This window comes from Mobula birostris, chromosome 2, assembly GCF_030028105.1.
Source record: "Mobula birostris isolate sMobBir1 chromosome 2, sMobBir1.hap1, whole genome shotgun sequence".
NCBI lineage: Eukaryota > Metazoa > Chordata > Chondrichthyes > Myliobatiformes > Myliobatidae > Mobula > Mobula birostris.
Window position 1 is genome coordinate 83770066 of NC_092371.1, and position 279581 is coordinate 84049646.

Sequence of the window (279581 nt, forward strand, 5' to 3'; positions counted from 1 at the left end):
TCATTTTGAATATGGTGCAGGCAAAGGGGAAATGCATTATTACTCTTGACTTTTTTTTTATGAAGATAATAACAAACTATTTTCTGGCGTCCTTTCATATTATTTTGTAATTAAAGCCAAATTATCAATCAATTAATGCATCTTTGTCTGCTAGTAGTTCAGCAAATGTAATATCATTGTTTCCAAAGGGCATAGAACATCGAACAATACAACACAGGAACAGTCCCTTCAGCCCCAATGAAATTAGTAATCAAATGGCTAACTGAGCTAATTCTTTCTACCTACACAATGTTTTGATATCCCTCCATTTTGCTCACATTCAAGTGCCTATCTAAACGACTCTTAAAAGTCCCGAATGTACCTGCCTCTATCATCACCCCCAACAGCATATTCCCCCTCTCAACTTAAATGTATGCCCTCTGCATCATTGATCACATCTACATGGAGTGTTGTCACAAGAAAGCAGCATCCATCATCAAGAAACCCCCATCACCTAGCTCCCTTCTCGCTGCTGGCATCAGGAAGAACATATAGGAGCTTCAGGATTTACACCACCAGGTTCAGGAACAGTTATTATCCTTCAACCATCAGGCTCTTGGCCAGAGGGGATAACCTCACTCAACTTTACTTGCCCCATCACTGAACTGTCCCCTCAATCTTGGACTTACTTTCAAGGACGTTTCATCTGATGTTCTAAATATTTATTGCTTATTTATTTGTTATTATTATTTCTATTTTTTTCTATTATATTTGTACAGTTTCTTGCCTTTTACATACTGATTGTCTGCCCAGTTGGTGCAGTCTTTCATTGATTCAATTATGCTCATCGAATTTATTGCTTATGCCCACAACAAAATGAATCTTAATGTTCTATATGGTGACATATATGTACTGTACTTTGATAATAAATTTACTCTGGGCTTTGACCTTCCATGTTTTTCTTTTGTAGTTGCACAGTTTGTTGTCTTTTGCACATGGGTTCTTCGTCCACCCTGTAGGGCGGGGTCTTTCATTGATTCTATTATGGTTATTGGATTTATTAAGTGTGCCGACAACAAAATGAATCTTAATTTTCTATATGGTGACATATATGTACTTTGATAATGAATTTCTTAATGGCATCTCTTTTATTTTCATCTTCAGAAACGGCTTTATTTCTATCTTTAATATCTCTTTTTTTCCCTTTCAAGGTTGTTTGGAAGACCCTGACCTGGAGTTATACACTGACACTGGTTCTTTGCGGAAATGGGACCCGCTTTTGGGGCCTCACAACTGGTCACTTTTCGATATGCCAAGGATGCGGCTTGGAAGACTAACACACCTTCAGGGTGCTGTATTTTCATTGCTCTGGAGGCAGGCAGATTCAAGGCCAGTGCTGCCGTCTGATGTGTCGTGGGAGATGGAAGACCATAAGCAGCAAGCTGGCTGCTGGCTGTGTGCCCAGAGACCCAAGTTCTTTGGGCACAGAGCTCAGAAAAAGCGATGCAACAGACTTTTAACACCATAAATCAGGGAGTTGCTTTGTTATGTCTCCCCTCTCGATGTGAAAAGGGGACATCTCTTTTTCTCTTATTAGGGAGAGAGAGAGAGAGCCTGTGGTTTGTCGAATTACTGGGTGAACGAGTAGTCTTTGGGGTACTGCAAGTCTGTCTTTATTGATGCTTTGCTGCATGTTTGAGTGCTCGGTTGGGGGTGCCGATGCTTTTTTGCTGGTGGGGGAGGGGAGGGTCATTGCCTTGCTGTTGCTTATGCATTGGGGGGGAGTGTGGGGGCTTTGGGGTTCTAACATTGAGCTGTCATTCATCCTTTGAGGCACTCCTTTTTCGTGGATGCAAAGAAAAAGAATTTCAAGATGTATATTGTATATACTTATCTGACATTAAATGTACCTATTGAACTTCAAACTTAAACCTCTATCAGATCTCCCCTCAGCCTCCGCCACTCCAGAGAAAACAACACAAGTTTGGACATCATAACAGAAAAAATAGTCATGTCCCAAAATATATTTGTAAGCTGGTGTATTGACGATCATACTATAGGGTGGGTTGTATTTACTTAATTTCACAGTTACTGCTATCAGAACCACTGGAAATATGTGTGGTCTGGAAGGATGCTGAATGGAGACGGAGTTCAAGGGATGTGAACACAAGGATTAGTATTTGGAATTTGAGATGCTAGGAATCTGGAACCAGTTTAGGTCAATAAACACAGGAATAACCGGTAAGTTGAATGTGGTAGAGAATTAAATTTTGAATGAGTTTAATTTTTTTTGGAGCACTGAGGAAACTTGGAGATTCTAATAAGTGACTACAAGGCACAATGCCTCATGGGCAATACTACATATGTAAAACAGCAAATGCCTGCTTTGGACATAATCTTTTTCAGTATAATCGATAACACATTTCCAATTGGAAGCACTTTCAGGACCCTTTGTGTCATTCTGGTGCTTAGGGTGTCTATTTGCACCAGAAAAATGGTGCAGATGGGCTTAAGTTACAGACCAATAGAATCTGAGATGAGTTATTCATTAATAACTTTTCAGACAGAATTTTTGAAAATTTTTTAATATTTGGGAATTTTCTTTATTTAAGAACAACTAGTAGCATGGATCCTGGATCTGGTTAAGCACACTGATGTTGATTTTTGTTTACTAGAAGATTACTGTGTCGCCACAGTGCCTTTCAATATGTTCTGAATACAAATGTGTCACAAAGTCATGCAGTGATTTGGCATAGTGTTACCCTAAACAGTGCAGGCTTAATAAAAGCTGTGATAAATGACAGCAAATAAGAGATTCTTCACATGCTGGAAATCCAGAGCAAGACACACTAAATACTGAAGGAACTCAGCAGGTCAGGCAGCAGCGATAGTGAGGAATAAACAGTCAACATTTTGGACCCTTCTCATCCTGAAATGTGGACCGTTTATTTCTTTCCATGGATAAATGACAGAAATGTATGAATAGTAAGTAAGTAATCAAAGGAAGGATGGGGCTAATTAGGGAGCAAAAAGGTTTTTTTTTATGGAGGCTGAGGTACCAAATGAATACTGTGTGTTGGACTTTACCAGAGAAGGCAATCCTATGCATTCACAGAGATAGTATGGGTTAAATATGAAAACAATACACTTAATGCAGTCAGTTCTCCAGCTTTGGATAACTTGTTATTTCTGTTTTTTTTTAAACTTGCTTTTGCTCTCTTCCTTTTTTTTCTTTTATTTGTTTATCCTGACTTGCTAAGCATGTCACAGTAGGCCAGATCACACAACATCAGCTAGATTTCTCAACGTTATTAAAATATTGCACAGACAAAGAAATTTACCCACCCATTTAATTGCTACATTATCTCACCCTACAGCAGGTATTCTTTTGTTCCATCCAATGCCAATCGCCATCTCCTCTGCTAGCTAAAATAATTTCTCTCTTCTTCAGTTCCAATGAAAAATTAACTCTTTCTCCTTCCACAGATATTTCCTGATCTGCTGAGGTTTCCCAACATTTTCTCTTTTTATTTCAGATTTCTAGCATTTGCAGGTTCATTTTAAGTGCTAGTGAAGGATCTGGGCCCGAAATGTTGACTGTTTACTCTCTTCCATAGACGCTGCCTGACCTACTGAGTTCCTCCAGCATTTTGTGTGTGTTGCTTTGGATTTCTAGCATCTGCAGATTTTGTGATGTTTGAGTTTATTTTTATTTTCATTTACTTAAAACAGCTGACAGTCCTCAAAGTAAAGTCACTTGGTCCTAATGAGGTTCCTGAGAGGACAGAAATTGTGGAGGCTCCAGTCACATTTTCAATTCTCTAAAGAATGTAGATGATTGCAAATATCACTTTTCTTGTTTTTATTTTAAAGAGAAGATTATGTCCAAAATCATCAACTAATCAGGACACCTTCAATGCGGGGAATTTTTGGGGAGAAAAGTCAGACTAAAGAAAGGGATAAATTTGTTTAATAACATGTCTGATTAACTTTTTTCTTGACAACATAGGCGGAGGGGTTGCTGGTACAGGATCTTACAATAGTAAATAGTAATTAAAATAAAAAGGGTTGCAGGGCCTTCAACCTAAAACATTAAATTTGTCACTTATTTGGATGTGTGAATGTTTTGTGTTTGTTTGGAATGTTATAAAATTCTGGTAGTTTCCAAATCCGTACTTGTAACTGCATTATTTTTGATTCCAGAGAACATAGTCAGTGAAACTTGAATTCTCCGTTTGTTGAATGTCTAGACCTGCAGCAGGCCTTTGGATTATGAATCTAGTAACTTATCTACTTTCTACATTAAGATGCCATTTTATAGTGATTGGCGTTGTGTTTGTGGGTTTACAAGCTGCATGAGGCAAAGTGTTATGAGAGGGCTGATTAGAAAAAATAAAGCCCAGAGATTTAAAAGCACAATGGCAGCATGGCTACAGAAATGTATAAGGGATGGAAAGCATAGTGTTGAATGGCTAATTTTTAGGTCAAAATACAGTGATCTCCTGTAGGAATCAGTACAAGGAAAACAGCTCTTCCTCGCATATTAATGTCCTAGCAGAGACGAAGTTCAAAGTAAATTTTATTATCAAAGTACATATTTGCCACCATATACAACCCTGAGATTCATTTTCTTGTGGGCATACTCAGCAAATCTATAGAATAGTAACTATAACAGGCTCAGTGAAATGTCGACCAGAGTGCAGAAGGCAACAAACTATGCAAATGCAAATATAAATAAATAGTAATAAATAACGACAGTGTGAGATAATGAGATAAAGAGCCCTTAAAGCGAGATATCAATGATGGGACAAGTAAGTGTAGTTATTCCCTTTTTATACCCTGATGGTTGAAGGTATTAACTGTCCTTGAAACTGGTGGTATGAGTCCTGAGGGTTTTGTACATTCTTCCTGATGGCAGCAGTAAGAAGAGAGCATGGCCTGGGTGGTGGGGATCTCTGATGAAGGATGCATCTTTCCTATGATAGAGAGTGACAGAGAAACTCGTGCCTCTAAGGAAGAAGGTTACAAGTTCAATCCCCACTTGAAAGGTGATCACAAACCCCAGACAGTTGCTCCAGTCTGGAGATGTCTTCTTTTGGTATTGGTTTATTACTGTCACATGTGAAAAGCCTTTGTGTGCCATCAGGTAGATTGTGCCATACTAAGTGCATTAGAATGATAAAAAGAAAAGGTAATATAAAATATAGTGTTGCAACTACAGAGAAAGCCCTGTAAAGGTAAACAAATAAGGTCAATGGCTACCTTGAGGTACATTAGGAGATCAAGAATTCACCTTTAGCATATGAGAAGTCCTTTCAGGATTCTGACAACATGATAAAGATGAACTCCTGATCTCTTAGGACAACGTTAGAACATCTCTCAAGAGGCTGAACTCTCACAAGGTGTCAGGCTCTGATGGTGTAGCTGGTAGGGCTCTGAAAACCTGTGCTAACCAACTGACAGGAGTATTGAAGGACATCTTCAATCTCTCATTGCTGCAGTCTGAGGATCCCACCTGCTTCAAAAGGGCGGCAATCAGACCAGTGCCTAAGAAGAGCAGGGTGAGCTGCCTTAGGAACCATCACTCAGTGGCACTCTTGCCTACTGTGATGAAGTGCTTTGAGAGGTTCGGTCATGGGCAGAATCAACTCCTGCCTACGCCCCTTTTTGCCTAACCCCACAATAGGTCTACAGTGGATGCAATCTCACTGATTCTCCACTTGGCCTTGGATCAGCTGGACAATAGTAATACTTACATATGTCAGGCTGCTGATTTTTTTTTATCTACAGCTCAGCGTTCAACACAATCATACCCCCAGCTCTAATCAACAAGCTCCAAAACCTGAACTTCTAAACCTCCTTCTGTAACTGGATCCTGGACTTCCACACTGGTAGACTACAGTCTGTGTGGATTAGAATTAACAGCTTCTTACCAACATCAAAACTGGCGCACCTCAAGGATGTGTACTTAGTCCACTGCTCTACACTCTCTAGACACATGATTGTGTGGCTAGATACAGCTCAAATGCCATCTATAAAGTTGTTGGCGACACAACTATTGTTGGCAGAATTTCAGACGGCGACGAGGAGGTAAACAGAAGTGAGATAGATATGGTTGAGTGGTGTCGCAACAACAATATTGCACTCAATGTCCGTAAAACCAAGGAATTTAGTGTGGACTTCAGGAAGGGGAAGTCAAGGGGACACACACCAGTTCTCACCACAGTATCAAAAGTGGAAAGGGTGAGCAGTTTCAAGTTCCTGGGTGTCACCATCTCTGAGGATCTATTCTGGGCCCAACATACTGATGCAATTACCAAGAAGGCATGATAGTGGTTATATTTCATAAGGAATTTGAGGAGAATTGGTATGTCACCAAAGACATTCACAAACTTCTACAGCTGTACTGAGGAGAGTATTCTAACTGGATCAATCACCATCTGGTATGGAGGGGCCACTGCACAGATCAAAATAAGCTGCATATTGGGCACTAACCTCCCCAGCACTGAGGACACTTTCAAAAGGTGATCCCTCAAAAAGATGGCATCCATTAGTAAGAACTCCCATAATACAGCACTTTCCCTCTTCTCATTGCTACTATCAAGGAGTTGTTCCAGGAGCCTGAAGACACAAACTCAATGTTTCAGGAACAGCTTTTTCCCCTCCACTATCAGATTTCTTAATGGACAATGAACCCATGAACGCTACCTCATTTTCCCCCTCTCTTTTTGTACTATTTGTTTAATTTTGTATATACAAATATATAGTACAGTGCAAAAGTCTTGGGCACATATATATAGCTAGGATGCCTAAGACTTTTGTACAGTACTGTATTTGTCAATGTGGAGTGGAGAGTGAATTTGTAAATCTGGAGGGAGCAAAGGATGTTGGGAAGATGAGGGTGGAGCGCCGCGGAAGGGTTGTGGGACAGGTGGCAGAGGAGTGCCAGGGATTGGGAGGGAGTGACGCAGATGCAGACACACCCAGCCCTGAGACACCAGGCAAAGTAATTTAATTTCAAATAATTTGTTTCATTAATCATTACAGAATGTCTCTCTGGTGTTTCCTGCTCCCTCCCCTCTCCTGCCCCCTTCCCACTCTCAGTTCACAATAGAGACCCATATCAGAATCAGGTTTATCATCACTCATACTGTATGACATGAAATCTGTTTTTTTGTGGCAACAGTACAGTGCAATACATAAAGTTGCTACGTACTGTGCAAAAGTCTTAGGTACCCTAGCTATATACATGTGCCTAAGACATTTGCACAGGACTGTATGTATACACTTCTTATTGTAATTCATTGTTTTTATTATTATGTATTGCAATGTACTGCTACATTGTTTTGTTTTGTTTTCATAGAAACAAAGGAACATAGAAACCTACAGCACAATACAGGCCCTTTGGCCCATAAAGCTGTGCCGAACATGTCCCTACCTTAGAACTACCTAGGCTTTACCCATAGCCCTCTATTTTTCTAAGCTCCATGTACCTGTCCAGGAGTCTCTTAAAAGACCCTTTTGTTTCCGCCTCCACCACTGCCGCCGGCAGCCCATTCCACGCACTCACCACTCTCTACGTAAAAAACTTACCCCTGACATCTCCTTTTGTGTTACCTCAGTGTAATTTATGGAACGATCTGTCTGGATGGTATACAATTTTTTTCACTGTAGCTTGGTACATATGACGATGATACGCTACTTACCAATTACCAACAGTGGAATATAAGCTGTCTTTGAGCCTGCTGATACACGCGTTCAGGGGTGGAGAAGAGAGAATGTCCGTGGTGGATGGGGTCTTTGATTATTTTGGCTGCTTTCCCAGGCAGCAAGAAGTGTTGACTGAGACAGTGGAGGGTAGGCTGGTTTCCATGCAGGAGTGAGCTGTGTCCATATCTCTCTGTGGCTTTTTGTGGTCTTGGGCAGGGCAGTTGCTGTACCAAGCTGTGATGTATCTTGTTAGGATATTTTCTATGGTGCACCAATTTTTAAAAAATGGTGATGGTCATCAGGGATATTTCAAATTTCCTTAGCCTTCTGAGGAGGTAGAGGTGCTATTACGCCTGCTTATAATAACTGTATTTTTTTTACAAAGTCCTGAGTGCTCACAACTTTATGCGGAAGTTGTCATACCAAGTTGTTATTAAAGATATCAAAATTGAAATCAAAAATCACAGGATAAGATGTTAATATCCCTCGTGCCAATGGGTCACGAGCACTTGCTTGATACTGTTCTGATTTTGGGAGTGGCATAGGGCTGACACGCAGGGGTTTTCAAATTGGCACCCTCCTTCCTCGATTAGCCCACTACATCTCCGGAGGGCTTGACGATGATTTCTGATATCCCAGGGTCACACCCCCCCCCACCCCATTGTGTCCTCCCACTCTTTTGATGATACCTTGGAGCCCAGGAGAAGTCTTTCTGCTTGATCCAAAGCTATTGACTGCTTACTTCCGCTGCCTGTGATGTGGTTCTGATGGTTTGCTGTAGAGTCTGACCATGAATCCCTAGCTCCTTCAGTAACTTGATGGTGGATGTGGCTATAAATACCCTACAACAGGTCAAACATTGGTTTTCCAGCCCCGTCGCTGAGCTTCAGCTGTTAGATCTGCATAGTGTAACCTCTTGCGCTCATATGCTTCAGCCACTGAATCCTCCCACCAGACTGTGAGTTCCACAATGTAGATGATCTGTAATGAATTGGACCAGAGAACCAAGACTGGCCTAGGGTTGGTGGTAGCAATGTCCGGTGGAAAGGTGAGTTGTTTATTGACATCCACCAGCATTTTCCAATCACGGGCCATGTTCATCTGTCCTGTTTCTTCTTAGGAGGGAGATTAGTTGGTCTTTTCCCTCCCTCCCAGACAAATGCTGGTAGCATTAGAGTGTTAGTCGCTGTGGGGGTGAAGGGGGGAGGAGTTGGTTGCTATCCTCTTGATTTTGATTGCTGCTGCCAGACTCTTCAGGACCTGGTTAGGGCACCACATGCACCTGCCTTGTATGAGGCTGGTTTTGCAGCTTGCCAGGATATGCTTGAGGGTTGCCAGAATTGGGAATCGGGCACAGGGCACAAGTTGGGTTCTGGTGGAGGTTTTTTGTGAGGGAAGCACATAATATGTAGTTTTGATGAGAAAGCTTAATCTGTTTGCTTTCATCACCCATATGTCCTTCCAGCTGATTTTCCTCCTCGTAGTGCTTTCTCACCACATCCATTGCCCCTGCTTAGCCAGGGAGATACTTCTGTCTGACTCTTTGTGTCACTGTACTTCCTCAACAACCATCTTCCTTCGCTCTGGAATTGTGGCCTTGTACCAGACCAAAGCCACCTCTGCCCTGTTAGATTTGTCCCACAATGTCTCTAAGCCTAAGGGCTGCTGTCGCTTGCTGCATTAGCGGGGTTCCATTTCCACCCAGTTGATAAGCGTTATTGATGGTCTTGTCACAAGAGTCTTTGAGTGTCATCTGTAGATGCACCTTAGAAGACTTGAATTCCTCTGAAAGGCCAAGGATTCCTTTACCATACAGACTGATGTTACTGATAAACCTTAGGACCCCAAGCTACTTCTTTACAAACGACATGATGGTTCACTTGAGCTTCTTCATGGTTGTTAGTGGGAGCTCATAGATAGTGAGTGGCTGCATCACCCAGTGTAGGAGTCCAAACTGTAAGCACCAGAACTTCAGTTTTCCAGGCAGCATGGTCTTGTCAATGAAATCCAGGCCATTGGCGATGTGTTGCTTTAGTTGCTACACCTGCTCTTTGTCCGTGAAGCTGACATTGTACCATCTACCCAGGCTTTTGACAGGCTGTTCAAACTCTGTTGGAATTGGGTCATCACCGATGAAGAACATCCTCTTTCAGCATTCCCTTGACTATGGAGATGCTTTGTGACTTGCTGGGTCTGATTTTCATTCTGGCCCACTTGATGTTTTCCTGCAGCTTTCCAAGTAGCCGCTTGGTGCATGCTACAGTAGTGGTCAGTGTTGTTATATCATCCATGTACAGCCTAATAGGGAGAAGAAGTCCAGCACTTGTCCTTTCACCGCTACCACCCATCTTGAAGCCCTGATAATGACCTCCATGGCCATTGTGAAGGCTAGGGGTGATATAGTGCAACCTGCCATAATGCCTCCTTCTAGTCTCTGCCATGTTGTGGGAAAATCTGCTGTTGTGAAGCACAGCTGCAGGTCTTGAAAGTACAACTTCACCAGTGTTGTGATGGGCTCTGGTATCTGGAAGAGGTCAAGTGCTTCCCAGAGGAGTGCACGGGGAATTGAGCTGAATGCATTGGTGAGGTGCAGGAAGCTCACATAAAAATTTCTGTTGTCCTTCCGAGCTGCTTGGATCTAGGGCCATATCATGCTTGTATGTTCCAAACACCCGGGGAGTCCTGGAATTTCTGCTTTCTGTACAGATGTATCAATGTACTTACTTTTTTTACAAGTAGCTGGCCAGCCTCTGTGCTATTACAGTGAAGAAAAATTTCCCCTTGATGTTCAAAAGGCAGATTGGTCGAAACTGACTGACGTTTTCTACATCCTTTTCTTTTGGAATCGGGACACTGACAGCCCTTCACCACGTTTTGGATATTATTTGCCTCTGCCACACTACCCTCATGAGCCTCCAGAAAAACCGCAAGACGTTTGGTGCGTTCTTATAAAGCCTATATGGTGCCTCATTAGGCCTGGGAGCAGATGCCGCCCCTGCCCGTTTGACTGCCTTCTCTATTTCTCTCCATTTTGGAGAAATTGAAAATCAAAGTCTAGAATTCAAGGCTTGATAGCCAAAGGCCTGGGTCTGTAAATTCACTGGGGGAGTTGGAGGCTGAGCTCCATGAATCCAATGGAGGAAGCCTAGTTTGTTCTGGGGTTGGAAGAGTGTGTGTGTGTGTGTGTGTGTGTGTATACACGCGTGCATGGGTGGACGAAAAGGGGCTTGTTTTATTGCTGAGCATTGTAGGCATGTTATGTTAATAGAAGAATGTGTGGCAACACTTGCGGGCTGTCCCCAGCACATCCTTAGATTGAGTTGCTTGTTAACCCAAATGACATATTTCACTGTATGTTTCCAAGTGCACATGACAGATAAATGAATCTGTATCTATAGTGCATCTGTAAAAATGGTGAGGGTCTTTTGGACAGTGAGCTCCTTGTTTCTCCACTGGATGGACAACCAAGAGACAGACAGACAGACACACACACACACACACACACACACACACACACACACACACACACAGCAGGCCAGGCAGCATCTAGGAAAAGAGTACAGTCAACATTTCGGGCCAAGACCCTTCAGCAGGAATAGCATCGACTATTTTCTTTCCAGGTTAAAAAAAACGTTTTTTCTCCAGTCCTGTCAAAGGGGTTCAGCCCAAAACATCAACTGTTTACTCGTTTCCTAGATGCTGCCTGGCCTGTTGAGTTCCTTCAGCATTTTGTGTGTGTTGCTCCGATTTCCAGCATCTGCAGATTTTCCCGTTTGTGATTGGACAACCAAAAGTTCTTGAAACTACAGGTTAAGACAGTTTCCTCAAAAATAGAAAGCCACCCAACATCAGTGAAACTGTTGATGGGAAATGCCTGCAAGAAAATAAACCTCAGGGCGGTAATGTATATGGCGACATAAATATACTTTAATAGTACATTTACTTCGACTTTGATGAGGTCAATATTAGATGGCCGTTTCTGACAGCTAGTTAGTTTCTGCACTGCACGGAAGCAAAGTGATTTTAACAACAACAGAACCGCTCAGAAATGTCCCTTTTTAAAGTTTGTAAAATATAATAAATACCGGATTACTGGTGGTCGAGTTACCGGTGAGACGGTCCACCTGGGTCCCGCCGATGAGGATGGGGAATATAGAGTGAGGGGGGCGCGCGGGCGGCGGGACGGTCACTCGCGAGGAGCGGGCGCGCGCTCCCTCCGTCGGAGATGGGGATCTATGGAGGGCGCGCGGGTGGTGGGACAGTCGGTGAGTCGCGAGGAGCGAGGCGCGCGGGTGGTGGGACGGCCTGTTAGTCACGAGGAGCGAGGCGCACGGGCGGCGAGACGGTCTGTCCGTCGCCAGGAGCGCATTCCCGCCGTCGGGATAGCGATTATGGGGAGGGCGCGCGGGCGGCGGGACGCTCGGTCGCGAGGAGCGCGCTCCTGCCAGTATTTCCTTCCCTGTTGTCGGACCGCGCGCCCGCGTGTGAGGACGGCAGTCTGCCAGTGCTCCTGCCTCGGGGAGGCTCCCTCTCTCTCCTCTTCTTCACGTTGTTACTATTATTTTAAAGTCAGCATCGTCCTATTGCAAAGGGGATATTTGATCCGGAAAGGGGGAAATAATAAAAATAGGAAGACATGCCGGAGGTCATCACGGTGCAGGAATTTATCAGCGAGACCTTGGAGGACCACAGCTCGCCGACGACCTCCTCGTTTACCACCAAAATGGGGAACTGCAGGAACGCGGTGACTGCCTTGGAGGAGGTAAAAGCCCGGGACACCCCGCTCTGCCCGTCAGCCGCCTTCTGTCCCTCCCTGGTATCTCGCCTCTCCTCGTCACCTCGTCCATCTCCCCTCCCCAGGGTTCAGGAAGCACCAACTCCCCCTTTCTGCCTTCGTGGAGCTCAGCTACGACCCCAGAGACGGGATGGGGGGTCGGGAGTGAGGTGTCGTCTGTCAGGGGCAGAGGACGCGGCTGCCCCTCGGTTGTACTTCAGAGGTGCAAAGCGCTCTCCAGAAACCCGATCTGTTGCTTTAAAAGTACAAATGCAGAAGTCCTGAAGATGGATTTTCTCCCGTTATACATGCCGACCAAACATGACTAATATCTTCTAAAATCCCAACTATACCGTGAACCTGTCAAAATGTCTTAAATGTCCTAACTGTGCCTGACCCTACCACTTCCTCTGGTAGTTAGTTCCATAAATCTACTATCCCCGTTGTGAAAATGTGGCCCGACAGGGCTCCAATCTCAGTTTAAATCTATGCACTTTAGTTCCATATCTCCTCCTCCTCCTCCCCCCCCCCCACCTACGCTGGGGAAAAGAAAGTGGCTATTCACCTTATCTTTGCCCCTCATGGTTTAACATACCTCTTACAAGGTCATCCCTTCAGCCTCATCTGCGCCAGGGAAAACAGCCTCTCCTATTAACTCAAGCTACCCAGTCCTGTTAATGGTCTTGACAATCTTTCTGAAACCTTTCCAGTTTAATGACATCCTTCCTCTCGCCGGGTGACCAGGTCAGGACACAATACTCTGACTAGCTACTTGTACAGTTGCAACATGATGTCATAACTTGTGTACTCAATGCCCTAACCAATGAAAGCAAGGGTCATTGTTGTCACCACTTTCAGGAAACTATGTACCTGAAAATGGCCACTTTGGTAAAACAGTGGAACCCAATTCAACTTGTTGTGCATTCAGAATCGGGTTTATTATCATCACTAGCACGTGACGTGAAATTTATTAACTTAGCAGCAGCAGTTCAATGCAGTACGTAATCTAGCAGAGAGGGAAAAAAAATAATAAATAAAATAATAATAAACAAGTAAATCAATTACATATATTGGACAGATTTAAAAACATGCAAAAACAGAAAGACTGTATATTTTTTAAAAAGTGAGGTAGTGTCCAAAGATTCAATGTCCATTTAGGAATTGGATGGCAGAGTGGAAGAAACTGTTCCTGAATTGCTGAGTGTGTGCCTTCAGGCTTCTGTACCTCCTACCTGATGGTAGCAGTGAGAAAAGGACATGCCCTGGATACTGGAGGTTCTTAATAATGGATGCTGTCTTTCTGAGACACCACTTCCTAAAGATGTCCTGGGTACTTTGTAGACTAGTGCCCAGGATGGAGTTGACTAGATTTACAAACTTCTGCAGCTTCTTTTGGTCCTGTGCAGTAGCCCCTCCATACCAGACAGTGATGCAGCCTGTCAGAATGCTCTCCACGGTACAACAAAAGAAGTTTTTGAGTGTATTTGTTGACATGCCAAATCTCTTCAAACTCCTAATGAAGTATAGTCACTGTCTTGCCTTCTTTATAACATCATTGATATGATGGGACCAGGTTAGATCCTCAGAGGTCTTGACACCCAGGAACTTGAAGCTGCTCACTCTCTCCACTTCTGATCCCACTATGAGGATTGGTATGCATTCCTTCATCTTACCCTTCCTGAAGTCCACAATCAGCTCTTTTGTCTTACTGATGTTGAGTGCCAGGTTGTCAGGTTGTTGCTGTGGTACCACTCCACTAGTTGGCATATCTCACTCCTGCATGCCCTCTTGTCATCACCTGAGATTCTGCCAACAATGGTTGTATCAGCAGCAAATTTATAGATGGCATGTGAGCTATGCCTAGCCACACAGTCAGGTGTATATAGAGAGTAGAGCAGTGGGCTAAGCACACACCCCTGAGGTGCGCCAGTGTTGATCATCAGCGAGGAGGATATGTTATCACTAATCCGCACAGACTGTGGTCTTCAGGTTAGGAGGTCAAGGATCCACTTGCAGAGGGAGGTACAGAGGCCCAGGTTCTGCAACTTCTCAATCAGGTGAGAATGATCGTATTAAGTGCTAAGCTATAGTCAATGAACAGCATCTTGACATAGGTGTTTGTGTTGTCCAGGTGGTCTAAAGTTGTGTGGAGAGCCATTGAGATTTCATCTGCTGTTGACCTATTGTGGCGATAGGCAAATTGCAATAGGTCCAGGTTCCTTGTTGAGGCAGGAGTTCAGTCTGGTCATGACCAACCTCTCAAAGCATTTCATTGTCGATGTGAGTACTACCGGCTGATGGGTCATTAAGGCAGCCCACATTATTCTTCTTAGGCACTGGTATAATTGTTGCCTTTTTGAAGCAAGTCGGAACTTCTGCCCATAGCAGTGAGAGGTTGAAAATGTCCTTGAATACTCCCGCCAGTTGGCTGGCACAGGTTTTCAGAGCCTTACCAGTTACTCCATCAGGACCTTCTGCCTTGTGAGGGTTCATTCTCTTTAAAGACAGCCTAATATCGGCCTCTGAGATGGAGACCACAGGGTCATCAGGTGCAGCAGGGATCTTCACAGCTGTAGTTGTGTTCTCCCTTTCAAAGCGGGCACAGAAGGCGTTGAGTTCATCTGGTAGTGAAGCATTGCTGTCAATTGTGCTATTGGGTTTCGCTTTGTAGGAAGTAATGTCTTGCAGATCCTGCCAGAGTTGCCATACATCCGATGTCGCCTCCAACCTCATTCGAAATTGTCTCTTCACCCTTGAAATAGCCTCCTGCAAATCATACCTGATTTTCTGGTACAGTCCTAGGTCGCCAAACTTGAATGCCACAGATCTAGCCTTCAGCAGATGACATCCTCCTGGTTCATTCTCAGCTTTTGGTTTGGCAATGTACAGTAAGTATTTGTGGGCACACATTCATCTACACAGGTTTAAATAAAATGGGTAACAACTGCAGCATACTCATTCAAGTTCGAAGATGAACCCCTGAATACAGTCCAGTCCACCGATTCAAAGCAGTCCTGCAGGTGCGCCTCTGCTTCCCTTGTCCGTACCTTCTTGGTCCTCACCGCTGGTGCTGCAGTCTTCAGTCTCTGCCTATACTCAGGGAGTAGAAGTACAGCTAGGTGATCAGACTTCCTGAAGTGAGGGCGTGGAATAGCACGGTAGGCATTCTTGATGGTGGTGTAGCAATGGTCCAGTGTGTTGTTTCCTCTGGTATTGCAAGTGATCTGTTGATGGTAGTTGCTTCGTGATTTTTTCCAGACATGCTCTTCTGCACATCACTGTTATAATGTGTGGTTATTTGAATTACTGTTGCCTTCCTGTGCGCTTGAACCAACTTGGCCTTTCTCCTCTGATCTCTCATTAACCAGGCAATTTTGCCCACGGAACTGCTACATACTGAACATGTATTTTAGCAGTTTCTGAGGTGTTCAAACATCTTCTCTGGCACTAACAATCATTCCAAGGTCAAAATCACTTTGATAACATTTCTTCCTCATTCAGATGTTTGGTCTGAACAACAAATGAACTTCTTGACCATGTCTCGCATGCTTTTATGGATTGAATTGATGCCACATTGATTGGCTGACTAGATATTTGCATTAACGAGCAGATGTACAGTTGTACCTAATAAAGTGGCCACTGAACCAACTCTCCTGGACCCTACCATTTACCATGCAAGTCCTACCCTGGTTTAGCTGGTCAAAATGCACCACCTCACACTTTTCCAAGTTAAATTCCACGTGCCATTCCATTGTTCACTTCCCCAGTTGATCATGATGCTGTTCTGATGTTAGATAGCCTTCTTCGCTGTCCTGTGGGACATTACCCTTTGCAGCGTTTGCCATTACTAACAGGGTGAATTTTTGAACACCTGTGGCATTTTAATTGAGAAGAGCATGGGTTTTGTTATATACTGCATATAGTAGCCATTATGTTTAACTTATAATCCAGAAGCTTGTACAATTCATCTGGAAATGAAGTCTTACCACACTGGCTGGAGAATTAAAATACTGTAAATTTTAGCCAAATAGATGAAACCTATTATTGGTAGTCGTGAAATCGCTTGGTTGTAAAACCCCATCTGGTTCACTGATTAGCTTGAAAGCAAACATGTATCTCTCGCCCAGTCTGGTAGATTTGTAACTCCAGATGTACTGATATGATTGGCTCTGTAATGGGCCAGCTTAGGAGCAATTAGGTTTGGACAACAAATGCCAACCTTGCCATTAAAGTCAAGGTCTCGGATTTATGACATTTCATGTTAATGACCTGTGATCACAGCTGTTTTACTTCATATTTCCAGCATCTGCTGTATTTTGCTTTTTAGACACCAAAGGTGTCAAAAAAAATATGGGGATTGTGAGGAGATTGGAATTGGGTTTCCTAAGGTACAGAAGCAGGTGGGGGCTGTTAAGCTGTTTCTTGCTTGCAGTCACTTTCCTGCACTTTCCCCATATCCAAAGGCTTTTTAAGGCACTAGTTAGACTGTACGGAGTACTGTGAGCCGTTTTGGGCCCCTTATCTAAGAAATGATGTGCTGGCATTGGGGATGCATAGAGACTTTGGAGTTGTTGTGCTGGATTCCCTAAAGTTTAACTTGTAAATGGAGTTATTGGTGAGGCCCCTTGTCTCAGAAAGAATGTGCTGACACTAGAGAGGATTCAGAGGAGGTTCACAAGAATGATTCTAGGAATGAAAGGGTTAGCGTATGAAGTGTATTTGATGGCTCTGGGCCTGTACTTGCTGGATTTTAGAAGAATGAAGGGGGAAAGATCTCATTGAAACCTATTGAATGCTGAAAGGGGCCTAGATGGAGTGGACGTGAATAGGATGTTTTCTATAATGGGGGGGGGGGTTCTAGGACCAAAGAATTGAGCACAACCTCAGAATTGAGGGGTGACCCTTTAGAACAATGATGAAAATGATTTTTTTTTTTAGCCAGAGGGTGGTGAATCTGTGGAATTCATTGCCGCAGGTATCTGGGGAGGCCAAGTCATTGGGTATTTTTAAAGCAGAGGTTGATAAGTTCTTGGTTAGTAATGATGTCAAAGATTACAGGAAGAAGGCAGGAGAATGGGGTTGAGAAGGATAATAAATCAGCCATGATGGAATGGCAGAGCAAACTCAGTGGGCCAAATGGCCTAATTCTCATTTGTCTTATGGTCTGATATCCCTCAGTGCCCGTAATCAAAATAATACAAAACAGAAATAGGTCCTTTAGCACACTGAGTCTGCACTGATCATTGAACACACATTTATATCCATTTCCCCAGACACTACCACTCATCTATGCTCCAGAGCAGGGGTTCCCAACCTGGTGTACACAGACCCCTTAGTTAACGGTAAGGCTACATGGCATAAAAAAGGCTGGGAATCCCTTCTCTAGAGGTAGTTTACAGTGGTCAATTAACTTGCTAACCTGAATATCTTTGGGATACAGGAGGAAGTCACAAGTCAATTGTGCAAGCTTCATGCAGACACTCTGGAATTCAGGATTGAACCCAGAGCATTAGAGCATAGAGGCAGCAGCTCCACAAACTAATTAATAATTAATGGCTTCATCTGTCTAAGTACACAATGGATGCTCCCGCTTGGGGCGCAGACCTGGGCGATGAATATGGAGATCCTGGGCTGCCCAGACATCAAGATCCGCCCTCGGCCTCGCGGGTGTGGTCCAAAGGAATACGAAGTAGTACATTTGGCATCAGCTTGGCTGCAGGAGCTGCCGGGAGGTGACGTGATACGTCATCCAACCGCCTTTTAGGGGCTCCGCTCCGGATTTGTGTAGGGTTTACTCCTTAGCTTTCTCTTCTCCCGAAGATACCCGCAAGGCAGTGGGATCCGTAACCCTGGGTAGGAGCCCATACTGGGTGCTGTCAGCTGGAGCCAGCTGAGCCTGGGACTCTGTAAGGCAGAGTCGTCACGCCCTGTAGTAGTGACATATGGAGCCACTACCCACCACCCAAACTGTAGCACCCTTATAATATCTACAAATCTTTGCCTGGATATATTCAGTTCCTGAGCCTTGTTGCATAGAGAAGACACAGTTCGGTCTTCAACACCATACTTTCCAACAAGTTAACCATTAAACTACACAATCCGGAACTCAATACATCAATCTGCAACTGGATTCTGGGCTTTCGTACCAATCGCGCCCAGACAGTTATACTAGTCAAGTACATAACAACCTCTCAGACCCTGAACACCAGTTCACCCATGAGTATGCCCCTGCCAGTGCCACCAACTCCATCATCGAATTTGCAGGTGACATCACAGTATTTGGATTAATCACAAATAACAACAAAATAGAGAGCAGGTGCAGAAACTGAATAGTGCAATAATCGTAACCTTTCACTCAACATCAAAAATACAAAGAAATGATTATCAATTTCAGGGAATCAAGAAGGTATGGACAAGCTTCACTACTTATAAACAGTGAAACAATGGAAAGGGTTTCCAGCTCTAAGTTCTTTGGAGTGAACATCGCAGAGGAGCTTTCTTGGACCACCATCACCTCTTTGATACCCCTGGGAAGGCTCGGCAGCGCCTATACAATCTTAAGAGTTTATAAAGAGAAAATCTGCCCCAAAATCTGCTGGTAAACTTTTACTAATGTGGAATTGAGAGCATATTAACCTATTGCATCATAGTATTGTATATTAGCTGCAACAACATCGACCAGAAAGCACTTCAATGAATGATCAGGACTGCACAGAACAACATTATTGGGACGCAACTACCTGATATGGAAACTATCAACAATTCACGCTGCCTACGATGGGCTCGCAGCAACATGATGGACTCACCTCACCCCAGTAGTCACCTGTTCAGCCTTCTACCATCTGGCAGGAGATACAGAAACATCTCTGCACAGACCCATAGTCCATAGGTAATACATAGACGTGCAATATTTGGGTTTAAATAGGGCAGCTACCTTCCTTTGATTTCAGAGCTTTTTTAAAAATCTCAGTTTTAATTCTTGAAGCTATTTTATATTTACCCATTGTAGTTTATAACTTGGGCATATGCAATACTTGAATGGGGCAGCCACTGTTCCTTTTAATTTAAGAGTTGTTTGTTTTTAATTCAGTTGTAGCTGAGCTGCCATTCTAAATAACTCAGACATTATTTTAAACTTAGTCACTGTGTTTTTAGTAATTGAATTGTTAGAATGCTGTTTTGCACTAAATGGGGTAGCACTGCAATCTCATTTTCCTCACCAATGGTAATAAAGATCAAATAACTAAGTAAAGGTCAAAAATAAAAGTAAAAACTAAAATGTAAGTTGATCTTTGCTTTTTTAAATTTTTTTACTTTAACAAATTTAACATCACATACCAGTGATAATAAACCTGATTCTGATTCTTTTGTCTTTGCTCTTTGACTCTCATAAACCTGTTGCATAGAGAATTCCAATGTCTTACTCCTAATTCCATCTTCTAAGTGAAGAACTTTACTGTCACCAGTCCTGAATGCTTGACCCTTATTTTGTGTCTGTTGCTATAAGAATTTTCTATCAGAATTAGAATCAGGTTTAATAGCACTAGCATACAGAATGTCATGAAATCTGTTGTTTTGCGACAGCTATGCAATGGAATGCATAATAAAAACTATAAATTACAATAAGAAATATAGATAAAAAATAAATAAGTAATACAAAAAGAGATAAAAATATATAGTGGGGTAGTGTTCATGGGTAAATTATCCATTCAGAAATCTGATGGTGGAGGGGAAGAGGCTGTTCCTAAAATGTCAGTGTGTATCTTCAGGCTTCTGTACTTCCTCCTTGATGGGAGCAATGAGAAGAGGCTATGTCCTGTGTGATGGGGGTCATTAGTGATGGATGTTGCCCTTTTGAAGATGTCCTTGAGGGTGGGGAGGTTATTGTCCATGGTGGAGCTGGCTGAGTTTGCAATGTTCTGCAGCTTTTTCCCAGTCCTGTGCAGTAGCTCCTGCATACCAGACAATGATGCAACCAGTTAGAAAGCTCTCCATGGTTCCGTGGAAAATTGCTAGAGTCTTTGGTGACATATCAAATCTCCTCAAACTGCTCATGAAATTTATTTCCATGAGGTTATAGGTCCAGTCTGCTTACTCTGTCCCCATAGGGCAACTCTAGCTCCTGCCCGTCCCACCATCTCAGGCATCTGATCTTTTGTTACTTTTCTACCTTATACATTATTCCAGGTGTGGTCCGAACAGAATTCAATTTAGTTGCATTGAGAAGTCTTTGCTCTTGAACACAAATCCTTTTGCTTTAAAGGCAAACATATTTGATGCTTAAGCCTGTCATCTCTATTGGAGCATTGGCTGCTGACAGCAGCTCGTCAGAATCCTCTATTCTGGGCCAGTCTTTCAAGTTGTCCCATGGTGTAGCCTATCTTCAAAGACCATTCCTCACCCAGGGATGAGGCCTTTGGAGATTCTGTTGACATCTTTGTAGCTCTGGGTTTTTATGGGGTGTGGTTGCGAGCACCATGCCCAAATCCTTCCTTTCACGGCTGGGCTTGGGACCATCCATGGCAGAGTTATATTTTATGTATCTGCACATTAGCTTTCATTAATCTATGTATAAGACCATCTAGGTCCCTCTGAATGGCAATGCATTTCAATCCCTTACCATTTATATACTGTGTGTGTGTGTGTGTGTGTATATATATATATATATATATATATACCGCCTTTCTATTTTTCTACTGATGGATAACATCTGCTATGTCCTTTTTATTCATTTGACTTATTTATACCCCCTTTGCATCTTCATAGCTAAGACTACTACTTAGGTTTGTATTGTATTAGGTTTGTAAACTGGATGTGTCACACTGATCAGATTATGAACAGCTGGGGCTTCAGCACCAGTTCCTGTGGCACCCATAAATCATGGCCTCTGAAAACCAACAGTGACCTACTTCTTCCTGCTCTCTGTTTTCACTTCATTGCTCAACCCCTGCCCATCCATACCAGTTTGTTGTTCTCGGTTTCAGCACCTGTACTTCCTTCTTGATGATAGCAATGAGAAGAGGCCATGTCCTGGGTGATGGGTCGTCAGTGATAGATGCCACTCTTTTGAAGCACTGCCTTTTGAAATTGTCCTCAATGGTGGAGAAGTACAGATCACCTCTAATGCTCTTCCACTTGGCAGTGGAAGCCAAGTCCGTAGGTATGTTTAAAGTGGAAGTTGATAGTTTCCTTGATTGGTCAGGGCATCAAAAAACATGGCGAGAAGGGAGATGTATGGGTTGAAGTGGGATCCGGGATCAGCCATGATGGAATAGTGTAGCAGACTCGATGGGCTGAATGACCTAATTCTTCTTCTATGTCTAATAGATTTAATGTATCTTAATGTCACTTATTGAAAACACAAATGCACAATATCTATTGGTTTCTCCTTATTTATTTTGTTAGAAATAAAAAAATATGAAATTTGTGAATCACCATTTTCCCTTTCATGGTCAATGTTGGCTCTGACCAATCCTATTATTTTCTTTAAGTGGCCTTCTACCATTTCCTTAGTAATAAATTTTTAGTATTTTCCTTGCTATTGATCTCAAGCTAACTAATCTGTAGTTTCCTATATTTTATTTCTTAGTTAGCGTGATTATATTTGCTTCCTTTCAATTTGTGGAAGTTATTTTAGAATCTGGAATATAGCAGCCAGTGCCATTATCTTCCTCTTCATTGTTCAAATCCTTAGGAAGTCATCAGGTCCTGGAAGTTTATCTGCTTTTGATTGTGTTAATATCTCTATTATTTTTTCACTACTGCTGGTTTCTTTCCACTCCTCATTCAGTCTTGATCTGTTGCTCTCTGCCATATCCAGGAGTTTTACTTTGTTCTCTCCACGAATACAGTTGCTAGTTATTTGTTCTAATTCAAAGTACAAAGTAAATTTATTATCAAACTACAAATATGTCACTATGTACGGCCCTGAGATTCATTTTCTGGGGTAATTTTCTGCCACTTCCTTATTCCCCAAAGTAGTTTCTTGTCACTGTAAGGAACGCGCATTAAGTTTTACTAACATTTTCTGTATCTATAGAAACTTTTGCAGTCTGTTGTTTCTCACTGGAGCACCTGTCTTCTGCTTCACTAGTCTTTATCAAATTCTTGGTTCTTTTGTTCAATTTTGAAAATTTTCAAATTCTTATACTTAGGCTCTGTTTGGCAATATTGTTTAAACTTTTCCTTTGATCTATTACTATCTTTCAATTCTCTAGTTAAGCCATAACTATACCACTATTCCTGCTGGATATTTGAGTCTTAAAGGGATATATTTTCTTTAAGCTATGAATTATACTCAGTGGCCATGTTATTAGGTACACCTTTCCCACCCACCTGGCTTCAACTATCACATTCTAGCTTGTTCTTCTTCCCCTCCCCCACCTTCCTCCTTTTTCCTCCTCCTTTCTAGTCCTGATGGAGCATTTGGCCTGAAACGTCGACTGTTTATTCATTTTCATAGATGCTGCTTGAGTTCCTCCAGCATATTGTGTATGTTCACCTGTACATCTATTTATTAATGCAAATATCTAATCAACCAGTCATGTGGCCACAGCTCAATGCATCAAAGCATGCAGGCATGGTCAAGAGGTTCAGTTGTTGATCAGCTCAAACATCAGAATGGGAAAGAAATATGATCTAAGTAACTTGACCTTGGAATGATTGTTGGTGCCAGATGGGCGGGTATCTCAGAAACTGCTGATCTGGGATTTTCATGCACAACAGTCTCTAGAATTTATAGAGAATGGTGCTAAAAACAAAAAACATCCAGTGAGCGGCAGTTCTGTGGGTGAAAATGACATCAGAGGGGAATGGCCAGACTGGTTCAAGCTGATAGAGAGGCCACAGCAACTCAAATAACCACGTGTTACAACAATGGTGGGCAAAAGAGCATCTCTGAATGCAGAACTCTCCGAACCTTAAAGTGCATCAGCTATAATAGCAGTAGACCACAAACATGCACTCAGTGGCACTTTATTAAGTACTTATTGCCTGTTATGCTGCTGGCATTTAGGGCAATAATGAAGGTCTTCCATCTCTGGCTATACCATCACACACAGATTTAGACGGATTCTTCATTGCTGTTTCCATAACACTTGTTAGGTCTAGGAAATGCCTAATGAAGTGGCCACTGAGTGTATGTTGCCACAGTCTTTACAGTAATAGATAAATCTCATTAATACCAAATACTGCTGGAGGAGAACCAAATCGATCATGAGAAAATCACTATTGGGTAAAGTAATAGGACTAAAGGCTGATAAGTATCCTGTACTGGATGGCTTGTGTCCTAGGTTTCTAGAAAAAAATGACTACAGAGGGAGTGGCTGCATTGGTTATAATCTTTGAAAGATCTTTAACTTCTAGAGTGGAACGTGACATACATTTTCAAAAAAGGGTGGAGGCAACAAGCAAGCAAGTATGGGCTGATTAGCCTGACATCCATTGTCAGAAATACTGCATGTGAGAATCAATTATTAAGGAAGTAACAGCAGTACATTTGGAAAATCCTAATCTAATCAGAGTCACAAGGCTTCATGAAGGGACAAATCATGTCGGACAAATTTATGACAATCTCGACATTGTAGATAATAGATGTATTATATTCAGAAGGCATTTGAAAAGATGCTTCACCAAAGGCATTGTGTCAAAGTTAATATCTAATATAATATTAGCTGCGGCATGGCAGCATAGTGGTTAGCGTAATGCTATTACAACACCACGGTTGAATTCCTCTCTGTAAGGAGTGTCTGCGTTCTCCCTGCGAAAATGTGTTTTCTCTGGGTGCTCCACTTTCCTCCCACGTTCCAAAGATGTGGGTTAGGTTAGGAGGTTAATTGGTCACATGGATGTAGTTGAGTGGCATTGGGTTTGAAGGGCCTGTTACTGTGTTGTAACTCTAAATACAATAAATAAATAAATAAATAAATAAATAAATAAATAAGATGTGGAGAGTAGGCATAAGGAGACAGTTTCAGCGTGGGAAATTGTCTAGTGAGATATCATAGTGATCAATGCATAGACCCTAAGTGTTCCTGACATGTGTTAATGACTCAGAAGAAGAAAGCAAATGTGCAATAGCCAAATTTTCAAATGGTACAAAAATAATTTGGGAGACAAGTTGCAAGGAGTTAACAAACAGCTTACAGAGGGATATTGGTAGATGAGTGAGTGGCCATAAATTTGGCAAACAGAGTATAAAGTGAGAGGTTGTGCTGTTCATTTTGGAAAAGCACTATTTAAGTAGAGAGAATGTGCAGAAAGGAATTAGGGGTCTTTTATGTATGAAGACTTACGTAAATGCAGCATTAAATAGGAAAGACTCAATGCTGGGCCTTTTTTAAAGTGGCTAGAATGTAAATGCAGGAAGGTTTTACTTCAATTAAAAATACACCAGTTCAAAATAAATTTATTTTCAAAGTACATTTATGGCACCATATACAACCTGTTTCTTGTGGGCATGCTCAATAAATCCATTATAGAATAATAACCATAAGAGAATTGATGAAAGACCACACCAACTGGGCATTCAACCAGTGTGCAAAAGAAAAACTGTGCAAATACAAAAAGAAAGAATGGATAACGACAGGTAAATAAGAAATAAATATTGAGAACATGTGATGCAGAGTTCTTGAAAGTGAGTCCATAGGTGGTAGGGACATTACAATGATGGAGCAAGTGGAGTTGAGTGAAGTTATCCCCTTTGATTCAAAAGCCTGATTGTTGAGGGGTAATAACTGTTCCTGAACTTGCTGGTGTGAGTCCTGAGGCTCCTGTACCACCTTCTTGATGGCAGCAGTGAGAAGAGAGCATGATCTGCGTGATGGGGGTCACTGATGATGGATGCTGCTTTCTTGTGACACACTTCACATAGATGTGCTCAATGGTGAGAAGGGCCTTACCTGTGATGGACTGGGCTGTATCCACTACGTTTTGTTGGATTTTCCATTCAAGCGCATGGGTGTTTCTGTAGTAGGCTGTGATGCAGCCTGTCAATATACTTTCCTTTATATATCTATAGAAGTTTGTCAAATTTTTAGATATCCTTTGCAAACCACGTTTAGAGCACTATGAACAATTTTGTTCCTCTTATTTAGGGAATATTTTATTCCATTAGAGGTGATTCAGAGAAAGTTCTTTAGGATGATCAGTGCCATAGAAGGGTTGTCCGATTAGGAAAGCTTACAGAAGTTGGGACTCTACTCATTGGCGTTTAAAAGATTAATAGGTGATCTTATTGAAATATAAGATTCTTAAGGGTCTTGACAGGGTAAATGCTGGTGTAGATGTTTCTTCTCATAGAAGAGTCCAGAACTAGAATCATGGTCTCACAATAAGGGGCCACTCACTCGGTACTGAGATGGCAAAGAATTTCTCTCGGGTGGTTAAGAATCTTTGGAACTCCTTGCCATACAGAGCTGAGGGCAGAGTCCTTGAGTGCCTATCTTTAAGGCTAAGATAGGTAGATTTCTAATCAGTAAGAGGTTCAGCGGGAAGAGCACATGAGTTAACTTGGGGAATGACAGGTCACCCATGACTTATTGAATGATAGAGTGGCCACAGGAATCGGAATGACTTATACTTATTGCTACTTATGGCATTAATTCTTTAAAAGTTAGCCATTGCTTTATTTAACATCAAAACTTTTTAACATATCTCAATGTACTATAGCCAATTCATGTATGAATTGTAGTTTCTTTCAGTTTCAACTATATTATCAAGTTGCTTAATCCCCATAACTACCAGGTTGTGAATTAATCTTTTCTATTTTTTTAGCAATACTAAATCTATAATGACATGCTGATTGGACAGTCATTTATTTTGCACTCCATTAGATTTTTCTCAAGACTATTACAATTCATATGATTGGTCAGTCAGAGTCAGAGTCTAACAGCACAGAAACAGAAACAGACCCTCCGGCACAACTGGCCTATGGTTTCCTTCTGCCTCTCCTTTCTTGGAGTGACATTTGCAATTTTTCAGTCTTCCAGAACCATTCCAGAATTTTGTGATTCTTGAAAGATCATTACTAATGCCACCACAATCTCCTCAGTCACCTCTTTCAGAAGACACCATCTGGTCCAGGTCACTTACCTTTCAGTTTCTCAAGGATCTTCTTTCTAGTAGTGGACACTTCACACACTTCATGACTCCTGACACCTGGAACTTCCACCATACTGCTGGTGTCTTGTACAGTGAAAACTGGTGCAAAATACTTATTCAGTTTGTCCCTCATTACAACCTCTCCAGCATCTTTTTCTAGTGGTCCGATAGCCACTCTTGCTTCTCTTTTACACTTTATGTATTTGAAGAACTTTCTGGTATTCTCATTATTGGCTGGCTTACATTCGTATTCCATCTTTACCTTCTTAATGACTTTTTAAGTTGCCTTCTGTTGATATTTAAAAGCTTCCATTCCTCTAACTTCCTGCTAATTTCTGCTCCATTATATGACCTCTCTTTGACTTTTATGTTGGCTTTGACTTCCCTTGTTAGCCATGGTTGTGTCATCTTGCCTTAAGAATACTTCTTACTCTTTGGGATGTACATATCCTGTGCCTTCCGAATTGCTTCCAGAAATTCCACCTATTACTGCTCTGCCGTCATCCCTGCCAGTGTTCTTTTCCAATCAATTCTGGCCAGCTCCCTCTCATGACTCTGTAATTCCCTTCATTCCACTGTAATACTGATACATCTGACTTTAGCTTCTCCTTCTCAATTTTCAGGGTGAATTTGATCATATTGTGATCACTTTCCTCTAAGGGTTCCATTACCTTAAGGTCTCTAATCAATTCCGGTTCATTGCACGACACACAATCCAGAATTGTTTATCCCCTAGTGGGGTGAACCAGGAGCTGCTCTAAAAAGTCATCATCTAGGCATTCTAGAAACTTGCCCTCTTCAAATCCCACACCATTCTGATATTCCTAATGTACCTGCATATTGAAATCCCTATGACTATTGTAACATTGCTTTTTTGGCTTGCATTTGCTGTCTCCTATTGTATCTTGTAGACCAGTGGCCCCCGACCTCCGGAATGCACCCAGCACATCTTTAAGAAAAAAGTCGAAATAAACCACCTAATTAATTGTAAATGTCGGCCCAGATCAGAGGCGACACAATCCCTAATATTGATTGGTACTTGATTAGTTCCAATGGTTTAGACGGGGCAGAGCTTCTTAAGTGTGTCCAGGACGGATTCCTGTCACAGTATGTAGACAGGCCGACCAGGCGGAATGCCATACTAGATCTAGTATTAGGTAACGAACCAGGTCAGGTCACAGATCTCTCTGGCATGGGATCCAGGGAAGTTTGGCCAGGTGGATTCAGAATTGTCTTGCCTGCAGAAAGCAGAGTGTCGTGGTGGAGGGAATACATTCGGATTGGTGGGTTGTGACTAGTGTTGTCCCACAAGGATCTGTTCTGGGACCTCTAGTTTTCGTGATTTTTATTAATGACCTGGATGTGGGGGTAGAAGGGTGGGATAGCAAGTTTGCAGATGACACAAAGGTTGGTGGTGTTGTAGATAGTGTAGAGGATTGTTGAAGATTGCAGAGACATTGATAAGATGCAGAAGTGGGCTGAGAAGTGGCAGGTGGAGTTCAACCCGGAGAAGTGTGAGGTGGTACACTTTGGAAAGACAAACTCCAAGGCAGAGTACAAAGTAAATGGCAGGATACTTGGAAGTGTGGAGGAGCCGAGGGCTCTGGGGGTACATGTCCACAGATCCCTGAAAGCTGCCTCACAGGTAGATAGGGAAGTTAAGAAAGCTTATGGAGTGTTAGCTTTCATAATAGAGTTTAGGAGTCGCAGGGTAATGATGCAGCTCTATAAAACTCTGGTTAGGCCACACTTGGAGTACTGTGTCCAGTTCTGGTCGCCTCACTATAGGAAGGATGTGGAAGCATTGGCAAGGGTACGGAGAAGGTTTACCAGAATGCTGCCTGGTTTAGAGAGTATGGATTATGATCAGAGATTAAGGGAGCTAGGGTTTTACTCTTTGGAGAGAAGGAGGATGAGAGGAGACATGATAGAGGTGTACAAGATATTAAGAGGAATAGATAGAGTGGATAACCAGCGCCTCTTCCCCAGGGCACCACTGCTCAATACAAGAGGACGTGGCTTTAAGATAAGGGATGGGAAATTCAAGGGGGATATTAGAGGAAGGTTTTTTTACTCAGAGAGTGGTTGGTGCCTGGAATGCACTGCCTGAGTCAGTGGTGGAGGCAGATACACTAGTGAAATTTAAGAGACTACTGGACAGGTATATGGAGGAATTTAAGGTGGGGGGTTATATGGGAGGCAGGGTTTAAAGGTCATCACAACATTGTGGGCGGAAGGGCCTGTACTGTGCTGTACTGTTCTATGTTTATTTCAGTTTTTTTCTCAAAGATGTGCTGGGTGCGTTCCGGCTACTGCTGCACCGCTGCATGCTTCGCGGCAATGTATCGGTCCGTGGCCCAGAGGTTGGGGACCACTGTTGTAGACCACATCATTACTACTACTTGGGAGTGTAAGTCACATCACGGTCTTTTTACCCTTGCAGTTCCTTAAGCTCTATCCACAACAATTCAACACCTTCTGACCTATTTCACCTTTATCTAATAATTTCATTTCATTTTTTACCAGCTGAGGCATGCCACCCCCTCTGCCTTCCTACCTATCCTTTTGATACAATGTGTATCCTTGGACATTAAGCTCCCAGCTATAATCTTTCAGCCATGATTCAGCAACATCCTTACCCCACTAAGGAGCACCAGGCCATTGTCTCCCACACCATCACCGACTTTATCCGCTCAGGGGCTCTCCCATCCACTGCTACCAACCTTATAGTTCCCACACCTCGCACTTCCCGTTTCTACCTCCTACTCAAGATCCACAAACCTGCCTGTCCTGGCAGACCTATTGTTTCAGCTTGCTCCTGCCCCACCAAACTCGTTTCTGCATACCTCGACACGGTTTTATCCCCCCTTGTTCAATCCCTTCCTACCTATGTTCAGGACACTTCTCACGCTCTTAAACTTTTCGATGATTTTAAGTTCCCTGGCCCCCACCGCTTTATTTTCACCATGGATGTCCAGTCCCTATATACTTCCATCCCCCATCAGGAAGGCCTCAAAGCTCTCCGCTTCTTTTTGGATTCCAGACCTAATCAGTTCTCCTCTACCACCACTCCGCTCCGTCTAGCGGAATTAGTCCTTACTCTTAATAATTTCTCCTTTGGCTCCTCCCACTTCCTCCAAACTAAAGGTGTAGCTATGGGCACCCGCATGGGTCCGAGCTATGCCTGCCTTTTTGTTGGCTTTGTGGAACAATCTATGTTCCGTACCTATTCTGGTATCTGTCCCCCACTTTTCCTTCGCTACATCGACGACTGCATTGGCGCTGCTTCCTGCTCGCATGCTGAGCTCGTTGGCTTTGTTAACTTTGCCTCCAACTTTCACCCTGCCCTCAAGTTTACCTGGTCCATTTCCGACACCTCCCTCCCCTTTCTAGATCTTTCTGTCTCTGTCTCTGGAGACAGCTTATCCACTGATATCTACTATAAGCCTACTGACTCTCACAGCTATCTGGACTATTCCTCTTCTCACCCTGTCTCTTGCAAAAATGCCATCCCCTTCTCGCAATTCCTCCTTCTCCACCGCATCTGCTCTCAGGATGAGGCTTTTCATTGCAGGACGAGGGAGGTGTCCTCCTTTTTTAAAGAAAGGGGCTTCCCTTCCTCCACCATCAACTCTGCTCTCAAACGCATCTCCCCTATTTCACGTACATCTGCTCTCACTCCATCCTCCTGCCGCCCCACTAGGAATAGGGTTCCCCTGGTCCTCGCCTACCACCCCACCAGCCTCCGGGTCCAACATATTATTCTCCGTAACTTCCGCCACCTCCAACGGGATCCCATCACTAAGCACACCTTTCCCTCCCCCCCCCCCCCGGCTTTCCGCAGGGATCACTCCCTACGCGACACCCTTGTCCATTTGTCCCCCCCCATCCCTCCCCACTGATCTCCTTCCTGGCACTTATCCTTGTAAGTGGAACAAGTGCTATACATGCCCTTACACTTCCTCCCTTACCACCATTCAGGGCCCCAAACTGTCCTTCCAGGTGAGACGACACTTCACCTGCGAGTCGGCTGGGGTGATATACTGCGTCGGGTGCTCCCGATGTGGCCTTTTATATATTGGCAAGACCCGACGCAGACTGAGAGACCGCTTTGCTGAACACCTACACTCTGTCCGCCAGAAAAAGTAGGATCTCCCAGTGGCCACACATTTTAATTCCACATCCCATTCCCATTCTGACATGTCTATCCACGGCCTCCTCTACTGTAAAGATGAAGCCACACTCAGGTTGGAGGAACAACACCTTATATTCCGTCTGGGTAGCCTCCAACCTGATGGCATGAACATCGACTTCTCTAACTTCCGCTAATGCCCCACCTCCCCCTCGTACCCCATCTGTTATTTATTTTTATACACACATTCTTTCTCTCACTCTCCTTTTTCTCCCTCTGTCCCTCTGAATATACCCCTTGCCCATCCTCTGGGTTCCCCCCCGCCCTGTCTTTCTCCCCGGACCTCCTGTCCCATGATCCTCTCGTATCCCCTTTTGCCAATCACCTGTCCAGCTCTTGGCTCCATCCCTCCCCCTCCTGTCTTCTCCTATCATTTTGGATCTCCCCCTCCCCCTCCCACTTTCAAATCTCTTACTAACTCTTCCTTCAGTTAGTCCTGACGAAGGGTCTCGGCCTGAAACGTCGACTGTACCTCTTCCTAGAGATGCTGCCTGGCCTGCTGCGTTCACCAGCAACTTTGATGTGTGTTGTCAGCAACATCACACTTGCCAGTCTGTAACTGTGTTACAAGTTCATCGACCTTATTCTGTGTACTATGCGCTTTCAAATAAAAAACCGTCAGTCCTGTATTCACTCTTTTTAATTTTGATTGTATTAATCCTATGCCAATTGGCATATGCCTTGGGTTATAATCCAGAGTATATAAATATTTTAAAATTCAAAACTAAAACTGTAAATCTGAAATAAAAACAGAAATGCCAAGAAAGTCACAGGTACAGTGGACTCCCTGGAAAGATCAATATTTCACATATGGGGACCTTTGGCAAACAGTATGGAAAGGGAAACTGTTAAATTTTCAGGTCTGGGACCCTTCATCAGAACTGAGTGGAAAGAGAAACAGTTGCCATTTCAAACTAGTTAACATTTTCCCAGTTCTGATGAAGAGTCCCAGTAGTTTTGAATATGTTCAGCATATCGACAGCAAACAAGTAGAATTGGGGCTGTGTGAGAAGGGAGGCTGTTCAGCCATTACAATTATTGTCTTCTCAGCACACTTAAGTTTGAAAGCTGAAATGTCAGCAGGATAGTAAGTAAAGTTTTTGTTGTGGTGCAGCTAAGATGGAAATGATGGATGTCCTTTAAAATTATAAGCTGTTGAATCCTTCTGAAGCTTCCTGAAGGAATAATGTGTTCTTTTTTTATTTAGGGATACAACACAGTTACAGGGCCTTCTGGCCCAACAGTTTCTGTGCTGCCCAATTACATCCATGTGCACAATTAACTTACCAACACTTCTATTTTTGGATCATGGGAGGAAACCGGAGCACTCAGAGGAAACCCACGTAGTCATGCAAAGATTGTACAAGCTCTGTACAGGCAGTGGCAGGTATTGAACCCAGACTGCTAGCTCTGTAAAGCAATGTGCTAACCACTATGCTACTGTACCGCTTCCTAGGTAGGGTAGAAATGTAGGGTAGCACACACAAAATGCTGGAGGAACTCAGTAGGTCATGCAGCATCTGTGGAAGGGAGTAAAGAGTTGACATTTCAGGCTGAGTCCCTTCATCAGTACTCAATGGACCCAGAATCTCAGCCCAGAATGTCAACTCTTTATTTCTGTCAATAGGAGAGCTTACGAAAGGTTCAAAAAATGAGGTAATGATAGAGATCTCGACGATGATAAGGCTAGCAGGAAGGAGCTTAAGAATGAAATTAGGAGAGCCAGAAGGGGCCATGAGAGGGCCTTGGCGGACAGGATTAAGGAAGACCCCAAGGCATTTTACAAATATGTGAAGAGCAAGAGGATAAGATGCAAGAGAATAGGACCAATCAAGTGTGACAGTGGAAAAGTGTGTATGGATCCGGAGGAGATACCAGAGGTACTTAATGAATACTTTGCTTCAGTATTCACTACGGAAAAGGATCTTGGTGATTATAGGGATGACTTGCAGCAGACTGAAATGCTTGAGCATGTGATATTAAGGAAGAGGATATGCTGGAGCTTTTGGAAAGCATCAAGTTGGATAAGTCACCGGGACTAGATGAGATGTACCCCAGGCTACTATGGGAGGTAAGGGAGGAGATTGCTGAGCCTCTGGTGATGATCTTTGCATCATCAATGAGGATGGGAGAGGTTCCAGAGGATTGGAGGATTGCGGATGTTGTTCCCTTATTCAAGAAGGGAAGTAGAGATAGCCTAGGAAATTATAGGCCAGTGAGTCTTACTTCAGTGGTTGGTAAGTTGATGGAGAAGATCCTGAGAGGCAAGATTTATGAATATTTGGAGAGGCATAATATGATCAGGAATAGTCAGCATGGCTTTGTCAAAGGCAGGTCGTGCCTTATGAGCCTGACTGAATTTTTTGAGGATGTGACTAAACACATTGATGAAGGTAGAGCCATAGATGTAGGGTTTATGGATTTCAGCAAGGCATTTGATAAGATACCCCGTGCAAGGCTTATTGAGAAAGTAAGGAGGCATGGGATACAAGGGGACATCACTTTATGGATCCAGAACTGGCTTGCCCACGGAAGACAAAGAGTGGTTATAGATGGGTCATATCCTGCATGGAGGTCAGTGACCAGTGGTGTGCCTCAGGGATCTGTTCTGGGATCCCTACTCTTTGTGATTTTTATAAATGACCTTGATGAGGAAGTGGAGGGATGGGTTAATAAATTTGTGATGACACAAAGTTTGGGGGTGTTGTTGAGAGTGTGGAGGGCTGTCAGAGGTTACAGCGGGACATTAATAGGATGCAAAACTGGGCTGAGAAGTAGCAGATGGAGTTCAACCCAGATGTGAGGTGGTTCATTTTGGTAGGTAAAATATGATGGCAAAATATAGCATTAATGGTAAGACTCTTGGCAGTGTGAAGGATCAGAGGGATCGTGGGGTCTGGGTCCATAGGACACTCAAAGCTGCTATGCAAGTTGACTCTGTGGTTAAGAAGGCATATGGTGCATGGCCTTCGTCAATTGTGGGATTGAGTTTAAGAGCCGAGAGGTAATGTTGCAGCTATAAAGGACCTTGGTCAGACCCCACTTGAAGTACTGAGCTCAATTCTGGTCACATTATAGGAAGGACGTGGAAACCATAGAAAGGGTGCAGAGATTTACAAGGATGTTGCCCAGATTGGGGAGCATGCCTTATGAGAATAGATTGGGTGAACTTGGCCTTTTCTCCTTTGAGCGATGGAGGATGAGAGGTGACCTGATAGAGGTGTACAAGATAATGAGAGGCATTGGTTGTGTGGATACTCAGAGGCTTTTTTCCAGGGCTGAAATAGCTAGCATGAGAGAGCATCGTTTTAAGGTGCTTGGAAGTAGGTACAGAGGAGATGGCAGGGGTGAGTTTTTTATGCAGAGAGTGGTGAGTGCATGGAATGAGCTGCGGGAGGCAGAAACGATAGGGTCTTTTACGAGGATCCTGGATAGGTACGTGGAGCTTAGAAAAATAGAGGGCTATGGGTAAGCCTAGGTAGTTCTAGGGTAAGGGCATATTTAGCATAGCTTTGTGGGCCAAAGGGCCTGTATTGTGCTGTAGGTTTTTTATGTTTCTATACTGTCTGACCTGCTGAGTTCCTCCAGTGTTTTGTATCTGTGTTTCTCAGCATTTCCAGTATCTGCAGAATCTTTTGTGTTCTAAAATGTAGGGTTGCTTTGCCCAATGGTATATGGTGGTAAGCAAGATAACTGTGTCAAGAACTATAGATATTTTGTTATAAATGATGCCACTTTTTCCTATTTTCTGAGTATAACTTTGAAGAACTCTTTCTCTAAGACATTGCAGCTAAGTTCAATTTTGTGGCTTTTGAATTTCTCAGATGGCTGTGTTGGATATAATACTTGATGGGAACATCAGTGAGAACATCCTCTCATTATCTTCCTACAACCTCTCTCACTGTCCCCTTATTTTCGGAGTGGTTATATGACTACTATCATTGTATATCCGTAGCAGCTCTGGTGAGAATTTAGATTTGACGTTACTGTATATGACTGGTGATATCAGAAACATAAAAATAGTTTAAAATTTGGATCAGAATCTGTATTATATAGTTATTATTGGTATGTAAATAACTTATTTTGTTAAAAAGTGCTTTCTTAATTACAATATTCCTGAAATATCACTATTTATTGCTGAATTATCTTAATTACTGAGGTGAAAGGATGGACATAACGTCTCTACCAAAGAAAGTGTAAGATTCTGCTTCTCTCTGCTAGCCTGCAGGTCACCCTTGGGCAAGGTGTAGCACCTGCTTAGCCGTCCCCCCGTCAATCAGGGCCACGTGAAGCCATGGGAGCAGGTGGTAGATGGTCGGTTGGGCAGCTAGTGCAATTCACAAGTTCTGGATATGCGACCACTGACATCAGGCAGACGATCTCTGAAGAGTACTGACAATGGCTGGGGTCACCTGCTTTGTAAAGACACTGCCCAGAAGTAGGCAAAGGCAAACCATTTCCATAAAAACAAAATTGCCAAGAACAGTCATGGTCATGGAAAGACTATGATCACCTATGTCATATGACGTGGCACATAATGATGAAAAGGATAAATGGGAACAGTTAATGTCATGGAGAGATATAGCAGAGAAAAAAACCTGGTGTCCACCATGTATCACACATAAAAGTTGCTGGTGAACGCAGCAGGCCAGGCAGCACCTCTTCCTAGAGATGCTGCCTGGCCTGCTGCATTCACCAGCGACTTTTATGTGTGTTGCTTGAATTTCCAGCATCTGCAGAATTCCTGTTGTCCACCATGTATGTTGGCCATCAAACTCCCACTTACATGAATCCTATTCATGTTCCACTCCATTCTCCCATTCATCGCCTCAAATCTCCTCATATTGTTTCTTACCTCCACACGAGAAGCAATTTGCAGCAACCAATTGATCGATCATACCATGCATATTTGGAATGCCATTTGAAACAGGAGAACTCGCGGAAACTCATCCTGTCACAGGGCAAAAGTGCAAATTGCATAGAAATAGCAGGATTGAACCTATGAGCTGTGCTACTCTGCTGAAAGTTTAAAATTAAACACAAAATTCTGAAATTTTGGCTTAGCGAAATTTTGGACCCTTTGGGCTCAGTGGCTTGTTTCTATATTGTATGACTATGAGTCACACAATGAACTCATCAGAACTAGAAAATCTAAAGATTGCATAGAAATTTCATTGATTCTATTATGGTTTTTACTTATTATAGATTTATTGAGTGTACTCACAAGGATAGGGTTGTATCTGGTGATATGTATGTACTTTGATAACAAGTTCATTTTGAACTTTGAAATGGAACGTAATATTAATAAAAATTGTGAAGTGTGTAGCTCTAGCATAGGTATTAAATCTGGAAGCACTTTTAATGTCATGTGATCTGCAGCTCCCAAAGTTTCTTTGTGTTGACCAGAGTGCTCTAGGCTGTTTCTCAGTTCCTCCTGGTGGCAATGCCCCTTTGATGTCTTCCTACCTTGCACAAAGTCCAGGTAGAAAGATTTCAAATCATTGAACTAAATACTATAATTACATAACAGTCCTATTTTGTTGTCATTGTTTGGTTTGTAATGTGAGCATCAATGCACGTACTAGTCCATTAGCCAGAAGGTGGTGAATCTGGAATTCATTGCCACAGGTAGCTGTGGAAACCAAGTCATTGGGTATGTTTAAATCTGAGGTTGGTAGGCTCTTGATTAGTAACAGTGATGAAGGTTATGGGGAGAAGGCAGGAGAATGGTGTTGAAGGGCATAATAAATCAAGTCATGATGGCCCAACAGAGTAGATTCAATGGGCTGAATACCCTAATTCTGCTCTTACATCTTAATAGTCATATTGACATTGATAGCATAGTTCAATAGTTTTCCCCTCAATGATCAGATACTTCCTATCTTCTCATTCCCTCTTCTTTTGAAATATCTTGCATACTTGGAGAGTGGATTGTGGTAGAGAGGAAGGTTTAGCAAGTAAAGCCCTCCCCACCATTGAGCACATCGACATGAAATGCTGAAATAGGAAAGCAGCATCCATCATCAGGGAGCCACACCACTCAGGACAAGCTCTCTTCTCGCTGCTGCCATCTGGAAGAAGGTACAGGAGCCTCAGGACTCATACCACCAGGTTCAGAAACAGTTATTACCCCTCAACCATCAGGCTCCTGAAGCAATGGGGATAACTTCACACCGTCACTGAACTGTTCCCACAATTTATGCTCTCACCTTCAAGGATTCTTCATCTTATGTTCTTGATATTTATTGCTTATTTATTATTATTATTATTTCTTTTTTCTTTTGTCTTTGCAGTTTGCTGTCTTGTTCACATTAATTGCTTGTCTGTCCTGTTGAGTGTGTTCTTTCATTGATTCTATTGTGGTTCTTGGATTTACTGAATATGCCCACAAGAAAATGAATCTCAGGGTTGTATACAGTGACATATATGTACTTTGTTATTATATTTACTTTGCACTTTGTTCAGAAATATCTTTTCCCCATACTGACTCTGCTCTTTTACTAAGGAATGCCATATAAGCAGTAAGTACAAGTACTGTTTACATATCCTATCTTCTATGTGTGCTGTTAAGATGTAATTCAATGCAGTAGAATGAACGTTTGCTTCAGTTGTGATTGCAGGTTGCTGTACCCTTTTAGCTACTTTTTCTTTTGTAATTAAATGTTATTGCGGCAGCCAAAACACAGTATTATCAGATCAGATATCTCAGTTTGGGCAGATTTGAATACTCTCTGCTTCCAGCAACTCCACAGGGAGTCTACTCCATTGATTCATCAATTCCTGGTAAAATTGTGTCCCCAATGACACACAATGAGGGCAAGGGTAAGTATGGATGTGTGGAAAATCCTCAGACTGTGGTACTCCTGTTGAATTTAGCATCAGGACTTCATCAAATACTGTATGTTGTGTTATTTCCTTCCCCCTCAATGATCAGATGGGCAGGCAGCCAGGAGGTAAAAACAGTGGTTAAAGATCATAAATGTAGGCAACTGGGGATGCTTCTCTGCAGATAAAAAATATAGCAGCTCTGTGTGTGTGTGTGTGTGTGTGTGTGTGTGTGTGTGTGTGTGTGTGTTGGGGGGGTGGTGGGTGGTGGAGTTTGCTTGTCACATGGAATTCAAGTAGGTTATGAAGCACAGAAGTAGTTTTGAAAACAGCACAGAGATCTGGATGTCAAACGTTACTGGAAAATTTGTGGCCAGCATCTTTATTACAATGTGTTACGATCACATATTGCATATTTTAATATTCTGTTGACTTTTTAATATGCAGGTTGAAATCCAATGGTTTATTTTTATTTCAAGATGTAGTTAAGACCATAACACATAGGAGCAGAATTAGGCCATTTGGCCCATAGAGTCTGCTCTGCCATTCAGTCTTAGCTGATCCTTTTTTCTCTTCTCAGCCCCACTCTCCCACTTTTTCCCCTTGACCTTTGATGTCATGTCCTATAAAGCTCTGCCTTAAATACACCCAATATCTTGGCCTTCACAGCTGCCTGTAGTAATAAATTTCAGAAATTCACTACCCTCTGGCTAAAGAAATTTTTCCACATTTCTGTTTTAAATGGACACCTCTCTACCCTGAAGCTGTGCCTTCTTGTCCTTGACTCCCCCACCATGGGAAACGTCCTTCCATATCCACTCTATCCAGGCGTTCCAACATTCGAAAGGTTTCAATGAGATTCCCCCCCATCCTTCTAAATTCCAGCGAGTACAGACTCAGAGCTATCAAACATTCCTTGTATGATAACCTTTTCATTCCCAGAATCATCCTTGTGAACCTCCTCTAAACCTTCTCTAATGCCAGCACATCTTTTCTTAAATGAGGAGCCCAAAACCGTTCGCAGTACTCAAGGTGAGGCCTCACCAGTGCCTTTTAAAATCTCAGCATCACATCCCTGCTTTTGTATTCTAGACCTCTTGAAACGAATGCTAACATTGCATTTGCCTTCCTCACCACTGGTTCTACCTGCAAGTTAACCTTTAGGGTGTTCTGCACAAGGACTCCCAAGTCCCTTTGCATTTCAGATTTTTGGATTTTCTCTCCATTCAGAAAATAGTCTGCATGCACATTTATTTCTATTTCCAAAGTGCACGACCATGCATTTTCCAACATTATATTTCATTTGCCACTTTCTTGCCCATTCTCCCAATCTGTCGAAATCCTTCCGCATCCTACCTGTTTCCTCAACACTACCTGCCCCTCCACCAATCTTCATATTGGCTGATGTTGCTCAGGCTGATGTATCCTCAGCTGGGTGAATGGCTGAAAATCACAGTTTACACCAATAATGCAAACTCTTTTACACACTACTTGCCTTTTGCATGCCTATATTTATTGTAGTCCGTAAATTCTGCACTTTAAATAGCCTGTTCTTTATTCATCCAATAAGCAGTGCTTTTAAAAATATTGTAGGTACTGAAATATGTAACCAATAACTGCCCTGAAAGCAAGTTGGGGATTGCAAAATATGTTAAATTTTTTAAAAAGCATTTCATTTTAAATGATTATCATTAGCATGTGGGAGGCTGGTCAAGTGAACAGGTAAAGTTGCCTTTTGGGACCAGGTGTTTGATTCCACAAGGCAAATAGCAACTAGAAGAATGTCAGCATTACTCTAATAGTGGCAAAAGTGGAAAACAGTAACATTTTCCATTTCATCACTGAAAAGCTGAAACATTAGGAGAAAGAAAACTTGTATTTATGTCAGAATCAGGTTTAATATCACCAGCATATGTTATGAAGTTTGTTAACTTAGCGGCAGTAGTACAATGCAATTCATGATAATATAAGAAAACATAAATAAGTAAATCAATTGAGTATATATGTATATTAAATAGTTAAATTTAAAATAGTCCAAAAACAAAAATTAAAAAGTGAGATAGTGTTCATGGATTCAATGTCCATTTAGGAATCGGATGGCAGAGGGGAAGAAACTGTTCCTGAATCACATGTTCGTATATATGTTGAAATTTTTTAAAAGGAATTTTACTACACAAATATAGTCTCTTTTAACACCTTTCAAAAGCAATTTGTTATTTTTGATTAATTCTGATATTTTTTCTGATGGTGATTCTGCAAAACAATAGTTTCTCCTTGTAGGTGCTTCAAAATATCACAAAGCCATTCAGTACTTGTTCAAAGTCTATTCTGGCAGAGTCCATGTCTCTTTCTGTGTTGCATCAATGAGCACAATGACATTGCCTCCACAGCATGCATTTCCTTCATTTCTGGCAGATATGATCTGACTCCCGTACTGTTCTGTACCCAGCCAGAACAACAATAGAGTTTCCTTGGTCCTCGTCTTTCAGCCACCATCCATCACAACCTTGCCATTACTATCAACTCCAATATGATCCCACTATCTGTTACATCTTCCCTTCCTACTCTTCCTATTCCCCACTTGCTCACCTCAATCTTTTGGCTTTCCATTCTCTTTGGGACTTCTTGGTCAGATTATCTTTTCACCAACAGTTTTACCTGAAACCAAAGGACATGTTCTTTCATCGCCGCCATCACCATTCAGGTGAAGCAGAAGTCCACCTGCAACTCTTCCAAACTGTTCTATTGCTCAGTGCTCATAATGTCGCCTCCTGTATATTGGTGAAATGAAGCGTAGACTAAGCAGTGTTTTTTAAGAGGACCTTGAGCTTCCATTCATATATCACCTTTAACTCTCCTTCCCACTCCCATGTTGATCTGACTGTCTTTATCTTTCTCCATTGTTATGGAGAAGCCAAACACAAAATCTCATATACTGCTTGGATAGCGTGTATGAAGCCTAAACTTTCAAATTTCAGGTAACCCACACCCTCAGTACCCTTGTGCCATAAACACTCATCTATTTATCTACATTTCTTCTCCTTTGATTACCTTTCCTGTCCCCTGCCTCCACCCGGTTCCGTCTGCCCATTATCCCCTCCTTTTCTCGTTCCACTTACCATCTACCACTCTCTCTCCCAAACCCCTGTGTACTGCTGTAAACTGACAGTTTCCTGTTTCTTCTCAGCTCTGAAGCAAGGTCTCAACTGAAACATCATCTTACACCTTTTACTCCACAGATACTGCCCGACCCACTGAGTTCTTCCAATATCTTATTTATTGTTCCATAAAATATACAGACTGGATTTTTGAAGTGTGTGCTTTGTTGATTTTAATAGTGTTTTGGTGACAATATCCAAAGTCTGCAAAGGTCAGTCTTTCATTCCTAAGTGAAAATATTGAGGCCCTCCGTTGGTCTGGGTCAACCATAGATGTTGCATCCCAGCTGTCTACATGATGCACAAGCCAGGGCAGTATGATATAAAGAGCAAGCTGTTGCCCATGGCTGGCAATTATCTCCAAAGTAGGAAAAAATGCAGTTGATTATTATTTCTGTTTTTGCATTTGCTGATGTTTAAAAAGGAAATTAAAAATAGTTTCTCCAGCTTCTCAATGACATATTTAAAACAAAAAGGAGAAGTACTTTCTGCTTTTGGTATATTTGCACCTCGCCCTTTGTACAATATTATTTTGTTTCTAGTAATATATGTTGCATGATATCACTGTATTTGGTTATCAGAAATCAATATGAAATTTATATTTAAAATTGATGTAACATCATGCTTGTGTGCAGTTTTGGGCTTCTTATTTTAGAAAGGATATACTGACATTGGAGAGGATTCAGAGAAGATTCACGAGAATGAATACAGGCATGAAAAGGTTACTGTATGAGGAATGTCTGGCAGCTCTTGGGCTGTATTCCCTGGAGTTCAGGAGAATGAGCGGGGATCTTATAGAAACATTCAGAATGTTAAAAGGCCTGAACAGATTAGATATGGCAAAGTTATTTCCCATGGTAGGGGATTCTAGGACAAGAGGGCATGAAGGATGTCCTCTTAGAACTGAGATGCGAAGAAATTATTTTAGTCAGAGGGTGTTAAATCTGTGGAATTTGTTGCTGTTAGCGGCTGTGGAGGCCAAGGCCTTGAGCGCATTTAAGGCAGAGATAGATATGTTCTTGATTAGCCAGGGCATCAGAGGGTATGGGGTGAAAGCAGGGGAGTGAGGATGACTGGATGAATTGGATCAGCCCATGATTGAATGGCCTACTTCTGTTCCTATATCTTATGGTCTAATGGTCTTGTGATCATTTGCTAAATTGGAATTTAGTTTAATGTATTTTTCTGTCCATTCTCTGAAGAAATGTTTGCTAATTCCACTCCAAAAAAGAAGGGAATTTTGTTTTTAGTTGGTGTAAAGTTTAGATATGTATATTAAATAGTTAAATTAAAAATAGTGCAAAACAGGTAGGTTTGCTAGAGAGGCTCCAGTGGATTTAAACTAGATACAAGGGGGGGAGGGAAACCAGAGTGTAGAAACAGATGTAGGGGAGAAGGAAGAAAATGAAAATAGTAAAGTTTGCACCGTTAAGGATAAACAGAGAGTAAGAGGTGGAAAATTTCTTAAATGCATTTATTTTAACGCTAGGAGCATTATAAGGAAGGTGGATGAGCTTAAAGCATGGATTGATACCTGGAAGTATGATGTGGTAGCTGTTAGTGAAACATCGTTGCAGGAGGGGTGTGATTGGCAACTAAATAGTCCTGGATTTCGTTGCTTCAGGTGTGATAGAATCGGAGGGACAAGAGGTGGAGGTGTTGCATTGCTTGTTAGAGAAAATATTACAGCAGTGCTCTGGCAGGATAGATTAAGAGGGCTCATCTAGGGAGGCTATTTGGGTGGAATTGAGGAATGGGAAAGGTGTAGTAACACTTATAGGGGTGTATTATAGACCATCTAATGGGGAGCGAGAATTGGAGGAGCAAATTTGTATGGAGATAGCAGATATTTGTAGTAAGCACAAGGTTGTCATTGTGGAAGATTTTAATTTTCCACACATAGACTGGGAAGCCCATACTGTAAAAGGGCTGGATGGTTTGGAGTTTGTTAAATGAGTGCAGGATAGTCTTTTGCAGCAATACATAGAGGTACCAACTAGAGAAGGGGCAGTGTTGGATCTCCTGTTAGGGAATGAGATAGGGCAGGTGACGGAGGTATGTGTTGGGGAGCACTTCAGGTCCAGTGATCACAATGCTATTAGTTTACAATATAATTATGGAGAAGGATAGGTCTGGACCCAGGGTTGAAATTTTTGATTGGAGAAAGGCTAATTTTGAGGAGATGCAAAAGGATTTAGAAGGAGTGGATTAGGACAATTTGTTTTATGGGAAGGATGTAATAGAGAAATGGAGGTCATTTAAAGGTGAAATTTTGAGGGTACAGAATCTTTATGTTCCTGTTAGGTTGAAAGGAAAGGTTAAAAGTTTGAGAGAGCCATGGTTTTCAAGGGATATTGGAAACTTGGTTTGGAAAAAGAGAGATATCTACAATAAATATAGGCAGTATGGAGTAAATGAGGTGCTCGAGGAATATAAAGAATGTAAAAAGAATCTTAAGAAAGAAATTAGAAAAGCTAAAAGAAGATATGAGGTTGCTTTTGCAAGTAAGGTGAAAATAAATCCAAAGGGTTTCTACAGTTATATTAATAGCAAAAGGATAGTGAGGGATAAAATTGGTCCCTTAGAGGGTCAGAGTGGACAGCTATGTGTGGAACCAAAGGAGATGGGGGAGATTTTGAACGATTTCGTTTCTTCAGTATTCACTAAGGAGAAGGATATTGAATTGTGTAAGGTAAGGGAAACAGGTAGGGAATTTATGGAAACTATGATGATTAAAGAAGAGGAAGTACTGGCACTTTTATGGAATATAAAAGTGGATAAGTCTCCGGGTCCTGACAGGATATTCCCTAGGACCTTGAGGGAAGTTAGTGTGGAAATAGCAGGGGCTCTGAGAGAAATATTTCAAATGTCATTAGAAACGGGGATGGTGCCAGAGGATTGGCGTATAGCTCATGTTGTTCCATTGTTTAAAGAGGGTTCTAAGAGTAAACCTAGCAATTATCAGCCTGTGAATTTGACGTCAGTGGTGGGGAATTTGATGGAAAGTATTCTTAGAGATGGTATATATAATTATCTGGATAGACAGGGTCTGATTAGGAACAGTTAACATGGACTTGTGCATGGAAGGTCATGTTTGACAAATCTTATTGAATTTTTTGAAGAGGTTACTGAGAAAGTTGATGAGGGTAAAGCGGTGGATGTTGTCTATGTGGACTTCAGTAAGGCCTTTGACAAGGTTCCACACGGATGGTTGGTTAGGAAGGTTCAGTCGTTAGGTATTAATATTGAAGTAGTAAAATGGATTCAGCAGTGGCTGGATGGGAGATGCCAGAGAGTGGTGGTGGACAACTGTTTGTCAGATTGGAGGCTGGTGACTAGTGGTGTGCCTCAGGGATCTGTACTGGGTCCAATGCTGTTTGTCATATACATTAATGATCTGGATGATGGGGTGGTAAATTGGATTAGTAAGTATGCAGATGATACTAAGATAGGTGGCGGTGTGGATAATGAAGTAGGTTTTCAAAGGTTGCAGAGAAATTTAGGCCAGTTAGAATAGTGAGCTGAAAGATGGCAGATGGAGTTTAACGCTGATAAATGTGAGGTGCTACATTTTGATAGGACTAATCAAAATAGGACATACATGGTAAATGGTAGGGCATTGAAGAATGCAGTAGAACAGAGGGATCTAGGAATAATGGTGCATAGTTCCCTGAAGGTGGAATCTCATGTGGATTGGGTGGTGAAGAAAGCTTTTGGTGTTCTGGCCTTTATAAATCAGAGCATTGAGTATAGGACTTGGGATGTATATGTTAAAATTGTACAAGACATTTGTCAGCCCAAATTTGGAGTGTTGTATCCAGTTCTGGTCTCTGAATTATAGGAAAGATGTCAACAAAATAGAGAGAGTACAGAGAAGTTGTACTAGGATGTTACCTGGGTTTCATCACCTAAGTTACAGAGAGAGGTTGAACAAGTTGGGTCTTTATTCTTTGGAGCGTAGAAGGTTGAGGGGGGACTTGATAATTGTATTTAAAATTATGAGGGGGATAGATAGAGTTGACATGGATAGGCTTTTTCCACTGAGAGTAGGGGAGATTCAAACAAGAGGACATGAGTTGAGAGTTAGGGGGAAAAAGTTTCGGGGTAACATGAGGGGGAACATCTTTACTCAGAGAGTGGTAGCTGTGTGGAACGAGTTTCCAGCAGAAGTGGTTGAGGCAGGTTTGATATTGTCATTTAAAGTAAAATTGGATAGCTATATGGACAGGAAGGGAATGGACGGTTATGGGCTGAGTGCAGGTCGGTGGGACTAGGTGAGAGTAAGCGTTTGGTATGGACTAGAAGGGCCAAGATGGCCTGTTTCCGTGCTGTAATTGTTATGTGGTTATATAATAAAACTAAGGTAGTGTTCATGGGTTCAATGTCTATTTAGGATTTGGATGGCAGAGGGAAAGAAACTCTGCAAGGATGACTTGCAGCGGACTGAAAAGCTTCAGCATGTAGATATTATAGAAGAGGATGTACAAGATGCTTTTGGAAAGCATCAAGTTGGATAAGTCACCAGGACCACATGGGATGTACCCCAGGCTACTCTTGGAAGTGAGGGAGGAGATTGCTGAGCCTCTGGCGATGATCTTTGCATCATCAATGAGGATGGGAGAGGTTCTGGAGGATTGGAGGGTTGTGAATGTTGCTCCCATATTCAAGAAAGGGAATAGAAATAGCCCAGGAAATTATAGACCAGTGAGTCTTACTTCGGTGGTTGGTATGTTGATGGAGAAGATCCTGAGAAGCAAGATTTATGAACATTTGGAGAGGCATAATATGATCAGGAATAGTCAGCATGGCTTTGTCAAAGGCAGGTCCTGCCTTACAAGCCTGATTGAAGTTTTTGAGGATGTGAATAAATGCATTGATGAAAGTAGAGCCATAGATGGATTCCAGCAAGGCATTTGATAAGGTACCCCATGCAAGGCTTATTGAGAAAATAGGAAGGCATGGGAATCAAGGGGAAATTGCTTTGTGGATCCAGAACTGGCTTGCCCACAGAAGGCAAAGAGCAGTTGTAGACAGGTCTTATTCTGCATGGAGGTCGGTGACCAGTGGAGTGTCTCAGGGATCTGTTCTGGGAGCCTTACTCTTCATGATTTTTATAAATGACCTTGATGAGGAAGTGGAGGGATGCGTTAGTAAATTTGCTGATGACACAAATGTTGGAGGTGTTGTGGATAGTGTGGAGGGCTGTCAGAGGTTACAGCGGGATATTGATAGGATGCAAAACTGGACTGAGAAGTGGCAGATGGAATTCAACCCAGATAAGTGTGAGGTGGTTTATTTTGGTCGGTCAAATATGATGGCAGAATATAGTATTAATGGTAAGACTCTTGGCAGTGTGGAGGATCAGAGGGATCTTAGGGTCCGAGTCCATAGGACACTCAAAGCTGCTGTGCAGGTTGACTCTGTGGTTAGGAAGGCATACGGTGCATTGGCCTTCATCAATTGTGGGATTGAGCTTAAGAGCCGAGGGGTAATGTTGCAGCTATACAGGACCCTGGTCAGACCCCACTTGGAGTACTGTGCTCAGTTCTGGTCATCTCATTACAGGAAAGACGTGGAAATCATAGAAAGGGTACAGAGGAAATTTAAAAGGATGTTGCCTGGATTGCGGAGCATGCCTTTTGAGAATAGGTTGTGAGAACTCGGCCTTTTCTCCTTGGAGCGACGGGGGATGAGACGTGCCCTGATAGAGGTGTATAAAATGATGAGCAGCACTGATCGTGTGGATAGTCAGAGGCTTTTCCCCAGGGCTGTAATGGCTAGCATGAGAGGGCATAGTTTTAAGGTGCTGGGGAGTAGATATAGAGGAGATGTCATGGGTAAGTTTTTTTACACAGAGTGGTGAGTGTGTGGAATGGGGCGGCGGAGGCGGAAACAATAGGGTCTTTTAAGAGATTCCTGGATAGGTACATGGAGCTTAGAAAAATAGAGGGTTGTGGGTAAGCCTAGGTAATTTCTAAAGTCAGGACATGTTCTGCACAGCTTTGTGGGCCGAAAGGCCTGTATTGTGCTGTAGGTTTTCTATGTTTCTGTGTTTCTAAACTGTTCCTGAATCACATGTTCATATATATGTGGCATATTTCATAATCATAGTATATTTAGATATACTTTACAGCCCCTGAGACTGTTTGGAAATATAGCAAATAAAACGGGGCCTTACCTTGCAGTTGAAGTTTTGAAATGGAATTTTTACTGCACAAATACAATCTCTTTTAGCACCTTCCATCCTTTGCACAAATGTAACAAGGAAGAAGCAGAGTTTAATTAATGATAAAGATGACAGTGTTAACTGAGTAGGTTGTTTTATAGGACCTGCCGTCATTATGCAATGAGGTCAAGTCCTTCTAAAGTGTTTCCCCTCAGGTTAAAGTTCATTAGCACATTGGAGGAATGCTGTATATCACATCTTAATTTACAAACCATTAATCGTAAGAGTTTTATTCTAAAAGAGTTTGCTAGTGCAAGTGGTGCATGTGATTTTGATTTCAATGTTTAAGAGAAGGTTGGATAAGTACATGGATGGTAGGGATATGGAGGGCTTTGGCCCGGGTGCAGGTCGATGGGACTAGGCAGTTTGGAATGGACTAGACGGGTCAAAGGGCTTGTTTCTGTGCTGTAGTTTTCTATGACTGTAAATGTTTGGCCATTCATTTCTAATTTGCAAGATCCTTATCATTTTTTTCCCAATTTTAAGATGGCTGTCCTGCCTTCTGTTTGTTTTGTCGTCACTGTCACCTCTGCTCATCAATATTTCTCCATTATTTACTGTTCTTCCTCATTATAGTGTTACTGATTGCACAACCAATGATTTCATATTTCTTTAGCCCTAACTGCTTGCTTAAACAGCACGAGGAAATCTGCAGATGCTGGAATTTCAAGCAACACACATAAAAGTTGTTGGTGAACACAGCAGGCTAGGCAGCATCTCTAGGAAGAGGTACCGTCGACGTTTCGGTCCTGACGAAGGGTCTCGGTCCGAAACGTCGACTGTACCCCTTCCTAGCGATGCTGCCTGGCCTGCTGCGTTCACCAGCAACTTTTATGTGTGCTGCTTAAACAGCACCATCAATTTCCCCAGTCATGTGACCTGTTGAAGTAAGGGTTTATTGAAATTTACTCAGATCTGTTTGGTGTAATCATACCCATTGAATAGAAGTGAGATGCGACACGTGGGGCTTAAAGTGTAGTCCTGATGTTAATGAAGTTGGTAACTAAAATTAGGAGAAGATTGTCTGCTCATTTACATTTACAGTGCAAGGTAGTGCTTTGTAATCCTGATTATAAAGTAATCTGCCACAAATGGTCTTGCTTTTTAAGAGAATACAGTACTATGAAAAGCAGAGACAAAACAGTGTAACACACACAATATGTTGGAGGACCTCAGCAGGTCAGGCAACATCTATAGAAAGGAATAAAAAGTTGATGTTCTGGGCCAAGACCCTTCATTAATACTTAATCTTGACCCGAAATAGCAACTTTTTATTCCTTTCCATAGATGCTGCCTGACCTGCTGAGTTCCTCCAGTATTTTGTATGTGTTACTCTGGATTTTATTTAGTTATTGAGATACAATGTGAAATAGGCCCTTCTGGCTGAACAAGCCACACTGCCCAGCAACCCCAGTTTAACCCTAGTTTAATCACAGGGCAAATTACAATGACCAATTAACCTACTAACTAGTACATCTTTGGAAGCAGGAGGACTCTGAGGAAACCCATGCAGTCACTGGGAGAATGTACAAACATCTTATAGGCAGCGGCAAGAATTGAACCCATGTCCCTGGTACTGTAAAGCATTGTGCTAATCACTGCACAATCATGCTGCCCTGCATTTCTAGCATCTGCAGAATCTCTTGTGTTTAAGAGAATAAGCAATCCCAGGGATGGGCAGAGGGTTTTGCACACAGTTTTAAGGTTGTAATTTAGGCTGAACTGAAGTCAGCGTCAGAGTTAAGAAATCTAATTTTGCTGAAGAATGGAGATCAGGAGAGAGAGGACAATGGATAACCAAACCTCATCCCTGAAGGGAGCTTGTTTTTCTTATTAGATACTTGATGCCAGAAAATTGCTGTGGACAATATTTGCTCGCTTTCAAAATTCTGTGTTGCATTTTATAAGAAAGATATATTTAAAAGGTGCTCTACTATTCCATGAGGGAATAAAGGTAAATGCCCAGATTGAGAATGAAACACCATCTAAGACCAGAGGTTCCCAACCTGGGGTCCACTGATCCCTTGGTTAATGGTATTGGTCCTTGGCATAAAAAAGGTTGGAAACCCCTGAACTAAGATCAATATCAGTACCTTATATAAAGATAGTCTGCTGTTTTGTGTCAACTGTTTTTGGAATTTTCTCTATTATCTCGTGTTTGTTTTTAACAACAATAAATCTGCATACGGTAGAATTGAAGATGGACAACTTGTTCAAAATTATAACATTACGGAACAACAAAAGAGGCATCATCTTTGTGCGCTCTAATCTTTATGGATGATGCTACATTCATAGTTAACACACTTGATTAACTGCAGTGTATGATGGACAGATTCTCCTATCCATAGGTAATACTAGGATTGGCAATCAGTATAAGAAAAAATAATTGTCATTGTTAGATAGCATCATATCACATAAAATTTGTGTTGATAACAAAGTGGTCTACAAGATGACTTCTAATATCTCAGCTCATTTCTTATCTGGTCTCTTAGCCTGAATAACCATGTCGATGAGAAAGCCAGTGAAATCTTTAACACGATTACAGTATGCATACAAGCAAGGTTTAGTAAGTTGTGAGCATGCTATATTGGTACTGGAAGCATGGCAGCACTTGCAGGTTACTCCTAACACATCCCCAAAATGTGACAAATAAAGCTCATGTTTTTAAAGTCTTTTTTTAAAAAGATTTGTGGTAAACTTGTCCTGCGCGTCTGGAAGAACACTCAGTTGACTTCAATACAGTATGGTCTATCTATCAGGTTTATGTCCTCAATAATCTACTACATGAGTGTGTATTCTCAAACATTAGAGGAGAGAGTTGTATGTAGTCAATGCAGGCCATGGTAGATTTTCTCAGGCTCAATATGTGAAGTTATTATGCAGTTTTAGTTCATTTCTAGGTTGGAATTCTGGAATCTGAATATGAGTCTGAGGCAGCATTTTCTGCATTCGGAGATTCGAGTATTCTTACATATGCTATTAAATGTTTTGAAGGACTTGAAGTAAAATTTTATTTGATTAATAAACCTATTTGGTTAAGTTTTTAACTCTTCTATCCTTAAGGCATTAATTTAATGCTCTGATTCCACAGGGCATTTATTGCAGATGGATTGTGAACTAAGTTTCTTTGTTGGATGAAGAAATGGGAATGCTCCTTTCATATTTACATAGAAGTCTTTGGCTTGGCTTTAGGTGCACACCTAATCCACACCTAACCTAACCTAGATTGTGCGCTGATCCTAACTTGGCCCTAGATTCCTTACTGAGTGCTTATCATTGAATTTCAATTCCCAGTTACTGAGTGTTTTTAATAAAAAATGTACGCTAAGGAAATATGGGATGGAGATTGGGTGGATTTCATATCCAAGCGTTTGTTGCCAATTTTGAGATTCATACAGACCTTCAAGATTATGTCTCTCCTCTAATATCAGAACCATTGTATTTTTAATATAAAAGAAAGAGGGAATGAAAATGCAGAGGTCATTAGTTCCCCATGAAGAATATTCTACATTTAAGTTTCAATACTAGAACTTGTAACCAGCTTGTAAGCTAGCACTTAATTGTAGTTAGGAATACTGAAATTAATTTCCTTTCATTGTTATTGTGACTATTTAGAAAATTGTAGATCTGCAAGGGAAGTATTTTATTTCACTTTTATTATTTCCCTTAATATATCTTTGCACTTTCACCAGTTATTGCAGCTCAAGTGCGTAAATGCTGTTTATTACTGAATAATTTTTACCTGGCAGTAAATAGAAATCTACACATCATGTGTTGAATTACAGACTCCCCCCCCCCCCCACCTGTCCCACTTTACTTATCACACGTACATCAAAACGTAGAGTGAAATGTGTCATTTGCATCAGATCAAATCGTGAGGTTTGTACTGATCAGCCTGCAAGTATCATCATGCTTCTGAGACCAACGTAGCATGCTCACAACTTAAAGATTCAAGATTCAAAAAACTTTATTGTCATTCTAACCATACATCAGCTCTGCAGGGTAGAATGAGACAGCGTTTCTCAGGGACAGTGCAATCATAACATAACAAACGCAACACTAAATAATAAACATAACAATAAATAGTAAAACACAACAGCCACATGTCAGTTAAAATCAGTTATAAGTGTCCAGTACAAGTTAAAAGTGTCCAAGCAGAGTCAGGTGGAGCAGCTATTTAGCAGTCTGACTGCCTGTGGGAGGAAGCTGTTTAGTAGCCTTGTGGTTTTAGTCTTGATGCTCCTGTAACGTTTGCCTGATGGCAGAAGAACAAACAGTTCATGGAGAGGGTGTGAGGGGTCTTTAATGATGTACCGTGTCTTCTGGAGGCATCGACTCTGAAAGAGGTCTTGGACAGAAAGTAGGGAGACCCCAATAACCTTCTCTGCTCTCCTAACCACCCTCTGCAAGGCTTTTTTGTTGACAGCACTGCAGCTGGAGTACCAGGTTGTGATGCAAAAGGTCAGCACACTCTTAACCACGCCTCTGTAGAATGTAGTTAAGATGTTAGTGGGGAGTGATGCTTGTTTAAGCTTCCTCAGAAAGTGCAATCTCTGCTGGGCCCATTTCACAATCCCAGTGGTGTTCCTGGACCAGGTGAGATTATCCGAGATCTGCACCCCGAGGAAATTGATGTTTTCCACTCTCTCCACTTACTAACTCTAACTGTATGTCTTTAGAATGCGGAGGAAACTGGAGCTCCCGGGAAAAACTCATGCAGTCATGGGGAGAACATACAAACTTCTTACAGGCAGAAGCAGGATTTGAACCCTGATTGGTGAATTGCTAGTGCTGTAAAGTGTTATGCTAAGCCCTATGCTACTGTGCTGATTCAACACACCTCATTAAACCTAACAAATAGAAGCTGGGATGAGTTAATATGCAATCCTTCAGTAATGTTTAACTCTTCTAACATTTAGTGTCAACTGCTCTACCTCCTGACCTTTGATCCCTTTACAGTCCAATATTCTATCCATTTGCTTCTTCAATATATCTACTTATCAGTATCCACGCCTGTCTGTTGTAGCAAATTCCAAAGATTTACAAACTTCCAAGAAGAAATTTCTCCTTTAATTTTAGAATCCCTCAATTCCCACCAGACGAAACATTCATCTTGCCAAGCCCCCTGAGCATTGTGTATGTTTCAATAAGATAAATTTTCATTTTTCTAAACTCAAGTGCCCATGATGGAGCTGGCTGAGTTTGCAACTTTCTGCAGCTTTTTGCAATCTTGTGCAGTGGCCCCTTTGTACCACACAGTGATGCAACCAGTTAGAATGCTCTGCACGATACATCAGTAGAAATTTGCGAGTGTCTTTGGTGATATACCGAGTCTCCTTAAGCATCTAATGAAATATAGCCATTGTCGTACTTCTTTGTAAATGCATCAGTATGCTAGGCCTGGGGAAGGTTTTTGAAGATATTGCCAGCCAGGAACTTGAAATTGCTCACCCTTCCCACTGCTGATCCCTTAATGAGGATTGATGTGTGTTCTCTTGACTTCCCCTTCCTGAAGTTCACAGTCAGTTCCTTGGTCTTACTGAGGTTGAATGCAAGGTTGTTGTTGCAACACCACTCAACCAGCTGATCTGTCTTGCTCCTGTATGCCTCCTTGTCACCATCTGAAATTCGTCTGCAAATTTACAGATGGCGTTTGAACTATGCGTAGTCACACAGTTATGGGTGTAGAGAGAGAAGAGCAGTGGGCTAAGCACACATCCTTGAGAGGTGCCAGTGTTGATTGTCAATGAGGAGGAGATGTTATTTCCAATCCACATGGACTATGGTCTCCTGGTGAGGAAGTCAAGGATCTAGTTACAGATGGATGTACAGAAGCCCAGGTTTTGGAGCTTTTTTTTAGTATTAAGGGTGTGAAGGTGTTGAATGTTGAGCTGTCATCAATGAACAGTAGCCTAACCAGGCATGACATGTTTTGAATCCACCTTGTCAGTTAACCATTGTTCTTTATTAACTTCAATAAATTGAAACATTTATTTCCTCTATTATGTGGAATTAATAAATAATAATAATTCTAATAATTACTCCATTGATCCCAAGTGGGAAATTCTTTCGTTAAACAGCAAGATTTAAAAACACACTTAGTGTGCAGACTTAACTCATAATACAGAATGGTAATATACACAATAATATATTTACCAATGTACAAATAATGTGCAATAATAATGTATGAAATAATACTTGTTAAACAGAAACTATTGTGTTATGATGTGTGTTCTCCTGTCGCACAGAGATGAACTATTAGAACATAGACATAGAATATAGAAATCTACAACACATTACAGGCCCTTGGGCCCACAATGTTATGCCGACTATGTAACCTACTCTAGAAACTGCCTAGAATTTCCCTAGTGCATAGCACTCCATTTTCCTAAACTCCATGTACCTACCTAAGAGGGTCTTAAAAGACACTATTGTATCAGCTTCCACCACCATTGCTGGCCGTGCATTCCACACACCCACCATTCTCTGTGTGAAAAACTTACCCCTGATATCCCCTCGGTACCTATTTCCAAGCACTTTAAAACTATGCCCCCATGTGATAGCCATTTCAGCCCTGGGAAAAAGCCGCTGGCTATCCACACAATCAATGCCTCCCATCATCTTATACACTTCTATCAGGTCACCTCTCATCCTTTGTCGCTCCAAAGAGAGAAGGCCAAGTACATTCACCTATTCTCATAAGGTACGCCCTCCAATTCAGGCAACATCCTTGTAAATGTCCTCTGCACTCTCTTTATAGTATCCATATCCTTCTTGTAGTGAGGTGACCAGAACTGAACACAGTACTCCAAGTGGGGGTCTGACCAAGGGCTTATATAGCTGTAAGATTACCACACGGCTCTTGAACTCAATCCCATGGTTGATGAATGCCAATATACAATGTGCCTTCTTAACAACACTGTCAACCTGCGCAGCAACTTTGAGTTTCCTATCGACATAGACCCCAAGATCGCTCAGATCCTCCACATTGCCAAGAGTCTTACCATTAATATTATATTCTGTCTTCAAATTTGACCTACCAAAATGAACCACCACACTCATCTGGGTTGAAGTCTATCTGCCAGTTCTCAGCCCAGTTCTGCATTTTATCAATGTTTCGCTGTAACCTCTGACAACCCTCCAGACTATTCACAACACTCCCAACCTTTGTGTCATCAGCAAACTTACTAACCCATCATTCTACTTCTTCATCCAGGTCATTTATAAAAATCACTAAAAGGAGGGGTCCCTGAAGAGATCTCTGTGGCCACCACTGGTCACTGACCTCCATGCAGAATGCGAACCATCTACAACCACCCTTTACCTTCTGTGGACAAGCCAATTCTGGATCCACAAAGCAAGGTCTCCTTGAATCCCATGCCTCCTTACTTTCTGAATGAGTGTTGCATGGGGAACCTTATCAAATGCCTTACTAAAATCCATATACACTTCATCCGCTGTTCTACCTTCTACAATTTGTTTGTTACATCCTCAAAGAATTCAGTCAGGCTCATAAAGCATGATCTGCCCTTGACAAAGCCATGCTGACTATCCCTAATCAGACTGTATCTCTCCAAATGTTCATAAATCCTCCCTCTCAGGATCTTCTCCAACAACTTGCCCACCATTGAAGTCAGACTCACTAGTCTATAATTTCCTGGGTTATCTCTATTCCCTTTCTTGAAAAGTGAACAACATTTGCAACCCTCCAATCCTCCAGTACTTCTTCCATCCCTATTGATGATGCAAAGATCATCACAAGAGGCTCAGCAATCTCCTCCCTCACTTCCCACAGTAGCCTGAGGTATATCTTGTCCGGTCTCGGTGACTTATCTAACTTAATGCTTTTCAAAAGCTCCAGCACATCCTCTTTCTTAATGTCTATATGTTGAAGCATTTCAGTCCACTGTAAGTCATCCCCACAAATGTCAAGGTCTTTTTCCCTGGTGAATACTGAAGCAAAGTATTCATTAAGTACTTCCGCTACCATCTCCAACTCCATGCATATGTTTCCACTATCACACCTGATCGGTCCTATTCTCACACGGCTTATCCTCTTGCTCTTCACATACTTGTAGAATGCCTTAGGGGTTTTCCTTAATCCTGCTCACCAAGCCTTATGGCCCCTTTTGGCTCTCCTAATTCCATTCTTAAGCTCCTTCCTAGCAACCTTGTAATTTTCTCGAGCTCTGGCAGTACCTAGTTTCTTGAACCTTTCGTAAGCTTTTCTTTTCTTCTTTACTAGATTTTCTACATCCTTTGTACACCATAGTTCTTTTACCTTACCACCGTTTCCCTGCCTCAATGGAACATACCTATGCAGAATTCCATGCAAATGTTCCCTGAATACTTGCCACATTTCTGACGTGCATTTCTCTGAGAGGATCTGCTCTCAATTTATGTTGCCAAGTTCCTGCCTAATAGCATAACATTTCCTTCTGCCCCAATTAAATGTTTTCCTAAATTGTCTGCTCCTATCCCTCTCCAGCGCTATGGTGAAGGAGATAGTTGTGATCATTACCTCCAAAATGCTCTCTTGGTGAGAGATCTGACACCTGACCAGGTTCATTTCCCAATACCAGATCAAGTACAGCCTCTTCTGTAGTTGGCTTATCTACATATTGTGTTTGGAAGCCTTCCTGAACACGCCTAACAAACTCCACCCCATCTAAACCCCTTGCACTAAGGAGATGCCAATCAACATTAGGAAAGTTAAAATCTCCCGTATTGCATATGCTTATTGCATTTGATAGAAAAGATTTTTTGTAATGATCCTTGTGACAGCAGAGCTGAATGAGTCTGTCTGAAAGAGTGCTTTACTGCTTATTCAGTAGGTCATGGAGAGGATGTTCCAGATTGTCCATAATGGATAACAGAATTATGTGATTTCTTTTATGTGTAATTTATCTGAATGCATTTTGCAAATGCATATATATTCCATCCCCATTGTCTCATCATTTGTCCTGCTAGTTACATTCTCAAAGAGCCTCAAGTAAGTAAATCGAACACTATTGCCTTTGCATTAAGCCATGTGGACTCTGCCTAATCATACTATGATTTTCTCAGTTCCTAGTGTGTCTTCTGCAATAATGGATTCTATTATTTTCCTGTGACTGATGTCCTGTTAGGCTAACTTATTCTTAGGATAAATTTTTATAAAGAAGTTATGCATTTCAAATGAAGGAACTATGAATAATTTCTTCATCCATGAATAATAGTGTTGACTGTTTTCCATTCAACCGCTGTTTTTCCAAAAGGTAGGGAGTTTTGACAGTGATGTATCTGTTATTTCCACTGTCACTGCCTCAGATCCTTGCATAAAGGCCATTAGGTCTAGGAGACCATCCTTTACCTTGTAATGATGTTGATTATTTTAGGTTCCTTCCTCTAATTTGTTCTCTGTGCTTGTAGAATCTTCTGCTGTGAACACAGGAAGTATAAGATTAATAAAAGTGATATATCTTTATTTCCCATTATTAATGCACTTGTCTCAACTTCTAAGAGATCAGCATCTGTTCTGGTATTCTTCTTACATACTTAAGGAAGCTCCTTCAATCCCATTTTAATCCTTGAAAGTTAATGTTCATTATTTTTTTCTCCTGTTTTTCAATTATTTAGTCAGAACTAAATTCTAAAATTTTCCCTATCCTGAGCCTACTCTTATTATTTGAAATGTTATAGGCCTTCTCTTTTGATTTAATGTCACCTCAATTTTTTTAGCTCGCCACAGATGGGTACTTTTCTTTATTTCTGAATAAATTCTTTGCTGATAATTATTTCTTTCTTTCATTGATTGTTTATTGTTATACCCGTTAATTCAGATTTCAAATGTATTTAGTGTACTTTCCCTCATATTTGTAAGATATTTAAATTTAAGTCTCTAGGTTTGTTCTGAAATTTGTCACTTGAATTGAATATGTAAAATTAAAATATTGTAATCCCTTTTCTCCAGGTGATTTTTTGTATGAGATTAGATATAATCCGATCTAAATTGCAACAGGAAATTATCTTAAATGTATTTCACTAATTGGCCCTTAAAACTACCTTCACAAATGTGCTCAGTCTCTGTGAAGATGAAAGATGCCCAGAATCGTTCCAATCTCTTTCTTGATTAGTTGATGCTTTCGTGGGTGGTCAGAAGTCTGTCTCACATTTCTATGTAGTCTCTTGACACAATATTTTACTTTCTATTATTTCTTGAAATACATGGCTTTATTTCCAATTTATAAGAGTTCCCTACGTTCATTAATAATTATTCTGGTCACATGTACAGTGAAAAACTTACCTTTCATATTGTCCGTACAGATCTATTTAATACTACAGTGCAATCAAGTAGTACAAGGGAAATTAATAACAGAGTGCAGAATAAAGTGTACAGTTAGAGAGAAAGTGCAGTACAGGCAGAAAATAAGGCACAAGGTCACATGAGGTAAATTTCATTGCATACGTCAGTAATAATAGGCCTGATTCTGATCCCGAGATTGTGAGGCGATATTATCATGCTAGGGAATCATTCAGTAGTCTTTTAATAGTGGGATTGAAGTTTTCCCTGAACCTTTCAGGCTTTCAGGCTTTTATGTCTTCTGCCCAATGGGAGTGTGAAGAAAAGGGAATGTGAGACATAGAAGAGATCTTTGATTATGATGGCCACTTTACTGAGCCAACAAGAAGGTTTGGGAGACACCATGAGGGAGGTTAACAGATTTTCATGATGGACTGCCCTATGTCCACTATTCTCTGATTACCTGAGGTCATGGGCTGAGCAGATCAGTTGTCATACAAGTCTTGATGATATCTGGATAGGATGCTTTCTATGAAACATCAATCAAAATTGGTAAGAGTCAAAGAGGACATGCCAAATTTCTTTAGCCTGTTGAGGAAAAAGAGGCAGTGATGAGCTTTCTTGGCTGTGCTGTCAACGTCGTCAGACCAGTTCAGACGATTGGTAATGTTCACTTCTAGGAACTTATACCCTTTTGATGTCAGCACTGTTCATGTGAACAGGAATATGTGCACCACACCCCCCACTCCTCCTTCCTGTACTCTGACTCATCACTACTTGAGACATGGCCTATGACAATGGTATCATCTTCAGACATATAGATGGAGTTACAGCACAGTGGCCACGTGGTCTGAGTGCATAGGGAGTAGAGTAGGACAGAGCTTTGTGGAGCACCAGTGTTGAGAATAATTTTGGCAGAAATGTTGCTGCCTATCCCTACTGATTGTGGTCTGTTGGTCAGGAGGTCAAGGATCCAGTTGCAAAGGGAGGTTTGAGTCCTGGATTTAGGAGTTTGGAGATGACTTTGCTCAGAATTATAGTTTTGAATGTGGAGTCATTGTCCTTACTCCAGATGCACTAGAGATGAATATAGGGCTAGGGAGATGACATCTGCTATAGACCTGTTTCAGTGGTAGCCAAATTGCAGTGGGTCAAATTGTCTTGGAAGCTGAAGTCAGTGCAGGCCATGACCAGCTTCTCAAAGCACTTCATAATAGTGGATGTCAGAGCTACCAGGCAGTAGTCATTAAGGCACATTAAAAATCAGTGAATGGTATAGAATAGTCTTGTTCATAGTGGGAACTATGTCAAACATTACACTTCAGGATAGCATGTCCCAGATTTGGTTTTGAATAATGAGCATACAATGCCTGCACAAAAACTGTATGAAGTAGTGTACAGTTGCAATTCTTGGTCTTATGGGATTTCTAAACCTATTTCAACAGCAGAGGGATATGGCTGTATCCTTCCATATTTGGTGATAAAGACCATTTGGCAAAGAGCCAGCCACATCATTGAAGTTCCTGACTGAGAAACTGAGAGTTCAAAATTAAGACCATCTTTATTCCTTGTTGAGTGTGCTCTAATAACTGTTTAGTGTTTCCGTGTATGCCATTTAACTTTAAATGGAACTAACTAATTTCCACAATTCATTTTCTCCAAGTGTCATGTGTGCCCGCCCTTTGAATTTTGATATAGACAGTCTAGATTCTTAAAAACATCTCACCCTAAAGTACCTGTGTTCATCTTATTGTTATCATTAACAGTGTTAATTTAGTTTGTCACAAAACTTGACTGGTGTGTAGAATGAACTCCTCATTTTTTTTTCTAATTTTTCACTTCAGGTTATTACAATATTGTATTGATTGCTGATATGATAGATAACATTATCATGTGTAGTTTATAGTGTTAAGTAAACACCCACTTCTTTTAAACTCTGCCCTATCAATTCTAAGAAATTTATTGTTTCTTAAATTTTATTTTGGTTATTTTTGACACTCAAAAAGGTTAAGCAATATCATCAATAAGTGCCTTTTCATACTCAGGTTAATTTTGGTCTGTATTCTTTAGTAGGCATGGTCTTTTCAATGAATATTGATTAGTATACATGTGCCGCTTACAACCTAATGTTGCATTTCATTTCAAAAGTTTGATGAAATGATCGTTTTTGGAACTATCGGACTAGGTTAATGGACTCAAAAAGGTGAAGTCACAGATGAAGGGAATTTCTTACCCTAGTGATTGGTGAATTATTGGAATTCCATTTGGGGACTGTTTTCCCTGGATAAAAGAAGTCTGAGCAGTTCTATACATTCATTAACAGGAAAGTAAGCAAGGAGAGTTTGGATCACTCAAAAACAAAGGAGAGAATTTATGCCTGAGTCAAAGGAAGTGAGCGAGATACTAAATGAGTACTTCAGATTTGTAGGGCACAGGTGCCCTACAGGGCTGTGTACTCAGCCCCCTGCTGTACTCACTGTACACCCATGATTGTGTAGCCAAGTTTCCATCGAACTCAATATGTAAGTTTGCTGATGACACAACAATTTAGGCCGTACCTCGGGTAATGATGGGTTTGAGTACAGAGAGAAAATTAAGAACCTGGTGGCATGGTGCAAAGACAATAACCTATCCCTCAACGTCAGCAAGATGAAGGAATTGGTTGTTGACTTCAGAAGGAGTAGCGGACCGCACGACCCCATTTATATCGGTGGTGCGCAAGTGGAACAGGTCAAAAGCTTTAAGTTCCTCGGGGTCAATGTCACAAATGACCTGTCTTGGTCCAACCAAGCAGAGTCCACTGCCAAGAAGGCCCACCAGCGCCATTACTTCCTGAGAAAACGGAAGAAATTTGGCCTGTCCCCTACCCTCACTAATTTTTAGAGATGCACCGTAGAAAGCATTCTTCTAGGGTGCATCACAACCTGGTATGGAAGTTGTCCTATTCAAGACCAAAAGAAGCTGCAGAAGATCGTGAACATGGCGCAGCACATCACACAAACCAATCTTCCGTCGTTGGACTCACTTTACACGGCACGCTGTCAGAGCAGTGCTGCCAGGATAATCAAGGACACAACCCACCCAGCCAACACACTTTTTTGTCCCTCTTCCCTCTGGGAGAAGAGTCAGGAGCTTGAAGACTCATATGGCCAGATCTGGGAACAGCTTCTTTCCAACTGTGATAAGACTGCTGAACGGATCCTGACCCGGATCTGGGCCGTACCCTCCAAATATCCGGACCTGCCTCTCGGTTTTTTTTTTTTTTGCACTACCTTACTTTCCATTTTTCTATTTTCTATTTATGATTTATAATTTAAATTTTTGATGTTTACTATCGATTTGTAATCCAGGGAGTGGGAAGCGCAGAATCAAATATCACTGTGATGATTGTATGTTCTAGTATCAATTGTTTGGCGACAATAAAGTATAAAGTATTCACCATAGAGAGAGCGATGCTTTTGTTCTAGGATATATTAATATCAAGAAGGAAGAGATGTTGGTGCTCTTGAAAATATATTAAGGTGAATTGAATTGACTTTATCACTTGCATCCTTCAAATACATGAGGAGTAAAAATCCTGATGTTACATCTCTGTCTAAATAGGCAATGTGCAATTTATAGTCATTTATAATAAATAGTATGTATAGCAGGACAGTCAATATAATGGAGAAATACAATTGTATCAGCATGAATTAATTGAGTTCTTAGGATTTGGGGGTTCGTACCAAACTTCTTCAACCGTCTGAGGTGAAAGAGGCACTGTTGTGCCTATTTCACCAAACAGCAGGTATGTACAGACCATGTGAGATCTTCGGTGATGTGTATGCCGAGGAACTTAAAGCTGTTCACCCACTCAACCCCGGATCCATTGATGTCAATAGGGGTGAGCCTGTCTCCATTCCTCCTGTAGTCCACAAACAGCTCCTTTGTTTTTGAGACATTGAGGGAGAGGTTGTTTTCTTGCCACCACTGTGTCAGGGTGATGACTTCTTCTCTGTAGGCTGCCTTGTTATTATTTGAGATTAGGCCAATCAATGTAGTATTGTCAGCAAATTTAATTAGCAGATTGGAGCTGTAGGTTGTGACACAGTCATTGGTATACAGCGAGTAAAGGAGGGGGCTTAGTACACAGCCCTGAGGGGCACCTGTGTTGAGAGTCAGAGGGTCAGAGGTGAGGGAGCCCACTCTTACCACCTGTCGGCGATCTGACCGGAAGTCCAGGAGCCAGCTACATAATGCAGGATGAAGGCCGAGGTCTTTGAGCTTCTTGTCGAGTCTGGAGGGAGTTATGGTGTTGAATGCAGGACTGTAGTCCAAGAGCGGCATTCTCACATAAGCATCCTTCTTCTCCAGATGTGTAAGGATGGTGTGTAGATCTGTGGCTATTGCATCATCTGACAATCGGTTGTGTCGGTAGGCAAATTGTAGGGGGTCCAGTGTGGGACTTCACAGAAATATTTGTCACAAACAAGAGAAAATCTGCAGATGTGGAAATCCGAGCAACACACACAAAATGCTGGCGGATCTCAGCAAGCCTGAAACGTTGGCCGTACTCTTTTCCTAGATGCTGCCTGGTCTGCTGAGTTCCGCCAGCATTTTGTGTGTGTTGCACAGAAATCCTTGTATTTTGGGAGGTCAAGTGTAATAGAAAAGTAGACAGAAAATTGAAAAGCTTTGAGGGGTGTAGACGTACAGAGGGTTCTTGGGTTGGAATCAGTATTTGCTCAGGAAGCTGGCATAGTGTATATGGAAGGAAGAGAAACAAGCAGCAGTGTCATGGAACACATAGAGATTAAAGAGGAGGAGGTGCTTGCTGCCATACAGAGAATAAAAGTAGATAAATCTCCCGGGCCTGACAGGATATTTCCACGGACCTTTAGAGAGCCTAGTGTAGAAATTGCAGAGGCCCTGGCAGAAATATTTAAAATGTCCTTAGCCACGGGTGCAGTGCCGGAGGATTGGAGAGTAGCTCATGTTGTTCCGTTGTTTAAAAAAGGCTCCAATAGTAAACCAGGTAATTACAGGCCGGTGAGCCTGACATCAGTAGTAGGTAAATTATTGGAAGGTGTTCTGAGAGATCGGATATACAAGTATTTGGACGGCCAAGGGCTGATTAAGGATAGTCAGTATGGCTTTGTGCGTGGTAGATCGTGTAGAGTTTTTCGAGGAGGTTACCAAGAAAGTAGATGAAGGAAAAGCTGTGGATGTTGTCTACATAGACTTTAATAAGGCCTTTGACAAGGTCCCACATGGGAGGTTAGTTCAGAAGGTTCATACACTAGGTAGCCATGGAGAGGTTGTAAACTGGATTCGAAACTGGCTGTGTGGTAGTGGATGATTGCTTATCAGACTGGAGGCCTGTGACTAGTGGTGTGCCCCAAGGATCTGTGCTGGGACTATTGTTGTTTGTTGTCTATATCAATGATCTGGATGATAATGTGGTAAATTGGATCAGCAAGTTTGCTGATGACACTAAGGTTGGAGGCGTTGTGGACAGCGAGGAAGGCTTTCAAAGCTTGCAGAGGGATCTGGACCAACTGGAAAAATGGGCCAGAAAATGGCAGATGGAAATTAATGCAGACAAGTGTGAGGTGTTGCATTTTGGAAAGACAAATCAAGGTAGAACATACACAGTAAATGGTAGGGCACAGAGGAGTGCAGAGGAACAAAGGGATCTGGGAGTTCAGATACATAATTCCCAGAAAGTGGCGTCACAGGTAGACAGGATTGTAAAGAAGGCTTTTGGCTTCCTGGGATTTATAAATCTAAGTATTGCATGTCGGAGTTGGGATGTTATGGTGAGGTTGTATAAAACATTGGCGAGGTCAAATTTAGAGTATTGTGTGCAGTTCTGGTCACCTAACTATAGGAAGGATATCAGTAAGATTGAAGGAGTGCAGAGAAGATTTACTCGGATGTTGCTGGGTCTTCAGGAGTTGAGTTACAGGGAAAGATTGAACAGGTTAGGACTTCATTCCTTGGAGCGTAGAAGAATGAGGGGAGATTTGATAGAGGTTTACAAAATTGTGTGGGGTATAGACAGAGTAAATGTGAGCAGGCTCTTTCCACTTAGATTAGGAGAGATAAATATGAGAGGACATGGCTTTGAGGTGAAAGGGGAAAGGTTTAGGGGGAACATTAGGGGGAATTTCTTTCCTCAGAGAGTGGTGGGAGTGTGGAACGAGCTGCCATCTGACATGGTAAATGCTCAGTCTTAAGATTTAAGAATAAGTTGGATAGATACATGGATGGGAGAGGTCTGGAGGGTTATGGACTGGGCACAGGACAATGGGACTAGTGGAATAAAGTTTTGACACAGACTAGAAGGGCCGAATGGCCTGTTTTCTGTGCTGTAGTGTTCTATGGAATCCATAGCTTCCTAGGAATGGAAACACGAGTAGATAGGGTGGTGAAGAATGCATGTGACAGACTTGCCTTCATCAATCAGGGTGTTGAGTATAAAAATTAAGAAGTCTGTTGTGGTCCTGGCTGTATTAAACTTTGTTTCAGCTTAATTTGGAGTATGGTACATAGTTCTTGTTGACACAATACAAAAAGGATGTGAAGACTTTTGAGAGGATGCAGAAGTTGTTCACCTAGATGTAACCTAGATTAGAGAATATTAGAAATAATGAGAGGTTGGACAAACTTGGATTGTTTTCTCTAGAATGTTGGATGCTCAGGGGCAACTTGATAGAAGTATATAAAATTATAAGAGGCATAGATAGGGTGGATAAAGTTTTTTTTTCCTAGGGTAGCTTTAAGGTGAGAGGAGAAAAGTTAAATAGGGATTTGTGAGGCAAGTTTTTAATTTAATTTAGAGATATAGCACGATAACAGGCCTTTCCATCCCAACGAGCCTATGCCACCCGGTTGCACCCATGTGACCAGTTAAAACCTAGTAACTTGTATGTGGGAGGAAACTGGAGCACCCAGAGGAAATCAACACTGTCACAGCAAGAACTTACCGGCTCCTTACAAACAGTGATGGGAATTGAACGCAGATCGCTGGCGATGTACTACCACCATTACACAGAAAGTGGTAGGTTCCTGGAATGCACTGCAGGGAAATTGTTTGAAGGAGATGTAAGAGCAATATTTGGGAGGTACTTAGACTAGCACATCAATAGCCAGGAAGTGAATAGATTTAGACTATGGATATATGCTGGAAAATGGGATTATCTAGATTGTACATTCTGGTTAGAAAACATGCTCACAATCATTGAATTTTTGGGTTTACATTTTATGGCTGGAGTTATGGAAAACTATAATCAAGAGGTATACAAAATTATGCGGTTAAAGATGAAAGGCAAATATTGAAGGGGAACAGGAGGAGAAACTTTTTCACTCAGAGAGTGGTGAGAGTGGGGAAGCTGCCAGAGGAAGTGGTGGAAGTGGGTTTGATTGCAACATTTAAGAAAAGTTTGGATAAGTACATGGATAGGAGGGGTATTGAGGGCTATGGGCCATGTGTGGGTCAGTGGGACCAGGCAGAATAATAGTTTGGCGTGGGCTGGCTGGTGTCGTGGCATCGGTTCTGGACTTCAAAGCAGGTGGTCCTGAGTTGAAACCCAGCCGGGTCCCAACCTGGGCAGCAGCAATATCTGTGTGTAAGAAAGGCCTGGCTATCTATTTCCGTAACTTTGCCATGAAAATGTGGACCGAAGGATCTTTTTCTCTCCTCTAGTCCTCTATGGCTCTATGAATTGTAAATCCACATAAAGGTTCAGTCAGACCATACTTACAGTAATGTATTCTGATTTAGTCTGTAGTAAACAAGAATGATATTGAGGCACCTGCACCTGTTGGCACAGGCCAGATTTGCAAGTGAATACCACATGCCCAATAAAACCTACATTCAAAGGGAGCTTTGGAAATATGGAATAGATATTTATTTGATACAAATTATAGCATGTCTTCAAGTGATTGCAAATTCTCAAGAGTTTTGGTCACTTTCATTCACTAAATGTACTTTAAAGGGCATCTGATGTGTCAACAGACTGATGTTTTATTTTCTTTCTTTAGACTTTAGACAAGGACAGGTCTGTACTCCAGAAAATGAAGAAGGCAGTCAAAATGAGATATACCTCAGGTCAAGGTAAAGAGCAAAGCACATCTTTAAATATGATGACATATAAAAATGCATTCAAGGATTGTTATTTTGTTATACAGTGAATATGGATATTTGGATCTAATGGTTTTGCTTCAGTTAGAGAGCTTACCTTCAATTGAATTCAAAATTAAATTACTGACTTGTGTCTTTGCATTAAGACATGTAACAGAGTTTTTGTGGAGTTCATATCCTCAATTTTTTCCTGTTTTTCCTGATTTTCTATTATTTTTAAATTTTATTTAGCGATTCAGGACAGTCACAGGCTATTTTGGCCCAGTAAGCTGGCACCACCCAACTACATGCATGTGACCAATTAACCTATTAATCTGTATGTTTTTGGAATGTGGGAGGAAACCCACATGGTCATGGGAAGATCGTACAAACTCCTTAAATACAGTGGCAAGATTTTAACTCGGTTTGCTGGCGCTGTAATATAATTGCACTAACATCTTAGACATCTCTAGACTCAATTATTTCACGGTGTTCTGGGATGTCCTTTCATCTTGTGTCCTCCATAAACTTTAAGTTACATATAACTCTGCTACTTCTTTTCTGACATACCAAATCCTGCTTGCCCATCACTCCTGTGCTTCTGAGCTACAGTGCTTCTTGGTTAGTACCTGAATTTAAAAAAAAAATCTTACTCTTTTCTTCAAACCACTCCATGTTCTCAGTCTTCAGTAGTTCTGTGATCTCCTCCTGTCATGAAACTTCCAAGATAAAGTAAGTTCTGGGAACACTAAGCTGCAACAGTGGGTGAGAAACAGTCTGCAAAAGGGTACTTAGGTGATGAGACATTCCACTCTAGTGCTCTTAAGATGTCTTTTTCTTGCGACTCCCCCTCCACCATCATTGATATGGTACTCAGCATATTTCCGCAAATCCCTGTACTGTACTTCTGTTCTCATTCCATCTCCTCCCAGGCAGAACAAGAATATACTTCTATTGCAGCACCAGCCTCACTAGCCTACACATTCAATGGATTAACATCTGTAACTTCTAACACCTGCAACAGGATTTCACAACCAGACTCTTTACCTTTCCTAGCATTCTGAAGGGACTGTTTCCTTCATTATTTCCTGGTCCACTCCTCCACCTTCACCATCTGCTCCAGTTCTTATGGCACTTTTCCATACAACTATTGGAGATCTATCACATGACTTCGCTAAACACAGGTATCAGCTTTGCACTTTGTCAACCTATCAATCTTTAGACCATACCACCCAGGGACTTCTGCTAATATTATTTTGTGACTGTTTGTACTGGATCATAATCATATGCGCTATGTGCAACTATTTGGCCCCAGAGAAATAATGTTTTGTTTAGCTGCATACAATACATGTGGTTGGTTGAATGACAATAAACTTGAACTAGAACCACTAAGTCAGTCCAATTGAAATAAGAATTCACTTGCACTCCTGCTTACCTAATGCATTGCATTTTGTGCTCACAATGTAATCACCTCCATGTGGAAGGGAACAAATTCTGATCGGGTAATTGCTTTGCAGTACACCTCAATTCGGTCTGCAAGAGCATCCCTGAGCATCCACTCACCTGTCACTTTCACTGTCCATCTGGCCTCCACTCTAGCTTTTATGTCCTTTGCTTCCTACGTTGCTCCAATATACACTCAGTGGCCACTTTATTATGTATCTCCGATACCTAGTAAAGCGGCCATTGAGTAAACATTCATGGTCTTCTGCTGCTGTAGACCATCCACTTCAATTGTTGCCAGTTCAGAGATGCTTTTCTGCACATCATTGTTGTAACATATAGTTATTTGAGTTACTATTGTCTTCCTGTCAGCTTGAACCAGTCTGGCCGCTCTCGTCTGACCTCTCTCTTTAACAAGATACTTGCATTAACGGGCAGGTGTACAGGTGTACCTAGTAAAGTGGCCACTGGGTGTATATGTTCGGCGATTGGCACCTCATCCTCTATCTAGGTACAGTAACACTTAATACTGAATTTCACAATTTCTGGTAACTATTCTTTTTATTGTCCCTGCAGTATGCATGTATCTCTATGCTTTGATTCTTTTTCTTTACTGTCACAGATGTTCCCTCTGCTTTCTGCTGTTTAAAGCATGGTTGTTTTCTCACTTTCCCGGTTCTGATGAAATGGCCCAAAATATCTACTCTATTTTTGATGAATGTTTTCTGCATTTCTGTTTTTTGTTTTGCATTTTCAACATCTGCAGTTTTTTCTCTCGAATTTTGGCTTCCTGAACAGTCCTATTTTAAAACACTCTACCATTCAGAATCAGGTCTATTTTTAAAAATAATTTTATTGAGATACATCACAGAGAAGGCCCTTTTGTAACTTTAAGCCACGCCACTCAGCAACCCCCGACTTAGCCCCAGCCTAATCACGGGACAATCTACAATGACTAATTAACCTACTAACCGTTTCGCCTTTGGACTGTGGGAAGAAACCAGAGCACCCAGAGGAAACCCACACATGTATGATCTCCTTACAGGCAGCAACAGGAAATGAACCTGGTTCACTGGTACTACAAAGCATTGTGCTAACCATTACGTTACTGTGGTGCCCTCACTGACTTATGTCATGAAATAGGTTGTTTTGCAGCAGTAGTACAGAGCAATACATTTTTTAAAGAACTATATGATACAATAATAAATGTGTAGTTCAAAAAGTGAGCAAACTGGTAGAATCTGACACCATTGACACTTCTACATTTCAGCTATCAAGACCCTTAAGGTGACACTCTTGTGAAGCCCCTTGTTAAATTTGTTGCACAAATACAGAATGTTGGTGTTGATTCATTTATTTTTATGGAGCTTGGTATACAAGGCACCACTCTGTGTTTGCTGTGTGACTCTTCTAAATATTAGGTGTATGATAATTATAGTAGACCACAATTTGTTATTTGGAATTTATGCTGTAGGATTCAGTTACATATTTGCATAACAATCTGAATTACCAGATCAGAATCTGAATTAGTTACTGCAATTAAAATGAATACTGCCATCAAGTTTGTGTCAAAAATAAAGCTACAATGAACATATGCTGCTAGATTTAAAATGATATATGTGTAAAAGTAATTGAGGATTTTTGTGACTTGTCCTGAATTTTTGAAGCCATCTCAAATGCCGCAGTAAATTTGATATTGCTGATTCATCACCGGATTTTCTTACTCAATTATGAAGGCATGCTTCCTTTAATTGCCTGCAGCCATTAAAGCAATTTTAGAACTTCAGAGTTCAATTATAGAGGAATGCACTTTTAAGTCTCTCTGTTTATTTTACAAATCTTTCCACATTCCATTTCACAAGAGTTACTGAAAATGACACATATTCAAAGCATCTGTATCATTAGGAATTAATTAATTGATCTTGTAATGATGCATGGGGCTCAATAGTACTTGAAGTATAAGAGTGCTGCTTTACTGATATGTGATTCTTCAAGAATGCAACTGAATTGAATTTCAATTTTTCTATAAATTACAGGAAGTTTACACCACATTAAATCTCTGCTATGATGACTTGCATTATAATAGCACCCAACATCTGTTGAAAACACAAAGTAATGTATCACCACAGAAGTCACTGTGTTTTGTAGATTCTATTAACAAATACAAAGTGCTGTTTAAATGTTTCAAAAATTCTGATCTTGTGTCTGAGTTCCAAAATAAAAGCTTCAATTTATCCATTATTGTTGTTTAGAGATATAAAACACTACCACACAGAAATTGACCCTTTGGTCCATCTAGTCTGTGCAAAAATATTATTATGCCTAGTCCCATTGACCTGCACCCAGACCGTAGTCCTCTATTCCCCTCCCATCTACATTTCTCTTAAATGCTAAAGTCAAATCTGCATCCACCACTTGTGTTGACAGCTTTTTCCTCACACTTGCCACCCTCTGAGTTTAGTTTAATATATTCTTGTATTTCTCCCTTACTTCATTCTAGAGCAGGGGTTCCCAACTTGGAGTCCACGTACCCCTCGGCTAATGGTAGGGGTCCGTGGCATTAAAAAGGTTGGGAACCTGGTTGTAGAGGAAGGAATATTGTTCTATGTCTTGCAGAAATGATAGATGATCCTTGTGAATGATCAGTTCCGGTAACTAGAGCTCGTCTTTTTATCTTTGTAGGTTGATTACCAGAGAATAAAAGCTTTGAAATGTTAAAAGATAAACCAATTTGTTTTACATCAATGGAAATCAATGCAGAATCATCAATGAAATTTGCCAACATTGGACTAGCAATAAACAACATGTGTATGTACATTTTTTTCTGGAAACTAACTGCTAGACTTTTTACATTTACAGAAGGCCTTTCCTTTCAAGAAACATTTGTTAATGAGCTGGACAAACTTGTAGCTAATTTCCAAAGTAATGAGGAGTTGGTCCTGGCTGAAGCTTTCAGTAAATTTGCAGAGTACTCTCGAGAGCTGCTGACACCGATGAGGAACCTGGTAAGGCCAGTGGTGAATGTGAAAAATTGAACTCTGAAGAAGTCATCAAGGCATGGTTAAACAAATGCGATTCATCTCAGAGCAGGGGTTCCCAACTTGAGGTCCACAGACCTCTCAGTAAATTGTAGGGGTCATGCTATAAAAAAGGTTGGGAACCCCTGTTTCAGAGAATTTGTTTTTGTGCTGCATTTCTTGAATAAGTTTGTTTCAAAAGCTTATTTATATACTTCTGTTTCCTTGGAATGTACAAAACACAAATGTCAGATTTATTATACATGAGATGGACAGAAATAGAGTTGTCACAGAGCCCTCTAACTATTTTTTATACATACACAAAATGTCGGAAAAACTCAGCACATCAGGCAGCATCTATGGAAAATAGTAAACAGTTGACATTGCGGGCTGAGACACAGAAGGAAGGAGAAAGATGCCAGAATAAAAAGGCAGGGTGAAGGGCAAGAGGCTAGCTGGAAAATGATAGATGAAGCCAGGTGGGTGGGAAAGGTCAAGCGCTGAAGAAGAAAGAATCTGATAGGAGAAGAGAGTAGACAATAAGGGAAGGAAGGGGGACCCAGGGGGGAATAATAGGCAGGTGAGAAGAAGTGCAAGGTCAGAGTGGGGAAAAGGAGTGGGGGGGGGGGGAGGAACTTGTTCACCTGAAAGAGAAACTGATATTCATGCCATTTGCTTGGAGGCTACCCAGATGGAATATAAGTTGTTGCTCCTCCACCCTAAGGGAGGCCTCATCTTGGCACAAGAGGAGGCCATGGATCGAAATGTCGGAATGGGAATCGAATTAAAGTGTTTGGCCACTGGGAAATCCCACTTGTGGCGGATGGTGCGATGGTGCTTGACAAAGCAGTCCCATAATTTACGATGGGTCTCTCCAACGTAGAGTAGACTGCATCGGGAGCACTGGACACAATAGACAACGCCACCTGATTTGCAGATGAGGTGTTGCCTCACCTGGAAGAACTGTTTGCAACCCTGAACAGAGGTGAGGGAGGAGATGCATGGGTAGGTGTAGGACTTGGGCAGTTTTTAATATATATATTAGGCGCTTTTTAATATATGTGGATATAATTTTCAATTTAGTGCATAATTTTGTAATATTTTGCAAAAAACTGGTATTAATGTTTTAAAATAGTATTGATTAATTAGTTGTAGTTGTATCAATGGAAAATGATAATAAAATGCAGCATTTAACAAAATGCATAGGATAGATTTGGAGGGATATGGGACAAATGTGAGTAAATGCGTCTAATATTAGTTATGTCCAGTATTGACCTGTGGACACAAGCCGGGGCCGACAACCCTGGCTGGGTCGCCTGAGCAAGGGTGTCTGACATTGAAAACTTGAAATACTCGATGATCCCAAGTTACATCACTGATGATGTGTCACAGTGCATCCTCGAGTGTACCTCAGCATCATGTCCAGTATTGGTTAATTAGCTTTAATTGTGTAAATTTAAAATTATTATAAAATGAAACTTTTTAACAAACTGTTTTAGATAGGAAAAATTTGGAGGGATATGGGCTAAATGTGGGCAAATAGGTTTAGCTCAGCTGGGGGTTTTGGTCGATATGAATAAGCTAGGTCACAGTGCGTGTTTCTGTGCTGTAGATTCTATGACTATAGAAACTGAATAGAGTGCAAACATTTAAGAGAAAACTAAAATGAAATAAAACCTAAGTGTTTATATGAAAGAGTTCTAAAGACATCAATATATTCAAATCTAATAGGAAAAGATGTTGATAAGCACGAGTAATGTGGCACCAACCTTGAGAACTTGACTGTGGTGTGGAATAGTCAGAGAGAGCCGTGACTGGTGTTTTGGCTGATATACTATACAAGCTCAATATCAGAATCAGGTTTAATATCATTGGCATATGTTGTGAAATTTGTTGTTGTGTGGCAGCAGTACATTGGAATACATAATAAAAACTGGAAATTACCATAAGAAGTATGTGGTAAATTAAATAATTAGTGCAAAAAAGTAGTGAGGTAGTGTTCATGTGTTCAATGTCCATACAGAAATCTGATGGCAGAGGGGAAGAAGCTGTTACTGAGTCATTGAGTGTATACCTTCAGACTTCTGTACCTCCTTCCTGATGGTAGCAATGAGAAGAGGTCATGTGCTGAGTGATGGGGGTCCTTAATTTTTGAGGCATCAATCCTTAGAGATGTACTAGATACTGAGGAGGCTAATGCCCATGATGGCGCTGAATTTACAACTTTCTGCAGTTTATTTTAATCCTGTGCCATGGCCCCCACCTCCCCACCCCATACCAGACAGTGATGCAGCCAGTTAGAATGCTGTCCATGGTACGTCGGTACATCTGTAGACATTTGCAAGTGCATTTAATAACATACCAAATCTCCTCAAACTCCAAATAAAATACAGCTGCTTGTAATTCTGTAGTTCAAACAGTGTAATGACTCTAAATTACCTACTCCTATTTGAATTTATTGTTGATAGGAACTAAAATTGAGTACTCAGCAGTTTAGGTAAATCTGATCAATAAAGCTAAGGTTAAAACTGGAAGTTAAGTAGTACTGATTCAGACTTAAGATCAATCATACTCAGTATGAGCCAATATGAACAACCTGCTGCTGTCATCTGAAATAGCCTATTAATCAGTTTTTGTAGCATGACAGCTCCAGACGAGGTATCATAACCCAAATATAAAACTTAGTTCACTTTTAGTTAGTAGCTGTTTTTGGAGAATATTTTAAAACATTAGTCCAGATTATATAATGTTAGAAAACCTACTCGTTGTTCTGTATATTTAGTCAGCTTCAGCTCATTATTTTTATATAAAAATAAATTTGTACAATGGAGACTTTGATATTATGGTTCTAACTTAGAATTTTGTTGCTTGTGAGCCATTTTGAATTAATAATTTTGCAAGTACTAAATCATTTTTTAAAGATTTCCAGTATTTGGAAAATTATTAATTCAAAGCAGCTTATAAGTATCAAAATTATAAGTTAGAACCACAATAAAATCAAAATCTTGTAGCGGTGTGCTACACGCAGCGCTAGAATAACCACACGGAGTCAGTGAGTTGGAGTTGCAATGAAAGCGATTTATTCAAACTTCGCGGCCTGCTTTAAAGCCTTCCCGTTCCCGCCCTCCCTGGGCGGGACTGCTGTGGGGAATGCATATTCCCAGACCCCTTCCGCGTGCAGGATTTTCACCCTGCTGGTGAAGATGGCCTGGCGCCCTTTTTGGGGCCGGCCCTCTGCCTGCGCGCGCTGTTGTGAGCCGGTTCGTGTGTGCTAGAAAGTGGGTCGCCACAATCTCCTCTTTACATATTTATGATATACAAAGCATCACATGCTGGAGGATGGAGGAACTCAGCGGGTCAGGCAGCATGTCTGGAAAAAAATAAACAGTCGATGTTTTGGGCCAAGACACATCCTCAGGACTGAAGGGGGAAGGTGCCAGAATAAAAAGGTGGGTGGAGGGGAAAGAGGCTAGCTGGAAGGTGATAGGTGAAGCCTGGTATGTGGAAAAGGTCAAGGGCAAGATGTACAATGTTGTAAAATGTTTTCCATTACTTCAACAAATCATTACAAGTATGATTCCTCAAGGCTTGATCCACAAACATCATATACAGTATCACAAAGTTGCTGGTCCTTTGCGGTTGGTCCTTTTCAATGGTCCAGTGCTATTTTAAATCAGAGATTATCTAAGTATCAAATTACCACTTCACTAAGGGAGAACAGTGCACAGAGCACAATTGAATTGAATTGAAATATCAGATTACCACTCCACTGTGGGAGAACAGTCACAATTGAATTGAAATATCAGATTACCACTCCACTGTAGGAGAACAGTCACAATTGAATTGAAATATCAGATTACCACTCCAGTGAGGGAGAACAGTGCACAGTGCACAATTGAATTGAAATATCAGATTACAACTCCACTGTGGGAGAACAGTGCACGATGCCAGTTGGAAAAACATGGATGTTTATGGTATGGAAAGCATAAGAGTCAGCTTCAGTGCAGGTCTAAACCTACAATTGAACTCTAAGCAGGTAGCTTTATGTGATCACTGTCTGCTTTTTTTTTGTTTTGGAGACCTAATTGGACTACCTTATTATTCTCTGTTCTTCATTGTACTTATTAGAAAATAAGTAATTTATAAAGCAGTTGGGCTTTAGAGCATATTTCTAGATTGTATTTATTAATTTTGTGGTTTATGAGGTTGTATACATTTTAATACTATTAAAAACTAATGTTTTATACTGATAGCAGGATTTCAGATCCAATTTTTGGTATGTCTGTGCTTTCACTCTCAGAATTATGGGGGTGGCCACAGCAAAAAATCTACCAGAATACAGTGTAGCCGTGGGAACTTCATATCAGAAAACAGGAAATCTACCATATCAGCAGTGCTTTGAAATGTAAAAGTCAAATCATTTACAGAAATGAGCATTCATTTTATTTACTGATAGCGTCAGAACAGGGAGTGAATGCCATTTAGTAATAAAAATTGGTTTGAGTAATATATTTAAAAGGACATCATTTCTTTCAGAACTGTTACAGTAGAAGATGGTCTTTATAGCCATTTGAAAGGTAAGAGGTTAGAGGAGGAACCTTGGTCCTTGGCAAAAGCCAACAGATTCCCCTTCAAAAGCGAGAAAGCAGGTTTCATAAGATTTGGAAAATCCTGCTTTTGAATAAATGATCCACACTATCCAGAGACTACACGAGCATAGCCCAAAATCATGATAATTATGACACATTTCTGGGCAGTTCCATGCATAAATGAGACCCAGAATTGTCACGATCTTTGTAAATAAATAAATATTTCCCTGATTTTTATTCATGGTCGCCTTTTATTTTAAGTATATAGAGTAGCATACATAAATATTGCATTATCAATATAATAAAGTTTTCTTGAATTCTCTTGTCCTTCATCATGAGCCTAGAATTCCATAGGAAAAGGAAAGTGTATTTAATGTAGTTGAATTAAAAAGTTCCAATTTATTTAAACCAGCCCCTAACATGAGGGATTTAATAAAAAGCTAATACAATATACAAAACTGCTCAGTTGAAGAAACAAAATGTTAATGGTAATTAATCTATCAGTTTTTGAGGGCAGGCGAATATAATTAAAGTGAGAATACACAGCTGGTGGACAAATTGGGATGTGGGAGGAATGGAGATGAAAGTTATGTTTCTGGCTTCATACTTTTGCGGTGGAGGTTGAAAACTGTGATTCCAGCTTTTCCATTGTAAGGAGGTGTCACATTTTAAATTTGTCTGTTGCTTTTGGTCTGCAAAAGGGTTTAAAATTGTATGCCCCAAAACACATGAACAATGTTTGCACCATTCTTCATCAAATTAAAATATTTCTGATTCTCAATCTAGATAGGATCGGTAACTATCTGTGCATAATATTATGATATCACAGTGATTAACTGAATGGTGATACAAGTTTAAATAGGTGCTTGCGAGTTTTAATTTAAGTAATGAAATAGATCTGGAATTTTAAAAAAATGTTCTGAGTAAAAATCTCATTTAAAACTGTCTGGTTCTCTCTGATGCCCAAAAGGGTAGTAAATGTAGAGCAACACACAATCTGCTGGAGGAATCCTGTGGGTCGAGCAACATCTGTGAGAGAAAGGAATTGTCGATGTTTCAGGGCAAAAACCTACATCATGACTGATGGCCAGGTTGGACCCAAAACATTGGCAATTCCTTCCCCTATTAGATACTGCTCAATCCACTGAGTTCAATCAGTATTCCTCTACATTCCAATATCTGCAATCTCGTGTGTCTCCAGGGAAGGAACTGTACTGTTTTTGATCAATGTGACCTTGTGATTCCATGCAACTAATGATAAATAACTCCTCCTTTCGAGGGTGATTAAGGATGGACAGTAAATGACAGCATTTCCTGTGTCATCGATATCACATGAATGAAAATTTATTATCTATCTTACACATTCATTAATATTAATCAGTTAATTTTCACATTTCTGGCTTTGGTGAAAGATCTTAAATCTGATTCTGTTCTCAAGTGTGATTCTGTTCATATTAATTTTTACAGCTGTTAATATGTCCCTGATCTAAATATGTAGGTAGTTTGAAAGGACAAGAAATAAAAGCAAGGCTGTAATGCTGAGGCTTTATAAGGCATTGACCACAACACATTATGTTGAGAAATTTTGGGCTCCTGATGTACTAGCATTGAAGAGAGTCCAAAGGAGGTGCACGGGAGTCATCCTGGAAATGAAGGGGTTAACATACGAGGAGCATTTGAAGCCTCTGGGCCTGTACTCGGTGGAATTTAGAAGAATGTTGGGGGGAAAATCTCATTGAAACCAGTCAGACATAGAAAAGCCTAGACAAAGTGGACAGGGAGAGAATGTTTCTTATGATGGAGTCTAGGTCCAGAGGACTTAGCCCCAGAATACAAGGTCACTCCAATAGAACAGAGATGAGGAGGAACTTCTTTAGACAGAGAGTAGTAAATCTGTGGAATTCATTGCCACAGATAGCTGTGAAAGCCAAGTCATTGGGTATATTTAAAATGGAGGTTGATAGGTTCTTGATTCATAAGGGTGTCAGAGGCAGGAGAGGGATAATAAATGGAATGGTGGAGCAGACCCAATGGGCTGAATGGCCTAATTCTGCTCTGTCTTATGGTCTTATGTAACAGGGTTATTTTATAAGTATTATTTAAAATGAAATTGCTGCTTGAAAGTGTCAGTATATTGCATGATGTGTCTATTTAGTTGATCAACAGGATTTCACAGCTCTACTGGTTATTCTGATTGTAACTCTTAATTGATTTCTAAATTGATTAGTTTTTTAAAAAAAATTACTTATTCAAAAAATTGACAAGACCTGCTTTTAATTTGAATTTCTTAGAGACTAGCCAGAAACAATACGAAGAAAATAATTAATTTTTAACTAACTCTGCCACAAAGTCATTTGCAATGTTTGACTTTGATCAATTTATCTTCAGTCACATTTGTACCATAACTTATTTAAGAAGTGTATGGGTCAAAAGTAGAAACTTAAGAACAGGATTTGGTATTCCCTCTTTGTTTTGACATTCAATTACAACATGACTAATCTGGATCATTATTACATGACGATGCTCCATATCCTTTGGTAACTTTACCCAACAAAAATCTAGCGTTTTCATTGAATTAAATAGAACACAGATTTTATTTCAAACAACATAACGTAGATCAATCTCCATGATTAATCTTTTCTGAAACAAAACAAAACACAGTAAATCTTTGTAAGGTTTAGCAATGAGGGCTGGCAGATAATTTGATTGTAAAAGGTATTATCATGCCCAGTCTTGTTCTAACCTGACATCCAAATAAACACACCTGCAGACTTGGCGGCAGAGGTGCAGCTTTCCTTGCTGATTCTCCCATTCAGGTGACACATGCTACTCAGATTATTCAAAACTGAAGATTAAAGCTGGATCCATCTATTTGTTCGCCTGCTTGCTAAGCTCGCTGGCCCTTTAAACAAGAAAATTATTTATCATTAAGCTCATATTACTTAGTTTTACACTTATTGTCTACTGTATGGTTTCCCTTTCACACACATTCTCATTCAGTTCTTTCATAATCCTGACTGTATGTTTTCTGCTTCAGTTGCAGAGTGCGAATCATATTGTATTTTTCCTGAACTCTCTACTGAGAGGAGAACTGAAAGGAGTCAAAGGGGTAAGGAAGTATTGACTATGATTTTACAAAAATCCTTTGGCAATATAGAACAATTAATGATGAATAAATCCTCTGATTTTTATGCTTCTTTGGAGTATCAGATGCAGCTTGTTACTAACATAAATACAACTACTTTTTTAAAAAAAAGCAATTGCAGAACTCAGGACAAATTAACTACTATGTGCTGAGTTTAATTCCCAGCTTCCTCTTAGGTAACTAAACTGAGTGAAGTACTCCCGAAAAGTGTTCATTAACACTCTCCTATCCCAATCCATCGACCACAGTCAGCAGTTGAAAATAAAATTGGATTTGAATCAATTTGTTATCAGTATGCATCTTGACTGACTGTGTCACCGCCTGGTACAGGAACTGTACTACCCTCAATTGCAGGGCACTGCAGAGAGTGGTGCAGACACCCAGCGCATCTGTGAATGTGAACTTTCCTCTATTCAGGACATATACAGCAGCAGGTGCATAAAACGGGCCCAGAAGATCATCAGGGACTCCAGCCACCCCAACAACAAACTGTTTCAGCTGCTACTGTCTGGCAAAAGGCATCAAGGCCAGGAATAACAGGCTATCAGATTTATCAATAGACATTGATCTCACTGTACATAGTATCTGACTGTACATACATGTATTCAAAACAAATATGTATACAATCTTATCACAAACAAGAGAAAATCTGCAGATGCTGGAAATCCAAGCAACGCACACAAAATGCTGGAGGAACTTAGCAGGCCAGGCAGCATCTATGGAAAGGAGTACAGCTGACGTTTCAGGCCTAGACCCTTCAATTGTACTCTTTTCCATACATGCTACCTGGCTGCTAAGTTCCTCCAGCATTTTGTGTGTGTTGCATGTATACAATCTTAGTGTTTGGGTAATATCTTCCCTCATTTCTCCTCTTAGTTGCTTGTATATTGCAACGGAGACGCAACATAAAGATTTTTACTCCTTAGATGTAAGAAATTAATAAATGATCAATTATCAATTTGAATTGACTAAAGCCAACACATTACCTCAGCTTTTACCAAGAATGCAAGCATGGACATGAGGTTGTTGGAGGATTCTCTGATGTTATGACTGAAAGAAGGAAGTATACAGAATGAGAATCAGGTTTATTATCACCGGCATGTGTCGGGAAATTTGTTACCTTAACAGCAGCAGTTTAATGCAATACGTAATATAGAAGAAGAGAAATAAATAAGTAAATACTATAGGAAGGATGTGGAAGCATTGGAAAGAGTACAGAGGAGATTTACCAGGATGCTGCCTCGTTTAGAGAGTATGCATTATGATCAGAGGTTAAGGGAACTAGGGCTTTACTCTTTGGAGAGGAGGATGAGAGGAGACATGATAGAGGTGTACAAGATAATAAGAGGAATAAATAGAGTGGATAGCCAGTGCCTCTTCCCCAGGGCACCACTGCTCAATACAAGAGGACATGGCTTTAAGGTGAGGGGTGGGAAGTTCAAGGGGGATATTAGAGGAAGGTTTTTTACTCAGAGAGTGGTTGGTGCATGGAATGCATTGCCTGAGTCAGTGGTGGAGGCAGATACACTCGTGAAGTTTAAGAGACTACTAGACAGGTATATGGAGGAATTTAAGGTGGGGGCTTATATGGGAGGCAGGGTTTGAGGGTCGGCACAATATTGTGGGCTGAAGGGCCTGTACTGTGCTGTACTGTTCTATGTTCTATGTAAATCAATTACAGTATGCATATATTGAAGATTAAAAATCGTGCAAAAAGCAGAAATAATAACCATATAACCATATAACAATTATAGCACAGAAATAGGCCATCTCGGCCCTTCTAGTCCGTGCCGAACTCTTACTCTCACCTAATCCCACCGACCTGCACTCAGCCCATAACCCTCCATTCTTTTCCTGTTTCCAATTTAACTTTAAACAACATCGACCCCGCCTCAACCACTTCTGCTGAAAGCTCGTTCCACACAGCTACCACTCTCTGGGTAAAGAAGTTCCCCCTCATGTTACCCCTAAACTTTTGCCCTTTAACTCTCAACTCATGTCCTCTTGTTTGAATCTCCCCCACTCTCAATGGAAAAAGCCTGTACACATCAACTCTATCTATCCCCCTCATAATTTTAAATACCTCTATCAAATCCCCCCTCAACCTTCTATGTTCCAAAGAATAAATCCCAACTTTTCAACCTTTCTCTGTAACTTAGGTGATGAAACCCAGGTAACATTCTGTAAATCTTCTCTGTACTCTCTCTATTTTGTTGGCATCTTTCCTATAATTCGGTGACCAAAACTGTACACAATACTCCAAATTTGGCCTCACCAATGCCATGTACAAATTCAACATTACATCCCAACTCCTATACTCAATGCTCTGATTTATAAAGGTCAGCATACCAAAAGCTTTCTTCACCATCCTATCCACATGAGATTCCACCTTCAGGGAACTATGCACCATTATTCCTAGATCCCTCTGTTCTACTGCATTCTTCAATGCCCTACCATTTACCATGTATGTTCTGTTTTGATTAGTCCTACCAAAATGTAGCACCTCACATTTATCAGCATTAAATTCCATCTGCCATCTTTCAGCCCACTCTTCTAACTGGCCTAAATCTCTCTGCAACCTTTGAAAACCTACTTCATTATCCACAACTCCACCTATCTTAGTATCATCTGCATACTTACTAATCCAATTTACCACCCTATCATCCGGATCATTAATGTATATGACAAACAACATTGGACCCAGTACAGATCCCTGAGACACACCACTAGTCACCGGCCTCCAATCTGACAAACAGTTATCCACCACCACTCTCTGGCGTCTCCCCTCCAGCCACTGCTGAATCTATTTTACTACTTCAATATTAATACCTGATGATTGAACCTTCCTAACCAACCTTCCGTGTGGAACCTTGTCAAAGGCCTAACTGAAGTCCATATAGAAAGCATCCACCGCCTTATCCTCGTCAACTTTCCTAGTAACCTCTTCAAAAAATTCAATAAGATTTGCCGAACATGACCTTCCACGCCAAATCCATGTTGACTGTTCCTAATCAGACCCTGTCTATCCAGATAATTATATATACCATCTCTAAGAATACTTTCCATCAATTTACCCACCACTGACGTCAAACTCACAGGCCGATAATTGCTAGGTTTACTCTTAAAACCCTTTTTAAACAATGGAACAACATGAGCAATACGCCAGTCCTCTGGCACCATCCCTGTTTCTAATGACATTTGAAATATTTCTGTCAGAGCTCCTGCTATTTCCACACTAACTTTCTTCAAGGACCTAGGGAATATCCTGTCAGGACCCGGAGACTTATCCACTCTTATATTCCTTCAAGGCTCTAGTACTTCCTCTTCTTTAATCATCATAGTTTTGATAACTTCCCTATCTGTTTCCCTTATCTTACACACTTCAATATCCTTCTGTCTACTCCCCTTCCCTCTCCTGACATTCACCCAGCTACCTGTCTCCTGACTCTTAGGGGTGACTATCTCCCTGTAACTCCTCTCTATTTCTGTCTCTGCCTCCCGAATGATCCGAAGTTCATCCAGCTCCAGCTCCAGTTCCCTAACTTGGTTTGTCAGGAGCTGCAGCTAGATGCACCTTTCGCAGGTGTAGTTATCAGGGACGATTGTGCTCGCCCTGACTTTCCACATCCTGCAAACGGAGCACTCAACTGCCCTAACTGCTGCCTCCATTACCTACTGTTAAGGTAATTAGATTTATTAAAGGAACTGACCCAACCTTACCTCACTTGGAGTGAAGCTCTTCCTCAGCCTCTGCTCGCCGAAGCCTCAGGAGCCAAAGCCTTCCTACTCTGTCTCCCTCTACTCCGTCGCCCGCTACAACTAATATAATATATTAAAATATATATTTTTAATATATATTAAAAAACTGAGGTAGTGTTCACGGGTTCAATGTCCATTTAGGAATCTGATGGCAGAGGAGAAGAAGATGTTCCTGAATCGCTGAGTGTGTGCCTTCAGGCTTCTGTACCTCCTACTTGATTGTAACAGTGAGAAAAGGGCATGCCCTTGGTGCTGGAGATCCTTAGTAATGGATGCTGTCTTTCTGAGACACCGTTCCTTGAACATGTCCTAGGTACTTTGTAGGCTAGTACTCAAGATGGAGCCGACTAAATTTACAACCCTCTGCAGCTTCTTTCGGTCCTGTGCAGTAGCCCCCCCCTCCTCCCCAATACGAGACAGTGATGGAGCCTGTCAGAATGCACTCCTCGGTACAGCTATAGAAGTTTTTGAGTGTATTTGTTGACACATCAAATCTCTTCAAACTCATAATTCAGTATAGTTGCTGTCTTGCCTTCTTTATAGCTGCATCGATATGTTGGGACCAGGTTAGGTCCTCAGAGAACTTGACACCTAGAACCTTGAAACAGCTCACTCTATCCAATTCTGATCCCACTAAAGATTGGTATGTGTTCCTTCATCTTACCCTTCCTGAAGTCCACAATAGTTTTTCCATCTTACTGATGTTGGGTGCAAGGTTGTTGATGCAACACCACTCCACTAGTTGCTGAGTCTAATTTGGTTTGGGAACCAATCTTTTATTGAGCCTAATTTATTCACAGATTTTGAAATGCATGAAAAATTCGTATTTCACCCCAGAGATAGTGGAATATGCAGCTACAGTAAGAAAAGCTGCAAATATAAATATAAAATAGGAAGCATAACCACAAGAGATTTTCTAGATGCTGGAGATCCTGCATGACACACATGCAATGCAGGAACCATTTAGCAGATCAGGTGGCATCAAGAGCACTGACATGTCTTCAATCTGAAACATGAATTCTGTTTCTCTTTCCACAGACTGCCTGACCTATTGAATGTTTATGGTTGTTTCTGTTTTTATTTCAGATATCCATCATATGTAGTTTTATTTTTATATGCATTTGCAGGTGTGATTGGGTCACAGAAATGTGTTGACTGAAAAGCAGTATGCAATATTCATAACTCATTGTAATGTGGCTTCTAATCAGCTGAATTTGAAACATGAAATGTACTAACACAAGGAATTAAGCGAATAGAATTACATTTATACTATTGATCTGTCCACCACCCAAGCCATGATGTCTTCTCACTGTTGCCATCAGGAAGAAGGTACAGGAGCCTCTGGAACCACCAGGTTCATGAACAGTTATTACCTCTCAACCATTAAGCTCTTGAACCAATGGGGATAATCATCATTGAAATGTTCCCAAAACCTTCGGACTTTGTTTAGTACCAGTCCTGGTTACTGATTCTTTTTACTTTTTATATTTTGTTGCAGGATATAAAGAAACCCTTTGACAAAGCTTGGAAAGATTATGAAGGCAAATTGTGAGTTAAAATATATGTCTTTTGATGCACCGTGAGTCCAGTAATATATATATATTTTGCTTTGTGATATCTATTATCAAAAGGTCACAGAATTTCACACGACAAAAGAAATCTTCATACTCTGCCTAGAGATGCCGATTCAAAGAGCTATACTAGTCTCACTCACCTTATTCTTTCATATAGCTGCATAAAATTTTGCTTTTCCAATTAATTATCCAGTTACCAAATTTGAGGCAGTATATTGGAAATCACGTTTTTGAAAGAAAACCATTAATTAACTAAACAATAATAACATTTAAATAAACATTCACAAAATGCTGGAGGAACTCAGCAGGCCAGGCAGCATTTAAAGAGAACAGTTGATGTTTTGGGCTGAGACCCTTCATCAGGACTGGAGAAAAAAGAAAGATTTAGATAAACTTTGCCTTGAATTCAGTTTTGAAGAAACTGCTACTCATACACTGGACTTGCCTGATTTCCAACCTACTCCCACCCATTCCATCTGCTGTCCCCTACCTGACGCCCTCCTCCCCTACAGAAACCAGTGAGCAAAGCATATTAACTAAAGATTTTTAAGCAAGTATTTCCGCTTATGATGACTGAAAAAGATGGGCTTATGTTTATGTCTAGACTTTCTGATATGAAAAAGTAATTAATCCTTTGCATCAATCCGCCCAGTTGTGTTATTACCAAAATGTCTATATAATGTTGTTGGTAATGCATTTTAAATAGTATCATATTGAGGGATTATGAATCAGAAATATGACTCAAAATTGTAAGGTACTTGTTTGGATTGGGTGGCGGAGTGGAGATACAGTATGTCTCTAACAAAGGAGGTGTAATGCACAAACAAGAGAAAATCTGCAGATGCTGGAAATCCGAGCAACACACACAAAATGCTGGAGGAATTCAGCGGGTCAGGCAGCATCTATGGGAGAAAAATACAGTTGATGTTTCGGACCGAAACCCTTCAGCAGGACTGGAGAAAAAATGCTGAGGATTAGGTTTAAAAGGTGGGGAGAGTGGGGAGAGAACCACAAGATGATAACTGAAACCTAGCGGGGGAGGGATGAAGGAAAGAGCTGGGAAGTTGATTGGTGAAAGAGACAGAAGGCCATGGAAGAAAGAAAAAGGGGTAAGAAGCACCAGAGGGAGGTGATGGGTGGGCAAGGAGATGAGAGAGGGAAAAGGGGATGTGAAATGGAGAGTAGGGGTGGTTGGAGGGTATTACCAGAAGTTTGAGAAATCGATGTTCATGCCATCAGTTTGGAGGCTTCCCAAACAGAATATAAGGTGCTGTTCCTCCAACCTAAGTGTGGTCTCATCAGGACAGTGATGGACGTATTGGAATACGAATGGGGAAGTGGAATTAAAATGGGTAGCCATTGGGAAATTCAACTTGTTCTGGCAGGTGGAGTGTAGATGCTCGTTGAAGCGGTCTCTCAATCTATATCGGGCTTACCGATGTACAGGAGGCCAACTCGGGAGAACTGAACACAGTACATGACCCTAACAGATTCACAGGTGAAGTATCGCGTCACCTGGAAGGACTGTTCAGGCTCTGGATGAAAGTGAGGGAAGAGGTGTAGGGGTAGGCATAACACTTGTTCAGCTTGCAAGGATAAGTGCCAGGAAGGAGGTCAGTGGGTAGAGATGAGTGGACAGGGGAGTCATGTCGAGAGTGATCCCTGTGGAAAGCAGAAAGTTGGCGGGGGGGTGGAGTGAAAGATGCGTTTGGTGGTAGGATCCTGTTGGAAGTGGCGGAAGTTTCGTAGAATTATGAGCTGGATGCAGAGGCTGATGGGGTGGTAGGTGAAGACAGGAGAAACCCTATCCCTGGTAGAGTGATGGGAGGATGGGGTAAGAGAAGACGTGCATGAAATGGAAGAGACGCGGTTGAGGGCAACATTGATGGTGGAGGAAGGGAAGCCCCTTTCTTTGAAAAAGGACATCTCCTTCATCCTAGATGGCATTTTTACAAGAAGTAGGCTGGGACAAGTCACAGTCTAGGTGGCTGTGAGAGTCCGTGGGTTTGTAGTAGATTTTGGTGGATACGCTGTCTCCAGAGATAGAGACAGTGAGATCGAGAAAGGGATGAGAGGTGTCAGAAATGGACCAGGTGAATTTAAGTGGGGTGGAAGTTGATGAAGTCAACAAGTTCAGCATGAGTGCAGGAAGCAGCACCAATGTAACGTAGGAAAAGTGGGGGTTCCAGTGTAGCCTTGGAACATAAACTGTTCCACGTAGCCGACTAACAGGCAGGAATAGCTGGGACCTGTGCAAGTGCACGTGGCTACCCCTTTTGTTTGAAGGAAGTGGGGGGAGCCAAAGGAAACATTATCGAGAGTGAGGACAAGTTCCGCTAGGCAGAAGACAGTGGTGGAGGGGAACGGGTTAGGTGTAATGCACTCTTCCCTCCGCTAGCCTGCAAGTCACTCTTGGGCAAGGTGTAGCACCTGCTTAGCCCTCCGATCAGGGTCACGTGAAGCCATGGGAGCAGGTGGTGGATGGTTGTACGAGCAGCTGTTGTATATCACAAGTCCTGGTTATGTGACCACTGATGCCAGCCAGACAATCTCTGAAGGGTACTGATAAAGGTTGGGGTCACCTGTCTTATAAAGACACCAACCAGAAGAAAGCAATAGCAAACCACTTCTGTAGAAAAATTTGCCAATAATCATGGAAAGACCATGCCATCCATGTCATTCATTTCATTATTGAGGTAGTACAAGGGTCAAGCAATAACATAATGTGTTTTAGTTACAGAGGGAATGCAGCTGAGGCAGAGAATAAAGTATAAGACATGGCAAGGAAGATTGTGAGCCACCACTGAGTTCCTTCAGCAGTTCGTTTTTTGCTGCAGATTCAAGCATCTGCAGTCTTCGCTGTTGGTTTGTCAGATCTGAGCTTCTCAGCTCTGTCTATGATGACCCCATCTAAATCACACAGCTGCAGAGCAGGCAGTAGTATGAAAACCTGTTTCAATGTTGAGTGCCTAGCAACCAACAACTTACATCAACTTGACCTAATTTCACAACGTAACATCATTTCATTATTATGTCTCCATCCCACGCATAAAATTGCTCATCTGACTAAGTTTGATTCATGACGCAAAGTGCCAGTTTAGATTTCTATAGATGCTACCTGGAAAATAATATAATCATATTGTACTTAATAGACATCCATTTTCATACTTATGGTGCTGCAGAAATGGAATTTTGGAATTTCGAGACACAAAACTGAATGCTGTACTCCAGGAGCATTTTATTTTATAAAACCCTGCAATTATTTGACACTGGCTAATTACATCTCATCAGTCTACCCAAGATAATCAGTAAAATCGTGGAAGATTTAAACATTAGCTTTATTTTTCACACGTACATCAAAATATAAAGTAAAATGCGTAATTTTGCATCAAATCAAATTAGCGAGGATTGTGTTTGGCCATGTTTCCCGTGCCAATATAGCATGCACACAACTCACTAACCTGACCTTGTGTCTGGAACTTGGGAGGAAACAGGAACCTGGAGAAAACATACAACACCTTGTAGACAGAGGTGGGAATCGAATCCCGATCTTACAGCTGGCGCTGTAAAGGATTGTGCTAATTGCCATGCCATCCTTTTAAGTGATTAATGATTTTTAATGTTAATTCGCCCTTGAAGATTATGGAATTGAAAAACTTACTGATTTAATCAATGACATTTATGAGACTGGAATAATACCAGAAGAGATGAAGAAATCAGTATTTATCACTCTTCCTAAGAAACACAGAGCAAGAGAATGTGAATTACATAGGACCATAAATTTAATGAGTCATATCACCAGGATATTTCTAAGAATTTTGATGATCAGCTACAAGCTGAAATAGATAAAGGACAATGTGGTTTTGTGAAAGACAAAGGTACAAGAAACGCAATACAGGTGTCCCCCGCTTTTCGAACGTTCGCTTTACGAAACCTCACTGTTAGGAAAGACCTATATTAGTTACCTGTTTTCGCTAACAGAAGGTGTTTTCACTGTTACGAAAAAAGGCAGCGTGCGCCCTGAGCAGGCGCTCCTCCCCCGGATTCAGAACGGCATTCTAGCCGGCATTGCTTAAACATGTGCCTGTGAGCAGCCATTTGCAAGATGAGTTCTAAGGTATTGGAAAAGCCTAAAAGAGCTTGTAAGGGTGTTACACTTAGCGTAAAACTAGACATAATTAAGCGTTTTGATTGTGGTGAACGAAGTGAGGACGAAGCGAGTTTGGCTTGTGGAAGTTGAAGAGGTTTTGGCATCCCATCACCAAGAACTGATAGATGAAGAGCTGATGCAATTGGAAGAGGAAAGGATAACGATCGAAACTGCATGCAGTAGCGAATGGACTGAAAGTGAAGTTGTCCAGGAACTGAACCTGAAGCAACTGCGTGAGATTTTCGCTGCAATTATTGCAGAAAAGTACGACTTTAATTTTGAAAGGGTACGTCGGTTTAGGACATATTTGTAAGATGGTTTGAGTGCTTACAGAGAACTGTATGATAGAAAAATGCGCGAGGCTAGCAGTCAAGCTTACTGTCGTTAATCAAGCCTTCCACATCAGCCACAGCAGACGACGACCTCAACCTTCGACATCGAGGCAGGCAGACATAGAAGAAGATGACCTGCCTGCTCTGATGGAAACAGACAACACCTCAGTGTCCCACCACCCCAACCCCCGGGCCGCGGACTGATACCGATTCGCAGAGAATGCAGTGGTAGCCAGGACGCACTCAGCACATCTTTAAGAAAAAAGCCGAAATAAACAAGCTAATTAATTAGGTGCCGCCTAGCACATAATTGTCGGCCCAGATCAGAGGTGACGCAATCAGCAATCGCCTCTGATGTGGGCCGACATTTATGTGCCGGGCGGCACCTAATTAATTAGCTTGTTTATTTCGGCTTTTTTCTTAAAAATGTGCTGGGTGTGTCCTGGCCACTGCTGTACCCCTGCGTGCTTCGCAGATCGGTATTGGTTCGTTGCCCGGAGGTTGGGACCACTGCACCACCCCACCCTCCAACGACTCAGCCTAAGACACCACCATCAGTGTGCTCGGCGCTGTCTTCCCAATTCCAGTAAGTGATACTATGCTGTACATACATTATTTCTACATTATATAAGCTGTATATTTTTATGCGTTATTTGGTATGATTTGGCAGCTTCATAGCTTGAAGGTTACTGGAGAGAGTGTTTCTGCCGAGAGCGCTTGCGTAAGATTTTCGCGACGGAGAACAGTGCAGCAATGATTATAGAGAAATATTTCTACTTTATATAGACTGTGTATTTATCATATCATTCCTGCTTTTACTATATGTTACTGTTATTTTAGTTTTTATGTGTTATTTGGCATGATTCGGTAGGTTATTTTTGGGTCTGCGAACGCTCACAAATTTTCCCCATATAAATAAATGGTAATTGCTTCTTCGCTTTACAACATTCTGGCTTACGAACCATTTCATAGGAACGCTCTACCTTCGGATGGTGGGGGAAACCTGTATTTTTCCAGCATCTGCAGAATTCCTGTTGTTGATGTTAAGGGTACTATCAGAACGAGCTATTCAAGTGCAAAAAGATTTGTTGGTTTGTTTTATCGACTACACAAGAGCATTTGATAAAGTGAAGCACAATAAGTTATTTGAAATATTACAGGAAACTCTAGATCTAGATTCAAAAGACCTCCACCTAATCAGAAATCTGTACTGGGAACATACTGTCGCTGTAAGAATAGATGGAGAAGTGAGTCAGTTTACGAAAATCAAGAGAGGCGTTAGACAAGGGTGTGTTTTCTCCCCGATTTATTTAATGTGTACAGTGAAACAATATTACAAAAAAAAAAGACATCTTGAGAATCAAAGTTGGCTGTGAAAACATCAATAATTTCAGATATGTGGTTGACACTGTATTAGTTGCAAGTACGGAGGAAGAACTACAAAACTTAATTGATATAGTTGTTGAAGAAAGCGCAAAAATGCATCTATCTATCAATTGCAAAAAGACAATGTATGGTGATACCCAGAAAGAAGGAGAATCCTATATGCAGGCTGAGAATAAACAGGGAAGACATAAAACAAGTACAGAACTTTTGCTACTTAGGAAGCTGGGTGACATCAGCTGGCAGGTGCGACATGGATATCAAAAGAAGAATAGGGATGGCAAAAGACACCTTTACAAGAATGAAGAGTATGCTGACCAATACTGAACTCGGCATGACAACCGGCCTCAGAGTACTGAAATGTTACGTTTATCCAGTTATGTTATATGGCTCAGAATGTTGGACAATATCTAGTAACATGAGGAAACAAATTGAAGCAGCAGAGATGTGGTTTTTGAGGAGGATGCAAAGAATATCACAAACGAAATGAATATCTAATGATGTCATGAACAGAGCAAACACAAAAAGAGAAATAATGTATGAGATCATGAAAAGGCAACGTAACTTCATTGGACATGTGATTAGGAAAGAGGAGTTAGAATGCACGGAAATTATGAGAAAGATTGAAGGGAAGAAAGCAAGAGGAAGATAAAGACAAATGATGATGGAGACAGCAGCCAGAGAACTGGAAATGAATACCAATGGATTGATCCACTTGACCGGAAACAGGAGTGTGTGGGCCATGGCAGTCAAAGCTCAAACTGGACATGGCACCTGATAGAACCATAGAACATTACAGTACAGAAACAGGCCTTTTGGCCCTTCTTGGCCATGCCGAACCATTCTTCTGCCTAGTCCCACTGACCTGCACCTGGACCATATCCCTCCATACACCTCTCATCCATGTACCTGTCCAAGTTTTTCTTAAGTGTTAAAAGTAAGCCCGTATTTACCACTTCATCTGGCAGCTCATTCCACACTCCCACCACTCTCTGTGTGAAGAAGCCCCCCCCCCATGTTCACTTTAAACTTTTCCCCCTTCACCCTTAACCCATGTTTTTTCATTTTTTTCTCCCCTAGCCTCAGTGGAAAAAGCCTGCTTGCATTCGCTCTATACCCATCATAATTTTATATACCTCTATCAAATCTCCCGTCATTCTTCTACGCTCCAGGGAATAAAGTCCTAACCTATTCAACCTTCCTCTGTAACTCAGTTTCTCAAGTCCCGGCAATATCCTTGTAAACCTTCTCTTCACTCTTTCAACCTTATTAATATCTTTCCTGTAATTTGGTGACCAAAACTGCACACAATACTCCAAATTCAGTCTCACCAATGCCTTATACAACCTCACCATAACATTCCAACTCTTATACTCGATAATGATGATGAATGTTAATTATTTCAATGACAGAACTAGCAAGAGACACCTTCTTTTCAAAAAACTTCCTACCTATTTTCATTTTGGATCTCAATAGGACCATTCAGATTCCTCATTGCAGCCTTTATCCAAATGTACACAAAGGAACTGAAATCCAGAAATGTGAGAGCATCTACTCCCGATGTCAAGGCAGGGTATGATGGGAATCCATAGAAAATCATAGCTTGCATAAATAGTTGTCATACAGCAAATGCAGTAATGCAGTGTGTGCTGTCTCCAAAATGGGGCAGCACAATAGTGTAGTTGTTATCATAATGATATTATACTGCCACCAACTCGGTTTCAAAAGCTTGTAGGGTCTCACTATGGCTATGTGGTTTTGCTCCATGTGCTCTGGTTTCCTCACACTTTCTAAAGATATACAGGTTAAAAGGTTAATTGGTCACACTGACATAATTGTATGGCATGGGCTCATTGGCAGGCTGTAACCGTGCTGTATCTCTAAATAAATAAAAGTACACTGAAGTTATTCACCAATACTACTCTGCCAGCACTTTTTCAACTCTTGACCTTCACCAGTAAAATGACCAAGAACTAATGTCATTTGGGAGTGAACTTTTAAAAAGATAAGCTTGGTATGTGAATGCATTTCTCTTTTTTTGACAGTACTAAAATTGAAAAAGAGAAGAGAGAACTTGCAAAGCAGTATGGAATGGTACGAGTTGAAGTAACTGGAGGTGAAATAGCAGAGGAAATGGAAAAAGAGCGGAGGATGTTTCAGCTACAGATGTGTGAGGTTAGTTAGAATTTCTGATGCGGCTGCTTTTCATAGTCTTTAAGTACTTTGCTCATTAGTTTTAGAAAAAAGTATTTAATTTATCATTTGTAATCACCAATGTAAAGGACTCAAGTTCTGGGAATTTGAACACTCCAGTTTTTCCCACTAGTGTTCATTAAGCATTCTTGGCTCTGCCATACCAATGGGCAAGCAAAATGCTTTCACACCTGTCTGATATAACAGCTGTCAATGTGAGTTTCCTCTGCACCAATGTTACCATTCTCTGGTTATAGTTATGGTATGGTTATCAGCTGGGATTTCACTCAACAACTACACATACATTGTCTCCAAAAGTAGTGACGTTTGATAACAGAAGAAGAAGCAAAGGAGTGATGAGAAATCATAATGAACTGGTGTCACTTGGTACAAAATTGCAAAATGATAACTCTGAAATTGGCAATGTGCTTTTGGTAATTTCACACTTGAGCATTGGCTTAATCTAAACAGCAGGTAGGTTTTTATTAGGTACGTTGGTTGTGTCCAAAGGAAAAAAGTGCTTGGAATCACTTAGCACTTTAGTTCAAGGGTCTTTGTTAGGTATGTCAAAAATCAAATTTACAAAAATTTGCAAAAATACTGAAAAGATAACTGCCAATATCTATTAAAAAAATTATCTACCAGAAAACACAATAATAGCTCCATGCTATTCTTTCAGCGAGAGTTCCTGGCAGCCCTGATCTCTCTCCCACTAGGAGCAAAGAGTCCCATTTATTAGCCACTAGGACATACCATCTTTAATTACTCACAAAGTTAACTTAAGAATTAGAATATGATACACCCTGCGATTTAGTTACAATTACATTACAAAATAAACAGAAGTATCTACCTGAAAATAGGTATGTATACAACATATACACATTTACACATCCCCATTACTAAAGAAATGGAATATTGCACTGTACGTGGTGGGAAAGGTACTATAAAGCCCACCCAAGTGCATCAGTTTGGTTTAGGACTCGTTTTGGGAATATACTAGGGAAGACATTAAAGTGTGCGTACACTCAGTGCAATAATAGCAGAATGACAAGGCAATGCTTGTATGTGTGATATGTGTATAAATGTGTTTGTGGAAGGAGTGCATTTATCAAGTGCTGTCCACCACAGTTTTCCATTTCAATGTCATTTTCTCTGAACTGTAGGCAGCAACTAAAGATATCTCAGTTATTCACATTCCCCAATTTAGTGTCCTCTTATTTATTCTAATTCTTCTTATCAAATACTAAAATTGTGGGCTTCATCTCCCTGCTAAGTTAAATTAGGTCACTAAGTGTTTTGGGATCACATCATGAAAACCACTATTGGACAAAATTCTACTCTTACTAAATATTTTTTCCCATTTTGGACATGCTTATGCAACAGAGAACTGTAATCCAGCTCAACAGGTACGTGGTGCAATCTCCCATTCCAGAAAACTTTCAGATATTGTGTTGATACAATATCACCTTGTCTTTGAAGCTTGATACTAGCATCCACATCAATATTTTCTTGTTTATATATTCTGCTCCTTGCATTACCTGTGATTTACAATTTGCCTTGCTCAGCCTGTATTACTAATCCCTCCATGCCACTAACAAGCTTATGTGCAAGAAATCTAATTATTTTTAGTGATGGTGAACAATAGCTGTTTTAATGAGTGCAGTTTTACCACGACTGGTGCAGGTGTTTTTGGAACCAGTTAAATGTTCTGCCTTGTGTCCAGTAGGACCACATGTATCTGTAGACAAGGGAAATTAGTTGAGGATTAAATTGCACCTTTTTGAATCTTCATGTAATAATAAACATTTTGCATAATCATGTCAGATACTGTACTTACTATTCTTCACAGATTCTTGGAAGATCATTTCTGTTTCCAGATGTTTTGTATAGGCAGATGTTGGATTTTTCTTCCTTGGATAATTTTTTTTACAAGTTCAATTGTCTTCTGATAACAAATTTTCCTGTACAATTTCATTGTAATTTAAGATTTTCCAGACATCTTAGTGTGACAAATATAACTTTTCAGTGCCACATTTACTTTCCTGCCTGAAGATTTAATGTTTCAGTGATTTGACCACTTTTTCCTGTCAACACAAGTCATTTCCATCTACATGCATAACTCTAATCAAATTGTTTATGATTTGTGTTGTATTTTCTAACCACACTGCTGCAAAGGATACCTGGTATTTTTGTTGACAATCAAATTTTCTGGTCTTTTATAATGTACAAATGTGATGTAGATGTGCTGCATTGTAATTTGGACTTCTTAGTTATGGTAATAGAGTGAGACACGGTTCCTAAAAATCAAAATTTTGCTACTTGATCTGCCTCATCAATTGAATTTAGTGAAAGAATGCTACAGATTTTGTTGAGTTCCTTAGATATATCCAGCTTGTAAGAACTGCAAAACAGCCATCAAACACATCATTAATTTATTGACAAGAGAAAATCTGCAGATGCTGGAAATCCAGACAGCACACATAAAATGCTGGAGGAACTCAGCAGGCCAGGCAGCATCTATGGAAAAAGTACAGTTGACGTTTAGGGCCAAGACCCTTCAGCAGGACTGGAGAAAGAAAGATGAGGGGTCAGAGTTAGAAGGGAGGGAGGAAGAAACACAAGGTAGGTGAAATCCGGAGAGGGAGGAATGAAGTAAAGGATTAGTGAGAGAGATACAAGGCTGCGGAAGGGGAAATCTAATAGGATAGAAGGCCATGGAAGAAAGAAAAAGGAGGAGGAGCACCAGAGGGAGGCAATGGGCAGGCAAGGAAGTAAGGTGAAAGAGGGAAAAGGGGATGGAGAATGGTGAAGGGCGGGGGTAATTACTGAAAGGTCGAGAAATCAATGTTCATGCTATCAGCTCGGAGGATATCCAGACAGAATATAAGATGTTACTCCTCTAGCCTGAGTGTGGCCTCATCGCGACAGTAGAGGAGGCTAAGAATGGACATGTTGGAATGGGAATGGGAAGTGGAATTAAAATGGGTGGCCACTGGGAGATCCCAATTCTTCCGGCAGACAGAGTGTAGTTCCTCAGTAAGTCTCATCGATATACAAGAGGCCATACCGGGAGCATCAGATACAATAGATGACCCCAACAGACTCACAGGTGAAGTGTTGCCTCACCTAGAATGACTGTTTGGGGCACACCAGGAGCACCAGATACAATAGATAACCCCAATAGATTCTGATGGGAGTGAAGGACATATAATTGATGAATTGTTTTTGTTTTTGGTTTATCTTTAGTATCTAATAAAAGTGAATGAGATAAAGACGAAGAAAGGAGTGGACTTACTGCAGAACTTCACCAACTATTGCCATGCACAGTTCATGTAAGATTCATCTGTTTTTATTTTCATGAATTTATACTTTTCATTGGTGCATTTTAATTGCAAATTTAGGCTACTGCTGCAATTGTATTGTCTAGAGAGATAGAGACATGTGCGGGTCAGAAATGAGACAAATCTGAGTTTCTAATGGGTATTAACTAGCGTATTTCTATTATAGTTATTCTTGTTATCAAGGTAGGCCCAAGGATGGTTAGTTCAGAAAAAGAGAATTTGAGGCGGCAGGTAGCAATGAACATAACGCTGTTAGTGTCAGCGACCCGAGTTCAATTCCCACCGCTGTCTGTAAGGAACTTTTACATTGTATCCATGACCGTGTGGGTTTCCTCCCACAGTCCAAAGACATGCAGGTTAGTAGGTTAATTGGTCACATGGGTGTAATTGGCCAATGCAGACTCTTTGGGCCAGGAGAGCCTGTCACCATGCTGTATCTCTAAATAAAATAAATAAAATTATTGAACAGCATTTTGTAGGTTTGATAGAGTTCACGGCTGCTTCTTCGGGGCTGAGAATTGAGGCACAATGCGGCAAACCTTGCAATAGGAAAATTCATGCTGACATAATATCCTACCTCCCTGTCAGACCCCCTGGACAATACAAAAGCCAATGTCAGGATGCTGTTCATTGACTATGGCTCTGCGTTTAATGCCATCATTCCTGCAATCCTGATCGATAAGTTACAGAGCCTGGGCCTCTGTAGCTCCCTTGGCAATTGGATCCACGACTTCCTAACTGGAAGACCATAATCTAATATGTAAATTGTGTATAAGATGATGAGAAGCATTGATCATGTGGATAGCCAGAGGCTTTTTCCCAGTGCTGAAATGGCTAACACGAGGGGGCATAATTTTTAGGTGCTTGGAAGTAGGTACAAGGGGAAGGTCAGAGGTAAGCTTTTTCACAGAGAGTGGTGGGTGTGTGGAATGTGCTGCCAGTGACAGAAGTAGAGGCGGATACAATAGGGTCTTTTAAGAGACTCTTAGATAGGTACATGGAACTTAAAAAAACATAGAGGGCTATGTGGTAGGGTAATTCTAGACAGTTTCTAGAGCAGGTTACATGGTTGGCACAACATTGTGGGATGAAGGGCCTGTAATGTGCTGTAGATTTCTATGATTCTATGAATCTGCAGATTGATAATAATATCTCCTCCTCACTGATGATCAACACTGTCGTTGCTCGGGTGTGTGCGTAGCCCACTGCTCTACTCTCTCTATACCCATCATTGTGGGCATAGCTCGAATATCATCTATAAATTTGTTGATGATACAACCATTGATAGTAGAATCTCAGATGGAGATGAGAGGGTATACAAGAGTGAGACATGCCAGCTAGTTGAGTGGTGTCACAGCAACAACCTTGCACTCAATGTCTTCATTGAGGGATCAGAACTGAAGAGGGTGAGCAATTTCAAGTTTCGGGGTGTCAACCTGGTCCCAACATGTCGATGCAGCTATAAAGAAGGCAAGACGACGGCTATAGTTCATTAGGAGTTGGAAGAGATTTTTCAACTAAAACACTTGAAAACCTGTAGATGTACTGTGGAGAGCATTCTGACAGAGTGCATCACTGTCTGGTATTTGGGGTGGGGAGGGATGCTACTGCACAGGACCAAAACAAGCTGCAGAAAGTTGTAAAATTAGTCAGCTCCATCTTGGGTACTAGCCTCTGTAGTACCCAAGACATTTTCAAGGAGTGGTACCTCAGAAAGGCGACATCCATTATGAAAGACCCCCATCACCCAGGGCATGCCTTCTTCTCATTGTTACCCTCAGGAAGGAGGTACAGAACAGGAGGAACACCTTCTTCCCCTCTGCCAAACGATTCCTAAATGGACATTGAACTCATGAACACTACCCACCTTTTTAAATATATTTTACTGTTTTTGCACTATTTTTTCTATTTAAGGTACATGTATATGTAAGACTCGCTTTGCCTAGTGGCATGATCTCTGACCAAACTTTAGCACTCTTGCTTGGGTGGATGCTGCGTGTTGTGTCCCCTGTGTAACACCAGTACCCTGAAATAACGTTCAGTCCACAATGTGCGGTTAAACGATTAAGATTTTATATTTAAGTATGGAGTTAGTAGAGAAACAAAAGAAAAGGAAAACAAATAAAAGGCGCCAATAATCTCATCAACATGTCCAGTGCACAAACGTTGGAGCTCACAGATTCCCTTTCGCTGATCCTCCTCCGCTCGTTGTCGACCCCTGGGTTCCCATTCCGAGCCCAGGCCCAGTGGGTCCGGCAACCATCTCCTCAAGCTACGTCTTCTCTCTTCATCCTCTTCGCGCCTTCTCCCCCAAGCCTGCGCAAACTAACAGCTTTCACACAGAGAGAAAGAATAATATCTATCCCAATTGGTTAGCAAATGAATACAAGTCCCGTTATCACTAATTATAACCCAAACATGCTACTACAGAGAACATTACCTCATCAGTTAACATTACAGAGAAGCCATTTCATTACTAGCCTTAGCAAATAACATGAAAGAAGAAACCCTTACACTATCCCCACCAAATTTAGTCATGTCCTCATGACTTCTACATAACTGGCCAACCTTTCCTGCAGACACAAAAACCCAATCCAGGTACAAACAGTGACATTGCTGCCCAAATAGTAGACCTTATGCCCTGTTCCCCAGGCGCTACATAGTCCAACCTATCTGGGAGTTTCCTAATCCTCCGAGACCTCCGTACCCCCTCACCTAAGCCCTTCAGGCTCAGACACTACTGAGGATACCTCGGGTCTGCTTGCCAAATCCTCTCTTAATCTCCCACTCATGTGCCCACTGCAACTCAGAGCCTCCTGTCCTGTGTGCAGGCACCCCTGTCTCTACTTCAGGGTCCTGCAGTAACCCAGGCTGCCTACAGCTAGCCGCTCCCCCTCACCTGACTTAGTGGGAGGAGGGCCATGAGTCTCTTCATCCAACAAGGGGAAGTTAGTGAAAGGCAGCATGTACCACACCTCCATCTCATCATCCGTCAAATCCGTATTCTTCCCCTTTTCCTCGATTTGTAGCTGCTGGTTGGTTCTCTCCACACTGGAGCACTTGGCATGGACTGCTTCTGCAGCCTCTTCAGCCTCCAGTAATCGAGACGACGGCTTCTTCTTGGAGTCCTCCAACTCTTGCCACAGTCTCAGCAGTTCTGACTCGCGCCTCTTGGCCATCTCAATCGGGGACGCAGTTACTCCACCAGCTTCTTCCACCCCAACCTGAAAAGCAGCAGTTAAAGATTGTTCGGCCTCCAGTTTAGTGGTCACTGAACTTATCTCCAGCTTTTTCTGCCTAATGACTTCTTCCAGGTTTTTCTACTTCATCTAAACTGTCGATGGTCATCTTCAGGTTCCCTTCAAGCTTCCGCTTCCCTCTTCCAAGATCTGTCCGCAATTGCTTCACCTCCTCGGAAGTATAGTTAAACCCCCCTCTCTGGGCTTTCGGTTTTCTGTTGACCTTAGTCAGACAGCTGTCTTTGTCTTCCCCAACTTGCAAGTCTTCCAACTGGTTCTGGATCACTTTCGCCATTCTCTGCTGGGAATTCTGTCTTTCTGTCTCCACTTCAAACTTGATCCCGTAGAGACAGTCACTCATGAGCTGCAACCTTCGCCAGACCTGGCACGTGTCCAGAGAAAGCTTTAACTCTTTAGTTCTCAGCCGCTCCTGCAACAGCCTAGCTTCGTGTTCTTCTGAGGCAGATCCAAATACTAGGAGATCATCCAAATACACCAAAACTCTAAACAATTCCACATCCCCCACCGTCTTCCTCATGCCCCGCTGGAAAGTTGCAAGGGCTCCAGATATGCCCTGGGGCATCTTTTCAGACTGGAAGACTCCCAGGGTACTTATAACGGCCGTCTTCTCCTTGTCAGCCTCATTCATCGGGATCTGGCAACATCCACTCCTCAGATCCCACACATTAAACCACTTTGCACCACTCAGACAGACCAATGCGATTTCAACCCTCGGGACTGCATGCTAGTCAGGGACTGTGTGTCTGTTCAGGGTCCTATAACCCACACACACGCTGCCTGCGTCCTTCATGTCTACAGGGCCAGTCGCCGCAACCTCTCTCTCACCGAGGTGTCTTCAGCGGTCAACTCCCCCGCCCCCCGTGTTTCGTCGGAGCATTCACTAAGAGGGTCTCACCCTGGGCCGAACCACCATCGGCTCTTGTTTAAATCTGGTACCGACCCAAAGCTGCTACATACGTCCTCACAAGCGGCTCGAAACACTGGGTGCACAGACAATGGCCCCAGACAGCTCTCACCCGCCTCCTCTTGGCAGGCCCCCATGCACCTCCTCACCAGCGGGGTGCTGGTCCCCTCCAGAATCGAAACGCTGCCCATCTTAACATTGTCTGGACACATCAGCACTAATGATTCACGAACCTCAGACACCCCCACCTTAGCCTCCGAGAACTCCAGTTTCACTGACCAATAATCATCCTCTGGATAATTCCCAGCACTGATATTCTGAATTTCCAGTGCCCAGGGTGGTTTCAAGAGTAAATGCTTCAAATACCGGTTGTAAAACGAACTGTACAACAACTTGACCTGCGCCCCGGTGTCGAGGATAGCCTTAGCATAGCTTCCCTCCATCCGTAATGACACACTGAAGCATGGTCCCACTAAGCCCTCAGAAATAGGGTCTTTTCCTCCCTGGAGTTCCTTGGTACATTGCTGGGAATGTGTTCCCCCAGAGACCCCAAGCCGTTCCCCCATTGGGCTTCCATTAAGTTTCCCGACACCTCTCTGATCAGCTGAACAACTGAGGGAGGGGCTGATCCCCTTAAATGATCCCCCTGGCACTGCAAGCAATTTAGCTGCACCCCCCCCCAGCCAGAGAAGATACACTGAAAGCTTTCCCCCAATCTCCTGACACAAGTATGGAAAGCCCCCCAGGTGCTGTATGTTACTTCCAGTCGAATCAAATGCATTTTCCCACACTTTCAGATAACTGGCAGCTGTCACTACGGGGTAATTGAACCTTACAGTTCTAACACCATCAGCAGCCCACCTACTCAAACTTACAACCAATCCCTGTTGCTTTCCCTCAACCTAGCACTGCCATTCATCTAACAAATGAGGGATCTGTTCCGCCCACGCCTCGTATGCCTCCACCCCTTCAGGGGTGGGCATTATTCCAAAGGAAAAGCCGAGTCGGCCATAATGAGAACATCTATTCACCAGAGAAACACTACCCCAGAATTCTCACCCTCCACTGGGGGATGAGGGCTGATTAAACATTCCAACTCCACACACTCTTCTTCCTCCCTCCTGACAGTATGGACAGCCCCTGGCCCCGCCTCGCCTGGGGCACCAGTAGACACTGGCAATCCCACCTGCGTGCTGTCAGCGCTAGCCCATGCTAAAGCAAGGTCTGAGCCCCCCATTTTATCAACTATTTGTGCTACGATCTCAAACTCGCCATCAGCTTTAACCATACTCAAAAATGGAATTAACAATTCATCCCTGGTACGAATATCCACTCCACTCAGCCTGTTACTAACCCCAATCCCACAGAGGCACACATGTCTAACTGCAGTCCCACAGAGGCACACCAGCACTGATTTAAACAGGGTAAACACACAGCACCCTATGAAAATCCATATCCCGGATGAGCCCCCACATTGTAAGACTCGCTTTGCCCAGTGGCATGATTTCGGGGGTGGCACTTCCTCCCCGACCAAACTTTAGCACTCTCATTTGGGTGGATGCAACGGGTTGTGTCCCCTGTGTAACATCAGTACCTCAAAATAACACTCAGTCCACAATGTGCGATTAAACGATTAAGATTTTATATTTAAGTATGGGGTTAGTAGAGAAACAAAAGAAAAGAAAAACAAATGAAAGGTGCCAATAATCTCATCGACATGTCCAGTGCACGACGTTGGAGCTCATGGATTTCCTTTCGCTGATCCTCCTTCGCTTGTCGTCAACCCCTGGGCTCCCGCCCCAAGCCCAGGCCCAGCGGGTCCGGCACTCGTCTCCTCAAGCCATGTCTCTTCTCTTCATCCTCTTCATGCCTTCTCCCTCAAGCCCATGCAAACCAACAGCTTTCACACAGACAGAAAGAATAATGTCTATCCCAATTGGTTAGCAAATGAATACAAGTCCCGTTATCACTAATTATAACCCAAACATGCTGCTACAGAGAACATTACCTCATCAGTTAACATTACAGAGAAGCCATTTCATTATTAGCCTTAGCAAGTAATATGAAAGAAGAAACCCTTTTATATATATATAAATTAAATATACTTACTCTAATTGATTTCCTTTTTTTTTGTCTTTCTATATTACCATGTGTTGCATTGAACTGCTGCTGCTAAGTTAACAAATTTCAGGATACATGTTGGTGATAATAAACCTGTTTCTGATTCTGTCTAATTTGGTGGAGTTAAATAAATGTCACTGCCAACAAAGCAAATGATTCAAAATTGTTCGATAAGAAATAAGTGAGGTAACTTAGGAGATGCGAAATGATTTAAATTATTCAAATAAGGCTGATAACGTTCATTGATGTGAAAGTTTACATACAAGTTGAATGTCGCATTTTCTCTTCCCATTTAAAGTAAATGGTATACTACTACACAAGCAGACCTATAATCATTTCAGAGAGTAATCAGATAACTCTTGTGTCAGCTGTAGTGCTTCTGGTAAAGCTATATGACATTGCAAAGTTATCTCTTGGTCAAAGACTTGGATAAGAGCTAGAAGGGGTTATTTATTGCTTTATTTATTTATTTATTGACATAGAGTGCAGAAAAGGTCTTCTGGACCTTCGAGCCACGCCACCCAGCTACCCTTCAAGTTAATCCTAGCCTAATCACAGGACAATTTATAATGAGCGACTAACTCACCAACCAGTACGTCCTTGGACTGTGGGAGGAAACCAGAGCACCTTGAGGAAGCCCACGCGGTCATGGAGAGAATGTACAAACTTCTTACAGACAGCAATGGGAATTGAACCTGGGTCGCCTGTACTTGATTTCATTAGCTGAAGTAGTTCAGCACAGTATCGTGCACTATAGGCCTTAAGCTCACGAGGTGTTCTTTTACACTTAGGACGTAGAACAGCACAGCACAGCTCACAACAGTCCTGTGTTTTACTGTTCTGTGTTCTTCATGCTGGAGGCAACATTGATCTACCATTAACAGTGTAATATGAGATCATTTAGGTTTGCCAGCCCAGCCAAGAGTGCTGACCCTAATCAAATGGAATAATAGACCATTTTTGTATCATCTGAAAGCTAGAAATACCTGTTGGTACTCTCAGAAATTTTAATTAAATGTTTTATAGTTAAATGATTTCAACAGGTTAAAATACAATATTGATTAGTCTGTGACTTGCCTGGTTAACACTTCACCTTACTCTCCCAAGTAATGTCTGCGAGGCAGAATGCTCAAAGGCCTGCTGCCAAAGCGGAATCTCATTAGATATGAGTGATTGAGAGCTGGGTCTATAATATTGTCAACCTGAATCTGTGCCAGAGTATTATACATACTAATCTGCAGCTGGAGGCTGCTGAAAGGCATGTAAGACGGAGAAATCTATGTTTCATTGTCTATTCCATTGACACTTTCTTGCTACTATGAATGCTGCTGATATTAGAGTATCCATTAAATTTTACTGTTGAAAGCAAGCAGACTGTCGCATTAATACTGGGGTTGGGATTGTTCAGCTCCATCAATATTCCTCGAAACCAAATTTCAACATTTTTCTTGTGCTATGTAAGCAGTGTACTTAGTCCCATTGCCATTTTTTAAAATTTAGAGATGCAGTGTACTAACAAGCCCTTCCGGCCCAATGACCCTATGTCAGCCAATTATATCTATGTAACCATTTAATCTACTAAACCTGTAAGCCTTTGTAACGTGATAGGAAACTGAGGCGCCCAGAGAAAACCCACATGATTGGGGGAGGATATGCAAACTCCATAAAGGAGAGCAGCAGAAATTGAACCTGGGTTGCTGGCACTATAATGACATTACATTACACTACCATGCCACCCCAAAATCATAGGTCACTAAAAATTACATTTCTTTCAGAAATTGTTATTGAGGTTTCCTCCCTTTAATTGTTAAAGTGAAAGCCGACACAATTATGCAGGCATTTGTATCTCATCTTCAGCCAGATGGGGCTCGTCAGCTGTGGTTGGCAGCTCATCTAGGAGAAGGAAAGCTCTGATCTCAAACCTCCTCTGCCCTGCGGGTTATACTCATTCATGGGGAAGGCTTTGGGATTAAGCTCCAAGGAAAAATCTGGAGATGGAGTTCCTAAGGCAGTCCTATGTAGAATTCAACACTGACTGACAATTCCTGCAATGCCACTGGTGCCAAACTGTATTGATCTCTGCCGTTCCTTTGGATTATCAACTGCATGGAGAGGAGAATCCTGCTGTATAAACAGCACCTTGCTCTCCATATCGTACTACACTGGCTTGTGTATCATATATTCAGTTAGAACACAACATCCATAGTCGACCACGACCAACGGAGGGTTTCAAAATGTACCTCATCTCTGTGTGGACTGAGAAATTGAATAATGCTATTTAGTTACTCTGTCCAGAGCAACCTCTGGTTGAAGTAAAGTAGTGGAATTGGGGTACGGGGGGTGGTGGGGTTGTAATTTGCAGAGAGCACTAACAGCAATAGACAGTGATGGTTAAAGCCTGATTTATACTTCTGCGTCAACTCGACGCCGTAACCTAAGCAAGTGACCGATGAGCGTTGTGAGCATTTATGCTTGTGTGTTGGTGTGTCTGTGTTGCTCTGCAATTCAGGCACGTCGCGCATGCACACACACCTGCCCGCGCAAGGCTTCATGGTCAAGGTAGTCTTTCTTGGGGTAAACAAGTTTAAAGCGAGCATCTTTTTTCATAAAAGCGAAATGTGTCCTCCATAATTTTGGAGGTCTGTAAAGCTTTATGGAAAGCATTGCAGCCAGAGTTCCTTCCCTGCCCTTCAGTCGGCCAGTGGGAAGCTATTGCAGTGTAAGAGGAAATGCAATGCTACCAAGCGGACCAATCAGAGTCGTTGCGGTCTGCATTGCTGCGACATGCAGTTACATTTTGGGAGAGGTGCGTGTCAGGCTCTGGCGTAGGGATCCGCTTCGGCTCTGTGTAGGGTTTGCGGTGACGCAGTACTTATGGCGACGCAGTACTTACGGCGACGCAGTACTTACGGCGTCGAGTTGACACAGAAGTATAAATCAGGCTTTAATCCCTCCTCAAGTTAATCTGCATTACAGATAACACAACCACTGTCATGGTAGCATAAAAGCCTCAGATTAAGGCATAGTACAGATGGTTTGAACTGTTCTCAGAGCTATTGGTGTTAAACATTTTTATACATTAAAATGACTGGTCAGGATTTAGAAAACATAAAACTATGTTCCAGTGACACACTTTAGATCATTCATGATTTAGTATGAGATGTTCCTTGGTTTAGTATAAAATATAAATGTATAGTTATTAATTATGGGACTGTGTTCCAATTATTATTGTTAGGTAATTGACTAGTGTTATGTACATTGATGATATTATTATGTCTACATTATCTAGTAAATATGCTGAAACATACCGGGTAAGTTTAAAATAGGCATATGGACATAATGAAGCTAATTGATAAAATATAAACTATTAACTATAAACATAATAAAGTAGTAACATGTCCCCAGTCAAGTGTGCTAAACGTGTTCAGTGGTCTGTTCATATTGAACACACTTTGAAAATTTAGTTTTATTGACTCCCTGTGTAGTTGTAATCATATCAGCGCACACAAAATGCTGGAGGACCGTGATCCCTGTTGCTGACCTCAACGGCTCTAACAATCCAGAAGAGACAGAGTTCCTCCAACATTTTGTATGTGTTGTTTGGATTTCCAGCATCTGCAGATTTTCGCCTGGTTGTAGTCATATGTTCAGCACGTGCATCTGAAGACAGAATTCTACCCTGGAAGTCTGCTGCTGTTGGAAATTGAACAGATGTATGTAATATAGGAAAGCTTAATGAGCTGGGTCTAAACTGCAAAAATAATGATGGAATTTTACTATAATTCATTGCAGTTTCTTTCAAGAAGGCTTGAAAACAGCTGAAAAGATCAGGCATTACATTGAATTGATTGCCGCAGATTTACAGAATGTAAGTACAACACAAATTTTTCTGATTCACCTGAGCCCTTATAATGTGGTCAGCCAGCTTTTATTTTTTGCAAGATATTCTACCTTTGAATTGATCCTGTATAAGTAAAGATGTTATTTTTGGCTTCCATGGAATGGACAGAACAGTATGCTAAGCGAAATCAGGAAAAATACAACCATCTTTTATGAAGTTTTATGAACCCCCCCACCCCCTTGGAAGTTTACATTCTTTATTGTTTTACAGCATTGAATTGCAATGGATTTAATTTGGATTTTTTGACACTGATCAACAGAAAAAGACTCTTATTGTGTCAAAGTGAAAACTGATCTCTACCAAGTAATCTAAATAAATTACAGATATAAAAAACAAAATAATTGATTGCATAAGTATTCACCTCCTTTAATATGACACAGCAAATCATCACCAGTACAGCCAATTGGTTTTAGAGGTCAGCCAATTAGTTAAATAAGGATCTGTTTTTGGAGACCTGGGTGCAGTCAAGGTGTTTGAATTGATTGTAGTAAAAATACACCTGTATCTGGAAGGTCCAACTGGCTGGTAAGTCAGTACTCTGTCAAAAACTAAACAAAGCATCTCTGCAAAATAGTTATGGAAAAGCACAAGTCAAGAGATGGATACAAGAAAATTTCCAGTCGCCGAATATCCCTTGGACTACAGAAATGGAAAGAATATGGTACAGCTGTAAATCTGCCTAGACCAGGCCGTCCTCAAAAACTAAGTGACCGTGCAAGAGGAGACTAGTGATGGGAGGCCACCAAAAGACCTATGACAAATCTGGAGGAGCTAGAAGCTTCAGTGGCTGAGATGAGAGAGACTGCATATACAACAACTGTCCCCCGAGTGCTTCACCAGTCACAGTCTTATGGAAGAGTGGCAAAGAGAAAGCCACTTTTGTAAAACCTCATATGAAATCTCAGCTAGAGTTTTCCAGAAGGCACATGGGAGACTCTGAAGTCAGCTGGAAGAAGTTTCGCTGGTCTGATGAAACCAAAATTGAGCTTTTTGGTCATCAGACTAAGTGCTATGTTTGGTGTACGCCAGACACTACACATAATCAAAAACACACCGTCCCTACTGTGAAGCATGGTGTTGGCTGTGGCTGTATCATGCTGTGGGGATGCAGTGGAAGGCTTGTTAAGGTGGAGGGTAAAACGAATGGAGCAAAATACAGGGAAATCCTGAAGGAAACTGATGCGGTCTGCAAGAGAACTGTGACTTGGGAGAAGATTTGTTTTCCAGCAAGACAATGACTCCAAGCATAAAGCCAAAGCTACCCTGGAATGGCTTAAAACAACAAAGTTAATGTCCTGGAGTGGCCAAGTCAGAGTCTAAACCTCAATCCAATTGAGTATTTGTAGCTGGATTTGAACAGGGTTGTTCACTCAAAATCCCCATGCAATCTGAGCAGTTTCCTAAACAAAAATGAGGAAAGATTGCAGTGTCCAAATGTGCAAAGCTGATAGAGACCTATTCACACAGACTCATGGCTGTAATTGCTGCCAGAAGTGCATCTACTAAATACTGACTTGAAGGGGATGAATACTTATACAATCAATTATTTTGTGTTTTATATTTGTAATTAATTTAGATCACTTTGCAGAAATCTGTTTTTACTTTGACATGAAAGAGTCTTTTCCTGTTGATCAGTGTCAAAATAACCAAATTAAGTCTACTGTGTTTCAGTTTTGTAAAACAATAAAATGTGAAAACTTCCGGGGGGGGGGTTGAATACTTTTTATAGGCACTGTATATAGGCTAAACACTTTAATTTCGCTTCCCATTCCAATGTGTCCATCCATGGCCTTCTCTGCCAAGATGCAGCCATCCTCAGGGTGGAGGAGCAATACCTTGTATCCCATCTGGGTACCCTCCAACCTGATGGCATGAATATCGATTTCTCCTTCCGATAAACAAGTCCCCTCCCACCACCCCTTCCCCCATTCCCCATTCATCTTTTACTTTTCTCGCCTGCCAATTACTTTCCCCTGGGTCTCATCCTTCTTCTCTTTCTCCAATGGTCTACTCTCCTCTCCTATCAGATTCTATCTTCTCCAGCTCCTGAACTATTTCACCCACCTGGCTTCATCCATCACCTTCTAGCTATCTTCCTTGCCCTCCCCTCACCTTTTTATTCTGCCATCTTCCTCCTTCCATTTCAGTTCTGAAGAAAGGGCTTGGGCCGTAATGTCAATTGTTTATTCCTTTCTGTAGGTGTTATCTGACCTGCTACGTTTTTCCAGTATTTTGTGTATGTTGCTTTGATATATAGCACAGGTTCTTGTGAAGGGGGTTAGAATAAACACTTTGGTTTGAAGTTCCCAAATCATATAACTGTTGTTGTAAATAGAACTTACCATCAGGATCTATGTTGAAAAAGCTGACAAAATCAGCGTTCTATCTTTAAGAGCTGTATTCTTACCTTGTGCACATGGCAAGCACTACAAAAATAGCCAAAATGGTCCCAGAATGTTCACTCTCCAGACGGTGGAGTCAATCTGTGGATACAGGCTGTGAACTCATTTTTCATGGGTCCCATGGGCCACATTAAGGGCAGACACAGAGAACAACAGGCAGCAGTGTTTCCTTGTTAGATATTATCTCATTCATCTGTCCTCTTCTTCCGCTCCAAGGAAAGGAAAACTTATCTCTCAAGTTTTTCCTCATAACTGAAATGCTCCATCCCAAGCAACATCCTGGTAAATCTCCTTCCAACCTCTCCAGCATGATCATTTCTTTCCTATAGTATGGGGATAGAGACTGCATGCAGTCTCCAGTTGAGGTCTAGCCAATGATCTATCAAGTTGGAGCATCATCTCCCTGGTAATGAAGGCCAGTTTCCCATATGCCTTCTTAACCATGTTATCAGCCTACACTGTCATCTTCAAGGATCTCGGACTTGTGCACCAAGGTTTCTCTGGACCCTACCATTAGTAGTGTATGTCCTAGCCTTAACAGTACTCCCATCATCTCTCCTTTATCTGGCACTCGGATAGGTACTTCAATTAGAGTGCAATAGAGGAATATAGGCATCATGAGGGCACATAGGATTAAGAGATTTAGGCACCATGTTTGGATGGGCCAGAAGACGCTGTACATTTCTGTGATTCTGTGACAAATTCCATCTGCCATTTCTTAGCCCATTCCACCGGCAGATTGATACCACTTTGTAGGCAGAGGGATTTAGGAGTCCTCGAGCAAGACTCCCAGAAGGTTAATTTACAGGTTGAATCTGTGGTAAAGAAAGCAAATTCTATGTGGACATTTATTTCAAGGGGAATAGAATATAAAAGCAATGAGGTAATGCTGAGGATTTATAAGACACTGGTCAGGCCACACTTGGAGTATTGTCAACAGTTTTGGGCCCCATATCTCATTGGAGAGAGTCCAGAGGAGGTTCACAGCGATGATCTGGGAATGAAGGGGTTAACATTTGAGAAACGTTTGGCAGCTTTGAGCCCGTACTCACTGGAATTTAGAAGAATGTGGGGGTATCTCATTGAAACCTACTGAATGTTGAAAGGACTAGATAGGGTCGAAGTTTCCTATGGTGGGGGTATCAAGAACTAGAGGGTACAACCTCAGGGTGATCTTTTAGAACAGAGGTAAAGAGGATTTTTTTTTTAGTCAGAGAGTAGTGAACCTATGGAATGCTCTGCCACAGACTACGGTGGAGGCCAAGTCTGTTGGTATATTTAAGGCAGAAGTTGATAGTTTTTTGATCGGTCAGGGCATCAAAGGATATTGTGAGAAAGCAAGTGTATGGGGTTGAATAGGATCTGGGATCAGTGATAATGGAATGGCGGAGCAGACTCGATGGTCTAAATGGCCTAATTCTGATCCTATGTTTTAAGGTCTTAAAGACTACCCTCCACGCTACAAACAAGTTGACTGATCGTTGTGCCATCTGCATTATGCACACATTGCCACTCTTGTGCTCTATTCTCTGTTTTTTCTGTTTTCTTTTTCCTTTACCACTTACCTGAATCCTGTCCATCAGAGATATTTTGTAATCCCACTTGTTCTTACTAATTTCCTTTTTAAGCACCTCTCTACACCTTCCAGTTCTCTCGACCTCTTTACATATTCCTGGATGCCGCTGGACATTCTGAGTTCCCGGTGCTTGTTATCCCTGGCCTTTACCTTGATGGGAACATGTTGGCCCTGAATTCTTGGTATTACATCTTTGCATGTTTCCCATTGTGCTAACGTAGACTTGCCTTCAGATAGGTGTTCTAGTTTTACCTTTTGCTAAGTCCTGTCTTATTTTAATGACTTCCCCCATTGTTTTTCCAAACAACTTTGAAATATAAAGAATTAGAAACGTAGAAAATATAGAAAACCTACAGCACAATAAAGGCCCTTTGGCCCACAAAGCTGTGCCGAACATGTCCTGACCTTAGAAATTACCTAGGGTTACCCATAGCCCTCTATTTTTTTAAGCTCCATATACCTATCCAGGAGTCTCTTAAAAGACCCTATCGTATTCGCCTCCACCACGGTCGCCTGTAGCCCATTCTGCACCCTCACCACTCTCGGCGTAAAAATACTTACCCCTGACGTCTCCTCTATACCTACTTCCAAACACCTTAAAACTGTGTCCTCTCGTGCAAGCAATTTCAGCCCTGGGGAAAAGCCTCTGACTATCCACATGATCAATGCCTCTCATCATCTTATACACCACTATCAGGTCACCTTTCATCCTCTGTCGCTCGAAGGAGAAAAGGCCAAGTTCTCTCAACCTATTCTCATAAGGCATGCTCCCCAATCCAGGCAACATCCCTGTAAATCTCCTCTGTGCCCTTTCTATGGTTTCCACATCCTTCCTTCTGGTGAGGCAACCAGAACTAAGCACAGTACTCTAAGTGGTTGCTGACCAGGGTCCTATATAACTGCAACATTACTTCTCGACTCTTAAACTCAATCCCACGATTGATGAAGGTCAATGCACCATATGCCTTCTTAACCACAGAGTCAACCTGTGAAGCAGCTTTGAGTGTCGTATGGACTCAGACCCCAAGATCCCTCTGATCCTCCACACTGCCAAGTCTTACCATTAATACTATATTCTGCCATCATATTTGACCTACTAAAATGAACCGCCTCATATTTTTCTGGGTTGAACTCCATCTGCCACTTCTCAGCCCAGTTTTACATCCTATCAGTGTCCCGCTGTAACCTCTGACAGCCCTCCACACTATCCACAACACCCCCAACCTTTGTGTCATCAGCAAATTTACTAACCCATTCCTCCACTTCTTCATCCAGGTCATTTATAAAAATCACAAAGAATAGGGGTCCCGGAACAGATCCCTGAGGCACACCACTAGTCAGCGACCTCCATGCAGAATATGACCCGTCTACAACCACTCTTTGCCTTCTGTGGGCAAGCCAGTTCTGGATCCACAAAGTAATGTCTCCTTGCATCCCATGCCTCCTTACATCTACTGCTCGACCTTCATCAATCTGTTTAGTCACATCCTCAAATAATTCAATCAGGCTCGTAAGGCACAACCTGCCTTTGACAAAGCCATGCTGACTATTCCGAATCATATTATGCCTCTCCAAATGTTCATAAATCCTGCCTCTCAGGATCTTCTCCATCAACTTACCAACCACTGATGTAAGACTCACTGGTCTATAATTTCCCGGGCTATCTCTACTCCCTTTCTTGAATAAGGGAACAACATCCGCAGCCCTCCAATCCTCCGGAACCTCTCCCGTCCCCATTGATGATGCAAAGATCATCGCCAGAGGCTCGGCAATCTCTTCCCTCGCCTCCCACAGTAGCCTGAGGTACATCTCGTCTGGTCCTGGTGACTTATCCAAATTGAAGCTTTCGAAAAGCTCCAGCACATCCTCTTCCTTAACGTCTATATGCTCAAGCTTTTCATTTTGCTGTAAGTCATTCATACAGTTGCCAAGATCATTTTCCACAGTGAATACTAAAGCGAAGTATTTATTAAATACCTCATTAATTCATTCATTAGGGTCACAATCTCCAAAATGCTCTCCCACTGACACACTGTCACTTGACTGGCTACATTCCTCAAGGTAAAGTCAGGTGCTGCTCCTTCCCTTCTTGGCCGGTCTCAAAAATTCTGCCACTGATGAGCTATTTACACTAAGGCACCCTCAGTAGTGTTTGGGAAAATGAAATCCTCTAGTACTGCAACCCTGTTTTTATTTTATCTTTCTTCTATTTGCTGTCATACCTGTCCCTTCAATGAATATTTGATATGCCTTAATGTACAATAACTTGGCCCAAGATTTGGAAAATTGAGTTTATCCAAAATAGTTTTTTTTTGAATGGCATGAATATGATGGACTGAATACCTTCTGTGCCATATATTTCTATGGTTATTGTAATATTGGGTGGCAGGTGACGTCTCCACCAAAGGAGGTGTAAAGCGCTCCTTCCCTCCACTAGCCTGCAGATCACTCTTGGGCAAGGTGTAGCACCTGCTTCGCCCCCTGATCCCGGGTCACATGAAGCCATGGGAGTAAATAGTGGATGGTCTTTGGAGAAGCTGATGCATATCACAAGCCCTGGTTATGCAACCATTGACGCCAGGCAGGCAATCTCTGAAGTGTATTGATAATGGCTAGGGTGACCCGTCTTGTAAAGACACTGCCCAGAAGTCAATGGCAAACCACTTCTGTAGAAAAACTTGGCAAGGACTATCATGGTCATGGATAAGACAGCATCACCCATGTCATATGACACTACGCATAATGTTAGTGAATGTAATATATCCTTAAGAACTATACATAACTTACAAATTGCCCTCTTGAGATGAAAAATTTTGATAGCCAGAATCATTAACTTGGTTAGTCCCAAGCATGTGCTCAATGTTTGGTATACCCACATCTATCTTTTTACAGCTTTATTTGTAATAGTTGATGCAACTGTGCTTTCAGTTTAAGTAGGGCAAAATGTATAAGCATATCTTGAGCACATAATCCAATCTGATACTTGTCAGCACAATGCTAAGGAATTTTCAAATTGTCAGAATTGTCATTTATCAGAAAAGTCATTTAACTGAGGCCCCACTTGTTCAGATGAGTCTAAAAGAAGAGCTCTCCCTCAATTAATATTAACAAAATAATATTGTATGGTTATTCATGTAATTATTCTTAATGGCATCTTGCTTTGCCCTAATTACATTCCTAGCAGTGAACCTATTGTTTCCATAATTAAGAAGAATGTGAAGACTTGGAAAAAGGGTGCATAAGAGAGTTACTAAAATATTACTGGAATGACTAACTTCAATGAGACTGGAGTTATTGCCCCTTGAGTGTGAGAGAGTAAGAGGAAACTCCACGGAGATGTTTAAAATCATCCATAACTTTGACAGAGGAAGGAAGTAAAATTCTAGCAAAACTGAGCTTGGTAAACAGATGATGCAGTTTTCTGATGATTGAAATGATTATGATTATAAGGACATGCAGTCCCCTTTTATTGTCATTTAGAAATGCATGCATTAAGAAATGATAAAAATGTTTTTCCAGAATGATATCACGAAAACACATGACAAATCGGCTTAAGAACTAACAAAAACCACATAATTATAACATATAGTTACAAAGTGCAAAGCAATACCATAATTTGATAAGAACAGACCATGGCACAATAAAAGTCTCAGAGTCACTTGAAAGTCCCATCTCACGCAGACGGTAAACCTCCAGCGCCGCCAACTTGCCGATGCAGCATCCCGGAAGCATCCGACCACAGTCCGACTCCGAGTCCGTCCGAAAACTCCGAGCCTCCGACCAGCTCTCCGACACCATTGCACCAAGCACCATCTCTGCCGAGCGTTTTGACCCCAGCCCCGGCAAAAGGCGATACGCAAAGCCGAGGATTTGGGGCCTTCGTCTCCGGAGACTCTCGATCACACAGTAGCAGCGGCAGCGAAGCAGGCATTTCAGAAGATTCACCAGATGTTCCTCTGCACTTTCTCACGGCTGTCCCCATCAAATCCGGATTGATGCACGCCCCCCAGTTATATATATCGATATTCATTTGGAATGGCCGCACGGGCTGCGTCGCGTTGCCATCTTCTCCTCCCTCCTTCAGGTAGTGCATTCCAAATGTACACAACATTTGGAATGCACTACCTGAAAAGATGGAGAAATTGCTTAAGGGATCTGAGATCAGTATTTGCAGTTTCTAGCAAGCTAGGAACTGAAACAATGATTAGGCGTAAAGCACAACAAACACAAGGAAGCCCTGGTTTTATTAAGCTATCTTATCTTAGTCTAAGCCATTTAGTGTTGCCAAAGGATAAGCTTTGTTCATGGAGGAGGTGCATGGAATTATTTATAAAGAGTGTGGGATGAGAAGAGCAATTTGCTGATATGCAGTTTCAGTTAAAATATCTGCCTGTCGTGCCTGTCGTTGAACCAGATTAAACAGAACCAGGAAGAGGAAAAGAAGCAGCTGTGTAGTCTTCGAGATCAGCTCAAGCCGTCTCTGCAGTTAGACCAGAAGGAGGTGAGTCAAATTTGTTCTGGGTATTAAATTGTCATGATAATGATTCATTCAGATGTAGTGTACTTGCGTCTACTTTCTAAATTAAATATAAAGCTTATAAGACATTGAAATGTGCTGTTCACCATAGAAACATAGAAAACCTACAGCACAATACAGGCCCTTCAGCCCACAAAGTTGTGCTGAACATGTCCCTACCAGAAATTACTAGGCTTACCCATAGCCCTCTATTTTCCTAAGCTCCATGTACCTATCCAAAAGTCTCTTAAAAGACCCTATTGTATCCACTTCCACCACCGTTGCCGGTAGCCCATTCCACGCACGCACCACTCTGCGTAAAAAAACTTACTGCTGGCATCTCCTCTATACCTACTCCCCAGCACCTTAAACCTGTGTCCTCTTGTGGCAACCATTTCAGCCCTGGGAAAAAACCTCTGACTATGCACACGATCAAAGGCTCTCATATCTTCTACACCTCTATCAGGTCACCTCTCATCCTCCGTCGCTCCAAGGAAAAAAAGCCAAGTTCATTCAACCTGTTTTCATAAGGCATGCTCCCCAATCCAGGCAACATCCTTGTAAATCTCCTCTGCACCCTTTTGATGGCTTCCACATCCTTCCTGTAGTGAGGCAACCAGAACTCAGCACAGTATCCCAAGTGAGGTCTGACCAGTGTCCTATATAGCTGCAACATTACCTCTCGGCTCCTAAATTCAATTCCACGATTAATGAAGGCCAATACACCGTATGCCTTCTTAACCACAGAGTCAACCTGCGTAGCTGCTTTGAGCATCCTGTGGACTCGGATCCAAGATCCCTCTGATCGTCCACACTGCCAGGAGTCTTACCATTAATACTATATTCTTCCATCATATTTGACCTACCAAAATGAACCACCTCACACTTATCTGGGTTGAACTCCATCTGCCACTTCTCAGCCCAGTTTTGCATCCTATCAATGTCCCACTGTAACCTCTGACAGCCCTCCACACTATCTGCAACACCTCCAACCTTTGTGTCATCATCAAACTTACTAACCCATCCCTTCACTTCCTCATCCAGGTCATTTACAAAAATCACAAAGAGTAAGGGTCCCAGAACAGATCACTGAGGCACACCACTGGTCACCGACTTCCATGCAGAATATGACCTGTCTACAACCACTCTTTGCCTTCTGTGGGCAAGCGAGTTCTGGATCCACAAAGCAATGTCCCCTTGGATCCCATGCCTCCTTACTTTCTCAATAAGCCTTGCATGAGGTACCTTATCAAATGCTTTGCTGAAATCCATATACACTAAGTCTACTGCTCTTCCTTCATCAATGTGTTTAGTCACATCCTCAAAAAATTAAATCAGTCTCATAAGGCACAACCTGCCCTTGACAAAGCCATGCTGACTATTCCTAATCATATTATACCTCTCCAAATGTTCATAAATCGTGCCTCTCAAGATCTTCTCCATCAACTTACCAACCACTGAGCTAAAACTCACTGGTCTATAATTTCCTGGGCTACCTCTACTCCCTTTCATGAATAAAGGAACAACATCTGCAACCCTCCAATCCTCCGGAACCTCTCCTGTCCCCATTGATGATTCAAAGATCATCGCCAGGGGCTCAGCTATCTCCTCCCTTGCCTCCCACAGTAGCCTGAGGTACATCTCATCCGGTCCTGGCGACTTATCCAGCTTGATGCTTTCCAAAAGCTCCAGCACATCCTCTTTCTTATTATCTACATGTTGAAGCTTTTCAGTCTGCTGCAAGTCAGCACTACAGTTACCAAGATCCTTTTCCATAGTGAATACTGAAGTAAAGTATTCATTAAGGTCCTCTGCTATTTCCTCTGGTTCCATACACACTTTCCCACTGTCACACTTGATAGGTCCTATTCTTTCACGTCTTATCTTCTTGCTCTTCACATACAGGTGTCCCCCGCTTTTCGAACGTTCGCTTTACGAAACCTCACTGTTATGAAAGACCTACATTAGTACCCTGTTTTCGCTTTCAGAAGGTGTTTTCACTGTTACAAAAAAAAATTCTGCGGGCGAAAAAATCAGCGTGCGATAAAAGGCAGCGCGCCCCGAGCAGCCGCTCTCCCCCGGATTCGGAACTGCTCTGCTTTAACACGTGTCTGTGAGCAGCCGTTTGCAAGATGAGTTCTATGGTATCGGAAAAGCCTGAAAGAGCTCATAAGGGTGTTCACTTACGGTAAAACTAGACATAATTAAGCGTTTTGATCGTGGTGAACGAAGTAAGGACAACGTGAGTTTGGCTTGTGGAAGCTGACGAACATGATGTTGAGGAGGTTTTGGCATCCCATCACCAAGAACTGACAGATGAAGAGCTGATGCAATTGGAAGAAAAAAGGTTAACAATCGAAACCGAATGAGTAATGATAAAGTACGACTTTAATTTTGAAAGGGTTCGTTGGTTTAGGGAATATTTGCAGGATGATTTGAGTCCTTATTAAAGAACTGTGTGGTAGAAAAATGTGCGAGGCTCAGCAGTCAAGCGAGCCTTCTACATCAGCCACAGCAGATGACAAACCTCGACCTTCGACATCGAGGCGGGCAGAGATAGAAGAAGATGAGCTGCCTGCTGTAATGGAAACAGGCGATGAGATGACACCGCAGTGTCCCACCACCCCAACCCCCAGGCCACGGACAGATACTGATTCGCGGAGAATACAAAGCTAGCCGGGAGGCACACAGCGCATCTTTAAGGAAAAATGCTAATTAATTAGGTGCCACCGACACATAATTGTCGGCCCAGATCAGAGACGATGCAATCGGAAATCGGCACTAATCTGGGCCGACAATTACGGGTGGCACCTGATTAATTAGCATGTTTGTTTCGCTTTTTTCTTAAAGATGTGCTGTGTACCTCCCGGCTACCGCTGGACCCCTGCGTTCTTCGCGGCAATATATCGCTTAGCGGCCCGAAGGGTAAGGGCCACTGCACCACCCAAACTCTGACAAGTCTAACACACCATCGTGTGCTCGGCGCTGTCTTCCCGATTCCCGTAAGTGATACTACACTGTACATACATTATTTCTACTTTATAGGCTGTGTATTTTTACATGTTATTAGGTATGATTTGGCAGCTTCATAGCTTAAAGATTACTGGAGAGCACTTGCGCGTGTTTCTGCCGAGAGCGCTTGCGTGAGATTTTCTGCTGATGGCGCTTGCTGCGATTTTCGCTACGGAGAGCAGTGCAGTAATGATTGTAGAAAAGTATTTCTAGTTTACATAGGCTGTGTATTTATCATATCATTTCTGCTTTTACTATGTGTTACTGTTATTTTAGGTTTTATGTGTTGTTTGGCATGATTTGGTAGGTTATTTTTGGGTCTGCGAACGCTCACAAAATTTTCCCATATAAATAAATGGTAACTGCGTCTTCGCTTTACGACATTTCGGCTTACGAACTGTTTCATAGGAACGCTGTACCTTCAGATGGCGGGGGAAACCTGTACTTGTAGAATGCCTTGGGGTTTTACTTAAACTTGCCTGCCAAGGCCTTCTCATGGCCCCTTCTGGCTCTCCTAATTTCCTTTTTAAGCTTCTTCCTGGTAGCCTTATAATCTTCTACATCAGCGGTCCCCAACCACTGGGCCACGGACCGGTACCGGGCCGCAAAGCGTGTGCTACCGGGCTGCAAGGAAATAATATGTGTCAGCTGCGCCTTTCCTCATTCCCTGTCACGCACTGTTGAACTTGAACATAGGGTTGCCAACTGTCCTGTATTTGCTGGGACATCCTGTATATTGGGCTAAGTTGGTTTCTCCCATACGGGACTGCCCTTGTCCCATATTTCCCCTGCTAAAGTAGAGCATTCCTATGAAACCTTTCGTGCCAAAATGGCATAAAGCAAAGAAGCAATTACCATTAATTTATATGGGAAAAATTTTTGAGTGTTCCCAGACCCAAAAAATAACCTACCAAATCATACCAAATAACACATAAAACCTAAAATAACACTAATGTATAGTAAAAGCAGGAATGATATGATAAGTACAAAGCCTATATAAAGTAGAAATAATCTATGTACAGTATAGTCGGGAAGATTAAGCCAAAGCTGATTTGTGGGGGAAAAAATCGGCATGTATGCACATGCGCACAGAGGTGCCCGCACAAGGCATCATGGTCATGGTAGCCTTTCTTGGGGTAAACCCAAGTGTCCCGTATTTGACTGGTACTTTTGTTCCTTATTTGGGAGTGAGAAAGTTGGCAACCCTAACTGTAAAAGACATGTTGAGGTGAGTTTAACCCAACTTGAACACCTCCCCAACCCCCGGTCGGCCAGTCCACAAGAATATTGTCAATATTAAACCGGTCCGCTGTGCAAAAAAGGTTGGGGACCCCTGTTCTAGATCTCTAACATTACCTAGCTCTCTGAACCTTTTGTAAGCTTTTTTTTCTTGACCAGATTTATTACAGCCTTTGTATACCACGGTTCCTGTACCCTACCATAACTTCCCTGTCTCACTGGAATGTACCTATGCAGAACTCCACACAAATATCCCCTGAACCTTTGCATCATTTCTTCCGTACTTTTCCCTGAGAACATCTGTTCCCAATTTAAGCTTCCAATTTCCTGCTTGATAGCCTCATAGTTCCCCTCACTCCAATTAAACGCTTTTCTAACTTGTCAGTTCCTATCTCTCTCCAGTGCTATTGTAAAGGAGATACCGATCTAATATGGGGAAAAATAATAGATTTCCACTAGCCATGCTAGTGTACAAGTGCTCTTTATGTCAGAATATGTTAAGCCCATCATCCCTACTGGGGCCTGTGCCACCAACAGCAACTGACCAGAGACCTCTGTCCTGGACCAGTCTTTCATCTGGATGATAGAAGGTTGATCGGCCCTGTGGCATCTGCAGACTTGCAGCTTTCACCAAATGACTTAATACGTCATTTAGGCGAAGATTCCTCCTCTCCTAGGGATGAGGTCTTTGAAGTTTCTGTTGGCATTTCTGTAGCTCTGGACTTTTACAGAATGGGGTTGCTAGTCCCATGCTCAACCCTCCTCCTTTCACAGTCGGTCTTGGGACTGTCCATGGTGAAGTTTATGTCAGAATATCCTGTAGACTTACAACATCTGTGTTATGTGCAATGCTTCTTATCTGCAATTATGTTACTTAAAATATGAATATTAATATAAAAATTCCAGAGATCCTGCTGCTCAGATCAGGAACCCCTGAAGCAGCTACGTTCCTAACAAAACAGATGAATAGTTTAAATGAGAATTTACTCTCAACGTCATGAAGTATATCATGTAGATGTGTGACGATGGGCTGAATTAATTAATTTTGGATTGAAAGCTAAAATGACAGAGGCATAACTTGCCCCATCGATCAAAAGTAAAGTACCTTCCACTTTGGCAGTACATTGATTTCAGAAATATCTGTCTAGTTCTCAGCTGTCTAGTTAAGGAAAGGACACTAATGAGTACTTTAGACTGCATCTCTCTTACCTGGAAATGACAGACATAGAAACATAGAAAACCTACAGCACAATGCAGGCCCTTCGGCCCACAGTGCTGTGTTGAACATGTACTTACTTTAGAAATTACCTTGGGTTACCCATAGCTCTCTATTTTTCTGAGCTCCATGTACCTATCCTGGAGCCTCTTAAAAGACCCTGTTGTATCTGCCTCCACCACCATCACCGGCAGCCCATTCCACACAGTCACCACTCTCCTTGTAAAAAAAAACTTGCCTCTGACATCTCCTCTCTACCTACTTCCAAGCACCTTAAAACTGTGCTCTCTCGTGTTAGCCATGATGCTACACACGTATGTATGTGATTCTCTGACTGAGTTAGTGTATGGAAAAACTTGAAGATTCACCCACGGGAGGGAATAGTTTGTAGCTTTTGGAAAATAAATTGAAAGAATTCTATCTTTATTTTCAGAGTCATCAGCAGTAAACGGATCTCAAATTGCTTTTCATGGCATCCTTTCCTGGTGGTTCACTTCTCTCAGACAGATGTATTTTTTTTAAAGTCAGAAAAGTACAACACAGAAACAGGCTCTACAGCTACAGCTAGGCTGTACTGAACCAAATAAACTGCCTATTGTTTTCATTCTAAGAATGAATACAATATCAAAGATTAGTATCTCTGGTTTGAACGGCCTTTTTATTTAATTGCCCATGTGATGTGGACATTGCCAGCAACAGCCACATTCATTGTTCATAAACTCAAGAGATTCCACAGATGCTAGAAATCCAGAGTAACACACACAAAATGTTGGAGGAACTCAGTAGATCAGGCAGCATCTATGGAGAGGAATAAACAGTTGGTGTTTCCGGCCAGTACTTTCATCAGTACTGGAAAGGAAGATGGAAGAAGCCAGAATAAGAAACCTCACCTAATTTCACCTAACACCTGCCAGCTTGTAGCCTTTCTCCTCCCCCCGGCTTCTTATTCTGGCTTCTTTCCTTTACCTTTCCTGTTCTTCCCAGCAATTTGCATCTGTAGTACATCCCTTTTTGGAACTGGGGATGCAGCTGAATGTCAAGTACATTGGTTATCTGGCATCACTAGATAAGTACAGCAGATACTTGCCTGAAGGATGTATTGTGAGCCAGCTGAGTTTTTATAGAAATTCAGTAGTTTTGTGCTTACTATTACTAGGGATAGCTTTTTCCTTTACTTCCTGTAGGTGAGTAGTACACTGTGGGGCAAATTGCATTTACCTGCTGCTGCTCCCTAGCAATACTTATGACTTGAGTGAATTTCCTCAACCTAACTACTTTCCTTCTCTTTATCTTCCTGCCCATTTTGGCTACTGCACTGCTCTCTATTTCCCTCATTTTTCCATTATTTCTTTCTTCTGCCTCTTTTCCCAATTTTCCCTGCATTGGCACTGCTTCCTGCATGCATGCTGAGCTCGTTGACTTCATTAACTTTGCCTCCAACTTTCACCCTGCCCTCAAGTTTACCTGGTCCATTTCCGACACCTCCCTCCCCTTTCTAGATCTTTCTGTTTCTGTCTCTGGAGACAGCTTATCTACTGATGTCTATTATAAGCCTACTGACCCTCACAGCTATCTGGACTATTCCTCTTCTCACCCTGCCTCTTGCAAAAATGCCATCCCCTTCTCGCAATTCCTCCGTCTCCGCCACATCTGCTCTCAGGATGAGGCTTTTCATTGCAGGACGAGGGAGATGTCCTCCTTTTTTAAAGAAAGGGGCTTCCCTTCCTCCACCATCAACTCTGCTCTCAAACGCATCTCTTCCATTTCACGCACATCTGCTCTCACTCCATCCTCCCGTCACCCCACGAGGAATAGGGTTCCTCTGCTCCTCACCTACCACCCCACCAGCCTCCGGGTCCAACATATTCTCCGTAACTTCCGCCACCTCCAACGGGATCCCACCACTAAGCACATCTTTCCCTCCCCCCCCCTTCTGCTTTCCGCAGGGATCGCTCCCTATGCGACTCCCTTGTCCATTCGTCCTCCCTCATCCCTCCCCACCGATCTCCCTCCTGGCACTTATCCTTGTAAGCAGAACAAGTGCTACACATGCCCTTACACTTCGTCCCTTACCACCATTCAGGGCCCCAGACAGTCCTTCCAGGTGAGGCGACACTTCACCTGTGAGTCGGCTGGGGTGATATACTGCGTCCGGTGCTCCCGATGTGGCCTTCTATATATTGGCGAGACCCAACGTAGACTGGGAGATCGTTTTGCTGAACACCTATGCTCTGTTCGCCAGAGAAAGCAGGATCTCCCAGTGGCCACACATTTTAATTCCACATCCCATTCCCATTCTGATATGTCTATCCACGGCCTCCTCTACTGTAAAGATGAAGCCACACTCAGGTTGGAGGAACAACACCTTATATTCCATCTGGGTAGCCTCCAACCTGATGGCATGGACATTCACTTCTCTAACTTCGGCTAATGCCACACCTCCCCCTCGTACCCCATCCGTTATTTATTTATATACACATATTCTTTCTCTTTCTCTCTCTCTCTCTCTCTCCCTCTCTCTCCCTCTCTCTTCCTCTCTCTCCCTCTCTCTCCCTCTCTCTCCCTCTCTCTCCCTCTCTCTCCCTCTCTCTCCCTCTCTCTCCCTCTCTCTCCCTCTCTCTCCCTCTCTCTCCCTCTCTCTCCCTCTCTCTCCCTCTCTCTCCCTCTCTCTCCCTCTCTCTCCCTCTCTCTCCCTCTCTCTCCCTCTCTCTCCCTCTCTCTCTCTCTCTCTCCCTCCCTCTCTCCCTCTCTCCCTCTGACTATACCCCTTGCCCTGGGCCTCCTGTCCCATGATCCTCTCATATCCCTTTTGCCAATCACCTGTCCAGCTCTTGGCTCCATCCCTCCCCCTCCTGTCTTCTCCTATCATTTTGGATCTCCCCCTCCCCCTCCCACTTTCAAATCTCTTACTAGCTCTTCTTTCAGTTAGTCCTGACGAAGGGTCTCGGCCTGAAACGTCGACTGTACCTCTTCCTAGAGATGCTGCCTGGCCTGCTGCATTCACCAGCAACTTCGATGTGTGTTGCTTGAGGTTCCAGCATCTGCAGAATTCCTCGTGTTTACGTTCCCTCTAACTTCGTTGTTTCCTCTACGTTTTCCCTCCAACTTTTCCTGTCTATCTTCTCTATTGCCTTTTTAAATTCCCACACCACCAGATTCAGGAACAGTTATTACCCTACAACCATCAGGTTTCCGAACTGGCACGGATAACTTTACCCCCTCTACTCTGAACCGATTCCACCACCTACAGACTCACTTTCAAAGATTCTACAACTCAGTATGATTTATTTATGTTTTTATTCTTGCACAACGTATCTTCTTTGCACATTGGTGGTTTGTCAGTCTTTGTTTATGTATAGTTTTTCATAAATTCTCTTGTATGTCTTTATTTTCCTTTAAAGACCTGCAAGGCAATGAATCTCAAGGTGGTATATGGCAACATATACGTACTTTGACGTACTTTATTTAGACTTTGAGTTTGACTTTGTCTTTGAAAACTTTGAGTTAAAATAGTATTCTGGCAGTCGGCTTCTTGTCACTATGGACAAATTTTCATACATAAACATTCCAAGAACAATTTTACGGTTCTTCAGTATATTTCTGCAAACTGTGCATTTACTGGAATTAAATTTTGAATTGCTTAAAGGGTCAGTCATCCGTTCTGCAAGAGGGCTGAGTAGCCATTCGCATCATTCTCATACCACTGTACCACAGGAACATTTTCAACAATAATGATACTCCATTTACTTATCAAGTTCTCGAAGTTTTGAACTCTATGGCCAAGGGAATTTCACTGATGTTATTGTTTCTTTATATTTTCTTTTCCTGCAGGATTCTGTGAACCGCCAGTCTGTCTATAGTATGCACCAACTTCAGGGCAATAAGCAATTCGGTACCGAAAAAGTAGGAATCCTGTACAAGAAAAGTGATGGGTTAGTATGATTGTAAACTCATTGCCCTGGAAATTATTGGTCTTCAGAGTATTTGATTCCAGTCAGATAAGCCTTCATTATAGCTCTATTTCTTTTGTGGCTTACTTTCTTTTTTGCAAAATAGAAATGAAGATATCAAATTGCTCAATTATAACTGTGAGGAGAACTCACTTTCTTTACTGCACTAATCAAGCTGCCTGAGGACATTGACTAAATTGCAAAGATCCAGACAAGTTGACCTCGTTCACTTTATAGTCTTTTATGTCTATTGTTGTGATATTAATATTCTTGAAAAAATATTGACTTTGTTGAAATAAAGTGAATGCTTTAATTGATATGAACACTTCATAAAACTCAAACTCTGAAAAAGGTTTGTTCAGAATGATCCAAGAAACACCAAGTATAATGCTTAAATTTTCTCTCTCGCCTCCCTCTCCTAAAAAGCAATTCATATGCTGATGAGTATTTTGCAGCAAGTAATCCTCCTAAAGCCACGTAAAAGCATGTCTCTCTTCTCCATTCTCAACGATATTTAGAAATAAGCATGAAACTCTAGCTTTACTGGTAATGCCTACATCCCATAAACTGATAATAAATGTAAAAACAATCCCCATTCCACCATATTTTCATCTTCCCTCCACTCTATTGCTGATCACCTTAATAACTGCTTGACCAAACCTGATAGGCATGATTAAATCACATTTATGCATCTAAACACGATGAAAATGCAGAGAAATAGCGTCACCACCCATATTCTTAATGCTTGCCTTCTGCATGCCTTTGCCTGACCCTTCACTGTGCCTCTCCAGTGATTGTAAAAGGCTACTGAATTATTGCCACAGATGGATTTAGAGAAGAAACAATTATGGACCAGTTCTGATCTCACTGAGGGAGACAGTCTAGACTGGTTGGGGAACAAGCAACAGGAAGGATACTGGTCACGTATCAGGAGATTGGAAATTATGAACACTATCGTTCAGAGAGAGGGCACTCACTTGTCTGTCATAGAACCACTGCCTCTTGCCAAAGCTGCATCAGAGTAATCCTAGCCATCTGTTGGAAGACACTCTGCAAGTGGAATAGTCTGAGCTCTCAGATCATATATCTGCAATTCCACCTCAGCACACACATATCCAATGGACTATGCTTATGCTGAAGGAGGAGCGGAAATATTGGCAGTGAGTTTTGGGTCTATAAGTTGAGGTGGATCAGGAAGTTGAGATAGACACTACCTATGCTCAGAAAAAATTTGGCTTCATGCTCCAAACAAAGACATAGAAACATAGAAAACCTACAGCACAATACAGGCTCTTCGGCCCACAATGCTGGCCGAACATGTACGTACTTAGAAATTATCTAGGGTTACCCATAGCCATCCATTTTTCTAAGCTCCCTGTACCTATCCAGGAGACTCTGAAAATGCATTTTGGAGATAGTGATCACAACTCTATTTCTTTTACCATAGCATTGGATAGGAATAGGAACAGACAAGCTAGGAAAGTGTTTAATTGGAGTAAGGGGAAACATGAGGCCTTCAGGCAGGAGCTTGGAAGCATAAATTGGGAACAGATGTTCTCAGGGAAATGTACGGAATAAATGTGGCAAATGTTCAGGGGATATTTGCGTGGGGTTCTGCATAGGTACGTTCCAATGAGACAAGGAAAGGATGGTAGGGTACATGAACCGTGGTGTACAAAGGCTGTTGTAAATCTAGTCAAGAAAAAAGAATAGCTTACGAAAGGTTCAAAAAGCTAGGTAATGATAGAGATCTCAAAGATTATAAGGCTAGCAGAAAGGAGCTTAAGAAAGAAATTAGGAGAGCCAGAAAGGGCCATGAGAAGGCCTTGGCGGACAGGATTAAGAAAAACCCCAAGGCATTCTACAAGTATGTGAAGTGCAAGAGGAAAAGACGTGAGAGAATAGGACCAATCAAGTGTGACAGTGGAAAAGTGTGTATGGAACTGGAGGAGATAGCAGAGATACTTAATGAGTACTTTGCTTCAGTATTCACTACGGAAAAAGATCTTGGCAATTATAGGAAAGACTTACAGTGGACTGAAAAGCTTGAGCATGCAGATATTAAGAAAGACGATGTGCTGGAGCTTTTGGAAAGCATCAAATTGGATAAGTCACCAGGACCAGCCGAGATAGAAACATAGAAAACCTACAGCACAATACAGGCCCTTCAGCCCACAAAGTTGGGCCGAACATGTCCCTACCTTAGAAATTACTAGGCTTACCCATAGCCCTCTATTTTTCGAAGCTCCATGTGCCTATCCAAAAGTCTCTTAAAAGACCCTATCGTATCCACCTCCACCACAATTGCCAGCAGACCATTCCACGCACTCACACTCTCTGCGTTTAAAAAAAACTTACCCCTGACATCTCCTCTGTACCTACTCCTCAGCACCTTAAACCTGTGTCCTCTTGTGGCAACCATTTCAGCCCTGGGAAAAAGCCTCTGACTATCCCACGATCAATGCTTCGCATCTTCTTCTACACCTCTATCAGGTCACCTCTCATCCTCCATCGCTCCAAGGAGAAAAGGCCGAGTTCACTCAACCTGGTTTCATAAGGCATGCTCCCCAATCCAGGCAACATCCTTGTAAATCTCCTCTGCACCCTTTCTATGGTTTCCACATCCTTCCTGTAGTGAGGCAACCAGAATTGAGCACAGTACTCCAAGTGAGGTCTGACCAGGGTCCTATATAGCTGCAACATTACCTCTTGTCTCCTAAACTCAATTCCACCATTGATGAAGGCCAATACACCGTATGCCTTCTTAACCACAGAGTCAACCTGCGCAGCTGCTTTGAGCATCCTATTGACTCGGACCCCAAGATCCCTCTGATCCTCCACACTGCCAAGATATGTACCCAGGCTACTGTGGGAGGCGAGGGATTTCTGAGCCTCTGGCGATGATCTTTGCATCATCAATGGGGACGGGAGAGCTTCTATAGGATTGGAGGGTTGCGGATGCTGTTCCATTATTCAAGAGAGGAAGTAGAGATAGCCCAAGAAATTATAGACCAGTGAGTCTTACTTCAGTCGTTGGTAAGTTGATGGAGAATATCCTGAGAGACAGGATTTATATGAACATTTGGAGAGGCATCATATGATTAGGAATAGTCAGCATGGCTTTGTCAAAGGCAGGTTGTGCCTTACGAGCCTGATTGAATTTTTTGAGGATGTGACTAAACATGTTGATGAAGGTAGAGCAGTAGATGTAGTGTATATGGATTTCAGCAAGGCATTTGACAAGGTACCCCATGCAGGGCTTATTGAGAAAGTAAGGAGGCATGGGATCCAAGGGGACATTGCTTTGTGGATCCAGAACTGGCTTGCCCACAGAAGGCAAAGAGTGGTTGTAGACGGGTCATATTCTGCTTGGAGGTCAGTCACCAGTGGTGTGCCTCAGGGATCTGTTCTGGGACCCCTACTCTTTATGATTTATATAAATGAAGCAAGGAGCAGTTGAAGATGTCAGCAAACACTCCAGCTAGCTCGCTTGCACACGCCCTGAGAACCCGTCCTGGGGCGCCATCTGGGCCCATCGCCTTCCTTGGATTTATCTTCAGGAAAGCCCTTCTAACATCCTCCTCGGTGACAATGAATCTCGATGCCAGCAGGTCCGGTTCATCCAGAGGGAGCGGGATGCTCCTCTTCTGTTCGAATCTTGCATAGAATACGTTAAGTTCATCAGGAAGAGAAACGCCACAGTTATTGATATTCCCAGCCTTTTCTTTGCGCCCAGTGATCTCATTTAGACCCTGCCATAGTCTATTGGCATCCCTTTGGTTAGCCTGGCTTCCAACTTGGCTCGATATTGTCTCTTGGCGCCCTTAATGGCTTTCCAGAGCTCACGCCTGGATTCCGTGTAGCAAGTGGTATCCCCGGACCTAAAAGCCGCAACCCTAGCCGTTAAAAGGGACTTGACCTCATAATTCATCCAAGGTTTCTGGTTAGGGAATACCCGGATCGTCTTGCGACACACAGTCCTCCGTGCATTTCCAAGTAAAGTCTGTGACAGTTGAGGCATACTCATCGAGGTTAGCTGCCGAGTCCTTGAATACTAACCAGTCCACCCATTCAAAGCCGTCACGGAGGACCTCATACGTTTCCTCCGTCCAACACGACACTACTTTTGAAACCGTGATCTCCCGCTTCAGTTTCTGTTTGTAAGCCGGGAGGAGGAATGCAGCGTGATGGTCTGATTTTCCGAAGTGAGGTCGTGGGATGGAACGGTAGGCATCCTTGACTGCTGTGTAGCAGTGGTCAAGTATATTCAGACCTCTAGTGGGGCAGGAGACATGCTGGTATAACTTTGGCAGCACCTTTCCGAGGTTGGCCTGGTTAAAGTCCCCGGCTGTAATGAGCAAAGCCTCCGGATACCTGGTCTCAAGTTCACTGATGTTGGCATACAGTATGTTCAGAGCACACTCCACGTCCGCCTGGGGGGGAATGTAGACCGCTGTCAGTATGACCGAGGTGAATTCCCATGGCAGATAGTAGGGATGACACTTCACCGACAGGTGTTCCAGGTCCGGGCTGCAGGAGCTTGTCAGCGCCACTGTGTCCGAGCACCACGCAGTGTTGATCAGTAGGCAGACACCACCTCCCCTCGTCTTGCCGGAAGATGCCGTGCGGTCCAACCGATGGATTGAAAATCCTTCCGGTCGGATGGCACAGTCAGGGGTGGCAGGGGAGAGCCAGGTTTCATTGAAACAGAATACACAACAGTTCTGCATCTTCCTGCAGTAGGTGAGTCTCCCTTTAAGATCATCCACCTTGTTCTCTACGGCTTGCACATTAGCTAGTAGCATGGTGGGCATAGGGACCCTGAAGCCCCTCAGCTTCAATCTGACCAGCAGCCCAGCTCTTTTCCCACGCTTCTTCGGTAAGTAGTGCATCTTTCCAGGTTTCCATCGATGCAGTGTGTTGTTGTCAGCTTTTTGAGGTAGGTGGACGTGTCCCGCGGGAATCGATCGGCGGGTCGCGTTGTCGTGCGCTCCGGGTCGGGCCGAGTAACGGGGGAGGCTCCACTGCCACTTCCAGCTGCTGGGGGCCCGGGCTGTCGATTGGGTCGGGCCCCGAAGCCAACACTTAATCCCAGATGGCCGAGCTCCTGGCTGAAACAAGTCCTTAAGCCGAGTCACGGTTGCGGAAGCCTCCGCTCCAGCCGAGCCTTGGGCTCAATTTCCAAGGTTGGTGGCGGAGGCCTCACTTCCGGCAGCTGTGGATTGCCACCAATGGGGCTTTACGGTGGTCGCTTCGGGGAAGCGCCTGGGGCACCTTGAGGTCTCTAACGTCACTTCTGTGTGGTCGTCTGCTCTGGATAGGTGCTGGTCAGAATGGGCCGTGTCTCCAAGCGCTCCGGCACAGTAGCAGGCCACAGGTCTCTGGGAACGTGGTGGGCCTCGCTGGTCGGGTCTAGGTGCGGTCCGGAGTTTAAGAAGCAGTTCTGGCGCGGTGGTCTCCAGCTGGGTCAGTAGCTTCGCCAGGGTGTTGTTGATCTTGATCTTGCTAAATTGGAAGTTTAGAAGGGTTAAGAAAACATACGGTGCATTGGCCTTCGTCAATCGTGGGACAGAGTTTTGGAGCCGAGAGGTAATGTTGCAGCTATATAGGACCCTGGTCAGACCCCACTTGGAGTACAGTATTCAGTTCTGGTTGCCTCACTACAGGAAGGATGTGGAAGCCATAGAAAGGGTGCAGAGGAGATTTACAAGGATGTTGCCTGGATTGGGGAGCATGCCTTATGAAAACAGGTTGAGTGAACTCGGCCTTTTCTCCTAGGAGCAACGGAGGATGAGTGGTGACCTGATAGAGGTGTAGGAGATGGTGAGAGGCATTGATTGTGTGGATAGTCAGAGGCTTTTTCCCAGGGCTGAAATGGCTAGCACGAGAGGGCATAGTTTTAAGGTGCTTGGAAGTAGGTACAGAGGAGATGTCAGGGGTAAGTTTTTTACGCAGAGAGTGGTGAGTGCGTGGAATGGGCTGCCGGCGATGGTGGTGGAGGTGGATATGATGGGTTTTTTAAGAGACTCCTGGACAGATATATGGAGCTCAGAAAAATAGAGGGCTGTCGGTAGCCCTAGGTAATTTCTCAGGTAAGGACATGTTCGGCACAACTTTGTGAGCTGAAGGGCCTGTATTGTTCTGTAGGGTTTCTATGTTTCCAGCTAACTCCCATCAACAAGTTCAGGCACAAAACACCACTCTTCAAGAGTTGCATTGCAGAAATGCAATTTTAATCCTGGTTTTTGGCACCTAGATAGTACCTCATCTGAATATTCCAGTAGATTCTGTTTTAAATTCAGATTTCTAATTTGATGTATTTTCCGCAGTTCTGGTCACCTACCTGTAGGAAAGATATCAGTAAGGTTGAAAGAGTGCAAAGAAAATTTACTGGGATGTTACTGGGACTTCACCTTAGTTATAGGGAAAGTTTGAATAGGTTAGAACCTTATTCCCTTTTTCTAAGAAGAAAGAGGGGAGATTTGATAGAGGTATACAAAATTATGAAGGGTATAGATAGGATAAATGCAAGCAGCCTTTTCCACTGAGGTTGGACGGGACCACAACTAGTAAGAGTGAAAGGTGAAATATTTAAGGGGCACCTGATGAAGACCTTCTTCACTCAGAGGGTGGCTCAGAGGGTGCAGAATGTGCTGCCAATGCAAGTGCTGGTTGCAACATCAATTGCAACATTTAAATTTGGATAAGTACATGGTTGAGAGGGTATGGAGTGCTATGGTAAAGGTCAATGGGATGAGGCAGAGTAATAGTTTGGCAAGGATAAGATATGCTGAAGCACCTGTTTCTGTCCTGTGGTACTCTATGACCATTTTCAGTGTCTGCCATTGCAGTTTACTTTCCCCTTTAAGACATCCAGGCATAGTTTAAATTGGCATTGGCTAACAGAATCTGGTTATGGCCACTCACTAAATTGGCATTGTTTTGTCCTCTCCCAAGATAGTAAATAGCAGTGTTAGTTTGGAATTGGTAGCGTTATGTAATGAAGTCCCAGCATGAATGTTTTGTGTGTGCTACCCTTACCAAAGGCGCATGGGTTAATTGCACATCACAATCACAGCACTCATTTTCAGTGTGTATTTTTGACCCCATTATTACATATATGTATATATATATTAAATGTATTTATAGATTAAAATATATTTGAAATGCAGCAATATTATTAATAAAAATGTTTTCTCTTTCAGGCTAAGAAAAGTTTGGCAGAAGAGGAAATGCATCATCAAGAACTGTTACCTCACCATATCGCATGGAACAGTGAGTGTCGTGTGGGAAAGAGACTGACACATCTGGTGTTGATTTTAGCTGGCAGCAAATACCCTGCAGTTTATAATCACCTGGTGACTGAATAACTCTCCTTTGTCTTTCATACAGCCTTATCTTTCACACTAAATAATTTCCCAAGAGCATGAAAACCATAATTAGGGTCATGTATGGAAAGTAGTAAGGAATTTTGAGAGGAATCGCCATAATGATAAAGGATACAACACACCTGAATACACTAGTGCAGATGTTAGTTTGGAGCGGATTAATTTCTAATGTGGCAGACCCAGCAGCAGGCCACGGCGACTCTGACAAGAATCATTTGAAATGTTCATTCACCACTGGCAACAAATGTGAAGGTGGTGCAGAGTGGCTGCTTGGCTATGCATTAGCTTCAGACTGAGATGGCTGCGATAGGATATGGTCAGGGGAAGAATCAAAGAATTAAAGGAGTGGAGTTTAGGACAGAGTGGCACCCAAGTTTCTTTTGAGACTCACTTCATCTCTTCTTTTCCCCATATTGTCAAGTTTATACCCAACTGAAGGATGCTTTCTGTATTTCCATACAGCTGCTCTTTTTTTAAACCAAATAGGAAAGCTGGGGTGGCTAAATACTTGGGCCACAGTAATGTATATAGTGTTCTATTAGCAAAATCGGGTTGTAATTTTCACCAGTTTTCAAGGTTGCTGTTTACCCCAGGGAAATGCTTCTGTTATCTGCTAAATTCTGCCTCTTCATATTCAGATTATCCAATAAATGACTTGGTAAATTTAATTAGAAACATAGAAAACCTACAGCACAATACAGGCCCTTCGGCCCACAATGCTGTGCTGAACATGCACTTACTTTAGAAATTAGCTAGGGTTACACATAGTCCTCTATTTTTCTAAGCTCCACGTATCTATCCAGGAACCTCTTAAAAGGCCCTATTGTATCTGCCGCCACCACAGTCGCTGGAAGCCCTCACCACTCTCTGCGTAAAAAGCTTACCCCTGACATCCCCTCTGTACCTACTTCGAAACACCTTAAAATTGTGTCCTCTCGTTTCAGCCATTTAAGGCTGAGATAAGGGGAAGGTCGACTCAGAACATGAGAGGCCTGCGTCGGGCGTTTTCATGCCTTACAAGGTGCAGTTTGGAAGTCTGTGTGGGGCACCACTCCTCGCACAGGATAAAGCCTCTGACTATCCACACGATCAATGCCTCTCATTGTCTTATATACCTCTGTCAGGTCACTTCTCATCCTCAGTTGCTCCAAGGAGATAAGCCCAAGTTCACTCAACCTATTCTCATAAGGCATGCTCTCCAATCCAGGCAACATCCTTGTAAGTCTCCTCTGCACCCTTTCTATAGCTTCCACATCCTTCCTGTGGTGAGGTGACCAGAACTGAGCACAGTACCCCAAGCGTGGTCTGACCAGGGTCCTATATAGCTGCAACATTACCTCTCGGCTCCTAAACTCAATCCCACGATTGATGAAGGCCAATGTACTGTATGCTTTTTTTAACCACAAAGTCAACCTGCGCAGTAGCTTTGAGTGTCCAATGGACTCAGACCCCAAGATCCCTCTGATTCTCTGCACTGCCAAGAGTCTTACCATTAATACTATATTTTGCCATCATATTTGACCTATCAAAATGAACCACCTCACACTTATCTGGGTTGAACTCCATCTGCCACTTCTCAGCCCAATTTTACATCCTATCAATATCCCGCTGTAACCTCTGACAGCCCTCCACACTATGCACAACACCCCCAACCTTTATGTCATTAGCAAAGATACTAACTCATCCCTCAACTTCCTCATCCAGATCATTTATAAAAATCACGAAGAGAAAGTGTCCCAGAACAGATCCCTGAAGCACGCTACTGGTCACCAACCTCCATGCAGAATATGACCCATCTACAAACACTCTTTGCCTTCTGTGGGCAAGCCAATTCTGGATCCACAAAACAAGGTTCCCTTGGATCCCATGCCTCCTTGCTTTCTCAATAACCCTTGCATGGCATACCTTATCAAGTGGGTAGGCATACCTCAAAGAGACCTCGCAGCAGAGTAGCGAATCGTAAACACAAAATAATCTGCAGATGCTGGGATCAAAGCAACACTCACAACACGCTGGAGGAACTCAGCAGGTCGAGCAGCACCCGTGGAAACAATGAGTTGACGTTTCGGGCCAGAACCCTTCGTTAGAACTGAAAAGGGAAGGAGCAGAGGCCCTATAAAGAAGGTGGGGGAGGGTTGGAAGGAGAAGGCTGGTAGGTTCAGTTGAAAAGCCAGTAATTTGAAAGACAAAGGGGTGGGGGAGGGGAAGCAGGGAGGTGATAGGCAGGAAACAGAAGGAGGCGGAACCATGAGGGAGGTGATAGGCAGCTGGGGGAGGGGCAGAGTGAAATAGGGATAGAGGAAGGGAGGGGGAGGGAATTACTGGAAGTTGGAGAATTCTGTGTTCATACCAAGGGGCTGGAGACTACCTAGACGGTATATGAGGTGTTGCTCCTCCAACCTGAGTTTAGCCTCATCATGACAGTAGAGAAGGCCATGTATGGACATAACTGAATGGGAATGGGAAGCAGAGTTTAAGTGGGTGGCTACCGGGAGATCCTGTCTGTTGTGGTGAGTGGAGGTGCTCGACGAAGCGGTCCCCCAATCTGCGTCGGGTGTCACCGATGTAGAGGAGGCCACACCTGGAGCACCGGATGCAATAGATGACCCCAACAGACGCACAAGGGAAGTGTTGCCTCACCTGGAAGAACTGTTTGGGGCCCTGAATGGTGGCAAGAGAGGAGGTGTAGGGACAGGTGTAGCGCTTACGCTTACAGGGATAAGTGCCGGGTGGGAAATCCGTGGGGAGGGACGTGTGGATAAGGGAGTCACAGAGGGACCGATCCCTACGGAAAGCGGAGAGGGGTGGAGAGGGAAAGATGTGCTTAATAGTGGGGTCCTGTTGAAGGTGGCGGAAGTTGAGGAGGATAATGTGCTGGATCCGGAGGCTGGTGGGGTGGTAGGTGAGGACAAAAGGAACTGTGTCCCTGTTGTGGTGGCGGGAGGACGGGGCGAGGGCCAAAGTGCGGGAAATGGAGGAGATGCGGGTGAGCGCATCATTGATGACGGTAGAAAGGAAACCATGATCCTTAAGGAAAGAGGAGATTTGAGATGTCCTGGAATGGAAAGCCTCATCCTGGGAGCAGATGCGGCAGAGACGGAGGAACTGGGAATAGGGAATGACATTTTTGAATGTGGTGGGGTGGGAAGAGGTATAGTCGAAGTAGTTATGAGAGTCAATAGGCTTAGAGAAGATGTCAGTGGACAGTCTGTCTCCAGAGATGGAGACCGAGACATCGAGAAAGGGGAGAGAAGTGTCCGAGATAGACCAAGTGAATTTGAGGGCTGGGTGGAAGTTTGAATTAAAGTCGATGAAATTGATGAGCTCAGCATGGGTGTAGGAAGCAGCACCAATGTAGTCGTCAATGTACCGAAGGAAAAGTTGGGGAGCAGTACCAGAATAGGTTTGGAGCACAGACTGTTCCACATAACCAACGAAGAGGCAGGCATAGCTGGGGCCCATGCAAGGTCTTATAGCTACACCCTTTGTCTGAAGATAGTGGGAAGAGCCAAAAGAGAAGTTATTGTGAGAACCAGTTCTGCCAACCGGAGTAAGGTAGTGGTGGTGGGGAACTGGTGAGGTCTATTATCCAGGAAGTAGCGGAGGGCTTTGAGGCCTTCTTGATGGGGAATGGAGGTGTATAAGGATTGGACATCCACAGTAAAAATGAAGAGGTTGGGACCGGGGAACTGTAAGTTATTGAAGAGGTGGAGGGTATGGGATGTATCCCAGATGTAAGTGGGGAGGGATTGAACTATGGGTGACAAAATGGAGTCCAGGTAGGCAGATACAAGTAGAGTGGGACAGGAGCAGGCAGAAACTATGGGTCTACCGGGACAGTCAGGCTTGTGTATCTTAGGAAGGAGGTAAAACCGAGCGGTACGGGGTGTGGGAATAATGAGTTTAGTGGCTGAGGATGGAAGGTCTCCGGAGTTGATAAGGGCGGTGATGGTGCGGGAGACAATGGTTTGATGTTTTTTGGTGGGGTCCTGTTCCAGGGGTAAGTAAGAGGAGGTGTCAGAGAGCTGCCGTTTGGCCTCAGTGAGGTAGAGGTCCGTCCAGCAGACTACTACGGCACCACCTTTGTCAGCAGGTTTGATGGTGAGGTTGGGATTAGCGCGGAGAGAGTGGAGGGCAGTGCGTTCAGAGGGAGTGAGGTTGGAACAGGAGAGAGGTGTGGTGAAGTTGAGACGGTTGATGTCTCGGCGACAGTTGGAGATGAAGAGATCGAGTGCAGGTAGAAGGCCCAGGTGTACCTTATCAAATGCCTTGTTGAAATCCATATACACTACATCTACTGCTCTACTTTCATCAATGTGTTTAGTCACATCCTCAAAAAATTCAATCAGGCTCATGAGGCACGACCTGCCTTTGACAAAGCCATGCTAACTATTCCTAATCATATTATGCCTCTCCAAATGTTCATAAATCCTGCCTCTCAGGATCTTCCCCATCAATTTGGCAATCACTGAAGTAAGACTCACTGGTCTATAATTTCCTGGGCTATCCCTACTCCCTTTCTTGAATAAGGGAACAACATCCACAACTTTTCATTCCTCCGGAGCCAGAGGCTCAGCAATCTCCTCTGTTGCCGCCCACAGTAGCTTGGGGTATATCTTGTCCGGTCCCGGTGACTTATCCAACTCGATGCTTTCCCAAAGCTCCAGCACATCCTCTTTCTTAATGTCTATATGCTCAAGCTTTTCAGTCCGCTGCAAGTCATCCCTACAATCGCCAAGATCCTTTTCCATCATGAATACTGAAGCAAAGTATTCATTAAGTACTTCTGCTATTTTCTCCAGTTCCATACACACTTTTCCACTGTCACACTTGATTGGCTCTATTCTCTCACGTCTATCCTCTTGCTCTTCACATACTTGTAGAATACCTTGGGGTATTCCTTAATCCTACTCGCCAAGGCCTTCTTATGGCCCCTTCTGGCTCTCCTAATTTCATTCTTAAACTCCTTCCTGCTAGTTTTATAATTTTCTACATCTCTATCATTACGTAGTTTTTTGAACCTTTCGTAAGCTTTTCTTCTTGACCAGATTTTCAACAGCTTTTGTACACCATGGTTCCTGTACCCTACCATCCTTATCTCATTGGAACGTACCTATGCAGAACACCACACAAATATCCCTTGAGTATTTGCCACATTTCTGCTGTACATTTCCCTGAGAACATCTGTTTCCAATTTATGCTTCCAAGTTCCTGCCTGATAGCTTCATATTTCCCCTTACTCCAATTAAGTGCTTTCCTAACTTGTCTGTTCTTATCCCTCTTCAATGCTATGGTAAAGGAGATAGAACTGTGATCACTATCTCCAAAATACTCTCCCACTGAGCAACCTGACACCTGACCAGGTTCATTTCCGAATACCAGATCAAGTACAGCCTCACCTCTTGTAGGCTTATCTACAGATTGTGTTAGGAAACCTTCCTGAACACACCTAACAAACTCCTCCCCATCTAAATCCCTTGCTCCAGGGAGATGCCAATCAATATTGGAGAAATTAAAAGCTCCCACTAAGACAACCCTGTTATTATTGCATCTTTCCAGAATTTGTCTCCCTCTCTGCTCCTTGATGTCCCTGTTACTAATGGGTGATCTATAAAAAAACACCCAGTAGTGTTATTGACCTCTCCATGACTTCTTCCTTTTCTGCAGCCATGACTCTATCTTTCATCAGCAGTGCCACGCCCCCACCTCTTTTGCCTCCCTCCCTGTCCTTTCTGAACCATCTAAAGCCTGGCATTCTAAGTAGCCATTCCTGGCCCTGAGCCATCCACGTTTCTGTAATGGCCACAAGAAACTCCATTAGCTCCAAGTACTAATCCATGCTGTAAGCTTAGACGATAAGACAAAGGAACAGAAGTCATTCATTCGGCGCATCGAGTCTGCTCCGACATTTTATAACGAGCTGACCCATTCTCCCATTTAGTCCCACTCCCCCACCTTCTCACCATAACCTTTGATGCCCTGGCTACTCAGATGCCTATCAATCTCTGCCTTAAATATACCCAATGACTTGGCCTCCACTGCCACCTGTGGCAACAAATTCCAAGAATTCACCACCCTCTGGCAAAAAGAAATGTTTTCGCATCTCTGTTCTGAATGGGCGCCCTTCAATCCTTAAGTCATGCCCTCTCGTACTAGACTCCCCCATCATGGGAAACAATTTTGCCACATCCACTCTGTCCATGCCTTTTAACATTCGAAATGTTTCTATGAGGTCTCCCCTCATTCTTCTAAACTCCAAGGAATACAGTCCAAGAGCGGACAAACGTTCCTCATATGTTAACCCTCTCATTCCCGGAATCATTCTAGTGAATCTTCTCTGTACCCTCTCCAACGTCAGCACATCCTTTCTTAAATAAGGAGCCCAAAACTGCCCACAGTACTCCAAGTGAGGTCTTACCAGCGCCTTATAGAGCCTCAACATTACATCCCTGCTCCTATACTCTATTCCTCAAAAAATGATTGCCAACATTGCATTCGCCTTCTTCACCACCGACTCAACCTGGAGGTTAACCTTAAGTCCCGTTGCATCTCAGAACTTTGAATTCTCTCCCCATTTAAATAATAGTCTGCCCGTTTATTTCTTCTGCCAAAGTGCATAACCATACGCTTTCCAACATTGTATTTCATTTGCCACTTCTTTGCCCATTCTCCCAATCTATCCAAGTCTCCCTGCAGACTCTCTGTTTCCTCAACACTACCTATCTTTGTATCATCAGCAAACTTAGCCACAAAGCCACTTATTCCATAATCCAAATCGTTGATGTACACGTAAAAAGAAGTGACCCCAACACAGACCCCTGTGGAACACCACTGGTAAATGGCAGCCAACCAGAATAGGGTCCCTTTATTCCCACTCTCTGTTTCCTGCCAATCAGCCAACGCTGTATTCACGTATGTAACTTTCCCGTAATTCCATGGGCTCTTATTAAGCAGCCTCATCTGTGGCACCTTGTCCAAGGCCTTCTGAAAATCCAAATATACAACATCCACTGCATCTCCCTTGTCTAGCTTACTTGTACATTTCCTCAAAAAATTGCAATAGGTTTGTCAGGCAGGATTTTCCTTTAAGGAAACCATGCTGAGTTCTGCCTATCTTGTCATATGCCTCCAGGTACTTCGTAACCTCATCCTTGACAATCGACTCCAACAACTTCCCAACTACCGATGTCAAGCTAACAGGTCTATAATTTCCTTTTTGCTTCCTTGCCCCCTTCTTAAATAGCGGAGTGACATTTGCAATCTTCCGGTCCTCCGGAACCATGCCAGACTCTATTGACTTTTAAAAGATCATTGCTAATGCCTCCACAATCTCCACAGCTACTTCTTTCGGAACACGCGGGTGCATTCCATCTGGTCCAGGAGATTTACCTACCTTTAGACTATTCAGCTTCCTGAGTATTTTCTCCGTCGTAATTGTGACTGCGCACACTTCTCTTCCCTGACACCCTTGAGTGTCCGGTATACTGCTGATGTCTTCCTCAGTGAAGACTGGTGCAAAATACTCGTTCAGTTCCTCTGCCATCTCCTTATATCCCATTACAATTTCTCCAGCATCATTTTCTATCGGTCCTATATCTACTCTCACCTGTCTTTTACTCTTTATATACTTGAAAAAGCTTTTAGTATCCTCTTTGATATTATTTGCTAGCTTCCTTTCATAGTTAATCTTTTCCTTCTTAACGACCTTCTTAGTTTCCTTTTGTAAGCTTTTAAAATTTTCCCAGTCCTCTGTCTTCCCACTAATTTTTGCTTCCTTGTATGCCCTCTCCTTTGTTTTATCTTTGGCTTTGACTTCTCTTGTCAGCCACGGTTGCATCCTTTTTCCATGCGAAAATTTCTTCTTTTTTGGAATATATCTGTCTTGCACCTTCCTCACTTCTCGCATAAACTCCAGCCACTGCTGCTCTGCCGTCCTTCCCGCTAGTGTCCCTTTCCAGTCAACTCTGGCTAGTTCCTGTCTCATGCCACTGTAATTTCCTTTACTCCACTGAAATACCGACACATCGGATTTCGGCTTCTCTTTCTCAAACTTCAGAGCGAACTCAATTATGTTATGATCACTGTCCCCCAAGGGTTCCTTCACCTCAATCTCTCTAACACAACACCCAATCCAGTACAGCTGATCCCCTAGTGGGCTCAACAACAAGCTGTTCTGAAAAACCATCTCGCAGACATTCTACAAATTCTCTCTCTTGAGATCCAGTGCCGACCTGATTTTCCCGATCCACTCGTTTGTTAAAATCCCCCACAATTATCATAACACTGCCCTTCTGACAAGCCTTTTATATTTCCTGTGTAATTTGTATTCCACATCACTACGGCTGTTTGGAGGCCTGTATATAACTGCCGTCAGGGTCCTTTTACCCCTGCGATTTCTTAGCTCAACCCATAAAGATTCTGCACCTTCCAATCCTATGTCACCTCTTTCTAATGATTTAATATCATTTCTTACCAATAAAGCCACAGCACTCCCTCTGCCTACCTCCCTATCCTTTCAATACACCGTGTATCCTTGGACGTTCAGCTCCCAGAGACATGCATCCTTTAGCTTCGTCTCAGTGATGGCTGCCTGGCAATCTGTAGCTGTACGACAAGATCGTCCACCTTATTTCTTATGCTGCGTGCATTTAAGTATAACACCTTAAGACCAGTATTTGGTAATTTTTGCTTTGATTGCACTGCAACTTTATTGCACTACAACTCTTCCCAATGGCTGCAAATTTGCCCCATCACCTGCCTGTCCTTCCTGACATCTTTACTGATCACTATCTTAGATTTATTTCTGTTTTCCCCCTCCTCCGCTCTATCATTCCAGTTCCCATCCCCCTGCCAAATTATTTTAAACCCTCCCTAACAGCTCTATTAAACCTTCCCGCCAGGATACTAATCCCCTTCGGGTTCAGGTGTAACCTGTCCTTTTTGAACAGGTCATACTTCCCCCAGAAGAGATCCCAATGTTTCAAGAATCTGAAGCCCTACCCTCTGCACCAGTCTCTCAGTCATGCATTCATCTGCCTGATCCTACTGTTCTTGCCCTCGCTAGCACATGGCACTGGTAGAAATCCCGAGATTACGACCCTGGAGGCCCTGCTTCTCAGCTTCCTTCCTAACTCCCAGAAATCTCTCTTCAGAACCTCCTCCCTTTTCCTCTCTATGTCAAAGCTTATCTGCTTTGTTCTTGCATTAAAATAGACAGATCTCAAACCATCAGTCTGAGCATAACCCTTATCTATCATCTGCGTATCCTCCCTCTTACACTGTCTACAAGCTTTCTCGATTTGTGAGCCAATCGCCCCTTCCTCCGTCTCTTCAGTTCGGTTCCCAACCCCTGCGATTCTGGTTTAAATTCATAGATATGTGAGTAAATTAGTATTTTCATTACTCCAATTTCCAGTACACATGTAAAACTAAAACTGTCCCTATAGTCATGTGAATTTAGTTGAAGTAGATCAGTGTCTTACTGTGAAGTCGCTGTTGATAATTATGAATAATTATTCTTTACTCTCTTCTGTCAAAAACTGTTTGGATGATAATATTTGGTTTGGGGCAAAATCACAGTAAATACATAACCATTAAAACTAGAAATGTAGGGTAGATAAGAGTAGCTTTGTTCTTTAACCTCACGTATCTATTGTATAACCCTAACCAAATCAAATTAAGAATACTTTACTCAACCCTAACTATAACTCTTCCACTTGCAATGACAACAGGTCTATAGTACTGTGCAAAAGTCTTCGGCACATATATATAGCTAGTGTATATTGGTTAAATATGAATGTGGTTGGTAGAAAGGAATAAGAGTACATTAGCTTTGTATTAGCTCAATAGTATTGAGTGTTATTTGCTAACTGGAAAGCCATAATATACAGTATTGTGCAAAAGTCTTAGGTACTTTAGCTACATAGATGTGTCCAAGACTTTTGCACAGTAATGTATATCTTATTGTACATCCTACATCCTTGGTGTACAATAATGCATAGCTTTTGAACTAGCAAATATATATTGTGATTATACTTTTATAATTTATATTTTGTTTCTTAGAATTTATTTTATTATTACATTCAGTGGCCACCATATGAGGTACAGGAAGTAGGTTTGTGATCTTCTGCTGCTGTAACCCATCCACTTCAAGGTTCGATGTGTCGTGCAGTCGGAGATGCTCTTCTGCACACCACTGTTGTAACATGTGGTTATTTGAGTTAGTGTCACCTTTCTGTGCCTGAATCTGTCAGGCTATTCTCCTCTGGCCTCTCTCAGCAAGAGAGTTTTCACCCACAGAACTGCCGCTCACTGAATGTTATTTTTAATTCTCCTACCATTCTCTGTAAACTCTAGAGACTATTATGCATGAAAATCCTTGAAGGTCAGGAGTTTTGAGATCCTCAAACCACCCCATTTAGCACCAGCAATCATTCCACAATCAAAGTCGCTTAGATCACATTTCTTAAGCATTCTGATGTTTGGGCTGAACAACAACTGAACCTTTTGACCATGTCTGTATGATTTTATGCATTGAGCTACTGCCACATGATTGGCTGATTAGATATTTGCATTAACAGGCAGGTGAACCTAATAAAGTGGCCACTGAATTCATATTTGTTGATAATTTTGATTTTATTTTTTAAAAGTTATATACAAGTTATAATTTTATGATCCATGTTGTGTTCAGTAATAAGCAACTGGTTAAAATGTTTTCTCTGGTTTTGTATTTTGCTGATGAAAGAGAAGAATGCATCATCTTAAACTCCTTTCATTAATTTCCCTTTCACCCAGCCAAATCGACAGCCAGCGAAGCTCAACCTCCTGACATGTCAAGTGAAGCCGAGTTTAGAAGATAAAAAATGTTTTGACCTCATTTCACGTATGATTGATTATTTCAATTTTTTGTCCCTTGTTGAATGTTTGGTTATTTTGTCATCATCACTCTATGAATTATGTTGATTAATATAACTTATTTGTGATTAGCAGCTGGTTTATAGTTTACAGTACTGGGGTTTCTACATACAGGAGTACTCTATAATGATACCCTTCTGGAGTAGTGTTCTCAGTCATTATTTTTCTTGTTGGATTCACTGCCCAGAGTTAAAATCAAATAACTTGTTTGCCACAATAATCAGGGAGATGGATATTTCATTGCCATATCTGTGAACTTGAGATACTTGATTCTGCATACTAATTTCAAGAAGCATGTTTACTAGGTGTTATTAATGCCATTGTTTGCAAAAATAAAGGATTTCTCCTTTTTTTTAAAAAAAAAAGCAGGTGGTCATATCATGGAATACTCAGTTGTAAATGCAAAAGCAAGGATGTAATGTTGGAACATTATAAAACACTGGAGAGGATTCAGTTGAAGTGTTGTGAACAGTTTTGGGTCACTTATAGAAGAAGGGATGTGCTAAGATTGGAGTGTGTTCAAAGAAGGGTCATGAAAATGATTCTGGGATTGAAAGGCTTATCATATGAAGAGCATTTGATGGCTCTGGGCCTGTACTCACTGGAATTCACAAGAATGAGGGGTGACCTCAATGAAACTAATCAAATGTTGAAAGGCCTCAATAGAGTGGATGTGGAGAGGATGTTTGTTAAGGTGGGGGGCTCTAAGACCAGAAGACACAGCCTCAGAATAGAGGGGCATCCTTTTAGAATAGAGATGAGAAAGAATTTATTTAGCCAGACAGTGGGGAATCTGGATTTTGTTGCCACAGGCAGCTGTGGAGGTCAAGTCATTGGGTATATTTAAGGCAGAGGTTGATAGGTTCTTGATTAGTTGGGGAATGAAGGGATATGGGGAGAAAGCATAGATTGGGGCTAAGACAAAAATTGGATCAGCCATGATGAAATGGCGGAGCAGACTCAATGGGCCAAATGGCTTTATTCTGCTCCTATATGTTATGGTCTAAATGGACATTCAGTAATTTAACATAGAGCACATCATTTTCAAAGAGAGATAACTTAACTTTGAAATATAGTGGTGTGGTAATTTGGCACATTTTTTCCATTCTCAAGATTCAAAATTGTTTAATGTAATTTCCTGTCACAGGTTTAAGGAGAATAAAATAATTGTTTTTCTGGATCTGATGCAGCACAATTAAAGATAAAGAACACAGTAGTACTAATAAAAGCGCACACAATAAATATAAATACAGTACATAAGATAGCTTATATACATTGATTGTATATCCATAAAGTAATGCTATGCTGTATATAAAGTGACTGACGGGAAATATTAAAGTAGTGGTGGAGTTCGTGGGTGGTGTTGATCAGTCTTACTGCTTGGGGAAAGTAACTAGTTTTGAGTCTGGTGGTCCTGACATGGATGCCTCTTAACCTCCTCTCTGATGGGAGTGGGGAAAACAGTCCATGAGCAGGGTGTATGGGATCCTTCATTATGTTACTGGCCCTTTCCTGGCACCTTTCTGTATATATGTCCTTGATAGCAGGTAGGCTGGTGCCAGTGATACTTTGGGCAGTTTTGAGCTTTCCTTGTCATGGCAGTGCAGTTTCTGTACCAAGCAGTGATGCAAATTTTTTAGGATACTCGCTTTTAAGCATCTGTAGAATGAGATGAGTATGGATGTTTAAAGTCCAGCTGTCTCCAGTCTCCTCAGAAAGTAGAAGCATTGGTGACCTTTCTTGACTGTGTAGGATATGTTCTGGAACCATGACAGGTTGTGTGTGACGTGCACTCCCAGGAGTTTGAAACTGCTTGCAGTTTCCACTGCTATATCACCAATGTAAAGGTCGGTGTGAGTGATATGAGTTCTGCTGAAGTTGATAACCATCTCCTTTATCTTGTTAACGTTACAGAAGACGTTATTTGCCTGGCGCCAGGCATCAAGCTCTTCCACCTCCTGTCTGCAGGCCAGTTTTGGTAATGAGCCCCACCATTGTCATGTCTTCAGCAAACTTAACAATGTAACTATTGATAGCTCAGGTGTTTGGCCATGCATTCATGTGTGAGCAGAGCAATGGGCTCAGCATACAGACCTGGGGGATATCCATGTTGAGGATGATGGGGAGGTAGATGCAGTTGTACATCCTGACTATCTGAGGTCTGTTGGTTAGGAAGGCCAACACCCAGTTGTGCAGTGGTGTATTTAGACCGGGGAGGAGGGGTTCGGTCACCAAGGTCTGTAGGACAATGGTGTTGAGTGCCAAATTGAAATCTAGAAACAGAATTTTGACATAAACAACCACTCTGCTGGAAAAATAAGATAGGTTGGGTGGAAGAGTGCAAAATTCAAGTTTCTTGTGTGTAAACATCACCAATAGCTTGTTCTGGTGCATCCACATAGATACTATAGATAAGAAAGCACGCCAGCGCCTTTACTTCCTTAGAAGGTTAAGGAAATACGGTGCATTGGCCGTCATCAACCGTGCGATTGAGTTCAAGAGCCGAGAGGTAATGTTGCAGCTATATAGGACCCTGGTCAGACCCTATTTGGAGTACTGTGCTCAGTTCTGGTCACCTCACTACAGGAAGGATGTGGAAGCTATAGAAATGGTGCAGAGGAGATTTACAAAGATGTTGCCTGGATTGGTGAGCATGCCTTATGAGAATAGGTTGAGTGAACTTGGCCTTTTCTCCTTGGAGCATCGGAGGATGAGAGGTGACCTGACAGAGGTGTATAAGATGATGAGAGGCATTGAATGTGTGGATAGTCAGAGGCTTTTTTCCAAGGCTGAAATGACTAACATGAGAAGGCACAGTTTTAAGGTATTTGGAATTAGGTACAGAGGAGATGTCAGCTGTAAGTTTCTTATGCAGAGAGTGGTGAGTGTGTGGAATGGGCTGCCAGCGACGGTGGTGGAGGCGGATACAATAGGATTTTTTAAGAGACTTCTGGATAGGTACATAGCGTTTCAAAAAATAGAGAACTATAGGTAACGGAAGGTAATTTCTAAAGTAAGTACATGTTTGATCCAGCATTGTGGGCCGAAGGGCCTGTATTGTGTTGTAGGTTTTCTGTGTTTCTATGAAATTTAACATGCAGTTAAGCTCAATTTAATTGAACCCCACTGATTTTTGTAGATGCACCTTTGAAAGCATCCTATCTGGATCTATCACAGCTTGATATCATAGCTGTTCTGTTCAAGACCACAAGAAATTCCAGAGTTGTGAACTCAGCCCAGTCAATCACAAAAACAAACTTCCCCTCCGTGGACTCTGTCTACACTTCTCAATGCCTCAGTAAAGCAGTCATCATAATCTCACCCCAGATCTGCATACTCTTTGCCAAGCTCAAGGACAGTTTCTATCCCACTGTTATAATACTCTTAAATGAGTCTCTTGTACGTTGAACTCTTGACATCACAATCTACCTCATTACGGCCATTGCACTTTATAGTCTACTTGTACTGTACTTTCTCAAGAACTGTAACCATAACACTATATACTGCATTCTTTTACTGCTTTCCCCATGTACTTCCTTAAAGTACATGTGTTTTATTTTAAATGATCTGTATGGATGGCACACAAATCTATTGTTTTCACTGTATCTCAGTGCATGTGACAATATACTAATGCTAATCCTTCCCAGTGAATATCTTCTGAATCCTCTCAATGCAATCCATCCTACACTGTGAATTTGAATTGAATTGAATTGACTTTATTTCTTACATCCTTCATATACATGAGGAGTAAAAAATCTTTCCATTACGTCTCCATCTAAATGTGTAATGTGCAATCATAGTAATTTATAATAAATAGAACAGTCAATGTAACATAGAATACACTTAAATCAGCATGAGTTAATTAGTCTGATGGCCTGGTGGAAGGAACTATCCTGGAGCCTGTTGTCCTGGCTTTTATGCTACGGTACCGTTTCCCGAATGGTAGCTGCCGGAATAGATTGTAGTTGGAGGGACTCGAGTCCCCAATGATCGTACAAGCCCTTTTAACACACCTGTCTTTGTAAATGTCCTGAATAGTGGGAAGTTCACATCTACAGATGCGCTGGGCTGTCCGTACCACTCTCTGCAGAGTCCTGCGATTAAGGGAGGTACAGTACCCACACCAGCCAATCAGGATGCTCTCAATTGTGCCCCTGTAGAAAGTTGTGGTGAATGGAACTGTAGCCTATTGAATGTTTTATAATGTTGCATCTTAACCTCCCTGCACCTACGTGCATTCCTGCATGTTAAAGGTTCTGTGCAGATACAAGCCATTGAAATAAGCAAATCTGTTGTAGAAAGTTCTGAACCCATTTTCTCACTTGTGTCCCCCAACCAAGTGAATAGCAAATCATTATTATGCAACACTTGAATCCTGCTGAAGGGTCTCAGCCCGAAATGTCGATATTTTATTACTTACCATAAATGCTACCTGACCTGCTGAGTTTCTCCATCATTTTGTGTGTGTTACTCTGGATTTCCAGCATCTGCAGAATTTCTGGTGTCTATCATTATAATGCAAGTTGGAATTATGTGTTCTTGATTTTATTCTGCTTGAGATCTAATATATGGCTATAGATTTGAAGGAGAATGAATTCCATGATATAATTGTTATATCTTACTCAGTTTTCCTTTTGCTTTTAGATAACCGCACTTATCATTTCCTGGCAGATGATGAGCTGGACTGTATGGCGTAAGTAGAGAGCTGAGCAGTTATGCATTAACAGATGCGGATAACAAATTGTTGAGAGTGTTAGAAAGTTCTCAGTCTGAAGAGACAAATGATTTCATAATCTGAGAGTCTGGCTAAACATATCTTTATAAACTGATCTGTAGTTCATAAAAATTTAACATTTGGTACTGCTTGCACAGTGTTTAAATGACCCATAACAATTCAGCTTGTAGTCATTGTTGCTGCCAACATGTTCATGGAGGAAGGAATGGTAATTGCAGCCCTGCAGAAGGTTAAGGAACACCTTTGTCTTTTTGAATTAGTTGTAACTTATCCAGAGGGCACAGCATCGGAATAGATGGACATCCATTTAGAACAGAGATGAGGATGAATTTCTTTAGTCAGAGGGTGGTGAATCTGAGGAATTCGTTGCCAAGTGAAGTGGCAACTGTGAAGGCCAAATCATTGGCTGTATTTAAAGCAGAGGTTGATAGGTTCACGATTAGTAAAGACATCAAAGGTTATGGGAAAAAGGCAGGAGAATGGGTTTGAACAGGAAAATAAATCAGCCATGATCAAATGGTGAAGAAGAATTTGTGGGCCAAATAGCCTATTTCTTTTCCTATTTTTTATGGTCTTACATAGAATGGACTCAAACGGGACAGTTTGTCCGTAGAAGAGCTAGAGAGCATTACATGGATGAGAGTCTGCAGCCAACAGTGAAACGCAGCAGAGGTTCCCTGCAAGTTTGGGGCTGCATTTCTGCAAATGGAGTTGGTGATCTGGTCAGAATTAATGAAATCCTCAATGCTGAGAAGTACAGCAGATTCTCATCCATCATGCAAGGCGTCTGATTGGTCCCAACTGCATTCTGCAGCAGGACAAAGACTCCATACAGATCGCCAAGATTATAAAGAACTGTTTTCAGTGAAAATAAGAACAAGGATTTCTGCAACAGATGGTATAGGCTCCACAGAGCCCTGACCTCAACATCATCGAGGCTGGAGAGACAGAAGTAAGCGAGATAGCCAAAGTCTGCAGAAGAAGTATAGCAAGCTCTCCAAGATGCTTGCAACAACCTACCAGCCGAATTACTTATAAAGCTGTGCAACAGTGTGTCTAAAATGCACTTTTAAAGGCAAGGGGTGGTCACACCAAATATGATATGATTTAGATTTTTACTGTTTACTGCTCGTTATAGTTTTTTTTTATATTTACAGGCTTCTCATTTCATTATTTTTGAAAGCATCTTCGGTTAACAGCATTCTTTTATATGTGCCTAAGACTCTTGCATAGTACTGTATATTGGGGAAATCATTAATCATTCAGCTTGAGCAAAGTCATCAACCAAAGTCATATTATGGGTCTGTGATAACTGATCTTAGTTAGCTTGGATAACTTCACTCACCACAACTCTGAACTGGTTTCACAACCTATGGACTCACTTTCAAGGATTCTACAACTCGTTCTCAATTTTATTTATTTATTATTTGCTTTTTATAATAAATTTTGTGGGCAGTTTTTCATTAATTCTATGCAGTTCTCTGCTGCACTGTGAATGCCTACAAGACAATGAATCTCAAGGTAGTATATGGTTACATGTACACTCAGTGGCCACTTTATTAGGTACACCTGTACACCTGCATGTTAATGCAACATCTAATCAGCCAATCATGTGGCAGCAACTCGATGCTTAAAAGCATTCAGAGATGGTCAAGATGTTCAGATGTTGTTCAGACCAAACATCAGAATGGGGAAGAAATGTGATGGAAGTGACTTTGGCCATGGAATGATTATTGGTGACAGGCGGGATGGTTTGAGTATCTCAGAAACTGCTGATCTTCTAGGATTTTTACACACAACAGTCTCTAGAGTTCACACAGAATGGTGTGAAAAACAAAAGAACATCCAGTGACCAACAGTTCTGTGGGCAAAAATACATTGATAATGAGAGAAGTCAGAGGAGAATGATCAGACTGGTTCAAGCTGGCAGGCAACAGTAACTCAAATAACCGTAAGTTACAATAGTGGTCCTGCTTGGTGGCACAATAATATCAGCGCCGGACTCCGGAGCGAAGGTTCCCAAGTTCAAATCCAAGTCGGGTTGGCGTCGAGCTAGCAACTCGGCCTCGTAAAAAAAAAACAAGAATAGCTTGCTATGGAAACACCCTCATGACGGTGCCCTGATAACTCCACTGCTGAGTTAAGAGCTATTCTTCTTCTACAATAGTTGTGTGCAGAAAAGCATCTCTAAATGCACAACCTGTTGAACCTTGAAGTGAATGGGTTACAGCAGGAAAAGACCACGAAAATATGCTCAGTGGTCACTTTATTAGAAACCTCCTGTACCTGTCAGGGCATCAAAAATTATGGGGAAAAGGCAGAAGATAGGGTTGAATGGATAATAAATGACGGAATGGCAGAGCAGACTTCATGGGCTGAATGGCCTAATTCTGCCCCTATGTCTAATGTTCTTATGCCATGCTCAATTAAATACGATCTTCATAATTAGAATAGCTACTTTACTCTCTACTCTGATATTCTTCTGTTGTATGTATCTGGATCAAAGCTGAAGGAATTGAATCAAATGGGTTTTGCTAATGAGCACTGGTGAGAGTTTTATTAGTGAGTGTCAGTAACACATGTACTTCCAGTGTCACTTCCCCGTCTTTTAGCTGTCACACTCAGTCTTAACTACATATAGTAATGATCATCATCTCCTGTTTTGATGCAGCAAGAAAGCTGCTGCTTGCAAATTAGCAACCTTTTATACTCCAGTAAATAACTGATAACACTGTCAATAGGAAAGAAACTCAACCAGAGTTATGACACTGTCATTTGTCTCACACATAGAATTCTCCAAATTTGCAATCAGATACTACCATCTGTAAGTATGTTATTAAAATTTGATCTCTCATCTTACATCTCCTAGATCTACGTATACTTTTTTTTTAAAACTTTATAATTATTATATATATGGTTTTGTACAGCGTAGTGTGGGCTGGACAGTAGTGTAGCATTTAGCGTAACACTTTACAGTGCCTGTGATTAGCAATCAGGGTTCAATTCATGTTGCTGTTTGTAAAGAATTTATATGTTCCCCATGACCGCGTGGGTTTCCACAGGTTTCCTACCACATCCTAAAGATGGGTTAGCGTTAGTAAGTTGTGGGCTTGCTATGTTGGCATAGGAAGCGTGGTGACACTTGTGGACTGCCTCAAGTATATCCTCAGACTATGTTGATCAATGACACAAAGAACACGTTTCTCTGTATGTTTCAATGTGCATGTGACAAATAAAGCTAATCTCTTTAACCTGTATCATTATGTAATAACTTTTATCAGGATCAAATTCCTTCTGCTTTTTCTCTGCCCACCTTTTAATTGATCAGCAGGGAAGTTAAGCAGGGCAGTGGCAGATTACTTTAATTCTCTGAGGTGAAGCATTTTGAGAGATCTAATAAGGGTAGATAGACTCAATAATCACTTTATTAGGTTCAGGAGTGGAACCTGGTGTGGTCTTCTGCTGCTGTTGCCCATCCACGCGCACCACTATTGTAACGCGTGGTTATTTGAGTTATTATCACCTTCCTGTCAGTTTAAATCAGTCTGGCCAATCTCCTTTACCTCTCTCATTAACAAGGCATTTTCACCCACAGAACTTACACTCACTGGATTTTTTTTTTTGTTTTTCACACCATTCTCTGTAAACTCTAGAGACTGTTGTACGTCAAAATCCCAGGAGATCAGCAATTTCTAAGATATTTAAACCACCCTGTCTGGCACCAACTATCATTCCATGATCAAAGTCATTTGCATCACATTTCTTCCCCATTCTGACGTTTGGTCTGAACAACAACTGAACCTCTTGACCATATCTGCATGCTGGTGTCACATACCCCGTGACGAGAATAAAGAGCCAGCAGAGATGGAAAACACTTTGGAGTCCAGTATTGCTATTAACTAGTAATATTCATTAGTAAATACGCAATACAGTAATATAAATGTAGATAAATCAAACAGGTTAGCAATGACTATATATATAAGTAAGTATATCAGTAAGTGTAGAAATATATGTATGAAAAACCAAGCTTCTTTAAGCCTAGGGGTAAAAAGATACAGTCTTATGATGATGAGTAAAGTTCAGTTCAGTTCAGTTCGTGGTATTTAGTTGAGTAGAGATGGAGAGAGAGGGAGAGATTTGAGTCTTCAGGTGAGCTGACACCGTTGATCTTCTCATTGTCCTTTGAAATCCTTTAAAAGTCACCAACTGTGACTTCAACAATGGGGACCGGTTTTCTGTGGTGGAGCTATCACCCAGGCGAGGGTGGGCACATGGACAACTCTCCACCAGTCAACCCCTTTCCTTTTCACTACAAGAGCGACTGATCAATCTGCATGATCAATCCTCCAAAAACCCACTTTTTCTGCGGACAAACCAAGCTCATTCAGTATCCAAAACATGTGCCTGAGGTCTATCATCTGACCTCCTATTTTATCTTCCCATGCTGAGCATCAACTGTCACTCAAATAACTCCTCCTTCCTCTCTCTGTGTAAGAAATGCACAAGCAGGTGATTGTCCTTGAGGAGTATCAACACCCTGTGAACAGTCTTCATCTCTCCCTCTCTTTTCAAAAGCACAGTTCATAGAGGTAATTCAGCATCCCGTCATATTGGTTAGATATTTGCGTTAATGAGCAGATATACATGTGTTACCTCATAAAGTGGCCGCAAAAAGTATCTGCTGTGCGTGATAGGGCTCTAGAAATGAACTTAATATATTATTACCCTTCATTTTAATCAAGGTGGATTTCTGTTTTAACAAACTGCAAGCAAGAAGCTCTAAATATGGCTTTCCATGAAGAGCACAATAGTGCGGAGAGTAGTATTGAAGACCTAACCAAAGCCATCATTGAAGATATCCAGCATATGCCTGGGAATAGCGAGTGCTGTGATTGTGGAGCACTAGGTAAGACAATAGGGTGAATGAAATGGCTCCAAATTAAGAACGTAAAGTGACAGATATTCAGCAGGTCAAGCACCGTTTTTGGAGAGAAAACCAGTTAATGTTTCAGGCTGGTGAACTTTCATCAGAACTCTCAAACTGTGCTTTAGAAATAAGGGCATAATATGAGGAAGTCCTAAATTTAATGGATGTTTACCAACCTTTCACCTCGTGTTCTCCTCCAGGTCAAAACAGTGTAACTCATGCCTAGAGCTTTTGGGATTATTTTGGGCCGCAGTATTCCAGTAAATTTCGCTCACCCCTGTTGAATTTAGGGAAGTGGTGAACTTGCCAATGGTACACCATCTTGTGCATTACTGAAATAAAACCTGCTTAATTCAGCCCTGTGTTTTTATAGAAATGTTAAATACTTTAAAAAATTGTCTTAGAAAAGGCATTCCCAACCTTTTTTATGCCATGGACCAATACCATAAAACAAGAGGTCTGTGGATCCCTGGTTGGCAATCCCTGTCTTAGAAGATGCACAACAGTGTTTATTCAACAAAATTAGACTACATTGATTGGTAAGTAACATACCAGCAAGGAGTGAAAATTAATCAATTAAAAACAATCCCAATTTAACAAGTTGTGAAACTCATATTAGAATTACTGTGGTAGTACTCCTTCTTGGTACAAGAAGCACCTCAAATTCAGGCATTTGGAATTCATACCTGGTTGAAGAGCAAACAGAATGAAACAACCATCTGTGATATTATGACTGGACACTTATTAAAACCATTCAACTGAGAGAAATATAAAGTCTTAAGTGCGCTTTAGCATTCTTGGAAGTAAGCAAAATAATTTATTCAAATTCAGTTCAAAAATTACCTTCACTGCTCAAAATTAATGCATTGGGAGTTTACCAATTGCTAAAATGTGCAATTATATAAAGGTGGGCACATTATTTGGAACTCGATAGATTTTTCTTTTGGCTTGACCATATGAAAGCATTATTAATGTAAATGTTGACTGTTTTGCAGCCTCTCTCACAGCACATTGTGATTCACTTATGTCATTTGAATTTTATTATGCTTTAGTGAGCATTTCTGATAGTTAAATATATTTATTTTCTGCTAATGTCCTCGCAGATCCAACTTGGCTTTCTACCAATCTCGGAATCCTGATTTGTATAGAATGTTCTGGAATTCATCGGGAGATGGGTGTGCATTACTCTCGAATACAATCTCTCTCACTGGACAAGCTAGGAACCTCGGAACTCCTGGTGAGATTCTTCCTGTTTTTTTATTTAATACCCTCTTTTAGAATTCTTTTGTTAAAAGGGAAAGGTGTTCTTTTAAACAACCACCATGCCCCTGATATTTATAGGGACGAACACAGAAGTAAAGGTAAGTTGTTGGCTGTTTGAGCCTATTCTGCTCTTCACTGATCTGTGACCTAACTCTGTGCATTTGATTTTTCATTGAGTACCTTTACAACTCAATTTCAAACGTTAGAAAGACAAATGAGTAGGCAACACAACCCGCCGTGACTCCATCATTCATTTAGATCACAACAGATCTTTTACCTCAACAACTTTCAATTCTCTGGTTTTGACTGCCTCATTTTCACCATGTGTGTCCAGTCCCTATTCACTTCTATCCCCAACGAGAAGATCTTAAAGCTGTCTGTTCTTTTCTCAATAAAGGACCATCCAGTTCCCCTCCACCACCACGCTCCTCTGTCAGTAGGCCTGGTCTCAACAATTTCTCCTTCAGCTCCTCCCCCTTTCAAAACTCAAGGACTAGCCGTGGGTACTCACATGGGCCTCAGCTATGCCTGCCTTTTCATTGGTTACATGAAACAGTCCATGGTCTACGCCTTCTCAGTAAATACTCCCTAAATTTTTCTGTGCCACATTGATATTTCATGCACCCAAGCTGAGCTCGTCAATTTCATCAACTTTGTCTCCAACTTCCACCCTGCTTTTAAGTTCACCTGGTCCATTTCTGTTACCTCTCTCTTCTTTCTTGATCTCCTTGTCTCCCTTCTGGAGACAAACTGTCTACCAATATCTTTTACAAATCTACCAATTCCCATGGCTATCTTAACTATACCTCTTCCCACTGTCTCCGATAAAAATGCTATCTCCTTTTCTCAGTTCCTTGTTTCTGCCACATTTGTTCCCAGAACGTGCCTTTCCCTTTTAGGATATTAGAGATGTCCTCCTCTTCAAAGAACGGGGTTTTCCTTCCTTCACCATTGATGTTGCCCTCACCCGCATCTCCTCCAATTCCCCAACATCTACGCTCACGTCATCTTCCTGCTGTCTTAACAAGGATAGAATTCCTTTTGTCCTCATCCATTCCTCTGTTCTCATGTGTTGGCGTGTGGCCAAGTGGTTAAGGCATCGGTCTAGTGATCTGAAGGTCGCTAGTTCGAGCCTCAGCTGAGGCAGTGTGTTGCCTTGCCTTGAGTACAGAAATTGAGTTAAGAAATTAAGTACAGAATATGCAAGAAATTTTCAGTCAGTAATGGTGAGCTTCAAATTATGTGAGCTCACTAATATATTTAAGACAATTCAGTGTTTTTTTTTTAGTCGATTCAGTTTTACCAAATTAAAAACACAGACAGTAATCTTGAATACTAAATAACATATTATTTCTGAAATTTACTAGGCAGATTAATAATTGGCACGGACAAGATGGGCCAAAGCACTGTTTCTGTGTTGTAGTGTTTTATGACTCTATGGTTGTGTTGGAAGAATTCTGTAAAAAATAAGTCTTGATGTGTTTATGTTGCAGTTGGCCAAGAATGTCGGAAATACAAAGTTTAACGAACTTTTGGAGGCTAGTCTTCCAAGTTTATCACTAAAGCCAAGTACAGACGGTCCCATGTGAGTCAAAAGCAAAAGGAAATTTGAGATATTTAAAAAGCTGTGGATGTTAATTGGTGAAGGCTAGTATGTAACTAAATGCATTTTTTTCACGTTTCATTCTTGTGTTAGCACTGTGCCTGCTTCATGTAATTGCTAATTTATCCTTAAAAGTCCTTTCCTTGGCCATTGATATTTAAAATGGCAGAACACCATAGAATTATTCTGAGTATCCTGACTATTTGCCTGCTATAGAAACATGAATGCCTTTGAATGGAGAAGCCTACATAGTGTGTCCAGTCCATCGTCGGAAAAGCCCTCCCACTATTGAGCACATCTACAAGGAGCACTGCCACAAGAAAGCAGCATTTGTTATCAAGAACCCCCATCATCTTCTCACTGTTGCCATCAGGAAGGAGGTACAACAGTTTTAGGTCCATCAGGTTCAGGAACAGTTATTACTGATCAATCATCAGGCTTCTGAACCAGAGTGGATAACGTCACTCACCTCAACACTGAATAGATTCCACAACCTACAGACTTAATTTTGAGGTCTCTAAGGAATTTTTTTTTTTATTTGCACAGTTTGTCTTCTTTTGCACATCGGTTGTTTGTCAGCCTGTAGCTTTTTTTTAAATTCTATTGCATTTCTCTGTTCAACTGTAAATGCCTGCAAGAAAATTAATCTCAAGGTAGAATATGGAAGTACTAAATTTACTTTGAATTGGAGTTGTTGTTTGCCAGCAAGGTGGTAACAACAGAACATGAGAGATTTGCAAGTTGAACTAGCAGAACAAGTTATGCATTTGAAATCTTTTCCTTTAGTACTTGTACAGAGAAATTTTAGTAATTGTCATTAAAATCCAAATTTACATATATAAAATACCGGAGTAACTCAGCAGGTCAGGCAGCATCAATGGAAAGGAACACACATTCGACATTTCAGGCTGAGACCCATCAACAGGACTATATTGGAATATATTAAAATATTTTATAGCATTTATAACTTTTCAAAGTTCAAAGTAAATTTATTATCAAAGTACATGTATAGCACCATAAACACAAGATTCTGCAGATGCTGAAACGTCAGAGCAACACACACAGTATGCTGGAGGAAATCAACAGGTCACGCAGCACCTATGAAAATGAATAAATAACCGACATTTCAGCCCAGGCCCTTCTTCCTGAAGGGTTTCAGCCGAAATGTCGATTATTTATTCATTTCCAAAGATGTTGACTGACCTGCTGAGTTCCTCCAGCATTTTGTGTGTGCTTTGTATGTATCACCATATACAACCCTGAGATTCATTTTCTTGCAGGCATGCTCAGTAACTCCAATAACCATAACAGAATCAATAAAAGACTGCACCCAACTGTCCAAATATAAAATAAAGGAAAAAAGAAATAATAAATAAATAATATTGAGAACATGAGATGAAGAATCCCTGAAGTGAGTCTATTGGTTGTGGAAACAGTTCAATGATGGGTTGAGTGAAGATGAGTGAAGTTATACCCTCTGGTTCAAGGGCCTGATGGTTGTAGGATAATAACTGTTCCTGAGCCTTGTGGTGTGGGTCCTGAGGCACTTATACTTTCTTCCTGATGGCAGCAGTGAGAAGAGTGTATCCACTATTTTTTTGTGGGATATTCCATTAAGGGCATTCAGTCGATATCAGGTCATGATGCAACCAATAAACGTTCCACCACACATCTGTAGAAGTTTGTCAAAGTTCTAGTTGTCATGCCGAATCTTTGCAAACTTCTAAGGAAGTAGAGGCAGACAGCAAACTGCTTCAGTAATTTAAAATGCTAGAAATCAAACTCAAAAACAGAAATTGCATTCAGCACCAGGCAAGTTATGCAGCATTAATAGGTAAAGAAACACTGCTACTTCAATAGCTAATACCAGGGGTGTATAATTTTAAAGGCAATTGGAGGAACATATACGGAGGATGTCAGAGGTAGGGTTTTACACAGAGATTGGTCATTGCATGGAATGCACTGCCAGGGATGATGGTAGAGGTAGATACATTATAGACATTTTAAAGACTCTTAGAAAGGTAAATGGATGATAAATAAATGGGGACCAATCTGGGAGGGAAGGGTTAGATAGATCTCAGAGTAGATTAAAAGGTTGATACAACGTCATGGGCTGTAAGGCAGACATCCCACCCTGCAAAAACTCATTTCAGGGAGGTAGCACCATCAATTTGCGGGAGACTCCAGGGAGAGGTGGGATGTCTGCAATAGAGTAGCTCCTTAGCAGCTGGCCAGCTAGTTTAAATAACATTAGCTATGCTAATGAATGAATGGCACCTGTTAAACTCACCTCAACACGTCTTTTACAGTCTTAACCCACCATGGGCAATAGAAAAGTCACTGTTGCAAACAGTGCGGCGAGCAACACTGTCATTATTTTTGACCCCTATTAGTCAGGGGTACACTTTAGTCTAGTCTGGAGTGACGTATATTTTATATTTTTTTTGGAACACTCTGCCATGGCGTGCTCTCGCTCGCGCTCTCTCTCTCTCTCGTCGCTCTTGCGCTCTCTCTTGCTTTCTCGCGCTTGCTCTCAAAAAAATTGATTTCCATGATATTGTATGTAATTTGCGGGCATCAGGGAGCCACTATTAATATGCGGGAGACTCCCGGAACTTTCGGGAGAGGTGGGATGTCTGGTAAGGTCTCTACTGTGCTGTGTAGTTCCACGTTCTAAAATCTAAACTAATTGAGATGTTCTGCTATTTTAAAGGACAATACGAAAAGATTACATTGTTTCAAAGTATGTAGAGCGTCAATATGTGAAACAGAGCACTGGCACCCCTGTGACAAAGCTGAATAATTTGTACGTTGCTGTGAAAGGCAAGGATATATTTGCACTGATACAGGCCTATGCAGAAAAAGTCAACCTCAGTGAATCACTGCCATTGTTTGATCAGGTAAGAGTGACAGTGCACAGGAATTATTAACAACTACAGAACAATTTACTGATAGAAAAGTAATATCCATTTATATCATGACTTGTTAAGTTGTAGAGAAACTTTCTCATGCACAAGTAGTTTTTTGATTATTAAGCAGAGAATGTTGTAACAATGCTTTTTTTTTCTTTTTGTATTTACACAGTTTGTTCTCTTTTGCACATTGGTGGTTTGTCCACCCTATTGGGTGTAGTCTTTATTGTGTTTCTTTATATTTATCGTAAATGCCCACAAGAAAATGCCTCTCAGTGTTGTATATGGTGACATATATATACTTCAGCATAAATTTACTTTGTATTTTGCTAAATGACATGATGTTGGTAGTGGTGGCCTGAAATATTCCTGGTTGACATTAATTTGGTTCCACCCATAAATGCCTATAATTTGCTTAAAGAAATAAATAATAATTCAGCTTGAGTGGGAAAGAAAATAAACAGGATGATTTTATCTTAGTATTTGATACTAAAATATGCCATAAGTTCAAGTGCTTCCCAGATATAATATCCTTCACTATGAGAATTCACTAGATATTATGTATAAGTGAATGAGAAGTTAAGGGTTAAAATAAATAAAGATAATTAGTAATTGCAGCAGTGTTGACTACAGGAGCATATTATTATCAATTTACTGGCATAATTTACATATTACTATTTAACTATTTATGGTTCTATTACTATTTATTATTTATGGTGCAACTGTGACGAAAACCAATTTTCCCCGGGATCAATAAAGTATGACTATGACTAAACGTTCTACCTGTATCTACATTTGATGTGCAGGAACCTGGAGAGACCGCCCTTCATCTCGCTATACTGCATGCAGATCGCACCTCCCTGCATATTGTGGACTTTCTTATTCAAAACTGGTAAGTTGGAATTTTCACATTTAGATACATACTATTAAGCGACAGAAGACACACTTGGTATGGTAATATCTGTTGCTTGCAACATGAGAAATGCACTTTGCCTTTTTAAAACTTGCCTGCTCTCCTTTTCCCTTTTCAGGATGTTGTGACGTTATAATTATCCACCAAGCAGACCTCATCTCAGTAGTTGTTGTCATGGGAAATAAATATTTCCAACAGTTGTGCCAGTTTATTTCTTTTCCACCATGGCATCATTGAGGAATGTCCTTTTCTGTAATTCTGTATTTTATTTTCCTTTCTCCAAAGAAGGTAGGTGTGGAGAAGGACTTAAGAAAGGATCTCTGAGGCAGCAAGAAGTGTACACAGAGTCCATAGCTTTTGTGATGTGCTGAGCTGTGTTCACAGTTCTCTGCAGTTGACCTGTGTTAATGTTGAGAACCTCCAAACTATAACATCAGGAACACATATCCTCCCGGGCCAAGGTGCAGAACACAGTACATGCAGTTGAGGGGTGTCCACTTAGAACAGAGCTGAGGAAAAGTTCTTTAGCCAGAGGCTGGTGAATCTATACAATCCATAGCCACGGATGGCAGTGCAGCACAAGTCATTGAGTATATTTAAGGCACAGGCTGATAGGTTCTTAATTATTCAGGGTGTCAAAGGTTTAGGAGAGAAGGCAGGAGATTTGGTTTGAGAGGTATAATGGAATGGTGGAGCGATGGGCTGAATGGCCTAATTCTGGTCCTATGTCTTATGGTCTTGTGGCCTACACACAGCTCAGAGCACAGGTAGTTACAATACATTCATAAAAATTAACATTAGCACAAGTCCCTGAATGGCATAGCTTGAAAGTTAATGGTGCATGAAATGTTACCCTGGAGCTAGGTTTCTGCAGGAGCAAGTATGCAGGAGTTCATTATCTTGTGCTGGTTCAGCCAAAAATGAAGGCAAACGAGCCTTTCATACGTGGCCCCTATTTGCTTCATCCAGAACAACCTGACTAACAGGAGAACTAAGCCTCAGCTTGAGGCCCTCACTATGAAGAGGAGAAACTATGGATAGCAGTGCCAGAAAATTGCACAGCTTTGTGGGCCGAAGGGCCTTTCTTGTGCTATAGGTTTTCTAAAATACGGATCTGGGGAGACTGCTTATGAGAGGAGTTCACTCTGATGGATTCTCTTAAGCATATTCTCAATATGTATTTATTATTTATTATTATTATTATTGGTTGTAATTGCACAGTTTGACTATTTATGCACATTGATTATTTGTTCATCTTTGTGTGTTGTTCTTCATTGATTTTATTGTGTTTCTTTGTACCTACTGTGAATGCCTATAAGAAAATGAATCTCAGGGTAGTAATGGTAGGATATGGTAATTATTAACTTCAGGAGAAGGAAACTGGAGGTCTATGATCCAGTCCTCATTGGGGGATCAGAGGTGGAGAGGATCAGCAACATTAAGTTCCTCGGTGTTATCACTTAGGAGGATCTGCCCTGGGCCCAGCACATAAGTGCAATTATGAAGAAAGCACGGCAACACCTTTATTTCCTTAAAAGTTTGCAAAGATTTGGCACAATGGTTGTTTGCCCGTCTTGTTGCGTGCAGTCTTTCATAGAACATAGAAAACCTACAGCACAATACAGGCCCTTTGGCCCACAAAGCTGTGTCGAACATGTCCTTACCTTAGAACTACCTAAGCTTACCCATAGCTCTCTATTTTTCTAAGCTCCATGTATCCATCCAGGAGTCTCTTAAAAGACCCTATCATTTCTGCCTCCACCACGGCCGCCGGCAGCCCATTCCACGCACTTGCCACTCTCTGCGTAAAAAAATGATTCTGTTATGGTTCTTGGGTTTACTGAGTATGCCCACAAGAAAACAGATCTCAGGCTATATATGGTGACATAGTATATGTACTTTAATAATAAATTTACTTGGAACACACTGCTTTACAGGTACCATACCTGCTCTTGCATCTACCAATGTGGAACTAAGGAGAAATGCTCACAGTAACCTCAAAATATGTTTATTTACTATAATAAATTTATTTTATTATTCCTCACATGCTATCCAGAGTCTGTAATCTGGAGAATGGATGACCTATCCTGATATATCCCATTTGTGTAACATTTCTTTATCCCAGTGGGAACCTCAGCAAGCAGACGGCGAAAGGAAATACAGCCATTCATTATTCCTGCCAACTCAATAAAACAGAATGCCTCAAACTCCTTCTGAAAGCCAAGGCCAACACCACTATTTGTAAGTACTGCATCATTCAGTTCATTGATTTATGTTTTAACTATCTTACATGTCAGATATTACTTTTGAGTTGATTAGTTTATATATTAACCACCTAATTAATTCAGACATCTTTTCATCAATTTCAAATTATCTTCCTAGTAAATCACATTATTCTTACTGTTAGATTAATTCTAGAACAGGGGTTTCCAACCTTTTTTACAGCATGAACCAATACCATTAAGCAAGGGGTCCATGAACCCCAGGTTGTGAACTCCTGTTCTAGCATTAGTGAGTATTTTTAACTTCTTTCTTTATTTAAAAAGACATGAAATCTGTTAGAAGAGCATTTTTCTTGTTTTTTTTCATGTCTTGGCCATCTCTTCACCATATTTCAGTTGATTTGTCCAAGTATGGCAATGTTCTTCATTAGACCATGGGGCAGTTATTTGGAAGACTTTCTTTCTGAGCTAATCTTAAAACTCTTTTGCAGGGCATAAATGAATGTGATAGGGTAGGTATTTGTCCGTAGTCTATAATAATGTAATTCAGTATTCATTATTGTGGGTATGCTATGTTGGTGCCAGAATATGTAGCGACACCTGCGAAATTTTGAGTCTCTTGCATTACCCTGCTTCCAAACTTCAATTCCATTAACTTTAATTATATTTAATTTCAGGGTCAGACTAAAACTCAGACTTAGTCCACAATTTATAGTCAGCATTGAAGAAATGTTGAAGTCCACCAGTGGCTTTACAAAATATTCCCGATTGAGATTCATTGTTAATTGGTAGCTGCTTCTCCTTCTCTGACATCTGTTGCCCCCAAGTATGGGAGTCCCTGGCATCCTGGCATTCAACAATAGTGAAAGAACCAAGCTGGTTGAGAAAATTTCACACAAGCAACATTCAAAGAAGCAAAATTCACAATGTATGCTAAACAAAGATTTAATGTGTTTAAAATAAAAATTTGATTAAGGCAGTCAAAAATACCATAAGAAAATGTTTTAAAGTAGAGTTAATTATGTTTCAAAAATCCTTAAATTTTTAAAATACTTATCTAAAAACTTGCAAAGACCAATAAGAAATACTGCATGTAAAGGTGTGATATATCGCTGAAAGGAACTTCAGTTTCCCTGTTTAAACTGCTTATGTATGGAAATCCCTAACTAACTGGCAGTTTTGTAATTTAATATAATCAGTAAATTTGCTGGCAACCCTCAAGCAATTATTAATAGTAGTTTCAATGCTTATTTGGTGCAACTCTTGAAGAGCAAAAACTAATCACAAAAAATGAAGGGATTCCCTTCATTTATTTGAGATACTATACCGCTTAATTGGGACAGGAGACTGTTTCTAACTAGCGTCAGTCATAGAAACATAGAAAATAGGTGCAGGAGTAGGCCATTCAGCCCTTTGAGCCTGCTCCGCCATTTATTATGATCATGGCTGATCATCCAACTCAGAACCCCGCCCCAGCCTTCCCTCCATACCCACTGACCCCCGTAGCCACAAGGGCCATATCTAACTCCCTCTTAAATATAGCCAATGAACTGGCCTCAACTGCTTCCTGTGGCAGAGAATTCCACAGATTCACCACTCTCTGTGTGAAGAAGTTTTTCCTAATCTCGGTCCTAAAAGGCTTCCCCTCTATCCTCAAACTGTGGCCCCTCGTTCTGGACTTCCCCAACATCGGGAACAATCTTCCTGCATCTAGCCTGTCCAATCCCTTTAGGATCTTATACGTTTCAATCAGATCCCCCCCTCAATCTTCTAAATTCCAACGAGTACAAGCCCAGTTCATCCAGTCTTTCTTCATATGAAAGTCCTGCCATCCCAGGAATCAATCTGGTGAACCTTCTTTGTACTCCCTCTATGGCAAGGATGTCTTTCCTCAGATTAGGGGACCAAAACTGCACACAATACTCCAGGTGTGGTCTCACCAAGGCCTTGTACAACTGCAGTAGTACCTCCCTGCTCCTGTACTCGAATCCTCTCACTATAAATGCCAGTATACCATTTGCCTTTTTCACCGCCTGCTGTACCTGCATTCCCACTTTCAATGACTGGTGTATAATGACACCCAGGTCTCATTGCACCTCCCCTTTTCCTAATCGGCCACCATTCAGATAATAATCTGTTTTCCTATTTTTGCCACCAAAGTGGATAACTTCACATTTATCCACATTAAATTGCATCTGCCATGAATTTGCCCACTCACCCAACCTATCCAAGTCACCCTGCATCCTCTTAGCATCCTCCTCACAGCTAACGCTGCCCTCCAGCTTCGTGTCATCCGCAAACTTGGAGATGCTGCATTTAATTCCCTCATCCAAGTCATTAATATATATTGTAAACAACTGGGGTCCCAGCACTGAGCCTTGCGGTACCCCACTAGTCACTGCCTGCCATTCTGAAAAGGTCTCGTTTATTCCCACTCTTTGCTTCCTGTCTGCTAACCAACTCTCCACCCACACCAATACCTTACCCCCAATACCGTGTGCTTTAAGTTTGCACACTAATCTCCTGTGTGGGACCTTGTCAAAAGCCTTCTGAAAATCCAAATATACCACATCCACAGGTTCTCCCCTATCCACTCTACTAGTTACATCCTCAAAAAATTCTGAGATTCGTCAGACATGATTTTCCTTTCACAAATCCATGCTGACTTTGTCCGATCATTTCACCGCTTTCCAAATGTGCTGTTATCACATCCTTGATAACTGACTCCAGCAGTTTCCCCACCACCGACGTTAGGCTAACTGGTCTATAATTCCCCGGTTTCTCTCTCCCTCCTTTTTTAAAAAGTGGAGTTACATTAGCCACCCTCCAATCCTCAGGAACTAGTCCAGAATCTAACGAGTTTTGAAAAATTATCACTAGTGCATCCACTATTTCTTGGGCTACTTCCTTAAGCACTCTGGGATGCAGACCATCTGGCCCTGGGGATTTATCTGCCTTCAATCCCTTCAATTTACCTAACACCACTTCCCTACTAACATGTATTCGTGTAGCTGTTAACACTACACCGAGCATAGAGTGAACAGTTTTTAAATAGCATGAATTGCATGTTTTTGAGTTCAAAAAGCAGTGATTTTTGTCACTGATAGTTGGCGAGAAATAAGCATTAAGACAATTTAGAAAATTTAGAACCGTTTTGCTCACTATGGTTTCAAGCATTCAGTCTTGGAGATGCTGGAAACGGCCAGGAGTGAAAATCAAATGATTTCACTACTTCAACAAGTTAGGGACGATGAAAAGTTTGGAAGTATCAACAGTTATCTTGAATGTGACAATGAAAATGAAGATTTGGAGCATGCAATCGTCCAAAGCATGGTATGAAGGCATTCCATTATCTGCATTAGGTGTTAGAATATGGCAACATATTCCTCTGGCGATAACTACTAGCAACTACAGTTTTGTAGTACTGTAGTAATATTGTTAGTGTTCTAATTTGTTCTGTATTTCATTTAATTACATAATTTGTTTCTCAGTTAAGTGGTAGTTTGTATTTTTAAAATGTTTTTAACTATTTCCATGAAACTTTGACTAATTGGGGCAGCTGGTTAATTTGGCCAAAATGTACAGATCCCATTGTGTCCCAATTAACTGGGATCAACTTTGTTTTCAATATGTTGCATGCAATATCCCTGTTATATTCTACGCCTGTTTTGGAAGGGGAACATAACGAAGAGAGAATAGTTTCTGGCTATTAATTTTTTAAAGGAAGCTGGTTCATGCACTGAACATTTCATTCATCCCTGCAGATAATTTCCAGCAAGTAAATATTAAGTAATTAGTTCACATTGGTGAACGGATGTACAAGCTAATTGACTTCAATTTCCCAGATCAACAGGAAAAGGAGCATCTTTTATCAGGATATACAAAATGCTTTCATTCAAAGCGTACAGAAGATCAAATTAGGTAATTGAAAAATTCACAAAAATAAAGTAAGACATTGAAAATGAATCCAAGCTAATGTGCTCACTGTGGATCAAATCAAATCAAATCAAACAGCCAATGAGTCAGCTACCTTGAGAAAATCCAACAAATGTGTATTGATTAAATATTAAAGAAACATGAAATCCATAAGCAAAACCCTATTGATGCTAGAAATCTGAAATATAAATATAGGGTACCATGGTAGCATAGCAGTTAGTGCGATGCTATTATAGCCCTAGGTATCAGAGTTCAATTCCAGTGCTGTCTGAAAGGAGCCTGTACGTTTTCCCCGTGAATGTATGGGTTCCCTCTGTTCTGGATGCTCTGGTTTCCTCCCACAGACCAAAGATGTACTGAAGGTTAATTGCTCATTGAAAATTGTCCTGTGATTAGGCTAGGGTTACACAGGTGGGTTGCTGGCGATGCAGCTGTTTGGGTCAGAAGGGCCTGTTCTCTACTGCATCTCAAAATATTTTTAAAAAGCACAAAATGAAGCAAATACTTAACAGATCAGGCAGTATTTGTCAGAACAAACATCGTCATAAACACTGTCCATAAATTTGCCGATGACATCACTGTGGTCGGCAGAATCTCAGATGGTGATGAGGAGATGTACAGGAGTGAGATGGATCAGCTGGTTGAGTGGTGTCACAACAACAACAACCATGTAGTCAGTGTCAACAAAATGAAAGAAATGATTGTGCGCTTCAGGAAGGAGAGGTTGATGAGAGGACACACACCAGTCATCATCAAGGTGTCAACAGTGGAAAGAGTGAGCAATTTCAAGTTTCTGGGTGTTAACATCTCTGAGGATCTGCTTGGACTTAATGTATTGATGCGATAATGGAGAAGGCACACCAATAGCTACCTTCTTTAGGAGTTTCAGGGGATTTGGTATAATACTAAAGACTATAGCAAATTTCTATAGCTGTACCATTGAAAGCATTCTTACTGGTTGCATCACCATCTGGCATGGAGGTTCCAAAGCACAGGATCGGAAAAATCTGCAGAGTGTTATACACTCAGCCAGTTTCATAATAGGTACAACCTTCGTCAACATTGATGATATCTCAAAAGGTGATGCCTCAAGAAAATAGCATTCATTACTATCAGCCTTCATCACCCAGGACATGCCCTCATCTCATTACTACCATTAGGGAGGAGGTACTGGAGCCTGAAGACTCACATTCAATGTTTCAGGAACAGCTTGTTCCTTGTTGTCAGCAGATTTCTGAATGGTCCATGAAGCAATGAATACCACCTCACTATTCCTCTATTGCAATATTAATTTATTTAACTTTTTTTTTCTAACTTAGTAATTTTCTATGTATTGAACTGTACTGCTGCTACTGAACAACAAATTTCATGACATGTCAGTGATAATAAACCTGATTCTGATCTATTATTTCATCGGAACCGATTTTATTAAATGAAAACAGTTTCATTTGGTATAGTGGGAGATCATACGTAGGAATTAATATGTCCTGCAAATATTAGCAAGTTTAAAGGAATTAACATGACTCTGATGTTAAAATTTCTATCACAACAGTTTAGTCACTATGCTAACACGAGGAAATCTGCAGATGCTGGAATTTCAAGCAACACACATAAAAGTTGCTGGTGAACGCAGCAGGCCAGGCAGCATCTCTAGGAAGAGGTACAGTTGATGTTTTGGGCCGGGACCCGTCGTCAGGACTATTTGTCCAGGAATAATGGATGCAACATTAGTTGGTTTCCATTTCATGAGACAAAAACAATCCTTTGTAAAAGGAATGATTCTGAAGTTTTGGAAAACAATGACTGACGCCTTCATTACTGCCACCTACAATGTAGGGATCAATACATGTGGAATATATGCAGAAATGTGGCACAGACATAGAAAAAAAATATGATCTTATTGTCTGGCGGAGCAGACATGCCCTCCTGTTTCTCACCCCATGGCTATTCAGTAACAAAACTTCCAATATTTCTGTCTATAATCGTTCATATAAAATGATATTATTGCAAATCCTTAAAGTGTGACATAAACTAAAATACAAATTTAACCTTAGAAAATTACAGCACATTTTAATCCATGTCGTTCTATACCAGAAGGACCTGATGAATAAATGGTACTGTAACTCATTTTCAAGATTCTAGATTGTTTGTCATTCTTCAGTACACACGTATAGGTGAACTAAATGATTGTTACTCGGCACCCGATGTAGAATAAGAAAAAAGAAACACAATGAGCATAAAAAACACAATAAATATAAATGCATGCAATTAGTTTATGTACATAGGCTTTATGTACATAAAGTGATGCCAGGTACAGGGGATTTATTGATAACAAAAGAGATAGTGTGGAATCTCTTGAAGAATATTTGGGTGGACAAGTCCCCAAGTTATTAAGAGAGGCAAAACATAAGGCTGCTAGGGCTTTGATCCCTTCATGTCCCTTTTAACTGCAGGCAAGGACTGGAGGACTGGCAAGTAATTAATGTTCCTTTGTTCAAGAAGGGAAATAAGAATAATCCTGGAAATTATAGACCAGTGATTCTTACATCAGTGATAGGGAAGCTCTTGGGGAGGATTCTTAGGGATAAGATTACAAGCATTTGGAGGCAGCATGGTAGCGTGATGGTTAGCACAACGCTTTACAGTACCAGTGACGTGGATTCAATTCCCGCCACTGCCTGTAAGGAGTTTGTACGTTCTTCCCGTGACTGCATGGGTTTCCTCCGGGTGCTCCCGTTTCCTCCCAGAGTCCAAAGATGTAACAGTTTGTAGGTTACTTGGTCATTGTAAATTGTACTATGATTAGGCAAGGTTTAACTCAGGGGTTACTGGGCGGTGCAGATAGAAGGGCCTGTAGGGCCTGTTCCATAATGTATCTCAATAAAATGAAATAAAAATAATTAGGGACAATCAACATGGCTTTGTGTGAGGGAAGATCATATCTTACTACTTGTTTGATCAATCTGTTCCTGAAGTTTGTGTTTAATTCTCAAACAGCAAATGAAAATGGAGACACTGCAATGGACATTGCTCGAAGACTGAAGCACCAACACTGTGAAGAGTTGGTATGAAATTAACATATTCATACAAAAATAAACTTAACTTCCCTGTTAACACGTGATAACTCTCTTCAATAGTTTATCAACTATTTATCTTGGTTGAAACACTTCTCAGAATCTTCTTTACTATGTTGTCAACGATAAGATGAGCCAAACGTTAATCAGTCATTTTGAACTGGTAACACAGGGTGGCATGGAAGCACAATGGTTAGCATGGTGCTTTACAGTACCAGCGAATGGGGTTCAATTCCCTCTGCTACATGTAAGGAGTTTGTACATTCTCCCCCTGACCATGTAAGTTTCTTTCAAGTGCTCCAGTTTCCTTCCACTGTCCAAAGCTGTACCCTTTAGTAGGTTAATTGGTCAGTGGAAAACTGTCCTGTGATTAGGCTGTAGTTAAACCAGGGGTTACTGGACAACGTGGCTCAAAGGGCCAGCTGGGCCTACTTTGTGCTGTATCTCAATAAAAAATTTTTAAAAGTTGCTTTTAATCAATGTTGAATAACTGGGGAAACCAGTTCCAAGTCTGGTCAACAGATTTTGTTTTTCAATGGATATTGATTTGAATTTCTGGCTTAATATACACATTAAGTTAGTAATAGCCAGAATTAATCAATATTTCAATTAGATGATTGGATCTATAGACCTCAAATGAACGAATTCCAATTCTCCTGATTGAAGTTAGTTATTGAAACTACATAAAATAAATAGTAGTAATATTTTAGTATTAGTGATGAAGCATCTTAAAGTACTTTGTACGGTGAATTTATTTTTGAAGTACACCAATGCCTTTGAGCGTAAGATCCTACAAAAGGTAGTGGATTCGGCCCAGTACGTCATGGATAAAGCCCTCGCGACCCTTGATCACATCTACATGAAACTTTGCAGTAGAAAAGCAGCATCCATCATCAAAGATCTTCACCACACAGGCCATGTTCTTTTCTTGCTGCTACTATCAGGTAGAAGGTACAAGTGCCTCAGGATTCACACCATCAGGTTCAGGTACAGTTACTACCCCTCAACCATCAGGCTGTGAACAAAAGGGGGTAACTATACTCCTCCTATTTCTGGTGTTCCCACAACAGAAGATCTCACTTTAAGGATTCTTTATCTTGTTATTTAATGCTCTCATTATTTATTGCTATTTATTCAAGGTTGCATATGCATGGTTCCTGTTTACATCATTGATCCTGTTTACATTTACTGACTACAGATTTGCTAAGTATGCCCACAGGAAAGAGTCACAGGGTTGTATGTGGTGACACGTGTGCACTCTGATAATAAATTTTACTTTGACTTTACTTTAATTCTGATTCTCAAGGTGATGAGGTAAGTGGAAAGTTGAAGAGCGAGAGAGAAAGAAAGCAAAAGTCACAATTTAGCTTCGCAAAAAAAGGTTAGTTAATAAGCATAACAAGAATACACAATCATCAGAAAGAAATTGACTAATCAAGTCCAGTCTTTTAGTTTGTTTAGGGATAAAAATTGATCAAGTTGCCAAATGGAATGCCAATTTTCTTTGAAGTTTTCCTGCGGGATCATTTACATTCAGAATCAGGTTTATTGTCACCGACATATGTAGTGAAATTTGTTCTTTTGTAGCAGTAGTACAGTGCAACACAAAAAATTACCATAAGTTACAACAAAAAATTAAATAGTGCAAAAAGAGTAAAAGTGAGGTCGTATTCATGGGTTCATTTTCCATACATAAATCTGATGGCGGAGTGAACGAAACTGTTCCTGAAACGTTGAATGTGCATCTTCAGGCTCCTGTACCTCCTCCCTGGTGGTGGTAATGAGAAGAGAGCATGTCCTGGGTGGTGAGGGTCCTTCGTCGTGGATACCGCCTTCTTGAGGCATCACCTTTTGAAGATATTCTTGATAAGGTTAATGCCCTTGATGGATCTGGAAAAGCACAGAATAAGTTACACAGCATTCAATATCATCCACTGACACTGTAGCATTTCTGATATAGGTCACCAACCATTATAGTCAAAATTCCAATAGTAATATCTGTTTAGTTACATTTGTGAAGGAAAATCTTGGGAAACTTAGTAAATTTATTGAATTTACTAAGTAAATTTATTGAATCCAAACATACGACTAGGCAAAATAACAGTTCAGCATGGACTAAGTAGGCCGAAGGACTTTCTTCTGTACTGTAGTGCTCTATGACTCAATGAATATTGATTGTGTTCAAGTGGATATTAATGTTTGAAAATTATTGAATGTCTAAATATCATAATATTTGCCTTTTTGTTTCAAAGTTGACACAGGCAAAATTAAACCAATTTAATCTCCATACTAACGTGGAATATGAGTGGCGACTGGGAGCGGAAGATATATATGAGAGTGATGACGATCTAGATGAAAAGGTTAGTATACTAATTTACAACCCTATCAACTTGTATTGCCATTTTCAGGGAGCTATGGACTTGTACCAGAAGATCCCTCTAGCATGATTGGATTCTCGTCATTCTCATTCTCTCCCTGCTTGTCTAGTTTGTTCTGATCCACAGTGGCTGCCTTCCCTCTCGAACAATTCTATTATTTACAAAGTTCTATTTTTTATACAAGAAATGAGGAGTGTTTGATGGCTGTGGGCCTATACTCGCTGGAGATTAAGAGAATGATGGTGGGGGAAGGGGTGCTGTTGATCTCATTGAAACCTATTGAATATTGAGAAGACTAAATGGAGTAGATCTGGAGAGGATGTTTCCTATATTGGGTGATCTATGACCAGAGGGCACAGTCTCAGAATAGGGGGACATCCCTTTAGAACAGAAATTAGGAGGAATTTCTTTAGCCGGGGGTACTGAATCTGTGGAATTCATTGCCACAGATGGCTGTGGAGGCCAAGATATTGAGTATATTTAAAGTGGAGGTTCATAGGTTCTTAATTAGTCAGGATGTTGATTACACAAAGAAGGCAGGAGAATGGGTTTGAGAGGGATATTAAATCACCCATAATGAAATGGTGGAGCAGACTTGATCGGCTGAATAGCCTAATTTTGCTCCTATGTCTTATGGAACCTTAATGTTACGTAAGGCTTCTGTTCCTCTTTACTTACAGCAGGGACCTTTTAAGAAAGAACGCACTCCTAGGCCATATAGCTGTTTCCAGCCTGCCAGCACTTCCCCTCGGAGCCTGGAAAAGCCTAATATGGCAGCCACCAGTCGGGACTCAACCTACCTGCCACGAAGGACCGGTCAGCCGCGCACTATGGAATTGCAGCTTCCCTCTCCTTCATCAGAGTGTCCACCTATTCCTCCCAGAATCCCCATCAGAGGTTTGGAATGAATGAGTAATAAATCTGTTAGCTAATATGTATTATGTTGCATGATTAATATTGAAATTGTTAAATGTGTACAAGGATCTTTGATTTTAAATCCATACACTGCTGGATATGTGTGTCTGATTTGTCATTTTGATCATTTAACTAACACTTCCTTAAGCTGTAGAATTCCTTCACTGGACATTTACTAAGCCTTTCCTCCCTTAAGGCAGCTCTTGAAAGACAACTCTACCAAAGTTTTAGGAATTTACCTACGTCAAATTTCATTTTATAATGCTCATCTGAAATGCCTTGAGAACATTTTCTGCTCAAATCTCTGTAATCTTGGGTGTTGTTACTATTGTTGGTTTCCAGAAATTACTTAGAGCAGTTTTTGAATTCATTCATCGGATGCTGGTTCATCATCCACCCTTAATCACCTACTCCTGAACTATATCTTCTCAGAGTCAGAATCGGGTACTGCCATGATTAAGTTAAATTAAATAAGTAGTGCCAAAAGAGAGCAAAAAATAGTAATTAGGTAGTGTTCATGGGTTTGTTCATTGTCCATTCAGAAATCTGATGAAGAAGCTGTTCCTAAAATGTTGAGTGTGTGTTTTCAAACTCCTGTACCTCCTTTCCTTTTTTTTAACCTTTTTTGCTAGTTACGGATTTTTGGATCCCACAACCCAATTTAACTTTATAGACACACATATACTTCTTGCTGTAATTTACGGTTTTTATTATTCTGTACTGCAATGATTCGGATTGTAATTCCTAGAATTGCATCTTGGAGCATGTAAGGATAGCAGATCAGTGAGTCAGATAGGATTTTAAAACAGTGTTATAGGTCTATATACAGTGCCGATATAAAATAATTTATTATGGTTTTGCTTTTTAATTATTTGCATTTAAATTGGTTATTTGGCATGATGGAAATTAAACATGTTCTTGGATCATTACTTCAACCCTTTGGCTGCTGGTCCAATGAACTAGCCACAGTTGCTGTGACCATCCTGTACTTGAATCTTAAAGCTTCTGCTATCAAAATGTCAAATCCATTATCTTAAAAGTTTGTAATGAATGATACATTACAATGCAATTCAGTTTTTTTAATGGTTGACATATATGAAAACTATTAATTCAGAGTAATGTGAAACTTGTTGTTTGGTAGCTCCAAGTGTTCCACCGCCTCCACCCCCACCGTTTGCTCCTGCAACAGCAGCTTTTATCTCTGAAAGACCATCAATGAAGAAGCGGCCACCCCTACCTCCACTTGTAATGAAGCATAAACGCACCCTATCCGAACCTACACCAGCTATGCCTCCTAGCCCGCTAAGTCGCAAGCAGCCCTTATCTGGTATGTTTTGTAAACAGATGATTCCCATTTTTACATTTTCTAAAGAAATTATTCTCATTTTCATTTATACTGGGAAACTTAAAGAAGAGTGTATAAATTTAAATGTTACTCAGTGGTCACTTTATTAGGAACACCTGTACATCTGTTCATTAATGCGAATATCTAATCAGCCAATATATGGCAGCAACTCAATGCATAAAAGCACGCAGACATGGACAAGAGGTTCAGTTGTTGTTCTGACCAAACTTTAGGATGGAGAAATATATATGATCTAAGTGACTGACTGGGGAATGATCGTTGGTGCCAAATGGGGTAGCTTGAGTATCTCAGAAACTGCTGGTCTCCTGGGATTTTCACGTACACAGTCTCTAGAGTTTATAGAGTATGGTGCGAAAAACAAAAAGGTTCCAGTGAGTGGTAGTTCTCTGAGCGAAAATGCCTTGTTAATGAGAGAGGTCAGAGTGGTTCAAGCTGACAGGAAGCCGACAATAACTCGTATAACACCATGTTACAACAGTGGTGAGCAGAAGATGCATACTGAACACACAACACATTGGACCTTGAAGTGGATGGGCTACATTAGCATAAGAATATACCGACATATACTCAGTGACCAGCTTATTAGGTCCACACACACAAAATGCTGGGGGAACACAGCAGGTCAGGCAGCATCTATGGAAAAGAGTAAACAGTTGATGTTTTGGGCCAAGACCCTTCTTCGGGACTCAGCCCGAAATATCGACAGTTTACTCTTTTCCATACATGCAGCCTGACCTGCAGAGTTCCTCCAGCATTTTGTGTGTGTGTTGTTCAGGATTTCTAGCATCTGCAGATTTTCTCATGTTTGTGATTTGCACCTTATTATGTACCTCCTGGTCCTAATAAAGTGGCCCCTAAGGTCACTTCAGTTTAGTGGTGCCATATTTTGTCATCTGGGCCAAAGTCAAAGTTTATTCATAACCCTTCTTCTTGGTAATCGAAGCAATTGAGAGTGGTATTTTCAAAGTGTGTTTTTATTCGTGTAAAATACTAAGGATTCTTGTTCAGCATCTGTAAAAGTAGAAATGAGATACTTGCTATTTCTTTCCATTTTGAATCAAGAAGACTAAATGTTCTCAGACTTGCAAGAAATTAGTGTTTCTATGCACTTTAAAGTGGAATCTAATATTGAGGTGTATTAGTGCACTAGGTGTATTGTGGCACTCAGCGTAACTCTTTACAGCACTAGTGATTCAGGTTCAATTCCCACTGCTGTCTGTAAGGAGTTTGTACAGTCTTTCTGTGATCACTTATTTTTCGTCCTGGTACTCCAGTTTCTACCCACAGTACAGGACCTACGGTTTAGTGTGAATAGGAGCCTCGATAGAGTGGATGTAGAGAGGATGTTTCTTATGGTAAGACTAGAGGACATCACCTCAGAATAGAGGGGCATCCTTTTAGAACAGAGATGAGGAGAAATTTCTTTAGCCGGAGAGTGGTGAATGTGTGGAATTCATTGCAACAGGCACTTGTGGAGGCCAAGTCACTGTGTATATTTAAGGCAGAGGTTGATAGATTCTTGATTAATCAGGGCATGAAGGGATGTGGGTGGATTGCAGGAGATTGGGGCTGAGAAAAAAAATGGGCTAGCCACGATGAAATGGCAGAGCAGACTTGATAGGCTAAATGACCTAATTCTATTCCTATAACTTATGGTCTTTTGGGTTAGTAAGTTAATTAGTTACATCGTTATAATTGGCCAGTGCAGACTCATCGGACTGAAAGGGCCAGTTACAGTGCTACATCTCATTTTTAAAAAAATAAGAGACCTTATTCAGCTCAATGTCAGCATACATATAATGAGAGAAACTCAGTAGTGTACAATCACAAACAAGAGAAAATCTGCAGATGCTGGAAATTCGAGCAACACAGTAAAGCCGCTGAAGGAACTCAATAGGCCAGGCAGCATCAATGGAAAAGAGTATAGTCGACGTTTCAGGCCGAGACCCTTCATCAGGGCTGGAGAAAAAGATGCAGAATCAGAGTGAGAAGGTGGGGGGAGGGGTGGAAGAAGCACAATGTGATAGGTGAAGCTAGGAGGGGAGGAGGGATGAAGTACCAGTGCTCAGTCTGCCAGAAAAAAGTGGGATCTCTCAGTAGCCACCCATTTTAATTCCACTTCCTATTCCCATTCCGACATTTCAGTCCATATGCCTCTTCTACTGTCATGATGAAGCCACACTCAGGTTGGAGGAGCAACATCTCATATTCTCTCTGGGTAACCTCCAACCTGATGACATGAACATCGATTTCTCCAACTTTAGGTATGCCCCCCCCTTCACCATTCCCCATTCATTCCCCATTAAGGATAAGATCTCCTTAGCTGCCCATCACCTCCCTTTCATGCTCCTCCCCCTTTTCTTTCTTCCATGGCTTTTCCTGTCCTCTCCTATCAGATTCCCCCTTCTCCAGGTCTGTATCTCTTCCACCAATCAACTTCCCAGCTCTTTACTTTACCCCTCCCCCCCTCCGGGTTTCACCTGTTACCTTGTTTTTCTTCCTCCCCTCCCCTAACTTCTAACTCTGACTCCTTGTGTTTTTTTCTCCAGTCCTGATGAAGGGTCTTGGCCCTAAACGGTGACTGTTTACTCTTTTCCATAGAAGTTGTCTTTCCTGCTGAGTTCCTCCAGCATTTTATATGTGTTGCAGTAGAGTACAATGAATATTTCACTGGACACCTCATATAGAAGACAAACCTTATTTAACTGAGTTTGGGCATTTTGAATGATATAGTCTGTACATGTAAGAGTTTGGCTGCAGAAATGTTTAAAAAATCATTGTCAATGTATTATCAATGCAACTTAAACCCTTAGGCTCCTTCACATATTTTCTGTTATTCCTTAATGTTTAGATTCTACTCCGCCACCTAGTCCATCTGCTACTATGGTGGATAGATTTTCACCAAAATCAAGGTCGGATATTAAGTTTTTTGTTTTACTGTCTTGCTGTCCTTAAATTTAATTTTGTTATATCACAAAATACTGTATGTACTCACACAGTGTTTGATCTCAAAATGTCTGCTTTGATTTTATTTTGCATTCAGGAGAAAGTACTCATTTAGCTTGAAAGAGTACTAAAGTTACATATATAGTTTACCACAGATTTCTTGCATAGACTTTACTTTTGAATGTGTTAGTGTAAATAATTGAAGTTTTTTTATTGAGTCTACAACCCCAGTACAATGTGGCTAAAATTGTCTAAATCTATGTTGTGTTCTCTTTTATTCCCTTCCATTTTCAGTATTGGTTCTCCAAAACTCTCACCTGGTCTTCATTCTCTCCCAGAGTTACCAGAGACAGGTAAGTTGGTTTTTTCTTGTTACATGTACAGAGGTACAATGAAAAACTTTATTTTGCATGCCACCATACGTATCATTTCATCACATTAGTATATTGAGGTAGTACAAAGGAAAAGTAGTAACAAAATGTAGAATAAAATGTTAACAGTTATAGAGAAAATACAGTGCAGGTAGACAATCAATTCTCTGGGGCCAAGGTGCAAAATACGTATATATAGTCATACACAGCACATATAGATCGTAACCATATCTGCTGTCTGTGACTATATGTACTGTGTTTTGCGCCTCGGCCCTAGAGGAACAATGATTTCTTTAGCTGTATACATGGTTGAATGACAATAAACTTAAACTTGAAGGTAACAAGCTAGATTGTGAGGAAAATAATCCATCTTATCAGAATCGGGTTTAATATTACTGGCATATGTTGTGAAATTTGTTGTCTTTGCAGCAGCAGTACAATGCAACACATAATAATAGAGAAAAAATGTGAATTACAGTAAAAAATATATGTTAAATTAAATAAGTTGTGCCAAAATAAAAATTTTTGAAAATGATGAGGTAGTGTCCATCGATGTCCATTCAGAAATAGGATGCCAGAGGTGAAGGAGCTGTTCCTGAATTGTTAGTGTGTGCCTTCAGGCTTCTATACCTCTTTCATAATGGTAGCAATGAGGATATGACATGTCTGCGTGTTGGGGGTCCATTCTGTAGTCTTATAGCACTGGGATAATAGTTGTCCTTGAGCGTGATGATACTTTCCAGGTAAAGACTGCACGTTAACTGTAAACAGGAAGCTTTGCTCCAATACCTTTGCATATCATACATTCAGTAAATTACAGGTTATATTCCACTGGGCATTTGCTTCTTAAGTCTGGAGTACTTGCAACTTGGACATCCTTTAAAAGAAGGAATTGTATTATAAATAGAGAACTAAAAAGTGAAAGAAAAATACTTAGAAATTTTGTTGAATTTCAAATATTTCAAATGTCATTAGAAACGGGGATGGTGCCGGAGGATTGGTGTATTGCTCATGTTGTTCCATTGTTTAAAAAGGGTCCTAAGAGTAAACCTAGCAATTATCGGCCTGTGAGTTTGACGTCAGTGGTGGGTAAATTGATGGAAAGTATTCTTAGAGATGGTATATATAATTATCTGGATAGACAGGGTCTGATTAGGAACAGTCAACATGGATTTGTGCATGGAAGGTCATGTTTGACAAATCTTATTGAATTTTTTGAAGAGGTTACTAGGAAAGTTGACAGGGGTAAAGCGGTGGATGTTGTCTATATGGACTTCAGTAAGGTCTTTGACAAGGTTCCACACAGAAGGTTGGTTAGGAAGGTTCAATCGTTAGGTATTAATATTGAAGTAGTAAAATAGATTCAGCAGTGGCTGGATGGGAGATGCCAGAGAGTGGTGGTGGATAACTGTTTGTCAGATTGGAGGCCGGTGACTAGTGGTGTGCCCCAGGGATCTGTACTGGGTCCAATATTGCTCGTCATATACCTTAATGATCTGGATGATGGGGTGGTAAATTGGATGAGTAAGTATGCAGATGATACTAAGATAGGTTGAGTTGTGGATAATGAAGTAGGTTTTCAAAGCTTGTAGAGATTTAGGCCAGTTAGAAGAGTGGGCTGAACGATGGCAGATGGAGTTTAATGCTGATAAATGTGAGGTGCTACATTTTGGTAGGACTAATCAAAATAGGACGTACATGGTAAATAGTGGGGCATTGAAGAATGCAGTAGAACAGAGGGATCTAGGAATAATGGTGTATAATTCCCTGAAGGTGGAATCTCATGTGGATAGGGTGGTGAAGAAAGCTTTTGATATGCTGGCCTTTATAAATCAGAGCATTGAGTATAGAAGTTGGGGTGTAATGTTGAAATTGTATAAGGCATTGGTGAGGCCAAATTTGGAGTATTGTGTACAGTTTTGTTCACCAAATTATAGGAAAGATGTCAACAAAATAGAGAGAGTACAGAGAAGATGTACTAGAATGTTACCTGGGTTTCATCACCTAAGTTACAGAGAAAAAGTTGAACAGGTTGGGTCTTTATTCTTTGGAATGTAGAAGGTTGAGGGGGGACTTGATAGAGGTATTTAAGATTATGAGGGGGATAGATGGGGTTGACGTGAATAGGCTTTTTCCATTGAGAGTGGGGGAGATTCAAACAAGAAGACATGAGTTGAGAGTTAAAGGGCAAAATTTTAGGGGTAACATGAGGGGAAACTTCTTTACTCAGAGAGTGGTAGCTGTGTGGAACGAGCTTCCAGCAGAAGTGGTTGAGGCAGGTTTGATGTTGTCGTTTAAAGTTAAATTGGACAGCTATATGGACAGGAAAGGAATGGAGGGTTATGGGCTGAGTGCAGGTCGGTGGGACTAGGTGAGAGTAAGAGTTCGGCATGGACTAGAAGGGCTGAGATCGCCTGTTTCTGTGCTGTAATTGTTATATGGTTATATGAATTTTATTCATTCATAGTTATATGCCATGTCATATGACATGGGCGATCATGGCCTTTCCAAGACCGTGATGGTTCTTGGTAAATTTTTCTACAGAAGTGGTTTGCCATTGCCTTTTCTGGGCAGTGTCTTTACAAGACGGGTGACCCCAGCCATTATCAGTACTCTTCAGAGATTGTGTGGTGTCAGTGGTTGCATAACCAGGACTTGTTATATACACCAACTGTTCATACGACCATCCACCACCTGCTCCCATGGCTCCACGTGATCCAGATCAGGGAAGTTGAGCAGGTACTACACCTTGCCGAAGGGTGACCTCAGGCTACTGCGAGGAAGGAGCACCTTGCACCTCCTTTGCTGGAGGTGTATCTTCACCCTGCCACGTATCAAGCATGAATGCAGAATGTTTGCATATTTGTCAAAGGCATCAACAGTCTTCTAGTAGTTCAGCTGACTGATTTCCCTTTCTGTACAAGCCTGGACAATGAGCATGACAAAAGGGTTTTGTATTGTAATCTGGTTTCCCAAGGCATCCTTTTAGACACCAAATAAGAATGAGAACATGGACAACATATTGATTCTAAGGCTTTACTTACTTGGGCCGTAGCTCCCAGTGGAGCATAGGCCATCAATGAACTCCCATCTCCATTGTCCAAAGTCAATGGTATGTTTGGAGTTCATCAATGTTTCTGTAATCCATTGTATCCATTGTACTGGGGATGGGCTTATACAGCTTCACCAGAGCCCTGTTGCCCAGCCTTATCCGTTTCCACCTCTTATAATGTAAGGTTGGACTTTGAGAAACTTTACTGCTATAACTTTCCTCTTTAGTTCAGAAATGGAGGTCAGTTTTGGCAACTGGTCATCCAACTCAGCACAGATGAGGTCTTGAGCCAAAAGTCCACAACATAACGTGCATATTAACAGTATCATTTACAAATCACTTGTATACGTAGGTGAAGGAGTGGGGGTTGGAGGGGTATGGGTCAGAGATAGGAAATCGGGACTAGCTTTGTGAGCACCATGGTTAGCATGGACTCTTTGGGCTGAATGGCCTCTACTTATGTTGTATGATTCTCTCATTCAGAACCACAATAGGTGGTACATGTAACCATTAAGTCACATTTGCAGCCTTAATGGGCAGTCATAAATACAGCTGTTTTCCAGTGTGGACAGATTAGAATACTTTGCATTTTGATATTTTTACTTGTATGTTCCAAGTTACCTGCATTAAAAATCAGAAAGCATTGTACAAGTATAGAATGTTCTAATTTGTGACTTCATTAAATACCTTATTTCCTAGCTGTTCCAAAGACATCAGAACAAATCTACTCCATACCCAAAAAATCCACGAATACTTCAGACGTCAGTCAGAAGTCACCATGGTCCACTGGTTCACCATTAAGACCTCCACTCGCAGAACAAAACAATGATACTTATGCCGTGCCAGGAAACCCAGTACCACTCCCTCGTAAAGCAAATGTGGTAAGAAATTTAATCAGTCTTTGTGAAATAGTAAAGAATTAATTGAATTAGCAATGTGGTTGCATTACTATTCTGTTACGTCCTGAAGAGTTGAATTGACTTTAATTCTCACATCCTTCACATACATGAGGAGTAAAATTCTTTACACTGCGTCTCTGTCTAAATGTGCAATGTGCAATCATAGTAATTTATAATAATTTATAATAAATAGAACAGTCAATGTAACATAGAAATACACTTAAATCAGTGGTGAGTTAATCAGTTTGATGGCCTACTGGAAGAAGCTGTCCCAGAGCCTGTTGGTCCTAGCTTTTATTCTGCGGTATCGTTTCCTGTATGGTAGCAGGGGGAATAGATTGTGGTTTGGGTGATTCAGGTCCCCAATGATCCTTCGGGCCCTTTTTTTCACACGTCTTTGTAAATATCCTGAATCGTGGGAAGCTCACAACTACAGATGCACAGGGCTATCCGCACCACTCTCTGCAGAATCCTGTGATTAAGGGAGGTATAGTTCCCATCCCAGGCAGTGATGCAGCCAGTCAGGATGCTCTCAATTGTGTCGCTGTAGAAAGTTCTTAGGATTTGGGGGCACATACCAAACTGAGGGCAATATATCTAGCTGAGAGAATTGCTGCCTCATACCTGGTTTGCAACCTGTTTTCTATCCTAACCCTTGGTGCTGCCTATGCAAAGTTTACAATGCTCTTTGTAACAATGTGATTTGTTCCCACAGTCCTGGATATAGTGCAGAGGAGATTCACCAAGAAAAAATCATTGAAATTCCACATATTCAAGCCCTTTGGGTCATTTGGTGTGGCAAATATCAACTATCCATGTACACTAATCCTGGGTGAAAGAGAAATGGAGGGCTATGTGGGAGGGAAGGGTTAGATTAAAGGGCCAGCACAACATTGTGGGCCAAAGGGCCTGTATTAGGCTATACTGTTCTATGATCTACATTAATTCCATCGTTTATACTTCCCATATTTCTAACATTTCCCACTCATCTACAGACTAGGGGCAAGTTACAGTGGCCAATTAGTCTACCTACAAGCAAGTCTTTAGGATGTGGAAAAAAACTGGACTAGGCAGTGGAAATCTTAGCAGTTGCAGGGAGAATGTGCAAACTCCTTACAGGCAGCACCCAGTCAGGATCAAACCCAAGACTATGGCACTGTGGGTAGAATCTTTACCAGCAAACCAAACTAAAAAATATTAAAAATATTTCCAGGATTTCAGCAGTTTCACTGCAATGCTTGAACTCACCGCGTCAGACTCACATCACTGTTGTCAAAGGGGGTTATAATACTGTTAGACACAGGAGCAGAATTAGGCCATTTAGCCCATTGGGTCTACTCTGCATTTCATCATAAACAGGAGAAAATCTGTGGATATTGAAAAGCCAAGCAACACACGCAAAATGCTGGAGGAACTCAGCAGGCTAGCCAGCATCAATGGAATCAGAATCAGAATCAGGTTTATTATCACCGGCATGTGACTTGAAATTTGTTAACTTAGCAGCAGCAGTTCAATGCAATACATAATATAGCAGAGAGAGAAAAATAATAATAAATATAATAAAACATAATAAGTAAACAAGTAAATCAATTACGTATACTGAATAGATTTTTTTAAATTGTGCAAAAACAGAAATATTGTATATTTAAAAAAAAAGTGAGGTAGTGTCCAAGGGTTCAATGTCCATTTAGGAATCGGATGGTAGAGGGGAAGAAGCTGTTCCTGAATTGCTGAGTGTGTGCCTTCAGGCTTCTGTATCTCCTACCTGACGGTAACAGTGAGAAAAGGGCATGCCCTAGGTGCTGGAGGTCCTTAATAATGGACACTGCCTTTCTGAGACACCGCTCCCGAAAGATGTCCTGGGTACTTTGTAGGCTGGTGCCCAAGATGGAGCTGACTAGACTTACAACCTCTGCAGCTTCTTTCGGTCCTGTGCAGTAGCACCTCCATGCCAGACAGTGATGCAGCCTGTCAGAATGCTCTCCACAGTACAACTATAGAAGTTTTTGAGTGTATTTGTTGACATACCAAATCTCTTCAAACTCCTAACAAAGTATAGCCACTGTCTTGCCTCCTTTATGACTACATCAGTATGTTGGGACCAGGTTAGATCCTCAGAGATCTTGACGCCCAGGAACTTGAAGCTGCTCACTCTCTCCACTTCTGATCCCTCTATGAGGATTGGTATGTGGTCCTTCGTCTTACCCTTCCTGAAGTCCACAATCAGCGCTTTTATCTTACTGACGTTGAGTGCCAGGTTGTTGCTGCGGTACCATTCCACTAGTTGGCATATCTCACTCCTGTATGCCCTCACAGTTGATGTTTCGGCCAAAACCCTTCAGCAGGACTTTTTTTGAGTTGGAAATGTCATCTGTCCTTTATTCCATAGATGCTGCCTGGCCTGCCGCATTTCATCCTGCCTGATATATTATCCCCTCAACACCATTCTCCTGCCTTCTCTCCATAATGTTTTTGACGTCCTTACTGATCAAAAACCTATCAACTTCCGCTTTAAATATAACCCAACAACTTGGCCTCCACAGCTGTCTGTGACAATGAATTCCACAGATTCACTACACTGTGGCTGAAAAAGTTTCTCCTCATCTCTCTTCTTGTATTCTGAGGCTGGGGCCTCTCGTCCCAGATTCTCACACAACTGGAAACAGCCTCTCCACGTCCACTCTATCTCGGCCTTTTAATATTTGATAGGTTAAAGCAGACATAAGTTTATGATTTCCCAGAGATTCTGTGTATTCACTGACAGAGACAAAGACATTGGAGCAATTGTTTATCCTATCTTCTTCCAGTGTTTACCTGTGATAAGTGAAGGCTTTAAATTTTCCTATCAACTTGCAAGTTTTGTGCCTGACCAGTCCGGTGGCAAAATCACTCAGCAACAAACTAGAATGATGGGAGAACCATTGCTGGAACTCTGGAGAGCTTGAGCAGTTAGGTGGTGGGAAGATAGCATTGAAGGAGATCACCTAGGTTACAGGAAGACAGGACAATTGATTTTTTCAGAAACTTCTGGTTTTCATTGCATTCATTTCAAATGAACAGTGATCAGGGAGGTTTAGTGTCTGGCAATACATCTGCTGCACTTATGCTCAGTAGCCACTATATTAGGACCTCCTGTACCATATAAAGTGGCCACTGAGTGTGTGTTTGTCGTCTTCTGCTGCTGTAGCCCAATCACTTCAAGGTTTAACATGTTGTGCATTCAGAGTTGTTAAACCAGCCTGGCCATTCTCCACTGACCTCTCTCAATAACAAGGCATTTGAGCTCACAAAACTGCCACTCACTGGATTTTTTTTCATTTTTCACATCATTCTCAGTTACCTCTAGAGACTTGTGTGTGAAAATCCCAGGAGATCAGCAGTTTCTGAGATATCCAAACCACCCCATCTTGCTCCAACAATCATTCCACAGTCTAAGTCACTTAGATAATTTTTCTTCCCCATTCTGATGTTTGGTCTGAACAACTGAACCTCTGGCCATGTCTGCATGCTTTTATTCAGAGTTGTTGCCACATGATGGGCTGATTAGCTATTTGCATTAATGAGCAGGTGTATCTAATAAAGTAGCCACTGAGCATAGTACCACTCAGATTAAAAGATTAAACTAAAGATTAACTTTATTTTTCACATGTACCTCAAGACATCTAAATGTTCAGTGAAATGCATCAATGCACACAAAATGCTGGAGGATCTCAGCAGGTCAGGAGATGAATTCACAGCAATGAATTCCACAGGTCCGCTACTCTCTGCCTAAAGAAGTTAGAGCATAGGCTATAAGACATAGGAGCAGAATTAGGCTCTTCAGCACATTGAGCCTACTCCGCTGAGGCTGATTCATTTTCCCTCTCACCCCATTCTCTTGTCTTCTCAAAACCTTTGACGCTCTGACTAATCAAGAACCTATCAACCACTGCCTTAAATACACCCAGTGACCTAGCCTCCACAGCCAACGATGGCAATGAACTCCACAACTTCACCACACTCTGGCTAAAGAAACTCCTCCTCATCTCCTTTCTAAATTCTCATTCTTTTATTCTGAGGCTGTGCCCCTGGTCCTAGACTCCTCCACCATAGGAAACATCCTCTCCACATCCATTCTAATCCATTCTATGTAGGCCTTTCAACATTCAATAAGTTTCAGTAGGATACCACCCCTCCCCATTCTTCTAAATTCTAGCAAGTACACGCCTTGAGCCGTCGAATGTACCTCATACGATAATCCTTTCATTCTAGGAATCATTCTCATAAACCTCCTCTGAACCCTCTCCAGTTTCAGCATATCCTTTCTTAAGGCCCAAAACTGCTCACATCATGCCTAGTAAGTCCTCAGCAGAGCCTTATAAAGCCTCAACATTATATCCTTGCTTTTATATTCCAGTCCTCTAAAATTAAATGCTAACGTTGCATTTGGTTTCCACACTACAGACTCAACCTGCAAATTAACCTAAAGGGAATCCTGCACGAGGACTCCCAAGTCTGTTTGCACCTCAGATTTTTCTCCCCATTTAGAAAATAGTCTATGCTTTTATTTCTTCTACCAAATTGCATGACCGTTCACCTCCTGACACTGTATTCCATCTGCCACTTCTTTTCTCATTCTCCTAATCTGTCGAAGTCCTTCTGCAGACTCACTACCTCAAAACTACCTGCCCCCCCACCTTTCTTCATATCATCCACAAACTTTACAACAAAGCCATCAATTCCATCATCCAAATCGTTGACACACAACGTAAAAAGAAATGGTCCCAACATAGACCCCTGCGGAACACCACTAGTCACCAGCAGCCAACCAGAAAAGGCTCTCTTTATTCCCACTCTTTTCCTCCTGCCAATCAGTCAATGCTCTATCCATGCTAATATCTTTCCTGTAATACCATGGACTCTTGTTAAGCAGCTTCATGTGCGGCATCTTGTTAAAGGCATTCTGAAAATCCAAGTATATCACATCTTCAGATTTTCCTTTGTCTATCCGCCTTGTTATTTCCTCAGAGAATTCTGTCAGATTTGTCAGATAAGATTTTCCCTTGAGGAAATAGACTGACTTTGGCCTATTTTATCATGTGCCTTCAAGTACACTGAGACCTTATCCTTAACAATTGACTCCAACATCTTCACAGTCACTGAGGTCAGGCTAATTGGCCTATAATTTCCTTCCATAAACACGGGAAAATCTGCAGATGCTGGAAATCCAGGGCAATACACACAAAATGCCAGAGGAACTCAGCAGGTCAGGCAGTACCTGTGGAATGAATAAACAGAAGGGCCTTAGCCTGAATCACTGACTATTTATTCATTTACATAAGTGCTGCATGATCTGCTGAGTTCCTCCAGCATTTTGTGTGAGTTGCGTCATAATATCCTTTCTCTGCCTCCTCTTTTCTTGAAGAGTGGAGTGACATTTGCGATTTTCCAGAATCTAGTGTTTCTTAGAAGGTCATTACTAATGCCTCCACAATCTTCAGCTTCCTCTGTCTGGTCCAGGTGACTTATCCCAAGCACCTTCTTTTTGGTAATAGCAATTGCACTCACTTCTGCCCCCTGACACTCTTGAATCTCCAGCATTCTGCTCATGTCTTCCTCAGTGGAGACTGATGCAAAATACTTATTCAGTTCATCCGCCATTTCTTTGTCCCCTATTACCACCTCTTCAGTGTCATTTTCCAGCAGTCCGATATCTATTCCCGCCTCTCTTTTACTCTTTATATATATATATATCTGTAAAAGCTGTGGTATTCTCTTTGATATTATTGGCTAGTTTACCTTCATATTTCATCTTTTTCTTCCTTATGACTTTTTTAGTTGGCCACTCTTGGCTTTTAAAAGCTTCCCAATCCTCTAGCTTCCCTCCAATTTTTGCTCTATTACATGCCCTTTCTTTTGCTTTTATGTTGCCCTGACTACTCTTGTTAACCACAGTTGCATCATCCTGCCTTTAAAGTATTACTTCTTTGGAATGTATCTATCCATCCAAAATGCTCACAAAAGCTCCAGCCATTGTTGTTTCGCTGTCATCCCTGCTAGTGTTCTTTTCCAATCAAATTTAACCGGCTTCTTTCCCATGACTCAATAATTCCCTTTACTCCACTGTAATACTGATACATCTGACTTTAGCTTCTCCCTCTCAAATTTCAGGGTGAATTTTGTCGTATTATAATCTAAGTGACTTTGACGGTGGAATGATTATTGGTGCCAGACAGGGTGGTTTGAGTATCTCAGAAACTGCTGATCCCCTGGGATTTCATGCACAACAGAGTTTACAGAGGATGGTGCGAAAAACAAAAAAGCATCCAGTAAAGAGCAGTTCTGTGGATGAAAACACCTTGTTAATGAGAGAGATCAGAGGAGAATGGCCAGATTGGTTCAAGGTGACAGTAACTCAAATAACCATGTGTTACAACAGTGGCGTGCAGAGGAGCATCTCCGAATTCACAACGTGTCGAACACTTGAAGTGGATGAGCTGCAGTAGCAGAAGACCCACAGAGTTCCACTTGTGTACCAATAAAGTAGCCACTGAATGTATGTTTAAATAGATTGATTAAGACTTTTGCTGAGACAACTGAGGCGCAAATTAACTGAAATAGTTAAGGAGAAAAGCTTTTACTTTCAGCACTCAGCTATGACTTGGAATGCAGTACCTCGCAGGTAGTAGAGTTTTAAAAAGGGAACTTGTTAGTATTTATTTATTTAGAGATCCAGTGCGAAACAGGCCCTTCCTTCCATCCCACCAAGCTGTACCATCCAGCAGTTCCCTACTTAACCCTAACCTAATTTACAATGACTAATTAACCCCTTAACCAGTGTGCTTAGACTGAGGGAGGAAACTGCAGAACTCAGAGAAAACCCACACACTTCACGGAAACTTTCTTACAGAGGATGCCGGAATTGAACTCTGAACTCTGACGCCTCAAGCTGTAATAGTGTTGCAGTAATCGCTATGCGACTATGGCGTCCATATCTGAAGGAAGAGGAAATGCACACTATAGAGAAAAGGCCAGAGAATGGGTCTAACTAGATTGGTCTTACCAGGAACCTGGAACAAATTATCTTTATCCTTAGCAGCTTTATAATGTTTAAATACAGACACCAGGCTGAAACATAAATGAAAATAAGTAAATTTAAGTGTTTATAATTGCAATTTCGTTCATGCATCAATGTCTGTGTTTCCTTCTGTTTTATCAGAAGTTCATAGTGCTGAACGGGATTCCCATTCCTCTAGTCCAAGCCCAGCCAGCGAGCTCGCTGCATGCACTGCTGAAGAGGGAAAGCAATTGTGTAGGAAGTTAATGTGAAAAAGAGCCAGTTAAAATCAAGCTACATATAATTATTTGTTTCACAGACAAAACCTAGAATCCGTAAAGGAAAAGCCATTTACAACTGCACAGCTGATCATGCTGACGAACTTACATTCGAGGAGGGAGAGGTGATTGTAGTTACTGGAGAGGAAGATAAGGAGTGGTGGGTATGTATCTAACTTATGTTGTCAAAGAAGGATCATTTACCAACCTCAGGCAGGTTGGTGCTGATGCTTTATCGAACATAGAACAATAAGGCACAGGAACAGGCCTTTTGGCCCACAGTGTCTGCACTAAACACAATGCTGAATTAAACTGATTTTCTTCAGCCTGTACATGATCCATATCCCTCCGTTCCCTGCAATTTCATGTGTCTATTTAACATCTTCTTAAATGCCTCTATTGTATCTGCTTCCACCAACTCTCTGTGTAAAAAGGTTTGCCCGGCACATCTTCTTTAAACTTTCCCCCCTTACCTGAAATACATATCCTCTAGTATATGACTTCTGCCCTTGGAAAGAGATTGTTACTGTGTAAGAATATTCTCACTTGGATCCCCTGCATTCCTTATCTATGCTCGTCATTATCTTCTGTTTCATAATACTATGTCATTATCTTTGTTATGCTTCTTTCTATGTGGGAATGCAAACTAACTCTTTCATCCTCTGCATTGTTCTACACTGTTACAATCAGAGGCAGCTGTTCAGCTGAGTTCAGAATAGGCAGTTCCACAGCATCTCCAAGCCTTTAAAACATGCTTGTTTTGTGCGTTGTTTCATAAATACCCATTATTTAATTCTCAGTTCTTGGTACACGATGTCTGCAACAGTAAGGTGTTTCCAAGGTGGCAAAAGTTGTAATTGTTATGTTTTGTATCTCCAAAAATAATTGAAAGGAAAACATGGAAGCCCGGGAATAAACAAGTCTACTTTGTTCTTTTTGAGATGCACACTTACCATGTGGATGCGTGATGACATATGCCATTCACGTATATTTACATATAACTCTCAATGAATTATGTAAACAACAAAGAATGCTTAATCAAACAATAAATTTACAAGGTAGTGCCCACAAAAAGCTGCTTTTCTCGTGTTTGTGATGTTACTACTTTGGCAAAGTCTCTTTGACGGATGCCTACCCTGAAGAAGTTTAAAAGCCAGCATTTTGTGTGTAATGCTTTGGATTAATAGCATCTTCAGACTTTCTTATGGTTTTAATCTGCTTACAATATTACTCAAATATTACTGAAGTATTAAATACACAACAGTAATCCCAAAAATATAGTCGTAATATTGGTATGATAGTGATATAATGCACGTGGATTTATGATGATATCTCTGTAAATGTCAGTTGTAAAATTTTCCAAATTAAAAGAACACCCTTTTTCTTTCCATTGCCAGGAACAAATTTTAACTAAATCTTAAATCCAAGAGATGCTGGAAATCCAGAGAAACACACACAAAATGCTGGAGGAAAACAGCAGGTCAGGCAGCACCTATGGAGAGGAATAAAGAGCTGATACTTTGGGCCGTGACTCTTCATCGGGACTGGAAAGGAAGGGGGAGGAAACCAGAGTAAGGAGGTTGGGGGAGAGGAAACCAGAGTAAGGAGGTTGGGGGAGACGAAACCAGAGTAAGGGGGTTGGGGGTGTGGAATAAATACAAGGGGGAGGTAACCAGAGTAAGGAGGTTGGGGGAGAGGAAACCAGAGTAAGGAGGTTGGGGGAGTGGAATAAATACAAGGGAGACTGGAAACCAGAGTAAGGAGGTTGGGGGAGAGGAATAAATACAAGGGGGAGGAAACCAGAGTAAGGAGGTTGGGGGAGAGGAATAAATACAAGGGAGACTGGAAACCAGAGTAAGGAGGTTGAGGGAGTGGAAGAAATACAAGCCAGAAGGTGATAGGTGAGACCATGTGAGGGGAAAGATGGGTGGATGGGGGAGGGAGTATGAAGTGAGAAGCTGGGAGGTGATAGGTGGAAAAGGTAAAGGGCTAAAGAAGGAGACATCTGATAGGAGAGGAGAGTGGACCATGAGAGAAAGGAAAGAAAGAGGGGCACCAGAGAGAGGAGATGGGCAGGTGAAGAGAAGGGAAGGGGTAAAGCGGAGCCAGAATGGAAAAAGAGAGGAGGGAGAGGGGGAAAGTATTACCGGAAGTTAGAGAAATCCACGTTCATGCTGTCAGGTTAGACACTTAATTACAGCTTGTTACATCACTGGCGTTTAGGGCAGCAATGAAGGTCCTCCATCAATGGCGGTGTTCAGGGCTTCCTTCATCTTGTCAGCTTCCTTTCATTTTTCATTACTGTCAGTCATGCAAGTCCTAAGCGGAGACCCAGGAATACCATCGCACTCAGATGTAGAAGAATTTTTCATTGCTGTTTCTGTAACAATTTTGTTTTACCAGTCAGGGTTGTTAGCCCTGAGCTGAACCCCCGAAGCTGAAGGACCGGTGGACCACTCTTAGTCAGGCCTCTTCCCTTTGACCTGTTTGGCATGGGTGACCTTACCAAAACATAAAACCCTAACTCCAACCAACATAGCTCTCCATGTCATTGAGGCATGCAAACCTCCAAACTATGACAAGGTTGTGGTCCTCTTGGAGGAGTTAGACACTACCTGAGAGTAGCCCCATCATGGCAGTTGAGAAGGCTGGGGATATCTTAACTAAATCTTAACTGTGCTCTATGCTCAAGATTATTATGAGAGGCATTTGGCAGGAGAAGTTGAGCTTTATGTCTGCATAACAAATACAGTTACAGCTGAGCTAGAAAAACTGCCTTTTCACTTATATTGAAAATTGCCCTCCAGTAATTACTTGTAATACATATTATGAGTTACAAGTATTCTGAGTCCTGATGAAAGGTTTTGGCCTGATACGTTAACTGTTTGTTCCTCTCAGTAGATGCTGCCTGACCTGCTGAGTTCCTCCATCATTTTGTGTGTATTGCTTTGGATTTCCAGCATCTGCAGAACCTCTTGTGTGTTATACATATTACTGGACTTGATCATTAATAATACAAATTAGTGTTTGTTATAATTGTCACATTATTAAGGCATATTTCATAACTACATTGAATCACAAATAACACGACAGGAGTAAAGTACATAATCTGGGCAAGTAATGAATAGTACTGAGAAAATCCTACATTGTCTATTCAATCAGGTAAATTGAATTTGAGAATTTGAGGTGTTGAGTTCAAGAGTCAGTGAGTCATATTGCAGCTTTATAAAACTCTGGTTATGCTGCATCTGGAGTACTGCATTCAATTCTAGTCACCCCGTTATAGGAACAACATGGAGGCCTTTGAGAGGATGCAGAAGAGATTTATCAAGGTGCTGCCCTAGACAAGAGGGCAATGTGCTATAAGGAGAGGCTGGACAAGAACATAAGACGTAGACCCATCAAGTCTGTTTTGCCATTTCATCATGGCTGATCCATTTCCCTCTCAACCCCAACCCCATTCTCCTGCCTTCTCCCCATAACCTGACTAATCAAGAACCTGTCAATCTCCACCTTACTTGATTTTTCTGTAGCGACAAAGACAAAGGGGAGATCTGATAGAAGTTTATAAAATGATTAGAGGCCTAGATAATCAGCCAGTATATTTTTCCCAGTGCTGGTATGTCTAATACTAGAGGACATGCATTTAAGGTGAGAGGGGGCAAGTTCAAAGGAGCTGTGTGGGTCAAATCTCTTTACACAGAGAGTGGTAGGTACCTTGAGTGTAGTGCCTGAAGTGGCAGCGGAGGCCGATACAATAGAGGCTTTAAAGCAGAGGTTCCTAACCTTTTTTATACCATGGACCAATACCATTAAGCAAATGGTCTGTGGATCCCAGTTAGGGAATCCCTGCTTTAAGGGCTCTTAGGTACTCATGTGATAGAAAATGGAGAGATATAAGAAGGAATTAGTTTAGTTAGGTATTTACTTACAAGTTTAATTAGTGTAGCACAACCAAATGGGCCGACTGGTCTGTTCCTGTTCTGTACAGTTCTACATAATACCCAGGAATTCTTAGTATATTGGTCAATGTCTCTCCCAGCCACTTGATGAAACAAAGGTTAACTGTTATTCTTCACTTTGTTTATGTGATGTTGCAAGACGTGAGTGGCTGTCTTGTGTCCGAAATTCTGACATAACGTGGGAAGTTTCAAATCTACAAATACCACACAATAAATCAGTAGAATTTAATTACAACAAAGTAATTCCAGTTGGAATTTTTTTGGATTAGTGCCACAGAAGGTTTTGTGCTGTATTTGATTACTTGGCTCAAGGAATTAAATCTATGATTAATTCTGAGTCTTGAAACCTGTCCAATGTAGATTACAGAGAATGAATAGTGAGCAGAGAAGTAAGGCAGATGTTAAGTAGATACTCAGGAGGAGAATTTAAAAGATGAAGATGTAGAGGGGCGTGTAGAGTGGTGTAATCGGTCAGAGAGAATTGAAATGTCTAAAGCAGGGGTTCCCAACCATTTTTTGTCATGGACCAATTCAATGAAGCAAGGGGTCAATGGACCCCAGGTTGGGAACCCCAGATCTAAAGTAATAAGAACAATTGGAATTCTGTACTGGAACTAGAAAGTCATTGGCTTACGTATATAGAACAGTTCTTGCCCCAAAGCGCTTCACACACAACTAATTCTTGAAATCTAATCACAGCAACTGAAGTGCAAATCTGTAATAAAACAAATATCCATATTTATCAGAAAACATGGCGAGAGTACTCTGATTTTTTTTTCCTGGACAATGGCTGTGAAATGTTTGTTTTTGCATGCAACAGATCAGACGAAGCTTTTGATATATGGATCAATATATTAAAAAATACAATATCAAAGTTCAAAGTTTATTTATTATCAAAATACATATAGTGTACTGTGCAAAAGTCTTAGGCAGCTATATATAACTAGGGTCAATGTGAGAGGAGAGCAAGTTTGTAAATCTGTTGGGGGCAAAGAATGTTGGGAATGGTGAGAATGGCATGCGCAGGAGGGGTGTGGAACAGGTGGCAGAGAAGGAGTACCAGGAGCAGCAGGGTGTTGCGGGTGCAGACACAGCCATCTCAGAGACAGCAGACAAGGTTATTTGATTCCATGCAATTAGTTTATTGATCATTACAGACTGTCTCTCGGATGTTTCCTGCTCTCCCCTTTCCCTGCCTCCTTTCCACGCTCAGTTCACAATAGAGACCCATAGCAGAATCAGGTTTATCATCACTCACATATTGCATGAAATTTACTTTCTTTTCAGCAGCAGTACAATGCAGTACATAAAATTACTACAGTACTGTGCAAAAGTCTTAAGCACCCTAGCTATGTTTATGTGCCTAAGACTTTCGCACAGTACTGTATGTCACCATATACTACTCTGAGATTCATTTTCTTTTGGACATTCACTGTAGATACAAATGAAAGCCCTTTTTATCGGGCATCTCTAGAGATGTGGCTCATTAGCCCCTCTCTAACAGCCACTGGACTCAGCAGTGAGAAAACCACCTTTCTTAAACTCCATATGTCTAGGGTCGGTATTACCTGGGTCCCACCAAAACCTGGACGTTGGTATGTCTGAACCACCCAAGCTCCGATCTGTGCGAATACCGCTCCCATGCAATTGGCTGTTGGCAAGAAATAACAGATCATACACTGCATACAATTATAAAGAAAGTGTATTTGCAAATTTCAGCTTTATCAAGCAGTTAGGAGGAAGAAAATTTTAAAAAAGGGCCCATTACAGTTAACCCAGTCCAAATGTGCATATAAGTTGGAGCTCATCTTGAAATTGTCTTTAACTCACTCACTGGACCTACAATCTACATGAAAGCACACGCCTTCTGAATGTCACTCGAAATCCATCTCAAACAAACAGGTCCCCCACGGGAGTATTGGTAAAGCAGCTTGTGCAACAGGGACGACATCCTCAGCCATCTTCCCTCCTGTCTTCTCCCAGCTCCCGCCAAAAAGACCTCGACCCACGCCAGCGTCCATCACAGAAACCTCTCCACCCAGCGTTCTCTGGAACCTTCTCCAAATTCCACCATCTTGACTGGCTGACACAACATTCCTAAGATGAACAACATAGCCCCTTACCTTTAGCTCAAACCCAAATATGCTGAAGTCAAAACAGACTGCTCTCATAGAACTGCTAAAATGAAATATCTACAGCATAACAGTAAAAATCTTAACCAGGGGATTACACAAAGAAACACAATAGAATCAATGAAAAACTACATACAAACAAAGACAAACAAACAACCAATGTGTAAAAGAAGACAAAATGTGAAAATGCTAAACACAAGTAATAATAAATAAATATGTATATAAATAAATATTGAGAACATGAGTCATAGTGTCCTTGAAAGTGAGTCCATTGGTTAAGAAATCAGTTCAAAGTTGAGGTGAGTGAAGTTATCCATGCTGGTTCAGGACCCTATTGCTTGTAGGATAACAACTGTTCCTGAACCTGGTGGGGGCGGGGTCCTTGTTTTCTTGTGACAGTACTACTTGTAGAAGTGCTCAATAGTTGGGAGGGCTTTTACTGTGATGGACTGGGCAGTATTCACTTTTATCTGTAGACTGTAGGCTGTTTCTGGGTATTGGTGTTTCCATACCAGGCCGTGATGCAACCAGTCAAGAATTTCCCCTGTGCATCTATAGAAGTTGGTCAGAGTTTTAGATGACATGCCGACTCTGCACAAACTTCTAAGAAAGTAGAAGTGCTGCTGTGCCTTTGTTGTAATGACACATATGTGCTGGTCCCAGGACAGATCATTTGAAATGAACTTTTACACCATATCCTAAAATATTCTAAAAGTTTCTACTTGAATCCAGGTGATAAGATGCAAATATCTATTTGGAATTCTGGCACAACTTGCTGTGAAAGGCAAAAATCAACTGGCTTCAGTATCACAAGCAGGTCAGTGCTGCTGGAAGGATCTGATCAGTGGTGGGATTCAAGATATCAAATGCCCTATACTAATTTTACTCTTCCAGACCCCTCCCATCCTGTGGTATGGGCATAGCCGAGCACAGTCATTTCTCAATTGCTAGGAACTTTTGGATATTCTAGAAGTGTTTAGTATTGTGGCCTTCTGGAGATTTACATAAATATTACTGTGTATGCCTTATTGTTTAATACTACCATGTAATGCCTTTGGGATGGTACGAGTTGTAGATATTACTATTGGGACAAGGTACATATATCCCTTTATGTTCCATAGTCTTTCAATTTTCTCTTTTCATTGAGCATATTTCTGGTGTTTTTTACTTATTAATTTCTGGAGTTTATGTGTATTTAGAATGGTTATACAGTATTTAAGATGTAAGTTGTTCTTGTTTATCCTGTAATACTATATCTGGACAGTTATTATGCATTGTACTATCTGTAATAATGGATCATTTGTAATGTAATTTGTGGGATGTTTTTTATGAGTTTATACTTTAAACAAGATTTTGGTGAATGACAATTGCCACTTGATTGTGCCTCTATAAGTAAAATTAAATCGCTGCAGGATCCTGTAATGGTTTGGATTGTTTCTGGTTTCTCAGAATCAGTATCAGACATTTTCTGTATTTATTATCTTGAATTTGTTGGTATTTTATTAAGTAGTTTGATAGGTTTTTATGTTAGCCACCTGGTCCTGTATTGCCATAGGGAACCGCTCTGTTTCTGGGAAGAGATCTCCACCTCTGAGCCAAGCATTCAATGCTTCCTTGTCAACATCCAGTCTGCTCAGATCATGGGGATGTCTTCCATGGAGTGTCATGCTCCTCCATTGGTTAACCTTTTCTTCAATAGTGATAATTCCTTCATTTTCAGGGTTGTGCTTTCATTTAAGTTTAATGGTGTGTACTTCTTATCAACATTGTTTATGCTCATGTGGAGTGCTGCATCTTGTTTTTGTTGATGAAAATATTTCCTTAAAAGTTTTTTCTGACTGTTGTATAAGTTTTAATGTCTGTTATTCCTCTTCCTCCTCCTGTCCTAAGCACATTGGAGTGTACATAGTGTTTTCTAAAATTTGTCATTTCAATTCTTATTTTTCTCTGTAAATTTTTCAGATCTGTTTCACATCAAGACAATATACCAAAAGAAAGCATTAATATGGGTAGAGCAAAAGTGTTTATTGCCTTTGCTATATTTTTACTATTGAGCTCTGATTTTAAAACTATTTTTCTCCTTGTTCTAGAATGGATACATAGATGGACAGCCACACAGGAGAGGTCTCTTCCCAGCATCTTTTATCCAGTTGCAAACCAGCTAACAACTACCATCCCTCAGACAGGGATGTTAAAGATGTGTGATAAGGTCAATGTTATTCGCTTCTCCCAAAGTATTTTCTCCTTGAGAATTTGAAGCGTTTATCGATTTAATAGAACAGCATTCTTCGCCTGGAAACCATCTTTTGACACCATGAAGTGTGAGCCAGCAGCCCTTCCTGTGGGAAAAAGTTATAATGGTTTATTGGGCAGTTTGCTGAAAGCTTAACATGTGGGTCACCTTCAGGAAAGATCCAATTTGCTGCTTTAAGGCAGGTGCTTGTTTACTTAGTGTGACAAGAAATGTGCGTCTTACTGTAACTTGCTATTACTTGTTGATATACTGTATGAAAAATATTGTTTCAAACCAGTGAAGTAATTCAGTAATGTGTTTGAGGATTCAGAATGGTCATCAAACAGCATTATTGTAAATTAGCCAAATATAAATGGGAAGAAGCCTATTCTTGTTAGAAATGATTGTGTGAAAAAGTGGTCAAAGACTGACGGGTGTCACGACAACAGGAGCAACTCTTATCCTGTCACTAATCCCCATTTTGGAATGTCACTTATAAGCAAACAATTGTGACAATCTATACTGGCAAGAAGCCACTTGTGTGGCAGGGAACAAAGAATGTGAGGAAAATTATTAAAAAGTATGTGGAATTTCAGTTTTTTTAATATTAGAAAGTACTTTTTTTATAAGTTTCATGTACATGTTAAATATTTTAACAAGAAAATCAATTCTTAAGGCATTCTTTAAAAATATGGTAGACTTTAAATTATCAAAGCCTGATTAAGCTTGTGTTAATGTGCAATAAGTGTGCATGTATGAATGACTGAAGTTCATGATATGGATTAGGATTGAAATTAAAAAATGTATTTCATTGTAATCTCTGCCCATCCAACTAAATGGTACCAAGAGGGAGAAAGGGGTAGGAGTGGATATCCAAGCTAATCCTAGTCTAAAACAGGGAAATGCTGCCCAGATTTTTCTGGGTGGATTTGTGTAAGTGACCTTTCTTCGTGGGGTATGAACTACTTTTCCATCTGAAATAGGTATTTGAATCTCTTGAAGAGATATCAGAAATTGTATACAAAAGTTATGAGGGCTATAGATGGGGTAAATTCAAGCAGGCATTTTCCACTGAGGTTAAGTGGACTACAACAGAAGTCATGGGTTAGGGGTGAAAGGTGAAATGTTTAAGGAGAACCTGAGGGGGAACATCTTGGCTCAGAGAACGATGAGAGTGTGGAACAAGCTGCCAGCAGAAGTCATGGATACGGGTTCAATTTCAACATGTAAGAGACATTTGGATAAGTACATGGATAGGAAGGGCATAGAGGGTTATGATCCAGGTGCAGGTTCATGGGACTAGCAGATTAATATTTCAGCATGGACAAGGTGGGCTGAAGGGCCTGTTTCTGCCTTGTACTGCTCTATGGTTCTATGACTCTAATTTCAGCAACACCATCTAGAACTCCAGCAGAGCAGTTGTAACAGCTACTCTGGCAAGCTAATACTACTTAGAAACTTAGCAAGGAGGAGGGGGGAGAAGGTCGATCCTGTGTGATGCACTCTCTAATCCAATAACAAATCAACACCACTTAGAGACTAAGCAAGACGAGCAGGGGGAGGAGTTGATCCTGAATGACACGATGTCCAATCCAATAACAAGGTTACAAAGTCAAAGAATACATTCAATCTTTTATTAAAAAACCAGCAAAACAATGTTGAAGCGATTAAAAGCTAATGAAATTAAAATTAGCAATATAACCAAATAAACAGTCTTGGCATATTACAAGTACTTAAACTATTCTCAACATAATAGAGCGAAATAAAGCAAACTTAAGCAGTCAACAAAAAAGGTGTTACACCCTAACTAGATGGATCCCCAAAGACAAAACATGAATACGTAACTAAGCTCTTTGCTTCTACCGCATCCCAACCCACGTGACAAACTGCTCATAATAGAAGTGTGACACAAACTATAACACAGATAGAAAATAGATACATGGCTCCTACAGCAACGATGAGAGTGATTTGTACATTATTTCACTTGTGTAAAACACACTACTGTGTGTGTAGTTGGACAGTGAATGGATGTTTATAAAGTGAACATCCCACACCTTATTGGCTCTTTATTAGCTTTCTGAATGAAAATAGGAACTTGAGTTAGGATTTGTTGTGGTAGTTAATGGGTTTAATCCTATGCCACTCAATTGGCCACGCCCACATGGGAGGAGTTCACATAATGTACAAGCAGAGTTATCAGTAAAGTTTGGTTGGATACCCTGCATGCTGCCATACTGGTGTGCTCTGCGCTCCCCCTCATACCGGAGCAGTACCAAATGCCTTGGAGCAATCTAGAACTATGAAACTGTTGTGTTTTTCTTGGTTTTTTTATTCCGTTTTGATGAATCCAGGTGCTCCGAAAAATTCTGATTGCTATCTCTGCGAAGTCTATTGAATACTTTCTTATCTGTTTTTCAGACCATATGATGATAAGACACAGGAGTAGAATTAGGCCATTTGGCCCATCAAGTCTGCTCCGCCATTCCATCGTGGTTGTTTTTCCTTTCAACCCCATTCGCCTGCCTTCTCTCCATAACCTTTGATGCCCTGCCTAACCAAGAACCTATCAATCTCTGCTTTAAATATACCCAATGATTTGGCTTCCACAGCAGTCTGTAGCAATGAATTCCACAGTTTCACCACTTTCTGGTTAAAGAAATTCCTCCTCATCTCTGTTCTAAAAGGATGTCCTTCCACTCTGTAGTTATGTCCTGTGGGCCTAGACTCCCCTACTATTGGAAACATACTCTCCACATCCACTCTATCTAGGCCTTACAATATTCAATGGGCTTCATTATTTTTTAAACTCCAGCAAATACAGGCACAGGTCCATCAAACACTCCTCATATATTGACCCTTTAATTTCCGAGATTAAATCCTAGTATTTTAAAGGTGATCCCACCTTCGTTATCATTATCAGTAAATTGAAAGCTCACTGAATGACTTGATCATTGCATCCAGCTTTCCAGTCTTGTTATTCTTCAGCTTCCCAGGGTTGCACGTTAAGGGTGCACTCCTCTGGAAACAAGCACCATGTTACCAACTGGGGCATGAATGGAATTAATTTACAAGGTTTAGGAGTTTGAGATTCAGCATAGTAACAGGTCCTTCTGGCCTAACAAGTCAGCGCTGCCCAATTCCACCCGGGTGTCTAATTAACCTACGTGTTGGATTGTGGGAGGTAACCAGAGCACCCAGAGGAGATCTGCGTGGTCACGGAGAATGCACAGCCTCCGTACAGACAGTGACAAAAATTGATCCAGGATCACTGGCGCTCTAATAGTGCTACACTAACCATGCCAGCCCCAAAGTGCTTTACACAAACCCCAAAACAAAATAAAAACACACAGTAATATGCACTGCTGGAGGAACTGGTCAGCTCAGGAAGCATCTTCTTGTTTCTGCACCCTTCCTTTCCAGTCCTGATGAAGAGTCTCAGCCCAAAACAACAACTGCTTATTCTTTTCCATAGATGCTACCTGGCCTGCTGAGTTCTTACAGCGTTTTGTGTGTTGCACTGGATTTCCAGCATCTGCAGAATCTTGTGTTTATAAAACGTTGGTTGACTTGCGTACTACTTTCATTTGTTTTGCGAAATAAATATGATAGTGTTCACAATCTATGTTTCATTCAGAGTATTTTAGCTGGAATCCCACTTTAAGCAATTGGTAAAAGCAGACATTTTTAATCTAACTCCTGCTCAATGAGAACAGAACCCTCCTCTGTTTCCAGGTTCAGTCTCTTTTCTCCATGTCACCTCTCATGACCATATACCCATGAGGGGTGATATGGTGTTGGATTGTGATGTTTTTGATCTGAGGTTCTTCGGCAGTCAAGAATGAGGCTTAAAGCATGTTGCTTATGATAGTTTATTAAGCATTAAGAGAACAAAGGGATTAGGAAAGGAGAGCCGAGTGGTAAAAGAAAGCAAAGGCAAAGAAGAGGCTGAGGCAATGTGCTTTACCCTTCTTATACCAATTTATTAACAACAATAAATACCATTCAAATTCCATAGATAAATGTTAAACAATCAAATACAAATAATGCATAATTGCAACTGCAACCACTACAAAATACATTGAACAATTACATGTATTTCGTTCGTTTTGTGCCATGCCGTATGATGTGGGTGATCATGGTCTTTCCATGACCATAACTGTCCTTGGCAAATTTTTCTACAGAAGCGGTTTGCTATTGCCGCCTTCTGGGCAGTGTCTTTACAAGATCGGTGACCCCAGCTATTATCAATAATCTTCAGAGATCGTCTGCCTGGCGTCAGTAGCCGCATAACCAGGACTTGTGATATGCACCAGCTGCTCGTACGACCATCTACCACCTGCTGCCATGGCTTCACGTGACCCTGATCAGGAGGGAGGAGAGGCTAAGCAGGTGCTACACCTTGTCCAAGGGTGATCTGCAGGCTGGTGGAGGGAAGGAGTGCCCTACACATCCTTTGGGAGAGACATTATCTCCACTCCGCCACCAAACATGTATATAGGTAACTATACAAATATACAAACAAGCATAACTCAGCAGGCCAGGCAGCATCTATGGAAAAGAGTAAACAGTCGACATCTCAGTCAAAACCCTTCATCAGCCGTGACCCTGATGAAGGGACTCGGCCCGAAATGTCGTCTGTGTACTCTTTTCCATAGATGCTGCCTGGCCTGCTGAGTTCCTCCAGCATTTTGTGTATTATACAGTCTAATCCAACATGGAGATGAAAGTATTAACCCTGAAATAGAGGAGTGCTCTGGGACTCAGGGAGAGGAAACAATTTTTGCACCTCCCGTTGGTGCCTTCCCCCACCTCACCTAATTTCTTGCAGCTGTTTCTGCAGGACTTATTCCCTCAGCCACAATCTAGTCAACATTGATAGACTGTTGAGTCAATAATATTCCAAAGTACAATCACCTTCAGGCAGTCCAGAAATTTCAGCCTGCCTTCTAAATGTAGCACTTCACATTTGTCAGAGTGATAGAAAACTGCAGCACAGAAACAGACCTTTCACCCTATCCAGTCTGTGCCAAACAATTTAAACTGCCTAGTCCCATCAACCTGCACCCAGATCATAATCCTCCACCAACGTATTTGTACAAATAATCTCTTAAATGGAATCTGTATCCACCACTCTCACAGGCAGCTTGTTCTGCACTCACACCACCCTGAGGGTGAAGCTTTCTCTGTCTTCAAGTCCAGTTTCTCCATCATATGTCATCTTGCAAATGTACATTCTGCTGCATTCACAAGCAACTTTTTTGTGTGTTGCTATTCAGTCCTAAAACCCTGACATCTCAAATGTAGATACGTATGTACCCATCCAGTGCTTCCGTGACTAATCACCTTATCCTCTCTATTATCTCCACTGACAAGATCTTCAGCCTAAATGCTGTACTCCAGAATTCCTTGCTAAACCTTTTTCCCCACTGGTTGTTAAGCATCTTATAAAATTTAGTTTGTCATCTTAATTAAATCCTTACCACTGGCTTACCGTTTTAGTCAAAAACCTTATTTTTTTTTTAACTTAGAGATACAGCACGGAACAGGATCTTCTGGCGCAATGAGCCACACCACCCAGCATCCCACCTATTTAACTCTAGCCTAATCGCAGGATAATTTTGACCAATTAAGCTACTAACCCGTATGTTTGGACTGTGGAAGGAAACCCATGTGGTCATGGGAAGAATCTACAAACACTTTACAGATGGCAACACACACAAAATGCTGGAGGAACTTAGCAGGCCAGGTAGCATCTATGGAAAAAAGTACAGACGATGTTTCAATCTGAAGCCCTTCAGCAATAGGCCGGTGGTGTACTGGCATCAGCACTGGACTTTCAAGCAGATGGTCCTGAGTTTGAATCTGGCCAGGTCCCAACGTAAGGAAGAAAAGCTTGGCAATCTACTTCCTTATCTTGCCACGAAAACCCTATGGAGATCTACACTATCCACAGGGTCGCCATGAGACAAGGATGACTCAATGCCACTCAACAACAACAGCAAACAACCACTGTGGCACCCCAATATTTTGTTCCCCACAATCAATATTCTCTCTTTTTTTTAAAATCTGCACAGACCAACCATTCCTCTGAGCAGGAAATTTTTACACAGCTTGAAAACTATGCAGCACTTTTAATGTTATTTTTGTAATATACATACTGTGAATATTTAGACTGAAAATTGTATAGACTATAATGAAAAACAACATCTTTCACATTTCGTAAACTTCTGGCTACATCCAATTCCTGCTGTGCAGCAACAAAAGCTATGTGCACAGGGCATTTCAATTACTGTGCAGTCATGTACCTGCACAGGTTCAAAGGGAAAAGTGTCCCAATATTTCTGTTCTCTAAAGGTGGCCCAGATGTAACGCTTCGCCCAGAATTTGAAGCATGATACCACTTTCAGGGACCTTCCAGACAGAGGAGGATAATAAATCAACCATGATAAATCCATAAGATAGAAACATAGAAAACCTACAGCATAATACAGGCCCTTTGGCCCACAACGCTGTGCCAAACATTTACTTACTTTAGAAATTACCTAGGGTTACCCATAGCCCTCAATTTTTCTAAGCTGCACGTACCTATCCAGGAGTCTCTTAAAAGACCCTATTATATCTGCCTCCACCACCATCACCGGCAGCCCATTCCACACACTCACCACTCTCTGTGTAAAAAACTTACCCCTGACATTTCCTCTGTACCTACTTCCAAGCACCTTAGAACTATGCCCTCTCGTGTTAGCCATTTGAGCCCTGGGAAAAAGCCTCTGACTATCCACATGATCAATGCTTATCATCAGGTCACCACTAAATTTGCCGATGATACAAAGATAGGTGGAGGAAACAGAGAGAAACATATAGTTTAGGGGATTGGGCAAAGAAGTGGCAAATGAAATACAATGTTGGAAAGTGTATGGTCATGCACTTTGGTGGAAGAAATAAACGGGCAGACTATTACTTAGATGGGGAGAGAATTCAAAATGCAGAGATGCAAAGGGACTTAGGAGTCCTTGTGCAAGATACCCTGTGATTCAGAAGGCGAATGCAATGTTGGCATTCATTTCTAGATGTATAGTATATAAGAGCAGGGATATAATGTTGAGGCTCTATAAGGCACTTGTGAGACCACACTTGGCATATTGTATGTAGTTTTGGGCTCCTTGTTTTAGAAAGGATACTGGCATTGGAGAGGGTTCAGAGAAGTTTCATGAGAATGATTCCAGGAATGAAAGGGTTACTGTATGAGGAACATCTGGCAACCCTTGGGCTGTATTTCTTGGAGTTTAGGAGAATGAGGGGGGATCTCATAGAAATATTCTGAATGCTAAAACGCCTGAACAGATTAGATATGGCAAAGTTATTTCCCACAGTAGGAGAGTCTAGGGTAAGAGGACACAACTTCAGGATTGAAGGATGTCCATTTAGAACAGAGATGCAGAGAAATTACTTTAGTCAGAGGGTGGTAAATCTGTGGAACTTATTGCCACAAGCGGCTGTGGAGGCAAGTCATTGGGTGTATCTAAGGCGGAGATAGATAGGTTCTTGATTAACCAGGGCATCAAAGGGTATGGGGAGAAGGCAGGGGCGTGGGGATGACTGGAAGATTTGGATAGTTGAATGGCGGAGCAGACTCGATGGGCCGAATGGCCTGCTTCTGCTCCTATATCTTATGGTTTCTCATCCTCCATCACTCCAAGGAGAAAAGGCCATTCCCATAAGGCATGCTCCCCAATCCGGGCAACATCCTTGTAAACTTCCTCTGCACCCTTCTTATAGTTTCCAAATCCTTCCTGTAGTAAGGTGACCAGAACTGAGCACAGTACTCCAAGTGGGGTCTGACCAGGGTCCTATATAGCTGCAACATTACCTCCTGGCTCCTAAACTCAATCCCATGGTTGATGAAGGCTAATACATCGTATGCCATCTTAACCACAGAGTCAACCTGCGCAGCAGCTTTGAGTGTCCTATGGACTCGGACCCCAAGATCCCTCTGACATCCTACACTGCCAAGAGTCTTACCATTAATACTATATTCTGCCATCTTATTTGACTGACCAAAATGAACCACCTGACACCTACCTGGGTTGAACTCCATCTGCCACTTCTCAGCCAGTTTTGCATCCTATCGATGTCCCACTGTAAGCTTTGACTATCCACAACACCCCCAACCTTTGTGTCATCAGCAAATTTACTAACTCATCCCCCCACTTCCTCATTCAGGTCATTTATAAACATCACGAAGAGAAGGGGTCCCAGAACAGATCCCTGAGGCACACCACTGGTCACTGACCTCCATGCAGACTATGACCCATCTACAAGCACTATTTACTTTCTGTGGGCAAGCCAGTTCTGGATCCACAAAGCAATGTCCCCTTGGATCCCATGCCTCCTTACTTTCTTAATAAGCCTTGCATGGGGTACCTTATCAAATGCCTTGCTAAAATCCATATACAGCACATCTACGGCTCTACCTTCATCAATGTGTTTAGTCACATCCTCAAAAAATTCAATCAGGCTCTTAAGGCACGACTTGCCTTTGACAAAGCCATGCTGACTACTCCTAATCATATTATACCTCTCCAAATGCTCATCAATCCTGCCTCTCAGGATCTTCTCCATCAACTTACCAACCACTGAAGTAAGTCTCACTGGTCTATAATTTCCTGGGCTATCTCTACTCCATTTCTTGAATAAGGGAACAACGTCTGCAACCTTCCAATCCTACGGAACCTCTCCTGTCTCCATTGATGATGCAAAAATCATCACCAGAGGCTCAGCAATCTCCTCCCTTGCCTCCTGCAGTAGCCTGGGTACATCTCATCCGGTCCCGATGACTTATCTAACTTGATGTTTTCCAAAAGCTCCAGCACATCCTCTTTCTTAATGTCTATATGCTCAGGCTTTTCAGTCTGCTGTAAGTCATCCCTACAATTGCCAAGCTTCTTTTCCACAGTGAATACTGAAGCAAAGTATTCATTAAGTACTCCCGCTACCTCCTCCGGTTCCATACACACTTTTCCACTGTCACACTTGATTGGTCCTATTCTCTCATATCTTATCCTCTTGCTCTTCACATACTTGCAGAATGCCTTGGGGTTTTCCTTAATCCTGCTTGCCAAGGCCTTCTCATAGCCCCTTCTATCTCTCCTAATTTCATTCTTAAGCTCCTTCCTGCTAGCCTTATAATTTTCTAGATCTCTATCATTACCTTATTTTTTGAATCTTCCGTAAGCTCTTCTTTTCTTCTTGACTAGATTTTCTACAGCCTTTGTACACCATGGTTCCTGTATGCTACCATCCTTTCCCTGTCTCATTGGACGTACCTATGCAGAACATCATGCAAATATCCCCTGAACATTTACTACATTTCTGCTGTACATTTCCCTGAGAACATCTGCTCCCAATTTATGCCTCCAGGTTCCTGCCTGATAACTTCTTATTTCCCCTTACTCCAATTAAACTTTTTCCTGACTTGTCTGGTCCTATCCCTCTCCAATGTTATGGTAAAGGAGATAGAATTGTGATCACTATCTCCAAGATACTGTCCCACTGAGAGACCTGACACCTGACTAGGCTCACTTCCCAATACCAGATCAAGTACAGCCTCTCCTCTTGTAGATATAGGAGCAGAATTAGACCATTGGACCCATCAAATCTGCTCTGTCATTTCATCATGGCTGATCCATTTCCCTCTCAGCCCCAATCTCCTGCTTTCTCCTGTTACCCTTCATGCACTGACTAATGAAGAATCTATCAACCTCTGCCTTACATACACCCATCTGTGGCGATGGAGTCATGATGGAATGGGGCAGCAGACTGTTTGTAGCTCAATGACCTTTGACTCTTACGGGAGAATGAGGAGGTGGTAAGACAGGAGCTACAGGGGGTCGTCACCCCGAGGTCACAGGAAACAAGTAACTGGGTGACTATCAGGAGAAGGAGGGGAAATGCACCGCCAGCGCAGAGTACATCTGTGGCCGTTCCCTCAATAATAAGTATACAACTTCAGATACCTTTGAGGGGGACAATCTAACAGCGGGAGACACAGTGACCAGCTCTCTGGCACTGACTCTGGTGCTGTGGGTCAAAAGACCAGAGGCGTGAAAACTGCTGTGTTGATAGGAGATTCCTTAGAAGAAAAGAGATGAGGTTCTGTGGGCGTGTTAGAAACAGCCACATGGTAGGTTGCCTCCTTGGTGCCAGGATCAGGGATGTCTCGGATTGGGTCCATGACATTCTCAATGGGGAGGGTGAGCAGCCAGAAATCTTGGTACGTATTGGCACCAATGACATAGGTAGACAAGGTGAGGAGGTCCTGAAGAGAGATTTTACAGAGTGAGGTAGAAAGCTGAGAAACAGGATCTCCAGGGCAATAATCTCTGGATTGCTGCCTGTGCCACATGCCAGTGAGGGTAAGTATAGGATAATTTGGCCCCTGAATGAGTGGCTGAGGAACTGGTGCAGGTGGAAGGGGTTCAGATTTATGGATCATTGGGATCGCTTCTGGGGAAAGTATAACTTAAACAAAAGGTACGAGTTACACCTGAACCCAAAGGGGACCTATATCATTGCGGGCAGGGTGGCCAGAGTTCAGGTGGGCTTAAACTAATTTGACAGGAGGATTGGAACCAGAGTGATAGTGCTGAAGATGAGGCAGTTGGTTTACAATCAGAGGCTCCTAATGAGACTCCTCGGAAGGAGAAGCTGATGATAGGGCAACGGGATGAGTTGTAATGTAGAAGGTGGACAAAATTGAAAAGGGTGAGGTAGATGAACCTGTAGCACAGTTATAAATTGGCATGTATGATGTTGTAGGCATCACTGAATCATGACTGAAAGATTATAGCTGGGAGCTTAACATTCAAGGATACTCATTGCATCAAAAGAACAGGCAAGAAAGCTGAGGGAGTGGCATGGCTCTGTTGGTAAAAATTTAAATTAAGTAGTTAGACAGAGGTGACATAGGGTCAGAAGATGTTAAATTGTTATGGATAGAGTTAAGGAACTGAAGGGGAAAAAGACCCTGATGGGAGTTGTATACTCACCCCCAAACAGTAGTAATGTTATGGTCTACAACAGAAGATAGAAAAGGCAATGTTACAATAGTCATGATAGTCCGTGAGCCAGTAGGGTTGGTTGGTACCATCTGAGGGGAATAATGCTCATAGTGATTCTTGGCAAGATATACATCTCTAGAGTTAGAAAATATGTGATAGTATTGCACCAGTGGAAGCTTTATGTGTGCTATCATGCATTTATAACACTACCCTAAAATAAGCATTTCTGAAAAGTGGCCAATATAAAGTACAACATATATATTCATCCTAGTGGTATTTTGTCATCAGTGATCCCTTAACATTGAAATTTGTCACAATGATAGCTGAGTTCAAGTACTTTTCATCAAATGTTGTTATAAAATTGTACATCGAAAACTATGTCATTGGTGGCACTTGCAGTACAGTGCCCAATTTCAGTAGAGTGAATCATTTCATTTTTAGAAAAGTATTTGTCTGTTGTTTATTCTGGAAAAGTCAATAAAAACCCTAGGACACATATAATCACAAGGATTTGTAGAGAATTTATTCAGGAATTCAAATAAGTAATCACTTTTTGTGTATATTCTATATCAACATCAGTACAGTAGAAAATGTTACCCACCCCCCCAAGATAAAAACCTCAGTCGGAGAGATCTCTGGAGTTTTATCAATGTCATGATATTTTCCATATTGCTCTATCAAATCAAAACAATCTTAAGCTTTTGTCATAGCATATAGAATTACAGTACAATAATTTACATGTGGGGTTCCACACGGCCATAACCTAGGCCCCATTTGGTTGTAAAATGGATATGCTTAATCGAAGACTGCTTTCCATACTTTGTTTTCCATACTTTCATAACCTATTAATAAACATTATAATTTTCCAAGTCTTCCACGTCTTCCACATCTTCATTTGAACTTTCCACATTCTCTGAGGTGGATGCCTGGTTCTCAGTCTGCCAGTCTAAACATGTCAGTACACCTGAGGTCATTTGCAACACAAATACATCTTGGGAGTGAACATTTTTTTGGACAGTTACAGGCCAGTAGATCCAGGACGGCATCGGGTACTGGCTGGCCTTCCATCCAGTGCACCACCAACTGTTCAGCTTCCTCTTCTCTCTCCATCTTCCATCCTCTACCAACAGGGCTTGGCACTTGTGGGTCCTTCTCCAAACATCTTCTCCATATACCAGCCTGGTAGTTGGCTCACTGTGCATGTTTTGTTAAGCAGTCCTTGCATGGTGGGAGTAGATGACTTTCAATTTCACCTTTCGATATACGTTTGTAAATGTGAAACAGAACATGAAAACAGAAGTACATCTTATGTAATGTAGTCACTGTGTTGTCACTGCCAGTAATAGATGACATTTGTAGAGATGCTAATTTTAACAACTTTTCTGAAAAGCATATAGTCTGAGCTATATTCCCACCAATTTTCAAAGACAAAGCATCAGTAATAAGAGAGAACCATCAGTTTGAAATAGAATGCTTTATTCTGTGCTATGTCTAGTATTGAAAAGTGTGTTTTGGCATGGGGTTATAAATTGAGTGATTACACTCAGAAAGCTACCGCCGCTACAATGCTATCACATATTTTCTAGCACTAGGGGTGTATACCTTGCCAAAAATCACTGTAAGAATTATTCCCCCCAGGTGGTACCAGTGGCTCAAATTTGGGGTCCTGGCTCACGGATTATGAGGGATTTCAATATGCAAGTGTTCCTGGATTCCAAGAGGAGGAATTTCTAGAATGCCTAGGCAAGCAGCTTGTGGCTGAGCCCACTGGGGGATCAGCTATTCTAGACAGGGTGTTGTGCAATGAACTAGAATTGATTAGAGAGCTTAAGGTAAAGGAATCCTTAGTGGTGAGTGATAATGTTTTCGAATTCACCCTGAAATTTGAGAGGGAGAAGCTAAGGTCAGATGTATCTGAATTACAGTGGATTAAAGGGAATTACAGAGGCATGAGAGAGGAGTTGGCCAGAATTGATTGGAAAAGAACACTGGCAGGGATGAGAGCAGAGCAGCAATGAAGTTACCTTTACTAGGGAGTCACCATTATTTGGGAAACTGAAGTCTGAAGGTAGATAAGTCACCTAGATCAGGGTTCTGAAAGAGTTGGCTGAAGAGATTATGGAGGCGTTAGTAATGATTTTTCAAGAATCACTAGATTCTGGAATGGTTCCAGAAGACTGGAAAATTGCAAATGTCACTTCACACTTCAAGAAGGAAGAGAGACAGAAGAAAGGAAATTATAGGCCAGTTACTCTAACCTCAGCAGTTGGGAAGATCTTGGAGTCAATTGTTAAGGATATGGTTTGGAGGCACTTGAAGGCACATGATAAAATAGGCCATAGTCAGCATGGTTTTCTCAAGGGAAAATCTTGCCTGACAGATCTGTTAGAATTCTTTGAAGAAATAACAAGCACGATAGACAAAGGAGAATCAATTGATGTTGTGTACTTGGATTTTCAGAAGGCCTTTGACAAGGTGCCACACAGCTTAACAAGCTAAGAGCCCATGGTATTACAGGAAATATTCTAGCATGGATAAAGCAGTGGCTGATTGGCAGGAAGCAAAGAGCGGGAATAAAGGAAGCCTTTTCTGGTTGGCTGCCAGTGACTAATGGTGTCCCATAGTGGTCTTTGCTGGGACCACTTTTTTAATGTTATGTATCAACGATTTGGATCAAATAAATTAAATCAAGTTTAATTATCATTCAAACCATACATAGATACAGCTGAACGAGACAGCATTCCTCTAAGGCCAAGGTGCAAAACATTCAAAATAGCAAGCAAGCAAACATTCAAAAATAGTGAGAAACATAATTCAAGATATTGAGCAAAGAAGCATATTTACTCAAAAAAAACATATTTAGTCCTAGACCCTGAGTGACAAGGTCCAGCAATCTACAGTACAGTCTCCTGGAAGTGTACAGACACATGCAATCCAGCTTGTCATTCCACTGCTTGAACGTGGGAGGGCGAGACTGGTGGGAGATGAGAGGCCAGGCCCCAGCCAAGCTCAACCATGCCGTTGCACTTCCATGACACTCACCTGGTCTGCAGCTTCAGGCAAGCCCAAAGCTTGAGGCCTAGTTCTCACTACAACTGAAACTACACAGCTGCCATGTCAACTGTCCCGCCACCAGACAAGGGTAACAGGCTTGCAACAACTTGCATAATCACTCTCCAACAGAGTCTTGTGATCGCAAGTGAAATGTCCGAGGCCATCTCCAATGGTTATACTGCACCAACTCCAATGATTCCGAGTAGCAGGCAGTAACACGGTCTGGAGCCAGTTCTGTTTCTCTGAACTCAAACCTGCTCCTCTGATAGCGCGACAGGCTCTTCTGATACCCCAACCAGCTCCTTCAATATTTCAGCTGACCCCTTCGACACCTTGGCTGGCTCCGCCACCAACACCAGTCTAGCTATTCTGATCAACAAGCAGCTCACTGATGGGGTAGCCCTGCAGTACCCAATGTTCTTGGAGTACAATTGTTTGGTGATCATAGAAAATAACACATTTTATAATGCAAAAAGCACCTTTGTTTGGCCCCCAGGAGGACGCTGCAATTCGCATGCGCCAGCATCTTACCAAAAGTTGATGATGGAATTGATGGCTTTGTTGCAAGGTTTTGTCAATAAGCTGAAGATAGGTGGAAGGGCTGGTTGCTTTGAGGAAGTAGATAGGCTACAGGAGGACTTAGACAGATTAGGAGAAAGGGCAAAGAAGTGGCAGTTGGAATATAGTGTTGGGAAGTGTATGGTTATGCTGTTTGGTAGAAGGAATGAAACAGTTGACTGTTTTCTAAATGGAGAGAAAATACAAAAAAACTGAGGTGCAAAGGGACTTGGGAGTCCTTGTGCAGGATTTCCTAAAGGTTAATTTGCAGGATGAGTCTGTGGTGAGGAAGGCAAATGGTGAGTTGGTATTCATTTCAAGAGGACTTGATTATAAAAGCAAGGATGTAATGCTGAAATTTTATGAAGCCCTGGAGAGGCCTCACTTGAGCGGGTTTGGGCCTCTTATCTTAGAGGATGTGCTGAAACTAGAGAGGGTTCAAAGGAGGTTCACAAAAATGATTCCAGGATTAAACTACTAATCATATGAAGAGTATTTGATGGCTCTGGGCCTGTATTCACTGGAATTCAGAAGAATGAGAGGTGACCTAATTTAAAGGTGAAAGGACTTGATAGAGTAGAGAGAATTTTTTTATATGGTGGGAGAGTCTAAGACCAGAGGACTGAGTCTCAGAATAGAGGGGCATCCTTTTAGAATGGAGATGAGAAGTACTTTCTTTAGCTTTAGAGTGGTGAATCTGTGGAATTCATTGCCTCAGGCAGTTGAGGAGGCCAAGTCTTTACGTATATTTAAGGCAGAGGTTGATAAATTTTGGGTTGATCAGGCATGATGATATACAGGGGAAAGGCAGGAGTTTGGAGCTGAGAGGAAAAATGGATCTGCTCTGATGGAATGGCGGAGCAGACTCAATGGGCCAAATGGCTTAATTCTGTTCCTATATCTCTAAGAGAGCATGATCTGGATGATGGGGGTCCTTGCTGATGGATGCTGCTTTCCTGCAACAATGCTCCATGTAGATGTGCTCAGTGAGGGGGAGGGCCTTGCACCACGATGGACTTGCACCACGATGGACTGGGCCATCTCCACTGCTTTCTGTTCAAGGGCATTGGTGTTTCCATACCAGGCTGTGAAGCAACCAGTCGATATACTCTCCACCACACCTCAGAGTTTTAGATATTGTGCTGAATCTGGAAGTTCAAGTTGCTGATCCTTTCCACCCCAGATCCCCTGATGAGGACTGGCTCAGGGGTGTCTGGTTTCCTCTTTCTGAAGTCAATGATCAGCTCCTTGGTCATGTTGACATTGAGTGAGAGGTTGTTGTTGTGGCACCAGTCAGCCAGATTTTCAGTCTCCCTCCTGTATGCTGATTTGATTTAGCCAATGACAGTGGTGTTGTCAGCTAACTTAAATAAGGCATTAGAGCTGTGCTGAACCACACAGTCCTAAGGGTAAAGTGAGTAGAGCAGGGGATTAAGAATATTTGTACCTAAAAAATAGCCACCGAATGTAGTGTGAAGCATTGACATTAGTTCTTAATAATTTTAGAGATGTTGAGTATTAAAGATTGTATCATACACTGAATGGCCACTTTCTAGTTACACCTGTACACCTTATTAATGCAAATATTTAATCAGCCAATCATGTGGCAGCAACTCGATGCATAAAAGCATGCAGGCATGGTCAAGAAGTTCAATTGTTGTTCAGACCAAACATCAGAATGGGGAGAAATGTGATCTAAGTGTGACTTTGATCTAAGGAATGAATGTTGGTGCCAGATGGGGTAGTTTGAGCATCTCAGAACCTGCTGATCTCCTGGGATTTTCACTCACAACAGTCTCTAGAGTTTACAGAGAATTGTGCGAAAAGCAAAAAACATCCAGTAAGAGGCAATTCTGTGAGTGAAAACACCTTGTTAATGAGAGAGATCAGAGGAGAATGGCCCGACTGGTACAAGCAGACAGGAAGGTGACAGTAACTCAAATAACCACACGTTACAACAGTGGTGTGCAGAAGAGCATCTCTGAATGCACAACACATCAAACCTTGAAATGGATGGGCTACAGCAGCAGAAGACCAGGAACATATACTAGATACAGGAGGTACCTAATAAAGCAGCCACTGAGTGTATAATATTTATAATGCCAATTGTTTATTTTGCAAACCTTGTTGATAGTTTTGCAGTCACTGTGTTCTATGTACATCTTGCTAAATCAAGAATCTGCAGCATAATACCTATTTTCATTTCCTTTTTACTGCTGTGTCAAAGGAGAATTCTGTTATTTTTGCAGAAAGTGTATGATGTTACTTAAAACTGCATTGAACCAACTTTGTGTGATATTTTTAAGAAGTGGAAGTGATGCAAAGACTGATGCTGTTTCTCAGTTTACAGCAACTATTAATATTACCAGTTAAGTGTTTCTTGTAGGAACAAACGGAGCTGGCGTTCAAAATAATGGGCAACTGATTAAAAACCGGTCCACAGTTCAAAGTAAATTTATTATCAAAGTACATATATGTCACCTGAGATTCATTTTCTTGTGGGCATTCATATAAATACAAAGAAACTCAATAAAATCAATGTAAAACCACACACAAATGGCCAATGAGCAAAAGACAACAAACTGTAAATGCAAAAAAAACCCCAAAATTATATAATAAATAAACAAACAAACAAACAAGCAAGCAAGCAATAAATATCAAGAACATAAGATGAACAGTCCTTGAGAGTGGGTCCATAGGTTGGGGGAACAGTTCAGTGTTGAGTTGAGTGATGTTATCCCTTCAGGAGCCAGATGGTTGAAGGGTAATAATTGCTCCTGAAGCTGGTAGCGTTGGACTTAGGCTCCTGTATCTTCTTCCTTATGGTTGAGAGGTAATAACTGTTCCTGAACCTGATGGTGTGGGACCTGAGGCTCCTGTACCTCCTTCCTGATGGTTGAGGGGTAATAACTGTTCCTGAACCTGGTGGTGTGCGACCTGAGGCTGCTGTACCTCGTTCCTGAGAAGAGATCATGGCCTGGATGGTGTCCAGTCAAAGCTGTTTGAATTTGGTACCACCTTTACATTCTCAGATAATGGGATTACCAGTAAAACTATATTTTGATAACAGTACAGTGGTGATAGTAAGACTTAATTAAGTAACAGATGAGGTCCTGATTTCAGAATAAAATAACTATCCACATTCATTGTCTCTAGAGGGCGCCACAGTAACGTAGCAGTTAGAGCGACGTTACTACAGCTCAAGGAGTTGGAGTTCAGAGTTCAATTCTAGCGTCCTCTATAAGAAAGCTTGTTCTTCCCTTGTGCGCAACGGTTTCCTCCCACAGAGGGAAATATAATGTATTAGTCTGGAGGGTTGTCAGAGGTTAGAGCAGGACATTGATAGGATGCAGAACTGGGCTGAGAAGTGGCAGATGGACTTCGACCCAGATAAGTGTGAAGTGGTTGATTTTGGTAGGTGAAATTTAAAGGCAGAATATAATAATGGTAAGACTCTTGGCAGTATGGAGGATCTGAGAGATCTTGGACACTCAAAGCTGCTGCACAGGTCGACAGTGTTGTTAATAAGGTGTACGGTATGTTGGCATTCATCAACGGTGGGACTGAGTTCAAGAGCCGTGAGGTAACGTTACAGTTATATAAGACCTTGGTCAGACGCCACTTGGGGTACTGGGTTCAATTCTGGTCACCTCACTACAGGAAGGGTGTGGATACTATAGAGAGAGTGCAGAGGAGTTTACAAGGATGTTGCCTGGATTGGAGGGAGTACTTTATGAGAATAGGTTGAGTGATCTTGGCCTTTTCTCCTTGGGGTGATGGAGAATGAGAGGTGACCTGACAGAGGTGTATAAGATGATAAGAGGCATTCATCGTGTGGTAGCCAGAGGCTTTTTCCCAGGGCTGAAATGGCTAGCACAAGAGGGCACAGTTTTAAGGTGCTTGGAAATAGGTTCAGAGGGAATATAAGGGGAAAGTTCTTCACACAGAGTGGTGGGTGTGTGGAATGGGCTGCCGGCGATGGTGGTGGAGGAGGATACAATAGGGTCTTTTAACAGACCCTTAGATAGGTGCATGGAGTTCAGAAAAATAGAGGGCTATGCGGTAGGGTAATTCTAGGCAGATTCTAGAGTAGGCTACATGGTCAGCACAACATTGTGGGCTGAAGGGCCAGTAATGTGCTGTAGAATTCTATGTTCTATGTAACACAACAATGATATAATACGACACAACGACGACAACACAACACAATGACACAACAAAACAAAACACAGACAGAAAGAGGTCACTGGTGCTCTAATAGTGTGAGGCTAACCGCGTCACCAATACTTTGCTGTCTCACGGAGCCACCATAACAAGTTGTCCTCATTTAAATAAGGCACACATCCAGACTGAAGAAATACGCAAATATCAACCCTTATCGTATAAATAGTTTTTTTAAAGTTCATTTTAATAGGTTTAACCTGTGTGGTTAGTGGTGTTTGACTCGATGAGGCCATCCATATGCAACCATGAGTGAAAGGGTCCTTTGCACGGGACACCAATTATTCAATTGTGTGCTCATACAGAATGTCCTCAGTACAAACCTCTTGGCTACCAACAGGTCATTACAAGTTCAAGTTCATTGTCATTCAACCATAGACAGTATATAGTAGTGCGATCACTCGGGCACTTCTGATGGTCTTAATGGAGAACACCTGTTTAACGTGGCGAGGCTGATGCACGGGCAGCCCCCACATAGTCCTTGACCGATCGGGGTCAGAGTCCAGTGATATGGAACGTATGACGACTGGTGCCTTCACCGTCCTTGTGATGTCTCATCATCTTCCACCAGCTCCTCCAGTGAGGTCTCATTTGGATTGGTCTTTGCCTGGAACCTCCCCCTTGACCTTGCCACCATGGGTGACCCCGCCAGGAGCTAAGCTCCAGAGGACATGGCTCTCGGGATCTCAGGAACTCACAAGCCTCTCCATCATGACAAGGTGATGGTCCTCGGAGAAGATATGCCACCTAATGAAACAAGGTTCCTCCAGACCAGGGGGCACAACACAGTACATATAACTCACAAACACTACGCATAAAGTAATATTGGCACAAATAAATTAACAAAGATATATTGCGGAAGATTAACATTTAGCATAAGGTGCACTGACAGCACAAGTTAGAAAGTGAATAGTCTCACACCTCCGGCGGTTCACACACAGTGAGACCTGGGTGGTGACAGGGAGTTCCGTAGTCTCACGGCCTGAGGGAAGGAGCTGTTTCCCATCCTAACAGTCCTTGTCCTAATGCTATGGTGCCTCCTGCCTGATGGTATTTTTTTTAAAGATACAGTGCAGAACAAGCCCTTGCAGCTCAATGAGCCATACCGCCCTGCAACCCACGAATTTAACCCTAGTCTGATCACACAATGATTTACAATGACCGACTAACTGACTAACCTGTTATGTCTTTGGGCTGTGGGAGGAAACTGGAAGGACCAAAGAGATTTCTGGATGGATAGGAGGGATCATTGACAATGCTAAGGACCCTGTCCACACAGCATTCCAGATAAATATCTCGATGGGTGGAAGAGAGGCCACAATAATCCTCCCAGCAGTTCTCACAATCCTTGGTAAGGTCTTACAGCCACATGCCTTGCAATTTCTGTATTGAACGGTGATGCGGCTGGTCAGGACACTCCGTTGAGGGACCACCCGCAGAAACTTGGTACTCTTCTCCCAGGAGGGCAGATATCCTTCATAACCTCCAACTGGGACCACTGCCCTTCTCCGCTACAAAGTCAAAATTACTGCCTGAATCTGACTTGTAATTGCTTCGAGTTATAGAGTAATACATCACCAAAGCAGCTCATCCCATTCCGACCAACATTCCCAACAGAACTACTCCCATTTGCCAGGTTGTGAACCTCCACTTTAAACCTTTCCTGTCCATGTGCCTGTCCAAGTGACTTGCAAATATTGTCATGTACCGGCCTCACTCACTTCCTCTGGCAGCTCATGCCATGTAGACCACTCTCTGGGTGAAGTTGCTTGAGAGAGTTAAGTTGAAACTGTATGTAGTTTGGACAGTGACAAGGTGATGACAACATTAGAGTGTCTTAATTTAAAACATAGGAAGAGAATTAGGCCATTCAGCCCATTGAATTGGCTCTGTCTCACAACTAATGATCAGCACTTACTGGTCACATAGCAAACACAACAGCTATGCTTCTTTCTCTGCAAGAGACTGCCCATAGTTAGCCCATGCCTTCCCTATAGTCAAATATCAAAGGCAAAGTCGGGTTTATTGTCAGACACACAAGTCCATGTTCACACAGGTGCAAAGAAAAACTTACTTACAGCAGCATCACTGACAGATCAGAGACTCACAATTCACAATTAAAATATAAATTAAACATATAGAAACACAGAAAACCTACAGCACAATACAGACCCTTCGGCCCACAAATCTGTGCCAAACATGTCCCTAAGAACTACCCAGGCTTTACCCATAGCCCTCTATTTTTCTAAGCTCCGTGTAGTCATCCAGGAGTCTCTTAAAAGACCCTATCATCTCTGCCTCCACCACCGTCACTGGCAGCCCATTCCACACACTCACCACTCTCTGCGTAAAAAACTTACCCCTGACATCCCCTCTGTACCTACTTCTAAGCACATTAAAACTATGCCCACTCATGCTAGCCATTTCAGCCCTGGGAAAAAGCCTCTGACTATCCATACGGTCAATGCTTCTCACTATCTTGTACACCTCTATCAGGTCTCCTCTTATCCTCCGTCGCTCCAATAAGAAAAGGCTGAGTTCATTCAACCTATTCTCATAAGGCATGCTCCCCAGTCCAGGCAACATCCTTGTAAATCTCCCCTGCACCCTTTCTATGGCTTCCACATTCTTCTTGTAGTGAGGCAACCAGAACTGAGCACAGTACTTCAAGTGGGGTCTGACCAGGGTCCTATGTAGCTGCAACATTGCCTCTTGGCTCTTAAACTCAATCCCACGATTGATGAAGGCCAATACACCGTATGCTTTCTTAACCACAGAGTCAACCTGTGTAGCAGCTTTGAGTGTCCTATGGACTCGGACCCCAAGATCCCTCTGATCTTCAACACTGCCAAGAGTCTTACCATTAATGCTATATTCTGCCATCATATTTGACTGAGGTTATCTGGGTTACCTGAGTTGAACTCCATCTGCCACTTCTCAGCCCAGTTTTGCATCCTAACAATGTTCCGCCGTAATGTCTGACAGCCCTCCACACTATCCACAACACCCCCAAACTTTATGTCATCAGCAAATTTACTAACCCATCCCTCCACTTCTTCATCCAGGTCATTTATAAAAATCACAAAGAGTAGAGGTCCCAGAACAGATCCCTGAGGCATAACACTGGTCACAGACCTCCATGCAGAATATGACCTGTCTACAACCACTCTTTGGCTTCTGTGGGCAAGCCAGTTCTGGATCCACAAAGCAATGTCCCCTTGGATCCCATGCCTTCTTACTTTCTCAATAAGCCTTGCATGGGGTACCTTGTCAAATGCCTTGCTGAAACCCATATACACTACATCTACTGCTCTTCCTTCATCAATGTGTTTAGTGACATCCTCAAAAAACTCAATCAGGCTTGTAAGGCATTCATACGGAATTTTTACAAGAAAGAACGCAGGGTTGCATGTGGTGACATGTATGTAATCTGATAATACATTTTACTTTGAACTTTGAATTAGAACAAAAAAGTTGAAGTCCATTTTTGGGGAAAGCGATCAAAGTGGACACAGTGTTGCTCCACTGGGCTGTGCTTGTTGATTCAGGAACTGAAAGGTTGAAGGAAGCAGCTGTTTGTGAACCTTGTGGTGTGCAGCTTCAGGCTTCTGTACTTCCCGCCTGACGGGAGCAGTGAGAAGATGGTAGGCCAGCTGGTGGGGATCTTTGATGATGGATGCTGCTTTCTTGAGGCACCTCCTGCTCAAGATACGACCAGTGGTGGGGAGGGATGTGCCCATGATGTATTGGGCTGAGTCATGACCCTCTGCAGCTTCTTACATTCTGCAGATACTGAATATCCAGAGCAACACACAAGGACGCTGCAGCTTAGGCAGCATCTATGGAGCGGAATAAACAGTCAACATTTCAGGCCGAGGCCCTTCATCAGTGATAATAAACCTGATTCTGAATCTGAAAAGCACCAAGTTATTCTTTCGCAAACACGAGGAATTCTGCAGATGCTGGAAATTCAAGCAACACACATAAAAGTTGCTGGTGAACGCAGCAGGCCAGGCAGCATCTCTAGGAAGAGGTGCAGTCCACGTTTCAGGCCGAGACCCTTGGTCAGGACTAACTGAAGGAAGAGTGAGTAAGAGATTTGAAAGTGGGAGGGGGAGGGGGAGATCCAAAATGATAGGAGAAGACAGGAGGGGGAGGGATGGAGCCAAGAGCTGGACAGGTGATTGGCAAAAGGGTTATGAGAGGATCATGGGACAGGAGGTCCCGGGAGAAAGACAAGGGGGGGGAACCCAGAGGATGGGCAAGGAGTATAGTGAGAGGGACAGAGGGAGAAAAAGGAGAGAGAGAAAAAGAATGTGTGTATATAAATAAATAACAGATGGGGTACAAGGGGGAGGTGAGGCATTAGCGGAAGTTTGAGAAGTCAATGTTCATGCCATCAGGTTGGAGGCTACCCAGACGGAATATAAGGTGCTGTTCCTCCAACTTGAGTGTGGCTTCATCTTTACAGTAGATGAGGCCGTGGATAGACATATCAGAATGGGAATGGGACGTGGAATTAAAATGTGTGGCCACTGGGAGATCCTGCTTTCTCTGGCGGACAGAGCATAGGTGTATAGCGAAACGATCTCCCAGTCTGCGTCGGGTCTTGCCAATATATAGAAGGCCACATCGGGAGCACCGGACGCAACATATCACCCCAGCCGACTCACAGGTGAAGTGTCGCCTCACTTGGAAGGACCGTCTGGGGCCCTGAATGGTGGTAAGGAAGGAAGTGTAAGGGCATGTGTAGCACTTGTTCCACTTACAAGGATAAATGCCAGGAAGGAGATCAGTGGGGAGGGATGGGGGGGACGAATGGACAAAGGAATCACGTAGGGAGCGATCCCTGTGGAAAGCAGAGAGCCGGGAAGGGAAAGATGTGCTTAGTGGTTGGATCCCGTTGGAGGTGGCGGAAGTTACGGAGAATAATATGTTGGACCCGGAGGCTGGTGGGGTGGTAGGTGAGGACCAGGGGAACCCTATTCCTAGTGGGGTGGCGGGAGGATGGAGTGAGAGCAGATGTGCGTGAAATGGGGGAGATGCGTTTGAGAGCAGAGTTGATGGTGGAGGAAGGGAAGCCCCTTTCTTTAAAAAAGGAGGACATCTCCCTCATCCTGGAATGTAAAGACTCATCCTGAGAGCAGATGCGGCAGAGACGGAGGAATTGCGAGAAGGGGATGGAATCTTTGCAAGAGACAGGGTGAGAAGAGGAATAGTCCAGATCGCTGTGAGACTCCGTAGGCTTATAGTAGACATCAGTAGATAAGCTGTCTCCAGAGATAGAAACAGAAAGATCTAGAAAGGGGAGGGAGGTGTCGGAAATGGACCAGGTAAACTTGAGGGCAGGGTGAAAGTAGGAGGCAAAGTTAATGAAGTGAACGAGCTCAGCATGCGTGCAGGAAGCTGTTATTTTGCATTGTTATTTACTTTCGCAATTTTGCACTGTACCGCTGCGGCCAAATAACAATTCTCACCCCATCTAAATCAGGGCAATGAACCGGATGGATTGAATTGTGTTGGGCCGGAGAGAACAAACTGCTCCACCTGCTGGCGGAACGGGTCAGGCGCGGCGCTGTCTATAGGCGGCCTGCAGCTCCCTCTAGTGGGGATCGTGGGCTCTACTGCCTCCGCCCGGGGTTTCTTTCGCCTTCTCTCTCTCTCTCTCTCCATTTCCCATCGTCCCAACCTCAAATACAGCAGAGAAGCTCCAAGATGGCGCAAGCAATTTTCGAGGCGTTGGCAGGTAGTAAAATGCAACGTTTCACCTACTTTCCCACAGTTTAATCCCCGCTCCCGACTTGCGCGTTGTTGCATTTGGGGCCTCGTCCTGTGCATGCAACAGCGTTGTCCTTTCATTGCTAAAGTCTGGCGATGAGCAAATGTCTGTAAACTATTGTTCTGCAATCTTTCCATTTCGTTCTCCCCCGGTGCAGATGTAAGTGTTGGGTTTCTCGTTGATCCTACTCCTGTCTGGGAAGGGGGCGGTGTCTTTGGCTTTCCCGGGGGGAGAAGCTCCGGAACAGCGGCTTCTGAGCAATACGAGAGGCGGAAGATGGCAGGAGGCTCGGGGGGTTGTTGGAAAAGCCGGAGAGGGTTTAAAAGGCCGAGAAGTCCCAGCTCTCTTGTACGCTGGGACTTCGCTGCATTAATGCAAAAAAATAAATACAGATAAGGTGCACAGGCCTGTCTGAGAGTACAGGTCTATACAGGTGAGGACTACGAGCTGTTACAACGGTGCGGTAGCCTTAATTTGCTCTCTGCAATTTTGGGGATTGATCGTAGAGGTTAATTTAATGAGATTGGAAATGTAACTGCAGTAGTTTGGTCGGGACGGGGTCAGAGAAACATTCTTGTGTGGGGGTCTGCAGGGAGCTGACACTGACGGAAGGAAATGGTTTCTGTAAGTGTCCCTCAAACCTGGTTGATCGCTCTTGGCGTGTAAGTGGGGCACTTCTGACAAGTTCCGTCGTCTGAATTATAAATCTCAGACAAGCTGTTAATGGAGTTTACTGAACACAGCCGGTGTTGCCCCCACGGTTATATCTTGGCCGGCCTGTACTCTGCCTCCTGACTACATTGTCTGAAAGACAACGTCAGCAGGGATGTTCCAGTCAGCAGTTTCTAGCTGACCGCCCTCCTCTCCCTAACACCCGGTACCTGAGGGGCGAACCTCGTTCAATATTGGAACTGTTGGTCCTGAGTCCCGTCACAGAACTAGCCCTGGTGTCATTGTTAGACCCCGAGATCTCACTTCGACCCCGTTCCTCTCGTGGCACAGACAGATAGAGGAGTTGGTACAGTGCACGATTCCCCGAAGGTGCTCTGCCAGCTGGCCTTCATCTGTCAGCAAGCTGTGGACAGGAAAACAGAACATCACAGCTCAGAATTAGAATCAGGTTTAATATCAAACAAGAGAAAATCTGCAGATGCTGGAAATCCAAGTAACTAACTAACACACACGGGTACGTCGCTGGAGGAATTCAGCAGACCAGGCAGCATCTACAGTTACGTTTCAGGCTGAAACCCTTTGGCAGGACTGGAGAGAAAAGATGAGGAGTAGATTTAACAGCTAGGGGAGGGGAGAAAGGTGATAGGTGAAACCAGGAGGGGTAGGGATGAAGTAAAGAGCTGGGCATTTGATTGGTGAAAGAAATACAGGGCTGGAGAAGGGAGAGTCTGATAGGAGAGGACAGAAGGCCATGGAAGGAGGGAATGGGGGGAGGAGCACCAGAGGGAGGCGATGGGCAGACAAGGAGATAAGGTGAGAGACAAAAGGGAATGGGGCAGGGGTACCAGAAGTTTGAGAAATCGATGTTCATACCACCAGGTTGAAAGCTACCCAAATGGTGTTATTCCTCCAACCTGAGTGTGGCCTCATTGACATATCGGAATGGGAATGGGAAGTGGAATTAAAGTGGGTGACCACTGGGAGATCCCGCTCCTTCTGGCGGAGGGGTAGGTACTCAGCGAAATGGTCTCCTAATCTACATCGGGTCTCACTGATATACAGGAGGCCACACTGGGAGCACCAAACACAGTACATGACCCCAACAGACTCACAGGTGAAGTGTTGCCTCATCTGGAAGGACTGTTTGAGGCCGTGAATGGTAGTAAGGGAGGAGTTGTAGGGGCAGGTGTAGCACTTGTTCTGCTTGCAAGGATTAAGTGCCAGGAGGGAGATCAGTGGGGAGGGACAAATGGACAAGGGAGTCGCGTAGGGAGCGATCCCTGCAGGAGGGGAAGGGAGGGAAAGAAAGATGTGCTTGGTGGCTGGATCCTGTTGGAGATGGCCTGCCCATCTCCTCCTGCTGGTGTTCCTCCCCCCTTTTCTTTCTTCCATGGCTTTCTGTCTTCTCCAATCAGATTCTCCCAATATCCCTTTTTTCACCAATCGACTTCCCAGCTCTTTACTTCACCCCTCCCCCCCCAGTCTCAGCTATCACCCTGTGTTTCTCTCTCCCCTCCCCACCTTGTAAATCTACTCCTCATCCTTTTTTTGTCTCAGCATGAAACGTCGACTGTACTTTTTTCCATTGATGCTGCCTGGCCTGCTGAGTTCCTCCAGCATTTGGTGTGTGTTGTCCAGGTTTAATATCACTGGCATATGTCATGAAATTTGCTTTGTAGTACAATGCAATACATATTAATGAATGATAACTTGTAACAAGTATATATAAAAATTCAATTAAAGTAGTAGTGCAAAAAGAGAGGGAAAAAGTACCGAGATTGGGTTCATGGTCCATTCAGAAATCAGATGGCAGAGGGGAAGAAGCTGTTCCTAAAATGTGAGTGTGTGCCTTCAGGCTCCTCTACCTCTTCCCTGATGGTAGCGATGAGAAGGAGGCATGTCCTGGGTACTGGGGGTCCTTTATGATGGATGCTGCCTTTCTGAGGTATCGCCTTCTGAGAATGAGAACCAGCTTTAATATCAACAGCGTATGTCATGAACTTCGTTGAATTTGGGGCAGTGGTACAATACGCAGTAATAAAGCAAAAACCTGTGAATTACAGCAAGTGTGTGTATATGGATGTATGTTAAATTTGTTACGTGTAATAAGTAGTGCAAACATCTTTTAAAAACTTTTGAAGGTGTCCTGGATGCTGGGGAGACTAGTGCCCATGATGGAGCTGGCTGAGTTTACAATTTCCTGCAGCTTTTATCCATCCTGTGCAGTGGCCCCTCCATACCGATGGTGATGCGGCCAGTTAGAATGCTCTCCATGGTACTTCTGTAGAAATGTGTGAGTGTCTTTGACATACCAACTCTCAAACTCGTAATGAAATATAGCTGCTCTCATGCCTGCTTCATAATTGCATCAATATGCTGGCCCCTGGGTGGACCTTCAGAGATGTTGACGTCCAAGAACTTGAAATTGCTCATCCTTTCCCTGCTGACCGCTGGATGAGGCCTGTTGTGTGTTCTTTAGACTTCCCCTTCCTCAAGTCCACTATCAATTCCTTGGTCTTACTGATGTTGAATGCAAGATTGTTGCTGCAGCACCACTCAACAGGCTGATCTGTCTCGCTCCTGTACCTCCTTGTTACCATCAGAAATTCTGCCAACATTAGTTGTGTTGTTGGCGAATGTATAGATGGCACTTGAGCTGTGCTTGGCAGAGGTGTAGAGAGAGTAGATCAGTGGCAGATGGATATACAGAGGTCCAGGTCTCAGAGCTTGATGGTAACAGGCTCTTCGGGGCACGATGTTGTGCCGACTTTTTAACTTGCTCCAAGATCAATCGAAGTCTACATACCCTCCATTTTTCATCTGTGTACCTGTCTGACAGTTTCTCAAACTTGTATGGATGTGTGGTGGAAAGTGTGCTGACTGGCTGCATTACGGCCCGGTATGGGAACACCAAAGCCTTTGAGTGGAAATCCTACAAAAGGTAGTGGTTTTGGCCCAGTACATCCCGGGTAAAACTTTTCCAACCACTGAGCACATCTACATGAAACGTTGCTGTAGAAAAGCAGCATCCATCATCAAAGACCCTCACCACTCAGGCCATGCTCTTTTCTCACTGCCGCCAACAGGTAGAAGGTACAAGAGTCTCAGGACTTGCACCACCAGGTTCAGGAACAGTTTCTGCCCCTCACCGTTAAGCCCTTGAACAAAAGGGGATAACTACACTCATTAAAGGACTCTTTTATATTGTGATTTCATGCTACTTATTTATTGCTATTTATTTATATTTGCATTTGCACAGTCTGTTTGCAGTTCCTGATGTTTACAGGTTACAGTTACCGTCAGCTGAGCATGCAGCAGAAAAAGAATCTCTGGGATGTGGGTGGTGACATGTATGTCCTCTGATAATAAATTTTACTTTGGACTTTGTCCCTGTTGTATCCGTCTCTACTACCACCCCTGGCTGTGCGTCCTCACCCACCACACCCTGTGCAAAGAACTTCTGACACCCCCCCCCCCCCCCCGAAACCTTAAAATGATGTCCCTTGTATCAGCCATTTCAGCCCTGGAAGACAGTCTAGACCATTCTATCTATGCCTCTTCTCATCTTGTACACCTCTATCAACCTCTTACCCTCTTTCATTCCAAAGAGAAAAGCCCTCACTTGCTCAGCCTATGCTCATGAGACGTGCTGTCTAATCCAGACACCATCCTGGTAAATCTCCTCTGCACCCTCTCTAAAGCCTCTGCACCCTTCCTATAATGAGGTGACTAGAACTGCACACATGTGTGTCCAACCGGAGTTTTATAGAGCTGCTCTTGAACTCGGACCCCCTGACTAATGAGTTGGGATATTGTGTGGCAGTTGTACACAATTGTACATTGGTGAGGTCACACATATTGTGTCGTAAATGCACCTTCTGCTAAATGTCAATCTTCTAGAATATATTTTATTAATTTATTTGTCGAAATATTAGTTCATGTGTTGTTTGTGAATTATCTGTACTGTGTTGTGCACCTTGGTCTAGAACAGAGTTTCCCAACCTTTTTTATGCCAGGAACCAATATGGACCCCAGCTTGGGAACACCTCCTATAGACATTGTTTTGTTTGGGCGGTATATCCGTATATGGTTGACTAACAACAAACTTTATCTTCAACTAAAGAATCAGAATTGTGTTTAATATCACTGGGAAATATGGGGAAATTTGTTGTTTTGTGGCAGCAGTACAGTGCAATACATAATAATAAAATCTGTCAATTACAGTGAATTAAGATTGAATGACCTTGAATTAAGTAGCTGAGAAAGAGAGTAAAAAAGGAGACACAATACTGAGGTAGTTGATTGTCCATTCAGAAAGCTGAGGGCAGAGGGGAGGCGGCTGTTCCGAAAGCATTAACAATATTTAAAAGAGGCTTGTGCAGGGACATAGTTTGGAAAAGTTTACAACAGAGGTTCCCAACCTGCGGTCTACAGACCACTTGCTTAATGGTATTTGTCCATGGTTGGGAATGCCTGGGTTAGCGGGATTTGGGCCAAACATTGGCAAATGCAGCTGGCTTAGATATGGAAATCTTGGTGAGCATGGTTCGTCCCGTTGGGCCAAAGGCCTGTTTCTCGCCTCTGTAATTTTGCTAAAACCGTCACCCTACCTGTTGTTCCGTAGGACGTGCCTGATCCAGCACCCAACTACGGACTTAATTTAAACTTGAGTTCATGCAGATCACTGTCTCTGCTCTTTCCCCCTTTCAACCCCTGCCCATGGCCCCAGACCTGTTGCTCCTTTGGCTTTCAAATTCCCGTCCTTGTTTCCTGATCCCATTGGGAAAAGTCAACCGTCCCTCCTCCAGCCATGCAGCCTGCAAGATCTCCACGTCTGATTTCCAGCCAGTCCAAACTTCCATCACTACTCCAGAGGCTGTGCCTTCAAAACTGAATTCAAAATTTCCACCATGATCCCCCCGCATCCATTCCCAGAGGTACAACGGATCCGAAGGCTGAAATCGTATTCAAACTGTCACTAGTTAACCTAAGACCATAAGACCATAAGACAAAGGAGCAGAAGTAGGCCATTCGGCCCATCGAGTCTGCTCCGCCATTTTATCATGAGCTGATCCATTTTATCCTATTTAGTCCCACTGCCCCGCCTTCTCACCATAACCATTGATGCCCTGGCTACTCAGATACCGATCAATCTCTGCCTTAAATACACCCAATGACTTGGCCTCCACTGCTGCCCATGGCAACAAATTCCATAGATTCACCACCCTCTGACTAAAAAATTTTTTTCGCAATTCTGTTCTGAGAGGGCGCCCTTCAATCCTGAAGTCATGCCCTCTCGTACTGGACTCCCCCATCATGGGAAACAACTTTGCCACATCCACTCTGTCCATGCCTTTTAACATTCGAAATGTTTCTATGAGGTCTCCCCTCATTCTTCTAAACTCCAAGGAATACAGTCCAAGAGCGGACAAACGTTCCTCATATGTTAACCCTCTCATTCCCGGAATCATTCTAGTGAATCTTCTCTGTACCCTCTCCAACGTCAGCACATCCTTTCTTAAATAAGGAGACCAAAACTGCCCACAGTACTCCAAGTAAGGTCTCACCAGCGCCTTATAGAGCCTCAACATCACATCCCTGCTCCTATACTCTATTCCTCCAGAAATGAATGCCAACATTGCATTCGCCTTCTTCACCACCGACTCAACCTGGAGGTTAACTTTAAGGGAATCCTGTACGAGGACTCCCAAGTCCCGTTGCATCTCAGAACTTTGAATTCTTTCCCCATTTAAATAATAGTCTGCCCATTTATTTTTTCTGCCAAAGTGCATAACCATACACTTTCCAACGTTGTACTTCATTTGCCACTTCTCTGCTCATTCTTCCAATCCATCCAAGTCTCTCTGCAGACTCTCCGTTTCCTCAGCACTACTGGCCCCTCCACCTATCTTCGTATCGTCAGCAAACTTAGCCACAAAGCCATCTATTCCATAATCCAAATCGTTGATGTACAATGTAAAAAGAAGCGGCCCCAACACTGATCCCTGTGGAACACCACTGGTAACCGGCAGCCAACCAGAATAGGATCCCTTTATTCCCACTCTCTGTTTCCTGCCAATCAGCCAACACTCTATCCACGTATGTAACTTTCCCGTAATTCCATGGGCTCTTATCTTGTTAAGCAGCCTCATGTGTGGCACCTTGTCAAAGACCTTCTGAAAATCCATATATACAACATTCACTGCATCTCCCTTGTCTAGCCTACTGGTAATTTCCTCAAAAAATTGTAATAGGTTTGTCAGGCAGGATTTTCCTTCAAGGAATCCATGCTGAGTTCTGCCTATCTTGTCATATGCCTCCAGGTACTCTGTAACCTCATCCTTGACAATCGACTCCAACAACTTCCCAACCACCGACGTCAAGCTAACAGGTCTATAATTTCCTTTTTGCTTCCTTGCCCCCTTCTTAAATAGCGGAGTGACATTTGCAATCTTCCAGTCTTCCGGAACCATGCCAGAATCTATCGACTTTTGAAAGATCATCGCTAATGCCTCCGCAATCTCCACAGCTACTTCCTTCAGAACACGAGGGTGCATTCCATCTGGTCCAGGAGATTTATCGACCTTTAGCCTATTCAGCTTCCTGAGTACTTTCTCTGTCGTAATTGTGACTGCGCACACTTCTCTTCCCTGCCACCCTTGAGTGTCCGGTATCCTGCTGTCTTCCTCAGTGAAGACTGATGCAAAATACTTGTTCAGTTCCTCTGCCATCTCCTCATCTCCCATTACAATTTCTCCAGCATCATTTTCTATTGGTCCTATATCTACTCTCACCTGTCTTTTACACTTTATATACTTGAAAAAGCTTTTAATATCCTCTTTGATATTATTTGCTAGCTTCCTTTCATAGTTAATCTTTTCTCTCTTAATGACCTTCTTGGTTTCCTTTTGTAAGGTTTTAAAGACTTCCCAATCCTCTGTCTTCCCACTAATTTTTGCTTCCTTGTACGCCCTCTCCTTAGCTTTAACTTTGGCTTTGACTTCTCTTGTCAACCACGGTTGCATCCTTTTTCCACTCGAAAATTTCTTCTTTTTTGGAATATAACTGTCTTGCACATTCCTCATTTCTCGCATAAACTCCAGCCACTGCTGCTCTGCCGTCTTTCCCGCCAGTGTCTCTTTCCAGTCAACTTTGGCCAGGTCCTCTCTCATGCCACCGTAATTTCCTTTACTCCACTGAAACACCGACACATCAGATTTTGGCTTCTCTTTTTCTAATTTCACAGTGAACTCAATCATGTTATGATCACTGCCTCCTAAGGGTTCCTTCACCTCAATCTCTCCAGTCACCTCCGGTTCATTACACAATACCCAATCCAGTACGGCCGATCCCCTAGTGGGCTCAACAACAAGCTGTTCTAAAAAGCCATCTCGCAGACATTCTACAAATTCCCTCTCTTGAGATCCAGTGCCGACCTGATTTTTCCAATCTCCTCGCATGTTAAAATCCCCCACAATTATCATAACACTGCCCTTCTGACAAGCCTTTTCTATTTCCAGTTGTAATTTGTAGTCCACATTCCTGCAGCTAAATAACTGCCATCAGGGTCCTTTTACCCCAGCTATTCCTTAGCTCAACCCATAAAGATTCTGCACCTTCCGGTCCTATATCACCTCTTTCTAATGATTTAATATCATTTCTTACCAATAAAGCCACGCCTCCCCCTCTGCCTACCTTCCTATCCTTCCAATACACCGTGTATCCTTGGATGTTCAGCTCCCAGAGACATGCATCCTTTAGCCAGGTCTCAGTGATGGCCACAATATCATACCTGCCAATCTGTAGCTGTACAACAAGATCATCCACCTTATTTCTTACGCTGCGTGCATTTAAGTAGAATACCTTAAGACCAGTATTTGATACTTTTTGCTTTGATTTCACTGCAATTTTATTGCACTGCAACTCATCCCAATGGCTACACATTTGCCCCATCACCTGCCTGTCTTTCCTGACATCTTTACTGCTCACTATCTTAGATTTATTTCTGTTTTCCCCTTCCTCCGCTCTATCATTCCGGTTCCCATCCCCCTGCCAAATTAGTCAAACCCCTCCCTAACAGCTCTATTAAACTTTCCCACCAGGATATTGGTCCCCTTCGGGTTCAGGTGTAACCTGTCCTTTTTGAACAGGTCATACTTCCCCCAGAAGAGATCCCAATTATCCAAGAATCTGAAGCCCTGCCCCCTGCACCAGTCTCTCAGCCACGCATTCATCTGCCTGATCCTACTATCCTTGCCCTAGCTAGCACATGGCACAGGTAGCAATCCCAAGATTACTACCCTGGAGGTCCTGCTTCTCAGCTTCCTTCCTAACTCCTGGAAATCTCTCTTCAGGACCTCCTCCTTTGTCCTATCTATGTCATTGGTACCAACATGTACCAAGACAACCGGCTGCTCACCCTCCCCCTTTAGAATATTCAGGACCCGATCCGAGTCATCCCGTACCCTGGCACCTGGGAGGCAACACACCATGCGGGTATCTCTGTCAGGCTCACAGAATCTCCTGTCCGTTCCCCTGACTATGGAATCCCCCACGACTACCGCATTTCTCTTCTCCCTCCTTCTCTCCTGCACAACAGCGCCAGGCTCAGTGCCAGAGACCTGGTCACCGTGGGCATCCCCTGTCAGGTCATCCCCCTCAACAGCATCCAGAACAAGATATTTGTTGCTGAGGGGGACAGCCACAGGTGTGCTCTCCACTATCCGGGCATGTCCCTTCCCTCTCTTGACAGTGACCCAGTGTTCTGACTCCTGTAGCCTAGGGATGACTACCTCCCTGTAGCTCCTGTCCATATCTTACAACCTGTTCCATATCTTACAATATTTAATATTAATGCACTTTAGTTTGTTATTTATGTGTGATTTATCTGTAGATTTTATCCATAACTTCACAAGTTATCATGGGTTATGTGTGCTACTGTGCTTTACGCCCTGGTTTGGAAAACGTCTCATTTCTATGCGTTATATTTCTTGTTACATACATTTACATAGTTAAATGCCAATAAACTTGACTTGAATGTGGAGCAAGAAACAATCTGCTGGCAGAACTCAATGGGTCGAGCAGCATCTGCGGGGGGGCAAGTGGACAGGTGAAAGGTCTCGGTCCGAATCGTCGACTCTCCGTTTCCCTCCACAGAAGCTGCCTGACCCTTCGAGTTCCCTTAGAAACCCCCTTCCCCTCAGGCCGAGATTTACATTGTCAGTGACGGAGCGAGTTTATATGATGCCTTTGAAGTACTTCAGGATGAAAAAAGTTGGAGATATTTGTGATACGGTGCGGTTGGCGGTTCGAGTGACATGATTACAGCTCGGGGGGGGGTGAGAGTTTACAGATATTTGTGATACGGTTAACGGTTAGGGAGACGCGATTACAGCTCGGGGGGGTGAGAGTTTACAGATATTTGTGATACGGTTAATGGTTAGGGAGACGCGATTACAGCTCGGGAGGGTGAGAGTTTACAGATATTTGTTATACGGTTAACGTTTCGAGTGACACGATTACAGCTCGGGGGGGGTGAGAGTTTACAGATATTTGTGATACGGTTAACGTTTCGAGTGACACGATTACAGCTCGGGGGGGGTGAGAGTTTACAGATATTTGTGATACGGTTAACGTTTCGAGTGACACGATTACAGCTCGGGGGGGGTGAGAGTTTACAGATATTTGTGATACGGTTAACGGTTAGGGAGACGCGATTACAGCTCGGGGGGGTGAGAGTTTACAGATATTTGTGATACGGTTAATGGTTAGAGTGACATGATTACAGCTCGGGGGGTGTGAGAGTTTACAGATATTTGTGATACGGTTAACGTTTCGAGTGACACGATTACAGCTCGGGGGGGGTGAGAGTTTACAGATATTTGTGATACGGTTAACGTTTCGAGTGACACGATTACAGCTCGGGGGGGGTGAGAGTTTACAGATATTTGTGATACGGTTAACGGTTAGGGAGACGCGATTACAGCTCGGGGGGGTGAGAGTTTACAGATATTTGTGATACGGTTAATGGTTAGAGTGACATGATTACAGCTCGGGGGGTGTGAGAGTTTACAGATATTTGTGATACGGTTAACGTTTCGAGTGACACGATTACAGCTCGGGGGTTGAGAGCTTACAGATTTTGTGATACGGTTAACGGTTCGATTGACATAATTACAGCCGGGGGGGGGGTGAGAGTTTACAGATATTTGTTACATGGTTAACGGTTAGGGAGATGCAATTATAGCTCGGGGGGGGTGAGAGTTTACAGATATTTGTTACATGGTTAACGGTTAGGGAGATGCAATTATAGCTCGGGGGGGTGAGAGTTTACAGATATTTGTTACATGGTTAACGGTTAGGGAGATGCAATTATAGCTCGGGGGGGTGAGAGTTTACAGGTATTTGTGATATGGTTAGAGTGACATGATTACAGCTCGGGGAGTGAGAGTTTACAGATATTTGTGATACGGTTAATGGTTAGAGTGACATGATTACAGCTCGGGGGGGGTGAAAGTTTACAGATATTTGATGTACGGTTAACGGTTTGAGTGACACGATTACAGCTCGGGGGGGTGAGAGTTTACAGATATTTGTGATACGGTTAATGGTTAGAGTGACACGATTACAGCTCGGGGGGGTGAAAGTTTACAGATATTTGTGATACGGTTAACGGTTCGAGTGACATGATTACAGCTCGGGGGGGGTGAGAGTTTACAGATATTTGTGATACGGTTAATGGTTAGGGAGACGCAATTACAGCTCGGGGGAGTGAGAGTTAACTGTCAGCATCCTCTGTAAACAAGTTTGCACGCTGCCTCCTATATGTACGTTGGTTACTCCAGGTGCTCCTGTTTCCACCAACAGTCTGAAGCCGTACCAGGTAGGTTCATGGTTAATGTAAACTGTGCTAGCATTATATAGATGGGTTGTTGGGTAGTGTGGCTCACTGGAACAAAAGGGTCTGTTTTGCTATGTGTCTGTAAATCGGGGGTTCCCAATCGTTTTTTATGCCATGGACCCCTACCATTAGCCAAGGGGTTCATGGACCCCAGGTTGTGAACTCCTGCTCTAAATTAACTAAAACAAAATAAAGCTTTTCTGTACAATCCAGTCCAACCTTCTGCAGTCGAGTATCGCCCATTGGCGCAGTCGAGTATCGCCCATTGGTACAGTTCTGTCCTACAGTATGGAAACAGACCCTTTTGTGCCTATCAGTACTTGGATTTCCAGAAGGCCTTTGACAAGGTGCCACACCTGAGGCTGCTTAACAGGCTATGAGCCCATGGTATTACAGGAAAGACTCTACTATGGATAAAGCAGTGGCTGATTGGCAGGAGACAAAGAGTGGGAATAAAGGGAGCCTTTTCTGACCGGCTGCCAGTGACTAGTGGTGTTCCACAGGGGTCTGTGTTGGGACCGATTCTTTTTACGTTAAATCGTTAAATGTCAGTGATTTCGACGACAAAATTAATGGCTTTGTTGCAATGTTTGCAGACAATATGAAGATCATAGCAGGGGCAGATAGTTTTGAGGAAGTAAAGAGACTACCGAAGGACTTCAGTCAGATTAGGAGAATGGGCAAAGAAATGGCAGGTGGAATACAGTGTTGGGAAGTGTACGGTCATGCATTTTGGTAGAAGAAATGAAAGGGTTGACTATTTTCTAAATGGAGAGAAAATACAAAGGGAGGTGCAAAGAGATTTGGGAGTCCTTGTGCAGGGTTCTCTAAAGGTTAGCTTGCAGGTTGAGTCTGTGGTGAGGAAGGAAAATGCAATGTTAGCATTCACTTCAAGAGGACTAGAATATAAAAGCAAGGATGTAATGCTGAAATTTTTTAAAGCCCTGAGGAGGCCTCACTTGGAGTATTATGAGCAGGTTTGGGCCTGTTATCTTAGAGAGGATGTGCTGAAACTAGAGAGGGTTCAAAGGAGGTTCATAAAAATCATTCCAGGATTAAACTGCTTATCATATGAAGAGAACCTGATAGCTCTGGGCCTGTATTCACTAGAATTCAGAAGAATGAGGAATAACCTCATTGAACCTATCAAATGGTGAAAGGCCTTGGTAGAGTGGACGTGGAGAGGATGTTTCCTATGGTGGGAGAGTGGAAGACCTGAGTACACAGCGTCAGATTAGAAGAGGGATGCCCTTTTAGAACAGAAATTAGGAGGAATTTCTTTAACCAGAGAGTGGCAAATCTGTGGAATTCTTTGCAACAGGCAGCTGTGGAGGCCAAGTCTTTATGTATATTTAAGGCAAAGGTTCATAGATTCTTGATAAGTCAGGGCATGAAGGGATACGGGAGAAGGCAGGAGATTGGGGCTGAGAGGGAAATGGATCAGCCATGGTGAAATGGCAGAGTAGACTGGATGGGCGGAACGGCCTATCTTATGGTCTCATGGTCTTAACACCCATCTGCACTCATCCCGTTTTCTTTGCCCCACATTCCAATCACCATCACACCCATCTCACCCACACAACAGGGGCTGTTTTTGGAGGCCGATTGAACCTCCAGCCCACAGTTCTTTTGAATGTTGGAGTGTCGTGACAAGCTAGCCAGCCTCTGCCAACATGTGCATATTCCACAGTCACACTTTATTAATCTGTGCACAAGACGAGCATCCCAGCCTCTGTCACCATACCAAACTGTTCTCCCCGTGCACAAGTGAACGAGAGTGAGCTGTCAGACTCGCCGCCGACAGTCATGTGGAGGTGTCACCGGGATCTGAACTCGGATCGCTGGATCCACAGTCCCCAGTGATAACCATTGGAGCCCGTTTTTGAATTTTGAAAATGATATTGACTTTCCCCCACCTTTTTATTCTGGCATCTTCCCCCTTCCTTCTCAATCCTGATGAAGGGTCTGGGCCTGAAACGTCGACTGCCTATCCATTTCCATCGATGCTGCCTGACATGCTGAGTCCCTGTGTGTTACTATTGCCCTCACTGCTGTGATGATATTTACTGAATTGCAACTTGGCTTTCAGTTTGCTGCCACGACTTGGAATGAGTAGTTGCAACTGACAGGCCATGGTCCTACGGCGGCTAAGGTGTTGGCTCAATAGTCTCATATTTCAGATTGAGTTATTTATCAAAACGTACAGTGAAATGTGTCGTTTCTGACAATGACCAACACAGTCTGAAGACATGCTGTGGACAGCCTGCATGTTTGTGAAGCAAAAGGATTTCAGGTTGTATATTGAATACATTTCTCTGACATTAAATGTGCCTGTTGCACCCATTGAAACCCCCAGGCGATCACAGGCTTCTTACAGGTGTCTGAACCCGGGTCGCTGTGCTAACTGCCCCCATTTGAGACCGTACAAGTTTTGTTCAAAGATCCAGCAGAGTTGTCCTGTGTCTGTAATAATAAAGTCAAGAATTGTGTTTCTGACCGGGCACTGTGATTTTCAGTGATATGCCCATCCTTGTCCACGAGCCCCTCTCTCTCTGTGCCTTTTCAGAATTGCCTAAATGACCTCTACCAAAATACGCCACCCTCATATTTCCTTACCGTCAGACTTCTGAAAGGTCTGTAAACACCACCTCACTATTGTACGATTGATTTATTTATTAGTTTTGTTTTGCACTGCACTGCTGCCGTGAAACAACAGATTTCATGACATATCGGAGGTGATAATCATTTTCTGTATTTGACACCAAACAGCTGTCATTCGAGATACTGGGACGTTTATCATCTTATTGGGTGGACTCTTAGAGTCATGGAGAAATACAGCACAAAATCTGGTCCTTTGGCCCATCTAGCCTATGCCAAACCATTTAAACTCTCTACTCTCATCGACCCACACCCGGACCATAGTCCTCCATACCCCTACCATCCATGTATCTATCCAAACTTCTCCCTAGTCCCATCGACCCACACCTGGACCATAGTCTTCCATACCCCTCCCATCCATGTATCTATCCAAACTTCTCCCTAGTCCCATCGACCCACACCCAGACCATAAGCCTCCATATCCTTCCCATCCATGTACCTATCCAAACTTCTCCCTGGTCCCATCAACCCACACCCGGACCATAGTCCTCCATACCCCTCCCATCCATGTACCTATCCAAACTTCTCCCTAGTCCCATTGACCCACACCTGGACCATACCCCTCCATACCCCTCCCATCCATGTACCTATCCAAACTTCTCCCTGGTCCCATTGACCCACACCCGGACCATAGACCTCCATACCCTCCCATCCATGTACCTATCCAAACCTCTCCCTAGTCCCATCAACCCACACCCGGACCATAGTCCTCCATACCCTCCCATCCATGTACCTATCCAAACTTCTCCCTAGTCCCATCGACCCACACCTGGGCTATAGACCTCCATACCCCTCCCATCCATGTATGTATCCAAACTGCTCTTAAACGTTGAAATCAAGCTCACATGGCGGGTGGGGGGGGGGGGGTGGTGCGGCATGGTAGCTCAGCGGTTAGCAAAACGCTTAACAGAACCAGTGACCAGTTCAATTCCCGCTGTCGTCTGTAAGGAGTTTGCCTCTGTGTGTGCATTGGCTGCCATGAATCTGCTGTCGTAGCGGTCTTTCTGAACACGAGAGATTCTGCAGATGCTGCAAGTCCAGAGTAACACACAAAAAATGGGGTGTGTGAGAGGGAAAGGGTTTGAGGGAGGGACTAGGGAAGCCAAAGGGCCAGGTTAGACTCAATGGTACGACGGCGTGTGATCGAGTTCCCACTGGGGACGTACGGGGTGTATCGCCCACCGGGTTCCCTCCCTGGGCCCACAGTTCATCCCTTGGACGTTGAGGATTGTGGCTGTCTGGGGTGGGGGGGGAGTGGATGGTACTGCCGACAGATGCCCCCACACCCAGGTGACTGTTGTGTCCACTTCTCCGCCTCCACTAGGAATCGACAACCAGACGGTGTTGGCTGTGCAGTCACTTCTAGACAGTCAGGGAGCGGCGTCAGAGCCCGGGACCCAGGGGGTGACCACCGGTATCCAGTCTGCTCTGGGTGAGTGACATGGCGGGGGGGGGGGGTCTGGGGATTCAGTTATGCCCCCTTCCCACCCCAACCCTACTTCCCGACACCCTCGCACCACTTAACCCAGGGGGTGACCACCGGTATCTAGTCTGCTCTGGGTGAGTGACATGGCGGGGAGGGGGGGGTCTGGGGATTCAGTTATGCCCCCTTCCCACCCCAACCCTACTTCCCAACACCCTCACACCACTTAACCCAGCCTTCTCCACCCCTGCCCACCAATCCCATCATGTGTACATTCCTGACCCCCCCCTCCCCCGGTGATCTGTCTGACCCTGATCCTCGGAGACTGTCTCTGACCTCCTCAACCCTGTTTCCGACCCCCCCACCACATATCTGAACCCCTGTGAACCCACCTCTGATGCCATGATCCCACCTCTGAATCCCCACGACCCCTGACCCTGCTCTGACACCACAAAATGTTTCTGACTTTGTGACCTCTCAGACCCCTTGACCCTCGTGAACTGTCCGATCCTCTGTGATCTGTGTGACACACCGTGACCTGCCTGAACCCTGCGACTCCATTTTGGACACCCTTGACCCCTCTCTGAACCCTCCATGACCCATCTCTGACCCCGCAGATGAGGAAGACGTCTTTCTCTGTGGAAGATGCAAGAAACAGTTCAACTCGCTGCCAACCTTCGTTTGCCACAAGCGGGACCAGTGCCCAGGGAGTGGGGGACCATCGCTGGCCTCCGTCTCGCTCGCCCCCAGCGGCCCCTACACCTCCGTCCCCACCCTCAGCACCGGACCACCCCCACCTGTCAGCCGCCAGGTAAGGGAGGGTGTTGGCATCATGGTTTGAGGGGACGATGGTGGGTGATGGTTCTCACTGAGTGGGTGGGTGTCCTCCTCAACACCTCACATCCCACCTCAACCCTCCTCCCTCGCCCTCTCCCCTCCTCCCTTGCCCTCGACCTCTCACCCTCACTGCTTCTGGTCTCCCTCTCCCCTGTGGATGGTGAGGTTTTATTTGGGCCTGGTGTCTGACCCTCTGCGATCTGTGTGACACACCGTGACCTGCCTAACCACGTGGCCAAGTGGTTAAGGCATTGGACTAGCGACCTGAAGGTTGTGAGTTCGAGCCCCAGCTGAGGGAAAGTGTTGTGTCCTTGAGCAAGGCACTTAATCACACAGTGCTCTGCAATGACTCTGGTGCCAAGCTGTATGGGTCCTAATGCCCTTCCCTTGGACGACATTGGTGTCATGGAGAGGGGAGACTTGCAGCATGGGCAACTGCTGGTCTTCCATACAACCTTGCCCAGGCCTGCGCCCTGGAGAGTGAGGACTTTCCAGGCGCAGATCCATGGTCTCGCAAGACTAACGGTGTTGGGTGGTGTGCAGTAAGGATGGGGTGGAGACTGAGGGGGTGGAGGAGGGAGCGAGATGAGGATGGATGGGTGAGAGGGCGAGGTTATCTGTGAGTAGTGTGGGGGGATTATTCCAGCACGAGGCCTGGGGTGGGAGGGAGGGGGAATGTTGGGGTGGGGATTCGGAGAATCAGCCCCTTCACACTGCATCTTTGTGAGAATAATCAGATCTTTCTCGTCTACCCCTTCCTTACTGTGTGTGTTTGTGTGTGTGTGTCTCTCTCTCTCTCTCTCTGCCTCTTGCCCTCCCCGTCTCTCCACTCTCTTCACCCTCCCCCCCTTCCTCTGTCTCTCCCTGTGTGTGTGTGTGTGTTTCCCCACTGTGTGTGTGTGTGTGTCTCTCTCGCTCTCTCTCTCTCTCCCTCCCCCCCATTTCTCCCCCTTTGTCTCTGCCCTCCTGACCCTCCTCTCCCTTTCCGCCCCTCACTCCCTCTCCCCGTTTTGTCTCCCTCCACCCCCCTCCTCTCTTTCGCTCTCCTCTCCTGCCCCCCTCTCCCCACTGTCCTCCAGCAAGTCCCCACCTACATCACGGTGCCTCACTCGCCCCTCACTCAGGCGCTTCTCCAAGGTAACGTAGTGGTGAGTGACGATGTTCTGATGTCAGCCATGTCGGCCTTCACCTCCCTGGACCAGACGCTGCCCACACAGGTAGGCTGCTGCCCCTCCCGTCATCGCACAGTCGTGGGGAGGGGTGTTGGGGGGTTGTTATCCATGGGTGGGGGGAGAAGGGAATGGTGGGGGAGCAGCATTGGGGGGGGTAACTTTGACAATGGATGGCGAGGACGAAAGGGAAGGTGTGGCAGAGTGGGTTATTGTTGGCCATGGGTGGGGAAGGGGAGTGTGGATTGGAAGGTGTTGTGGGGGGTGGAAGCAGGGTGGGAAGTAAGGAATTCTGTTTTTGGTGAGTGGGTTGCTGGGGCTACCCTGAGCTCAATGTAAAACTGTTCAGAGTTTGTGATACCTCTTCCTGGCGCTGACACTGACATCAAACATAATCTCCCTTTATAGACAACACACACAGAATGCTGGAGGAACTCAGCAGGGTCGGCAGCATCTATAGAAAAGAGTGCAGTCCACATTTTGGGCTGAGATCCTTCATCAGAGCTGTTCATAGACACTACATGACCTGCTGAGTTCCTCCAGCATTTTGTGTGTGTTGTTTGGATTGCCAGCATCTGCAGATTTTCTCTTGTTTGTAATTGGACTCTCGTTCTAAGTCCCAGTTTACATCCTGTTTAGCATTTGGATACATGTCACTGGTTAAATATTTAATCGTTGGGGAAAACTAAACACATTTCCACATGGAAATCTTCTGGCCCATCTAGTAAGCCACTGCAAGGAATACATTTTGGGTTGGTCAAAGTCCAATTTTGCATTAAATTCCTATGCAAGACCTGCATGAGATACTGGTGAGGGAGGTGGTTGTCCATGTGGAGGGAGGGGAACCTCATTCCCTCCAAGACGCCGAGGGTTGGTTGTGGATATTGACGCTACACTGTGGGTGTGGGCACTTGGTTGATGGGGGAGGGGAGAGAGTAGACCATAAGATATAGAAGCAAAACGAGGCCATTTGGCCCATCGAGTCTGTTCCACCATTTCATCATGGCTGATCCATTTCCCTCTCAGCCCCAATCTCCCTGCCTTCTCCCCGTATCACTTCACGCCCTGACCAATCAAGAATCTATCAACTTCTGCCTTAAATATACCCAATGGCTTACTGTATATGTTTGTTGATAATAAATTTATTTTGAACTTTTGATGTCCTTATTAATCAAAAGCCTATGAACCTCCATTTTCAACATATCCAATGACTTGGTCTCCATGGTTGCCTGTGGCAACGAAACTACAGATTCACCACTCTCTGGCTAAAGAAATTCCTTCTCATCTCTGTTCTAAATGAATGTCTGTCTATTCTGAGGTTGTCCCCTGTGGTCTCAGACTGTCCCACCATCGAAAACATTGAGACCTTTACCATTTGAGAGGTTTCAATGAGATCCCCCCCTCATTCTTCTGAATTCCAGTGAGTACAGGCCCAGAGTCATCAAACGTTCCTCATTTGAAAAGCCTTTCAATCGCAGAATCATTTTTTCATGAATTAATCAGCCATGCACACTTTGAACAGTAGAATGAACCTGGCGGGGGGCGCAGGGAGGATGAGTGGTTGCACTTCCAGCCAAGGTGCGATCCCTGAGGTCCCTATTTCCTCGATCCACAGAGAACAGACACCAGGCCCCTGCTGAAAGAACAGGTTTGAGGGGACGAACCGCTGGTGGAGGGGGAATGTCTGAGGATGCACCACTGGGGGAGGAATATCAGGGGTTTGGACACTTGGGGGAGTAGTTCGGGTGGGGGGGGACCCCAAGGAGGAAGGAAGATCTATGGGATGGACCCCTGGTGGAGAGGAAATTTCTAGGGGATGGTCCTTGGAGTGGGGAAGAAGGTCTGGGTTGATAGCTCATGGTGGGGGGGGGGCAGTTGTGGAGGAATGAATCCTTGGATGTGGGGTGATAGATCAGAGGGGTAGACTACTGGTGGAGGGGGAAGATCTGGGGGATGGACACCTGGGAAGGCAGAAAATTTTAGGCATTTGGAACCCTAGAGGGGAGGTCTGCGGTGTTGGACCTCTTCGGTAGAAGAAAGCTTTGCGGGACGAATCTATGGTGTGGGGAAGGTTGATGGACACATCCCCGGTCAGATCTTGGTGGTTGGAACCCTGGTGGCAGGGGGAGGACTGGAGTGTCGGACCTCTTCGATGGGGGGAGGTTTGGGGGACAGACATTGGTGTGGGGAAGGTCAGGTGACAATCTCGTGGACACATCCCACACGGGCCTCCCCTCCCGTCACATCTCCTAGATCTCTGTCAGATGTTGGGCCTTCCTCCTGGGAACTAACCCCTGATCATCTTGTATTTCGTCCCCTGCAGAGCAGTCACAACGTGCACCCGGTCACCTCCTACATCACCCCTCCTCCACCCCCTCCCCAGCCTGCAGCCGTCTCCATGACACCCAGCTCCAGCGGCAGCTCGGCGATCCAGGTCTACAGCGCACTGCCCCCCTTGACCGGAAACTCCTCTGACGGATCTTCGCTGGCAATGCCGCACTTCCAGGTAGTGAGCCGCTCACTGGGCGGGTGGGCAGGCGGGGGGCTGATTTTGGCATCTGTGGGGAGGGTGAGGTGGACAGAAGTAGCGAGTTCAAGAACTTATGGAACCATACAGCACAAATGGGCCCTTTGGCCCATCTCGTTAATGCTAACCCTGAATGGCGTCCACACTGATCCAATTTGCCGGCATAGGCTCCAGATTAACCAGACTCAAAAACAGTTACTTTCCTCAAGTAGTACGGCTGATTGACACCTCCACCCACTGACCCACCTCTCCACGCCCCCAACCACTACTACTTTATCATCTCCTCTCAGAGTCACCTTATGTACAGACAGTCCTGTGCCAAGTGACACTTTATGGACACACAATCAGTCCATGTATATAACCTATCTCATATATTGTGTTTTTTTTTTGGTTATTACATGCTTTATTTTATTGTGTATGCTTTTGGTGTTGCATCAGATCCGGAGTAACAATTATTTTGCTCTCCTTTACGCTTGTGTACAGGAAATGACAGTAAACAATCTCGAATCTATACTGCTGTATGCTTTTCATATCCAAGTGCCTGTCCAAATGTCCATATCTCCCCTCTCACCCTAAACATAGGCTCTCTAGTCTATTTGTTTATTTAGAGATCCAACACAGATTCTGAATCAGGTTTAATATCACCGGCATGTGACATGAAACTTGTCGTCTTTGCGGTGGCAGTACACTGCAATACGTAATAATAAGGAAAAACTGAAGAACAGGAAGAAATTAAATTAAATATGTAGTGCCAAAATAAAAATAAAGAAGTAGTGAGATAGTGTTCATGGATTCATTATCCATTCAGAAATCTGATGGCAGAGGGAAAGAAGCTGTTCCTGAATCATTGAGTGTGAGCCTTCGGGCTTCTGTACCTCCTTCCTGATGGTAACAGTGAGAAAAAACAATGCCCTGGGTGCTGGTGGTCCTTAATGATGGACGCTGCTTTTTTTGAGGCATCGCTCCTTGAAGATATCCTGGGTACTATGGAGCCTGGTTCCCACGATGAAGCTGACTAATCTTACAACTCTCTGCAGCCTATTTTGAACCTGTGCAGTAGCTTGCCCTCCCTACCCCCATACCAGACGGTGATGCAGCCTGTTAGAATGCTCTCCATGGTACATCTGCATGACATACCAAATCTCCTCCAGCTCCAAACGAAATACAGCCACTGTTGTGTCTTCTTTGTAGCAGCATCAATATGTTGGGCCCAGGATACACCCTCAGATATTGGCACCCAGGATCGTTGGCCCTTCTAGCCCAAAGAGCCACCCTGCCCAACAACCCACCTATTTAACATTCGTCTAATCACAGGACAATTTACAATGACCATCTAGCATACCAATCGATATGTCTTTGGGCTGTGGGGGATCTGGAGCACTTGGAGGAAGCTCACACACTCCTTACGTACAAACTCCTTACAGATGGAGTCGGAATTGAACTTTGAACTCCAATGCCCCGAGTGGTAAAAGCATTGTGCTAACCGCTACACGGCTGCTAGACTCCCCCGCTCTGGGTGAAAGACTCTGTCTGTCTTATCTCTGCCCCTCTTAATTTTATAGACTTACATAAGGACACTCCTCAGTTTCCTGGATTCCAGCGAGAGTAAACCCAACCTGTTCAATCCCTGTGTATCACCACAGCTCTCACTCTCATTCCATGCAACATCTTCTGCCCTCTGTCTATTGCCACCACATCGTTCCTGCAGTGTGCAGACCAGAATTATACACGATACTCGTAAGTGTGGTCCAACCAGTGTTTTGTCCTCTTATTCAGCTCCTTTCGTTACTATGGAGCCTTGTGTCTTCAAGGGAGGGTCGTGTGTGTGTGTGTGTGTGTGTGAAAATGTGCCCTTTGGAATGACCAATGTGCACGAAAATCTTGTGCTGTGGCACTTTTTGCCCAGTGACAACAACATGCACACTGAATCATTTTGTCAATAAAAACAGTTATAAATAAGCCAGTTCTAAAATCTGCAGACAAATTGTCACAAACTCCACATTGTCAACACCATCCGCATCAGAAACCGGAAAAGGAAATGTGATTGTGTACGATCATGAAATATACTTACAGTTGAAGTCAGAGTTTACGTACACCTTAGCCAAATACATTTAAACTCAGTTTTTCACAATTCCTGACACCTAATCCTAGAAAACATTCCCTGTCTTAGGTCAGTTAGGATCACTACTTTATTTTAAGAATGTGAAATGTCAGAATAATAGTAGAGAGAATGATTTATTTCAGCTTTTATTTCTTTCATCACTTTCCCAGTGGGTCAGAATTTTACATACACTTTGTTGGTATTTGGTAGCATTGCCTTTAAATTGTTTAACTTGGGTCAAACATTTTCGATGGCCTTCCACAAGCTTCTCACAGTAAGTTGCTGGAATTTTGTTCCTTTCCTCCAGAGAGAACTGGTGTAACTGAGTCAGGTTTGTAGGCCTCTGTGCTTGTGCATGCTCTTTTAGTTCTGCCCACAAATTTTCTATCGGATTGAGGTCACGACTTTGTGATGGTCACTCCAATACCTTGACTTTGTTGTCCTTAAGCAAGTTTGCCACAACTTTGGACATATGCTTGCGGTCATTGTCCATTTGGAAGACCCATTTGCGACCAAGCTTTAACTTCCTGACTGATGTCTTGAGATGTTGCTTCAATATATCCACATAATTTTCCTTCCTCACGATGCCATCTATTTTGTGAAGTGCACCAGTACCTCCTGCAGCAAAGCACCCCCACAACATGATGCTGCCACCCCCATGCTTCACGGTTGGGCTGGTGTTCTTTGGCTTGCAAGCCTCACCCTTTTTCCTCCAGAGATAACAATGGTCATTATGGCCAAACAGTTCAATTTTTGTTTCATCAGATCAGAGGACATTTCTCCAAGAAGTAAGATCTTTGTCCCCATGTGCACTTGCAAACTGTAGTCTGGCTTTTTTATGGCTGTTTTGGAGCAGTGGCTTCAGGTTATGTCGATATAGGACTCATTTTACTGTGGATATAGATACTTGTCTACCTATTTCCTCCAGCATCTTCACAAGGTCCTTTGCTGTTGTTCTGGGACTGATTTGCGCTTTTCACGCCAAAGTACGTTCATCCCTAGGAGACAGAATGTGTCTCCTTCCTGAGCGGTATGACGGCTGCGTGGTCCCATGGTGTTTACACTTGCATACTATTGTTTGTACAGATGAACGTGGTACCTTCAGGCATTTGGAACTTGCTCCCTAGGATGAACCAGACTTGACATCATTTCCTGACCTCAATCCGATAGAAAATTTGTTGGCAGAACTGAAAAAGCGTGTGCGAGCAAGGAGGCCTACAAACCTGACTCAGTTACACCAGTTCTGTCTGGAGGAATGGAACAAAATTCCAGCAACTTACTGTAAGAAGCTTGTGGAAGGCTATCCAAAGCGTTTGACCCAAGTTAAACAACTTAAAGGCAATGTTGCCAAATACTAACAAAGCGTACGTAAACTTCTGACCCACTGGGAAAGTGATGAAAGAAATAAAAGCTGAAATAAATCATTCTCTCTACTATTACTCTGACATTTCATATTCTTAAAGTAAAGTAGTGATCCTAACTGACCTAAGACAGGGAATGTTTTCCAGGATTAAATATCAGGAATTGTGAAAAGCTGAATTTAAATGTATTTGGCTAAGGTACATGTAAACTTCTGACTCCAACAGTACATGACAACCTTTTGTGCGTAGATTAAATTCCTTTGTGCATTAGTCGCAAAAGAAGTGTGTGTGCACACGTGTACGCCTTAGAGAGGAGCATTGGAGTGTGTGTACGTTCAAATACAATTTTATTGTCATCTGACTGCACATACAGTGTATACAACCAAATAAAACAATGTTCCCTGGACCACAATACATCTACAAAACATATATCACACAGCACATAAAACAAAATATTACCACAAATAAGTTAACAAAATAAAATTCAAAGTGCATGTACTGCACAGTAAACAGCTTGCTGCCCTAGTGCCCTGGTGGCAGGGTATTGATCGAGAGATCCTCTCCCCACACATAGACCTGGAGGACACTCAACACTTCTCTCCTCCTGTCTCTGATGCTAATGCTGCCTGTCCTCCATCTCGTCCGCAGGTTCCCAGCCAGTGTGTGGAAAGCTCGCCCTTCAACACACCACCCATCTACAGCCCGGGGAAGCAAAGCTTCATCACCAAGACCAGCAGCATCATCGCCACACCGGCCCTCAACCCCAGCGCCAACCTCTCTGGCCTCCAGAGCGAGGCGGCCAAGAACAAAGACCCCGCCGGCATGCAGGAAGGTAACTTTACTGATTACATTTCGAGATACAGCACAGTAACAGCCCAATGAGTCCACACCATCCAATTAAACACATATCTTTGGAATGTGGGCATAATCTGCAGCACCCAGAGGAAATCCACGCGGTTACGGGGAGAACGTATAAACTCCTTACGGACAGCGGGAATTGAACTGAAGTCACTGGCGCTAATCAGTATGCTACAGTGACACCCCTAGTGAGGTTAAACTCAACACCCTCATCCCACCTTCACTCCGCTTCACAACCCCCCCCCGAGACTGGGGCACAGAAACACAGGCTGGTTCTCCTCTGCAGTTCTGAGGGAGTGCCACACTGTCAGAAAACGTATATACGATTCAGAACAGTACAGTACAGCCACAGTGTTGCATCAACCTTTTAACCTCTTCCACAATCAATCTAACTCTTCCCCCCCCCAAAGAGGTCTTCATTTTTATATCATCCATGTGCCTGTCTAAGAGACTCTTAAATGCCCTTTTTGTAAGCCTGATAGAGTTCTTTGAGGAGGTGACCAGGCATATAGATGAGGGTAGTGCAGTGGATGTGATATACATGGATTTTAGTAAGGCATTTGACAAGGTTCCACACGGTAGGCTTATTCAGAAAGTCAGAAGGCATGGGATCCAGGGAAGTTTGGCCAGGTGGATTCAGGATTGGCTTGCCTGCAGAAGGCAGAGGGTCGTGGTGGAGGGAGTACATTCGGATTGGAGGGTTGTGACTAGTGGTGTCCCACAAGGATCAGTTCTGGGACCTCTAATTTTCGTGATTTTTGGGGTTAGAAAGGTGAGTTGGCAAGTTTGCAGACGACACAAAGGTTGGTGGTGTTGTAGATAGTGTAGGGGATTGTCAAAGGTTGCGGAGAGACATTGATAGGATGCAGAAATGGGCTGAGAACTGGCAGATGGAGTTCAACCTGGAGAAGTGTGAGGTGGTACACTTTGGAAGGACAAACTCCAAAGCAGAGTACAAAGTAAATGGCAGGAAACTTGGTAGTGTGGAGGAGCAGAGGGATCTGGGGGATACATGTTCACAGATCCCTGAAAGTTGCCTCACAGGTAGATAGGGTAGTTAAGAAAGCTTATGGGGTGTTAGCTTTCATAAGTCGAGGGCTAGAGTTTAAGAGTCGCGATGTAATGATGCAGCTCTATAAAACTCTGGTTAGGCCACACTTGGAGTACTGTGTCCATTTCTGGTCGCCTCACTATAGGAAGGATGTGGAAGCATTGGAAAGGGTACAGAGGAGATTTACCAGGATGCTTCCTGGTTTAGAGAGTATTGATTATGATCGGAGATTAAGGGAGCTAGGGCTTTACTCTTTGGAGAGAAGGAGGATGAGAGGAGACATTATAGAGGAGTACAAGATAATAAGAGGAATAGATGGAGTGGATAGAGTGGATAGCCAGCACCTCATCCCCAGGGCACCACTGCTCAATACAAGAGGACATGGCTTTAAGGTAAGGGATGGGAAGTTCAAGGGGGATATTAGAGGAAGGTTTTTCTCTCAGAGAGCGGTTGGTGTGTGGAATGCACTGCCTGAGTCAGTAGTGGAGGCAGATACACTAGTGAAATTTAAGAGACTACTAGACAGGTATATGGAGGAATTTAAGGTGGGGGGTTATATGGGAGGCAGGGTTTGAGGGTCGGCACAACATTGTGGGCCGAAGGGCCTGTACTGTGCTGTACTATTCTATGTTTTATGTATGTTTATCTGCCTCTATCACCAAGTCCCAAACCCCAGTGCACCCCATACACCCACCACTCTCTGTGGGGGAAAAAAATAACTTACCTCGGACATCCCCCTACGCTTTCATCTTAACATCTTATATCCAGGTCCCTGCCTTGAACAGATATACTTTGGTATTAGCCATTATGTTGAGTAACACACACAAAATGCTGGAGGAACTCAGCAGGCCAGGCAGTATCAATGAGAAAAAGGTTCAGTCAATGTTTCAGGCCAAAGCCCTTAACCAGGACTGGCGCGTAGAATGCGGTGGGAGAAGCAACGGGAGAAACAGTCAATTGAATGTGAGTATCTGGGGTCCTCGGAGAGTCCAAATCGAGCAGCTTGAAAACAAATCTGGAAAGCATGTGGTGTAAGCTTGTGTGTGTTACTCAGGTTTTCCGCATCTGCAGATTTTCTCATGTTTGTCATCTGGACTGACACGGAGTCTCGGCCTGAATCATCATCCGTTTTATTCCCCTCCATAGTTGCTGCCTGACCTGCCGAGCTCCTCCGGCATTTTGTGAGTGTTACTCTGGATTTCCAGCATCTGCAGACTCTCTTGTATTTACAAGTTTTTCCACTTACTCCAAGATCAATCTAACCCTTCTGTCCTATGGAGCCCATAGCCCTCCAGTCCTCTTACACCCACCTTCAGCATTCAAAGGACGTGCACTGTATATCACCATATAAACCCTAAGATTCATTTTCTCGTGGGCATTCACGGAAAGACTGCACCCAGCAGGGTGAACAATAACCAATGTTCAAAAAAACAAACGGTGCAAATACAAAAAAAAGGGAGAGAAAGGAAATAATGATGATAAATAAGCAATAAATATAAGGCCATCAAACATAGGAGCAGAATTAGAATACTTGGCCCGTCGAATCTGCTTCACCATTCAAGTATGGCTGATTTAATACGCTCCTCAGCCCCAGTCCCACTACCTGGCCTTCTCCCTGTAACCTTTGATGCCGTGTCCAGTCAAGAACCTATCAAACTCTACCTTAATTATACCCAACAACCTGGCCTCCACAGCTGGCTGTGGCAACAAATTCACCACCCTCTGGCTAAAGAAATTCCTCTGCATCTCTGCTTTAAATTAATGCCCCTCTAACTTGAGGCTGTACCCTCTTGTCCTATACTCTCCCACCATGGGAAATATCCTATCTACTATGTCTAGGCCTTTCAACATTCGAAAGGTTTCAGCGAGATCCTCCCCCATTCTTCTAAATTCCATTGAGGACAGATCTAAAGCCATCAAACGTTCCTCGTATGATAACCCTTTCATTCCTGGAATCATCCTTGTGAACCTCCTCTGAACCCTCTCCGATGCCAGCACATCTTTTCTGAGATGAGGAGCTCAAACCTGTTGACAATACTCAAGGTGATGCCCCACCAATGTCTCATAAAACCTCAGCATCACATCCCTTGCTCTTGTATTCTAGATCTCTTGAAATGAATGCAAACATTGCATTTGCCTTCCTCACCACCAACTCAACCTGCAAGTTAACATTCAGGGTGTTCTACACAAGGACTCCCAGTCCCTTTGCATCTCAGATTTCTCGATTTTCTCCCCAGTTAGAAAATAGACTGCAGATTTATTTCTCCTACTAAAGTGCATGACTAGATATTTTCCAACATTAAATTTCATTTGCCATTTCTTACCCATTCTCCTAATCTGTCTAAGTCCTTCTGCAGCCCACCTGTTTCCTCAACACTACCTGCTCCTCCTCCAATCTTCATATCATCTGCAAACTTGGCAACAAAGCCATCTGTTCTATCATCTGAATCATTTATATACAGCATTAAAAAGAAGTGGTCCCAACACCAACCCCTGCGGAACACTACTAGTCACTGGCAGCCAACCAGAAAAGGATCCTTTTATTCCCACTCGCTGCCTCCTACCAATCGGCCAATGCTCTAATCATGTTAGTAACTTTCCTGTCATACCATGGGCTCTTAACTTGGTAAGCAGCCTCATGTGTGGCACCTTGTCAGAAATCTTCTGAAAGTCCAAATATACAACATCCACTGCATCCCCTTTATCTATTCTACATGTAATTTCCTCAACGCATTCCAACATGTTCATCAGGCAAGATTTTCCATTAAGGAAACCATGCTGACTTTGTCCTATCTTGTCCTGTGTCACCAAGTACTCCATAACCTCATCCTTAACAATTGACTCTAACATCTTCCCAACCGCTGAGGTCAGGCTAACTGGTCTGTAATTTCCTTTTTGCTGCCTTCCTCCTTTCTTAAAGAGTGGAGTGACATTTGCAATTTTCTAGTCCTCTAGCACCATACCAGAGTCCAATAATTTTTGAAAGATCATTGCTAATGCCTCCACAATCTCTTAACACTACCTCTTTCAGAACCCTAGGGTGCAGTTCCTCTGGTCCGGGTGACATGTGCACCTTTAGGTCTTTCAGCTTTTTGTGCACCTTCTCCTTTGTAATAGTATCTGCACCCACTTCTCTTGCCTCACATCCTTCATCATCTGACACACTGCTCGTGTCTTCCACAGTGAAGACTGATGCAAAATACTCATTTAGTTCATTAGCCATCTCCTTGTCCCCTGTTATTATTTCTGTGGCCTCATTTTCTAGCGGCCGCCTATCCACTCTCATCTCTCTTTTTTTACATATTTGCAAAAGCTTTTACTATCCACTTTGATACTGTTTGCTAGCTTGCTTTCATATTTCATCTTTTCCCTCCTAATGATACTTTTAATTGTTCTCTGTAGGTTTTTAAAAGCTGCCCAATCTTCTAACTTCCTGCTAATTTTTGCTTTGTTGAATGCCCTCTCTTTCGCTCTTACAATAGCTTTGACTTCCCTTGTCAGCCATGGTTGTACTATTTTGCCATTTCAGCATTTCTTTGTTTTTTGGAATACATCTATCCTGTACCTTCCTCATTTTTGCCAGAAACTCAAGCCATTGCTGCTCTGCTGACATTCCGGTCAGCATCTCCTTCCAATCCTCTCTCATACCACTGTAATTTCCTTTACTCCACTGAAATACTGCTATGTCAGACTTTACTTTCTCCCTATCAAGTTTCAAGTTGAACTCAGTCGTATTGTGATCACTGGTTCCTAAGGGCGCCTTTACTTTAAGCTCCCTAATCGCCTCCAGTTCATTACATAACACTCAATCCAGAATAGCTGATCGCCAAGTAGAATCAATGACAAACTGCTCTGAAAAACTATCTCATAAGCATTCAACAAATTCACTCTCTTGAGTCCGCCCCCCCCCCCGCCTTTTCTTTCTCCCTGGGCCTCCTGTCCCATGATCCTCTCGTATCCCTTTTGCCAATCAACTGTCCAGCTCTTGGCTCCATCCCTCCCCCTCCTGTCTTCTCCTATCATTTTGGATCTCCCCCACCCCTCCCACTTTCAAATCTCTTACTAGCTCTTTTTTCAGTTAGTCCTGATGAAGGGTCTCGGCCCAAAACGTCGACTGCACCTCTTCCTAGAGATGCTGCCTGGCCTGCTGCGTTCACCAGCAACTTTGATGTGTGTTTGTTGAATTTCCAGCATCTGCAGAGTTCCTCATGCTCAGAATAGAGGGGCATCCTTTTAGAACGGAGATGAGAAAGAATTTCTTTAGCCAGAGAGTGGTGAATCTATGGACTTCTTTGCCACAGGAAGCTGTGGAGGCCAAGTCTTTATGTATATTTAGGCAGAGATTGATAGATTCTGGATTGGTCGGGGCATGAAGGGATACGGGGAGAAGGCAGCAGATTGGGGCTGAGGGGAAAATTGGATCAGCCATGATAAAATGGCACAGCAGACTCGATGGGCCGAATGGCCTGATTCTGCTCCTGTATCTTATGATATAAGAGTCCTTGAAAGTGAGTTGATAAGCTGTGGAAACAGTTCAGTGATGGGATAAGTAAAATTATGTGAAGTTATCCCCTCTGGTTCAAGAGCCTGATGGTTGAGGAGTAATAACTGTTCCTGAACCTGGTGGTGTGTGTCCTGAGGCTCCTGTACCTCCTTCCTGATGGCAACAGCAAGTAAAGAGCATGGCTTTGGTGTGCCTGTCTAAAGGTCCCTTAATTGTTCCTATTTTATCAGTCTCCCCACAAACCATCAAGTAAGCAGAATGTGGGATTTTTTTTATCACGGTGTTTAAGATTAGTTTTGTTTTCCTCAAAAAGGGTAATTGTTTGTTGTATTGGGACATTGCTCTGCGTGCTGTCATGTGGTGAAAGGTTTCAGATTCAGATTCATGTATTGATCGTATGTACTTCAAATGTGTCATTAACAGCGCACACACACACACACCCACCCACCCACCCACCCACACCTCCAGTCCACAGTCCAATTAACTGGACTTAAAGATGTCAGGCCTCTGACTTCTGGAAACACCACCGGGCCTCCAATTTCCATGTACACCATCGGGTCTCTGACTACCAGCTACACAATCAGACCACCGGGCCGCCGACTTCCAGATGCGCCATCAGGCCTCGGACTCTCTTTGGGTCTGCCACCAATTCTACAAAAAGTTTTCTGTACAGCAGTACTTCTACTTCCTTAGAAGTTTGCGAAGATTCACTGAACTGTTCCCACAACCTTTAGACTCAAGGACTCTTCATGTCATGTTCTTGATATTTATTGCTTATTTATTATTTTTGTTTTTTGCACACTAACTTGTCTGCCCTGTTGGTGCAGTCTTTCATTGATTCTATTATGAGTATGCCTGCAAGAAACTGAATCTGAGGGTTGTATATGGTGACATATACAGTATGTACTTGGATAATGCATTTAATTTGAACTTTATTTCCCTATCTTCGCTTGGAGTGAGGAGATCTTGAGCCTCTGCTGCCATTTAGTGAGATCATGGCTGACTAGTGACATCCCCATAAGAACAGACCGCATTCCATGACTCTCAGTTCTCTGAAGGGTGCTCTGGTTTCTTCCCATATTGCAAAGTCGTACCAGTCGGTGGTTGTAAGTTGTGGGCAAGCTATGTTGGCGCTGGAAGCATGATAACACTTGTGGGCTGCCCCCAGCACATCCTAAGACTGTTGGTCATTGACGTTTCAAGATTTGAGTTTATTTATCAGGTGTATATCAAAACATTCAGTGAAATGCGTTGTTTGCGCCAAACAACACACTAGTGTGTGTGGGGGTAGTCCATAAGTGTCGCCAAGCATTCTAGTGCCAGTATGGCAAACCCAAAATGCTCGACAGAACAACACAAAACACAACAAACAGCAAAACAAGACTCCGTCCTCCCTCCCAAACACACATATACACAGTCTTCTAACCCCATGTCAGGCCGTCGTCTTCGGCCTCCACCCTGCATCGGACTCAAAAACGTTTCACTGCGTGTTCCAATGTACATGTGACCAATAAGGTGAATCTTTCTTTAAATAGTGGGACAGCAAGGAATGGCAGGCAGTGCAAGTCCGAGCAGCCGACAAAACCTCTTCCTCTTTGTGTTTCAGGCAAAGGGAAGCTTCCAAAGCTGAAGTGTAGCTACTGTGATAAGATGTTTGCCAAGAACTTTGATCTCCAGCAACATATCAGAAGGTACGTTGGGAGGTTTCCAAACAGTCAAAATCCAAGCAGCAAACAGCCTTTGTACCTCATTGTGATTGTTAAGCCTAGAAGTCTCAGAGAGAGTCAGACAGTATAGAAACAGGCCCTTTGGCCCATCTGTTCTATACTGTCCAAGACTCATTCCATTCGCCCACCTACTCCTCTAAATCGGTTTATTCTCCTCAAATGTACGGTGGTATGGTCGCAAACTTGTGGGGCAGGCCAAGTCTGAGAGCATTTAAAGGCACAGTCTCTCAATAAGGGGATGCCCTTTTAGAACAGAGAGGGGGAGGAATTTCTTCAGCCAGGCCTAAAACAAAGATTAGATTAAGATTAGCTTTAGTTGTCACACGTACGTTGAAACACACAGTGAAATGAGTCATTTGGCGCCAAGGACCAGCACAGACCGAGGATGTGCTGGGGGCAGCCCACAAGTGTCGCCACACTTCCGGCGTGCCCAGAACTCACTAACCCCAACCTGTACGTCTTTGGAATGTGGGAGGAAACCAGAGCACCCAGTGGAAACCTTCACGGTCACAGTGAGAGCATACCAGTCTGTGGAATTCATTGCCACAGACAGCTGTGAAGGCTAAGTCATATTTAAAGCGGTGGTTGATAGGTTCTTGATTAATGAGGGTGTCAAAGCTTATAGGGAGAAGGCAGGAGAGTGGGGTTGACAGGGATAATAACTCACTTCCAAGAATTCATTACAACACATTCTCAGTATTATTTTTTCTTTGTACAGTCTGTCTTCATTTGCACATTGGTTATTTGTCAGTCTTTGTTTATGTTCCGTTCTTTGTAGATTCTATTCTTTTTCTTTATTTTTCCTGTAAATGCAAGAAAATGAATCTTAAGGTAGCATATTGTGAGCTATGCATACTTTCATAATAAATTTTCTTTGAAATTTGACCTTTAATGGCAGGGCAGCCTTGATGAGCCCAATGGCCTAATTCTGCTCTTACGTCTTATAGTCTTCTGGCCTGTTATGGACTGTTAAAAGAATCACCCATCCCACAGGCTTCGTCCACAAGTTGTTGATTGAGACGAGATAGCTTGAACTCTTTTAGGTCGATTGATAGTGTGATTGATAATCTTCCCAATGCACCTCCAGCCACTGACCCTCCCCCCGCTTGCCCCTCTCTGTTTCCAGCCACACTGGCGAGAAACCGTTCCAGTGTATCGTGTGTGGCCGTGCCTTCGCCCAGAAGTCCAACGTCAAGAAGCACATGCAGACCCACAAGGTGTGGCCGGCAGGGAACTCTCGCACCACCGTCTCCATGCAGGTGGTGGCCGTCAGTCCGGAGAGCAAGAGGACACAAGGAGAGAACGAGGCTGCAGGTTAGTCAGCCGTGCGTGCATGTCGGGCATTGGGCTGTGAGCCGGCTGTAGGTTGGAGCAGCTGGGGGCCACCATGAAACGCCACAAAACACTCTAAAGATGTTCTGACTCGGAAAACCGAGAAGCTCTGGCGTTTTCTCCGACCAATGAAATGCTGTCCAAGCGGTTTAATTTGAGAACTGCAACTGCTAACCTGAGCAGAGCAAGCTCCCACAAGCACTGGGATGAATTTATGGGGAAGATTGTGGTGGGTTTCACGGTGGCCTGGTAACGTAACTGTTAGTGTAACGCCTTGACAGCACCAGTGATTCACGTTCAGTTCCGCCACTGTCTGTAAGGCGGTTTGTACATTCTCCCCGTGACCTTGTGAACTTCCTTCGGGTTCTTCCCACGTTCTGAAAATACTCGGGCCAGGTTTAGTAAGTTGTGGGCGTGCTATGTTGGCGTGGGAAGTGTGAAGATACTTCAAAGTTCAAAGTACATTTATTATCAAAGTATCAAACTATACACAACCTTGAGATTTGTCTCCTTATGGGCAGCCACAAAACAAAGAAACCCAATAGAACTTATTTTTAAAAAAAACATCAGACAACACCCAAAGTGCAGAAAAAAAACTAATTGTGCAAACAACAAAAGCAAGCAACCAAGTCAAGTTCACGAATGTGAATCCACAGATGTGAAGAGCACATCCTCAAACTGAGTTGATCATTGATGCAAACGACACCTTTCACTGAATATTTTGATGTGCATGTGACAAGTAAAGCTAATCTTTACAGAAAAGGACGATAGGGTGGACAGTGGTCAAGAACTGGGGTCCTTCAGAACAAAAGTGGTGTTAGACCTGGAGCTGGTGGTGTCCATAAGGTTTCCCGGAAGTCAACAATGGTGCAAATGTTATGGTCAGACTGTGCCGGCAAGGCAAGTACGGGTTTCCCCCGCTATCTGAAGGTAGAGTGTTCCTCTGAAACGGTTCGTAAGCCGGAATGTCGTAAAGCGCAGAAGCAATTAGCATTTATTTATATGGGAAAATTTTGTGAGCGTTCGCAGACCCAAAAATAACCTACCAAGTCATGCCAAATAACAGATAAAACCTAAAATAACAGTAACATATAGTAAAAGCAGGAATGATATGATAAATACACAGCCTATATAAAGTAGAAATACTTCTCGATCGCCTGCACAGATCTCCGTAGCGAAAATCTCACGCAAGCGCCGTTGGCAGAAAATCTCACGCAAGTGCTGTTGACAAAAACACTCTCTCCAGTAACCTTTAAGCTATGAAGCTGCCAAATCATACCAAATGACACGTAAAAATACACAGCCTATATAAAGTAGAAATAACGTATGTACAGTGTAGTATCACCTACGGGAATTGGGACAGGGCCGAGCACACTGATGATGGTGTGTTAGACTGAGTTGTCACAGGTTGGGGTGGTGCATTCGCCCCCACCCTCCGGGCAGCGACCCGATACCAGTCTGTGAAGCATGCAGGGTGTACAGCGGTAGCCGGGAGGCACACAGCACATCTTTAAGAAAAAAGCCGAAATAAACATGCTAATTAATTCGGTGCTGCGCGGCACGTAAATGTTGGCCCAGATCAGTGCCGATTGCCAATTGCATCGCCTCTGATCTGGGCCGACAATTACGTGCTGGGCGGCACCTAATTAATTAGCATGTTTATTTCGGCTTTTTTCTTAAAGATGTGCTGTGTGCCTCCCGGATACCGCTGCATTCTCCACAAATCGGTATCTGTATGCGGCCTGAGGGTTGGGGTGGTGGGACACTGGGGTGTCATCTGTTTCCATTAGAGCAGGCAACTCATCTTCTCCTATGACTGCCCGCCTCGATGTCGAAGGTCGAGGTTCGTCGTCTGCTGTGGCTGATGTGGAAGGCTTGCTTGACTGCTGAGCCTCGTGCATTTTTCTATCATACAGTTCTTCGTAAGCACTCAAACCATCCTGCAAATATCCCCTAAACCTACGTACCCTTTCAAAATTAAAGTCGTACTTTATCATTGCAGCGAAAATCTCACGCAGTTGCTTCACTTTCGCTACTGCATTCGGTTTCGATTGTTATCCTTTCCTCTTCCAATTGCATCAGCTCTTCATCTATCAGTTCTTGGTCATGCGATGCCAAAACCTCTTCAATATCATCTTTGTCAGCTTCCATAAGCCAAACTCACTTTGTCCTTACTCCGTTCACCACGATCGAAACACTTAATTATGTCTAGTTTTACACTAAGTGTAACACCCTTACGAGCTCTTTTAGGCTTTTCCCATACCTTAGAACTCATCTTGCTAACGGCTGCTCACAGGCACGTGTTTAAGCAATGCCGGCGAGAATGCAGTTCCGAATCCGGGGGAGAGCGGCTGCTCGGGGCGCACGCTGATTTTTATCACGCGCTGCTTTTTTATTGTGCACTGATTTTTTTTTGTAACAGTGAAAACACCTGCCGTTAGCGAAAACAGGATACTAACGTAGGTCTTTCGTAACAGTGAGATTTCGTAAAGCGAACGTTCGAAAAGCGGGAGACACCTGTAAAGAAAACTGAGGAGGAACACACACAAAATACTGGAGGAACTCAGCAGGTCAGGCAGCACCTGTGGAGGGGAATTAACAATCAACATTTCAGGCTGAGACACTTCATTAGACTTCCTCTGGTCTGTTCTGTTGTGTGTTCTACACTTTACCCTGGATAGGATTCATCTCCTGAGCTGCTAATCTGTACATCAGGAGGGCTGTTCTGGGGTTAAAGGACTGTGTGTGTGGGTGGGACAGAGGGACAGGGACTTGTTTTGCTGTTGTTGTTTCGTTGCTTGTTGTGTTCTGTGTTGTTCTGCCCAGCATGGTGAGTATGCTACGTTGTCACTGGAACGTGTGGCAACATTTGCGGGCTGCCCCCAGCACATCCCTAGATGGTGTTGGCTGTTAATGTCCACTGCGCATTTCACTATATGTTTTGATAGGCATACGGTAAATAAATCTGAATCCAGAATTTTGTGTCTGTCGCTCAAGATTTTTGGCATCTATCAAATCTCTTGTGTCTCAGAATAAGGACGCCATGTTAGAGCTGTGGACAGGCCATGTTTGGGAATGTAGTGTACAGTTCTGGTCGCCACTTTACAGGAAGCACATTTGTTGTCTTTCAGCTGTATGTTTAATTATAGTTTTTATAAATTCTATAATCTTTCTGTATTTTCCTCTAAATGCCTATAAGAAAATGTATGTCAAAGTTGTAAATGGTGACATACACCCAGTGGCCGCTTTATTAGGTACACCTAGTTGTAATGCAAAAATCTAATTAGCCAATCGTGTGGCAGCAACTCAATGCATAAAAGCATGCAGACATGGTCAAAAGGTTCAGTTATTCTTCAGACCAGACATCAGAATGGGGAAGAAATGTGATCTGAGTGACTTTGACTGTGGAATGAATGTTGGTGCCAGATGGGGTGGTTTGAGTATCTCAGAAACCGCTGATCCTGGGATTTTCCACGCACAACAATCTCTAGAGTTTACAGAGAATGGTGTGAAAATCAAAATGCATCCAGTGAGTGGCAGTTCTGTGGGTGAAAACAGCTTGTTAATGAGAGAGGTCAGAGGAGAATGGCCAGACTGGTTCAAGCTGACAGGAAGGTGACAGTAACTCAAGTAACAACGAGTTACAACAGTAGTGTGCAGAAGAGCATCTCTGAATGCCCAACGTGTGAACCTTGAAGTGGATGGGTGACTGCAGCAGAAAACCACAAACACACACTCAGTGGCCAATCAGGTACCTATTGAAGTACTTCAAACGTAAACTTTCTTTGAACCTTGAACTTTGGATGGATAGGCCTATAAAAAAGTAACTGGATACGGCCCAGTCCATCACGGATAAGGCTCTCCCCACCATTGAGCACGTCTACTTGAAACACTGTCGCAGGAAAGCAGTATCCATCATCAGCGACTCCCACCACCCAGGCCATGCTCTCTTCTCACTGCTGCCTTCAGGAAGAAGGGACAGGAACCTCAGGACCCACACCACCAGGTTCAGGAACAGTTAATACCCTTCAACCTCAGGTTCTTGAACCAGTGGCGATAACTTCACTCACTCCACTTGCCCCATCATTGAAATGTTCTCACAACCTGTGGATTCATTTTCAAAGACTCTTCATCTCAGGTTCTCGGTATTTATTGCTTATTTATTTATTTATTATTATGTTTTCTTTTTGTATTTGCACAGTTTGTTGTCTTGCGTACCCTGATTGAACACTCCAGTTGGATCGTCTTTCATTGATTCTATTATGGTTATTATTCTATAAATTTATTGTGAATGACGGCAAGAAAATTAATCTCAGCATTGTATATGTGATATAAATTTACCTTGAACTTTGAGTTACAGCTGCTTTTAACAGGCTCTTGTTCCTCTCTCTCTCCCTCACCTGTTCCCTTGCATTCCGAGCAGATGTATCAGAGAGTGCCGAAGATGTTCCACGCCAGACGCCGGATGTCCCTCCGCCAGACGGGAGTCAGGAGGCGAGGCAGATGCTGGTGATTGACAGCTCGTACCAGTGTCAGTTCTGCCCCAGTAAATTCGTCACTTACTTCCAGCTCAAGTCGCATATGATCCAACACAAGAACCAGCAGGTGGGTCCTGGGAGCAGCCTTACCCAGCAGCCGCTGCCCCGGGGAGCACACTTTACACCAGTAAAACTGACTAATAATTGCCACATGTACTGAGCTAGAGTGAAAAGCTTGCTTTTCAAAGTGAGCTTGCAGGCTGTTCAGATAGATTTATTGATTACAACAGAGCATCGCGGTAGTACAAAGTAAAACAATAATAGAATTCAGAATAAAGTGTTACAGAGAAAGTGCAGTGCAGGCAGACAAGACGGTCACAGTGAGGTAGATTGTGAGGTCAAGATTTCGTCTTGTTGTACTAAGACACGAGTTCGCAACCTTTTTTATGCCATAGACCCTTAGCATTAACTGAGGGGTCCACGGACTCCTGGTTGGGAACCCCTATGCTAGGAAAGCATTCAATAGTCTTATAACAGTGGGATAGAAGTTGTCCTTGAGCCTGGTGGTGTGTGCTTTCAGGCTTTTGTATCTTCTGCCCGATAGGAGAAGGGGGAGAAGAGAGACTATCCAGGGTGAGTGGGTTATGTGATTATGTTGGCTGCTTTACTGAGGCAGTGGGAAATGTAGACAGAGTTCATGGAGGGGAGGCTGGTTTCTGTTCACATGCAGATCAATTACCATACTGAGCCATGATACATCAAGATAGAATGCTTTCTACGGTGCATCAATAAAAATGGTTGATGTTTGGCGGGGACAGGCCGAATTTCTTTAGCCTCCTGAGGAAGTAGAGGAAGTGGTGAGCTTTTGTGGCCTTGGCAGCAATGTGGTTGGACCAGAGTCGGCAGGAAGTGCTGTAGCTAATCTGCATAGCATAAAAATCCAGAGGAAGTTGTTGTTAATGTTGCGAGATGATGGTCTAATACTCCATGTGAAGGCACAGCAATCCTGTCAGGTTAGATTCCAATTTGTTCATCAACTGTACATCAAACACACAGTGAAATATGTTGTTTGCATTAACAACCAACACAGTCAAAGATGAGCTGGGGCAGCCTGCGTGTGTCACTGCACATTCCAGCGGCAACGCAGCATGCCTACCACGTTGAGCAGAGCAACACAACAGCAAAACAAACCCTTTTTACTCTCTCTCACCCACTCACATGCACAGACAGGCCCCGCGTAAGGAAAAAACTTGACTTACTGCCTTATCTCTGATTCAGATTATTTATTTATCACATGTACTTTGAAACATACAATGAAATGCACTGTTTGTGTTAACAGCCAACACGTCTGAAGGATGCACTTGTCCCAGCTTGTTTGACACTCTGCCTTAGAAGATATTCAAGAAATGTTTGAAAATGTACTGAAGAAGGGTCTTGGGCCAGAACGTCAATTGTTTACGTTTTTCCATAGATGCTGCCTGACCTGCTGAGTTCTTCCATCGTTTTGTGTGTTAAGGCACCCGTTAGTCTTGCGAGACCATGGATCTGCACCTGGAAAGTCTTCACTCTCCAGGGCGCAGGCCTGGACAAGGTTGTATGGAAGACAGGCAGTCGCCCATGCTGCAAGTCTCCCCCCTGCACGACACTGATGTTGTCCAAGGGAAGGGCAAGGGCCGATACAGCTTGGCACCAGTGTCGTTGCAGAGCAATGTGTGGTTAAGTGCCTTGCTCAAGGACACAACACGTCGCCTGGGCTGGCGCTCGAACTCACAACCTTCAGATCGCTAATCCAATGCCTTAGCCACTTGGCCACATGCCCAAGTGGTTTTGTATGTATTGCTGTAGATTTCCAGCATCTGCAGAATCTCATGTTTTAGATATTCATGGACCACCTTTTAGTGGCCTCTGGAGAAGAAAGTTCTGGTGATTCAGAACCCTCAGAGAAGAAGATTTAAAAGAGTGACCTTTTGTTTCATAAACAAGAGAAGGTCTACAGATGCTGGGAATCTAAAGCAACACACAGGAGGAGCCCAGCAGGTCAGGCAACATCTCTGCAAGTGAATAAACAGTCAGTGTTTCAGGCCAAGACCCTTCCTCAGGACTGGAAAGGAAGAGGGAAGACACCAGAATAAAAAGGTGGGGTGAGGGGAAGGAGAATAGCTAGAAGGTAGAGTCAGGTGGATGGGAAAGGTAAAGGGCTGGAAATGAAGGAATTTGATAGGAGAGTAGAGTGGATCATAGGAGAAAGGGAAGGAGGACGGACACCAGGGGGAGGTGACAGGCAGGTGAGAAGAGGTAGGAGGCCAGAGTGGGAGGGGAGGAGCAAGAATATTTTTTACCAGAAGGAGAAAACAATATTCATGCCATCAGGTTGGAGACTACCCAGATGGAATATAAGATGTTGATCCTCCACTATGAAGGTGGCCCCATCTTGGCACAAGAGAAGGCCGTGGACCAAAATGTCAGAACAAGAATGGGAATCGGAATTAAAATGTCTGGCCACAGGAAGTTCCACACTGTCCTTGTAAGACAACCCACACAGTCCAACTGATCGGATAAATCTCTGAACTAGGGGTACAGTACTGGTCAGGCTATGCTGGTGCTGGAATGTGTGGTGACACTTGTGGGCTGCCCCTAGCACATCCCTTGGTTGTGTTGGTTGTTAACACAACTGACACCTTTCAGAGTAAGTTTTGATGTTTGTGTGATAAATATCTCGATCTGCGCCACAGTTCCGACAATTTGCCGAGTACCTCTTCCCGGGTCCCTGTAACGTTCCTGATTTTTCCAGTCACTCAGTGCATCAATGTTCAACTCCAAGTCCAAGTCTATTGCCATCTGACTGTACAACCAAACAAAACAACGTTCCTCTGGACCACAGTACACCCACAAAACATTACTCACAGCACATAAAACAAAATACTACCACAAATAAGGGAATAGATATAATTCAAAGTGCATGAATTGCACTACAGGTAAACAGTAAACAGTTCACTGTCCTAGTGACGAGTCCTTGGTCATAGCAGGGTATTCATTACTCTCACAGCCTGAGGGTAGAAGCTGTTACTCAGTCTGACGGTCCTAGTCCTGATGCTCCTGTATCTCCTCTCTGACAGTAGTGGGTCACAGAGATTGTGCGATGGGTCTGAGTCCTGATGCTCCTGTATCTCCTTCCTGATGGTAGTGGGTCACAGAGATTGTGGGATGGGTCCTAGTCCTGGTGCTCCTGTATCTCCTTCCTGATGGTAGTGGGTCACAGAGATTGTGGGATGGGTCCTAGTCCTGGTGCTCCTGTATCTCCTTCCTGATGGTAGTGGGTCACAGAGATTGTGGGATGGGTCCTGGTCCTGATGCTCCTGTATCTCCTCCCTGACGGTAGTGAGTCTCAGAGATTGTACGATGGGTCTGAGTCCTGATGCTCCTGTATCTCCTTCCTGATGGTAGTGGGTCTCAGGGATTGTACGATGGGTCCTAGTCCTGATGTTCCTGTATCTCCTCCCTGGCAATAGTGGGTCACAGAGATTGTGGGATGGGTGGTGGGGACTCCCAATGATCCTTTGAGTCCTTCGTCTGTAACACTCCTGGTCACAAATAGAGGAGAGGGAGACTCTGGGGATCCTCTAGGCAGATTTTATTATCCTCTGTCGGGTCTTGCAGCTTCTGTACCCCACAACGATGCAGACAGACAGAACACTCTCGATGGTGCCTCTGTAGAAAGGTTTCAGAATGGGGATGGAGAGCCTTGTACGCCTCGGTCTGCTCAGAAAGTGTAAATGCTGCTGCCTTCTTGACTGATGAGAAGGCTTTGTGGGTCCAGGTTAGATCACTATGTACTCTTCACTCTCTCCATGGCAGAGCTATCGATGTGCAATGGAGAGTAGTCGACCTGCACCTTCCTAAAGTCCATGGTCATCTCTCTTGTCATGTCTGTGTTGAGACTCGGGTAGTTGTTCTCACACCATTTGACAATCCTCTCTGCCTCCTCTGTGTATGTTGACACATCATTGTTGTGAATGAGGATGAAGAAACGTCAGATGGAATTTAATGCAGACTAGTACGAGGTGTTGCATCTTGGTAGGACCAACCAGGGCAGGTCTTACACAGTGAGTGGTAGGGCACTGAAGAGTGTGCTAGAGCAAAGGGATCTGGGAACACAGGTCCATCATTCATTGAAAGTGGTGTCACAGATAGGTCATAAAGAAAGTTTTTTGCACATTGATCTTCATAAATCAAAGTATTGAGTACCGGAGTTGGAATGTTATGTTGGAATTGTATAAGATGTAGGTGAGGCCTAATTTGGAGTATTGTGTGCAATTTTGGTCACCTACGTACAGGAAAAATAAAAATAAGGTCAAAAGAGTTCAGAGAAAATTTTCGAAGATGTTGCTGGGACTTGAGGACATGAGCTGTAGGGAAAGGTTGAACAGGTAAGGAATTTATTCCCTGGAACATAGAAGATCGGACGAAGATTTGATCGAGGTATAGACAATTATGAGGGGTATAGGTAGGGTAAATGCAAACAGGCTTTTTCCAGTGAGATTGGGTGAGACTGCAACTAGAGGTCATGGGTTAGGGGTGAAAGGTGAAATGTTTAAGGGAAACAGGGGAAACTTCTTCACTCTGAGGGTCCGAGCCTGGGGCCCCGAGGCAGCGGTCTGAGTGTGCGGCCCTGGGGCAGCGGTCCGAGTGTGCGGCCCCGGGGCAGTGATCCGAGTGTGTGGTCCCGGGGCAGCGGTCCGAGCCCGGGCCAGTGGTCCAAGTGCGTGGCCCTGGGGCAGCGGTCCGAGTGCGCGGCCCTGGGTCAGCGGTCCGAGTACAGGGCCCCGGGTCAGCGGTCCGAGTACAGGGCCCCGGGTCAGCGGTCCAAGTGCGGGGTCCCGGGTCAGCGGTCCAAGCCCGGGTCAGCGGTCCGAGTGCAGGGCCGCAGGTCAGGGGTCCGAGTGTGCGGCCCTGGAGCAGCGGTCCGAGTACGGGGCCCCGGGTCAGCGGTCCGAGTGCGCGGCCCTGGGGCAGCGGTCCAAGCCTGGGTCAGTGGTCCGAGTACAGGGCCCCGGGGCAGCGGTCCGAGTACAGATCCCCGGGTCAGCGGTCTGAGTGTGCGGCCCTGGGGCAGCAGTCCGAGTACAGGACCCTGGGTCAGCGGTCCGAGTGTGTGGCCCTGGGGCAGCAGTCCGGGCCCGGGTCAGCAGTCCGAGTACAGGGCCCCGGGTCAGCGGTCCAAGTGCGGGGTCCCGGGTCAGCGGTCCAAGCCCGGGTCAGCGGTCCGAGTGCAGGGCCGCAGGTCAGGGGTCCGAGTGTGCGGCCCTGGAGCAGCGGTCCGAGTACGGGGCCCCGGGTCAGCGGTCCGAGTGCGCGGCCCTGGGGCAGCGGTCCAAGCCTGGGTCAGTGGTCCGAGTACAGGGCCCCGGGGCAGCGGTCCGAGTACAGATCCCCGGGTCAGCGGTCTGAGTGTGCGGCCCTGGGGCAGCAGTCCGAGTACAGGACCCTGGGTCAGCGGTCCGAGTGTGTGGCCCTGGGGCAGCAGTCCGGGCCCGGGTCAGCAGTCCGAGTACAGGGCCCCGGGTCAGCGGTCCGAGTGCGCGGCCCCGGGTCAGCGGTCCGAGTGCGCGGCCCCGGGTCAGCGGTCCGAGTACAGGGCCCCGGGTCAGCGGTCCGAGTACAGGGCCCCAGGTCAGCGGTCCGAGTGCGCGGCCCCGGGTCAGCGGCCCGAGTACGGGGCCCCGGGTCAGCGGCCCGAGTACGGGGCCCCGGGTCAGCGGTCTGAGTACAGGACCCGGGTCAGCGGTCCGAGTGCGTGGCCCCGGGTCAGCGGTCCGAGTACAGGGCCCCGGGTCAGCGGTCCGAGTACAGGGCCTCGGGGCAGCGGTCCGAGTACAGGGCCCGGGTCAGCGGTCCGAGTGCAGGGCCCCGGGTCAGCGGTCCGAGTACAGGGCCCCGGGGCAGCGGTCCGAGTACAGGGCCCGGGGCAGCGGTCCGAGTATAGGGCCCAGGGCAGTGTTCCGAGTACAGGGCCCCAGGGCAGCGGTCCAAGCGCAGGACCCTGGGGGTCGCCAGGGAACAACTCCCAGTCTAGAACCCTCAGTGCTTCCTTCCCCGGGCTTCGGAGTAGTGCCAAACAGTCAGTGTCAACAACCGGAGCTGATCTTTATGCCCTTATCCCTCAGGTATACAAGTGTGTGGTGAAGAATTGTACACAGACTTTCGTCAAGCTGGAGGAGTTTGTCGAACACATCAAGAACCACGACGATGAAATCACGTATCGCTGTCACCTCTGCAACAAGATCTTCCCTTCACTCTACGAACTTGGTGTCCACCAGTATTCCCACAGTTTGTACCCACAGCAGGTGCCCAAGAAAGGTCCCACATTCTACAGGTGAATTTCCTTTGTTTTGCACAATTCGCTACATATGTTCTCAACCACCAGTTGTCTCAAACTTCCCTCGAAGTGTCTCATCCCGAACGTCCACTGTCCATTTTCCTCTGTAGACAATTTCCGTATCCATCATATCATTTGTGTATAACCTCTTCCATCTGCAACGCCATCCTACCACTAAGCACATCACGCCCCACCCCCATTCACCACTTTCTGTAGCGATGGCACCCACACGACTCCCCATCCACTCGTCTTTCCCCACTGATCTCCCTCCTGGCACTTACCCAGCAAGTTAGGTAAGTGTTTCACCTCCCTCGCCTCCATTCAGGGTCCCAAACTGTCCTTCCAGGCGAGGCAGCACTTCACCTGCGAATCTGTCAGGATTGTCTACTGTGTCCAGTGTTCGCAGTGCATTGGTGAGACCTGACATAGATCAAGGGACTGCCTCTTCGAGCGCCTTCGCTCTGTTCGCCATGAAAGGCAGGATCTCCCAGTGGCCACCCATTTCAGTTTGACTTCCTTTTCCCATTCCGACATGTGGGTCCATGGCATCCTGTACTGCCGTGATGAGGCTGCAGCCAGGTTGGAGGGGCAACACCTCGTATGCCATCTGGATAGCCTCCAACCTGTTTGTTCATTTCCACAGAGGCTGCCTGGCTTGCTGTGTTCCCCCAGCATTTTGTGTGTGTTGTTCTAGCACCTTACTATGTTACTAGATAATCAGGGAATATCCTGTGAGTGGCCTTGTCCCTTCCTGCGCATGCTTGCTCCCTGCTGGAGTCAAAGTTTCTCCTGATCTTCCCAGGAAATTCCTCAGGTCATCTAGCCTCCCCAACTGCTGGTTGAGTTGGTATTTGTAAAGACCTGTGTCTCCCTGTCTCACACTCAACTCAATTATTCATGACAGGAAGGATGTGGGTCTAGAGGAAATTTACCAGGATGACTCCTGGATTAGAAAGCATGTCAATCAGATAGGTTGAGTGAGCTAGGGCTTTTTGCTTTGGAGCAAAGGAGGATGAGAGGTGACTTGATAGAGATGTACAAGATGATATACCGAGTGGAGAGCCAGAGACTTTCCCAGAGCAGAAGTGGCTACAGTCGGGTGATTGAAGGGCAGTATAGAGGTGGGTCTTTTACTCAGAGAATGGTGAGTGTGTGAAGTGTCCTACCAGGGGTGCTGGTAGAGACAGATTCATTAGGGACATTTAAGAGACTCTTAGATAGGCATGTGGATAATAGAAAAATGCAGGGCTGTCTGAGAGGGAAGGGTTAGATTGATCTTGGAATAGGTTAAAGAGACTAAAGGTCGAAAGGTCCTGTATTGTGCTGTACTGTTCTATGTTCTATATCCTGCCTTTGATTCCAGAGGGTGGTGAATCTGTGGAATTCATTGCCAGACAGCTGTGGAGGCCAAGTCATCGGGTATATTTGAAGTGAAGGTTGATGCGTTCTTTATTAGTCAGGGTGTCAAAGGTATTGGGGAGAAGGCAGGAGAATGGGGTTGAGAGGGAAACTAAATCAGCTGTGATTGAATGGCGGAGCAGACACAATAGGCCGAATGGCCTAATTCTCCTAAAATAAGTCAGGTTTCCCAATTCCCTGACTCCTATGCTGGGGGTCCACTCTCCTCCTCCCCCTCAGTGTCTCCAAATCTACCCCTTCTGCTGCTCTGTTGTCTCCTGCACACATCTCCTGCTTTTTACTCCATCTTCTCTCCTACTCCCCACATTACCCCATCCACAGCACCTCCCTTCTGCAGCCACTAATCTTCTCTGCTGTCTTGCTTCGGTCCCCACTGCCACGCTGCCATCCCACTACTCTCCCTCAGCCAGCCTCACCCCTCTTGTGGTTGTGCACCCACAGGTGTTCGAGGTGTTTGAGTAAGTACTCCACGCCTGAGGCCCTGGAACATCACCTGCAGACCGCCACTCACAACTACCCCTGTCCGCACTGCCAGAAGGTGAGACTTCTCCCCCACCTCTCCGTGAAGCGCGGCCTACAAACCTGGTCTGGTCAAAGCCCCTCTCACCGTCCATCGGTTACAGCAGTGTTGTTGGGCACCCAGGCTTGGTGGCACGGCAAATAGACCCAGGCTTTCCCAGTGCACGGCAGATAGAGCCAGGCTTTCCCAGTGCCAGAGATCTGGGTTTGAATCCGACCTCCAGTTCTGTCCATTTGGAATCTGCAAGTTCTCCCTGTGACCCTGTAGGTTTCCCCTCACACCCGAAAGAACATGTGGGGTTAACAGGCCACTGTAAATTGTCCCTCCCCCCGCACAGTGTGTGTGTGTGTGAGAGGTAGAATCTGGGGGTTAGTTGATGAAGAATGTGGGGGGGGGAGATTAAAACTGGGATTAATGTCGATGGCTAGCACAGATTTGATGGGCCAAAGGGCTTGTTTCCAAGCTGTATCTCCCTATGGCACTTCCTAATGGAAAAGACAAATTGACCGGACACCTGCAAATGATCTGATACAGGAAGGATATTAATAAGCGGGAATTGAGGGGAAAGGTTAGATAGGTTAGGACTTTATTTCTTGGAGTGTAGGAGAATGAGGGGAAATTTAATAGAGGTATACAGACTTGTGAGAGTTATAGGCAGTAAATTCAAGCAGGTTTTTCCACTGAGGTTGAGTGAGACTAGAACTAGAGGTCATGGGTCAGGGGTGAAAGGTGAAACATTCAAGAGGAACCTGAGGGGGATCTTTACACAGAGGGTGGTGTGAGTGTGAGCTGCCAGCAGGGGTGGTGGGTGCAGGTTCAATTTCAACATTTAAAAGCAGTTTGGATAGGTACGTGGATGGGAGGGGTATGGAGAGCTGTGGTCCAGGTGCGGTTAGGCAGAATCACAGTTTAGTACCGACTAGATCGGGTGATTGGCCTGTTTCTGTGCCCCAGTGCTCACTGGTTATATGACCTGCTCGTCAGGAGGTGACTAGACAATCCCATTGGGTAAAATCCCATGAGAGGGAAACCCTTTTGTTGACAAGGGAGGACATGATCCTGAAAATTTCTCTCTCACCCAGCCTGCTTGGGTGTTGGTGGTGGGTGGGGTTCGCGTGAGCAGCTGCCCTCTACATGGGAGGTCTCTATCTCAGCCCCGTGTCTCTGGCAGGAGGCCAAGGAGGTTCTCACTGCTGGGGATTCCTTCTCCTGTCACAAATTCACGGCTCATTGTCCATGATCCCCATAGGGTTGGAGTTCATCTCCAGTGTTTAACTCTGGTGAAAATATGTGAGTGAACATTCTGTGATCTGGGGCCATATTGCTGGTACATTATTCTTGGCAAGAGTTTTGTGGGACATGGAAGGGGTGTGTGTGTGTGTGTGTGTGTGTGTGAGAGAGAGAGAGAGAGAGATACAGCACTACAGCACAGAAACAGGCCTTTTGGCCGATCTAGTCTATGCCAAATCATGATTCTGCCTATTCCCATCAACCTGCACCTAGATCAAAGGCCTCCATGTACCTATCCAAATTTCTCTTAAATGTTACAATCAGACCCACATCCACTCCCTCTGGCACCTTGTCCCACATTCTGAATGAAAATGTTCACCTTCAGGTTCCCCTTAAACATTTCACCTTTCACCCTTAAACCATGACCTCTAGTTCTAGTCTCACCCAACCTCAGTGGAAAGAAGCCTGTGTGCATTTACCCTATCTATACCCCTCGTAATTTTGTAAACATCACTCAAATCTCCCCTCATTCTCCTCCCTGCTCGTGTGTGAGTCTGAGTTAGTGCTGGAATCCTACTCAAGCTCAGGGCGATGAGAAGAGGCTGCTCGGCCCCTCTAGTATCTTCTGTTCCAATGGGCCGTAGATCCACGCAGCTCGGAAACAGGCCCTCCAGCCCAGCCTGTCAACGGCGACCTGAACTCCCACCTAAGCTGCTCCGTAGCAAATCCACAGCTAACTTAGTCTGCAGAAAGTTGTGAACTCGGCCAGCTCCATCACGGGCACTAGACTCTGCAGTGTTGAGGATACCTTCAAGAAGGAAGAATCCATTGTTAAGGAGCCCCATCGCCCAGGACATGCCCTCTTCTCACTGCTACCATCAGGGAGGGGATACAGGAACCTGAGGACACACACTCAACAGTTCAGGAACAGCTCTTCCCCTCCATCATCACGTTTCAGAATGGACATTCAACCCATGAACACGACCACTCTGCCTTTTGCACTGCTTATTTAATTGTATTTATTTATTTATAAGTCTATCAATCTACTTATTATTGTCATTTATAGTTTTTTATGTATTGCAGTGTACTAGCGCTGCAAATCAACAAATTTCATGACACATCATTGCGATATTAAACCTGATTCTGATTCTCCACATTCTTAACAAAAATCATTAATCCTTGAGATTTTACGATGCCATTTTCCCTAGCCCAATCTGGGAGCACCCCCAGATCCCAGATCGGATCCCAGGTTAGGGAGCGATGGGGGTAACGTGACTTCAGAGGTCCCTCTGAAACGTGTCTTCCCACTTTCCTGTCCTCAGGTCTTCCCAAGCGAGAGGTATTTGAGGAGACATCTCCCTGTTCACGGTGGAGGGGGAGTCTTCAAATGCCAGGTCTGTAAAAAGTCGTTCAAAACAGAGCACTATCTCAAACTTCACCTGCTCATCCATTCCGGTAAGACCTCACGTTCTGCCTCTCCAACTCCAAACGCTGCTGATGGTGTCTCTCTGCGCTATTCCTACGCTCACCTACTTGTGTCCTTGCTCCCTCCGCCCCGCTGTTTCTGATCGTTGATGACACCATAAAGATGTTTTTTTTCTGGGAACCTGGGTCAGACCTGACTGCAGACATCAGTACTGACAGCTGCTCTGCCCGTGACTAGAAAAAAACCCAGGGTTGTGGGCACAGATCAGCACGTCACAAAAACCAGCCTCCCGTACATGAACTTCCTCTGTAGTTCTCACTGTTTCAGTGAAACAGACAGCATCATCAAACACCCCACCCACTCCAGACATTATCATAGAAAAGTACAGCACAGAAATGGGCCCTTCGTCCCATCGGGTCCATGCCGACCAATTTTATCTGCCTACTCCCATCTACCTGAACCCGTACCTTATCCCTCCATACCCCTACCATCCATGTGCCTACCACAAACTTCTCTGAAGTGTGCAAATCGAGCTTACATGCTTGTGCCAGCAGCTCGTTGCACAACTCTCACAACCCTCTTGAGTGAAGAAGTTTCCCCTCATGTTCCCTTTAAACATTTCACCCTTAACCCATGACGTCTACTTGTAGTCTCACTCAACCTCAGTGGAAAAAGCCTGCTTGCATTTACCCTAACTATCTATACCTCTCATAATTTTGTACCTTCTATCAAACCTCTTCTCAATCTTCTACATTACAGGGAATAAAGTCCTAACCTATTTAATTTTATCTTATAACTCAGGCTCTCCAGATCCAACAACATCCTTGTAAATTTTATGTGCACTCTTTCAACCTTGTTTACATCTTTCCTGTAGGTAGATGACCAGAACTGCACACAATACCCTAAATTAGGCCTCACCAACGTCTTATACAACTTCAACATAGCATTCCATCTCCTGTACTCAGTAATTTGATTTATGAAGGCCAATGTGTCAAAAACTTTCTTTATGACCTCGTCTACCTGTGACACCACTTTCAATGAATGATGAACCTGTATTCCCAGATCCCTCTGTTCTTCCACACTTCTCAGTTTCCCACTGCTCACTGTGTGAGACCTACCTTGGTTGGTTCTACCGAAGTGAAAAACCTTACACTTGTCTGTAGTAAATTCCATCTGCCATTCTCTCTTCCTCTCCCCTCTCCCCTCTCATCAGGCAGGAAGTACAAAGCCTGAAGGTACATACCACCAGTTTCAATGACAGGTTCTATCTCAAAGTTCAAAGTACACTTAATATCCACGTATGTATCCATTGTACAACCTTTGTCTCCTTGCAGGCACCCACAAAACAAAAATACGCAGTAGAACCCATTTTTAATAAAAAGACCGTCAAACACCAAATGTTCAGAGAAAAAAAAACGAATTGTGCAAACAATAAAAGTAGGTAAATAGCATTCAGAACTGAAGTGAAAGTGAGTCTACAGACACGAAGCCAGGCATCGCTGTAGCCAGAGCAGATCACAGCCTCGGTTCAGCGCAGAGCCAAGTAAACATCACAGACATTGAGCAGAACTCGGCTGTCCCTTGCCCTTGGTGCTGAGACACTGCCTTTTCAATCTAGCCAGGCGGTTAAATTGTCTAAACATAAGGTTGTTCCTCACTCTAGGACCTGGGCCCTGTCACATCAATATGCTCTGGGCCTGGGCCACGTCACTTCAGTATCCTCTGGGCCTGGGCCACGTCACTTCAGTATCCTCTGGGCCCGGGCCACGTCACTTCAATATGCTCCGGGCCTGGGTCCTGTCACTTCAATATGCTCTGGGCCTGGGTCCTGTCACTTCAATATGCTCTGGGCCTGGGCCTCACCGTCACATTTTGGCCCATGTCCGACCTTCCCAAATTGGCCTGGCGTTTACATGAATCAAATTTCAGCTCTTTCCTCACCTTGACTTTGCCTCGAATCCACTCACCTCTCCGTTTTTGCGGTGATTGTTTTGCCAGAAATTTTTACTGGAAGAAGTGTTATTAGTGAAGTATTTAGTTGTGTTCTTTGTTTGGTTTGACACCAATGAATAGTCACTGAGCTTCACCAGTGCCATCTTAAACCGTTTTCAGACTTTTGACTCTTGACCTCACAATCCACCATATCATGCCCTTGGACCGTATTATGGACCTGCACTGCCCTATCCCTGTAACTGTAACACTTTATTCTGCATTATGTATTGATTTCCCTCATACTAACCTCAATGCACTGTTGCAATGAAATCAGTCCTGATGAAGGGTTTTGGCCCGAAATGTCGACTGTTTATTCCCCTCCATAAACACTGCCTAACCTGCTGAGTTCCTCCAGCATTTCGTGTGTGTTGCAATGAAATGATCTGTACAGACAGGATGCGAGACAAAGTTTTCCACTGTACCTCCGTGCGTGCGACCCTCCCCTCAGTAAGCACACTTCCGAATTTATATTTCTTGTCCATATTAGAGGACCTGTTGTAGGTGTAGTTTCAGTGATCATTCTTCATTCTAGGCTGAAATATTCTTGCTTTATTTCTCATGGGTCATATTAATCCCAGTCTTCTTGTACTTCTGGACAGGTGAGAAACCGTTTAAATGCTCGCTGTGCTCGGCAGCCTTCAACCGCAAAGACAAAGTCAAGAGACACATGCTGACCCATGACCCCGTGAAGAAATTCAAGTGCCCTTTCAGGTGGGTTTTGCCTCTGTGTGGACCTGAGCTGCTTACTCCAACGTGGGGTGCCGGGGAACTCCTTTACCCCATCCTACTCGTGCTTGTAGTTGGAAGAGAAATATTAATCTCTTCTTTGATCATCAACTAGTCATTGTATTTTTCAGGGGCATAGTGGTTGGAGTTGGGTGGTGGGGTGGACATACGTCTCTACCAAAGGCGATCTAAGGCTCTCCTTCCCTCCGCTAGCCTGCAGGTCACCCTTGGGCAAGGTGTAGTACCTGCTTAGCCCCTGATCAGGGTCACGTGAAGCCATGGGAGCAGGTGGTGGAGCATCCGGTGCAGATCACAAGTCCTCGTTATGTGACCACTGACACCAGGCAGACAATCTCTGAAGAGTATTGATAATGGCTGGGGTCACCCATCTCGTAAAGACACTGGCCAGAAGAAAGGCAATGGTAAACCACTTCTGCAGAAAAATGTGCCCAGAACAATCATGGTCATGGAAAGACCATGATCGCCCACTTCATACGACAGAGCACATAATGATGATTAAGAGTGATTAGAGTAAAGCTATTACCATGCCAGCAACCCAGGTTCAATTCCGACCACTGTCTGTAAGGAGCTTGTACGTTCTCCCCGTGACCATATGGATTTCCTTTGGATGCTCTGGTTTTCTCCCACAAAGACGTACGGATTACTAGGTTAATTGGTCATATGGGTGTGTTTGGGCGGTGCACGATCGTTGGGCCAGAGGGGCCTGTTACCGCGCTGTATCTCTAAATAAAAAAACAAAAATAGGGCAGAAACAGGCCCTTCAGTCCTCCAGATTCATTCGTACCATCAGCTACTAATCCTGCGTCGATCCCGTTTCTCTGCTGCTCCATACACTCCCATCAGTTCTACCTCTCACTGACACATTGAGGGGTGGGGTGATTCACAATTTACAATTACCCCACCAAACTGCACCGGCAGTGTGGCAGCACATCCTCTGACTGTGTTGGCCTTTGACACAAACGATGCATTTCACTGTATGCTTTGATGTACACGTGACAAATAAAGCTAATCTTTCATCTTTGACTGATCTGGAACTATCTCTCTCTTATCCACAGGGTGCATTCGGGTTGTACAAAAGAATTCAACAGGCCTGATAAACTCAAAGCTCATATAATCGCGCACTCTGGTAAGCTGAGTTCACAGTTTAACTCTCCTTACAGATAGGTTCTCATTGAGTTTGTCAGGGAGGATGTTCTTTCTCCAGCCAAGCCTGTTTGTGCTGTCTGACCCTATCATGATATTCCTGCTGTGACCTGACCCTCACCTCCGCAGTACGTCCTTGGCCCTAGACTGCATTTGGAGTGGTGTGCACAGTTTTGGACACCTGATCTAAGAAAGGATGTGCTGGCATTGGAGAGGGTCCAGAGGAGGCTTATGAGAATGATCCTGGGAACAAAAGGGTTAACACTATGAGGAACGTTTGACGACTCTGGGCCTGAACTCGCTGGAGTTTAGAAGAATGACGGGGTATCTCATTGAAACCTATTGCCTATTGAAAGGCCTAGAAAGAGTTCAAGTGTAGAGGTTGTATCCAGTAGTGGGACCAAAGGGCACAGCTTCAGAATAAAGGGACGGCCATTTAGAACAGAGAGGGGGAGGAATTTATTTAGACAGGGTGGTGAATCTGTGAAATTCATTGGCACAGATGGCTATGGAGACCAAGCCATTGTGTATATTTAAAGTGGAGGTTCATAGGTTTTTGGTTAGTCAGGGCATCAAAGGTTCAAGTAAATTTACTATCACCATATGATACCTTGAGATTATTTTTCTCACTGGAATTCACAGTAGAACAGAGAAATACAACAGTCAATGAAAAATACAAACAAATACTGACGCATAGCCAATGTGCAAAATTGTAAAAACAAGTAATTCTGGGAACGTGAGATGTCGAGTCCTTGAAAGTGAGTCTGTAGCTTGTGGAATCAGTTCAGAGTTGAGATGAGTGAAGTTATCCACACTGGTTCAGGAGCCTGTTGGTTGAAGGGTAAAAACGGTTCCTGAACCTGGTGTAGTGAGACCTGCTCCTGTGCCTCCTTCCTATTGTAGTGGCAGGAAGAGAGCGTGGCCTGGGTGGCGAGGGTCATTGATGATGGATTTTGCTTTTTTGTGGGAGTACTCTGTGTAGATGTGCTCAGTGGTGAGTGAGGAGGGCTGATCCTGTGATGGACTGGGCTGTATCCACCATTTTCATTCCTGGGCATCGGTGTTCCATACCAGGCTGATAGAAGTTACGGGCAGAAGGCAGAAGAATGGGGTTAAGTGGCAAAATAAATCAGCCATGATCAAGTGGCAGAGCAGGGGCCGGAGTGGCGGAATTTTGCGCCTGTGTCATGGTGTTTGTGTTTGTGTCTTGGCCGCAGGTATCAAGCCCTACAAGTGCCAGTATTGCAGCAAGAGCTTCAGCCGTCGGGCACACATGACAGAACACCAGCACTCGCACACGGACACCTACACCATCCGCTGCGAGCCCTGCGGCAAGGGCTTCACCCGGGAGAAGTACCTGCGGCAGCACCGGTGCAGCGCGTTCCCCAACCCCGAGGAGCGGCCAGCCAGGAAGCGTCACTGCACCGCCCGCCGGGTCCCCAGCCGCCCCAGGAAGGCAGCTGCCGGGAGCCAGAGGGCAGAGGGCGGGTGCCCGCCCCCCGAGGGGGCCGAGGCGCAGGTGGATCCCGCTGCTGTCCCCTCGGAGGCCAAGGAGGCCAGGGCGAGCCTGGACACTGCCTCTCAGGACGGTAGCAGCCTGCCAGTTCCGCCCAGCGGCCAACCCGTCGCCTTGCGGGAGGTCCCTGTCTACATCCAGAACCCAGAGTGACTGTGGACTTCTCTGCGACCACCGGACTTTGTTATTTTTAAAAAATACAAATGAACTTCGCATTAGAAACCAGATATCTGTGGAGTATTAGGGCATGAAAGACCAGGGTGATTCCCACCTTGGCGTGATCTTGGCACCTTTCACACGGCGCATGGGAGCCCAAGGACCAAACCACAGAACAATCGAACCACAAAATAAAAGACGATTTTCTATATAAAACTAAAATTAAAGCCGCTTTCTCTCCTAACGTTTGTCTCCTGTAGGCCAGAGCTGGAATTTCTGTCGCTGTGTACCGTGGGAGAAATTGGTTAGTGGTGTTGATGAGTTTTCTGGTAGAGGAAGGCAGTGTACACCTTTCCTTTTACGATCTTTGTACTTGTTTAAATACTATAGAGCAGGGTTTTCCAACCTTTTTTATGCCGTGACCAATATCATGAAGCAAGGGGTCCGTGAACCCCAGGTTGGGAACCCCTGCACAGAGGCTTTTAAGAGGCTGATCATAAACACAAGAAATTCTGCTGGAAATCCAGAGTAACACCCACAAAATGCTGGAATCTGTGGAGAGGAATAAACAATTCATCAGGACTGTTTTAGGATATTCTTAGAAGGGCAGGTGACAATGCTGACAGTAGATTGATATGGACCATGTGCAGGCAGAAGGGGTTAGTTAGGTGCTTAATTGCTAGCTAATTACTTTGGCACAGAATCGAGGGATGTCAGGCCTGTTCCTGTACCGTTCTGTGTTCTGTTTCATGAGCAGGAAGTGATGTAGCTAATCTGCCTGGCATAAAAATCCAGATGAGGTTATTAATGCTGGGAGGCTGTGATCTAATACTTCGTGTGGGGGAACAACAATCCCTCATCTATCACGTCAGGTCAGATTGAGATTTATTTATCAATGTAAGTGGAAACACAGAGTTACACAAGGCATGTGTGTTAACAACCAACGCAGCCGAGGATGTGCTGGGGGCAGCCCACAAGTGTCACCATACATTCCGCTGCCCACCACGATCAGCAGAACAACACCAGCAACAGCAACGGCAAATAAGAACTGTTTATTCCTTTCGTGGAAGCTGCCCGGCCCGCTGAGTTTCTCCAGCATTTTGTGTGTTGCCCAACAACAGCAATCAAGTCCCTTTTCCACCCTCCCCCACCCACTCAAACACCCAGAGACAGGCCTCTACCTCCAGGACAGTCTGCCTCCAGTCAAAAACCCTTTGACCAAAATGGGTCTTCACCCTCATGTATTGCCTCTGTGTCTCTGAAAACCTGCTGATTGTTTCTGGTACTTTTCTGTTTTTATTTTTGTTTTCCAGCACTTGAAGCCTTTAAAAATTTTTAATTTGGTTAATTCCCTCACAGCCCCCTTTTTGCTGTGGCCAGGACTCAGGAGTGGGATCTGAACCCACGTCCTGAGGGTGACAGGACGGAAGTAATGGAAAAGGTTGAGCGCACGTGCATGTGACCGGCAAGAGTAAAGTGTTGGTGGACCTAGAGCCAGAGACAAGGGGAGGGGAAGATGACAAAAGAGTGGATGAAGTTTACTCAGTGTGAGGAGCTCTTCATTAGGCCCAGATCAGAGTTTCAGATGCTGCAGAGTGGGGGGAGGAGGGGGGAGGAGGGGGGAGGTTCAGAGGTGATGGGGAGGCCACATGGAGTTGACGAGGTATCCAAGAACAGCTAAACTGACCTACGTAAGAATTGTACAGCATGAAAACAGGCCCAAAGACCCAACTTGCCCATAGGAACAGATTGGCCTGCCTGAGTTAGTCCATTTACTGGCTTTTGTCCCACATCCCTCCAAACATTATACCTGTCTAAATATCTTTGAAACATTATTATTGTACCTCCCTCTGGCAGCTTGTTCCATTTGCCCACCACCCGAGTGAAAAATCTGCTCCTCACGCACCTGCCCCCCCCGCCCCCATCTTGGACCTCTGATCTTTAACTTTAGACTCCCATACCCTGAGGAAGAGAGAGCGCAGTCAAATAGAGTGTTCAATGGATAAAGAGTGGGGTTGGTGTCCCGGCTCACTTCTGAACTGGAGGTGAGTGTTGAGTGTTGGATGTGCAAGGTGGGGCAGAGGCAACAGGGGTGCACAAGATGATAAGGGGTATAGATTGAGTGGACAGCCAGAGACTCTTTCCTAGGGTGTAACTGGCTAATACCAGAGGGCAGAGCTTTATGGTGAATGGAGGAAAGTATAGGGGAGAAGGGATATTAGGGGAAAGTTTTTTTTACACAAAGAGTGGTGGGTGTGTGAAATGCACTACCAGGGCTGCTGGTAGAGGCAGACATGTAGTAGGGACATTTGAGAAGCTCTTAGTTAGGCACATGGATAACAGAAAAAATGGATGCAACGTAAGAGGGAAGGGTTAAATTGATCTTGGAGCAGGTAAAAGTCTGGCTCACCATTGTGGGCTGAAGAGCCTGTATTATGCTATAATGTTTTATGTAGTTAGCATATGTGTGGGCTCTTGGCAGAATCTCAGATCAACTCACTCAAAGCTGCTTGGTAGATAAAAAATGGGAAAGAGTGAGGGAATGTTAGCCCTTTTACAAACAGCGCATTTCCCATTCTCTCACTGACCTTTCTGTCCTCGGCTGCCTTTGTCAAGACCAGACCTCAAATTCCACGAGTCGCCTTATAACTAAGTGGTGTGAACATTGAGTTGTCTAGTGCCCCCTGTGTTGGTTTTTCACTCTCCTGACCCACCCAGGGTCTCTCTTCCTGCTTTTCCCAATCCTCGTTACCCAGTTTATTTTCCCTCCCTCATTGGTTCCATCTTCCCATTCGCCCACTCCAGTTCCACCTTACTTATTCCAAAATCAGCAGCCCCTCGTGTCTCCACTCCAACCTCCAGCCTCTGTCTCTACCTGCCCCCTCCCACAGCACAGTGAAAGGTCCTATCAGCCAAAGGGCTGGCACCACCCAATTACACCCATATGGCCAATTAATCTGGGGGCAGTCCACAGGTGTGCCAAGCATGCCCACAACTCACCAACCCTCATCTGTACATTTCTGGAATGTTGGAGGGAATGGGAGCACCCAGAGGAAGCCCACGCGGTCACAAGGAAAAGGTATGAACTCCTCACAGACAGCATTGGGATTGAACCCGGGGTGCTGGACTGTACGATGTTCTGCTAACCACTATGCTACAGTGCCACCCCGTCTCTATTGCCCCTTCTCTGACTCGACCAATCACCCACCAGCCATTATCCCCAAAACTCCACCCCTCTCTAGCCCCTGCTCTTCTGGATTCACCTAAACCCAACCAAACCCTGCCTCACCCCTCCCTCTTCCGACTATATACTGTCTCTCTCCCCTCTACACTGTCAGCTTTGATGCAAGCTCTCCACCTGAAACGTCAATCGTCCCTCTGCCTCCACAGCTGGAGCCTGACCCATCGAGTTCCTCCAGAAATTCCAGATCACATCATCCTCACCCCTTCACATCTTCCACCTATCACCTCCCAACTTCTTACTTCATCCCCTTCCCCCATCTTCTAACCTATCACCAGCCACTTGACCACCTCCTCCCCCACCTTTCCTGGATTTGTGCCCCTTTCTTTCCAGTCCTGGAGCAAGGTCCCAGGCCCATGGTTTTCTGGATTATCCTTATTTCTCTCCTTTATCAAAGGAAAAACATTGGGTGCTTTCCAGTCCTTCAGAACCTTGCCCTTGGCGAGAGAAGACACAGCGATCTTTTTCATGGCCTCACCATTACCCTTCTTGCTTCTTTCAAAAACTGGGGATATATCCCATAAGGACCTGGAGACTCATCCACCTTTTTCTTCAATAGACCTAGTACTGCCACCTTCCCGATCTCACAGATGACTTGGTACGTTAGCAACCCTCACACTGCGCTGTCTATCAACATTATCCGATGTGGGCTCCTCTCCATTCATGAGGCCCAATGTAGACTGAAGGACTGCTTTGTCGAGCACTTTTGCTCCACCCACAAAAAGCAAGATTTCGCTGAACCCAACCATTTTAATTCCAATCCCCATTCCCATTCCAACATGTCAGTCCATAGCCTCCTTTAAAGCCACAATGAGGCCAGTGTTGGGTTGGAGGAACAACACCAGTATTTTGTCTAGGCAGTCTCAAACGTTATGGCATAAACATCAATTTCTGTAACTTCCGGTAATTTTCCCCCTCAGCTTCTTCCGTTCCTTATACCTCTCACCTTTCCTCTTCCCATCTACCTATCAACTCCCCCTGGTGCTCTTCCTCCTTCCCTTTCTCCCATGGTCCATACTCCTATTAGATTCCTTTCTCTGCATCCCTTTATCTTTTCCACCTATCACCTCCCTGCTTCTTACTTCTTCCCGCTTCCACCACACATCTGGCTTTACCTATCACTTTCTACCTTGTCATCCTTCTCCTCTCCCCAGCCTCTTATTCTGGTTTCTTCCCTCTTCCTTTCCAGTCCTGATAAAGGGTCTTGCCCCAAAACATCTGTTGTTAATTCATTTCCATAGATGCTACCTGACCTGCTAAGTTCCTCCAGTGTTTTGTGTGTTGCTGTGGATTTCCAGCATCTGAGGAATTTCTTGTGTTCATGATCCTAACTTCTCTTGTTCTTGGTATAAGTATAAAATGTCTTATATTCTCTTTAATTGTAATTACCAAGGACATTTCCTGACTTCCTTTGATCTGTCTACCCACACCGCCCCCCCCCCCCGCCACCTTGTGTTCGCTCCTTCATTCTCTATATTCCTCAAGGACCTTGACTGAGTTTAGCACCTTAAATCTTACGTATACTTTCTTCTTGTTTTTGATTATGTTCACAACTCTCTCGTCATCCAAGTTTCATTACCATGCCATCCCTGCCCTTACTGAAATGTGCCCATGCTGAGCTCTGAGCTGTGTCCTTGATTGTGCCCTCTGTTGATTAGGGTTGGTCATAGATATAGTCTCCTAGCTGTCCGTATGATAGGCAAGCCTGGGCAGTACGATATGGAGAGCAAGCTGTCGCCCGTGTAGCAGCCTCCCCCTCTCCACACAGCTGATGAATCCAAAGGAACAGCAGACACCGATACAGCTTACTACAAATTATATACCGTATAAAAGTTAGATAAGTAGTGTAAAAAGAGACCAAAAATGAAAAAAAAATAGGTGGTGTGCAGGAATTTACTGTTCATTCAAAAATCTGATGACGGAGGGAAGAACCTGTTCCTAAAACACTGAGTGTGTGTTTCCAGACTCCTGTACCTCCTCCCTGTTGGTAGCAATGAGAAGAGGCCATGACTGGAGTGATGGGGGTCCTTAATGACAGAAGCTGCCTTTTTGAGGCATCGCCATCTGAAAATGTCTTGATGCTGGGGAGGGGCCCCCATGGTGGAGCTGACTGAGTTCACAACTCTCTGCAGCTTTTTCCAATCCTGTGGTGTGGCCCCTCCGTACCAGGCGGTGATGCAGCCGGTCAGAATGCTCTCTGCAATACATCTGTGGAAATTTGTAAGAGTCTTTGTTGACAAGCCAATTGTCCTCAAACTCCTAACGAAATAGAACCGCCGTCGTGCCTTCCTTGTAATTGCATCGCTATGTTGTGATCAGGGTAGATCCTCAGAGATGTTGACATCCAGGAATTTGAAACTGCTCACCCTTATCTCTGCTGATCCCTCGATGAGAACTGGTGCGTGTTCCATCAACTCCCCCTTCCTGAAGCCCGCAATCAATTCCCTGGTCTTAGCGACATTGAGTGCAATGTTGTTATTGCAACACCACTCAACCAGCTGAGCTACTTCACTCCTGTACACCACCTTCTCACTGTATGAACTGCTGCCAACAATAATTGTGACACTGGCAAGTTTATAAATGGCTTTTGAGCTGTGCTGAGCCACACATTCGTGGGTGTAGAGAGAGTAGATCGAGAGTAGATCTATCTTCGATTGGGCTAAGCATGCAACCCTGAGGTGCACCAGTGTTGACTGACAGCAAGGAGGAGATGTTACTTCTGATCCGTGTAGAGTGCGGTCTTCTGGTGAGGAAGTCAAGGATCCAGTTGCCGGCGGAGGTACAGAGGCCCAGGTTTTGGAGCTTCTTGATTAGAACTGAGGGTGTGATTGTGTTGAATGCTGAGCTGAAATCAATAAGCAGCAGCCTGCCTTGGGTATTACTATTGTCCAGGTGAACCAAGGCCAAGCGGAGAGCCAGTGAAACTGAAATTGTTGGCAAATTAAATGAAATTGGTAAATTGCTTCACCCTGTTGCACATACAGTGGAAAACTTTTTATACATCCATAGAGATCATTTCTTTACAACAGTGCATTGAGGTAGTAGAAGGGAAAGCTGTAGCAGAATGCAGAATAAAGTATCACAGTTACAGAGGCAGTGCAGGACCAATAAGGTGCATGGGCCGTAATGAGGTAGATCGTCAGGTCAGGCATCAATCTTAACTCCTCAGAGGTCCGTTCAAGATCCTTATTGCAGCGGGGTAGACGCTGTCCTTGAGCCTGCTGGTTTTCAGACCTGATTGCAGAGATAATATTCAGCGTGGGAGTTGTCTTTGATTATGCTGCCTGCTTTATCAGGCATTGAGCAATGTAGACAGGGGAGAGGCTGGTTTCTGTGACGTGCTGAGTTCTTGTGGTTACAGCAGAGCAGTTGCTACACTAAGCTGTAATACATCCAGATAGGATAAAATTTGGTGAAGGCCCAGATTCAAGATTGTTTAATGTCATTTCCTGTACACAAGTGTAAAGGAGAGCTAAGTAATTGTTACTCTGGATCTGATGTAGCATTAAAAAACACGATAAATATAAATATACACAGATGGATTGTATGTCCATAAACTGATGTTAGTCACAGGAGTGTCTGTACATAAGGTGATTGACTCTGACAGGAAGTTATACAGTAGTGGTGGTTGGGGGCATGGAGGGGTGGGTTAGTGGGTGGAGGTGTTGATCAGCCTTATTGCTTGGGGAAAGTTATTGTTTTTGGAGATATTCTGAT

General features: G+C 43.1%; 2 protein-coding genes across 3 annotated transcripts; both read left to right on the forward strand.

Moving 5' to 3' along the window:
- Window positions 1-12009: 12009 nt before the first annotated feature.
- LOC140188153 (arf-GAP with SH3 domain, ANK repeat and PH domain-containing protein 1-like) lies at window positions 12010-197493 on the forward strand. Its single transcript, XM_072244143.1, has 28 exons — window positions 12010-12451; window positions 65272-65344; window positions 69653-69798; window positions 77437-77508; window positions 82802-82851; window positions 90788-90917; window positions 94182-94267; window positions 104354-104429; window positions 112855-112941; window positions 122255-122355; window positions 129579-129648; window positions 140556-140643; window positions 145320-145368; window positions 150153-150316; window positions 151441-151574; window positions 153094-153185; window positions 155917-156103; window positions 156922-157007; window positions 159154-159269; window positions 166184-166251; window positions 168513-168620; window positions 169319-169535; window positions 170695-170880; window positions 173771-173831; window positions 174160-174218; window positions 177988-178169; window positions 185543-185665; window positions 193686-197493. The coding sequence occupies exons 1-28, from the start codon at window positions 12326-12328 to the stop codon at window positions 193758-193760; spliced, it is 3012 nt and encodes a 1003-aa protein (XP_072100244.1). The 5' UTR covers window positions 12010-12325; the 3' UTR covers window positions 193761-197493.
- A 20848-nt stretch (window positions 197494-218341) lies between these two features.
- LOC140188160 (zinc finger protein 341-like) lies at window positions 218342-272847 on the forward strand. Of its 2 annotated transcripts, none has more exons than XM_072244156.1 (15): window positions 218342-218467; window positions 234055-234162; window positions 234771-234964; window positions 236070-236207; window positions 238483-238665; window positions 242797-242980; window positions 250168-250252; window positions 251415-251602; window positions 256044-256225; window positions 262263-262471; window positions 264335-264431; window positions 266966-267098; window positions 269661-269772; window positions 270864-270934; window positions 272169-272847. In XM_072244156.1, exons 1-15 carry the CDS (start codon window positions 218437-218439, stop codon window positions 272618-272620), a joined length of 2367 nt encoding a protein of 788 aa, XP_072100257.1. In that variant the 5' UTR covers window positions 218342-218436; the 3' UTR covers window positions 272621-272847. The 2 variants fall into 2 exon arrangements, with proteins under 2 accessions (XP_072100257.1, XP_072100266.1); XM_072244165.1 differs by lacking the exon at window positions 218342-218467 and adding an exon at window positions 218835-218933 and having other exon boundaries at window positions 236074-236207.
- The last annotated feature ends 6734 nt before the right edge of the window (window positions 272848-279581 follow it).

Excerpts from the sequence above, each read along its gene's own strand:
- LOC140188153 (XM_072244143.1), top strand. The coding sequence starts at position 12,326 with ATGCCGGAGGTCATCACGGTGCAGGAATTTATCAGCGAGACCTTGGAG. Across the intron at positions 145,369-150,152 it reads GATGAGCTGGACTGTATGGC|GTGGATTTCTGTTTTAACAA; the intron begins GTAAGTAGAGAG and ends ATTTTAATCAAG. Across the intron at positions 150,317-151,440 it reads CTGTGATTGTGGAGCACTAG|ATCCAACTTGGCTTTCTACC; the intron begins GTAAGACAATAG and ends ATGTCCTCGCAG.
- LOC140188160 (XM_072244156.1), top strand. The coding sequence starts at position 218,437 with ATGGCGCAAGCAATTTTCGAGGCGTTGGCAG. Across the intron at positions 251,603-256,043 it reads AGGAGAGAACGAGGCTGCAG|ATGTATCAGAGAGTGCCGAA; the intron begins GTTAGTCAGCCG and ends CATTCCGAGCAG. Across the intron at positions 264,432-266,965 it reads CCTGTCCGCACTGCCAGAAG|GTCTTCCCAAGCGAGAGGTA; the intron begins GTGAGACTTCTC and ends TCCTGTCCTCAG.